This window comes from Xyrauchen texanus, chromosome 28 (genome assembly GCF_025860055.1).
Source record: "Xyrauchen texanus isolate HMW12.3.18 chromosome 28, RBS_HiC_50CHRs, whole genome shotgun sequence".
Taxonomy (NCBI): Eukaryota; Metazoa; Chordata; class Actinopteri; order Cypriniformes; family Catostomidae; genus Xyrauchen; species Xyrauchen texanus.
The window spans coordinates 25,945,621-26,210,519 of NC_068303.1; the positions used below are offsets into that span (position 1 = coordinate 25,945,621).

Below are 264,899 nucleotides of genomic sequence, written 5' to 3' on the forward strand. Positions count from 1 at the left end.
CCCCCCCAGGAAACACTGCATGTTCCCGATAATGGGTGGGAAAAGCACACATATGTTCATAACAGGAAGTTGAGATATGGTTTACACAGCTTGAGTTTGCATATGCAGAGGCATGTAAAATATTAAATAATTTGATTCAACAAGTATATTACCGTCAAGTTATTTACTTATTTTTTTAATTTAGCATTCAGATTTACAAAATACAAAGTGAAAAATGCAGTTGGGTATTAACAAAAACAGGTGAACTAAGTCTAGATACTGTGTCTTTTTCTTGTCCTTATAACACATTAATTATAATTGTTATTTACCAACATTAGTTAAACCTGATCATCTTTCTTTTTCATGTCATGCTGATAAGGTTCAAATTAAAGTCAAATTTACTTCTAATAATTATAATTGTATCGCAGTGTTTTGTTTTAGAACTGAGACACATGTAAACAGTCATTTTAAATATGAAAACACCAAACTGCACATTCAATTATTTTAATGCCCATAGAATATAACATTCATCAGTTACACATTTGATCAATATTACATTTTGTAAAACAAGACATGACACTGTACAGACAATTTAACATGTAACAATGTTACAGTGACAAACCTTATATAATGTCAGTTATGCTACTGAAGTGCTAGAATCATATTAATTAATAAACAATGTGTAATAAAAGGGATAGTTTACCAAAAAATTAAAATTCTCTCATCATTTACTCAACCTCATTCCATCCCAGATATGTATGACTTTCTTTCTTCTGAAGAACCCACACAAAGATTTTTAGAAGAAAATTTCAGCTCTGTAGGTCCATATAATGCAAGTGAATGGTGATCATTTAAATGCCCATAAATGTACATACATAAAAGTAATCCATACTACTCTAGTGGTTAAATCTATATCTTCAGAAGTGATATGATAGGTGTGGGTGAATATATACAAGTCCTTTTTTTTACTATTAATTCTCCTCCCTGCCCAGTAGGCGACGAAATGCACAAAGAATGCGAATCGGCAAAAACAAAAGATTGTGAAATCGCAATTTAAAGTTAAAAAGACTCAAATATTGATCGTTTTCTCACCCACACTGATCATATCACTTCCGAAGACATGGATTAAAACACTGGAGTCTGATGGATCACTTTTATGCTGCCTTTATGTTATTCGGGCCACCATTCACTTGCAATGTGTGGACCTGCTGAAATATTCTTCTAAAAGTTCTTCTATCATGTTGACAATGGATTTTTAATGGACAGAATGAAATGCTTTATTGATGAACAGAAATTGTAATAATCCCAATGGGCTTTTATTTTTAGACATTTCCAAACAGCTGCTTTGTGTATGCTAACAAAGATCTTAATATTTTGACATTCAGAATATCTCCAACACAAATATGCATTGAAACGTGTTTATCAATACTCTAAATACCTTTACTCTATAGAAATATGAATATTACCCATGCACAATAGATCTAACGTGTATAAAAAAAAATGACACTTTGGCAATCTCTTAATTTTGTGGTCAATGTCCCTTTGGAAGAAAATAGGGTTAGGGATTATGTAATATCTAAACCACTGATGAGAATTTCCAGCTTCCCATAGTCGCTGCTTAAATATTTCCCTTGTAAAACAGCTATTGTTTTATAGCTATATTGCACTTTGTGGCACAGAATTTTTAAATTAACTATGACACATTAGTAGTCCCGTCTCTAGGAATATGTAAACCACAGCAAAAAATCTAGTAAAATAACATCCATTTCATAACCTCAACTTCTTCAGACAATCAGTTCAAAGTGTTTTACATTAGCAAGTAATAAGGACAAGTGTGGCATTGGCATAGTGTCTTAGGTGAGAAAACTCATATACTGATCATACGCTAATAGAGAAGCAGATCTTGTTGCAATATAGTAAAATCCATGTCTAATAACTGTTGGAGGTGAACTAAACATGTTAACAGGAATACAGTTAAGCAATTGTTTATAAGTATTTACCTCATTCTGAGAAAGGGGAAGTACAGTCATGAGAGGAGTATGTGGGTGGGACAAACTTATACAGAACAGTCACAACATTAAAACCACTCGCCTAATATTATGTATATTACACAATATTAGGCAAGTGGTTTTAATGTTATGGCTGATCAGTGTATTTTAGAAGTACAGAGATGATAAATCAGATCTGTACCATTCTGTTTAAACTAGGGCTGTCAATCAATAATATTTTATAATCGAATTAATTACATGGTCTCCTGATTAATTAATCGCATATACACATATTTGCAGAGAAAGCCCCTCATATAACAACAATTCAATATATAATGATGAAATGATTATACATAGTTATCTTTAAATATGAATACAAATTATATATATATATATATATATATATATATATATATATATATATATATATATATATATATATATATATATATATATATATATAAAATAAAACATATTCAGATAATTAAAATGAATTACATTCTTGTGGCAGAAGAGTTCATCATTGATAAGAACATTCAAAAAGCAGCTTTAGAATACAATGTATTGTTTACTAAAATATTATTGATCATAAGTCAATCATTGGCATACAGTTCACAGCAATCCATTTCACAAGTGAATTTGTCAATCAGTTGGAGATTAATTATCAGGGCTTGTTTAAGGATCCGTCAATGTACTCCTGCGTCAGACATTCTTTTTGAAACAAGCCAGGGGTACATAGTACACAATACTACAGATATATTTCACAATAATGCCAAGACATTATATTCATTACATAGTGCAATGTTTTTCAATGCTTTGGAGTTGTTGGAGGTACAAAGAGTATTTAAATAATATTTTAAGTCTTTACAAAAATGTGCAAATAGGGGCTTTATAGACAAAAATTTACAATTATGTATAAAAAAAACTTGGCAAATAAAAAAATACACATAAATCAGAAAATATTAACTTATCAAAACTGTGAAATCAAAATAAAACGTATTTAAAAAAAAAAAAGAAAAACGAGTTAAAATAGAGGTACGTACAAACAAAATTCTCTCCAAAATACTACAGCATGGACACATTCCCAAAAATGTGAGGGGCAGATTCATCTACAGCATTACAGAAGGAGCAAAGTGGATCGATTTCAGGGAGCATGTTTCTTAAATAAAGATTGACTGGGTAAAAACGGTGTAACAGTTTAAAGGACACCTCCTTAACCTTGTTGGTAATTATATATTTGTGAGGTAACACAGCTGAAATTTCACTTACTGCCCTCTGGAGTAAACAGGTGGTACTACAAGCTTGCATTTCTCAGGAAAGCATTGCGATTAATTGCGTAAATTTTTTTAACGCATTATTTTTTGTAAAATTTATTGCATGTTATTAATGCGTTAAATTGACAGCCCTAGTTTAAACCTCTCAGTATGTTGGACTGTCATGTTTTATGGAGTCTGCAGTGGGCTGTCTTCCATCTCGAGCTGGGCCAGCTGTCTCCGGAGGCTGTTAACTTTGTTCTGCAGCTCCTTGTTGTACTCTATAATATGGACCATCTCCTGATAAGCCTCATCAAAACATTTTGTGGAGCGATTCCAGCGAAGGAACACCCCTACAGAAAAAGAGAACACACATTCAAATGGGAATGTTAAGCATCCAAACTAAATATGGCAACAGCTCTCCAGAAGGTGCCAGAGGAGATGTGATGTCATCATGTGATCTTGTGACGATGTTTAATGATCTTTCCTGTCATGACTGTAAAGTTGCCTGCGATAACAAAAAACTGGCTGGATGTTGAGGCTGCATCAACCCTGCATGAAAATGTTTTATATAGTGCCTTGAAAGACAGGTATCATATAGAGAAACGCCAAGAGGCCAAACAAACAGTAGTGAGCAGGCCATATGTTGATATCCAATATCTATACCAAGCTTATTTAATCCAACGTAATCAAACAGGAAATCGACATGTTGCTTCCGAAAGTTCATGTACTCTGAAATCAACCTTATTCAGCTGAATTACTTACAGCGAACTACTGATAAGCCATTTTTGCATCAATTTAAGTATGAACACACTGCCCTCTAGCACTACTGAGAGCAACCTCCGAGACCCATTGGAACCAGGAAATAATCACATTCACAAAAACAATGGCGAGCATGATTCGGAGATTGCACTTTCTTTTTAAAATGACATTTTACTCCGCTGAAAGTTCGGTTTAGGGTTGGGGTTTGAGTTAGGGGCTAGGGGTTAATAAAATATACATTCCTGTTGACCCTTACATCATTTACTTAAATTACAACTCGTTTTGGCGCCACACATGCAAGTGTAGACATTTCACCCAGAAACTGGAGCTCACATGTGTCCATTCATTCATAATTTCCAGCTACTGCCACTGTGGTTTGAATTTTGGCAAGTACAAATTTCAGATGACTCATCTTGCACTCACAGGTGTTTGCAATGTTTTGACCACTAAAACACTCTCTAGAATGAGGATGCCCCTACCCTTAATACCACCCGTAACAGACTACCAATAGCAAGTAGCAGATAAAAGGTTGAAGGCTGTGAACTAAGGGCTATAGGGTGCCCACCCACTTTTTCAACATCTTGCTTCCGGAAGTTTTTTTTCCATAGGGATTTTACTCAGTACTTTATAAACAAGATTTAAGCCATAATTCAAACAAACCAGCTCCAAGGTAAATCACAGCTTTACAAAATTGGAATTGAAGCAAAAAATGTGTTTGTAGATAATAAGTATAGAATCAATTTATTACAAGTTTATTGCAAAATATTCAGATATATACAAATATATATATGCAGTTTGAGTGTTTAGGGAAACTGACTCAAGAGTGCGTCATAGGATTGTGTGGTCGCTGCTGGGCTCTTTTCCTGCTCTTTGTTTTATGTTTATTTCTGATTGGTGGATCATCTTTCTCTGCTGGATCATGCATAACGCAGTTCTTCACCAGAAAATCTTGCTCAAATGGGAGGATGTCAGCTTTCTAATGACACCCAGATTGAGTTTCTAGTCCACTCAGATGCAGAGATGTTCAATTAAACAATGGGGGGTGGTGCCTGAGCTGAAAATTCAAATGAATGTCTTTGAACAAGCACAATTGTGAGGGCTAAAATGCTAAATGCTTTTAGTAGTGAAGAGGTTAACTTGAGACGGCACCACACCCATGTTGCTTAACACATATAGCTGTCTGTTTTACATGTTAACACATCAATACTCGTCAAACTGTGAAATTAACACTAGATTGGTAGTTTTGCCGGACTTTGACACTTCAATTGTCTGTGCTTGAATAATTAGTGCATTTCAACCCTGTTCCTTTAAAGCACCTGGTAGATATGCGTAAATTAAACTGGAATGCAGTCTGCTTTTGCTTCTACTCACACTGGAATTTAAGTTAAAGTTTGGACACACTTGACTGAATTTATGATTCTCATAATCTTAGTATTGATCTGAAGGCTTATACTTAAATGCTTAACATTTGTTTTGTAGACAAATATATATTGTGTCTACATATAAATTTATTTTCCATACTTTTGTTTTAATAGACGAGTTGGACCAGATAGTGAAGGAAAAGCAGCCAACAAGTGCCCAACATAAATGGGAGCAAAGTAGGTTGAGAGAATGGATCAAGTGTGTAGAGCTATAATTTAGGTAAATGGTCGCTACTTTAAAAGCTAAAATATAAGATTTCTAAGAGTTTTTTTTTTTTTTTATCACTACATAATTCCCATACAATGTGTTATTTCAGATTTCTGATGTTTTTACTGTTATTCGAAAGCATTGGAAATTGTAATAATAAAGAATAAGTGTGTCCAAACATTTGGCTGATTGCTGAATAGGCTAAACATACAGTATCTGTGAGTTCTTTGAGAGCTGCTCATGTGACTGAAAGTGAACCCACCATGGCATTAAACTCAGTGTCTGCTTGGCTGCTTCGACTGAAAGAGAAGCTTTCACTGCACCCTTTAGAATAGAGGCATGACAGGCTCCAGAAGTGAGGACTAAAAAAAAATGAATGACACGGAGGTCAAAGGGGTTAAACATTTGTCACGTCTGCTAATTCCACGTAACTTTAATCTGTATTGCACTGATAGATTTTTTACAATAATTCCAAACCCTAGAGTTGCCAGAGGTTTACTATGAAATATGACTCGAAGTGTCTAGTCATGTTTAAGTGTCACATTAATTAAAGCGACGTGGCTTCTTTAAACTCTTTGCAATGTCATTGTATCATGACAAAGAAGGGCAGTTTTCCTGAAATGGATTATAAAAGTGATTATCAATGGAAATGAATGGTAACTGAGAAATGTAGCTCAGTTTAGCTTTGCTAATGCATGTCTGGAAAGCCACTCCTATGCACCATTCCTCCATCTTAGTTGCTACACAAACACTTTAAGATAACTTTGCTTTAGTCAAATGACAGGCTTATCTCAAGAGCACCAGAACTTGTAATGCAGCTAAGGATTGGGTTGGTTCCAAAACAAAACAAAACTTTATATAATGGCCTTCATTATATCATCACAAGCATCAATGCTTAGCTCAACTTATTTTAACAAATGTAGACGAATATAAACTGAATACATTACCGGAGGGCTATATGACCAAAATCTATCACTATATGAATAATCACGATAACGATATATATATCACAATATAGAACATATTTTCTGGAAAATCAATAAAATAATTTACATTTGAAATAACCATATTATAATGTTTATTACCCTAATACCAAATTTCACATTATGCCACATTTCAGTCTGATATGTTGTTGACCATTATTCTTCTAATGAACTTTCCTCAAGAAACTCAACTTTTTCTCAAAGCAATGCAAAACTAAATAAATAAAAAGAAAATCCAACAAAAATAAGCACTTCATTAGGCTTGTAATATTAGAAATTTCTATAGAGATTATACAAATATGTTTAAATATCAATTGAACAGCCATTTGAGATGTTTCACTTCCTCCATAGTGCTATAACGTAAAAAAAAAACTCAGTATAATTCAAATGGGTCAAGTAAGTTTTGTGGTCTATGCTGAGATATCGAGAGAAGCCGGATTGAGTAGCGCGATTCCACTCTTCGATCTCCTGTCTCTGCAGATGCATGTGAGAAGATGAGAAGCTTATTTAGCATTTGAAGCTAGATAAATGTCATTTCATTTGCTGAATTTTTAATGCCAGAAAAACTCTGTCCATGTTTCTTTTATTCACTCAGTCTCACATGAAGCCCTGCCAAACATACGCACATGGATATTTCTGTATTGCGATATACACAATATAGCAAAAATCTCTATCAATTGACACTTTATGTACACCGATCAGCCACAACATTAAAGCCACCTGCCTAATATTGTATAGTTCCCCCTTTTCCCACCAAAACAGCGACAACCCGCATCTCAGAATAGCATTCTGAGATGTTATTCTTCTCACCATAATTGTAATCAGGCCCGGATTACCCAATGGGCATTATGGGCACGGGCCCAGGGGCCCATGCGCACTTGGGGCCCAAGCGAGGGGAAGATTTTTTTTGAAACAAAATTTCATTTCCGAAAACGGAGCGTATATTTGCACTATACGTGCCGGCCCGGTGCCTGTCTTTTTAGCAAAAAGACGCTCGACACAAAATAACTACTGTAGCGTAAGTCGTGAGGTGCATGATGGTAGCTTTTGACGCGTTCGGCCAGAGTTCGAATCCGCCTTTTGCCGAACTCGCTCTTCTCCCTTTTCCCAACACATGCAGGTACTTACTGCTGGTGGTGACACGTACGCGTGCATTTGAGCAACACTGGCAACAAAACTAGCACTAGTGTAATTGCTAAATAAGTTAATTGCCATTATGCAACGTTTTAGAAAAGTATGAATTAGCAGAATATCCAGTGTTATGAAAACAGTAGGTCAACATAACTACAATGCATTCTTTAATTCCCTGTCTTATTCTGCCCTCTGGCATATCGAAATTAATACAAACCTTAACATAAAGAGACGGACAGTGTTATTAACAGACAGTAAAAATCATACTAATAATACTATGTAAAAAAAATCTGATGAGCCCAGAATATAAACTCAACGTGTTTAATTACACGTTATAAGCATTGCCGAATACACTCAAATGAGATCGACTCAGAAAAGACGTCAATAAATGTACGCGTCACCTGCTACATCCTCTTTGTTGCATGCGCAAATTATGATCACTAATACAAAATACAACATTTTATTCACAAAAATGTCTCTATTTGTAGAAACTGCAGCACATTCGTTGAATTCTGAATTTTGCACACATAAGTTGAAAGCAATTTGTTTGTGGATAGTAGGCACAAGCTATCCTAGAAGAACATATCTGCAACATTTATCAAGTTCACGGATAATTGTGCGTGCATCTGAGCTATTAAATTAGTATTATTAAGATAGACAGACAGATAGACAGACAGCCCCTGAGGAGAGGAGGAGAGCATGAGACAGACAGACAGACCCTGAGGAGAGGAGGAGGTATTGTGTGTGTGTGTGTGTGTGTGTGTGAGAGAGAGAGAGAGAACAACTTACATGAAATATAGTATTATCAAAAAAAAACAAAAACAAGCTGCTTTATTTTACATTTGATTTACATTTACATTTAGGGCGTTTGGCAGATGCTTTCATCCAAAGCGACTTACATGTAGTACATTTGTCAATAGTTGGACAGGTCATACACCAGCAATTGTAATTTGTATTGTAAGCAACCAATATTATACCATAATACTTACAGCATCTTGTAATGTGTCCACTACCATTTCACTATCATTCAATCATCAAACAAAGTGCCATTAGGGGCCATGAATAATAAAGTGCTAAATACATAAGTGCAGAATTTTTTTACTATAAAGAAGAGAGTATAAAGAAGAGTAAAACTTGAGTTAAGATGACCTATACTGTTTGCATCCTTTTCATCACAGGAAGAGGAGAGGGGGAGAGAGACAAAGAGCGGCAGTCCCTGTAGAGCCGAGGAGTAGAGGACAGGAGAGGAAGAGAGAGACAGACAGGAAAGCTACATTAATGGGTGTGTGTACGTGTTTGTGTGTTAATTATGGAAGAATTTGATTCATATAACTGGATTGGTAAAGGTGAGGCACTATGTGCTTGCATATGCCAGCTAGTTGCTCGCTATAGGTGTTACCAGCAAATAGTATCCAAAAATTCAAAAGCTTGATTGTGTGGGTGGGGTGGGGGGCCCTACAAGACATTGTGCCCAGGGGCCTCTGAATTCTTAATCCGGGCCTGAGAGTGGTTATCTGAATTAGTGTAGACTTTGCCAGTTCAAACCAGTCTGGCCATTCTCTATTGACCTCTCTCATCAACAAGGCATTTCCATTCAAAGAACTTCTGCTCACTGGTTGTTTTTTGTTTCGGAGTAAATTCTAGAGTCTGTTGTGTGTGAAAATCCCACGAGATCAGCAGTTACAGAAATACTCAAACCAGCCTATCTGGCACCAACAAACCAGCCAATAAGTATAATTGTGGTGAGAAGAATAGGAGCTCTGAATGCGATTCTGAGATGCGGGTTGGCGCTGTTTTGGTGGCACGAGATAGACCTACACAATATTAAGCAGGTGGTTATAATGTAGTGACTGATCTGTGTATATCGTCATACCAGCTCTTGTATACATTTTTTTATTTCTTTACAAACCCAACATTTTATTTTTTTTAAATGGAAAAATTGGATTAGATAGGAACGAGAGCATCTAATAAGTGCACATCATACAGATACTTCCATTTGCATCAATTAATACTTTTATTATTTAAAAATGTGGAAAATAGCCATAATAAAAAATAAGTATCCAAACTTTTGAATTGTATTGTGTCACAGCTGCACAATATATCAATAGGTATATTTACATTGTCATACCATTCTCTTCATTTGAAAACCCACATATTTTTAAAGCATCTCGCACCACTGAAGCAGCACTACAGAAATGCAGGTACAGCTGGAGACATTACATTAAACAATACACAACTGCCCCCTACAGGTTAACCGACTAAACGCATGTTGTTCATTATTTTCATGATGAATGTACACAGCTGTACAATTTATAAACTGAATTATTATTATTTTATATATTCGTAGAGGACATGCAGAAACAGAGGCCAGAAAATCAGAAAGAGATTACAAAACAGTCGCAGAGTGTGGGAGACAACAGTTACTCACCCTCCCACAGCAAAAGGCTCTGAGGGGCAACAGAGGGCCAGATCACCAGGTTATTGGTCTCATACAGTGGGTTGAGAAATCGCTCCAGCTCCTGAGGTCTGTTCACCCATGACCACAGAGATACTGTTTTCTGAGACAACTGTAGCTTCACCCTGAAACATTTTACAGATTTTTGAAGTTTAAATCTCATGCAAGCTTTTTGGTAAATCCAATGCCGTACAAATTATATTATTCAAGCTTATTTCCAAAGCTCTTTCTAATTTTGAGCTCATGAATCTTACATATTAAGAATTCAGTATTCATGAGTTGTTGCATATAAAAAAAAAAAGAAAGTCCTTAAACAACAAGTACAGGGAAGCGTATCAAATTGAAACCTTTACATCTGGGTCTAAAGGTCAGATTAATGACATCACAACTACACTGCACAATTTTCAGTAAATGACTGTGCTAATACCAAAAAATCGGAAGTAATACTCAATTGCCCAACATTTAGCAACTTATTAACAAGATATTTTCCTCAGAAGTAGGGCTGTAAATGTATTTTCCCCCCCTAATAATTTACATGATATGCTGATTAATCCCTATTAAGAAATGACAAATACAGATTGGTCAGAGCTAGCCAGAAGTTAACAGTCTGCTGATGCAAGAGTGCTGACTGAAGGGATCATGACCTCTACCCATGACCGTATCTTTCCATAGTCAGAGTTCAATTTCCAGTCAACAACGATCCAACTTCTACACAGTTACATGCAGGTGTCAAGTTTGACTGGAAACCAGATGAAGTATCAGATTAGGCAGAAATAAACTGCAACACACTTTAAATACAAGGTAATATATATAATTAAGGAGAAAATACTTTGTTCCATCCTTTATCTTCTAGTAAATTATGTAATGAAGGAAATGAGAAAGTATTTGAGAATCTGTAAATGGACATCATGCCAGCATTGTTCAGGAAGCAGACAGTGATGTAGGGGAATGCTAACCTCTCGGCCTCTCTGTTTCCAAGGAAAGTGCCAAACTGTGAGGCATAGGCATGTTCGAAGAGAATGATCAGGAAGTTCTCGTTGAACTGGAAAGAGCATGGGAACTGACGCAAGATCTGCCACACACAATCCAGGAAGAGCAGGAAGACAGGCGCTTCACTGCGCAGCTTTCTGCTGGAGTACGCAGACTGAGCACAACGCTGCTGGAACGGGTGACCAGCCTGGAGGTAAAGGTTACCATGTCATCGCTTACTTTACTTTAAGAAATTTGTTGTGTTCATTTTACTAAAATAAAGCAGCATTGATTTTCTCAGACACATCTGAGGCGAAGTTGTCCTGGTAACCTCTCTTACCTGTAACCACTCTCGTTCAATCAGAGCCTCAAAGCCACGGATGGTTCTGCATGCTGGATCGAGGATGATCTGGGCTAGTGAGGTCACCTGCAGTGTTGAATCTGTGCCCTCAGTGCCATGAACCAACACTGAAGCCCCTTCCCTACAACAAAACACATATTATAAAGAGACTAAAGTAGTAAATAGCAGAAAGGAAAACAAAAAAAACAACATACTTACATTTACATTTATATTTATGCATTTGGCAGACGCTTTTATCCAAAGCGACTTACAGTGCAATTATTACAGGGACAGTCCCCCCCGGAACAACCTGGAGTTAAGTGCCTTGCTCAAGGACACAATGGTGGTGGACGTGGGGTTAGAACCTGTGACCTTCTGATTAACAGGCCAGTGCTTTAGCCACTACACCACCACCACTCACGCTTTTTTTACTTTTTAAAGCTTAAAGGTAATTTTTTTCGATGTTAAAATACTTCGCCAATCAAGTAAGCCATTCAAAGGTAGACTTTGACTAAATTTTTTTACTTTTTGCTCTGTTTGTTTCAGCAGTCTTACATATAAACTTCAGGCAAAACCAATGACATGAGTACTACCTGTTTGGGAAATAAGGCAGTGTGGGAGAGGTAGCGGGAGTGTTTGAACAAAAAAGTATTTTTGCAATTCTGTTTGGTGCAACTTGTGAGAAAAAAAAAAATATACAATTCACCTTCAAGAACAAGTGCACTCTAATTACAGTAATAAATATTCAGAAAGCCGATTACAATTTCTACTCTTTAAAGGGATAGTTCACCCAAAATGAAAATTCTCTCATGATTTACTCACCCTCATGCCATCCCAGATGTGTTTGACTTTCTTTCTTCTGCTGAACACAAATTAAGATTTTCTGAAGAATATTTCAGCTCTTTAGGTCTATACAATGCAAGTGAATGTTGACCAAAACTTTAAAGGTCCAAAAAGCACATAAAGGCAGCATAAAAGTAATCCATAAGACTCCAGTGGTTAAATCAATACCCCCATAAGAGATATGATAAGTGTGGGTGAGAAACATTTTAAAAAGTTTAGCCTTTTTTTACTATAAATCTCCACTTTCCCTTTTTCTTTTGTTTTTGGCGATTCTTAATCTTCCTGCATATCGCCACCTACTGGGCAGGGAGGAATATTTATAGTTAAAAAGGACACAAATATTGATCTAGTTCTCACTCACACAATCATATCACTTTTGAAGAATATTAAATCACAGATGTCTTATCGATTACTTTTATGCTGAATGTATGTTCTTTTTGGAGCTTCAAAAGGTCGGAGCACCATTCACTCCAACAGAGTTGAGATATTCTTTTAAAAATCTTTGTGTTTTGCAGAAGAAAGAAAATCATATACATCTAAGATGGCATGAGGGTGTAAATGAGTAAAGTATTATTTTAATATTTGGGTGAACTATCCTTTTAAGAGTAGAAGTTCTAACACATTTTTAAACACTCAGTGCTCTTGCATGGTTGTATCTTGAGGTATATAAATCTTTAGCTATTGAGGGAAACCATAAAAAATAAAAAAGTGAAAAACCAAACTGATACATGTTCTATTGGGTTTAAATATCAGGTTTAAGACATCACAAAAAGACACATGCCACATATTGACAGTGAAGGACTGTGCCAAGTCTTGACATATTGAAATGTAATACACATTTGACTGGTTTGCTAAAATTGTTGCTCCGAAGTAAAAGACAAATACAAAAGGAAGGTGTCAGGGCGAGTTACAAGCGGACCTCTGTTGATTCATAGGTGCTGACTGCCACAGAACGTTGGCGAGACGAAAACTTCACCTTCAAAAAAGGCCTTTTCACACCAGAGGTGATGCTATTATGCAAAGTGAATAGCAGACGAATGTCCCTTTCACATATGAAATGACGCAAAGTTTCACCTTTAACAAATTAACGGCTTTACAATAGATGCCGCAAATCGACAGGCAAATTTACTGTACAGGAGTTGGCTCAACGCACATTTCAGCTGGACTGCCCTATGACGGAGGAGAGGAAAAGCTACTTAAAAGTTTGCAAAACAACCATGGAATCACAGTATGAGGGTCTAGCAAGCAAGTTCTTTATCAAGGGGTGGCTGTGGCTCAGTTGGTAGAGCAGGTTGGCCACTAATCGCAGGATTGTTGGTTCGAATCCTGGCCCACCCGACGCCACATGCCGAAGTGTCCTTGGGCAAGACACTGAACCCCAAGTTGCTCCCAATGGTAGGCTAGTGCCTTGCATGGCAGCTCTGCCGCCATTGGTGTATGAATGTGTGTATGAATGGGTGAATGAGACACAGTGTAAAGCGCTTTGAATACCGTTAAGTTTAAAAAGGCACTATATAAGTGCAGACCATTTACCACTTACTTTAGCGAGCTGAAAAAATACAATGGAATTCTCTTCAAACAGCAGTAATGATGAGTTTGTTATTTTGCTCAACAAGGAAAGAAGAAAAAAGGCATAGATACTGGATTCACCCCATTCTTGAGAGAAGAGGGGAACACAGGAAATTCCACAGACTGATACAGGAGTTGTATCATGATCATTTTAAATCAACAGTTCAGAATGTCAATTGATGAACTCAAGGCTTTGTTTTAGCTGTTGGCACCCTTGTTAATTAATTCTCAAACAAACTACAGCAAACCCATCGACACTGAACAGCGTTTGGCCGTGCGTTTACGAGGAGTTTTTAGGCTTATGTGTGAGTCACACCTACAATTCGGTGACGTTTAAGTCCTGAGGGCAAGTTGTGATTTTTATATTTATATTTTTGTGCCCCTCTATTTATTTTCCACCCTGTCATGTCATGATATGGTGACATTTACTTGAAAATATAGGTTTTAAAGTGTCATCACATGCAAAGGAGGTGACATTAGATTTTAGAAAATTATTTTAAAGTTATTTGATGCAGCTTTTGTTTTATTTATGTTTCTTTCTTCTTCTGTGTTTAATGTCAGTGGTAAAAACAGTTTTCTGTGCTTTAGCCCCACCTGACATGTGATCCACAGCTTAAATTTTATTGTTCGGGAATTTCATCACTGGGCAAAGTAAAAAAAAAAAAAAAGCACACAATGTAAACAACTACCAAAAAAAAGCTTTGCCGGAGTGCATATGTTCGCTCCAGGTGTGAATGGCTCATTCGGATTTCATTGTTTCTATTCAAAATATTCAAAAAGATTTTCCGGCTGGTGTGAAAAGGCCTTACCACACAGGAATTAATCCACACACACCCAGTACTACAAATGTGATAATGAACTAAGAGCCAAAGGCAGTGTTAAAAACATCAGTGCCAGAGTGCCATGAACATAATGCTGATTACAGCATGACAACAGCAATAACTCTCACCACAGTGAGCTTTGTAAAGTATGTGGTGAGAATCAGGGCAACAACAGCTTTTGTAATTAACTTAGTAATTATGTAGAGCTCAAGGAAAGAAAGCAGTAATTAACAGTTGCACAATATGGCAAAGCTAAGATATCAGTCTATGGGTTAGTGTGTCTGTGTGGTTGTGTGAGTGAGAGTGTGAAAGAACAACAAATTTACCTATCAATGCACTGTGCAGCCAGGCAAGCAGTAGTGAGGATTTCCTTTACATGACTTTGCCAGTTGGAGGCCTCAAGTTTATTGAGCCAGCGGTCCATATTGTGAGATTGATCATTGCACGCCTCCACCAGCTTTATCAGACTCTCCTGCAGAACAATGGACCTGTAGGAGAACAGGTGTCAGATTATAGGCAAGGCAAGGCAAGTTTATTTATATAGCACATTTCATACACAATGGTAATTCAAAGTGCTTTACACAGAAGAGATTAAAATAAGAATAAAAAAATAAGAATAATTGAAACAGTTTAGAATAAAATAAAATACAGTACAAACAGTCGGACACACAGTGGCACAGTGCTCATTCAGTAAATGCACAGCTAAACAGATGTGTTTTGAGTCTGAATTTGAATGTGACTACTGTAGGAGCACATCTGATCTCTTCTGGAAGCTGGTTCCAGCTGCGGCTGGCATAATAGCTAAAAGCAGACTCTCCTTGCTTAGAGTGAACCCTTGGTATTTCTAGCTGATGTGATCCTAATGATCTGAGTGATCTGTTGGGTTTATATTCAGTGAGCATATCTGCAATATATTGAGGTCCTAGCCCATTGAGTGATTTATATACCAGTAATAATACTTTAAAATCAATCCTAAATGTAACTGGGAGCCAGTGTAAAGACCTGAGGACTGGTGTGATATGTTCATATTTTCTGGTTCTGCTCAGAATCCTGGCAGCAGCGTTCTGTATGAGCTGCAACTGTCTTATGGTATTTTTGGGAAGGCCAGTGAGGAGTCCATTACTATAATCCACCCTGCTGGTGATGAAAGCATGCACAAGTTTCTCTAGGTCTTGACTGGAAACAAAGCATCTAATTCTTGCAATATTTTTCAGATGATAGAATGCTGATTTAGTTATTGCTTTGACATGACTACTGAAACTAAGGTCTGACTGTAGAGACACACCAAGATTCCTGACTTGATTTTTAGTTGTTTGACCCCTAGCGTCAAGGTATGCATTCACCTTGAGAACGTCATCTTTGTTTCCAAACACAATGACTTCAGTTTTGTCTTTGTTTAACTGAAGAAGGTTTTGGCACATCCAACTGTTAACTTCATCAATGCATTGGTACAGGGAGTCAATGGGGCTGTAATCGTTAGGTGATAGGGCTAAGTAGATCTGTGTGTCGTCTGCATAGCTGTGGTAAGCAATTTGGTTCTTTCTCATTATTTGGCTCATTGGGAGCATATACAGGTTGAACAGGAGTGGCGCAAGAATTGAGCCTTGAGGGACTCCGCATGTCATGGACGTCCACTCAGACTTATGGTCTCCTATACTCACATAATAACCTCTCCCTTCTAAGTATGACCTGAACCATTTTAGGACCATCCCAGAAAGCCCCACCCAGTTTTCCAGCCTGTCAAGAAGTATGTTGTGATCAACAGTGTCAAATGCAGCACTGAGGTCGAGTAGTACCAGTACTGATAATTTGCCTGTATCAGTATTTAAGCGAATATTGTTTATTATCTTTATGAGCGCTGTCTCTGTGCTGTGATGCGATCGGAAACCAGATTGAAAATTGTCAAAGTATCCATTTGATTTCAAGAATTTGTTCAGCTGATTGAAGACAACTTTTTCAATGATCTTGCCTATGAAAGGAAGATTTGAGATCGGTCTATAGTTGCTTAATATGGTCTTATCCAGATTGCTCTTTTTCAAGAGGAGCTTGACAACTGCAGTTTTCAGGGAGTTTGGATAACCCCCAGAGAGAAGTGAAGAGTTTATCACTTCTAGGAGATCTGCTTCTAAACAGTTGAACACACTTTTGAAAAAAGATGTGGGAAGTGCATCAAGGGCGCAGGTTGATGTTTTAAGGTGCTGTACGGTTTCTTCCAAAATTTTGCCATCAATTTCTTTGAAATCAGACATAGTAACTACTTTCTCAGGTTGTGGTTTGATTTGTCTGACCCCAGCACAACTCAAGGATGTGCTGATCACCTTTCTGATATTATTGATTTTTTCAGAGAAGAAAGAAGCAAACTCACTGCACTTGCTGTCTGAGAGCAATTCACTGGGAATCTGGCTTGGGGGTTTGTCAGTCTCTCTACAGTCGCAAAAAGAGTGCGTGTGTTGTTTAAGTTGCTGTTTATAATATTCGAGAAGAAAGTCTGTCTAGCTTTGCCTAGTTCCATATTAAAAGCATGGATGCTGTCTTTGTAGATGTTATAATGGACTACAAGTTTTGTCTTCCGCCACATGCGCTCTGCTTTTCTGCATTGTCTTTTCATATTTTGCACTGCTGTTGAGTTTCTCCAAGGCACTTTTTGTCTGCCACTCTTCTTCCTGACTTTCACAGGAGCAATATCATCAATTACACTTTTAACTTTTGAGTTAAAAGAATCAAGGAGAAAATCAACAGAGTCAGCAGATATACTTGGTGTTAAAGATATAGCCTTCATAAATAGTACACTAGTGTTCTCATTTAGGCATCTCTTCTCGACAGACACAGATCTAGCTTCAATGGCAGGAGAGATCAATATATCAAAGAAAACACAGAAATGATCAGACAGTGCTACATCCTTAATAACAATCGATGAAATGTTTAGACCCTTACTGATAAGTAAATCTAGAGTGTGTCCATGATTGTGTGTGGGTCCATGTACATGCTGAGTCAGATCAAAAGTTTTTAAAACAGTTATGATTTCTTTTGTCATATTGTTTTCTGCATTATCTATGTGAATGTTAAAGTCTCCAGCAATGGCAAAACAGTCAAACTCTGAGGTAATTGTTGATAACAGTTCTGTAAAGTCCTCAGCGAAGGCTGGAGAGTATTTTGGAGGCCTGTAAATAATGTAAATAATTTACTAAATAATTATAGACCCAGTTATGGAACTACTTCTTGCAACACATGTTTGTTTGCTTATATATGATATGCTTCAGTATGAGGCCAAATCATCATTACTTCAAGCTGCAATGGATGTGTCCTTGCACGTAAATCTAAACAAGTTTAAATGTTCCTTGTTAAAAAAAAAAATTTACCCCTAAAGAAATGAATAATACTTTTGACAAATGTTTTAAATCATGTACACGTACATGAAATGAAGACTCCAGTCATATCAGCAGCTTAATAAAAGTTGTTTCATCCTACGTGGAGTGGGTCACCTCAAGGGGGCCACCATGTTGGGATCACATGACCAACCAAATAATACACACTGTATCTCTGTCACCCCTTATCGGAAACTTTTGCTCACAGAATAATAGCTGTGGCTGTGAATAGTGCATTTCAACATTGGTAACCAAAATCTGCTTTTGCATGATGCTGTATCCGCGCCACTAGTTGGGAGTATAAGACCAAGAATCAAAATGAATAAAATCCTATCATAGTTTAACAGAGAGTACATGCCTCTCAATAGCTTTATGGATCCTCCTCCACTGTGGGTAGTTAGCCTCCTGTTCATATCCACCTCCGCGAGCTTTAGCCTGCTGCGCTACAGATATCGTTCGTGTGTCAATGATGTAACCACGCTTCCCTGCAGAAAGCGTGGCATTGATCAGTTTCTCATCCTCTTTGCAGCGACGCCCGTTGGTTCCTGTTAGTGGCTGCCCTGCTCGCATTATCACCTGGGGACGTTGGAGAGGACAGCATGATCAGATCTGTATTAAATAACACAGAAAAACATTTCCAAAAGCGCACTGCTGACCATGCCATTTTTCTTGTGGTAGTAACTGAGCACAGGGAAGCGGCCACCATGGCGGAAGGAAGCAGCTTTGCAGAGAGTTTCATCATCAATGTCTTTGGGCACAGTCAGCAAGGAGGGGTAGGAGGGGCACACACTGAAGTCTTTATTAACCTTGCTCAGTCTCCATTCATCTGTCTGAGAGAGGACAGCAGAACTCTGTATCAACTTTTGCACTAGTACATTAAGGGTACTATTTAAAAATACTGATGTCAATGTAAGAATGCAAGTGCCACTCAGTGCAAATCTCATTGGCTGGTTTGATGGAACATCCACAAGTAAAAGCACACAGGATGTTTTATCAGTCTACCTGGAAACAAAGGTTCAGTGTTGAGATAATCACTTTTGAGCACAGATTTGTCCAAGCTTGCTAGGTTAGTGACATTAAATATTTTAAAGATATTAAAGAGTTTTGTTTGAGGCACGTTGCAGAAAGTGAAGCAGATATCCATGAGCAGAACTGCATTTTCTCCTGTGAAATTCTCTATAATGAGGTTTTCTGTGCTGTACTTACACTCTCTACTAGAGGTCAACCGATAAATCTGTTTTACAGATTAATCAGTGTTGATAGTTACTTTTTGGAATTATCGGTTTTCGGAAAAAAAAATCAACACCGGTAGTTTTATTTTCACCATATTCCTCTGTGGCAAAAGCCACACCTGGTGAATATATATAGGCTATTAAAAGCTTATTTGTTGAATATTTACATATAGAGGACTGTAACGGAGCCAAATCACTGTCATCGGCTTGTTCGTAGTCAAATCTAATTTTTTTATTTCTGGTAATTATTGGTATTTTGGTAGCACAATAAACCTGCATCTGGGATTTTGCTCATTTTGGACTATTGTAGCATCTATGTCTGTGCTCACCACAATAACGGAAAACATATATATTTTTTTTAAAACATTCAATAAATCGATTTGAAAAACTATCAGCCAGTTTATCGGTTATTAGACCTTTTCACCTTAGTTATTGGCATCAGCAAAATCTATTAATGGTTGACCTCTACTCTCTACACATCTTCCGCTATTTTTCTGTGTTTTTTTGTGCAATCATTTGTGAAAACTGCCATACCATTATATAAATGTATTTCCCCATGTCTGTCTTTTATTATAGTATTAACATTTACATGTAGCAGATGCTTTTATCCAAAGCAACTAAAAATTAGGACCATAGCAAGTAATTTGTCATCCAAAAGTCAACAATATCTGCAGTATCGCACTGCCAAGTTCTCAAAGTGGCTGGAGTAGTATAAAAGCTAGCTTATCATATCTCAGATAACCCTGGCCCTAAACGGCAAGTAATAACAAAGCCGACTGTGACTGATTGCTTTACATGTCAGTTAGAGGACTTTTCCTGTCCAAGTGGGCGGTTCTTGGCAAACTGAAACTGCTATAGATCCCAGATTTTTAGTCAAAGGTCTGACTATGTGAGACTAGATTTGGGGTAACCAAGTTTAAAATGAGTTGATCTTAGAAATACTAGATTTATTTGTATTAAAACTGGAAACTCAGAACATGCAGTCCCAAACATTTGTTTCCTGGCATCCCATAGAGAACATTCTGAAATAATGAACAATGATACTGATAAATATTGATTCAAGGTGATGACCTCAAAGTCAAGGCTTCCAGGGATAAAACAATACCATAGACTCCAGTTCTTTGAAAGCCTCCTCTTGGAGGGACAACTGCCATCCATCCTCTATAACCTCAAACAGAGGACGGTAGAAGAAGGGATACATCAGGGAGACAGAGCCCAGCGTGGACAGAGCCTGAAAGATGAAAGTACACAAACATTAATTGCTTAGCAGCACACAGAGGCCAACACTAAAATTATGAACCAATCATCTTCAGGTTATCTTAGTCCACCTATGGTTATTCTGCTGCATGAGCAAGTATTAATGCAATCTCACCTCGATTGAGCTGGCAATATTAAGACATTCCTCCATGCCTGGTATATCCAGCTGAATCACTCGCAGGTCTTTACACTTTACAATAATAGTTCCAAGTGACCCGATAAATCTGCAAACATTATTTTGTCTGTCACTCATTATTTACAACGAATCACACAAGACTTAATCTTTAAATGTAAACTGGCATGTCATGGCATGTACCTTTTCTCAGTAGAGTCAATATTAGCATGTAGCAGCCAGAGTTCTTCAGTGTTATCCTGGCGAGAGGACAGGATGAGGTGATGTCCTGTTAGACACAGAGTTCCCTCTACTGTAGGCATGAAGGGTCGGTGGAGGACCACCCCGTCCACACGAGGGGTTTTGATCAGCTCAACAAACTCCATTGTGTACAGAGAGGTGCCTGAAGCCTATGAGATTCAGTGAGACATATATACCACAATATATGAAACAGTGATGAATGCTGCAGCAATTTAGAGGAAAAAGCACATGTTATTAGGTTTGTTGTTTATATGCCTATCAGTGGTGGATTCCACATCTGCTGTAGGCTACAAAACACTCGCTAAATTCACTGCATGAATGAGACAACAATACGAAATAGCACATTCGCATTTTACTTCAATGTACTAAACTATGAGAGATGTATATCTTCACAAATAAATACTGTAACAGCATCAAGGTATTTGTCCAATCTATCACGGCTCGCTGTCATAACACTGAAATATGTCAACAGTGAAAACTTGAATATTGCTTTAATAGAAAACAAGCACGTGCACCTAAAACCACAGATGTAATCTGACATGTCAGTAACAAGACTTGCATAAAAACATGTGCTCAGATTAGATTATCTCTGTAACAACAGCATTTCTCTCACCTGACACCCTTACTTCCTTGTCTTCCACTCCTTTGTCGGATTTCTCAACAGACCGCAGAGACATTTTTAAGCAATATCGCCACCTACTGGCTTGGGTGAAATCCTGGAGAGAGGTTACAGGCAGCTTGCATCCATAATGTTGCACTACTGCCATCTTCTGGAGTTATCTAACTCCTAAATTGTCCAAAACGTCATATTCTCCCCATTAATCCTGTTCTTATCAGGAAGCTGTTCAAGCATCTTCTACCACACTCCAGTATACTCTTTACTCCTGTTCCAGAAATTCAAAATCTTTCCATTTTTTCCATCGTGTCATTTCTTTCTGCTTCATATTTCCTGCAATTGACAAGCGCATGCTCTACAGTTTCTGATACCTGACAATGATCACTAAAGCCGGTTGGATGTTTTCCTAAAATGTGAAGTGTACTATTCAGATTACTGTGTCCTATTCTTAACCTAGTCTTCATTGTTTCCTCTTTTCTGTTTTCTCCTCTACATTTCACGATATTAACTCTATTTTGAATGGAATGTAAATGTCTTCCTTTTATCTCCTGATCCCACTGCTACTGCCACTCTTTAATGATTTCACTCCATAATGCTCTTTTCTTCTGATCCCACTGCTGCTGCCACTCCATAATGCTCTTTTCTTCTGATTAATATTTGTAATATCCTTTAGTATCTTTTTTTAACAGCTTGTTTGGCTAGTTTGTCCACTCTTTCATTACCATAATGCCTATATGAGCGGGAATCCAAATGAACATGATCTCAGTGCCTTTTTTCCTTATTCTTGAGTGTAATGATATTATTTCGTAGATTAAATCCTGTCAATTACTGGTCATACCTGATATAAGATTGTTCAGGACAGAGACTGAATCACTACAAACTAGGATTATGTTTGTTTTGTTTTGTTCCACTCATTCTAATGCCATCATTATGGCATATAATTCAACAGTATACACATTTAAATAATTTGAAGTCCGTCTGCATATCTCACTTCTCTGGTTAGGAACTACAACCGCAGAACCTGTACTTCCCGTTATCCTTTTATCCCTGGATCCTTTGATCCATCTGTATATATCTGCTCATAGTCTTTACATTCCTTACATCTATAAAACTCACTCACCAGATCTATACTTTTATTTCTAGCCTTGATTTGAAGCAGTTCCAAATCTACTACCAGAGTTTCTAGCATCCACACAGGGGTAATAGGCCATATTACAGTTGGACAGAAATCCTTTCCATGCACTCCCAAGTCTCTTGCTTCTGCATCTCCTGTCCAGCCAAAATGTAATTTTTCACTCTCTCCCTTTCCCAGCTGGCCTGCAACACACTTTTAGTTGGGTGACTATCTGTATGCCCCCTCAGATTAATCCAGTAATTTACAAGCAGCTGTTTTCGGCGGAGACTCAATGGCATTTCTCCTGCCTCAGCTTGAAGCACACACACTGTTGATGTTCTCACTGCCCCTAAATATACTCTCAAGGCCTGAGCCTGTATTACATCCAACCTCGCAAGCACAAATTTAGCTACTGATCCAAATGCCACACTCCCATAGTCTAGCCTTGATCGTATTAGAGCTATATATACAGTATATATATTTCAGTGATTCAATATCAGCTCCCCATTTCACTCCTGCAAGACATTTCATAATATTTATTACTTTTTTACACTTATTCTCCACATTTCTAATATGCTCTCTCCAGGTTAATCTAGAGTCAAAATGCACTCGCAGGAAAATAAATCTTTCAACACGTTCCAGGTTACTTCCATATAATTTCAGATTACTACCTTCCCTGATTTTCTTTCTTGCATTCCTTTGGTCTTCTCTACTAAAAATTGAAATCCCTATTCCATCCCCCACATTTCAACCGTTTCATCCCATCTTGTATTCCACATTCCTCACTTTTTTCAACAGAACCCCGTCATCCGCAAACAATGATCTTCCCATGTCCATTGGTATATTCACAAATATATAATTTATCATCACAGAAAATAAAATGGGACTTACAACACTCCCATGAGGTGTTCCATTCTCTACAACATGTTTGCTTGACAGTTCTGATCCTATTTTAACTTGGATGGATCTTCCACTGGATGGATTTTCCCTCCAATTCCCATACCATGTAATGAAATCATTAATGCCTCTCTCCATAGCATGCCATATAGTTATTCTACATCAAAAAACACCACCACTGTCTCTTTATTTATTTGAGCTTTTCTGATTTCATCCTCCAGACACAACACTGAATCCATAGTACTCCTTCCTTCAACTTACAGACATGTGATGTCAAGGCAATAGGTCTGTAGTTTGTTGGCTTACTGGCATCCTTTCCAGATTTCCTTATTGCCATAATTATCACTTCCTTCCATCTCTCTGGTACTCATCCTTCTTCCCACACTTTATTAAATAACCTCATCAGCTTCTTCTGTCCCTCCATACATAAATGCTTCAACATGATGTAGCACATTTCATCTTCCCTGCAGTCTTCCCAGTTTTAGCCAGTGCCTTACTTAATTCTCCCATGCTAAATGGGACATTTGGTTCATCTTCAATGCTTTCCTTTCTCCCTAGTGCCCCCACATTTTCAGATTTGGTTTTCTCTCTGTTTCTTCTTCCCTCATCAGAAAAGTTATTTGAGCTGTGTACATTAACAAAAGTATTTAACATCATCTCAACTTTTTCCTTATTGGTTATTGCAACCCCTTCCACTACACAAGACAGGATAATATCCCCACACATCTTTTTAATCATCCCCCACACCTCTCCTACATGAGTGGTGTTCCCAATTGAATCACAGTACTACCTCCAATATGTTCTTTTTGTCTGTCTAATTGTTCTCCTGACTACTGCCTGAGCTTGTTTGTACTCAATCACATGCTGAAAATTAAGGGTTCTTTTCATTAACTTAAATGTTTTATTTCTGTTTCTCGCTGCTGTTTGCATTTATCATCCCACCATGGTACTGATTTGCTCTTTACTTTACCTTTACTTTTAGGAATAGATTATTATACCTTGTCTTATTTTATAATCAGTTGTTTCTGTATCTCTATTATAATAAATCTAAATCACTTTCTCTCTGAAATTACTCCCATCTGTGATCTGTGACATACAAATATTAACTTTACATAAAACTGGGTAATGATCACTCGCTACAGTTCCTTCGTGATAAACATTCCAATTACACAATGGTGCCATATTATTGGAAACCAATGTGAGATCAAGCACAGATTCCTTTCTGGAACCAACATCTATCCTTGTTTTTTTCCATCATTTAAACACACAAAGTTTTCCCCACCCAACATCTCTTCAATTACTTGACCATTATTATCCATATGTGTTATGCCCACACCATACAATATTATTTCTATCCTGACCTTCTATTTCCTCAAGCTTGTTTAGCTCTAGTTTTTTACATGGGCTGTAGAATTTATAATGAATAACTTTTTCCTTTTCACACCAGTACCACATATTCCTGTCCACTCCCTATACCTAGTGTTCTATAAGGAATCCCGTTTTACAAACGTGACACACCCTTCACCTCCACCATCTTTTCCATCTTGCCTAATTGCCATGGTTGGGAGGGTTACTTTTGAAATGTATTCCACTACAGATTACAGAATACATGCTGTAAAATGTCATTTGTAACATATTCCGTTAGATTACTCAAGGTAAGCAACGTAATCTAAATACTTTGGATTACTTCTTCAGCACTGGTAGATTTTTTCACTTGTTTTGACTATAAAAACTCTGTCAGTGCAGTAAGACAAAATACACATTAAAAATACATTCTCTGAAAACCTAAATATCTTATGCAGTGTTGTTTCTAAAACAAGATCAATCAAATATATTTTTTTTTTAAAAAGAATTTATAGATTTTTTTAAATATTTTTACAGGAAAACAATACAAAATGTATGATCATGAATACGATTTTTGCCCTAATATCAAAGATCTTCCTAGAAAAAAGAAATTATGATCCAATGTGAATTTTCTTGATAAAAATATATGATCGTATCTGGTAACATTTGCATGTAAAATGGCTAGAAATAGCATTTTAGCTTAGCATAAAGCTGACAATTTACACAAGGTTTATTTCTATTTCTTCTGCTCCAAATGTACTTCTCTGTCTGCTCGTATGAATGTAACACATCATAAGAAAGTGTTTCACTGCTGTTCAGATGCACTTTGGATCGCATCACATCTATGTATAAATGTTTCCATCTGAAATAACTAAATATTAAATGAAACAAATAACAATAAAATGCAATTAATCTCTTCAGTAATCTAAATACTTTTTGAATGTAACTGTATTCTAATTACCAATGATATAAATTGTAACTGTAGTAGAATACAGTTACTTATATTTAGAATTTTAAATATGTAATCCTGTTACATGTATTCCTTTACTCCCCAACACTGCTAATTGCCACATATCCACTTAAAACAAAATCCAAGTTAGGCTTTAACCAAGGCTTTTGGATGCATGTAATATCTGGTATTACTCTACTGCAGGCTATAAAGTGTTTAAAATCTTGACCATTTACAATCAAGCTTCTTGCATTCCATTGAGAGAGTAACATTATTAATGTTATCAACACACACATGCTGATTCTTGATTTGACTGTACATTGAGCTCATACCTTACTTCTTCCCATTTCAACCCTACCATTTACAAATGGTGCACTGCTGCTTTAACAATAATCTGGACCCTTTCAGTTTTAGATCTGACCTCAGATGTTGCATTTATCACCCCCGCTATACCAGTTTCTTCTTTTCGTTCTTCCGTTCTTATTGTTCATCCCTATTCTGCTTTTTATCATATTCGCTGTCATTAATCAGTTTTTTCTGTTCAGCCTTCTTAATTGCCTCAGCATAGGAAACATTTTCCTTTACTTTTATCTGCTGCACTTCCACCTCTCGCCTCATTACTTCACAACCCCAAAAGGCAACACTGTGATTACCTCCACAGTTTGGTTTCACTCCCTCTCCACATTTTCCATATTCGTGATCTCCACCACATTGCACATATTCTCTTTCCTTTACATACCTTAGCCACATGCCCAAATTCCTGGCAGTTATAACACCTCATAGGCTTAGGTATGTTCTTATCTTTAATCTCATAAATCCATAATATAACTCCTTTGGGATAACCTTTGTGTCAAACTCAAACAAAATGGTTTCCGTCTCCACTTCAAATCAAATCAAAATCAAATCAAATCCCTTTATTGTCACTCAACCATTTACACAAGTGCAACAGTGGGTGAAAGTCTTGGGTGCAGTTCCGAGCAACATAGCAGTCAGAGTTCAGAGTTATTCTGCACCTTCAAATTCTCCACTAGTTCTTTCATACTAACAGTGAGAGGTACTCCAAACATTACTCCCTTACATCCATAAACCCACTTCTCCCCCACTCTTCCCGCTTTTACTACTTACATTTTTCCAACACTACACATTTTCTTTGCCTTCTCCATCTGCGTTTCAGTGCTACAACCTATAAGCAAGTTCCCATCTCCCAAAACTCTTGCATATTTCACTTCTCCAATTTGTCCTCTAATGGTCTTTGTTAGCGTTAGTGGATGGACTCTCTTTACTACCCCCTCTCCTGCAAATCGTACCACCACATTAAGCAGCCCTGTTTTCGGATCTTTCCCCACATCTTCTCTTCCCTCACTCACCGTTCCACCTGGGCTAACTATGTCCTTTTTCTTTCTCTTACGGTTAGCCATCTTCATAGATCTACTCCCTCTCACCACATCCTCCTACTCAGTTTCCCTCCTCTCATCACTTTACCTCTTGCTCACTCAGCTCCATGCAGTTATTGTCAACATCTGACTCCCTACCTCCCATCCTGTCAGTTTGTTGGCACCGCAGTAAACAAGAAGCAGCGGACCTATACAGGCCGTCGGCCGACACTCCCACACTCCTTAATCGATTTACCAGTTACCCAGTTAACAGTCCATAATCCAATATCAAAGTCACTTTGTCTATTTAAATATATTCCTCCATTTTGAGTATCTTCATACATCTACGACAGCTTCTGCAAACGCCGACGTCACTAAGCCTCTTGAGGTGAGTGACACTTTTCTATATCTTAATAACATATGTAATTATTCAATATATATATATATATAGTTATAATTACTACATAGAAGTCAAGTTGGAGTGCACGTGTGCTCACCAGATTTCTAAAACAGCATGCTAGTGCTTGTAAACCATGCAAGTGGCCATTGACCAAAGCTAGTAACAAGCCTTAAAACAAATCACTCATTGCTGCCTGTGGCAGAAGATTAAAACAAAATTATCTCATCATTTACTCACCCTCATGCCATCCCAGATGTATATGACTTTCTTTCTTCTGTAGAAAAAAAAGAAGATTTTAAGAAGAATATTTAAGCTCTGCAGGTCCAAACAATGCAAGTGAATGGTGACCAGATCTTAGAAGCTCCAAAAAGCACAAAAAGGCAGCACAAAATTAATTCATATGACTCCAGTGGTTATAACCACTGGAGTCATATGAATTAATTTTGTGCTGCCTTTTGTGCTTTTTGAGCTATATATATATACTGTATATATATATATTTATATATATATATATATTCAGAAGCAATATGATAGGTGTTGGTGAGAAACAAATCAATATTTAAGATCTTTTTTACTTTAAATTGCCATTTCACTTCTACAATCTTCTTTTGTTTTTGGCGAATTGCATTCTTTACGCATATCGCCACCTGCTGGGCAGGAAGGAGAATTTATAATAAAAAGGACATAATCCCTTCGCACATACGGTCAACACGTACGATCATATCGGTGTGATCTGCATCCGTGCTGCTCTTTACCAGCAAAAGAGGGACTGAAGCGGTTGTCATAATGCGGTTGGGGGGCAGTGGTGGCTCAGCGGTTAAGGCTCCTGGTTACTGACTGAAAGGTCAGGGGTACAAGCCCCAGCACCATCAAGATACCACTGTTGGGCCCTTGACCCTATCTGCTCCATGGGTGCTGTTTCATGGCTGCCCTGTGCTCTGACTCCAGCTCAGTTGGGATTTGTGAAAACAACTGCATTTCATTGACTCTGTACTCTGCACAATGCCAATAAAGTTGAATCTTAATAATGAACCAGCTGCTCAAATAGTCTTTTCAACATCACAATATCTTTATTTTTATATGTACAAATGTACAAACATTCAAACAATCACTAAATAAAAGCTTAAAGCTGGTACCGTTGGAGCACACTGTTTTGATGCAGGAATGCAGTGCTGTTTTCTGATGTTAAACAAAGAATATACAAATTAGTAAGTCCACTCGAGTCTTCTCCCATTCTGTCCGTCACTCATTCTAACCACTTCCGGTGCTGGGAAAGATGAAGAGCTAGGCTTTTAGAAACTTTAATATAATACTGTAATAATCCTGTATATTAGTTAATGTATAGACTCAGGACCTCATTCCATCCCCCGTAACTCATCCAGTGTTTGGAGTTCTGCCCACAACTCTAGTATTCCTCAACCTTTCCCTTCTGAATAGTGTAACAAAAATAAACAAACACACACACAGAAGACAAACGAAGAAGACAGCTGAGAAGCTTCATTATATTGACTTATGACATGACCTTTGTTAATTAATATAAACAAATAATTAATTTAATGTCAAAGTAATTAAAAAGTCTGTAACTACTTGGAACTCCCTAAAGTTCAGCAGTAACAAAGTTATGACCTAAATTTGTAATACATACTATAATTCCACAAAGGTTGTGTGGTATCCTAACCTTTTATTATGGTGGAATAATTTAATTTGATTGAGTTTTTGAATAAAATTAAAGAAATGTTTGAGGGTATAGAATATTTTTCTTTCTTTATGATCGTGGTTCCATTATTGTGCTGTATTATAACATTTGAAGCGTCTCATACAATATCTTTTTAACAAAAGTAACATTACTGTATATGAAGTTTGTTGAGAGATCCGAGAGATTCCAAGTCCATGCAGTATTTACAGCACTGGATATTGACAAATATAGACCAAACATTGAAAAAAGAAAAATCCCTAGTGACTAATTGTATAGGCAAATATTTGTGAATGTGTGTGCATGTACTTGTGCAAACCTGTATGAATCTGCAACACAGCTGTAGTCTTAGCAGAATCCTGCTGGGTGCAGAGTGGCCTCCTGTTGAGGAGGAAGACGAGTGTCTGGTGTCTCTTGAGGGCTGTTAGCGATTACAGTCACTACATTATTTAGCGTGAATTACATGTGAGCCATGAGCCCCACACTCCCCCCAATAAATATGTGGCTCCATTTGCTCTCATTAAAAATGAGTGCAGTTTGTGGGGAAAAACACTCCCCTGACTGAGAGCTGATGTTTTTGTATCACTCTGGAAGGATGTCTGTCAATGGAGCCAGGTACACAAAAGCACATTATCAATGTGCATGTAATAGCAAATCAATCCTCAACATAGTTGCATCATATATCACTAACTGTCTGTGAAGGATTGCTGTTGTATGGTCATGGAATAATTGACAGTTATCACTGTGGCGTGACAGAGTGCACCAGTTAAGGTCCCAAAGGCCATGAGACACTGCATCTCACCCAAACTGTTTCTCTTCATTTGACACTCCTTTGATAGTGCCTTTGTAGATTAGAGGATGAGAAATGCCAGTTATTCCGGATTATTCTGCTTATCAAACATTTCTGTGATTTTTTTCTCAGCTCTGAACCCTAAAGAGACACTGGCAGCATGCTCTATTGCAAAAACAATCTTCTCACTAGACCTGCAGCACAAAGCAAAGAATTTATAGTCACTGCACATATGATTCATTTTGAAATATTCTTTAACAGAGGAAAAGGAACTGTTTGTGAATGCTAGATGACTCACTAATGTACAAAGACCTGCACAACTGAAGCCAATTACACTTATAAAATAGAAAGGGTCGGGAGAGGAATGTCATTCTCCCAGTCTACAACTTAATTAACAGAGGATCCCTGTGTAACAGATAAGGATTGGCAGGGAGGAAGCGGGAACCGGCTGAGCAGTTAACCAAATTTGTAATGACATAAATCAACTTAAACACACAGACACACACACACACACACACACACAGCGTCTGTCTGTCTGTCTGTCTGTCTGTCTCTCTCACTCTCTCTCTCAAACTGGTGCCTCCGGCTCATCTTTATCCCCCTCCCGGCTGATTAGGACAATTCAGTGCCAGGTGTGCGTCCTCACAACCTGGCCACGCCCTCCTCCTAGTCACACTCCTCCACTGCCTGACTAAGGCATGGGAAACCTCCGGCTTGACGTACTCCCCTCCCTTCCAGAAGGGGAGGTGTTGCCCTTCCAGCCGGCTGTCCTTCTGCCCGCCTCTCTGGAGCCCTGGGAGAGACAAGGGGAGGGGGAGAGGGAAAGAGCAAGGGGGAGAGATAGCCACTCCTTCATCCTCTGATGGACTACAGCCGCTCCTCCCCTAGTGGCCGGCAGTGACTCCTCCGTCCCCTGGTGGATGGCCACGGCTCCTCCCCTGGCTGACGGCAGCGGTTCCTCTGACTCACGGTGGCCGACAGTGACTTGCGGCGAGGACTTCACGACAGCGCGTCCCTCCTCCTTCTCGGGTTTCGGCACCAGTTCTTAAGATGGGCAAGAAGGAGGCGGGAACCAGCTGAACAGTCAACGTAAAACTTTAATAACAAAATTAACTCAAACATAAACTACAAAAACAGCTTTGTGCATCTCCCTCTCGAACCGGTGTCTCCGGCCCCCCTTATCTCTCTCCCACTGATTACTCAACTCAGTGCCAGGCATCCATCATTACGGCACAGCCACCCCCTCCTCCTCATCACACACTGTAATAAAGATTACGATTACTATAAAGCCATGTCTATTCCTCATATTAGGATCTAAGCCCATTGGCAGCCATGTGGACTGTAGTGTGAGATGACTTGGAAATGTAAAATTGGCACTGTCTTAATCCTGATAATGCTTCCCTGGTGCTTCTGCAGGGATTGAGTATTTATGACAACATGTCACAACACTTCATTCTGTAATCAGATCTTTTTCTTAGGATAACAGTGATTCTTTGGCAATGATTTAAATCAGTCTTTTTCGTTCTAATGTTCCCTCCTTCTCTCTTTTCACACTCTGGCCATGTTGTATGGCGTACCATGTATGACTGATATCTGGAGGAAAACTGATGCAGAGCACTATAAATAGTTCATAGTGTGTTTTTTAAAGAATAAAAGGCTGAATTTAAGAGTCTAACAAATGACACATACCTCATTTGATTTTCAAAACAGCCACAAAGAAATAAGTGACAGCTGCAAGCAAATAAAAGTCCCGACTGGCCAGTAAATGGAGCATCAGTACCATGGACAGCACACATGCATGTTCCCATAAGGCAGTGCACCAAAAATAAAAATTCTCTCATTATTTACTCATCCTCATGCCATCCCAGATGTGTATGACTTTCTTTCTTCTGCAGAACCCACACAACGATTTTAAGAAGAATATTTCAGCTCTGTAGGTCTATACAGTGCAAGTGAATGGTGACCAAAACTTTGAAGCTCCAAAAACCACATAAAGGAAGCTTGAAATTAATCCTATGACGGCAGTTGTTTAATCAATGTCTCATTAAGTGATCTAAACGATTTTGGTTGAGAACAGCCCAAAATGTAGCCTAACTCATTTTTTCACTGTTCAACTTGCCATTGCAGTCTCTAGGCACAATCAAGATTTCAAGCTTGATTACACTTCCTAGTGCTTAATGCATGTGCAAACCACTATATAGCGCTATAGGAAGGGTAATCGAGCTTGAAATCATTATCACCAAGGAGACTGCAGATGTCAAGATTTATAGTGAAAAAGGAGTTACATTTTGGTCTGTTTTCACCCAAAACCAGTTGGATTGCTTTAGGCTACATCTACATTAATCTGGGTGAATTTAAAAACTTGTTTTCATTTTTGAAACACTCCAGTTCAACACTGCTGTTTTCAAACTTTTCCCAAAAGTTGCTCATCCAGACTGAAATTAATTAAAACTCTTAAATCCCCTTACTGCGCATGCGAAAAATCGCCTTTCCATGTTCGCGCTGAAAAGCAATTGTCCTTGTGTTTCGTCGCCGGACAGTGACTACGAGAAATCTTTGCATCACCTTCAAAGGAATGCATTGTGAAGGCTTTACAAAGTAATATTTGTCTTTAACAACACTCTCAAAGTGAATTACAGGCACAATATTTTTCATTGTTTTGGGTTGAATGGATCACACGACTACGTCACAACAAAAAATACCTCTTCGTTTTCAGATATCTCCATTTTCCCTGTCCACTTCAGAAAAGCTCAGTTTTCACTGACAAAAACGCCATCTTGGTGTGGACAGAAGGCCAAAACGTAGAGAAAACTATGCGTTTTCAAGCATAAGTGTGTAGTGTGGACGTAGCCTTAGAAGACTTGGATTAAACCACTGGAGTCTTAGAGATTACTTTTATGCTACCTTTTTGTGCTTTTTGGAGCTTTGAAGTTTTGATCACCATTAATTTGCACTATATGGACCTAGAGAGCTGAAATATTCTTCTAAATATATTTGTTTGTGTTCAGGAGATGAAAGTCAAATAAATCTGGGATGGCTTGAGGGTGAGTAAATGATGAGAGAATTTTCATTTTTGGGTGGACTATTCCTTTAAACTTTACTGCTACTTCCAGCCATGAAAATTATGTTACGTTTAAATATACTGAGCTTTTTTGTTTTCACTGACGATATATATTTGCCTCAAACAGACCCGTTCAAAGACTACATTGCAAAAAGTCGTTCTCTGTATTACGTTGATTGTTTATAAAGCAAAAAATTGAAAATCGGAGAAGACGAACCCAAAAACTTGATCTCTGTATCGACATTTAGGGATCGTTCAAACATAATGCGTTTTTGCGTCCGTCCGCGCTGTTATTCAATCGTTTTTCTAGCACAGAAGCGCCGCGTTTTTTAGACGCCGTGTCAAGTTAAAAAGAACTTCAACTGTTCAAAACGGGTATCGATACTCTGTTCTGTTCATTGTACTGTGTCTAGCTTTATTTTATTTTTTAGCACAAGGTCACGTCCCTCAGTGCTGTTTTTCCATTGTCAACATGCGCTAGACACGCGTCTCGCGCCCTTTTCTCTTAGACGCTGTGTCAGGTTAAAAAGAACAGTTTAAAGCGCGTTCTGCTTTGTTCGTGCTGCTTTAGCCAGGATGTGAAATACACCTCAGTGGCCATACACATGACGATGACACCCAGCCCATTTGATAGCCTAGTGGAAAGAGTTAAGAAAGCGAGTAGCGCGCTCACCAGAGCATTACATCATTCAGCAAACCCCCAGTTCTCGGGCGCATTTCATAACACTAGGTGGCATCATCGATGAAACACGTCTTCAGTCCGATGGACAGTCAGTTGCGTCGGGCGGCTCAGGGAACAGACTGTGTATCGCTGTGTATCGCCACAGGGACACTGCAAACAGACATGTGTAGGTGACATTTCTGACCTGTGCCGGTACGAGGTCCACATCAGGTGTGTGTCAGGCTGTTGTGGGCTGCACTAGAGAACTGAAGGAGCATGCTCAGCCTCTCTGCCGCGGAGAGGCATACTGGCCTCTGGAGGCATCACTGTCACCCCATGACTACATGGCAACCTCACTAGGGGTACTCTGAAAAAACAGGTGTCAGGGAAGTGACGTCACGAGCCTCGGAACCGGAGGTGTGAGCTTTGGAGAGCAAGATGGCAGCGAAGTCCGACGGTCGGGGGATCGTCACCGGTTTCGCCCAGCTGCACAACCTGGACGAGGCGGTGGGGAGCTGCGAGGATGACCCGGGGCACGGCAGCTCCTTCCACATCTGTCACTGCTGCAACACATCGTCGTGCTACTGGGGCTGTCGGAGCGCCTGTCTGCATTACCTCCTGGGGAAGGGGAGAGAAATCCGGCGGCCCCCTTACGAGGAGCGCCTGTGGCTGGACTGCCTCTGGATCGTCCTCGCGCTACTGGTCTTCTTCTGGGATGTGGGCACTGATTTGTGGCTGGCGATCGATTACTACACCAAACAGGACTACCTCTGGTTCGGACTCACGCTGTTCTTCGTCCTGGTCCCGTCGGTTCTGGTCCAGATCCTGAGCTTCAGGTGGTTCATGCAGGATTGCACAGGGGGCGGTTTGGGGTCCGTGGAGGGTCTCAGAAGCCGGATGGCCACGGGGTGTCCGGGCACAAGGGTGTACGGCAGGGAAAAATGCTGTCGTCTATCAGTGTGGGTCTGGCAGACGCTCATACACATCCTTCAGATGGGACAAGTATGGAGGTAAGCGCTGTTCGAGCCTTTAAATAGTGCAAACTTGCGCTCTTCTCCAGACTGATACTTTCTTTCCCTTACTTTTAAGGAGATGAAAGTGCGACTGCCAGCTCAGTCTCACAAGTGGGATTATGCATGCATGCACCCACATGCTATTACTCTCGATTCACATCTAAAACCCACAGGGCTATGCAAAACAGCAAAATCTCGACATGTGCTTTTCTGTGAATGAAGATCGACTACAAATCCTCACCTCAAATCAGTTGCATTAGTATGCGTAAGGGTGCCGTGCCAAAGTACATAGTGTATTACACAGTGCATCTGATGATTCATTCACCCTCCCGCATGAAAACGGGCTGCTCAACTCTGAGACCACTAGCGAGACATGCATGCATCTGGTTTCTCAGGCTACCCGAGAACCCCTTCTTAAGATCGACCATCATTACAATTTGGAAATAATGTACATCAATTATTATCATAAAGTGCATAATAATTCCAGCCAGTACAGGGTGTGCTTCGACCTGAATCAGGAGCATGTTGCATGAAATAATTTGGCATTGGGAATCGTCCATGGCATATTGTACTTATGTCTGATCCGCTAGAAATGATGCGACAGTTTTCCTGCAGCAGACAGACGCAGTGGCTGCATTCACATTTCTGTGGAGGCGTTCAGTTTCGTCTGGCGATTGCGCAATTTAGCTTGATTTGGACGCCATTCATTATTCATGTTTGCTTGCGTTCATGTTTCCCACCTTTATGCTGTGATCATTTATAAAGCTGAAGTCCTCTGTGATCAGTGTCTCTCAACTGTCATGATATCATCGCTTTAAAAGTGCTAGAGCGTCTCTCTCTCTCTCTCTCTCTCTCTCTCTCTCTCTCTCTCTCTCTCTCTCTTTGAGCGCGTGTGTACAAAATAAATTCCAAGTCATGAAATTACTGCTTTAATATGTTTAAGATAAACGCAATGAAACCTAATAAAAAAGTACTAAGGATGTGTTTGCGTTACACTAACTTAAAATCAGCCACGCTAAATAACACTCGGTTTCCACTGGAAGATTTGAACTGGGATTTATACATAAGGCAGGAAGATTTTCATTACACTGGGATATACACCTGACGATGACTTTCTGTGGTTGCTACGCAACCAGTGGTACATATTAGTTGAAAGCATTAGTTGAAAGCTCACGAGACAAGTATAAACGGAATGTTTAGCTGCATGCCTTGTTATCTCTTTGAAAACAAATTCTTTTTATTTTTTTATTTATTTTAATGTGACTCAAGTGCAGCTGACAATACAAAACAGCATACAGTTACTTCACTGTGCAATAAATGCAAAATACTAATTGCAAAGTAAGTGGAAAGGTGATTTGAGGTAAATCATTTTGAAAAAGAGCATCCTGCTTTGAATTGCCAGTCAAAGTGTGTTAGAAGCCAACATCAAAGATGTCCTGTTTTATTCCCTTTAAAACTGTGTGAATAAGGTACTCACATTTAGATTCATATTTAGACACTTAACCCTTAAGATTAAGCCAAGTTAAAGGAATAGTTCACCCAAAGATAAAAATTCTGTCATCATTTATTCACCCTCTTGTTGTTCTACCGCTTTCTTTTGTAGAAAACAAAAGGAGATTATAGGCAGAATGTTACACTGGAAAATCAGAAAAGTTTTACTAACCGATTTACTAAATCATATTATTTGTAATCTACACAACAAAATTGTGTTGCTCTTCTGAACTTGTTTTCTTTGCTTTCAATTAATGTCTAAAATATGCACTCTACTATAGATTACATTATGTATGGTAAATGTGAATCAATCAAGTATGTCCAACAGCATGCACTCAAAAAAAGTATCATTGCTGCTTGTTCAATTTACTTAATGAAAATTAACTAAAGCAACACAATTGTAGAACATTTAGTCACAACTTGATTTCATTGAGTTTCCACTGTCCATTTAAATTTGTCAAATTAATCCATTTGAGTTGGGACTACATGAATACTTTTTGTGATGTTAATGTAGCATTGATGAAACTGGGCAGGGGATTTCCATTTCTTGTCATGCTTTGCATGTGACTGGATAGGGAGAGTAAATGTTAAAATTAAGTGTTATTTTGTGTGTATTTATGCAAGATGACTATAAAGGGGATACATGTTAGTGGTGAATGTTTTGTTATGTTGAGATGTAGAGGAGTTTCTGTTATGTTGGAATTTTGGGGTTTCCATTATGGTGAAGAGTGGAGCTTACACTAATGATGAGGGCAGGTCAACGTCAACTGAAATTAATTGCTCGATTTGTTGAGCAAATATTCTGTTAATCATAGCAACTTTACTAATCAACACTCTTAGTATTTCCAACCTGCATGTATCTAGCATGTTAACATTGACTTCCACTAGTACAAAAATAAATAAATTATTTGAGTTACATTTACACATCTGATTTTACACATCTAGGTTCTTTCTACACAAAGTGTTCGTGTTTAGATTGCATTGTGATTTTAATTTAAGAAAACAAATTTTATAGATGTGGAACCACTGTCCACAGTTGAATCAAGGTCAGCAAAAGAGCAATTTATTTGACTGTGGGCATGAGGATTTGTAGTTCAAGCTTTACATGGGACTTGGTACTGAGAGTAAAATAGTTGAAATTAAGTGTTATTTTATGCATTTTTGATGCATAAAATCATTCATTTGATTATTTTTGGATTAAGGATTTCTGTTATGCTGGGTTAACATTGTGGTGAAGAGTTGAGCTATTCCTTAGGTCGAGGACGGGTACACATATTCATGCTGCATGTTGTTTTACTCAAGTAGCAATTACTAATTAGCGTTTAGCATGTTAATGTATGCTATTGCTAGCTAAAAGTTAACTAATTAGCATAAGGTTAAAACAAATCACTAATTTGACACAAAAATATTATGTAAAACTGAAGAAATGAATCATGTTAGGGATACATATAAAATATATTTGAGGCTTCTTAATTAGGGCATTAAAAAATAATGTTTTCTGACAAAGGATTAGTTAGCTAAACCAAGAGGAAAAAATTATTAAATCATGAAAATTCAAAGAATTTTTTTCCCCAGCATAGGGTCTTACAGACTCAGTCACCATTCACTTTCATTGACTATGTTTACATGGACAACAAAAAACGGCCTATTGCGTGCTAGAAGGCGGGTCATTGCGAAAAAGCAGCATTCCTGTTCACATGCATTGTTTAAGCGGCATACTCTTTTGTATACATACGGCTTGGCCAGTGAGCAGCTTTCTCTACAGCAATGTTATTTACCCACGACGCTTGTTTAAATAACAAATATGGTGTCCGAGGAAGACTTAGCTATTTTAGTCCATATTGCTTTGCTTAATTTCCAGATATTCCTAAGTTATTGCTGTGTTTGTTTCCTTAACTTTCTATTGCAACCTGCACTGGAATTGCACTGCAATAGAGGTATTTTCCTCTTACATAAAACTCTGGGATTCCCCCAATTGATGAGCATATGCGAACAATCAATATTTTACTTTAGTGTGTATAAATGGGTATAATTTTTAGTGAATATGCTCTTCTCACCATAGTCCCAGAAATGTTAAATTTTTCCACTGTGTTGACTTGTTCTTGGGCTCCATCCTATGATGTTATTTATCCAGTCTGTTCACACACATGCGCTCTCCTCAAACACCTGTAAGAAACCAGCTTATATGTCACGTTTTCTGGGAGAAACCTGAGCGTGTTAAACCGCTTTCCATTAATCCCTTAAACAGCGCAAGGAAATCAGTGTTCTCGTTTACACAATGTTTCAGAACGCTGCTTTCTGCAAAAACTCCGGAATAAACTGTTTTCTTTAGTGCATGTAAACATTATAATTGTATGAAAAAGAGGGCAGTGTCAAAGTTTTTCAGAATTTCTCCTTTTGTCATCCACAGAAGAAAGTCATATGGTTTGGAACAACTTGAAGGTGAGTAAATTAGGAAAGAATTATAATTTTTGGGTGAATTATCCTTTTAAGTAAAAAAATATCACCGCCATGCTTAATTTTCTTGTTTTTTATTTATTGTAAAATTTGAGCAAAAGTCATGGTCTTTTGTTTCTTAGAGAGCAGTCTGTTTTGTAATTTTTATGAGGCCAGATGGAACCTTTTCAACACATATAAGGTCCTGAAACAATTTCATTGTTTGCATATATTTGCTTTCATATTTTAATGCTCATATTACTACTCTCTAGTATCTTAATATCTCTCAAACCTGCTCAGATTAGACCAGGGATATTCAACTTGATTGACAATTAGGCCAGATGGAAAAATCTTTGGGGCAAGTGGGTCAAGAATAACGTGTTATAGTAGGTCTATAATATTTGTTTACTATATAAATAAAACATCTGTGTTTATGAGAGAGAGTAATTAAGACTGATAATACAATTTTTATTAAACAGCAACATTGAAGTTTGTTATATATGTAAAACATTGCTCTCTCTATGCCCCTTGTTTGTTGGTGAAGTTGCATCAGACGTTATACAAATCTAAGTTTGTTATATACAGTATGTTAGGATTTTAACTTTTGACTTTCCAAATCAAATAAATTCTTGACCAAATTAATGAACAGAACTTTTCTGTCTCTGATTTTAGTTCTTTAATCTTCCCATTCCATTAAAATTATGGATAATGAAAATTCATAGTGCAGTCTCTGATAGAGTCTAAATAATGTGGTGGTCTTGAATGAGACACCGTAAAAACATCAAGACGTGGCATAACGTCCGTCTAGAGCGAATTTATATAGGAACACATTTTAAAAACAGCATGAACAGACACTAAATGTATTCTGTGTGAACAGCCCCTAAGACAACTGACAACCTCACGCGGGCCACTGAAAATTTCAAACGGGCCGGATTTGGCCCACGGGCCACCAGTTGAATAGCCCTTGTCTAGACACTGATATTTCTGAGGACACACTGCCATCAAGTTTTATGACATGTTTTACTACCAAAAGAAAACTGAACTGAAAATGTCACACCAAACATTAGTAAGTTACTTATTATTAAAAATGCACTCAGTTATTGTTTTGTTGATGTTGTCTTGGACTTGCAGTGACACCTAGAGGCATGGATGCACCATCATTGAAATGCAGTAGTTTTTAGTTAGAGATGCTATTGTAGAAATTCACTGTTCACCATCAGCCATGATTAATTTAATCCATGAGTGAAAGTGTCCAAAAAAAAGGGTGGTTACTGAGATTAAGCGAATAGTATTAGCTGGTCATGTGATTTTAACATGGCTGCCCCCATGAGGGAAACCTTCTTCATGTAGAATAAAACAGCTTTAATAATGTTACAGACATGACTGGATACTTCAAATTATGTGAGAGAACATGATTGAATTTTTTTTCAAAATTACTAATTATTTAGTAAAACGTTTTTTAATGAAGAAAAAAATACTGACTGCAGTACTGCGTTACACACCTTTAACGTGATTTCAATGTGAAAACCAAAAATCTATGAAGTGGGATTCCACAAATCTGTTTCTGCAACAGCCCCAGACTACTAGACAAATCCTTCTGTAAATGAGGCATAAGAGCCTGACGATGTCTTTGTTGATTTCAGTAACTAGTCTGATGCAGCAGCAGCTCCACTGCCAAGACCTCCAGCCTTTTCCACAAGTCTTGACTTGAAAGTCAGTCAACTTAAGCATCTTGAGCGATAAATGAAAGATAACGCTCGATCAAGCAGCCTGAGGCGTATTTTCTGAGCTGGTTACTGAGACTTTTGGCTGCAGAGACATAAAAGTTGCTCTCCAGTTGAGGCAACTTTGTACCACTAATCATAGTCATGCATTTGCTCAGGATTCTCATGCTCCAGCATGTCTTAAATGCCCTGTGTATCACTAACACAATGTTGTGGGACTCTAGAACTCAAAACAGCATGGAACATTTTTAAGAAATTAAAGTATGCGAGGGGCCTGGGTATCTCATCGAGTATTGATGCTGACTACCACCCCTGGAGTCGCGAGTTTGAATCCAGGGTGGGCTAAGTGACTCCAGCCAGGTCTCCTAAGCAACCAAATTGGCCCGGTACCTAGGGAGGGTAGAGTCACATAGGGTAACCTTCTCGTTATTGCGATTAGTGGTTCTCGCTCTCAATGGGGTGCGTGGTAAGTTGTGCGTGGATCTCAAAGAGTAGCATAAGCCTCCACATGCGGAGTCTGTGCAGTGTCATGCATAATGAGCCACGTGATAAGATGCACAGATTGACGGTCTCAGAAGCGGAGGCAACAGAGACTTGTCCTCCGCCACCCAGACTGAGGTGAGTACACCACCACAAGGACCTACTAAGTAGTGGGAATTGGGAATTCCAAATTGGGAGAAAAAGGGGATAAAAAAGAAAAGAAAAAAAGGAAAGAAATTACAGTATGCGTCAGATTAATTTTGCTGACCGTTCTGTTCCTAGGGAATGCACATACTGATAAAATGTGTGCCTTAAATACACTGTAAGTTGCTTTGGATAAAAGTATCTACCAAATGACTAAATGTAAATGTTCACCAGTCATCATATATATGAGCTAACCACTGATTAGCATAAGCCATGATTATAAGCAGCTATGCTCTTATCCACTCCTTCCCTACTGTTTTATGGTGTTTTCACTGCCTTTTTTCTCTCTCTAATTCTGTCTAGCTAAAAATCATTGCTCTGCTTCTCTGGCCTCCCCATCCACTAGTTAAAGTCATAATAGGCACATTTCCCTTCTTTCCCTCGCTGCCTGTTTTCCCTTTAACATAAATCTCCACTTGACCTCCATTTCTGTCAAGGAAACTGGAACGTCTGTCGGCCTTCCCATTATAAGAGTCTGTTCCCCCTATCTGTGACGTTTAGAGCACACTCCACAGCCCTCCCTCTACACTCCATCACCTCTAGTAAGCTCGAACACACACACACACACACACACACACACACACAGCAAAAACTTGTGTATTATTATGTTCTTAATGAAATATCACTCTTTAAATGTCTCACAGTGGCTCTGGAAGGGTATAAAGTCAGATACTATATGATGTTTGTTTGAGCCTGATGCAAATGATATTGCATGGTTTCCTGCATGTCATGGCAGATCCAAGGTGGAACTCGAATGTCTTTCTTTCTTCTGTGGATATATGATTTGTGTGTTTGTCCATAAAATGTAAGTCAATGTGATCCAAAATGTTTAAGCTCCAAAATCCACACATCTCTAGTAATTTAAGCCATGTCTTCTGAAGCGATCCAATCGCTTTTTTCACAATAAATCTTGACATCTGCATTCTCCTTAACGCGATCATGATTTGAAGCTCCATTACACAGAGGAAGTGGTCGCAAGTGCAACACTATCAGTTGCAATTTGATTGCACTTCAACAAGCTTGTAAATGCAGTTGATGATGTAAATGTTAAAATGTATTGCCTTACATTTCATACAATATAGTAAAAGTGTTTAGATGTCATAAGACAACATTGTGTGAGAAACAGGGTGAAAAGTAAGTGTTTATGAATTGATAATCTGCCGTTTTACTCGTTTTACGTAATTTGTGTGAATGGGAATAAAAGTAATTGTTGTTGTGGCGCCTAGTTTTCATTTCACTAGGAATCTGTCACAATACAAATAAATCATTGTGCAAAAATGTAGGAGTAGTAACATGATTCTGTGAGACCAGATTTATATTATATAGTGTTTAATATTCTCAGAAATATCTCTGTGGCCCTATACAAATTCCAGTGTTTGTTTTGAGCTACCTACTTAGACACCACCAAACAACGTTACTCAACCAATGGCGTGAGTTAGGGGCGGAACTATCCAGCCAGATCTCATTAATATACGTAGCTATTTGTACGTTCATATTTGGAATGCCCAATTCCCAGTGCGCTCTAAGTCCTCATGGTGGCGTAGTGACTCGGAGATCAGGGGCGAAAATTTCATCAAAATGTTGGGGCGGGACAATAAACATAACAATTCTCAAGAGCAATTTTTGAAGGGGACACCAAGGGTTTTTTTGTTGTTGCCCCGTTTGCATTTGTATCATTTTATTTCTTAAACAATTATTTTAAGAATATATAATTATAATATTTACAATACACATATTTTAATGATATTTTGGGGGGCAACCCTCAGATGGGGGTCCTATGTCGGAGAATGAATCTCAGTTACCTCCACGTCTAAGACCGTCAATCCGCACATCTTATAACGTGACTTGTTGAGCGCTTTACCACGGAGACGTAGCGCCACACATTATAGCGACCACGAGGAGGTTACCCCATGTGACTCTACCCTCCCTAGCAACCGGGCCAATTTGGTTGTTTTGGATACCTGGCTGGAGTCACTGAGCACACTCTGGATTCAAACTCACAACTCCAGGCCCCCAAACGTACATATTTTTATGTTTGAATAGACACCAAAATGTACAATATGGATGATGGAAATCATCTAAAATGTAAACATTTTAATGTATTTGCAGCTTTAGAAAGTAAAATATTGTCAAATCCATTACAACTATATTCTAATTTTTATATATATTTTTGTAAATTTCTATTGTTTTATAGATATTTTAGATCCCTTAACACTACACCAACCATTAAACATAACCACATTTCAACAATATAAAAACATGTAACAAGTAGATTAATGTACAGTAGCAATCATTTTTGTTAAAATATATATATGGAGTGGTGGTGGTGTAGTGTGCTAAAGCACATAACTGGTAATCAGAAGGTCGCTGGTTCGATCTCCAGATTGCTCCGGGGGGGATTGTCCCTGTAATAAGTGCACTGTAAGTCGCTTTGGATAAAAGTGTCTGCCAAATGCATAAATGTAAATATTAATTTATATATATTTTACAGCTGCTAATGCTACACCTAAACCTAACCAAACCATTTATTAAGAACACAAAACACATAACAGGCAGATAAATTGTATCACAATAATTTATTCAGAAAAATTGCAAAATTCAGTACAAAAGTAGTCCAAAGGGTGATGCGCTGCATCCGATGTGCTCCCTGACAGCATACAATAGCATTGTGTGAGATGGAGAGTAGAATTTAAATTATTAATTGCTGTAAATCTTCTCCTGATGAACTCCAGAATACGGCAGCCGCAAACGGTCACAAGACACTTAAGAGCCAATGAGCATTCGACATCACTGCCGTAAACCTGCTGGTCATAATGCTTGAGGTGGCAGTTTTTGAATTTTGAAAACAAAACCAACTCGGGTTGACGGTTACATTGAGATCGTTGAATAAAAGGCTTGATTTTGGGTCTGTTCTTCACTGAAAGCAGTCTGAAGATTTGGATTATATCTAACAAATTTATGGATTCATTTTATTGTTGTTTTATGATGCTTTTTGTGGTTTATTTTGTTTTTCGGCATATTCTGAAACGTTTTTATGAAAGCAATTTTTATTCATTTTAATATTTTAAAGTTTAGTCTTGGTTAAAGTGATGTAATCCTTTAAAACATTGTATAGGGCAGCAGAACTGAATGAAACTGATGAATTATTCAATATGAATTAATCCAAACAGTACACGTAAAAATGTGTACATTTCTATATGTGTAAATACGTAAAATGATGACGTTTACATGCTGTCAATACGTCAATATTGTAAGTTTCGGTGTCTATGTGAATGTAACAGAATGTACGTTTGCTAGAACCAGACTTTACGTAAGAGTACATACGAGTTCTCATGAGATCATGTTGGACTATGTGACTGTTTACAGATCAGCAGACGAGGGGAGTTTACTGAAAGCTGTTTTGAAAACATTGTTTATTTTTGCAATTCCATTTGATGGCACTAGTGATGCAGTTATTACATATTTCATGTGTTTCAAATGATCTACTGCAATTAATTATAAAGCCTTAAAAAATATACTCAACTAATCATGTCCCCAGATGGTAATAAGGAATATTCCTTCAATCGAAGCAATTGAAGCTTGATGTACTTGTCTTCATTTTCAACTCATTTTACATGAGTTTCCAAGTAAAATGTTCAGCAGGGGGTGCCAAAATCGAATGAAATAGTAATCAGACAAGGTTTTTAAGGTGAATATTAACTTACCTCTCTAACCTTAAACATTAATCTAAACCTAACCAATAGTGTCATAAAAGTAAATGAGAGGTAAACAAAAAATAAAATAGTTTCACTTCTTTGACACTTTCATCTTACATGTCAGCTAGCGTGCTTGGCTGGGCTCAAGCCTCTGTCTTCCGAATCAAAAGTCCATCACTCTCGCAGGTGAGCTACTGTGGAATCATGCTGGTATAAGTGTGTAAATTTAGGTCGATCTGTAATACAAGTGTGAAAATGTACTGTTTTTCAAATGAGGCGTTATAGTAAAAGTGTTTTGATTTCATAACATAGCAGAGTGTAAGTTATAGAGCAACAAATAAATGTTTATAAAGTCATAATCAGCCATTTTAGTTGTGATTTGTGTGAATGTGAATAAAACACTCAACTCAAAACACTCAACCTCTAGTATTAATTTCACCAGGAAACTGCGGCAAATCATAGAATGTGGCACAAAAAATTTGTTATAGTAACGTTTACTTTTTGAGAGTAGGTTGCTTTAAACACATGCTAAACAGAGCATAACTCCAAATGCAGAGGTCTCGAGATTGTTTTTCTAAGTTTCAAACTACATTTAACTTGACACAGTGACCTAAAAACTCTGTTTATGACTCAATGCAACCAAAGTGCGATGCTCCAAAAGCATCCGTCTTACACACATGTACATAGACAAATTTAATTTGCAAATGGGTTGCTGTGGACTGTAGGCATATGATAGTGTTTTTGTATTGCCTAATCAATGATTTACTCATCTGCTCGAGTTATTATATTAATTACATATATTATAAATAATATTTTTTAAATTAAATATTAATATATATTTTTTATATATATATTTATATATATATATATATATATATATATATATATATATATATATATATATATATATATATTTCTTATTGATATCGATTAAGAAATCAGCATATTTTTACAATACGCATGGTTTCCCAGTTTAAAATTCATGTGATGTGGGACATATATATGGGATAGCTGCTGCTGTGCACTGTAAAAATTGCCATGATTTTACAAGATTTAACAGTAATTTCTTAAAATATAATATACTGTTTTCAATATTTTACTGTAAAATCAATGCAGGCTAGTTTATTTTCTGTCACAACACAACAAATTACTGTGAAAAAAAGACATAATTTAAACATCACACTGCATTATGGGAAAAGGGTGTTTTGTTTGAAGTCACCATTATGGTGTTAAGTGTTCCCTTTGGAGGGGAATTTATTTTATTTATTTCTAATTAAATTTCTTCCAGTTGGGAAATTGTGTTTAATAACACAATTTATTGGACGATGGATGGAGAAATTATTTAAATTAGTGGTTGAATTGATGTCAGTCTATGATGTATAAACTACACCATATGGTGCATTTGAAAGTAAAGAAATAGTATAATTGTATATGAACAACGAGGCAGGGATGTTTGCAAAGCTAGATTATCTTTTTATTTATCATAAGTTGTCAATCAGGCACACAAGATATCAACAGTTATTATACAAAACTCAACAATGGTGACAATTAACAAACACTGTATATAAAAAAATACACAGCACTGCTACTTTACAGGAATTTTTTGGTCCTGTTCACTGTGAAGTCACTGTATACAGTTGTCTTTTAATTTTAATAAATTGTAGATTCACACTAAAAATCTTTACAGTTTAGAGCACATAAAGTGTTTTAAATACACATCATCCAGGTACTCATTTTACACTTTCTTTTTACATTTTTTAGTGTGAACACACAACTCACAGTTTCTATACTACAAAAATGGAGTAGAATACAAAATGGGACATACTGTAACTTTGGTCTCTAGTGCAGGGCTGTAAAGAGAGGCGCTTAGTTTTTTTCATTATAGGTGCCACTTCATAGATCAACTACCTCCTCAAGAGCCCTTTTTAGTTAACACAGGCTTTATTGTTTAGCGAGAACTAAGACAGCACTTTTGTCCTCAGATGTGCTAACTGTAAACACTACTAGGTTTGTATTCACAGTGACCTTGCAAGCATTGTAGAACACATTCAGAGTCAAGACATCCTCAAAGACCAGCCACACTTAATATAGCCTATTCATTCACCCACAAAGGTGGTTTTAACTCTTGCCAAATTGATTCAGTATATGAGTGTTTCATAGAGATGTACTGTAGAGTATGCATAGCATACATTTGTGTGCTTGTAATATATGTAGGTAGACTAGTTTGTATGATACATTGTTGCAGTTTGTTTGCTAAGACAACCTTGGCACTTAAGGCGGCTGGTAGAGATTTTCATGGTGCAGTCATGTTAGACTCACTCCTGCTTAAAAAGCCAAAAGTACAATGGAGTGTTACTGTATATATATATATATATATATATATATATATATATATATATATATATATATATATATAGTAACTCTTTCAATTACAAAAAAATACAAGAAAAATCCTGTTTTACATCCATGTCCACACTGCCTTGGGGACCATGTGAAGTCAAACTACTAATACATTTGTTGAACTAGGAATAACGTAATCATACATGATGATGTGATGTACTTTGAGAGTTTGTACATTTTTAGTAAGAAAGACTGCATAGGTTAATAACCATAAGGGGTAGTGCTGTGCAGTTAAAAAAAATAATAATAATAATAAAATAATAATATATATATATATATATATATATATATATATACATATATATATATATATATATATATATATATAAGCCCAGTGATATTCATAGCACTCTGTGGTTCAATTGTAAACATACTCACAAATGAGTTTGGTACTGAAAGGCTCAGATTCTTTTTACTTTTTAGCTGACAGTCACTGGTAGCCATGTCATTTTATCTTATCACTCAGTGTGTGTGATGACGGATAGATGGATGCCCGGAGGCCTGAGAGAGACAGAACCCACCAGTCAACCATTAAACATCAGCTATCACACAATGACCCACAGCTACATACACATATATATGTACACACATGGATGTGATCTCAGACTTGTTTATTCAAATGATGATGTTGTTAAATTTTACACACTAAAAATGGCTGGGTTAAAAATAACCCATTTGGCAGCCCAACCAGCTGGGTTAAAATGCCAACTTTGCTTGGTTAATTTATCCCAATGTGTGTTCTGTCCATTATTTACCCAGTACATTTAACCCAACATTTAAGCTCATAGTGATAATATGCTTACATTTACATTTTTTACATTTATGCATTTGGCAGATGCTTTTATCCAAAGCAACTTACAGAGCCCTTATTACAGGGACAATCCCCCTGGAGCAACCTGGAGTTAAGTGCCTTGCTCAAGGACACAATGGTGGTGGCTGTGGGGATCGAACCGACAACCTTCTGCTTAACAGTTTAGTGCTTTAGCCCACCACAGCACATTTTTCTTATATTCACATTTTCAAGGTGATGTCAAATGAAAATAGCTGTGTCATCTCCCTGTTGGACATAGAAGGTTTACATCCTGTCAAACGAGTGACGCGACCACATTCGTGTCATGACCCGTGCATATTCAATCACTCCCATCATCAATGGCGCCATAAAGTGCAAGCGTGTGACTTGCGCAGCTTCATTGATTGTAACCGAAGAGATATCTCGTGGCATCACTGCCAAAGTCGCGCAACTCACTTAAAGCCACATACACACATGCAGCGACTTTATCTCTTGATGTTGCTAGTCTCTGTACTATGAAGTCGCTAGTGGGCGTTCTTACTGCTGTCACTCTAACATTATTGGTGGACTGCACGTCTGGCCATGTCTTCTGAAAATATGATCACAGATGAGGCATTTTGCTTGTAATACTACGATTTCATTCTAATTTGACAAGGAATCAGTTTTCTTGTCCCCTAAAATGCCCATTCTGCAGGGGAGAATTTTTTATATCCGAACTGCAGCAGTGCTCATTGCATCATTATTAATATGCAAAATGTTTTTCACAGGGGTGGCCGGGATGGGGCCAGCAATCAGTCTGTGGTGGCACAGACATTTTCAGGCAGTACATGTTAAGCGTTGTGCTCAAAAATGGCAATTGCGAGTGGGGTGGTCAATGGGGGGCCAGGCTTCATTCCATGGTGGCCACGGACACCCCTGGTCACCCCCCTAGCTCCGCCACTGTTAATATGATAAACGAAAAATCAATGTATGAATCAAACTCAATCAGACTACCGACAATTTCTTTTCCATGTATAATTTTTTATTATATCCATGTATGTGGATACAGACGAATCACATAGAACAGTGAAATCCCTCACAGAAACTTCTCTGTCTTGCCTACACTCGACTCAATGGAGACGGATGACGTGACCTCCACTGACACCGTCTTCATTCCTATTGGTTGTCGCTCACGAAACTACCCAACACTGTGAAAATAACCCAACAAAATGACCCAGCAGACTCAATCTAGCATTTTGGGTTAAAAAATAAACCAGAAAAATGTATAGTGTAAATGTTAAAATGCCTTCTTCTGTCCAAGCATATTATGCAGAGAAATCCAAGTAAGCCCTTTGTAGGTTGATTTCACAAAAACAAAAGTGTGAACACTGTTTTGTAGTGGTCTACATGTATTATAAATCTTTATATGAGCATGTCAATTTACAAAGGGAAAAACATTTGATATTTTCAAGGCAATCCTGCTATTAAGAGAACCAGATCTATGGCTGATGATATTTCTTCATTATGCAGAGAGAAAAGAAAAGACACCGCAATCTCTTTTTAGGGGGACCTGACTATTAAGATGAGTGACAATTTGTAAAATGGACTTGATGTTGAGATTTATAGCCATGATAAAAGTGTGATATTTATATAGCCATGAAGAAAGAACCTCTGATTATAATTAATTTGATAAGGAGTTGGCTGCAGGCTGTCTGGCATAGGGAAGCAACCATATTTCTGTTGTCATTACAGAAACTGCTCCATTTTTCTGTTTAGGGACTGAGCTTGATTTCTGCTGTGGTGAGTTTTTAAATGATTTCTGGATATAGATCAATCACCTTTAACCTTAGGGCAGCATGGGCAGTATACATGCACAAACTGTAAAATGAAGTATGGTAGTTATGTTGTATATTAAATTACAGTGTGCCTGCATTACTGGATAAATACGAGTTAAAAAGAGGAAAATATTGATGTCTTTTTACAAATAAATGCACTGAGTATTACAAAATAATGATATTCTGAATATTATGTGATATTCAAAATAGTGATACCCCCAAAAATTTGAAATACAGTGAAACATTTTTTTTTTACATGACATTATTATGACGTCAGAACCATGAGCACATTTATATACAGTGCATCCGGAAAGTATTCACAGCGCTTCACTTTTTCCACATTTTGTTATGTTACAGCCTAATTTCAAATGGATTATATTCATTATTTTCCTCCAAATTCTACAAACAATACCCCATAATGACAAAGTGAAAGAAGTTTGTTTGAAATCTTTGCAAATTTATTAAAAATAAAAAACAAAACAATCACATTGTGGCAGGGCGGAGGGCGGGGCCGGGTCGTGATCCTACACACCCGGTCCCATATTAGGCTAATTATGCCTCCGTGAGGGTTAAAGGTCGACTGCAGAGGATCGTGCGAGAGAGAGAGATCGTTTACGGACATGTCCGTCATGTGTGTGTTTATGTTGTCTTTTAAGTTTATCATTAAACTATTATTTATATCGTCAAGCCGGTTCTCGCCTCCTCCTTTCCATTGATCATTTTACACACATGTACATAACTATTCACAGCCTTTGCCATGACACTCAAAATTGAGCTCAGGTGCATCCTGTTTCCACTGATCATCCTTTAGATGTTTCTACAACTTGATTTCTTCCATGTAAAACAAAAGGAGATGTTAGGCAGAATGACCGTTCACTTTCATTGTATCGAAAAAAGTATCAATTAAATTGTTTAGTGAAAGTGAAGATTATACCGATATTTTCTTTTGTGTTCCACAGAAGACTGAAAGTAATAATATAATAAAAAAATACTAGTTTTTTTCTCCTGCAATGGAGAGGTTTATAGCGCTCTTTTGATAGCGCATTAAATATGGACACGGCCCTCTCACTGGCAATGCCCTGGTACTAAAACTGACCTACTTTTAATGGAGAGCATTGCAGTGACCATTCAAGCTGATGGTGCTTAAATGTAATGCCCTACAACCATACGCACTGCTCTCCACTCATGTGTATTAAGTCATGCCAGAAGCATCCACTTTCTTTTTCACAGTTTCTTTCTCTTGCAGTTATTTTCCACCTCTCCTTATCTTTCTTTTGCTCATTTTTCCTCTTTTTCTATCTACCTATTTGGTGGTCTCTTTTTTCTTCTCTCTCTTTCACTGTGTGCATGTGTTGGGGAGACTTGACATGAACTTATTTATTTATTTGTTTGTTTTAAAATGACTGTTATTGCCTACAATCCCAGATAGGGTGAAATTGTGCTGTCTTGAGCAGCCAATCCTGCCCTTTGAGGAAATCCAAGATGGAAATTTCATACCATGTTAAAATTCAAGGGTTAGCTCCATACTAAATCATATTCTGAGAGTTCTGTTATGAAAAAGCATATGCACAAAAGAAAGATTATTTTTTATTTTGCATGAAACCTAGACTGTTACCTCTGAAGTCGTGGGATGATTCCTTCATGTCTTAACTATACATTAATCCCTTTTCATAGAAATATATTGTTGTTGTTTTTATATCCTGGTACACTATAAATATTCTCTCCATCTGTAGATCTGATTAAGACATGTTGTGAAACATACTTTCTAAGTTATTCTCTTCTGATTATATTTCAGTACATTTGTTTTGAGACATCTTTAAACAGCCAAGTTAAAGGAATATTCCGGGTTCAATACAAGTTGAGCTCAATCAACAGCATTTGTGGCATAATGTTGATTACCTCAAAAATGTATTTTGACTTGCCCCTCCCTTTCTTTAAGAAAAGCAAAAACATAAGTCACAGTGAGGCATTTAAAATGGAAGTGAATGGGGCCAATCTGTAAATGTTAAACTACTCGCTGTTTCAAAGTTATAGCCATAAGACATAAACAGTATGCATGTTAACATGATTTTAGTGCGATAAAATCACTTACTAACATTTTCTGTGTCCTCCAAAATTGCTTACTAACCTAACTTCATTGCCTTGACGATGTAATGTCAACAAACCCTAAAATGACTATAAAAATGATGATTTAAACAACTTTATAAATCAAATTACACATTAGTTTTAAGAGAAGATTTAATAATTTATAAAATTATAAGCTTCACATTTCTGCCTTTAAACCCTCCAAAAATTGGCCCCATTCACTTCTATTGTAAATGCCTCACTGTAACCTTCAATATTGCTTTTTTAAAGAAAAGGAGGGATGAGTCGAAATAATGTTTTGTGGCAATCAACATTATGCCATAAATGCTGTTAACTGAGCCTGACTTGTATTGAACCTGGAATATTCCTTTAAGAGAAGGCTTTGTGCTTGCTGCAAATTTAAAGATGCATTGTTGCATAAAAGACAAACAATGCCAGCTCTGACCTACCTTTACTTTTTTGTAAGTGAAATGCAGCATCAGTGTAACCTTAAACATTGTCATCATGACATGCTCTATCATTTTAAGTCATTTTGACCCAGAAACACATTTTGAGTTTTATGCACTAAAATACAAGGGAAAGTATCAGCCAAGGTTTACTTTTTATTATTTTTACTTTACTGAATAAAACTCAAAATGTGCTTCAGGGTCAAAGTGTCTCAAAATGATGGAGCAGGTCACTTTCCTTTTTGAATAATTTTCTATGATTAATTCAGCATTCGTCATTTCTGTTTCAATGTTGATAATTTCTTTTTTAAAACATTTCATAGCATTATTTTTGTGTAAATGCACCTTTGTGTATAGAATATGCCTGATATGTGTATAGCATTAGAAACACAGCACAGATTGAAAACCACGTCACACTATCATGAGAAACAACATTAGCATCAGCAGAAAGACACTTGACTGCATATATATGTGTTTTTAGAGCTTAGAAATAGATCTGTTTCTCAGCCACACCTATCATATCACTTCTGAAGACATGGATTTAACTACTGGAGTCATATGGATTACTTTTTTGCTGCCTTTATGTGCTTTTTGGAACTTCAGATTTCTGGCCACCATTCACTTGCATAGACCTACAGAGCTGAAATATTCTTCTAAAACTCTGTGTTTGCATTTTGCAGAAGAAAGAAAGTCATAAACATCTGAGATGGCATGAGAGTGAGTAAATGATGAGAGAATTTTCATTTTTGGGATAACAATTAATTTAAGCGCAATTACCTATTTCTTACAAAAACAACAAATGTTTTGTTTTGCACCACTTTATTATCATAGACCATGTTTTTACATGTATACACCCACAGTTTGCGCGTACACAGCCACAGATAACGTGAGCACTCCCACCCACACCTATTTGCGTGTTCCCCAGGTACGACTAATTAGCACCCTCGCGAAAATTGTTAAGATGCATTGTCGTGGCACATTGCCTAACCACAAACTCTCATTCCATGTTTTATCCCTCAGTGCCTTCACTGTCTCTCACTCTCCCACTCTCTTTGCCTCCCCCACAGACCCCCATCCTCATGCTTTTTTCTAGCGTGTGCTGTGAGGCGATGACAGTTGTATTAGCAGTCGATTGCGAGGTCACTCTCACTCAGCTCCACTGAGACACAGCGGTACAGCAGAGAAGCGAAGCAGGAACAAGAGCAAGTAGATAGAAAAAGAGTTGCAACTGCAGACAACTGAATTTTGCTAGTATTATTTTTGTCCTTTTGAAACCCTTTGTAGTGGCACATCTCCTGTTGGGAATCCTGTAACTGCACACAATTACAACATCTTACCAGGGATGGACACGGATGCTGACCCAACACAACCCACAGTGTACTGTATAATTCCCCACTATATAGGGGAGATCTGGGCTAGTTGTCACATTTCTTATGCTGGTCAACCTCAGGGTTGGTTTATTTTTGAAAGTCTTTGTTTGCACATACCTTAAAGACTTGGCTACAAAAAAACAACCATTTCCATGATTATTGCTAAAGAAAAAAACATCAGTACTTGTACATGTTGTAATATTACATGAATCATAAAATATTGGACTAATCTAATATTGGGATAATAAGACTTTTGTTTGAAAACCTTATATTTTTTTAAATAAAGCTGAGAAAAGCTGATATTTGATGAGAAAGCCCCTCATATAACAATAATTCAATATATAACGATTATACATATTTATATCAATATATAATTATACATCGTTGCATTTCATTGCAAAATGCATCTTGTGGCAGAAGAGTTTATCATTGATAAGACAATACATAAAGCGGCTTTAGAATACAATGTATTGTTTACTACCATATTATTGAACATAATATTCCTTATGAAGAGACATGTCAAAGCTAAAAAACAATGACATTTTCAAAACAAAGTTGAAGCTGGGAATAATATGATCTCTAACAATCTTGCAGAAATCAGACCAAAAACAAGTCGATTAGGGACAACTTCAAAATAAATGAAAAAATGTTTCCGCCTGAAGACCAGAAAATGTTCAGAATATATCGACATCACAATTAAATATCTGTACAAGAAAATAATTAGTGAGGTAATACTTATAAATAAGTTTGAAGGAAATTTCTTTGATTTTATTCTTGATTAAATATTTATGGGTAACTTCCAAATTTTGTCAATCTCAATCCAGCCACACCCTGCGTCAGACATGCTTGTATCGAGTCTCGGGTGCATCCACTGATCTATATATAGATCAGTGGGTGCATCGCATCATAAACATAAAATGTTTAGGTCACTGTGTCAAGTTAAATATAGTTTAATACTCAATCTTTAAACACATCTTGAGATTCCTTAGTTCGGATTTGCGCTCCATCAAGTGTTTTGAACGCAAGAACGTAACGCATGTTTGTGATGTTCTGCCTACTGAAGTGTTTTCTTCACTGTATAAACTGCGCATTGCTCATACAGCTGAAATTTAACTTACTGCCCTCTGGAGTAAACAGGTGGTACTACAAGCTTGCATTTCTCAGGAATCTTCCTTATTATGGTATGCGATTAATTGCGTATTTGTTGTCAAATTAATCGCACTGAATTAAAGCGTTAAATCGACAGCCCTAATACATGATATTTATTTTCACTGTACTTTGATGTGTCTCAAATGACTGTAATTACATTGAAAAGGTAGCAAAATTAAATGGCACAATACATTAAATATAAAAACAAAAACTTCAATATCATGAAATGTTTAGGTGGATGAAAGATTGGCCTGGCTGGTGATGGCAGAATTATTTTTCCGCTTTTAAAATAACAGTTTACCCAAAATGAAAGTTATGTCAATATTTACTCACCCTTGTGTTGTTCCAAATCCTAATGACTTTCTTTTTTATATTTTAGGCAGAATGTTAGCCTCAGTGATCATTCATTTTCATTGTGTCCTTTTTTCTTACAATGTAAGTGAATGATGACTGAGGCTAAAATTCTGCCTAAAAGAAGAGAAAAGAAAGTCATTAAGATTAGGAGTTCAGAATGACATTAGGGTGAGAAAATAATGATATAGTTTTTATTTTTGGATGAACTCTCCCTTTAAATGTTTGGACATTTACTTTGCACAAAAACAATTTTGACAGCCGACCCACAAGTGCATTGGCGCAAAAACAGGGTATGCAGGGAATAGTCCTGGTGCTCTCTATTGCCAGTTCAATCCTGGTTGTCTACCCAGAAAACACAAATTAGACAGTGAGACATGATTTTGACAAGGAAATCCATTTTGTCAGAAGGCAAGGGATTCCCGTTCACACTGATGCAGGTGTCTGCTCAATGTGACTCACATCAGGGTGCCAATCACAGGATCAGAGACAGCAAGGATTCCAGAGCTGGCTGTGTATCTCCAGACAGAGGAGGACACAGTCTGGTAATCCTATACCATTAATAGACTGATGAGAAGGCTCCTTTGGGGGAAAAATTCTGAGTCTGGGTTTATGGGCTGTTGAATGTTTGTGATACAGATTCGACAGATGGTGCAGTTGGGTTGACAGTGGGGCACCTTGTCCTAGTTAAACATTTTAATGCTGTTTCAAATGATAATTTACAATGTCTCTTGTGCAGGGTGTATTCATATCCTTCAAATACATGGCTAACGCATCAAGGGATGTGAAAAACAACTTATTTTCAGAATTGATTAGTAGGTAGGTTTCCTGAATGACAAGTTGACTATTCAGAGTTAAGGAAACTGTGAATAATTTGAATGGTTTTGACAAATGGTACAGAATACAAGGGTCTTGAGACATGTTTCTTTTAAAGATTATTTTCAAGTTGACATGGGGGGCTCAATTTTCGTGAGTGCTAGAACGCATCAAAGAATTTATCAGTTACAACATTTTCATGAGAGTGCTGATTGTAAGTGCAATTTTCATGCCAGCACAAAGCACTAGTGGGCATGGGTGGGTGTGTTTGCACTAACTGTGGGTGTATGCGTGCAAACTGTGGGTGTATTGTATGTAAATGAAGTGGCGCAAAATGCAATTTGCTATTTTCCTGAGAAATAGATAATTACATCAAGAAGTTTCAAAAGTAGGTCTGTTTTCAGTGCAATCTAAACTCAGATCTTGCATTTGCAGCAGTTCCACCAGCAGTTGATAAAATGTTAATGTCCAAACTCTGAAAATAAAGTGATTTTCGTCATAGACAAAATCAAATTATGTCTATGACGATCACTGTTGTAGCCGTTTTATGAAGCAAATATTTGTCTTAAACTATCTATAGTTTATGGTTTATTTTTCAATTCTGATTATTATGTTTATATTTACAATTGTATTTATGATCTAATTTGTATTTGTATTTTCACCATGCCGTGGAAGTTGGAGAGAGTAAAATGTTTGGATTTGTTATGATACTTTTGATCACTTTGTTATTTTGATCATATTTTCTTTCATTTGAAGTGTCAATAAATGTACTTCATTTTTCAAAATCAAAGTCGACCAGTAGAAGTGAAGTGTGTGCTGATACAGTCACTGTTAATACTAGCCATGATTTGTGTTTCAGTAGATGAAAATGATTAATAATATTTACATTCTCTAGAATTTAATGAAGCCTACATACTGAACCACAACATGTGTATAAAAGGAGCTGTAACAGGTAAAGGTCAGGCAAGGAGTAGGTGGGAGCCAGCTGAACCATCAAAATAATGACATGAATTTAATGAAAACTTAAAAAGACACAAACATAAACACTTACGGCAGCTGCGTGTGGCTCTCTCTCTCCCGAACTGCCACATCCGGCTCGGCTTTATCCCTCTCCTCGGCTGATGAGCCCGATTGGGGGCCAGCTGTGCACACTCACGACCCGGCCCCACCCTCCTCCTCGTCACACTCCTCCCTCCTTTGCCTCAGGCCAGGGAATACCCGGCATGATGTACATCCCACCTTTCGAGACCTGGGAGGGAGACAAGGGGAGGGAACAGAGAAAAAGTAAAGGTCAAGGCGGAGCGACAGTGAGAGAGAGAGTGAAGAGAGAAAAAATATTTCTTGCCAGTTCCCAGACACACCATCGCCTGGTCCTCGACCACTCTTCCACCCTCTGGTGGACAACAGCCGCTCCTCCCCATGCAGACAGCAGCGAGTACACCGACCCATGGCGGATGGAACGCCTCCCCGTATTCTGGCAGCCGGTAGCAAGTCCCTCCACCCCTGGCAGCGGCTCCAGCGCACTCACTGCCCGGCCCTGCCCTCCTCCTTGACACGGGAGCGTGTCACATTTAACATGTAACTGCTTAGTTAATGCACAAAATAATGTAAGTCTTCTAATTAATTGCATACAGTCTATTTACACTACCAACTACTTATGAATGTGCTGCCTTATTTTATATCTGTGTTGTTTGACAGGGAATGGACAATATAATAGGACGGTAATGGAGTAGAAACTAGATTGCAATCAATTGCAACTGACCCAGCCCATAGGTGCTTTGTGCACGCAATTTGGCACACTTGTGGCTAGACTTAGCATATACTTGTATGAAAATACCAAAACTTCCTGGCCACACCCCTTTGACTTTGCCTGTATGACTTAAAGCATAGTGATTTCCTGCCTGACAAGGGTCCTATTTTTTGTGCACAGACAGTAACTGGACTGTGTAATAGTACATCAAGGTTTGAGCATTGTACATGCTCTACCAGCTGTGAACTAACAAGAGAGAGAGAAAAAAAGATGAAATCACTAGATCCCACTGAGAATACTCTGGAACTGTGCTCATCATGGTTACTATACTTTGACACAAGGCCCCTGTGAGGCTGTCGCAGGCTGTTTGCATGGCCCCAGGCTGTGCGGGAAGCCGCTATGTCTCTGAGAACATCACACTCTGCACTCTGATGGAGACATGCAGGGAGATTGAGAAGCAGAGGGATGAGAGAGGAGGGAAAACGGGGTGATAACGGGGTGATATGTGAAAGGGGGAGTGTGCTGTAATGGAATATAATTAAACTGAGAGTGTGGCAGACTTTGCCTTCCCTACCAAGGAGGAAGCGGGAACTGGAGTGAACTATCAATAGAACTTTAATTTCAAACTCAAATTTAAACAGTACAATGAAACATAGATGCACACACACAGACATGTGCATCTCTCTCTCTCCTCAACTGGCATCTCCAGCTCATACTTATCACCCTCCTGGATGATTCAGGGCCGGGTGTGTGTCCTCACGGCCTAGCCACGCCCTCCTCCTCATCACACTCCTCCACCACTCGATTCAGGCCGGGGAAACCTCCGGCTTGACGCACTCTCCTGAGGTGTTGCCCATCTGGCCGTCCTTCTGCCGGCAGGTCTTCCCCGCCTCTTTGAACCCTGGGAGAGACGAGGGGAGGGAGAAAGGGAAAGAGTGAGGGGAGAGAGAGAGAGAGAGAGAGAGAGAGAGAGAGAGAGAGAGAGAGAGAGAAAAAGAAACATTCCGGTCCCCAACCACGCCGCCATTCGGTCCTTGGCCAACTGAGTGATGGCCAGTCTCTGTTTTCATTGTAACAGCAATTTATCAGAATGGTGGAGCTTATTTTAGGATTATGGTTAGTGTAGTTCTTTAAAATCAATTTGGCAATTAAACAAATTTTGGGGGAAATTAAGCTGAAAATATTTTGACTTGTGGCCTCTACAGAAACTGTATAACTTGACAACCTTGGAGTTAATGGCATATCTGTCTTGAAAAGTAAACACATTATTGCTGAAAATAGGTAGACAATTATTGGGATTTTTACCTCCAGATTGTGACTGTTGTGCTCTATACACAGCTCCCAATAAGCTGGGTGGGTCACAGGCCTTCAGACACTGTCTGCTAATGACTTATTGACTGTGCATGCTTCATCACGTGCTGTGAAATTTTGATCAGTTAAGGGAAATCTGGGAATGGGTGCTAAAAACCCCCTCATTCACATTGTGCCCTGACATTCTCTGACATATACATAAATTCCATATATGAGAATTTTTTCAATTAGGGGCACTTTTGGCAACTTGAAATCTGGAAAAAGTTAAGTTCTTCAAACTATGTTTTAGAGATATGAGTAATTGATAAATTGAATACGTGTTCAGCCTTAAATATTTGATTTGTAAAAACACTACTCAAATATTCTATTTAAAAAAATATAAAAATATATTTTATTTTTCAGTGTTCCTTTTCCTGCTGTGGGCAGCAATAAAACTGCTTCTCTCAACTAAATCTTGCTGTTACAACTCAATGCATTGGTTGATGCTGTGGATGCATGATGTTGTGAAAGGAATCGTTCACCCAAAAAGCAAATCCTGTCATTATTTAAAGTGATTGTATCGCTTCAGAAAATTTGGAATGTATTTTTCTATGTGTGAGTGCAGACATTTTTTTAAATATTTTTTTTATCTAAATGCTGTTGTATCCTCCTGAGATCCCAGCGGGACTACTTGGTGCACTTTCCATTACCCTTTTTAATTTTTAAATAGTAGCCCCTATGAAAAATTCTGAATATTTCTACTGATTAACATTGTCCCGTGTCTGCGAAACATATTAAGTAGTCCAAACATCATCTTCAGCCTGAAACTTAACTTTTGACCAGTTGTTAGGAGTGATTGCACTTGGCTGCATAGGAAAGCTATAGGATGCTTCCTTGCTCCCTATTTAGGGAATGACTTAACCACAAGTGTGCTGACTGTATGCACTGGTCTGAGAACAGTTTGAAATGCACCTTATCCTTACTCTGGATACAGCACAGAAAATATAGGATATTTTAAGGAAAATTAGCCTATAGTCCACGTACGTGGTCATTGCGTTTAACAGCGTGCTGTTTCACGATAAATCGATACATTTTTAAAATGGCATAAAGGATGAAACTAGAGACTCTAATCTTTTTGACTCAACCAGGTTTTAATGTGAAAACTTAATGAGGTTTCTTACCAAATGTAGTATTCTTGCTGTTTCTCCCAAAGACAAACTCCATGGCGCCATGTTGTTTTGTCACATGAATTGGTGCGTCCAAAGGTGAACCCTTTAGTGACAGCCTAGAGTCTCCTGAACTGAGATCAGTCAGTTTAAATTAAATAAAAATATGCATAGCCTATAGCAATGCCAAAGCGTAATGTCCATGCATGCAGACACGAGGTCTCAGAAGGTTATGCAAAGTGCTCATTTTTAAATATTTAAAACCGGTTCAGAGGTTGAAGGTTGAACTTAAATTCAAAATTTCAAGTAACCGATTAGTTGTTTTCTTATGTGTTAGACTGTAAAATTGCTTACTAAAATAACAAGTTAGCTTGCCTTCAATTAACGTTTATTTTATAAAAAAACAAGTATAGTTTCTGAATTAAAAACCAGATTGATAATAACACAACATACTCTCAGATCATGATGTAAAAATCTTTAAATTATTAAGGCTACATTTTTATTCTTCAAACTGTCATTCTGCTGCCCTGGCAGAGATGTGCTACCCTATCACTTCTCATTTCCATCATAATCAAATAGAAACTTTTTTAAATAATAATCTTTAAACATTTATGCATTTGGCAGATGCTTTTATCCAAAGCTACTTACAATTATTACAGGGACAATCCCCCCAGATCAACGTGGAGTTAAGTGCCTTGCTCAAGGACACAATGGTGGTGGCTGTGGGGTTAGAACCTGTGACCTTCTGATTAACAGCCCTGTGCTTTAGCCACTACACCACCACCACTCATTTAAACCTAAACTTTATTCCAGGGTAATAATGTTAAACTACCTGTACTAAATATAGACAAATATTTATATGTGGATTTCATTGATCATCTCACATTTTAAGAGGCAACATCTAAAGTCAATGCAGCTACGATTAATGCAATAATGGACCGTGGTTTTAAATGACTTCATTTTGATTAAGCAGTCATATTAAAGGAGCTATTTTTCTGTAGCATACAACATCGCAAGTGTCTCATTTCCATTCTGCTTTCTGTCCATTTCATTTACCCACCCACTGCTTCCATCTCACCGCCAAGTGCCTGCGGTGGACGTGACACCAGAACTTTGATCAGGGAAAATGTTCATTTTCAGTTTTCTGCATGCACTGCAAGGTCTGTAGGACAACTTTTTTTTTTTTGCTTTCCCTTGCTCCAAAAGTGTCTCTGTCCAGGTGTCCAGCAGAGATACCCCACAGAGAGTGTTTGAGATTGATTGTCAGGGATGAGTGCTTAAACCAGAGCAGAGAAGAGTGTGGGCTTGTCTGTATTTTCTGCCCGCTGTTGGCATCAGCAAATTTTTTTTTCTTCTCAAAACCAAGCGTGGAATTCTGAGAGCTTGTCTTCTCCAATTTGTCCTCAATGTGTCACTCTGACATTTTTATCTTAAAGCAAAATGCTTCAGGGGGTTGGAATGGAATGTGCAGTGTTTGAAGCATGTTAGGAACAAGAGCAGTCTAATGTTTCAATTGAGAATGTCTCGTACTTCAGAAAGAAGGAAAACCTCACTGAAAATATTGTGACTCACTCAGTGTTTCTTAAGTGCTAACACATCACAATTTAATTTTCTTTATTTTGTTTTATTTTTTTTTCCATTAATCTAGGCTTTTCCCTTCAGGATCAGTACATGAGGGGTGGTTTGCATGCATGAATGTCTGATTTGAATTACATTTGAGGTACACATAAAAACCAGGAAGTAACTGCACAAATTATCAATGATGAGTGCAATTTGGAGGTCACAGGTCTCCATTAAGATTATATTTGTACTCCACTGAGGTTTAAGCCAGGGTTTCGGGTTTGGGGGTGCAGTTATTAAAACATACATTCCTCTTCGGTGTATTGCATAATTTTCAACTAAAAACAACTCACTTTTGGTGCCCCAGTGTGGACATTTCACTCGGAAACTGAAGTTGATACATGCCCATTCCTTCAAAAACACTTCCAGCTTCGGCCACTGGGGGCAGTAGTTCGAATTTCAGTTATTACAGTCCAAGTTTAGCAGTAGAAATGAAAACCTACTGTCGCCAAATTTACAGTAAGATCAGTAGTGATTAAATCTCTTCTAGCTCTTCTAGCAATGGCTCAAATGTGAGTGTTGCCACCTTGTGGACCCTCTAATTAGTGCAAATAATTACAGGCACATGTACATACTGCATGTTTTAAGTACAAACGGTTTGAAAAATCGGGCCACATGCATTCAGTGCTCCACATGCATTCAGTGCTCGAGCACTCTGTTGATGACGAAAATTGCATCACGCATCTTGTACGCAGAAGCCTAGCATTTGTGCTTTACTCTATTGTACTTTAAACATTTTACTATTAAAAATGAACATAGATGTTCACAGATTCATTCAAAATGAAGAAATGTTCTTTTCTCACAGTTATTGTGCATTAGAGTATTGGTAGGCAATAAACCACACACAACATTGCCCTTGCAACTGTGCACCTGCTAACTATTCTAGTTCATGATGCCTCGCTGTAGTCGAGGACAGAAATCAATAATGTTTTTTAGCATGGAACATGTGCAAGTATAAATATATTATATCCAGCCTCCTGAGTCAGTACCACCCTAGCATGACCTAACTTATCTCTCCTTAAAAACCAGACACACTGAATGTAAGGCTGGTATCAAACAGACAGAAACTGAGCTGATGTGTGTAATTTTTTCGATGTTAAAATAGTTTCTCTTATGCCAGCATAATATGCAGAGACAGCTATGAGTCAGCCATTCTTAGGTTGATTTTTGAACGCTGTGGCTCTTTGGCACATTCAGTATTGCTCTGTTTGTTTGAGAAGCCCGGCCAAAGAAGACAGAGGGTGTTTTGTAAAGATGTTTGAAAACAATGTTTATTTTTGGGATGTCCCGATACCATTTTTTTGAGAATGAGTACTGATGTCAGTGCAACAGCGGCTCCACATGCTCACTTTGAAATGTGCAGCACGTGCAAACTATATTTTTATCTAATTAAATTGCAGCCTTTTGTGGTTTCATAATCACACTAGGACAAACCGAGCAATGTTTTGATAGTGCCACAGAGACATAGTGTTTTTTTCATGCATAGGACTTTCCCCTTGCGGCCAGTAGAGATCGCTAGGAGGTTGGGCATTTATTTTGAAAGATTGTTCCTTGGTTCTTGTTTTGTCTCAATTCCTGGATTGCTCTCTGATTGTTCCCTAGATGTGTCTTGTTTAGATAATATGTTCTTGTATTGCCCTCATATTCTCTCTGTCTTTGTTGGTCCTTGTCCTTGTAAGGCTGTTGTGTTGGAATTGTCATTTTATAGTTTCATGAGTTTGTTTGCTTTTTATTAAAGCAGCACTTAGATATTCATCTTTCTTCTTAAGACTCTGTCATTATAGTTTACACTTTTCAGTAGACTCAACATAGAAATGGCTTACTCATATGTGTCTCTGCATATTACGCTAGGATAGGAGAAAGTATTTTAGCAGAAAAAAGAACACATCCTATAGATATGACTTTGTTTGTAGTGAGCTGAAATTGTCTGTTAATGCACGTTCAGATAGGCACGTGTATTAATTGACGCAAAGCTTGTAATGTGATTCACAGTGAATTATAGGCCACCATGTAGGTGGCAAACCCAGCAGGAAATTATAATGTAATCCACCTCAAAATAGTGGGAGTCTGCCTCTGCTACTTGCTACGTACTGCAGATTACCGATGTGATGACCTGTTATCGACCTTCTCCTGCAGCTGTTGGCATCCATTCCCCTGGGACCAAAAGAAAATCCTCTACGTATCTTTGTGTGAACACCTGACCTGTAATGTCCCTGTTCCAATATTAGTAAGTGTTGCTGTTATAATACATCTGCCTGCGTGACTCAGATGTAACATGGCCAGTTTGTGCAAGTGGAATCATACTGTTTTGACAGAGAGATTGTTTTGCACACGCTTGCATTTTTGTTGTTGGAGCAGAATGTGGTTGACTAATGGGCTTTGATTTGGGTGATTGATAATCCAGAAGGTTTTGCCACTGACGTTTACTTGACCTTTCCCTCCTCTTTTACTTCATTTTCTCATTCTCTCTCTCTCCTCCTGTCTGTATTGATGTTCATTATACTGTGTTTTCTAGCCACTACACCCCTTTCTAGCCTATAAACTCTCTCTCTCTCTCTCTCTCCTTCTTTTATTCTTCACTTATCTCTATTTTCCTCTCTGATTTTCCCTCTCTTGTACTTTCTTCCTTTCTGTCTCACTCACATTCTTGCTTTGTCTTTGTACTTACTCCAAGCCCTTAAAAGATCAATGAAGGATGTGGTTAGTGCTTGCTACATGCAGTTCAGTATGTTCACATGTGCAAGAATGTCAATATTTACATTATCTGTGTGTGTGTGTGGTCAGGGTTTTCCCTATATTATTAGGACCAAGTACTTTTCAAAGGAAAAGTAAAACATTATATCAGTACCCACATGGAAAACTGCTCAATAAACATGGTAAATAATGTTAAATTGAAAATTAGTAAAACCGCAGAAAGGTTGTGTGGGGGTTAATTTAGGGGTATGGTCAGGGGATAGAAAATATAATTGGCTCAGTATAGGCAGAAATCAATGAAAATTCCCCCATCATAATAGAAAAATGTGTGTGTACATTAGGGTTGCTAATTTTTCGCCACACCAATAAAGAATTGGATAGTTAAGCATTTTTAACACTTCAATAAAGGATGTTTCCCCCACAAGCATTTTGCTGTCTGATATGGGGTAGGTTTCCCCCTTGAGCATTTTGCTGCTTCAATATGGTACAATAGGTGTCCTGTTCATGACGTCTTAATTTCAGCAAAAATACAAGATGTCATGGCTAATACAGGACAGATGGCAACCCTAGTGTGCATGTGTTCGTGGGTACTTAGCTGTTTTATGGTAAAGTTTTCATTAGAAGTACTGACCAAACGTTCCTTTAGGGACATCCTCAATTGGAAAAAAAGGCTTCATACATAAAATACATATTTTATTTTTTATAATAATACTGATTTCTCTTCCCACTCTCTCCATTTCCTTCAGCCCCTGTACGTGCTAAGGTTTGTGCACGTCACTGATTCAAAGTTTAATTAGTCTATGGTGTGTCCTCATTTACAGCAAAGCATTAGGATTGACTTACATCTTTTTTTGTAAATGAAATGAAAACATTTCACTGAGTCTCAGTCTTTAACTCTGTCATTCAGAGGTTTGTGTGAGAGTGTGTGTGTGCGTGTGTGTGAGAAAGAGAGAGAGAGAGAGAGACAGAGTGTGAATGAGTTGCATTAACTGTAAGATATTATCAGATTGTTTGTGATCTGCAGTATGAAACTGGAGGGGGTTGGAAGATAACATATGTTTATTTTACTTACCAAATGAGCATTAAAATGCTATAGCAGAGCATTATCTCACTGACTGTTTCAGCAGGGTTAGAATTATTTCAGTCCTAATGATTGGTTATGTTAATACATTTACTACTGACCAGTGACCTCTTTTCTTCAATGGACCCAAATGGTAAATGGTCTGCACTTATATAGCGCCTTTTTAAGCCTTAACGATATTCAAAGCACTTTACACTGTGACTCATTCACCCATTCACACACTGGGTAGGGGAATAGGCTATTGTCATATTGTAATTATGTCATGTATGGAAGTCAAATAAAGCCTCCATCAACATCATTTACAGCAGGGGTGCTCATAGTTCTATGTTTTCATCATGTTATTGCAGCAAGATCTACCATGTACAATAAAGACTATACATTATCACAATACCAAAATTTCAGTAGTTGGTAGTAATCCATGTGGCACTCCATACTTAATTTTTGTTTGATTTGACAATTCCTCCTTTACACAGATAAAGTGTTAGCGGTCTGCTAAATAGGGCCTAAACCATGCTATTGCAAGTCCACAAATGCCAACATAATTCTCTAGCCTATTCAAGAGAATTTCAAGATCTATCGTGTCGAAGGCAGCACTAAGATCTAAAAGCACTAGAAGAGAAATGCAGCCACAATCAGATTATAAGAGCAAGTCATTAACAACTCCAATGAGTGTTATATAGGTGTGGATAGGTGTGGCCTAAATCCTGACTGAAATTGTTCATATATACTATTTCTCTGTAGAAATGTACATAATTGGGAGGATAAAACTGTTCTAGTATTTTTGACATGAATGGGACATTTGAAATATAATTAGCCAATTCTCCAGGATCAAGTTGTGTCTTAATAAGCAGTTTGATAACTGCCATTTTAAAGATTCTTGGGACATGTCCTAAGGATTGCCAGGTGTTAATAATATTAAGAAGAGGTATTCTCTGAGATAACAGAGAATACCTCTTTTAAGAGCTTAGTTGGTATTGGATCTAACATACATGTTGTGGTTTTTGATGTTTTGATAAGTTTTGTTTGCTCTTCATGAACTATAACAGCGAAGATTGGAAGTTTCACATGTGGAAAATTATGTGACAGATGCTTGCATAATTCCAATTTTTTTCTGATTATTTCAATTTTATCATTATAGAAATTCATGAAGTCATTACTATTGTGCTGCAACGGAATATCTGGTTCAGATGAGGCTTTATTCCTAACCAATTTACACACAGTACTGAATAAACACACAGGATTGTTGTGGTTATTTTCTATGAGTTTACTAAAACATGCTGACCTGGCAGCTTTTAATGATAGTCTGTAGCTACAGACACTATCCTTCCATGCACCACGAAATACCTCTTTTTGTATTCTTCCACTTGCGTTCCATTTTCCGAGCTGCTCCCTTCCGAGCTGCTCCCTTGTAATGGTGTGGGGCTTTTTTCTTTAAATGTATTTAATCGAAAGGGGATGACACATCAAGAGTGCTAGAGAAGAATTTTTATATTTTCTGTTATTTCATCAAGTTCTTCTAGACTTTGGGGCTTACTGAGTATATGAGATATATCTGGAAGGTTATTAGTGAAGCTATCTTTAGTGGATGAAAGAGTTATTCTACCTGAACAATAGCGTGGTGTAGATTGACTAACATTAGCTGATCGCACCATATAAGAGAGGTAATGATCAGAGATGTCATCACACTGTGGTAGAATTTAGATAGTATCAACATCAACTTCATATGACCATTCAATTAAATCTTGCATATGATTATGGCGATGAGTTGGTCCTGACATTTTATCTGACTCCAAGTGATTTGAGAAAATTGATAAATGCTAATCCCAATGTGTAATTTTCATTATCTATGTGAATGCTGAAGTCACCAACAATTAAATCTCTATCTACAGTAACTACTAGATCTGATAAAAAATGTGTAAATTCACCAAGGAAATCAGAATAAGACCAGGGTGATCTATATACTGTAGCATTATTAGTTCAAAAAACCAAAATGTATATCCTGTCCTCTGAGTATCACTACGAGTATGGAAAGCACCTTAAGCACATAGCCTTTTTTGGGTTTGATGGTGGCTTTTGAAAGCCCCGAACCGAATTCCAGATATGACCTGTCAACTGACAGCGCCTATATATCACCAACCCATTATACTGAGGCTACAGCCAACAGTAGTGCAGTCTTTAAAGAGAGAACACTCAACTCAACGAATTCCAATGGTTGGAACGGGCCGCCTAATATATCCATCATTTCCGGAAACCATGGCTGGTTGGGCCATTTTGACACAACCTACAGAACCGTTTCCTTGTCCTCTCATACATTGCTGATAACAGAGTGAAGGAGACATTACGGCATATTTGAATTTCGTTGGCCGCTTGTGGGCCAAAGCATCCACTCCCAGTGGGGCTTGGGACATTGAGTACCAAAGAGGGCAGTGGACCTCCACTTTGCCAAACATTTCCCAAATCCTCAGAACCATCTCAGGATGAAGTCTCCATTCCATGCAAGGAAGCGACTCATTCTTGGCGAGAATAGCGGGGAAGAGCGAGTCAAAACATAATAGAAAAAGCAGGAGCTCTACATTCCTATAAACGCTATACTTCCAGGGGGATTCTTCCCGCTGGGGACTGACAGCGATGTTTGTGCTACACTAAAAATATGCCTGAGGTGCGTGCAGTGTAGGGCAGGCGCCAGGACTCTGTAAGCTCCGTGTGAACCTCAGGGAAGGATGACACTGCATTCCAAACCACTGTCTTATGATGGTGGACGGTGTGCTGGAATCATTCAGTCAGATGAGTATTTTCTGGCTCGACAGGAGGTATTCTCCGATGCTGCTAGGGACACGGCATAATTATCATCGTCAGACGCACCAAATACAACAGCATCGTGCTCATTCATAGAGAACCAGAGGTCATCACATGCCAGTTCAAGATCCTCCTCAGGTTCTCCCATCTGTACCTCGTGGCCCCGCCTTAACACAGAGGAAGTGGTCGGAAGGGCATGGGAGGCAAAATCATCGCTTAGAACAAGGGTGACACAAGAGTGGAGTGTCTTGATGGACTCATGTCCTCACAGTGAGGGCAATCTGTCCCCATGAGAGCTGCTTTGGTGTGGGTATGGCCCAGGCTATGACCACAGCTCTCTTGTTGGTCTGACACAGCGATGTGTCCCTCACAGGAACATTTGCGATACAACATCATTAAAAAGATGAGTATGCACTAGCGGCTCTTTTATGTGTGTTTTATGTCACTTGTACGTAATTATATTATATATATTGAAAGGATACTACTCCTGCCTGAATGCTGCAGGAAGCGGGTAGATGTCTTGCTAAGCAAAGAACCCGATCCGGCGGAGAGGTGGAGAAACTTCTCTGCAGGAACACTAGAGGGGGTGGATGAATCTTTGCTGCAGGCGCTGGACGCAGGTGAAGAACCTTCCTGATGCTTCTGCAGAGAATCCTGTCCGCTGAAGTGTACCCGTCGACAGCAAAGAGCGGGCTGATAAAGATGAGATGATCCGTCATAGTCAAAACACGACGATGTTGGTCTTAAAAGGAATAAATTCTGAAGAAATTTAGTTTGAGTGCCCGCTTATATAGGGCAATTATGAAACAAGGGCTTCAACTATGTTGTGGAAAAGGTATTTTCCCCATAGTGTTCAAATGCAATGTTGAGTGAACTGAATCGATAGGAAACTATGAATACTAGTGCTAGAAATAAAACAAAAATAATGTTTAAAAACATTACGCAATTAATTATTACCTTTTTTCACTTTCTGACTATTCACTAATGTTTTTCCCCTTGACATGTGGCTAAAATGAGAATATATACATTTCCAGGAGGTACAAACTCGATTCAACTGCACATCCTAGCACAAAAACTGATCCCAAAAGAAAGTTGAGAGAAATTGCATTAACATTTTACAGCGAATATGGATGACACAGTTTTAAAGTTAAATTTATTTTAATGTGCAAATATTGAAAATCAAAATGAGTTAAAATATTGAACTTTTACAGTTAATTTGACACCATGAAACATTGTAAAAAGGTTAGGTTAGTACTTAAATATCTTCAACACAACATCGTTGTCTACGAGTGTCCCAACGTGTAATCAAAAGTCATACACGCACTTGCAGTCTTCACTTCTACTTGCACACTGTGTCCAAACACTGGAAATACGTAAGACAATTTGGTAAGTAGGCAAGACCAAAACCGCAAGTGGGGGTATTGGGATAGGGCCATTGTGCAGAGCAGTACACGCTTAGTCATCAGGCACAACGCATGTCCCAGGCATAAAAAACACGAGAGCGGATAATCGATGCAGAGAATTAAATCTTAACTGCAAGTGGTGAGCCAGGTGTGTGAGAGATACGGGCAAGCTGCCATGTTCCTGACTGTTGCCAATGGCGACTAGATTTTAAAGTATTGTCACAATTATATATTTTTTAGCACATTTGTTGCTATTTAAGTCACAGTCTGGAGCCCCGTGTTGGTATTTTGGGCTAGTTGGGACACTCTAACAAGCATTGCAATGTTTTGAAAGTGCACAGAGCCATTCTGTATTTATACCTTTTAGGGAAAATGGTCTACAAATAATTAAATATGTCCCTGCATATTAAGCTGGGACAGGATCAATTATTTCACCATCAAATACACACTTCACCTCTAACTTAGACATAACTTAGTTTTAGGCAGCATCTGCATTTACATACTTCTACTACCCACTAAAAGTACTTTGCTGGTGATCGAAAAAGTACATACTTTTAAATATGTAGACAGTATTGGTTCATGCTATTGCATCATAAAATGGAGTCTTGATACCATAAACCACTTTATTTTCACCTTTAAGTTCACACATTTAAAAAATATTCCCCACCGTTTTTTTCTACAACTGTAAAAAATAAAAAATAGAAAACCGTGACAGCACAAGAAGTTGTTAGAATTATTTTCCCAAAAAGCATACACAAACATGCACACTTTATATAATTGCATATATTGTCATATACTATCTACATGATTTAAAATGCATTAATCCAAATCCTGCCCTTCAAAATAATCCTTATCCATTTGGGATGGATAGTATGCAAATTAGTATGTAACCTTTGTATTCTTAGTACAGCTAAGAATACAAAGTCACGTCAGTGTGACCCAAAGGTTCTGATATGTAGCATCACAGCAAGCTTATGAGCTGTCTGTCACCATCTGCCATCATGGTCATTCTGACTCATATAACATACGCCTTTTTTCAGGAGGCACCCTGTGTTCAGCCAGCCTCCATTATTAGCCCAAACGAGGTGAGAGCATATGCCCAGGGCTCAGTGACAGGGCCAGGAAATTGTAATTTGATAAATGATATGAAAATCAGAAATCTAATATTTGGCCACATAAGAACATAAATAAAAAAGTATAGTTCATATATAAGAGTATAAACTATATGTACATATTTACAATTCAAATATTTGTTTGTGATACACTAAAGTTTATGTGCAAACATGAGGAGGAGAATATTTTCACTTTTACAATCTATTCATATGTTATCAAATATTCATAGAAATATACAGTATGTGAAAATGGTCATTTGTGTAGTATTTCAAAAAAGAAGTTTCATCACATATATACAGGAAGTATGTGACTTTTTTATATCAGTGAAAACCATACATGAACATAAATATTATACATGTTTTACATTTATTGCGATATACAGTTGAAGTTAGATGTTTACATACACCTTAACCAAATACTTTTAAAGTCTTAAAACATTCTCTGTCTTAGGTCAGTTAGGATCACTACTTTATTTTAAGAATGTGAAATGTCAGAATAATAGTAGATAGAATGATTCTTGTATTTCAGCTTGTATTTCTTCATCACATTCCCAGTGGGTCAAGTTTACATACACTTTGTTAGTATTTGGTAGCATTGCCTTTAAATTGTTTAACTTGTGTCAAATGTTTTGGGTAGCTTTCCACAAGCTTCCCACAATAGGTTGCTGGAAGGTTGGCCCATTCCTCCAGACAGAACTGGTGTAACTGAGTCAGGTTTGGAGGCCTCCTTGCTCGAACATGCTTTTTCAGTTCTGCCGCAAGACTTTCTATCTGATTGAGCTCAGGGCTTTTTGATGACCACTCCAATACATTGAATTTGTTGTCCTTAAGCCATTTTGCAACAACTTTGGAGGCATGCTTGGGGGGATTGTCCATTTAGAAGACCCATTTGCGACTGAGCTTTAACTTCCTGGCTGATGTCTTGAGATGTTGCTTCAATATATCCACATAATTTTCCTTCCTCATGATGCCATCTATTTTTGAAGTGCACCTGTCCCTCCTGAAACAAAGCACCCCCACAAAATGATGCTGCCACCCCCATGCTTCACAGTTGGTATGGTGTTCTTCGACTTGCAAGCCTCACTCTTTTTCCTACAAACATAACGATGGCCGTTATGGACATAAAGTTCAATTTCATTAGACCACAGGACATTTCTCCAAAAAATAAGATATTTGTCCACAGGTACACTTGCAAACTGTAGTCTGGCTTTTTTATGGAGCAGTGGCTTCTTCCTGGCTGAGCAGCCTTTCAGGTTATGTCGATATAGGACTCGTTTTACTGTGGATATATATACTTGTCAACCTGTTTCCTCCAGCATCTTCACAGATCCTTTGCTGTTGTTCTGGGATTTATTTACACTTTTCTACATTCATCTCTAGGAGACAGAATGCGTCTCCTTCCTGAGCGGTATGGTGGCTGCGTTGTCCCTTGGTGTTTATTAGGTATGTACCGATACCACTTTTTCTCTTCCGCTTCCGATATCGGAAATCTTAGTACCGGCGATACCGAACCTGATCCGATACCAGTGTTGTTTTTTGCATAATCAGTTTAGAATATCTTAACATTATTGTGTGAACTAATTGGGAGTACTCTTAAATTAACAGTAATTCCAGTATAATTAATCTGTAGAAAAGAAGCAGGTTTTGAACTTCAATTATAGTTGTATCTGAACTTCAATATCTGTAGGATTCAGATCTCTTTTTGTTCTATTTAGTTATCAAGATATCAGCTCACATTTAATTAACACAGTTATTTTTTGGAACCCATTCAAATTAAATATTATTAAAATTCATAAACCAATAATAATATAATATAATAGTAATAGATAGTAATATAGCTCAATCATGCACCTTTAACTTTTAAACTCTCACACTTTTATTTTGACATTCTGAACTCTCCAGGAAGTCCTGTATGTCTGTCTATTTGTAGGCAGCTTCCTGCAAGGAAAGATGCATTTCTTGAAGAAACACTATATCATATTTCTTATATTTAAGAAAAGAAATAACCTTGCTTCTTTTTGTGGGGTGCCCCAACCCATTCACATTCTATGTAGAGAGAGAAAATCCACTCATATTAACATTTGACATATTAGAATTTATTGTGTGTCAAAAACATAATTATAAAGAATACATTCCACACTGACTGGCGACCTGTCCAGGGTATCCCCCGCCTTTCGCCCAATGTTAGCTGGGATAGGCTCCAGCCCCCCGCGACCCTGTACACAGGATAAGCGGTTGACGATGGATGGATGGATGGATGGATGGATGGACATTCCACACTGGTGCAACAGTCAAACCCCCTGGACCAAACAAATAGAAAAAAGAAAATGTATGCATTAAGCCTGCGCACGACAGCGCCAACCAGCGTCCATCCCTCTAAACTCAAACAGTCCATGTATGCCTATGAGAGCTCCCGCGACAACTTTGTCATCAGAATGCTCAAGTCTGGTGTTTCTATACAAAAATTTGTAAAACAGAATTACACAACAGAAGATAATCTATAAAACAAACTCCAGCCAATAGGCGGGATAAACACCAGCAAAAAAAAACAAACATACAAAAAAAAAAAAAAAACAACGGCCCAAACGGGCAGTCCTGCAAGAAATATTCATCAAAACCATTTCCAGCCAACAGGATTCATAAGCAACCAAAACGAGCAGATTCATCCACAAGCTGTCCTGAAGAATTTATATTACACAAAACAAACTCCAGCCACTTGGCGAAACCAGTACAAAAAGAAAAAAAAGGTGCTGATTTTCCATAAACAGTCAAGTGAATGTTCTGAGAGTCAGGTCCACTTGGCTGTAACATGAAAATCACCAAATGGCTTACTCACATCATTTATGCCTTTATGGTCTTTATGTCTGGAAAAGCTTGCTGTGGGCATGTAAATGCTCTATGGCCATCCTTAGTATCTATTCTCAGTTTGGCCAGAAACAGAGCAAAAGCGACCTTCCATTGATGTAAGCTTTTCTTGCAGTCCCTGAATCATCCATGTTTCTCTCTTATCGAATCGCAAAGTCTGGAAATAAGAAAATGTTTTGGTTTTTCCAAGAAAGCTTTCCTTTACTCCTCGCATAACACAAGATCTTTATCAGATAGATGATCTCAGAAATTTGGCCAAAATTGATCGGGGCCTGTCTTCCTCCGAGGATCGCTCGATTTCCATCTTATGGCCTGTTATGTCGAGCATCGGGAAGAGCTTGTCTAGGAATTTCAACATATCTCTGCCTTCCTCATTCTCAGGAATTCCAACAATTCAGATGCATTGCCGACACATTCATCAATTCACACCGGATTTCTTTCAATTCACCTTCCAAATTGAGTTCGGGGCTTCCAGCCTGCCACTGCGGGGAATCAGCTTGAGCACATAAGTGTCTTTTAATGTCTCCAGAGCCCGAGGATTTTTTATTTTTTTGTTACATATTGTGTTCCTAGAACACTTCAAAATCAGGGTGTATCAAATCTCACTGGTTTATGACATAAATAGTATTAAAACTAGCTCGCCACTCACACGTCCGCTCCTCTCACGGTATACTGTATTTGTCAACATGAGCAATTTCAACATTAAAGAAATCCTCTCTCAAAGGTACAGGGCAACATAAAATAAAATCGCTACGTCTTCATTTGTTAGAAATATCTCAGAGACATGCAACTGATTCATGTTTGTTCTTTGAGTTCCCCAGGATTCCTCCCCTAGGGAAGTAGTTCAAAACTGCAAGGTTGTTCCCCTTTGTTATCACTCGAGTTTCTCCAAGCTAAGGATGTCAGAAATGGGACACATGAGGTATTTCTACCCTGATTTGTGCATTTTGACAGAGAAAACCTCTGAGCATTGCCAAGAAAGTGCTAGTGAGAGTATGCAGATGTTCTTCACGGAAACATCTATCATCATAGTCACAAAGGCACAGCTAAGCTGTGAGGTGCCTTGGGAGAGAGGAACACAATCAACATGCCCTGAAACGTTACAGATGCACTATCAAACGCTCCCTCCTGAGAGACCTACAAAGAGCAAAGAAGCTGCTGTTCAATTTCATGATGTTTTCTTGCTACATTAAAGTGCTGCTTAAATACAGTCCACAATTATCCCCAGAGCACAAAAAACCCTCCCAGCATCCTGTTCTTCTTCTAATTTACCTCTCCTGATTCTCTGCTCCCAAACTCCCCTGCGTGGGAAGGCAGAGTGGATGTGTCCAGTAGGATTTGTCTGGGGGAGGGGGTGGTTGTGAAATGGTATAGTTTGATAGATGGAGTGGGCATAAGACTGTGTGTGTGAGCAGAATAGTAAAGGAGCCCTGGAGACGGGAGGATGGAGGCACAGAGCCAGAAAATTGCATTGTGTATTTGGTGATTAGTTTACCTCATGGGTCTCTTTCTCTCTCTCTCTCTCTCTCTCTCTCTCTCTCTCTCTCTCTCTCTCTCTCTCTCTCTCTCTCTCTCTCACTCACTTTATTTAGGTCTTCCTCTTCTTCTTTTTCACGTATGTTCATCCTAATAATTTCTCTATTGCCCTTATCTGTGCTTTCAACATTGACCATTTAACATTGCCCTTTTCTCCAATGCCTATTTCACCAGTCTTTTTTCATGAATTATCCTTACTACTACTGCCCTGATTTCAAGTATTTAATTTGTTTCACTGTCCTCAAAGGACGTGCAAAACTACATTTTCCTAATCAACTAGTCGTGGGTTGCCTGATTGGCAAAACGACTAATCCGTCTTAAGGAAGCCCTGTATGGTTAGGCTGGTTTTGGGTTCACCTCACCCAGATCGAATGCGTTTCTTAGGTAACTTTCAAATAGGAAAAGTTATTGTGTTCAAAAACAGCTGGATGAAGTGCAATGGAATGGAACAGAGCACATTTGTTGAAAAAACTTTTATTATTTTGATTATTCCGGGTTCAAAACAAGTTAAGCTGTGAGTCACGATGCAATAGCCAGAGACATCCATCTGCATATGTATGGCTGTAGCATCAGTGCTTCAAAGGGGATTCATTTAAAGATGCATCTTCTCCAAGAGAGTTTTACTATGCAAACTTTCTAACAGCCTAAGTACAGCATACTGATGCTATGCTAATTAAAGCTACAAAAATATAAATATAAAAACATCTCAAACTAGTGACCACTAATCAACTACTTGGTTGATGGATGCATAGTCAACCATCATAACCCATCCCTAGCTGTTACATCACAGATTATCTCTTACCCGAAAATAGTGTTTAGATGCATGAGTGTAATATATCTCTGTGACACAATCCTGAAGAAGATGTCAGGCCCTGTCTACTCATCATATAGGCAAATTTCCAACTGCTGAATACAAATTTCACCGCAGCTCCCAAAGTCAGCTATTATTTGAGGGGGAAATATCATATTTGAGACATTTTAGCTCAGCTTTTGTGAGGAACTCAACAGTGAAACCATGCTACTTAGAATGACAAATTGCCCACTTATAAATGCAGACACTAGCAAATGCTTAGTGTGCTCAGCTAGTATGCATGCGCTGACTCCAATCTAGCAGGCAGAAATCTAATGACCCCAAGCCTCCAGGAGATAGAATTGATAATTGATTTGAATTACTTTGCTGTCAGCAAGGTTCCCTGAAACTGTAAGCCACCTGACGTAATTACAGTCTTAAACAGAAATATAGCTGCAAGCAGTGATGACAGGCCCAAGCACCATGGGTCGATTTGCACCCGGTGGCTTTCAGAAAACAATTCAAGGTGGATACATGCATTTGGTATTTGACAATATTCAAAACATTTTTGAAGCAATTTGGGTAAATATAAGAGGACTATTTTAAAATCTGTTGTAAGAGCCACACCTCCTGCTGCCAGGTGGTGGAGGTATGACCGTGACCCAAAATAGTCCCATCCATGTGATTAGCCCCCAAGACTAAACATAAATCTAAATTTTGATCTAAATCACACATTGCTCACAGAAGATATGAGACACTTCCTGTTTCACATTTTCACCATTAATTTAATAAATCAAAAATCTGTTCACAATTTAGCATCTCCAATGTCTTGGCATAATGTTGTCTAAATGTGGAGACAGTTTCATGAATCCCCTAGGAGGAGGATTTAAAAGTTCAGAGACTGATCAAAAAATCAAAAAATCCGAAATGGCAGACTTTTGGGCAAAGCTAATAGCTAGAATAATGAAAGTAGTCTGGCTTGATGATAACTATAAATGTACCAATTTTGGTGACTATAGGTGAAAATGGGGGTGCTACAGAGGCCGTCTTACATGTCCATTTGCCCAGCCCTAATGGCCAATGACTCTGATGTGTGTGCAAAATGTAATGACATTTTTAAGCATGACCAGTGCCTCAAAAACACCTAAATATAGGAAGAAAGGAATAATAACAACTATAGTTTTGGCAAATCTTTAGGACACCTACTTTGTGCATGACACAAGCAATTTTTCTATTTTTGACTATATCACAATTCCAGTAGGTCAGACGTTTACATACACTAAATTAACTATGCCTTTAAGCAACTTGGAAAATTCCAGAAAATTATGTAAAGCCTTTAGGCAACTAGCCAATTAGCTTCTGATAAGCTAAATGGCTAATTGGAGTCAACTGGAGGTGTACCTGTGGATTTATTTTAAGGCCTACTTTCAAACAGTGCCTCTTTGTTTGACATCAAGGGAAAATCAAAATAAATCAGCCAAGACCTGAGAAAACAAATTGTGGACCTCCATAATTCTGGTTCATCCTTGGGAGCAATTTCCAAACACCTGAAGGTACCACGTTCATCTGTACAAACAATAGTATGCAGGTATGAACACCATGGGACCATGCAGCCATCATACCGCTCAGGAAGGAGGCACAGTCTCCTAGAGATGAACGCAGTTGATGCTGGAGGAAACAAGTATCTATATCCACAGTAAAACGAGTCCTATATCGACATAACCTGAAAGGCTGCTCAGCAAGCCACTGCTCCAAAACCGCCATAAAAATGCCAGACTACAGTTTGCAAGTGCACATGGGGACAAAGATTTAACTTTGTCCTCTGTCCTCTGGTTTGATGAAACAAATGCTTAACTGTTTGGCCATAATCACCATCATTATGTTTGGAGGAAAAAGGTAGAGGCTTGCAAGCCGAAGACCACCATCCCAACCGTGAAGCATGGGGTGGCAGCTTCATGTTGTGGGGGTGCGTTGTTTCAGGAGGGACAGGTGCAATTCAAAAATAGATGGCATCATGAGGAAGAAAAATAATGTGGATATATTGAAGCAACATCTCAAGACATCAGCCAGGAAGTTAAAGCTCAGTTGCAAATGGGCCTTCTAACTGGACAATCCCCCCAAGCATACCTCCAAAGTTGTGGCAAAATTGCTTAAGGACAACAAATTCAAGGTATTGGAGTGGCCATCACACAGCCCTGACCTCAATCCGATTGAAAATTTGTTGGCAGAACTTAAGCGTGTGTGAGCAGAGGCCTTCAAGCCTGACTCAGTTAAAATAAGCTTTTGGAAGGCTTCCCAAAAAGTTTGATCCAAGTTAAACAATTTGGTAATGCTACCAAGTACTAACAAAGTGTATGTAAACTTCTGACCCACTGGGAATGTGATGAAAGAAATAAAAGCTGAAATAAACAATTCTCTCTACTATTATTCTGACATTTCACATTCTTAAAATATAGTAGTGATCCTAACTGACCTAATATAGGGAATGTTTAAGGACAATTAAATGTTAGTAATTGTGAAAAACTGAGTTAAAATGTATTTGGCTAAGGTGTATGTAAACTTCTGACTTCAACTGCAAGGCACTTCCTGTTTCCCATTTTTTGCCATAAAAGTATTTGTGGCAGCGGGGGCGTGGTCAAGCGCCCGTCCGGGAGAGAAAAGCGGTAAGGGCACTTGCACCTGAGCTAAATTATGTCTAACACCTGTCTCTAATTTCAGTGAGCATGGGGAGAGCGGCATAAAAAGGCAGCGAGAGGGCCTCCAGGGAGAGAGAGATGACAAGCGAACTCAGTGCGCTGATATTGTATTTTATTGTATTGTGTGTGTGATAGTGGTATTGTAAGAAACAACGGGAATTAAAAGCTTACCTTGTGGTGAAGACCTGTTTCCTGTCCTCCTTCATGTGAAAAGTATTACACTGGTGCCAAAACCGGGGATTTAAAGGAAGCATGGAAAGTGGTCGCCCCATAGAGTTCTTCCAGCTGGCGAAGTCCTCCAGTCCCTCGCGACGCTGCATCATGGCCACCAGCAATCCCTGCTTGAGCTCCGGTAGGACCAAGATCACCGGTTTTTCGAAATCATGCGGGCTCAGGCAGAGGACCGGCTCGCCATCCGGAGCCTCCTCAGCCAGGAGGCCGCGTCGGCCACAACCGCGACCCCGGACACCCGAGCTACGCTGCCCCCCCCATGCTACAGAAGATGGGGGCAGCAGATGATCCTGAGGCCTTCCTCGATTTGTTCGAGCGCTCAGCAGAAATCTGGGGCTGGCCCCGCGAACAGTGGGCAGCCCGCCTGATTCCCCTCCTGTCCGGGGAAGCTCAACTTGTGGCACAGCAGCTGCCGGCGACGAACCTCCTGGCCTACACCAATCTGAAGAGGTCTATTCTGCAGCGGGTCGGTCGGAGCCCGGAAGAGAATCGCCAGCTCTTCCAGGGCATGAAACTAGAAATGTCCGATCACCCGTTCGCGTTCGCTCAACGGCTCCGGGACGCCTGTCAGAGGTGGCTGCTCGCGAGGAACTGCGACGTCGAGGGAGTAATCGACCAGGTGGTACTGGAACAGTTCGTTCCATGGCTGCCTCGGAAGACGGCGGGGTGGGTCCAGTGCCATCGCCCGGCGTCGCTGGAAGAAGCTGTTCGGCTGGCGGAGGACCACTTGGCGGCGATCCCGAGGGTGGATGAGCCCTCTTCTTCTCTCTCTCTTTCCCCTTCCCTTGTGTCTGCCCCTGCCCTTGCCCCCTCCCCTATGTTCTCTCCTTCTGTTCTCTCCCCAGGGCCCATTCCTGCCCCGCGCAGGTGTGGAGGGTTCCAGAGACCAGCTTCCCGGCCTTGGGAGAATGTACCCTCCCATTCCCCGTCATTCAGCCGCTTTCCTCCTCAGGTGGGGGCGCCTGCCAGCACAAGTGCGGCCGCAAGGCCTGGGCCGGCCTGTTGGAGGTACGGAGACCCGGACCACTTCCGGGATCAGTGTCCATCCGCTGATGGAGGTGGGGACGGTGGTGCGGGTCTCCGACGTCCCGCAGGCTGCCCCCAATCGGGCTGGAGCATACCGGATTCCAGTAAGGATCGGGGGGGTATTTACTAAGCTTTGCTGGATACCGGCTGCAATCAGACCACCATCCACCAATGCTTGGTTCAACCCGGGGCTTTGGGTTTAGCTAAACTGGTGAGGGTGAGGTGTGTGCATGGGGATGTTCACAAGTATCCCATGGTGACTTTGCCGATTAAATTCAGGGGAAGAAACCATAGTGTGGAGGCAGCGGTTAGTTCCCGCCTCACTCATCCGCTAATCTTGGGTACTGATTGGCCGAGTTTTAAAGATATTTTAGAGGGTATTTGCACGGATGGGTCCTGCATAAAGAGGTGTGCGGTGTGCGATGCTCTGGCAGGGGAGGCGGAGCCGGGAGGCGGAGCCTGCTCTGAATGACGAGGGAAGGGGCGAGGTGGCCACCCCTCCTCTCAGGGAATTCCCTGAGGGGGACTTCCCTCTAGAGCAGTCACGAGACGAAACCCTTAAACATGCTCTTGACCAAGTGAGAGTAATTGATGGTCAACAGCTTTGGCCGGGCATCGCCATTTCATACCCGTATTTTGCCATGATTAAAGATCGGCTATATAGAGTGATGCAGGACGCTCAAAAAAAAGAGGAAGTGACCCAATTGTTGATTCCACGGAGCCGCCGGGAAATGATTTTCCAGGCAGCTCACTATAATCCTATGGCCGGTCACCTAGGGGAACGGAAAACACTTCTCCGTCTAATAGCCCGTTTCTATTGGCCGGGCATTGGCGGTGACGTCCGCAGGTGGTGTGTGGCGTGCCGTGAATGTCAGCTGGTAAACCCACCGGCCACCCCAAAAGCGCCATTGTGCCCTCTACCATTGATCGAGGTCCCCTTCGAAAGAATTGGTATGGACCTCGTCGGGCCATTAGAACGGACAGCACGCGGGCATCGCTTCGTGTTAGTCCTAGTGGATTACGCGACGCGATATCCGGAAGCAGTGCCTCTGTGCAAATTCTCCGCATGTAGTGTTGCAGGGGCACTCTTCAAGATAATCTCCCGGGTGGGGATTCCGAAAGAAATCCTCACCGATCAAGGCACGACTTTTATGTCATGAACACTCCGCGAACTTTACGAGCTCTTGGGCATTAAGTCGATTCGCATTAGCGTTTACCATCTGCAGACTGATGGCCTAGTGGAACGGTTTAATAAAATGCTCAAGAACATGATTCGTAAATTCGTACACGATGACGCTAGAAATTGGGATAAGTGGCTGGACCCCCAGTTGTTTGCAGTACGAGAGGTCCCACAAGCCTCCACAGGGTTCTCCCCGTTTGAGCTGCTGTACGGGCGACGCCCACGCAGGGTCCTCGACCTCATCCGCGAAGCTTGGGAGGAGGGACCTTCTAATAGCAAAAATGAAATTCAGTACGTTCTTGATCTTAGAGCAAAACTCCACACACTGGGGCGACTAACACAGGAGAATTTGCTCCAGGCTCAAGAACGCCAATGCCGGCTGTTTGACAGGGGTGCTCGGCTACGGGAATTTGCACCGGGAGATAAGGTAAGCTTTTAATTCCCGTTGTTTCTTACAATACCACTATCACACACAATACAATACAATACAATATCAGCGCACTGAGTTCGCTTGTCATCTCTCTCTCTCTCCCTGCCTTTTTATGCCGCTCTCCCCATGCTCACTGAAATTAGAGACAGGTGTTAGACATAATTTAGCTCAGGTGCAAGCGCCCTTACCGCTTTTCTCTCCCGGACAGGCGCTTGACCACGCCCCCGCTGCCACAGTATTGCTTTGCCATGGTGACACCGTTCAAAATATACAAATGTGTTAGCAATTTAGCATCTACATTGTCTTGGCATGATGTTGCACAAATTTGGTGCTAGTCACGTTAATCCCATCGAAGGAGTATTTAAAAGTTCAGAGCCTTGCGATTTTCAGAAAATCCAAAATGGCCAACTTCCTGTTGGGTGAGCTAATGACTGTAAGTATGAAAGTTGTTTGGCTTGATGATATCAATATATCTACCAAGTTTGGTGACTCTAGGTGAAAATGAAGGTGCTACAGAGATCTCGTTACATTCCCATTTTAAAGGGGGTGCTACAGAGCTCCCTCTTCAAGACCATGTGTGAATTATTGCCCAGTCTTAATGGCCAACGACTCTGATGTGTGTGCAAAATTTCATGAAATTGTAAGCATGCCATGTGCCTCAAAAACACCCAAATATTGGAAGAAAGGAATAATAACAATTAAGTCATTGCCATAGCAATAGTATTTAAGATATAAAATATTCCTTTACAATCAGCAGTGTATTGGCATTTATTCTAAAGAATTTTGAAGCAATTCATGTAAACACAAGAGGGCTATTTCAAAGTCTGTTAAAAGTGCCATACTTCCTGCTGCCAGTTGGTGGTACTATGACAGTGACCAAATATCTGAATTTTCATCAAAATCACACAATGCGCACAGAAGATATAAGGAACTTCCTGCTACACATTTTTGCCATTAATTTGTGTCGCCATGACAACACCGTTCAAAATATTAAAAATCAGTTCACAATTTAGCATCTTCAATGTCTTTGTATAATATTGCCTAAGTTTCGTACCAGGTATATGAATCCCCTATGAGGAGTATTCAAAAGTTCAGGCCCTGCAATTTTCAAAAATTGCACATTCAATCCAAAACAGCAGACTTCCTGTTGGGTGGAGCTAATGACTGAAATTTTGAAAGTTGCCCGGCTTGAGAGTACAATATATGTAGCAAGTTTGGTGACCATAGAGAAAGTGACCCCACTACTTTTGTCAAAAGGTGGCGCTACAGAGCTCCACATCCACGCCCATGTGTTAACGTTTGCCCAGACCTAATGGCCGACAACTCTGATGTGTGTGCAAAATATAGTGAAAATTAAATTGTCATGTTCACTGTTGTCTTTTGTTTTTGTACTGTTATTTTGAAGTTTAGTTTAGTTCCTGTTTCCTGTTTGGTTTTTGTAGTCCTCAGTAGTTTCTTTGTATCATTGGTGTTCCCCTGATTGTTTATCTTTCCCTGATTGTTTCCTCCAGGTGTCCCTCATTCCCTTGTTTGTTCCCTCCTATATTTAAATCTGGTTCTTTGTTCAGTCTTTGTCGATCGTTGTTGAATGTTGTTTTGTTCATGTTCGCTGCTCCTGTCATCCTCTTGTTCGTTCGAGGTTTCCTTGTCCTTGTGGATGTTTTTGCCCCTCTCTGTTCTCCTGTGTTTTAGTTTCCTTTTTCCCATTGTGGACCATTTATTTTGTTCCTGTTTTGTATGGTTATTATTTACTTGTGAATAAAGCCGCGTCTGGATCCTCACCTCCCGTCTACCTTCTCCTGACTTCCCTAATTCATTACATAAATCATGCCAAATACCTTAAAACATGTGAATATACATAAAAAGGAATAATTACATTTAATGTGTTGCCATGGCAACAGTATGAAAGTTGACAGTATTAAAGACATCAAGAATACCTTCAGAATTTTTAAATCTGCACTGTCTTCACTTCTATTTTAAGCACCTCACTGTAACCTCGATGAGAAAGAAATGTCAAAATTAATTTTGTGGTAATCCATATTATGCCACAAATGTTGTTGATTGAGCTTAACTTGTATTGAATCCGGAATATTCCTTTAAGTGCTTGTACCATGTAAAAAGTGCAGTGTAGTCTGAATGTGACACTTGACTGATTTACCTCCATGCTTGTGTGGAAAATGAACATTCAGAAAACACACCGCTTACATTTTCATCAGTTGCGCGAATACATGGATCGGCTTCTTTCAGCTCGTTGTTGAAAACACATTTTTGCATTATTTTGGGCATTTGCGCTGACTGACAGGACGACATAGATTGCGAGCGCTAAGTGCATGACGTCATTGCCATGGTAACCAGATACATTTCAGCTGATTTGCTGAAGACTATGAATGTATCATCAAATCAACGTACAACACACACACACACACACACACACACACACAAAAAGTCTTCTCTGCAAATGATACCAGAGACAATAGTGAGAAGGACAAGGAGGATATTTAATTTAAGAAGAAAATAATCAGTGGCCCTACCAAATACCCGGACTGTCCTGTGTAATAAACTGGGACTTCTGGTCACCCAAACTGTAATTACACAAAACATAAACATAAACAAAACATTTTGCTGCCCAAAATAACTTCATATTTTATTGTGCAAAATAACTTCATATTTCATTGTACAAAATGTGGGAAACAATAGATTTTGATATATACTTTTGTTTTTTTTAAATACACATTAATTTATTCCCAATTATTCCATGTAAGGTCACAAAGGTACTGAAGCCTGTCCCAGGAACATGTTTATTTTTTGTTTATTTGTATTATTTTATTGTGGCATGACATACAACAATGTGGTAGCTCATTCAAATAATCGCTTTAACAATCTGTTTAAAGCAGCACTCTTTACTGCTATTAATATTCACGTTCAGATAAATGATAGTCATTTCTGAAACTCCAGCACACCAAAGAATATGCATTTTCCTATTTCCTGCTTTGTAGTAACAATAATACATACAACCATTTTAATAAATATTTGTATTAACATCCATTATACATTATATTCATTATAATGTTATTATAATAATTATACATTATTTTTCAAATACTAATATGAATAGTCTATTAGAGGAACACATGGCATGGTGTTTCTACAAGAAGCATGTTTATTTCAGTGTTAATGTGTCAAAGTCCAAAACCTTTAAGCTTGTTCTCTTCAAGTCTCACATCTAGATAAAGGACTCACATGCATGACTTGTTGGGCAAACAGAATAATATTTAGCATTTTATTTAATCACCTCTCAATTTCTCCTGCTATTGTTTTTGCGTACAGTTCATTAAATTATGGATTGCGTCTCTTGAGTGCAGTTGCATGATACATCACAGAAGGAACATTACCTCCACCCAGAAGACGTGTCTGAGATTTTGAGATAGCAAAGTAGACATCAGATGCATTTTACAAGTTTTTTGTTGCAACGCTGTCAATATGCTACATTTGTGGATTTTAAAAGATAGACACAAAGCTTATCGCTCAAATGTGAATGGGTTCAAATTCAAGTTTTTATTGCAGATGTGAGCGCACTGCACAGTTCTGGGCCTCATTTCACAAAAGCATTGTAAGCCTAGATCATAGAATTCATCTTAGTTTTACCTCCTGTATCCCAAAGCCATCATAAGTACTTGAAAATACTCATAGATTTACGAGTGCTCTGGAGTAATCCTACAGATAAGGGCATCTTAATGTGCAGTGCTGGGTTTCCCGATTACACTGCAACTTAAGCTTTAATGATCATCTTAACTAATGTCAGAATCAGCTTTAATTATTATTATTTTTTTTAAATCATAAAAATGTTTAATAATACAAATAAATAATTACACATATATGTACAAACACTCAGACACACACCTACATACATACCCACATACACACGTAGTGCAAATCTAATAAAAATCTGTTATATAAAGAACAAAAATACAGTATATTATGTAAAGTGCATTGTATGTAATGGCAGAAGTGGATATGTTAGAAATATAAATAGACTGTGTATTACACATAATTATTGCTCAATGGGGCAGCTTTAACTGTTTATGAGATGGATCGCCTGAGGGAAAAAAGTGTTCCTGTGCCTGACGGTTCTGGTGTTCAGAGCTCTGAAGCGTCGGCCAGAAAGCAAGAGTTAAAAAAGGTAATGGGCTGGTTGAGTGGGGTCCAGAGTGATTTTTAAAGCCTTTTTCCTCACTCTGATAGTGTACAGTTCTTGAAGGGGGGTCTATAATCCTCTCAGCAGTCCAAACTATCCTCTGTAGTCTTCTGATGTATGATTTCGTAGCTGTACCAAACCAGACAGTTATTGAAGTGCAGATGACAGACTCAATGACTGCTGAGTAGAACTCTTTCAGCAGCACTTGTGGCAGGTTGAACTTCCTCAGCTGGTGAAGGAAGTACATCCTCTGCTGGGCCTTTTTTACAATGGAGTCGATGTGTATCTCCCACTTCAGGTCCTGTGAGATGGTAGTGCCCAGGAACCTGAATGACTCCACTGCTGCCACAGTGCTGTTTAGAATGGTGAGGGGGGCCAGTGTTGGGGTGTTCCTCCTAAAGTCCACAATCATCTCCACCGTTTTGAGCGTGTTCAGCTCCAGATTGTTATGACTGCACCAGACAGACAGCCGTTCAGCCTCCCTTCTTTATGCAGACTCATCGTCATCTCGGATGAGGCCGATGACAGTGGTGTCACCTGCAAACTTCAGGAGCTTGACAGAAGGATCCTTGGTGGTGCAGTCATTGGTGTAGAGGGAGAAGAGTAGTGGGGAGAGCACACATCCCTGGGGGGAACCAGTGCTGATGGTACAGGTACTGGTAGTTAATTTTACCTGTATCACAAGCTGCTGCCTGTCTGTCAGAAAGCTGGTAATCCACTGACAGATAGACATGGGAACAAGGAGTTGGTTTAACTTTGTGCGGAGAATAGCTGGGACGATGGTGTTGAAAGCTTCCTTGATATTTGCTTCCGAAAGACATGGCACACATCGTCTTCACAGATCTTGAGGCAGGTTGAGTAGCAGGAGGGGGGTTGCAGGAGGTGTTAATGTTTGTGTGAAGTGAAGGTCCAAGTGCGTGTGGGGTGTGAGATTGGGCCTTTCGAATCTGTAGTAGAACACATTCAGGTCGTCAGCCAGTCGTTGGTCCACTACAGGGTTGGGGGTAGGAGTCCTGTAATTATTAAGTTGTTTTAGGCCACTCCACACTGATGCAGGGTTGTTAGCTGAAAACTTGTTTTTACAGGCCTTACTTCATCGTACCAAAGAAAGGTGGTGGGTTGCGGCCAATCTTGGATCTGCGAGTTCTGAACCGGGCCTTACACAGACACCCATTCAAGATGCTGATGCAGAATCACGATTTGGAGGTGGAGGGTCCATCATGGTCTGGGGCGGTGTGTCACAGCATCATTGTACTGAGCTTGTTGTCAATGCAGGCAATCTCAATGCTGTGCATTACAGGGAAGACATCCTCCTCCCTAATGTGGTACCCTTCCTGCAGGCTAATCCTGACTGACATGACCCTCCAGAATGACAATGCCACCAGCCATACTGCTAGCAATAACTGGCATATCTGGTGCAGTTTTCTCTCTCTCTCTCTCTCTTTCTCTCTCGTAAATGTAAACGAGTGTAAATGTCAACATAATAATGTATGTTGAAAGGACTGAAGCCTGTCACGCAAAATATGAGCTCATTGATGTCATAAAATATCAGTTTGCTTTTTTATTCCAACCGTTACTCCTGGTCCGAGGCTTCTGTAAATATTTAGTTCATTTGTACATCCAACATAATTTAATGGTTTTTAAATGTATGCCCCAACAAGGCTAAGTTGTAACTTATGCAAAGCTGGTGCAACCGGCCCCTGGTCCCATGCTGTGCGAAACTGGCTTGAAGTTTCTACATTTACATTTACATTTATGCATTTGGCAGACGCTTTTATGCAAAGCGACTTACAGTGCACTTATTACAGGGACAATCCCCCCAGAGCAACCTGGATTAAGTGTCTTGCTCAAGGACACAATGGTGGTGGCTGTGGGGATCGAACCAGCTACCTTCTGATTACCAGTTAATTGCTTTAGTCCACTACGCCACCACCACTCTTAGTTTCTAGTACATTTGCTACATACCTGTCTTTATGTGCCATTGTGCCAACCACCTCAGTAATCAATGTTATACAGCAGTCTCCATAGTAACATTTTAGCATAATGGTTGACTGAGTGTGCTGCTCTGCAGGTGTATTTGCTCAATGCAGTAGCCTCCTCTCCATATTGGGATCCTGATCTCCTTGTCAAAGTTATTTTGTAATATTGACTGTAGATTATCCCTTCAATAATTTCTAGCTATCATTGCAAGTTAAAAGTCTAACAATTGATTTATAGTAATCAAATAGTATATATTTTTTTAAAGTAATTGTATAGTAATTTTAGCAATTATTGTTATTTTATTTATCAATAGTGAACATGGTGGGAGGGCAAGTTCAAATCTAAATCACTGGCCTGACTGGCCCAGCAGAAAAACAAAATCCTTATTGTTGAGCATTGCATGGCTCAGGCATGTAGATGCTTCAAAGAAAAACATATATGAAAGTTTCAGCATGAAATAATTTACTGCGTACACAAGACTTAATAATCAACAAATATTCCAGCCAACAAAATCAACTAAAAACTGCACTGATTAGCCCACTGTTTATGGATTCCTTATCATTTGCAATTTAAACTTACATTTACATTTGAGTGAAGAATCAGAGCATTCCTTGGCAAAGTCACTGCAGCCTCTCATTGGCTGGAGAGGCAACTCAAAAGGCCTTTGTGGACTTTCTACATAATTAGCTGTTCTCAGGATCCCCAGGGCAGAAACAAGCAAAGCGTGTACTCTTTGACCAAGATGATGGACTAGCATGTAAGGCACTTTTGTAGCTGAGGATTTGTGTTGTGGAAGTGGGACACAGTGGCACAATGTACAAGGACAAGTATGAAGTGTGTCTAACAGCGGTACTGTTAATGGTCTAGAGTAGACTAATGCTAGATCGTGGCCAATATCAATTTATATGCAGCATCTAAAACATAAACGGTTTTACATATGTACAGTTATAGATACCTACAAATCTTTATGAATTCTCTAATGAAAGAAATTTCTGGAACCTTTATGAGAACACCGCTGAAGGTAAACGAGTTCAGTACTCAGACACAATCCTGTAGCGGGACTTTCATTTATTAATAAATGAAGAGCCTTTGTCAGAGTAAGATCTTTTTTTATTGCATATTTATGTATAAATGACATCCAGACAGGACTTACAAAAATAAAATAATTTTAACTTTTTCAGTGGCTGTATTTAATTATTATGGAAGCCAAGATGAAAAAATAAAAACAAATAGATTTTTTTTTTGTAGGTGTGTAAATGCCTTACTGAGCCAATGTAAAAATTGTATTTCTTTTTTTGGTAAAAAAGTGAGTGTGGGGGCAGGGGCAGGGGTGGTTCAAAGTCTGTTTGTTTGTCTGAATGTTGTTGTTTTTAACTCTGGAAAAAAAAATGTGTCTGTATTTTTTCCCCTTATGATTTTTTTTTTAAAATCTCTGAATTATTATTATTCTTTTTATTTATTTTTGTCTGAGGAAAACTCAATTGTAGGACACTAAGACACCTAAAAAACATTTAGCATAGTTTATTTAGTTTTTCACCTGGCAGTTCAGGGCTTCCATAAGATATAATCAAAGTATGAAACATTAGTGAAAGACTGTTGGTGTTATAGTGTCATATGTATTTCACACATTTCCTGTCTTGTGTTTGAATATGTTGTCGCAATTGTTTCTAATTCTTTTAACCCAAAAGGATTCATAAACATTTGTACATCTCTAAAGTTGTTCAGATGTTAAAGGGTTTACGTTTCAGATGCTGTCAATAAGTCAATATTGTATGTGGAAATTCATGCTGGTCTAAGCTTGTCTTTTCAGCTAAGGAGGGTATGACAAACTTACTGTTTACCAGAGTCACAGGATGATGATTTCATCACCCCCTCATTTTGACAGGCTGAGGTACGAAGCCCTCTATACAGTGACCACATCCTTGTCCCTCTTCTCATCATGATCTCATGTGATCCAGACTCTCACTTTGATATGAGCGGGTGTTTGTTAATAGTGACAATAGACCATGAAGAGAATCAGAGCGTGAGAGACTCGTAGCTTCATTGACTATGAGCTGTGAGGGAGTGGGAGACACACACACACACACACACACACACACACACACACACACACACACAAACTTGTTTTTACATCATTGTGGGGACTCTCCATTTACTTCCATGCATTTTATGGATTTTATACAGATCTAATGATAATTTCTATCCCCTAACCATACACCTAAACCTAACCCTCACAGAACCCTTTTTGCATTTTCAAAAAAAACATAGGTTAGTATGTTTACTATGCCATTTCCCTCATGGGGTCCGCCGCCTGGGCCCCACAAGGTTGGTGATCTCATGTTTTACTATCCTTGTGGGGACATTTGGTCCCCACAATGTAGTATAAACATACACACACACACACACACACACACACACATTCACGAACAAATGCACAAATATTCTTTTTACCCTCTCTCTCTCTCTCTCTCTCTCTCTCTCTCTCTCTCTCTCTCTCTCTCTCTCTCTCTCTATGTATTTTAAGAATTCTATTGAAGTTGTAATTACATTTCCCAAAATTATTAGAGTTGATTCTGTACATGTGATCATGGGTCTCACATGTACTGTAGCTTAACTGAATTTGACACTGAATTAGCTCGAAAGAAGCTGTATACTAGTGCTAGCTATGGCTCTGCTAGCTGGATTGTAGATGAAAGATTTGAGTTATTTTAACATGACTGCATATAACTATTATAACATGAACTAATAGTTCATGACACCACTGTGAGTCTTTATGACTAACAAAGATATGTGGAATATTCGTTCTGTTTCCTCTATTAGACCAGCCTAAACATGCATGAATTTCCATGCTGGTCCAGACTGCTTAATGTTGCTCATTTGTAAAGCTGGTCAACCAACACATAGCCTTCCTGATGAGGCTGGTTGCTGGTAAAGCTAGTTAAGAAAAAAAAAATTACTTACCCTATATTGTTCCAAACCTGTATTACTTTCTTCTGTGGAACACAAATGGAGGTGTTAGACAGAATGTTAGCCTCAGTCACTAATCAATCAATCAATCAATCAATCAATCAATCAATCAATCAATCAATCAATCAATCAATCACTTCATTGTATGGAAACCTTGTGGTAAGAGACCAGCATCCAAAACCCAGGTCTTTTCAGCAGGTACAACCTAATGATAATGATGAACCTATGACTGTCTCCATCTCTTATTTCTCAGTTTCTTGGATCTTGGCACAGCCGGGCTTTCTCTCTCTCGCTATGTCTCTCACATAGGACGTAAAGCAGCTGGGGCCTATCTTAAGTCGGGGAAGGTGGTCTTTCCCCGGGGTGGGGTGGGGGGGTGCTTGGATACAGCATGTCGGGATATTTTAGGATGTCCCGAGGCTAGGGTGCTGAGAGAAGGCTCGAAGCCCTTACCCTGCTCAGCGCACCCGGCAGGGGGGCAATGGCACTGGACCTCCTTCAGCTGTGCCTTCCTGTTGCCAGCTGTCATACTGCTCCAGCACCACCGGATTGGGATTCTCATTGGTGTTGTGATCTTCAGCCAGCTCTGAGGACTCCATGTCAGCGCCTTCCTCCTACAAATCATGGGTTTCAGCACCAAATGTGGCAGACCTCTGCTTTTCCTATGAAAGAGAAAGCGAGAGCCAGGAGAACAATCCACGTAAGACTTTAATGCCACACTTTTCAGTGTACATCAATATATAAACATGCTTTTCAGCACAATAAACAAACTTATTCAACAGCACTCAACAGCCTTGCTTTTCAGCAGTCACTTAATACTGGTCTCACGTTCCAGGTGGGAGTATTTAAGGGGAGAGTATTTAAGAGAAGACTATTGTGGGTTACGGTCATTGTGCTACCAACTGGCAGAAGGAAGTGTGGCTCTTACAACAGACTTTAAAATAGTCCTCTTATATTTACTCAGATTGCTTCAAAATTGTTTAGAATAATGTCAAATGCCAAATGCATGTGTCCACATTACACAGTTTTCCGAAAGCCACCAGGTGGAAATGGAACATTTCTAATCTGTTTTTCTTAAATGTTTCCTTTTGCAAATAGCAAAATGAGCATGAGCCGTTCATTAATGTTTGTTGAAAGAAGAGGGCAAGATTTGCATTGTTGGAGACAAAAAATAATTAGAAAATATAAATCTACATATCCCTACTCTATTTAGTATTTTTAGCTGTTTTAAAATTTTTTTACTTTGCAAAGTAGAGCAAATATGTGTAAAATGGGAGCGAGCCATTCATTTGTGTTATTTGAAAGAGGACAGCAAGGAGACAAAAAATAATTAGAAAATAAAACATAAAACATATCACCCTACCCACTGTTTTTATTATTATCGGCTGTTTTTGTTATATTTTCCTTTGCAAATGGTGCCAATAATGCATGAAATTGATGTATGTCCTCATGAAATCAAAGACTCTCTCCTCGAAATACGAACACAATTGGTCTAAAGAGACGACCTGATGTAACAGCGATGTCTCATTTGTACATTTGTGATCGGATCACCCAAAATTGATCTTAATACCAAGAATACACATGGCCTCAGTCGGGGACGAATGGTTGTGTAGTTGATACACTACAGTCCTGAAGTTCACACCAGCATGACTAAAAATGGTCTCCGGTTACACATGTAACCTCGGATCCCTGAGATGAAGGGATAGACTGCATAGATTGCCCTTCATCTGAATTAAACGGTGATGGACAGAAGGCTTGCAGATGGACCACCTGAGCCCTGAAGGGCATTGACAAAACTTTAGGCACGTAGCCTTTTCAAGGTTTAAGTATGGCTTTTGAAAGCCCTGGTCCGAAACTCCAAGCATGAAGTATGCCTATAGCAGACACAATATATGCTCCACCTCTGGAGCATGGAATGCCGAGATAGTTGCTACCAGCATGGACGCCTGCAGGATTTAATCTGAGGGTACGCACAGACATCTGCCTATATGTCTGCAAGGGCCTTATATTTAAACCAGAGACCATGTGGCCCGACCCTACCCGGTCCGAACAATACCTCAGATTTTAAGCCTGAACCAGATATCGCTCACTATCTAATTTCTTCTCCTAGAATCTTCTCCTATTATAGCTGTATTTTATGTAAGCATATAGGCAACATTCATAAAGGTACTGAAATAGTAAACATACACAGTTTTAACAAGGCACGGCAGCCCCTTACTACACTAGAGCAAAGATGAACAAAAGCATTGCCTTAACATTTATTTAATGAAACTTTACTTGGTGCAGAACAATCTGGAATAATATGAAACAACGCAACAGTCCCCTCTAGGCAGCCTGAACTTGTTCAGTTTGTTGCATCTTTGTTACAACTACGCTAAAAACAATCTAGATGCAGTGCAAAGAATGAAACAGAGTGCAGGTGTCTCAACGTGCATTTTTTTTGAATATCTGAAATTAATTTGCTTAAACAGTGTATATATATATATATATAACAATACTCAAAATTTCGCGATACGATACGAGCACCCACAAATGTTTCGCTCAAACTTGTTCAAGGACTCAACATAAATGCCTTTTAACTCATAAATGCCACAAAAGTGTCTGACATTGACAAAAAAGCAGAGCTCTAAGTATCTTAAGAAATATACAATACTGTACAATTATTTTTACACCCCTAATATTTACAGGGTTGGGGAGTAATGAAATACATGTAACGGGATTACGTACTTAAAATACAAAATATAAGTAACTGTATTCCACTACAGTTACAGTTTAAATCATTGGTAATTAGAATAAAGTTACATTCAAAAAGTATTTTGATTACTGAAGAGATTACTTTGCATTTTATTGTCATTTGTTTCATTTAATATTTAGTCCTTTCAGATGGTGCAATCCAAAGTGCATTTGAACAGCAGTGAAACACTTTCTTATGATGTGTTACATTCATTCAAGCAGACAGAGAAGTAAAATTGAAGCAGAAGAAATAGAAATATACCCTTGTGTAAATTGTCAGATTTATGCTAAGCTCAAATGTTATTTCTAGCCATTTTACATGCACATGTTACCAGTCATGATCATATTTGTTTATCAAGAAAATACACATTGGATCATCATTTCTTTTTTTCTTGTAAAAACTTTGATATTAGGGCAAAAATCATATTTTTGATAATTATGTTTGTATCGTTTTCCTTCAAAAATATCTAAAAATCCTTCAAACAAGACCAATTTGATTTATCTTGTATTAGAAACAACAATGCATAAGATATTTAGGTTTTTCAGAGAATGTATTTTTAACATGTGTATTTTGTCATATACTGCACTGACAGTTTTTATAGTCAAAACAAGTGAAAAAATCTACCAGTGCTGAAGAAGTAATCCAAAGTATTTAGTATAACGGGGCAGAGCTCAAATCATCATTGTCAATAGGAAGATTGGCATTACTGTATAAGGGTTTCAACTAGGTTGTCAAGGAAAGTATTTCCCCATACTGCTTACAGCAATGTCGAGTGACCTGAATCGAAAGGGAACCAGACTGTGAGTAGCAGGATGCCGACTGCAAGTTGTGTAATGTATGCTTGGCTTAATGTGGTCAATAGCACCCTATCACTTGTTTGCATGTTTTAGCATAATAGGGCCCACAGGCTTGTTTCTTATCTTAGAGCCTCTTTAGGTTTGCTTGGCATCCGCTTTTACTATTTGTAAACTTTGTTCCCTGTGTGCAGTTCTGTACATTAGCAGTGATTAAGTATGGCTGTCAGTCCCAAAGGCCCACTCCTGGTCTACACATATATAATCATGTGTATATTTGATTGTGTAATGGTGTAACCATGTAACTACTCTGTAGTTTGCAGAGATTTAAGGCCCCCTTTCAGCGCTCTGTGATTCAATGTATTCTCTGTCATAAAAGTGTTCTGTACTACTCTAATACATCTAAGCTCTTTGTGCCCATTGGGAAGCATTTATGCCCACACATTTGCCATCATGGTAATGTAACGGGAGGCTCTTTCTTGCTTTTCTCCAGGGACAACTGGTCGCCTCTAAATCTGGCCCCGTCACACTTTCATAAAAGCTCCAATTTAATTTGCAGCCATTTGTTTGTTTCTCCCTAACAGTGATTTGGACAGCAGCTATAAATACTTGAAATGCACAGGGACAGAGACACTTTGCATAATCAAAGAGAACCTGAGAAGAGAAAAATAATCAGGAGAGAGGGAGAGATAGTACAGGAAGGCAAGAGGGGGGACGGGAAAAGAAGACAAGATAGGAGAAAGCAGTAAATAATGATTCGAACTAGGAATAGAGGGGGAAATATTATCATAAATTAAAAGATAGTACAGAAAAAAGGAACACCGCAAAACAATACTTTTTTTAATATGTATTTTTGTCTTGTTTACAAGTTATCTAAACATAAGATACATTTACTTGTGAACCTCAATTATGTATAATAATAATAAAACTTGTTTTCAGAGAACATATTTAGAATTAAGTTTATTTTCTTGTTTTATGCATGAATAACAATGTTCGATTTATGCTTTAAACAAGCTAAAACAATTTGCCAGTGGAATAGTGAAAATAAACTTAACTAAAAATATATTCTCTGAAAACAGAGAATCGTATTGCCTTACATAATTTTCCAAGATGAAGTTTTTTTCATCTATGTAGCGTTGTTGGAAAATTTGTGGAGCTTTCAGCGGGTGGTGTGAAGGACCTGAAGGATTCTGTCTGAAGAAAGTGTTTCCCCTCAATGACTTATTTAGTGACTCAGCTGTGTCCAGTCATACACAGCCCACACACACCATTCCAACCAATCTGGTGCATACAATTTAATAGAATACAAATCATACAAAACATCAATGGTTATGTATGTAACCTCTGTTCCCTGAGATGTAGGGAACGAGACATTGCGTGCATTGCCAACACTTATGGGAAAAACTCCTTTTCTCCGATTTCTGAACTCCTATTGTATCACACCAATTCAGATGCAACTGAATTGAGCCAGTGGTGTTCACGCCCCCTTAGCTAATGACATTGAGCGTGCTGCACTCAGCTCTCTATATAAGCGGGCTCCATAACACCATCAGTCAGAATGTATCAACTGAAAGCGGCGACTGAGCCGCATGATAGTGACATCCAGTAGCACGGCTTGCTATGCGATGTCTCGTTCCCTACCTCTCGGGGAACCGAGGTTACATATGTAATCTCAGATGTTCCCTTTCGATTTCAGTCACGTACATCGTGTCGCTCATGCTTATGGGAACGTGTACAATTCCGCCGCAGTACTGGACAAAGGACACGTAACACATAACACTCAAGAGTGAATCTCATTGTAACTACCCCAAGTGTATAGTTTGGGCAGAACATGACTGTTGACATATCTGTTGTACAGATACAACGCTTAGCTTATAGGATGCGTATAAGAAATCAACCTCGCCCTGGCAGTTCTGAGGGGCGAGGTAACAAGCGCATCTGCATCACTCAGTAGCAGGAAGCTTTGCTTTTAAGAGGGCTCAAAGCGGACCTAGTAGAGCACAGCCAGGTGCACAGTCCAGTAGTGAGACAGTTAGTTGAGTTACACTAAGGTAAACACAGCACATATATATCTTTTAACCAGAGATCGAGTGTCTAAGGCGTGGCTGAGACACAAGTATATTCATGTATTTGTGTGGGAAACACAGTAAATATACATTCAAGCAGTATGGCCCGAGTGTGGCACCACTTTACATTCATATGTCTAAAGCACAGCCAAGACATTAGAGATATTAAATGTAGTGTAATTAGGCAGTATAAACGAAGTATGACGGCACTTAACATGAAGTATTGCATTGTTCAAGAGGTGGCCATACCTCTCACTGAGTTGGCCTTAATGCTAATAGGGTATTGGGTTCCCTGAGATTTGTACGCCAATGTTATAACGTCTACAATACAATGTGACAATCTCTGCTTTGAGAATAGCATGCCTTATGAGTGACCTCCGAAACAGGCAAAAAGCTGTTCCGTTTGTTTGAATTTGCTTGTGTGGGACACATAGGTGTGTAGCGATCTGACTGTACAAAGCGTATGAAGGGAGCGTTGCCCTTCCAATCGGAAACTGGAAGGGAGGGGGTAAAAGGCTTTTAAGTGACTATCTGCGCTTTAAAGATGGTAGAGAGCACTTTGGGAATATAAGCTTTTTTTGGTCTCAGCGTGGCTCTAGATTCACTCGGACCAAATTCCAGACAGGAGCTGTGCGTTGAATGCCTGCAGATCACTCACCCTCTTAACGGATACCAGGGCGTATAAGAGAGCTGTTTTAAAGAAAGAGAATGCAGATCAATAGTTTTGATCGATTCAAAGAGGGCTTTTGTCAGTGTGTTCAGCACCAAGGCCAGGATCCATATAGGGATTGTAGCTGGGTTGGGAGGATTCAATCGCCTCATGCCCCTTAGAAAGCTGACAACAAAACAGTGTCTACCTACTGGCATGCCCCCTACAGCTGCATCATTTGCCGAAATAGCGGCTACACATACTTTTAGTGTAGATGGAGTAAGACCTTGTATGCCACTACTGACCTGTTGTCGGTGCGAATCAGAATATGAAAACCCGTCACCTCTGACTCGAATGCTTTTAGGGCTAAAATAACCACCAACATCTCCAAGCGGTTGATGTGCCAGGTCTGTTTCGCAATTGTCCATTCCCAGAATGCCGGGTTGCCATCGCATAACGTGCCCCAGCCTGTGTTGCACACATCTACAGTGACTATGTTGCATCTTGAAACCTAACCTAAGGTGATCCCCGGCCAGAAAAACCATCTATCGCAGATAGACAGTGGTTGTGACTACAACGCGATAGTGCCTGTAGTGCTATGCCTGTTCAGGAACTTGGCGGTTGATCCAGCATTGCAGAGGTCTCATGTGTAATAGGCCATAATAGGCTGCCATAAGTCAAAGGACTTTCTAAAAGCATTTCAGAGGCAGATTCTTACCCAATTTGAAACTCGCTGCCATGCTGCATATCAAGTGTATTCTCTCGGCCGAGAGTGAAGCGTGCATTGTTAGAGAGTTCAAACGCAACCCCAGGAAGGATATTTCCTGACTGGGAATTAATGAGCTCTTCCTCACATTGACCCGTAGGCCAAGTGTATAAAAAAATGCGCAAGCAACCTGTCCTTCTGCGAGTGCGCCACAGTCTCTAACTGTACTAAAATGAGCCAGTCCTTGAGGTAATTGAGTATGTGCAGCCCCTCCACTTTCAGAGGGGCTAAAGATGTGCATTTACATTTGTTTATACCCAATTAGATTTTTTTTAATGCATCACACACTAGATGATGCACATACACACCTATTAAGCGAGGAGGAGAAAAGGGGACAGGGCAAGAAAAAAAATAAAAAATAAATAAATAATAAAAAAAAATATATTTGATATGCCAGGAAGGGATTTCCATGCTTTTATTTGCTCGGACAGCAGGGATAGCGAGATCACTGAAGAGCAGGCGCCTGGCCCTGGGGCAGGGCTGACGGTTTGTGCGACGTGTTTGGGTGCGTGAAGAGTAACATAGGTTTTTTTCATGAGTGTTTGTGTATTTTTTTCTTTGTGCAAATTTTTTATACACTTTATTTGCACAGATAAACAATCTCCCAAACAAGAACAGCAGAAGGAGAGGGGCTTCCCCGCAGTGAACAACGCTTCTGCTCTTCATGCTGCTGAAGCATCAGGAATGCTGAGGCTGAGGTTTCCAAGTGCGATTCGACAGTGAATTCCAAGAGTGAAGGAGATAAATTCTGATGACTGAAGGACTGATGGCGTTATGCAGCCCACTTATATAGAGAGCGAAGCGCTGCACGCTTAATGTCACTGGCTTCAGTTGCATCTGAATTGGCGTAATCCAATAGGAGTTCAGAAATCAGAGAAAGGAGTTTTTCCCATAAGCATCAACGACGCGGTGTAAGTGACCGAAATCGAAAGGGAACTGTTTTGCATAGAAATGTGAAACGGTTACCTTTAATAAATTTTTTGCTGTGTTGTTAATGACTCTGTCTCAGTGTGTAAAAATGCTACAGTCATCTATTAATTAGGTGAAGTGTGTAATTTCGATGCAACTTATTATGATTGTTTGTTTCCAAAAGGTTTTCTAAAATATAAAATATTTGCAAAGTAGTGTTGGTTTTACAGAATAAAAGGTGTTGACTTTAGATCTCCTTGTTTATTACAGAGGTGGGTTTTTCTGTTTTCTAGATATGGGCATTACAGAAGGTTGAACACATAATTTAGGTGATAAAATGTATGTATCGTTTAAACTTTATCAGTTTAAATGTAAAATTACTTATCATTTTAAAAATTCATTTAAAATAATCATTTAGTTTATTGATTGATTTGTAATTTATTAATTATACCTTATAAAATACTTATTTAAAAAAAGCCTATTAAAATACATTTTCATGAGTTTATAAAAATGGCTGCTCATAATAAACCCAATAAAACAAACGTCATGGTTACAGATGTAACCTCTGTTTCCTGATGGAGGGTACGAGACATTGTGTCGATGTAGTGACGCTAGGGGTTCGATCTTGAGAGCCCCAATCACCTTTGCTTTATTCAGAAAAGGCCAAAGGTATAAAAGGAGATGGTGTGCCTCACTCATTCAGATTTATGCTGTGGAGCCAAGAGAGAGTCCCAGCCATGTCAGCGGTCAGATAAGTCGGATCAGTGCCGCGGCAGGAGGGATACAACGTCTTGTTCCCTCCATCAGGGAACAGAGGTTACATCTGTAACTAAGATGTTTGTTTTATTGGGTTTATTATGAGCAGCCACTTCATTCCAGATGTTCCCTGTCTGTCACTCACTTGACGTTGTGTAGATGTATTGAGACTAGGGGTACCTATATGAAATGGCACAGATGCTGAGCTGTGTCACGGTGTATGGAGGAGAGGACACGGGCAAGCTGCCTCACTGTGAGCGCTCGACCACGTCGTGACCTTCCAGAGAATTTAGGTAAGGCATCTCCATGATCCCGTTACGGGTGGGACGAGGCACTTACCCGAGGAGGCTACAGGTGGTATCAAGCAATTTCCCACATAGCACCAGCTAGGATAGTGCTGGGGAAGCACTCTTCCCTCTCCAGGAGGGAGAGCACTACGGAGACCACATCGTACCGGAGGGAGGTTAACATGTGGAGAATACCTCACATGGACTTACCAACAGGGAAGTTCACATATGGAATGAAGCTACTGGGAGGACCCTATCTATGGAGAGGGTACACAGCAACAGTGGCCGAGGCAGAGCTGAGCTCTGTTGAGGGGAAACACAGGGTTCACCTAAGGGGTAACCGAACAGTGGAAATGCATCATACGTTATTACCGAAAGGGAATCACCACGAATGGGTTATCACCTGAAAAGGGGAATACCACAAGTACTGGGCCTGGCAGCATCACTCCTCCACCGAGTTCGCCCCCGAATAGTGCTTAAGATATTAAAGGCGTCCAGTGTTCACCGGTAACAGGGAACTGTTTGTGGACAAATAGCGCACATTATCATCTGGAAAGGGGAAAGGTGCAAGTGCAAGCGATACACCCGACCGGCCGCCCAGCCTACCTGCTGTTACCCCGTAACACTCTTGTTGAAACCAGTTCTATGCGGAGGTTGTAAAATCTTCCAAAAGTATTGGGTGTAGCCCAACCCGCTGCTCTGCTAATATGTTGTCTAGAAAGGCATCCCTCGCCAGTTCCCAGGAGGACAAAACACCTTTTGTGGAGTGCGCCCGGACTCCCAAGGGGCACGGCAGGTCTTGGGAATGGTAAGTCAAGGAAATGTGCCAGCCTCTGTTTGGAGACAGCTTTCCTCCAAAGCAGACAAAGAGCTGCTCAAAGCATCTAAAGCTCTGCATGTGGTCCAGATAGATGCTCAGGGTGCGCACTGGACATAGCAACGACAAGGCTGGGTCTTCCTTCTCTGAAGGAAATCCATTACAGGTAATCCACCTGGTCCTGAAAGGGAGTGGTGGGAACTTTGGGCACGTAACCAGGCCGGGGTCTCAAGATCAAGTGAGACTGAGCCGGCCCGAGCTCCAGGCATTCGCTGGTGACAGAGAGTGCTTGTAGGTCCCCCACCCTCTTGATAGAAGTGAGTGCCACCAGGAGGACCGTCTTCAGAGGCAATGTGCTGAGATCGGCCTGTTCCAGGGGCTCAAAGGGGATTCTCTGTAAGGATGTTGGACCATAGAGAGATCCCAAGATGCAACTAGGTGTGGCCAAGGTGGATTTAATCTCCTCACACTCTTGAGAAAACTGGTGATCAAGTTGTGCTGTTGTGAAGGCCTCCCATCCAGTGTAACGTGATATTCTGCTATGGCAAACACATAAACTTTCAGAGTAGAGAGAGTGAGCCATCTCTACAGCCCCTCCTGTTGGAAGGACAACACAGACCCAACTGTGCATCTCCGTGGATCTTCCCCACGGGAAGAACACAAGTTTGCGAAGGGATGCCACTTCAGATCATACAGCCGCCTTGTAGAGGGGGCTCTGGCCTGAGTGATCATGTCTATGACCGCTGGCGGGAGGCCTCCTAGGTGTACTGCGTGCCATCAAGGAGCCAGACATGGAGATTCCAGAGGTCCGGCCGAGGCTGCCGGAACGTGCCCTGCCCCTGAGTGAAAAAGTCCTGCCTCAGGGGAATGCGCCAGGGAGGGGCTACTGCCAGGAGCATCAGGTTAGAGAACCAAGGCCGGTTGGTCCAGTACGGCGCAACCATTAGAACTTGCTTCCCATCCTCCCTAACATCCTCCCTCCCCTAACACGAGGCTCACTGGGGGAAACGCATACTTGCGCAGCCCCCTGAGGCCAGCTGTGCACCAGCCCACCTAGGATGCTATATGCCCAAGGAGCCTCTGAAATTGTTTCAATGACACTGCTGTCCTCCACCTGAAGGTTTTCAGGCAGGTTAGTACTGACTGAGCATGCTCGTTCATGAGTTGTGCCATCATGCTGCCCCGCAACGGTGGTCGGCGGCTGGGGCGGGCGAGCGGCTCAAAGAACCACTGTACTTACCTGTTTGCCAGCATTCTTTTGACAGAGGACAAAGGAAGGTGAGGGTCTCGCATCCCACTCATCGACCAGAAAGACTTTCAGCACCTGGCCATTGTAAGCATGAGGGCCGGGAGGGCTGAGTATTGGAAAATGACCCAGGGAATGAGGAAACTGCTTTTTTTGCTGACAATTTGGGTACCAGGCCCAGAGGGCACCTGGCGATGTTAAAATACTTACCTTGAGGGGCCCACGTGCTCCCCTGGGTTGAGCCAGCCAGTCACCTCATCCCTGGGTCACCTGTCTCAGGGCCGCTTTGAAGCCTGTCCGGGGTTCTTGGTGACCGGCTGACAGGTAGGTTGTGCCACTTTCCTGCGAGAAGGTCTCTTTCTCAGCGACCAGTGCATGGGCTCCGGTGGTGGGGGAGCCTGGGGTGACAGCAGGAGGACGGCCTTGGCAAGTGGCAAATGGGCTGTGGGACCTTGGAGGCTCAGAGGCTCCAGTCACGCCACGGCAGGATTTGCTTAATAGCCTCCGTCTGCTTCTTCACTATCGAGAACTGATGGGCGAAGTCCTCCACAGTGCCCCCCTTTGCGAGCTGGGCGCATCGAGTAAGCGAGCTTTCTCAGCAAGGTTGAGCCAAAGGTGCCGCTCTTGGACCACCATAGCGGACATCTTCTGGCCCAGGGCACGTGCCGTGACCTTTGTCGTCCAGAATGTGAGGTCGGTCGCGGTGCACAGTTACTGCATTAGCCCTGGGTCGGCACTACCCTCGTGCAAATCTTCGAGTGCCTTACTCACTCTTGACTCGAACTCAACCCTCTTCTGGTCTCGGCCTTGACTCGGACTCGACCCTCTTCTGGTCTTGGTCTTGAATCAGACTCAACCCTCTTCTGGTCTTGGTCTTGACCCAGACTCAACCCTCTTCTGGTCTCGGTCTGGACTCGGATTCAACCCTCTTCTGGTCTCGGTCTTGACTTGGACTTAACCCTCTTCTTGACTCGGACACAAACCTCTTCTGGACTCAGTCTTGACTCGGACTCAACCCTCTTCTGGTCTCGGTCTTGACTCGGACTCAACCCTCTTCTGGTCTCGGTCTGGACTCGGACTCAACCCTCTTCTGGTCTCAGTCTTGAATCTGACTCAACATTTTTCTGGTCTCGGTCTTGACTTGGACTCAACCCTCTTCTGGTCTCGGTCTTGACTCGGACTCAACCCTCTTCTGGACTCGATCTTGACTTGGACTCGACTCTCTTCTGGTCTCAGTCTTGAATCTGACTCAATATTTTTCTGGTCTCGGCCTTGGCTCGAACTCAACCCTTTTCTGGTCTCAGTCTTGACTCTGATTCAACTCTCTTCTGGTCTCTGTATTGACTTGGACTCGACCCTCTTCTGGTCTCGGTCTCGACTTGGACTTGACCCTCTTCTGGTCTCAATCTTGACTCAACCCTCTTCTGGTTTCGGTCTTGACTCTGACTCGACCATTTTCTGGTCTTGGTCTTGGCTCGAACTCAACCCTCTTCTGGTCTTGGTCTTGACTCTGACTTGACCCTCTTGTCTCAGTCTTGACTTGGACTAACCTTCTTCTGGTCTCTGTCTTGACTCAAACGCAACCCTCTTCTGTTCTCGGCCTTGACACTGACTCAACCTACTTTAGACAAGGCACCTCAAACTAAAATCTGAATATCTTTCAGAGATTTGATGGCATAAATATGTCAAATCTAGTGATTATTTTATTGTAAAAGCAACTATGTTTCCAGATGCAGTGGTTCACGATGACTGGCAGAAATTGCATTGAAGCCAGCCAATCAGATTGTCAGTTTTTGGATAGTGCTTACCCATTTTTAATGAACTGTGAATGGACTGTGGGCATGTTGTTTGAGGCTGACACTGATTTATGAATGGATAACTTGCTCAGTTGTCTTCTCTCATTAAACTGGGATAGGAGAATGTATTTTAACATTGAAAAACTTTACACACTTTACCTAGATTGTAGAGCATAATCATAGCTTGATAGGTTTAGCTAATCCATACTGCTTGATATTGACAAACCCTCAAACTCCTCATGTCTATCCAAACAATGTTGTGTCTTTAAGCATAAGTTAATTAAGCAAGGCTGATACACCATATGCCCCACTGAACCATTAGTCGTTAGCATTGATGCGTGTGCAGCAGCAAATGGGCTGTATCTGTGGTGCAAATAGGAATATGGGCAGGGTGCACAGATATGACCTGGATGGAGGCCAAGTGCAGGGCTAGCTAACAAGGCGTGAGCAAGTACTTTGATCTCAGCCCAAATAATTGAAGAGGAGCCATGTTTCAGACCACAGCGCCAGTGCAAGGGTCCCCGTGAATTGGCTTAACAAGCGTAATTTTCTTTTCTTTGTTGACATATATCCTATTAAAATAGGAAGATGGGGTTGGACCTATCGAAATTGTCATCTCTTTAGAGAGAGAAAAGAAAGGCATTTCTGCTATATTTAATTCATCAGAAAGTCAGAATTTTCAACCTCCTACTTGAGAAGTCAGACTTCCAACTTGGAAACTCATTCAGAATCAGCTCAGATTTCACCGAAATGCAAGGGGATGTGCAAAGTTAATGGTAAACATTAGCCCCTTTCACACATGCAGCCAGATATATTACAGGAAAATCGTTGGGTTGCCTTTACTGGTAAATGTACCACATGTACATACCTTCACAATTAAAATGTATAGGTACTAATGATACAACAGGGACATTTTTTTTTAGTTAAAAATGGGTAATTACAAGGGTTTTATGCTATAAATGTGGTTTATGAGGACACTTTCTTGTGTCCCCATAATTGAAATCGCTTAAAAACATACTAAACTATGTTTTTTTAAAAATGTAAAAATGCAAACATTTGTGAGGATTAAGTTTAGGGGTAGGGTTGAGAGAAAGAATCTATAGTTTGTACAGTATAAAAATCATTACGTCTATGGAGAGTCCTCATAAGGATAGTCGCACCTGTGTATGTGTGTGTGTGTGTGTGTACCAGGGGACTGAGGGTGTGATTGTGAAAATAAATTAACAGTTAGTGAAGCAAAGGTTTACATAAGCTGTTAACATTGTTAAAGGGATAGTTCACCCTAATAATTTACTCACCCCAATGCCATACCAGAGGTATATGACTTTCTTTCTTCTGCTGAACACAAGTGAAATCATTTGATTTTAGAAGAAGATTTCAGCTCTGTAAATTCATACAATGCAAGTGAATGGTGACCAGACATTTGAAGCTCCAAAAACCACATAAAAGCAGCATAAAAGTAATCCATCATACTCCAGTGGTCAAATCCTTCAAATTCAAATTCCATCTTCAGAAGCGAAGTGATCACTTTGGGTGAGAAACTTACATTTTTACATCATATTTTAATATAAATCTAGTGAAAGTGGAGATATATAGTAAAAAAGGACTTAAATATTGATCTGTTTCTCACCTATTCATCACATAATTTCCACAAAATAATATTATTTTTAAAATGTTATAATATACAGTATTCTCACTTTCCGGCAACAATAAAAGCACAATCTTCTATTGGTCACACGTCCTCTCGTTATCCAGATTCGCAGTTCAGAGTTCACAAATATGTACTTTCCTCTGCAACATGCATTTCAGGTCTCCTGCATTTGGATGCATTTGAACAGGAGTGAATGGAGAGCAAAGTGTAGTGTGACCACCCCTTTAGACTGCAGTGAAAAAAATTAACTCTTCATTTAATCCACCCATTCCAGTCAGGTATCAAGAAACAGTGCAAAGGCCCACAGGAAACAAAGTCAAAAGTGGGCTTTCATGGGTTTACACTGCTCCAACATTTAAGGAGCGTGAGAGTTTGGGGACAAGGAGCATATTGGTGTGTTTGTTTGTTAGCACCCCTGACATTTACCAGGCTAACAGAAAATGTCAGCGAATGCCAGATGTTACCACTGGTTATGATGCAGCTCTTGAAAAGCCTGAGCTATTGATCTATAGTTTCCCTCCCCTCACCCAATTCAGTTCTCATCTCACCCTGGCCCCTTTTCTTTTCTCTCTCAATTTCCTACCCATCTCTTTCCTCGTGCCATATGTGGCTTTATGCTGGGCAAACAACACCTTTCATAGTTCAGAAGTCATAAGGCTGAATAATGTGTGTTGCAAACAGTTAGCATGTATTACTCTACCTGAGTTCTACTGATATTTAGCCCGGTTCATGCTTGGGAAAAGCAACTTTGTCTTACATGAGTGGGCTACATATCATACCATAAGAGGACATGAATTATGTATGTCAGGGGTAAATGCTTTGAGCCCTACCTGAATCAGACTTTGCACTATTCTCTGATGGAAAATTGAAAGTTGACCTTCCCAGCTTTGATATACCATCTTACATTTCTTCACCCCTAAAGGGATTTTTTTTTTTTGGATAAGAGGCTGTTTCATAGCTTAGGAGGTGTTGTGGAATTATCCGTTATGTTTCATTTAATGATCAACTTTGTCTCAGGTGTGTTCCTAAAAAAAGAGACAATTGTTGAAATACAGTATAGAGCTATAAAATGTATCTTAGATAATTTGGTCTTGGAAGAATTTGATGAGAAATGTTTACATTCAAATATGAGCACAATTTGAGAAATTGTTTAGCTTTTACTAGAGGAGTCTCCATTAGCACTCAATATTTATAATTCCAGTCTTTGACAAACAATTGAGATGATCTCAAGAGATCGTTGTTATTTTTCTTTTCCATGGACTGAAAATGTTTGTGTCAACCACAGTTACAATTGAATGATTTAGTGATACAGTGATGCTAAAACACTAGCTGCACAGTTTGAAATGCTCTCTGTGTTGAGGAAAAGGCAGACAAGCAGAAGTTACCTTGTTCATCCTGCAAAGCTCTGGTGGCAATGTGACAGGTGAAACTCTGGTGAAACGTACTGTGCAGAATGTGGTTTTCAGATGCATGTGCAGTGTTGCCACTTGAAAGTCAGTCTCCAGAAATCTGATTCATGCAGTGAAGTGGTAACTGTGCTCTGTGCATGATGTATTCAGACATACAGTGACAGCAGAATGGAGCTATTTTCAACAAATTGACAGCCTGTCACAAATGCACATCATGGGTAATCTTTCATCCAAGAATACTGAACAATTGCTCCCTCTCATACTTAGAAGATTTGTTCATTGCATAATTTTTGTTTGAAAATATGATATTCATTTCTGAACATAAACATCACAGCATGAAGGCATATAAAAAACATAAAACACACCAAGTCAACCTACAGTCAGCTTAAAGTTTTAGCCAAGGACCACTTGTATTTCCTTTTTTCCCCCAATCAAATTTACCTGGCCAATGGGTGTAATTTACTATATATATTTTTTAAAGTCTACGGTATGTCCTCATTTAGATCATGTAAACGTGTGTTGAACACAGACACTATGGTGCTCTGGCAAAATTCATATTGTTTTGACCAATTAGGCCTACATGGAACAGAATGACACAGTTATTTTATATTTTAAATTAGTAGTGCTAAACATTTTTAAATTGCGATTAATCGCATACTTTTTTGAAGTTAATTTGTTTTTGAAAGTGCTGAAATTTGACTCTATATTATTATTATTGACTCTGCTATTATTTCCTTCTTAGGAGGAAAACTAAACAATTAGAAACAATAATGATTAAAGGTGAAGTGTGTAACATTTTTGATGTCAAAATATATTATCCTATCCTAGTTTATTGTTCATTGACAACTTTAATCTATTCGTGGATTTACCTCCCCCAAATGTATAAACACGTAGCCTCGCAGACACTATCAAAACATAGATGTTTATATTTTGAGTGACACACTCAGCTCCACCCATCCCTTTCTAGCTCAACCTATAGCGTGAGTTTGGGATGTGGCAAATAGTAGTAAGCTGTTCGGCCGGGAGAACATGAACATTCATTGCAGATGTGTACAGAGGAAAAAATGTTTTTGCTTCGCCTACAGTGTTAAAGCCAACATTCGAAGACTTGCTAAAAGATACAGAGACAGAGAACGGAGTAAAACCAGAGTGAACATTGGCAACGCATTTACAAAGTGGAGGACTTTGAGGTAATTTTTGGGGTTCAATGGAGACTTGAAATTGTAGAGGTACTTCTTGACAGGTAAGCTGCATTCATGGTATTACCACATAAGATAGCTCATTACTGTCAATCTCTAGATACATTTGTAAGATACTCAGAATATGTGTTGTTACACTTACTAGTTACCAGAAGAACCATCCTACATCATTTGCTGAAACCACCGCATATGCAGCTGCTCACCTGTTCAATCCAGCGATGTAATCCGATTTCTCTGCCTCACTTTCTGCCTGGTGTGTAAATGTTATAGAGGTCTTGATTAATATGACGTTAAATGTTTATCACCTTTTATTTATTATGGTCTATTTGTTCATAGGGAATCTGAGAGTGTGAAAGGGCACGATGAGTCTAAGGGGGTGTTGGGAAAGGTTGTTTGAAGCATACATTTTTGTAATTCCGTTTGGTGCCACTAGTAGTGTTGAAATTACCTACTTCACCTTTAACATTTTCCAAACAAAGCCTTCCACTGTATAAAGACAGGAATGCACTAAAACAGCACCAATTCAAGTAACATTAAGTGTTTCACAAAGTCAAAGTGGGAGGTTGACTAATTAAAATAATTAGTCCCCATAGTTTGAGTATTTATTGCATTGGGCATTAAATCTTTTAAACTCTCATCCTACACAATACGAATCAGCCGGCAGTGTTGTAGTACTCGAGATCGGTCTTGGTCTCGAGACCACTTTTAGAAGGTCTAGACTCGGAATTGACCGCATTTTTACTCTGCCTTGTCTCTGTCTAAGACAATGAATACTCAGGATTTTATTTCAAGACCGGTCAAGACCACAACAGCGGGGTATCACTAAATTGTCTGTGCATTGTCTGATTTATTTGTTAACATCATTACTGTGATTGGACTTCCTGCTTCAAATGCAAGCAATAACATGACTCATTTCTAATTTGAAAGATTTGTTACTATCAAGGGCTGTCACCCCTCCCTACCCACTTCACACGCACTCCAAGAAAGTGAATGTGGGAGACAGGAGAAGACACTGTGACTGTCTGAGAGATGTCAGACAAATCTTCTGTAATACAATTTGGCAACCTAAACCAGTGTTTCCCAACCACTGTGCCCACTAGTGTGCAGTGAAAGATTGTCAGGTGGGCCATGGAAAATTATCAAATTCCTAAAAATAAATAAATACAGTTTGTTGCGGTATTTTAGTTAAGGCATAGAGATGGTAGAAGAGTTTTAAAGTTGCCAATTCAGTACATTTTCCATTACAAAGTATTTTATGCAGCCAGTTTAAATATTTTGTCCATAATAACATTATTGTTCTAACAAACTCTAGTCCACTGTTAAACTTCTCACATGCCCACAAAATTGTGCTTCATCATCACACTTGTAGTAAAAACATTCAGTTTCTGACAGACAGACAGAAAACATGGCAAGTTCTTGAAAAGGAAAACTACTGATGATGGTTATGTGGGATAGTGGTGTGCCATGGGATTTTCTAATCGTAAAGCGTGCCGTGACAGAAAAATGTTGGGAAAATCTGACCTAAAAGGCAAACTTTAATCGCCACTTAGAAAGCGTAAAGAAAGGTAAGCTAAGTGTAATGACGTTAGCAAAGCTAGCTAGCTAACATTAGCAATCTGCCTCTTGCTGCATTCCATTCAACTCGGAAAGTTACTATATTGTTTGAGAAATCATAGAAAAAAGTGAAGACTTATGTATTGAATAATTGTTAGATACATTCTGTACTTAATGATGGTTTCTAGTGGAAGAGTCATCCAGAAAACCTAATTCGATGTTTATTGTTTATTGTTAAATAACGTTTATTGTTATTGGTGGATGGTAAAACTTGAATAAAGATGGTTAAGTTGATTTCAGCTCCTTAGTGTGTTTTTTTTTGTTTGTTTGCTCATAGAAAACAAAGTAAAATTCACACACATAAAATTCACCTTTGCAATGCCTTTTGATTATTTTATCAATACATTTCTCATGGTACACTGATTCACAAGGAAAAAAGAGGTGAATGAAGAGAAATCTTCATTTGTTTTCTGTGGGTGTTTTTATGAAAATGTGGATATTTCAGATCAATTTGAGGAGTGCCTATGGCTTGCACTTTCCACATTTTATCTTGTATCATGCATTGTGGGACTCACACTGGTCTGGTCTTGGTCTTGACTTGGTCTCAACCCCTCAAAGTCTTGGTCTTGTCTCGGTCTTGATACACTCTGATCTTGACGATGGTTGGGAGGGTTACTTTTTACAGAATACATGCTGTAAAATGTCATTTGTAATGTATTTCATTAAATTACTCAAGGTCAGTTACGCATTCTAAATACTTTGGATTACTTCTTCAGCACTGGTAGATTTTTTTCACTTGTTTTGACTATAAAAACTGCCTGTACAGTAAGACAAATTACACATGTTAAATATACATTCTTTGAAAAACCTAAATATGTTATGCAGTGTTGTTTCTAAAACAAGATCAATTGAATTTATCATGTTTTAAGGATTTTTAGATATTTGTACAGGAAAACGATAAAAAAATTATTATCAAGAATATGATTTTTGACCTAATATCAAAGGTCTTACTAGAAAAAAGAAATTGTGATCCACCATGAATTTTCTTGATAAAGAATATGATCGTGACTAGTAACATGTGCATGTAAAATGGCTAGAAATAAAATTTTACAGCATAAAGCTGACAATTTACACAAGGTTTATTTCTATTTCTTCTGCTCCAAATGTACTTCTCTGTCTGCTCGTATGAATGTAACACATCATAAGAAAGTGTTTCACCGCTGTTCAAATGCACTTTGGATCGCATCATTTATATGTTTAAATGTTTCCATCTGAAAGGACTAAATATTAAATGACAATAAAATGCAAAGTATCTCTTCAGTAATCTAAATACTTTTTGAATGTAACTTTATTCTAATTACCAATGATTTAAACTGTAACTGTAGTCGAATACAGTTACTTATATTCTGTATTTTAAATACTTAATCCCATTACATGTATTCCATTAATGCCCAACCCTGGTCTTGAATTGGTCTCGGTGTAGGTGGTCTTGACTAAAACACTGTCAGCTGGCATACTGTGGCTATCTGCTTCGCTAGAGCAATTGTGAAGCCATGTTCATGATTCGCATCAGGGCATCAATGCCAGCATCAATAACCGTGTTGTGCTCCACTTGAAAAGTGTTGCAGACAACGTCTCGTTCTGCTTTTTTGTGACTTGATGTGCTTCTGTGGTAATTAAATTCCACCTTACATTGGCTGCACAAGTAAACATTGTTTTCAAACAGCTTTCCCAAATACTCCTGCTATCTTCTGTTGATAGAACAAACAGATAATCCCGCCCCCAACATACACCATTAAACGAGTCAATGTTGTTGTGTTGGGTGGGACAGGCGAATTTTAAAGTGTCACAGAGACAAAGTGTTAACTGTTTTCAAGAATAATAACATACATATGGCTTATTTGTCTCTGTATTTTAAGCTGTATAGGAGAAAGTATTTTAACACTGAAAAGGTTCCACACTTTAGCTTTAAGAATATTAAAAATAAAAATAAAATAAAATATACCAGATAATCAAACACTTAACTAAAACTAACATCAAAAAGAAGTAAAAAAGTAAAGCTAAACTGAAACTAACATCGAAAACAATTGGAAAAACTGCATCTAAATGAAAACTAGAAATCCAGAATACTAAAACTAAAATAAAAACTAAATATACCAGAAATAAAAAAACTAAACATTTACATTTTTTACTTTTATGCATTTGGCAGATGCTTTTATCCAAAGCAACTTACAGAGCCCTTATTACAGGGACAATCCCCCCGGAGCAACCTGGAGTTAAGTGCCTTGCTCGAGGACACAATGGTGGTGGCTGTGGGACTCAAACCAGCATCCTTCTGATTACCAGACTACCAGTTATGTGCTTTAGACCACTACACCACCACCACTCCAACAAACATAGCTTTATTTACACAAAGTTTGATTTTTGACTTACCAACCATTCTAATGCATACTTAAAAAAAGGTCAACATCAGAGAAAAATGTGTTACTGTAGATGTAGAAGCAACTGAAGTATGTACATGTAGCCAAAACACTATTTTTTCATTCCGGCATTCCACAGCCTGTTTTCCATTTGTTAAAATGTTAGAATGAAATAACAGTACTCTTCTAAGGGTGGGATATATACCAGTTGCAGTGTTACCAGTTCTCTGAAGAGAAACAAGTGACCAGGGCAGACTTTCCCAAAAGCGTTGTAAGCTTAAGTAGATTGTAGAGTCCATTGGTGCCAATGGACTCTACGATCAACTTAAGCTTGCGATGCTTTTGGGAAACGCTGCCCTGGTAATTTTTTGGATCGCATCATTTATATGTTTAAATGTTTCCATCTGAAAGGACTAAATATTAAATGAAACAAATAACCAAACAAAAACGAACAATCATGGAATGAAACAACTACAATAAAAACTAAAAGAAGCAAATGTATTATATGTATTATTATTTAAATTAAATTGAAGATATACAAGTAGTCCACTTTTTTTCAGGCCACTCCATTTTCTGGTTTTGTCTACTGGGCTGAGCTGACACAAAACAAAGAGCACTTAAAGGGCCAGGAAGGTAAATGAGGGGATTTTAGAGGCATACAAACCCTCAAACACACAACAAATGGAAATAAAAGAAGAAAACACGTGCTTCTGTAACATTTTGTGCTGAGACGTGTTGTAGCACACACGGTTGTGGAGAATGAACTCTCACAAAGAAACATAATGTGCTTTGCCGGTGTGCACAATAATGTATTTTTGTTGCTGTTGTTAGTGATGTTTGCCACCAAACGTTCCTCCTACTTTTACATAATTACAGACTCTTGTTGCAGCTATTAGGCTTTGAGACAAATGCAAAGATGATTGTAGTTGTAATTAGCTTCATGAGAGCAGTGAGCAGCAGAGAGAGATTATGCACATTCCGGTGAAGATTCGAAAGGCACGCTCATTTAAAAAAAACTTGATTCTCAATAGTCATTGAGAAGAGCTGTCATTGCAAATGTACATGAAACAATAGCTACAGTACACATTAGTCACAAGACAATCAGGCTATTGTTAGAAACAATGATGGACAGTCTTGACAGGATGTTATTAAAGAATAGACAGAATGGTGATTCAAAATTAAAGAATAATTAAATTAATCTAGAAACATCCAATTAAAGTAAGACATTTGAAAAATTAGCCCAATTAGCATATCTTTCTGTATTTTGTATAATGCGCAACAAAAAAGCACCATGTTATGTCATTTGCATGGACAATGCAATAGCACAGTGTCATCATAATACATTCGTTGCTGTAGGCATACCTTGTATAATGTAAATACCAAGGTATAAGAAAAGAGTAACCATTCAGTACCATAGTTTATGGGTCAATGACTAATAAGGATTAGAAGATGATGAAATGAAAAGTATTTTTAAAACATTGTTTAAAATAATGGTGCAAAGTTCATAGAAATGTAATCTTTTGATTCATGTTTAGTTATACATTTTTTTTAAATATTTCATACATTTTATACCAATTTGTATTTATGTAATGAATATTTTTTTTTAAATGTCAACAGATGGCAATAAAAAACGTTTTATTGCAATCACACATTTTGTTCATGTTACTGTAAACTTACATAGGAAATTACTACATAGGTACATTGTATTACTACTTTAATATATAGGAGTAAAACTAATTAAATACATGTAATAACTCTACTGAGCTGCTTGTATTTACACATTATTATTGTTATTATTAAAGTAATGAATTATAAAAACATGTAAAATGTGAAATACAGACACTGAAAAATAAAGTGTTGCAATGAATAACATATTTTCCTTACTCTTTTAATTACATGTACACATCTTAATCACTATTAAAAAATAAAATTATGTTCAAGTTATTTATTTATTTATTTATTTTTTTACAAATGCTATGAATCATGTTATTTATGAATCATTAAATGTTTTCTGGGTTTAACTGTTCCACAACCTGTAAGAATCTTGCCATTAGGGTTGCAAAATTGATTCCTAAACTTTCATTTGTGAACGGCTTGAATCTTAAAAATGCAAGACCAAAATGTGATTTTTGTTTCAAACAAAGCTTTATTTACACAAAGTTTGATTTTTGACTTACCAACCATTCTAATGCGTACTTAAAAAAAGGTCAACATCAGAGAAAAATGTGTTACTGTAGATGTAGAAGCAACTGAAGTATGTACATGTAGCCAAAACACTATTTTTTCATTCTGGCATTCCACAGCCTGTTTTCCATTTGTTAAAATGTTAGAATGAAATAACAGTACTCTTCTAAGGGTGGGTGATATACCAGTTGCAGTGTTACCAGTTCTCTGAAGAGAAACAAGTGACCAGGGCAGACTTTCCCAAAAGCATTGTAAGCCTAAGTAGATTGTAGAGTCCATTGGTGCCAATGGCGATTTTGCCTTGGTAATTTTTGGGGCAACAGGAAATGAAATTTTACTGTGATAAACCCTTTGGGCCTCTGGTTTTATGAAAAAACTTTCACAAAATATCGTTTTCACTCCGGAACCTTGATCCTGTTTTCGGGTTACATTCTACAAAAAGAAAAAACATTTTTTTCAGTTTTCATTTTCATTCCTAAAACCGTTTTAAGTGCAAGAAATAGCCTACACTTAAGAAATTATTTTCCTTTTAATATATTTCCAGTTCAGTGTATTTTTTATACATTCAGGCTGTTTAAAATTAATTTACATTAATTTACTGGTAATGTATTACTATTAATAATAACTTGTATAGAAAATACAGATTTTAGTTCATAAAAAGTAAACTTTGTAGACTAATGACAAGGTGTTAACAACCATTGCATGACAACAATTTTTTTGTTGTCAGGGGCCTAGGTAGCTCAGCGAGTATTGACTGACTACCACCCCTGGAGTCACGAGTTTGAATCCAGGGTGTGCTGAGTGACTCCAGCCTAGTCTCCTAATCAACCAAATTGGTCCAGTTGCTAGGGAGGGTAGAGTCACATGGAGTAACCTCCTCATGGTCACTATAATGTGGTTCGCTCTCAGTGGGGCACGTGGCGAGTTGTTCGTGTATGCGGTAGTGGATGGCGTGAAGACTCCGCTGTAACCCGCTCGAGCCACGTGATAAGATACACGGACTGACAATCTCAAACTTGAAGGCAACTGAGATTTGTCCTCCACCACCCGGATTGAGGCGAGTCACTACACCACCATGAGGACCTAGAGCAAATTGGGAATTGGGCATTCCAAATTGGGGAGAAAATCATAATAAATAAAATTGCTTCTTGTCATGTTGTACTTCAACTCACTATCACGGTTTATGCAGTAAATGTAATGTTAATCTAAGGAGAAACACCATGATTACATTGACCCCCGTTTTATATTTACAAACTATTTTTATTCCGTGTTGCTGACAGGACGTGACATGCAGCACACAAGCGGCAGTGCGCCATCAAGTGGCAGATGACTGTATAGATAGTCTTTTCTTTATATGCTGGTATGATTGCATTTTTGCTGAAATTGATTCATCGATGATTGATTAGCTTAATTGATCAAATTATTTAAAACAAATAATAGATTATTCATTAACATCCTTACTTTCCATAAAAAGATACAAAATTAAATCTATTTTATGAAACTTAACGACCTTGACACAGAGCTAAATGCGGTTACGCTTTCTTGACAACTTTTACCAAGAAAAGTATAAAAATATTTTAATTCAGAAATGTACATGTCTATCATAGTGAATTTGCATCATATGTATAAAAAAAAGTCCAGACAAACCAAATGAGCATCACATCATTGACCTATATATCATTGTACCACAGCATTGACAAATTAGCTTTACAACAATCAAGGCCTTTTGGATCAGACAGCATCTGCCTAGGTTTGAGTGACAATGGAGAAGCTGTAGCTGTGTTCTGTAGTTAATGTGTACATTAAATTGTAGAGCAGCTGTAGCAGTGCTCAGTAGCTGGTGTGTAAACAGAGCAAGTGAGTCGCTCTCGGTGTATAAGTAGCTCTGAGCAGATGGCAAAGTTATGGCAGCCAGAGAAGTGAAGTCACAGCAACTTTAAGCACCAGCTGCCTGTTTCATGCTGATTTAGAACCTGCTGCATTGAGTTTTTCAAATCAAAATCCATACATGAAGCATTAAATATGAGTAGTAGCTAAAATTCACTATAGATTAGATTTCAGTGTAATGTACGTGGTGAACACAGCTTATTAGTCCAGAGAGAGGTGAGGGAGACGGGTGCTTGTGCAGATGGTGTGGATGAGCTAACCATGAGGAGCATATTGTATGAACAGAATGGAAAAACAGACATGAAAGAAATAGAGCAGAGACAGCAGGAGATTACAGTCGTAAACATTGTAATGGACTGGAGCCTAAGAGGTGGGGCAGCATCTGAGACAACTTTGAAGTTTGTGTATAAGTGTGTGCGTGTTTTCATTTGGTTCCTTCACTAGTACACTGTTTTCTGAGTAAACATGATGTTTATTGTGTACAAATGCATGTTGTGAAATAAACTTCTAAACTTGGGGTATGTGTAACCCAGGTGGTACTTTGAAAAAAAAAATTCAGAAGGCTTAAAGGGATAGATTCCACCAACTTGAGAGTGAGTAACTAATGACAGAATGAAATGTTTTGGCTGAAATATCCCCAGGGTTGGAAAGAGAACTGAAAAATCATACTCAAGTAGAAGTACTGTTACTTCCCAAAAAGATTTTGTGTGAGTAAAAGTATGTCATAAAAACTACTCAAGTAAGAGTAAAAGAGTAGCTCATTTAAAAGTACTCATGAGTAGTGAGTATTGAGTACCGAGATGCAAAACCTATGCCCCATTATAATGAACACTGTATGCTTCAGAAGCGATATGATAGATGTGGTTAGAAGCAGATCTATATTTAGTTCCATTTTTACTATTAATTCTCCTCCCTGCTCCATCAATCTTCACTTTAAATTTCATATTGTTCTTCTTGTGTTTTTGGTGATTCACATTCTTCATGCATATCACCACCTACAGGGCAGAGAGAAGAATTTCTAGCAAAAATTGACTTTGATCTGAAATATTGAGCTGTTTCTCACCCATACCTGGCATATAAATTATGAAGTCATGTATTAAACCACTGGAGTTTTATGTATTATTTTATGCTGCTTTTTGGAGCGTCAAAATGTTGGCACCTCTTCACTTGCATTGAATGTACCTACAGAGCTGAAATATTCTTCTAAAAATCTTAATTTGGGTTCTGAAGAAAGGAAGTCATACAAATGGTATGAGGGTGAGTAAATTATAAGATAATTTTAATTTTTGTGTGAATTATTTCTTTAAGTTGCCACACAGTCCTCCTTTTTAGATACAATGTTCAACATTGATTTAGTTCTTGTATCTTTTAAGTCCAGAAATAATTGTGTTCTCATTCTCATGCATGATGCACGAGTTTCTGAAGTTTGTGACTGGTGGAATATTCTGCTGAAGTATTGCTGTACAAATGTTGCTGTTTATAAAGGCTAAGCATATCCATCCATCCATCTTAAACTGCTTATAAGAAGTCGGGTTGCAGGGACAGCAGCTCCAGCAGGGGGCCCCAAACTTCCCTATCCTGAGCCACATTAACCAGCTCTGACTGGGGGACCCCGAGGTGTTCTTTCAATCAAAAGTTCAGTTTCTGGCTGTAGATGTTGTTTGAACCACTCAACATGTTTGGCAGACATGGGACAATGTTAATCAGTACTTAGATTCAGAATTCATAATGTATAATTTTATTTTAACATGGTTGGCAGTGATTGGATGATGCTGGACATTACTTGTATCAGAATTATTTATACTAATTTCTGATAGGTATAAAATCACATGTTTGTTTTACAGTGCAAAGAGAAAACATTGAGATTTTGTTACCAAAGTAGAAAAAACATTATAACATAAAAGTAAAATCAAGTAAAAATATTCTTTATTTGTATAGTTTTTTTAATTGTGCTTTTCCCAATACACATTGTTTCAAAGTAGCTTTACAGAAAATCAGCTGTAATGTCTGTAATGTCTTAAAAACATGAATTACCAACACTCCTGGAAACAATAAATAATTACATAAAAAAAAATAATTCTATGGTTTATAGAGTTTCTATAGCTTGGTATTATTTAAAATTTCACAACTTATTCCCACTGTCCACATACACAATGTGGACGTCAATTTTTAAGAAAATTATTATTATTTTTTTTTTATTTTTTTCGTGTTTATTAGGTGCTACTAGTTCCAAATTAAAAAGGGAAATGTAAAATGCACACAGCAGTCACGCTCGGGTCTCAGGATGATATATGCAATATTAAACTATAAATCACGGATTCCGTTAGCCAGTAATGACTGTTTTTGACAGATAAATGACTAATATCCAACAAATTTAAACATGCTCGGACACAATGTTTGATAAAAATATTAACTCAAAGCGTCAGTGTAAGGCTTCTCACAGGAAGGAGGACAGGAAACAGGTCTTCAGTACAAGGTAAGCTTTTAATTCCCTTTGTTTTTACAACACAATATACACACAATATAATACAAGCGCACTGAGTTGGCTTGTCGTCTCTCTCGGACTGGAGGCTCTGTGTCTGCTTTTATGCCGCTCTCCTCATGCTCACTGGAATTAGAGACAGGTGTTAGGCATAATTTAGCTCAGGTGTAAGCGCCCTTACCGCTTTCCTCTCCCGGACGGGCGCTTGACCACGCCCCCGCTGCCACAGTCAGCAACCCCTTTTGTTGATGCCACAAATGCACAGAGTGACACCATTGCTGACACGGAGGTTTAAACATTCCCTAAGCTGAGTCCTAATTATGCTACCAAAATCTTACATCACTTATGAGTAATTTTATCATGATGACAATATCACAGTATAGTATTTTTTTTTAATCAATTAAAATTGGTTTATATATTAAATAACCATATTGTTATGCTTATTTTTTGATAATTCAGTCAGTGAATTAAATACTTCCTCTTATATAATTTTATCATTATTCGGTACAACTAATAGTAATAATTTTTTTTTTTTTTAAAGTAAAACAAAAACACTCAAATTGGTTTTATATAAATATATATTCATATAACACTAACATTAAATAATTATAAACCCTTCTCCCAAAAACATACAAGATTGAAATAATGCAGAGTGCATCTTTTGGCTTGCATAAAAATATTTTTGCATGCTTTATTTGAAGTCCACATGTCTCACCTGTTTTAATAGCAAGCTCCTCTTCATTTTCTTGACTTGTTTGGGAGTCGTCCCGTTTTGTGGAGGTGTGTTTTCTCTTTAGGGTTTCCCCAGGGTCAAAAGTAATTAAGTAGAGTCACATGACACCATGTGAGGATCGGACATGTCAGCGGCGAGCTCTACAAACTTTGCTAGTTTTAATACATAAATAATAATATAAATAATGACGTAAACCGGTGAGATTCGATACACTCTGTTCCACAACTGTTCTAGGAGGACAATATGTCAAAGGATTCAAAATCCTTGAGCTCTGGCAACATTAGAAGACACTTAGGTGCTCAGGCAGACACCTCTGAACAGGCTGCGGACCAGGGAGTCAATTTGGTTGGAGAGATGTGGGAATTGCGGCGAGAGATGATGAGCATGTCGGCAATGCTGACGAAGGTCGTTGCTGACTTGGAGGATCTTGCTGTGATATGTTGATCAATCACTGTCATGGAGGTGAAATTTACTGATGTCAAGAAATGGATTGATTATCTGGAGTCATCGGAGAGGGAATTATTTGCTAATCCGACTAAGGTGGATTTGGAGCACGTCTGGGAGAAGTTGGAGGACATGGAAAACTGTATGCAGTAGAATAACATCCGTATCGTGGGAGTCCCGAAGGGAGTGGATGGATAGAATATGGTGGAATTCCTGGACGGGCTCTTTCAGAGTCTGCTCGACATAGCAGGCCATAAGCTAGAAATCGAGCGAGCTCACAGGTATCCGGCTTGGTGATCTGCTGAGGGAGACAGGCCCCTATCAATTTTGGCCACATTTCTGTGATCATCTGATAAAGACCTTGTGTTACATGAGGCGAGGAGTAAAGGAAGGCTTTCTTGGAAGAACCACAGAATTTTCTGGTTCCCAGACTTTTCGAACGCGACAAGAGAGAAATGTGATCGATACAAGGAGTGGAACAAATTTTTACATTAAGAAAGGTCGCATTTGCACTGATATTCCAGGCCAAATTGAGAATAGATGCTAAGGATGGCTGTAAAATATTCACATGCCCACTGCAAGTGATGTCCTTCATAAAGTCAATGGACTGAGTGGGACGTGTTTTGGTGTTCACATTGTGGCTGTGTGGACCGGCTCATTAAAGATTCATTTGAATGTTTGAAGATTCTGCGTGCTCTTTTTGTGAATGGTTTCGCTTAGTGGCTGGAGTTTATTTAGTAGAGGAACACACCTTTGGATGAATGTTAGTGGATGAATCTACATGCTCTTTGTGCTTATTCCACCTATTAGCTGGAGTTTATATTGTGGAGTATTTCTGGCAATGTCATTGGAGTTAGTAAGTAATTAACTTACACTCATGTTGCAGCCGAAGGGGCCGGCTCACTGACCATCCGCTTGACAGTTTGAGGAACCTGCACATATTTTTTATTTTTGTGTTTGTCCACCTATCGGATGGAGTTTATTTTGTGGAGTATTTCTTGCCAAGTCATCGGAGTAAGTAATTTACTTTTACTCACGTTGCAGCAGTTTGTAAGGCTCACTGAACATTAGTTTGACTGTTTGAAGAATTTCCCCATTCTTTTTATGCTGGTTCCACCAAGCGGCTGGAGTTTATTTTGTAGAATTACACACCTTCTGGACAGCTTTATGGATGAATCTACATGCTCTTTGTGTTTGTTCTGCCTATTGGCTGGAGTTTGTTTTATAGATTATCTTTTGCTCTGAAATTCTGTCTCACAAAATGTGTATGGAAACACTGGACTTTGAGCAATCCGACGACAATGTTGTCGTGGGGGTTCTCATAGGCATACATGGATTGTTTGATTGTTACACTAATGTTGGAATGTGGACTTTATATTCCTGTTTTTGACAAACAATCTATTTTTTCTTATATATCAAAATTGTCTTTCTCCACGTGGAATGTGAATGTGTTGGGGCACCCCATAAAAAGTAAGAAGGTTATTTCTCCTCTTAAGTGTAAGAAATATTATATAATGTTTCTTCAAGAAATGCACCTTTCTCCACAGGAAGCTGAAACATTTGGGAAGATGTGGGGTGGGCATTTTGTTTATAGTGTTGACTCGAGTAAGAGCAGGGGAGTCATTACACTGATAAGTAAACATCTACAATTCAAATGTCTCAAACAGAGTAAAGATAAATTAGGAAGAGTCATTAATGTTTTAGCTGAACTTCAGGTACAAAGTCTTATTTTGGCTAATATTTATGCACCTAACATTGATGATCAGGGCTTTTTTATAGATCCTGTAGGGATTCTGCAAGCCGCTGGCACCCCTCATGATATAATATTGGGAGGAGACTTTAATCTTTTGATGGACTCAGTCCTTGATCATAGTCTTACAGATATTTGGAGGCTTTTGAACCTATTTGGTAGGGACAATACATTTTTTTCAGCAGTCCATAAGATTTACTCTAGAATAGATTTTTTAGATAAATCAAAGTCCCTTATTTCATCTGTCATTAAAACATTTTAGTCTCAGGTCACGCCCTGGTGAGTTTAGAGGTTTTGCCACATATGAAGAAAAGGAAATCATATAGTTGGTGCTTTAATGTATCCCTCTTGCAAAATCCTGAATTTCAACAAATGCTAAAGGCTGAAATCAGTGTCTATATTGAGAACAACTGGTCCTCAGTATCCTCTGTGGGCATGGCTTGGGAGGCACTTAAGGCAGTTCTTAGGGGCAGAATTATACCGTATGCCGCTTTCACCAAAAAATCCAAAGCACAAGAACTTGTGGAATTGGAAGGAAATATAAAAAGTGCCAAGGCAGAACTGAAGTGCAGAATGTTGTCTAATGGATGAAATAGTGGTGAAATATTTACCTCGGCCACTGATATTAATAAGGCTTTTAAAGAATTCTATCTTGATCTTTATAGTTCAACATCCTTATCTACTGATGAAGATATTATAAACTTTGTGGAACCATTAGAACTTCCTAAATGGTCGGCTGAGCAAAACAATTCTCTTGATTCTGAGATAACCTAGGGAGGAGCTTGGTGAGGTAATTAAGTGGCTGGGGCCAGACAGCTTTGCTGCTGAATTTTTTAGATCTTATGCTCGACTTTCGCTAGACGTTTATACAGAATCATTAACCCTCTAGGTTCTGAGGGTATATTGGGCCCTGTAGAAGTTTTGACATGCCTTGACATGTGTGCTTTTTTCAGTTGATTAAAAACATATTAATGGCTAAAGTCTGATAACACTGTATTCAGCACAAACTGGGATACAATAATATGTGAGCAACATGTATGTACAGGTTTGTATTTTTGAGAAAATAACGTTTATGCACATTTGTCCACAAGACTTTTGAGAACTGGATCTTTAACCTAGATTTTGTGCTACAAAATGATGTAAAAACCATCCTGATCACTCATTCATACAAAACAATATAGTAATTTAACTTTTGTAAGACAATTTTAGTGTTGAAAGGTAACATGCAAGGAGGCGTGAATGAGCACGAGTATTCATTGTAATTCACACATGAGAGACAAAGACCCCTCCTCTGGGCCTATCAATGAGGGATAGTGAATGAATGTGAGGAGACTTAATGATCAAAATCAAGTTTTAAGTTAAAAGAAGTAATCTGACTATACATTTTCTTTACATAAAGACTTTACTTAATTTTAGACCTACACTACCATTTAAAAGAAGTCTCTTCTGCTCACAAGACTGGATTTATTTGATCCAAAAGACAGAAACAACATTGATATTCTGAACTCTTTTTACAATTTTAAAGAACAGTTTTCTATTTGAATATATTGTAAAATGCAATTTGTGATCAAAGCTGAATTTTCAGCATCATTACTGTAGTCTTCAGTGTCACATGATCCTTCAGAAATCATTATAATATCATGATTCTCTAATATGGTCATATTTAAAGTGCATTTTACTCATTTAACCTGAACACATATTTGCAAGCACAAGCTTTGTTGATGATAATGAGGCGGCATAAATGCTATTTAAAATATAATCTAAACATTCATATAATTTTATATCATATTACATATCATATTTATATTATACAGCATACAATTTAAATACCTGCTTCAAACGTTCCCGCTCTTCTTCTGAGGAAAATGTTAACTCTTCCATAATATCCTGGAGCTTTCTCATCTGTGTATTGTTGCAAACGTGCAGAAAAATGAATGAAATGTGTTTAAATCAAACCTCACACTCGCCTGTGTATCATTGCAAACATGCAGAAAAGTTGAGTTGTGTTGTGTTTACATCAGACCTCATGGTCGGGGGCGTGTACATTTGCATTGATCGTCTCAGCACATTACCATATGAATGGCACGCTCTGCTGGTGGGTGGGATCACATTACAGATAATTAGATAGCCTAGTAAAAATTGTACATCGCTTTGTTTCAAACAGATTGCATTGCAGGAGAATATTTGTTTTAAATTTGAATTGTTTTATTTAAAAATAGACATTTTAAGCTTTCTTTAGACATATGTTTCATGTTTGTGTAATAAATATTTGCGGAGTTTCAGTTCATTTTTGTGACGTGTTTGTGAAATATGCTCGTGAACACAGAGACTGCTGAAAACTCACCCTTTTTATTATCTTTATTTTACAAAAGCACAAGATTTTGTTGTTATTGTGAGTGTACACAAATAAAAGTAGACCCTTTATATTCTCTAATGATGTCTTACACTTATCTGTATGCCCAAAAATGACAGAGTGTTTTAAGTTGTTTCTGCTGTAATGACGAAAATATCCAGCAGGACGCGCCGGCGCGTCCGTCGACCCCAGAAGGTTAAAGAATGGAAAGCTTCTGCCAACTGTGGGCCGCATCTGTTCTGATAACATTAGGTGATTCATCAATATCATGTGGTCAGTGACGAATGATCAAACTACGTTCACTGCCATCTCACTTGATGCCGAAAAGGCATTTGATATGGTAGAATGGAATTATCTTTTTAAGATTTTGGAAATGTACAAGTTCGGGAATACTTTTATTGGATGGATTAAGTTACTTAGTAGACACCCTGTAGTGGCGGTACAAACTAATGGATTAATTTCAGATTATTTTACTTTGGATATGGGCACCCGGCAGGGCTGAACCCAAAATTATGTATTAATAAGTCTCCTTTCTGGTGTACAGATTAGATTGTGAGGGAGGTTAATATGATCGGTGACCTAAATGAGTGTGTTGAGATTATTTGAAAATATGGTTCAATATTTTGGGATTCCTAGGTCTCAATTCTTTAGATATTTATAACTGCGCCACCTGCTCTGTACTATTTTTGGGAGTAGTATACACCACCCTTAAGTGGTAGATACTCTGGAAGTGGTGATTACTGCCTTTGGAAAAGGTCATGAGGCACCAGTGTATTACTTCCTGTTAAGTCAGAGTCTGGTGGACCGAGCTTCAACTTATCTCAAGAGATGATGGTGAAAGATTTAAAAATGGTATTGGAGGAGGGAGTGTGGGCTAAGATGCTAAAAAACGTCAAGCCTACATCTAGAGATGCAAGTGTATGCCTTATGCAATTTAAGATATTACATTGATTCTACTTGACCCCCTCTAGATTGTATAGTCTTGGTCTTAAAGACACGCCCACCTACTGGCGATGCCAATCAGAAGATGGGGACACAACCCATGGTTTTTGGTGGTGTGTTAAGATCCAAGAATTTTGGTAGCGGTTTCAGAGTTTTATGTGTGACCTATTGGGACCTAAAATTTCATTTTGCCCCAGATTCTGTATTTTAGGTGATGGGGCGGTCATTAATATAGGGGATAAATACATTTACAATACATTTGTCTGGCAAACTTTGTCATTGTCATTGTAAGACATGTTGGCTGGCACCAACATTTCTTAGCTAAAACTCTGATATACATTCAGTGGAAAAATAGCTGTCCAAGCGGAGGTATTCCTACCTATTTTGTGGTAGTTGGTGCACAAGAGACTTTCACTATATAAACCCCAATCTCCACTGCAATTTTTTCCTCCCTAGTGTGGAAAGCCTGGTAAGAGGTAAGCACCTTGAGTTTGTGTAATTAATCAGTCTGTTGTGTCTCTTAGCTGCGTTGAAGTTGTTAGTTTAATGCCATGTAAAGATATTTCCTAGCTTTAGTAGTGTAGTAGTAATACGAGTGATCACGGAGTGCTATTGAACATAAAAAATTAGTGATGCTGACTCACATCATGTAACTCATATTACATGCAAAAATGATCTTTTACCTCCACCTGCTGTCTAAAATATGTAATGTCACAAAATGAAATGTAAAGAAACAGATGGCTCTTAACACATCTGCACTGCTGATACACACAGTGAAGCGTCCCAGAGTGAGACCATCAGTACTCATGGAACGGCTCGTCCAATCAGATTCAAGGATATATATATATATATATATATATATATATTAGGGCTGTCAACCGCAAATTTTTTAATAATTTAATTAATCACTTATATAAATATTTGTTGAGAAAGTTTGAGTCTCTTTGGTAACATCATAAACGGGGAGTTTAATGTTGCTGTGTCAAGATTATGTTGAGCAATTTCTTTTTTACACAACAGTGAAGTGAAAACTCTAGTGGAATGAAGTCATGAAGTTGTATCAATACAACTTTTTAATTTTCTTAGATACTGTGCCTGTGAGTGCCATTTACCTCCTGCTGACCTCAAAATCTCCTGTTATTAACTGAATGTAATTTGCTCCTCTAAGCATGTTCTTTATGTATTGCATCTTCTCACATGAAAGTGTCATAAATGAGTTTTAGGCAAATGAGAGAGAAACGTGGCTGAACGTTGTGCCATCCAAAGGCTAAATATTGTGTGGCTGACAAGCTCTAGAAGATCATCCAAGCCAGCAATCACAGATAATGAATCTCTTACAGTCTCTGACACAGAACACCCTGTCTCCATCCCAGCCTAGACTGATGCTTGTTGACCACTGGACTAATGGATTTACTATACACAGTGGTTTCTCTCACACAGGATGAGCAGAATGGATAGGGCTAAATCATCAGATCATTATAAAAATAAAATTATATATATACTTTATATCACCCTTTGGCTTTAATGTCAGCATGTACTCCTGCTGATATGGACTCTATAAGTTTGCGCAAACCTGTTGATCCATGTTATCCCAGCTAGATTTGAGAGTATTACAAATATATCTAATGTTCTTCAATGGGTGCAAAATCTGACCTTCTGTACATAGGAATTACGGTAACATGGTAAGTATCACAAATTTGCTTATTGACCTAGATATAGTGCAGGATCTAATTTTTTGTTTATTAATTTCACATCATAATATTTCTGTTTTAAAATTTTCGAAATTATAAAATGTACTGTTTTATTTCCAGGGTTAATTTAGATGAATTATCCTAGATTTTCAGGGTGGACTAAGACTTTAGAAATTAGCTGTATATCCATAATGGATACATGATATCAGTCTGGTTGATTCAGCTCTTCTCGTCTTTTTTCTATTTTCTCTATGTTTCCCTTCTTTGCTTACTCTCTTTTTTTATACATCTGAAATGTAATTTATACAATCCCTCTCTGCATATTCCAGTCTCATGTCATCTCTGCTTTCCTTCTGTATCTGCACTTCTGTAGGTACATCAGAACAATGTACCTTGGAATCCAGAGCCGCAAACAGAAGGAGAACCAGCGACGCTTCTACTGGGCCATGATGTACGAGTATGCCGATGTCAACATGCTCCGACTACTAGAGGCATTTCTGGAGAGTGCTCCACAGCTGGTGTTGCAGCTCTGCATCATGATCCAGAAGAACCGGGCCGAAACACTGCAGTGTAAGGAGTGCCTCAAGGCTCTATTCTCGACCTCTGACGTTCTTTAAATGTGAAAATCTGAAAAGTTAAAGATTCTAAGAAACCAATTTTGATTTTTATTTTGTAGCTTTTAAGTCCATGTTATCTATATGTCAGGGTACTCTTAATTGTTTAAAATTTCCTTTTAGCAGATGAACACATTTAAAATGTTACATTTGAATGATTTTTGGTGACATGATTATGTCCTATTTAAAAACAAAAACAGTTGAGCGCTTTGAAATTTCCTGACCAAACTTAATGTTTCAATGGGAAATACTGCAACACAAAACAGAAAACTGCACTCATTAAGCAACCCCCTTGCATTGGTTAGACAAACAGATAGTGCTAAACACACGCCATTAGTTGGCCAAAGTTATATATTGGGATGTACAAACAAATAGAGGAATGTTTTGATAGCTCCACAGAGCCATATTGTTTACACTTCAGAGATATCAAACTATGAATGGCTTACTAATGGCTTCTGCATATTAAGCTTGGATAGGAGTATTTTAATATCAAAAAAAGTTAAATTGGTGAAATAAAAAGAACAATTCAATATAATTTATACTTTTGAGTAGGAATAATACTCAATATGCTTTTGTATTTCTTGATTGTGGTATAGCAGAATTCAATTAAAGGTTAATTATTCCATTAGTTAGAGTTGTTTTAAATTGACTTGATTGGCTTTGCAACAGTGGAGGTAATTTGTCATATGATCAAGTCTTTCTGTTTCATGATTAGAAATGTTGCTGAAAAGGCACCTTTAATTTTTCACGAGTGTGGCTCAAGGCTCAGTAAAAACAACATGATGCAAGGCCAACATGTCTGTAGTCTGATAGCTTTTCAAGTGACAACAAAATATGACCAACTGGATCTCGCAGCTTTGTGTTGTATTAATTCATCAACAAGTTCAGCAGCCAACTTAATCATTCTTTCACAGAACATTGTACATCATGGCAAGTCCATACTGTGCATCTGAAAAAAAGGCTGTCTTGTGTATGAATCTGAAAGATCTGCCTTGGCTGAGAATTTTTGAAGGATCAACTGTGTTTGCCTGGCGACAATATTTTTCTGCTGTGCAGCGAATAATCTGAAGTGTAGGACCATTTCTCACGTTTGAGGTGACAGCACTGCCAGCAGCGCAGAGTGCTTTATGAACACAGTGAAGAACTCTAAGCTCAGCAGGATGAACTGCTACAGTATAGCATGGCTATGTTAGACGAAATATAGCCTACTGTGTATAGTGTAAGGCAGAGGTAAGTAATTAGAAAACACCTCCAAAAATGCCAGGCAGGTGTTTCTTGTATGTGTTAGTCAGTTTTTTATTTGCATTACTGGATACGGATATTTATTATTACTCATTAAATTTTTTTATATACATTGTATTATGCTTTTGTGCTTTTTCCACACACAAACAGAACTTACAGCATGGTAGAATAACAGACAAATTAATGTAGGTTATTAAAAAGGTTTGTTGGAAATATTTTAATACGTTTTGATACATTTTTATTGTCTGGTCTTTGGAATACCCCCAAACCCTAGTTACAAGAAACCCTTTTAAAAACAATAATAATTATAATAAGTTATATATAATTGATTATAGAAAATATAACTATATAATTATAAGGTCATTATACCTTTTTCTTAATTTAAGGTGTTTCTTGCAACCAGCTGCTGATCCAATAAGGGTATAGAATATCTCCATTTACTAAATAGACTGTGAATTTGCATCTGAGCACATTATTATTATTATTTGTCCAATCAAATACAAATTTACTTTGGCTATTCATTTTCTCCTTTAATTAAATATAAATTTTATAATCATTGAATAATAAATAGTTAAATAAATGTATTTATAAGTTAATTGATTATAATTATATTATAAATATATAATTTTAATTTGGCAAAATGTTATTTCTGTATGTTGATTATTAAAATTCCCTATTGAGAGAATATATGTATATTAGATTAATAGTTTTTAAATAAGAAAAGTACAACATAAATTTTAAAGAATCATATTTTTTTTTAAATATATTAACATACTCAAGTAAATTATCATAAATATAATATTTAATTATCAATTATATTATGAATACAATAATATTATTAGATGATTTGCTATTACATAAAATTAAGAATAAATACTGGAGAGAATGAATTACAAAGTTAATGTAGAATTTGATTGGACGTTATTGATGTTCCTGAGTATTTTTAGCTGGAAGAGAGAGACTGCAAATGAAGTGCTTCCATCTTCAGAAACCAAATTTGTCAACATTTTAAAATATAGATGACCTTAAAACTAGCAGATATGGACTAAAAGCAGCCAAATTGTAATTTTGATTTCACATGGTCTTTAAATCTTTTTGTCCCTCCACACTGTCCTGCAGGTGTGTCAGCGGTCACGTCCCTCCTTTCTCTGTCTTGGGTTCTGGCCTCTTACCACAAGCTTCTGCGTGATTCCCGTGATGACCAAAAGAGCATGAGCTACCGGGGAGCACTGGTGCATCTCATGTGGCGCTTGTTCACCATCTCTTCTCGGGCTCTGTCTTTCGCTCTATTTGCCTCCGTTTTCCACCTCTACTTTGGCATTTTTGTGGTGCTGCACTGGTGTGCCATGGCCTTCTGGGTAATCCACGGAGGCACCGACTTCTGTATGTCCAAATGGGAGGAGGTGCTATTCAACATGGTGGTGGGCGTGGTCTACGTCTTCTGCTGGTTTAACGTCAAGGAGGGAAGGACCCGATACCGCATGGTGGTTTATTATTCGTTGGTGCTTGTGGAAAATACCATCCTGACTGCGCTGTGGTATGCCTACAGAGACCCAACCACTACCGACTCATACGCTGCATCTGCCCTCTGTGGTGTCTTCCTGTGCTTTGCCTCTGGAGTGGCATGCATGGTCCTTTACTATGGGGTGCTGCATCCCATGGGGCCCAGGCTCAGGGTGCTGGCCAGTTCCTGCTGTGCTGAGCTGCTCTGGGGCCTCCCCTTACCACCAGAGGCTGAGCCCATGGCTCCCACTCCAGGGCCTAGGGGCTCCCAAGCCACCCCCACCAGGGGCATGGCTTCAGAGGACTATGGAGAACCAGAGGAAGCTGCCGTGGACACTTGCCTCCCTGTGTTCCAGGTGAGATCCACAGAGCCCACTGATGCAGCGGGGAGGCCCATTCCCCCCGAAGGGCCCCTAATCAAGATTGACATGCCCAGGAAGCGCTACCCGGCCTGGGATGCTCACTTTGTGGACCGACGTTTGCGGCGGACCATAAACATCCTCCAGTACATCAGCCCCAATGCAGTGGGCATCAGGTACAGGGATGGGCCACTCCTCTACGAGCTGCTCCAGTATGAGTCCTCCCTATGAAGGCATTCAATGCCTCTCTACTCTCATGCCCTCTCTGGTTCTCCACTTCCCTTGGTGCTTTTTCCTTCAAAGTTTTTATTTAGTTGTGCCCTCAAGCTATGAGAGTGCATCTAAGGTCTAAAAAAATAAGAGTTTAAACAGAGAATATTCAACATATATTTTGACAAACACAGAATAGAGATGGAGATCAAATAGTCAAAAATGCATTCCCTAGTTTGGGTTATTAATGTTAGTGTTCAAATATGTATGGTTGATGGTGTTTGTGACATAATGGGAATGATGGAAGAACATAATCTTTAACATACTCATTCTGATTTCAGTTTTGCCATTTTGTGCCTACTTTTTTCCAAATAGTTGTGAAGACAAATATAACTGAGGTAAAAGAATCAAAAGATGCTAAAAAGCACATTTGATTGTCAAACAAAAGCACATGGTGCCGCCCCCCCCCCCTTTTCTTCCTGTGATGATGGAGGAAAGTGACTTCAAATTGTTCCAAATAGGTCAAGTCACTTATTCAACATAAATGAAATAACAATGGAATTTACACAATTAATAAGTCACTAGTTGAACAGCAATGATGTCATGTAAAATTTGGTGTAAAATGTAGGTGTTGCGTACACTGCCACTGGCATTTTGATCATAAGGGCCTTAAAATTTGCATGTCTCTGAAGTTGTCTTTTCTTACTAAAACCTACTAGTGATGTAATATCTACAACTCTGCAATCTTAGTGAGCTGAATATATGAGTTATTACATATGGCCCACTGTTATATTTATTTAAGCCATCTGTAGAAAATAAGAGCACACTTGATGAAAGACAGATTGAAAAATGGGACATATTGCATTATTTAAGTTTAAAACCATCCATAACCCCCCCACACACAAAATAATAGTTTAAAAGAAAATAAATGTTTGCAATGTCAGGTGCTTAACTCTTAACTTTAGTAATCCTCCATCATTCCCTGTTCAAATGAAAATTTAATTTCTGTGTCCATTTAAACCTTTACTTCATTAACAGGCAAACAATTTCTCAAAATAAGAATTTTGACACATTGACACATGTAAATGGTTTGCTATTCTAATTCATTGATGTACTATACTCATTTTTATAAGGAAAGTTAATTTCTTTGAAGTGTGCAATATTTTTGGAAAATGTACTTTGAAATGATTGGAAAAAGGGAAATTAGCCAAATTTATACACCATAGAATGCTTGGCAAGTTTGCAAATATTGAGTATTGACTGGGTTGCCAATATGTGTCAACCAATGAATGAGGGCTTGTTCTCATTTGTCAAAGATATTTGGATTAAACGTCCCATTTTATACAATTAGTCAATATACGGTGCACTTAAAAGAACGTGTCTGTTTAATGGCAGACCTGAGGGTTACCTCTAGCAGAAGCAACTTGAGCTTGTTTACTTCTAATCTTGAGGTAATTTTCCCCCAGATTCCATCAGTTCAGTTGAGAAAGAATGAATTGCTCAATGAGGGCTGAGGTCATTTTTGTTGTTTTTTGTTTTAACTGCTCAAACTTCCAATAGGTTTTCTAGCACACAATTTGTCTCAGCCAGATAAGTGAAGACATTAATATGGGATGCCAAGTTTCACTGCATGGGCTGCTACAAACCCCTTTGTGCCTGCTGGAATTTTAAAAGCAGACTTCAGATTGTTTGTAGTGGATGAGGTGGAGGGTTTTTGCCAGGGATGAAAAAGAACATGAGGATAGACAATGGTCTGTGTGAGTAAACTCGAGTGTGTGCGTGAATGTTCATGTGTGTGGATTTGGTTTGTAAGTCTTACCTCTAACTTCAGCTCCATCCTTGGTTGCTGCTCTGACCCCTCCACCTCTCTCATGTGAGTGTCGTCTGGGATAATCTGATGCAAAGACTTTGTTTCATTGGATTTAAAACCTGGCCAAAGGGAACTGGGGATGGGCAGGCAACTTCATACAAGGAATTATTATTCCAACTTCACATTGCAAACAAATTCCATAAGCCTTGCTATATCAGGTTCATGGGTTAAAATAGTTGTTCAAAGAAATAGTTCACCCAAAAAATTATTTACTCCCCTCATGTCATTCCAAACCCAAATTACTAAATTTCTTATTCAGAACACAAAATCGAAAATCTAATAGCGATAAATTCTAATAAAAACTTTTACTCTTACTTCATTACAATGGGTGATGTTACTGTCGTTATATTACTGATTTAATTCAATAAGTGTTAATAAATGTGTAATTTATTGAGTTTTTTTTAATAGGACTTTTACGGCACCAGAATTTTACAGCGTCGCTCTGTCACTCAACTCAAGTTCGTCACTGCTGCAACAGCAGTCAAGTGCTCAAAACAAACACTTTCTTAATTTCACACAGTGAAAATAAAGAGTTGTGTTCATGCAATGCCTTCATTTCAACATACAGAATTATGGATTCAACTACAAAAACATGTTGCGGTAAGTTGTGGTGATAATGATAACACAGGCTTGTTTGTTATGTTAATGGTCAGGTTCAGCGTTATTCTGAACCTACGAGCTATGTTGATATTAGTTTTGAACTATACATTTTTCTTATGTCAGTGCTGCAATACATCAATGCATATAGATTCATGTTACAAGCTGTCTATATCTGATGTGAACGATATCGCATCGCAACATCAAGCGGACACATCAATTGTAGACAGCGTCATTGGATGTAATGGGAGCAAATTTTTTGGCCGCATCATGCCACGCTGCTCGCATCTGATGTAGACAGAATGTTATTTCCATTCTGATTCAGAACACATGACATTGTGTCACTAAGCTGACGCTACGGAGTGTCCTTCTACACAACATAGTTGAAACCTTTCCACAATAACGGCAGGATTGGCTATGGTGTTTAAGCCCCACCCTTTTAGACACTAAGCTGTCTGTTATAAAAGTAGACACGCAAACACCATTCCTCAGAATTTTCTTCAAGACAGCGATTCATTTGTCTAGAAGCCTTCTACTACTTCGCCATCGACATGCACAAGTCAGAGGACGGGATCTTCATGACAACGAGAAGACTCTCCGCACCCCTGCAGTATTCTGACTAACATTTACCCCACCTCGCCATTTGACTATTCGCAGTCGCAATCATCCTGTTTCCTCACAGTGCAGCGACCATCGTTCACATATAAATTCTGTATGTTCCCCTCCAGGCTGACCATGAGGGTCTTTCACTTGCGGCATACTCATGTCAGTCGCCATCCCGGGAGACTGCGGCATCATGTTTCCTCTCTAGGAAGGTTATGTCATGTAGTGTGGCATGATGGGAATCTGTTCCCCATAGCATCAGCTTAGTGACACAATGTCAAGTGTACTGAATCGTAAGGGAACGTCTCTATTATGTATGTAACCTCGGTTCCCTGAGATGAAGGGAATGAAACATTGTGTAAACTGGCTTCACTATGGACTTAGGTCCCTCAAAAGCTGTTTGCATGCCCACGTTAATACCAGACAGCTTTGTGCCTAAAGGGGTGGGGCTTAAACACCATAGCCAATCATGGCATTATTGTAGAATGGTTTCAGCTAGGTCGTGTAGAAGGACACTCCAAGTAGCGTCAGCTTAGTGATGCAATGTCTCATTCCATTAATCTCAGGGAACCGAGGTTACATACGTAACCGAGACATTTGCCCTGCTGATTTTGTGCTTGATAATACAGCTCAAACATACAGCCATATGCGTTAGAGAACATGCTCTGAACTAAAATAAGCCTAAACACGCTTCTAAACACAGAGATAAGGTGCAACTTCACTTTTAAATTCTTTTGTCATTGTATGTATTGTACACTACAGAATATACTGAACTAAGAATCAATGCAGGACTTTAAAAAGTTGTGAAATAGCAACATTAGTTGTTAATAATACATGCTCTCTCTTTGATTCATAACTAAGAATATACAGTATTATACATAATATTATAATTGAGCCTGTGAGACATTTAGATTTTTTTATGTAAAAATTAATAATAATGTTTCCAAACTTGTCTTCTAATTTTCAAACCCGATATGTCAAACATCCTTAAAATAATGTTCAACCATAAATTAATATACTGTCATCATTTAGACTCACTCTCATTGTTCCAAACCTTTAATTTAATTTACATACAATACACCCACAGTTTGCGTGCATACAACATGTTAGCACAAACACTCCCACCCACGCTGACTTGCACTTTGCGCATTCAAAAATAAAAGAGCACTTAATCTAAAAACAAAATGGGCATGGTTTTAAAAAATGTCTCTATGTCAACTATCGTTCAGATATAGGTGAATTTGCACCAGCTTGGCAACTTTGCACTCCAGTGTATTTATGTTCACTAGACGAGAGTGGAAAAAGATGTTGCAATCAAAATAGGTGGAGGACCAGGTCACACCTAACGAAATAAATGTTTCCTGAATGTTTGTGCTGGTAAGCTCAAACCACCACATCAAACACACAAATACTATGTTTTAGCCAGAATTTGTACTAAATACCGTCACAAACATTAGTTTTTCAGTTTCGTTAGAACAGTATGTTGGCACGTTAAGATACATTTTTTACAGGTTTAGAAACGACTTGAGGGCGAGTAGATTTTGATGGAATTTTACTTTGTAAACTATTCCTACATGACATTCTTTAGGAAATAGTCAGCTAGTTCCAACAGTATTTTGTGTTTAATCCTATGTAACTTCCTGTTCCCTTATAGTGCCTGTATAAGTGACAGTACTATACTCCTGTGGGTGCTTTGCACATTAATGCACTGTTGTTTGCTGGGATATCACCAACCTTGATTAGTTATGATGTGTAATTGTTGGTGACTTGGCTGCCTGGCATCCCATGATATGTTCATAGTCCAATTACAGAATTAGTTGAGGTGAAAGAGATACATATTTAAACAGGTGATATATTTTCAGCTACACTGTGATATTTTCTTCACCGGTTCCACTTGCTCATTAGTTTGATGAGTAGTGGCCAACACTGCTGTGTTGGAATAGATATAGGGAAAGGATGTGCAACAAATCCAAACACGTTGGTCCCATAGAGCAATTCTGAATTGGTTGGTTTGTTTAGATTACTGCCTTACTAGTTAAACAAGTTACTTGGTCTATGGCTGTATTTCTATATGAAGGATCAGTCAATACTAAAGTCATGCCACCATTTGTACATGCTTACGGTAGGGTGGGTGAGCTGGACCAGCCTATAATATCTGATTCTTTGTGGTGCCTTGTCTTTTTGGGTGCTTCTATGTAGCCATGGCAGCCAATGCAGCAAACAACAATGCCAGTGTCTCTATCTCCTTTCATATTTCACTCAGTACTGTAAATAGCCAATAAATATTGTCCAATACTTTCAGAGAAAATGCGCTCAGTAGTGCTCACATTTCTGTTTTGGGGCAAGTCTTCGCGAAACTAAATTATCAGCATATTATAAATTAAAGGCAATACTTACCATCTACTTGAACAATGGGTTCAACATATTTCCTGAATTATAAATACACTGACCGGTTCCATATGACTCAACGGTTTTGTTTGTGATTGGATTTGAAAGTTAATGAGACAGTCTCTTGATATAATTGGTTGGTTTGGGTACTAGATGACAGTTATGATGAAGTTAGCAATTTATTTGATGATTGTTGATGTACTTCTGCCTATGCCTTCCTCTGTCTTGCAAAATGAATGAGCTGTAGTGCCAACAAGTTAATCTTTTCTCTCTGTCGTTTGTCTTGTGAACAAAATTGTCTAGCCAAATGGATTTATGCCTGCAAAAAGAAAAAAATAAGAAAAAAGAAGAAAAAAATGTGTGTAGACCAATAAGAATAAAAGAAACGGGATGTGTAAACATGGTGCTCACTGGGTCAAACCTTTTAAGCTAAATTTTAGATGGCATTGGACACATGAAGTATTTAAGTCTTTTTAAAGGCCTATAGTGCTCAACCATCTATAGACTGCTTATACATCTTTTGGATTCTTAGCATGCCCTCAGAATGCATCTATGGTGACCCCTCCAACACATTTGCATGTTAGCATTCTTCAATGCAATGTTCCACCCATTTCCAGGGTTCTCTGAGAGCATTTACATGCTCATTGTATCCAGTCAATTTTGATGTGTACAGTGGTTTTACAATCATCGGAATTTAAATACAGCCAAAACAAAACGGTGCATTTTTGTTTCTTGATCTGGTGCTTATTAACATTCTAAAGGTGCTACCACTGAATGTGGACTGCAGGATGTTGTGGCTCACTAAGCAAGGCCACCATCTGATACACCTGCCTCTTTAAGCTCACGGACACTTTCCTCTTTGGAAGAACAACCACCTCGACACAGTTTACAGCCAAACATCACTCTTTGAAATATGGTGCCATGTATTATGTTTCAAGCATTGGTGCAGAATATTTGTTCATTTTCACATTTTCCAAGATTTATGTGCATTTTATGTATCTTTGTTTAAAAAGTGTTCAGATTTATAAATCTGCACTAGTATTAGAGACATTTTGACATTCATACACAGGCCTAAAATTATTTCTGATTAAAGTAAATGCTATATAGAAGGTGGTTGCTGTGTTGTAAATTCCTGTCATCTCTATGTGTATCTCTTCTGTTATTGTAGATCTGGCTGTATATTTTGTTGGAAAATGGTCTTATTAACGATTATGGTTGTTAGATGAATTGCTGCTGATTTTAGAGTTGTTATCCATGCTATTGGAGACAGGTAAATTACCTGTATAAACAGATTGTGTTACATTGTCATTGAAACATGTTTTCTGACATGGGTTATTCAAGAAAGATGGCACAAAGTTATTTAGCAAATTATTTGCTTCTATCTGTAACATTTTTCTTAACTGACTGTATTCATTACTTATGTTTAAAAAAAAGAAGATTTATTTGATGTTGTCAAATACAAATGAACGTAAATTGTTTTGGTTGATTGCCATTATTTGAGAACAAAGCTGGTGTCCAGTAATGCATAAAATCTTATTTTTGGGAAAAAAAAAATATTATTAATACTGATGACATATGGTGCTAAAGTTGTTTTTGTAAACTTTGGTTTTTAGATAAAAAAAATGAATATAATATTGAAAAAGAACATGTTGAGCCTTGCTCTAGATCTATATATGAGACTGATCATCTCTGAAGACTGGAAAAAGCATTTTAAAGTAAGTACATATATACAAAAATTTATACTTTGTTTATGCACAATTTTCCCAGTGACAGGCCAAAAGTGGTTATATACTAATATGTTCAGATGTGTGTGTGCGTTTGAGTATACTGATATGATAGAGATAGATTTCACGGAGTAACAAATTGTTGTTTAATAAAGATACTACGTTATTATAATTCAGTTTTATCATCAAATTGATTCAAATCACATTATACTGACCAAAATGAGCGGAGTTATGAATCCTTCTAATTCAAGTAGATTCATATCTCCAAATAAAGAGCAAACAATTACTACAAACATAAATTACAATGTTAAGCAAAAATAAAAATAACGTATAATTTAAAACTTTATAACAAAGTAACTTATGGTTGTTGTTTCAACAAAAATCTATTATTCTTTCCAAGTCACCACTGTCAGAAAGAAAGAAATATTTGACAAACTTAATTCTTACACTCTTTGAAGAAGAATAAAAACCTTAATGAGCTGACTTTACTCAACTGTTTAATTAAACTCGTTCTCTCAATTGAATTGAATAATGACATCTCCAAAATTTGTGTAAATAAGTTAATTGTGTTCATTTATAATAAACATAACTATTTAAGTTAAGGCAACTATGTGCAAGTAGACTTTGGGTCCGTTTACACGACGTTTTCAACTAAAAACTGAAAACGTTTTATGCGTTTTGGCTGTTCGTTTACACAACAACGCGGTTTTGGGGCCTGAAAATGCAAACTTTTGAAAACGGATTTCAAAATGCTAGTTTTTGTAAATTATGCCGGTATCGTCTCCGTGTAAACATACAAAAATGATGGCATCATGCGTACGCGTATTACGTGTTTAGCATGAACCTCGTCCTCACCTCCAGGGCGAACAGACTAACATGAGATCACAGATGGAGTCCATAAAAAGGTGGCGTGGCGTGCTGTGTAGTCCAGGGTCACTTGTAGCACCTAATAAAGCAACCTCATCATCCGTCCAGACAAAATTACTCGATGCTTTCGCCGTCTTCATTGTTTGTATTCACCGCTCTGTGGTAGAACGCTTATGTGCGCAGGCGCATAGTGTTTCTTTACAAAGGCTGCGTCTCGTTTGGAAGCGTTTGGAAGCATGCATCCTCCGGAGATCGCTTGTCTCGTTTAAGACAAGCGAGTAGGACACTTCAAATGCAGCCCTCGAATGCGACTTTCACGGGAATTCAGAGGATGCATGATGTGTATCCTTTGTGGCCACTTATAACCCACAGTAGCCTACTGTGCTTCAATGGAAATGTAAAAAACCAAAATGTTGAAAAACATATGATGTTCAAACGCAAATAATGTTAATTCCCAAGTTGAAGTAGGCCTACCTCAGTAGTGTACTAATATGTATAATTAAATTAATAGATAATTTAAACGAAGTATTAGACTAAAAGTAGCCTACACCAATAAAATCTATTTTCTTATAATTTTTTGTACATCATTGTTAGATTTGCTATTAGGAATGGGCGGATCTATCCTAAAAGTATCGATACTTCAAGATACTTAGGCCTATGTTGTATCGAAAATATCGATCCTCACACAAAAATATTGATTCTAAATAATGTATTTATTTTAACTAGGGTGTTATTATTTGATTACCACGAACAATAATCATAAGCTAAAAATGGATTAGGCTATATTAGCAAATACTTTTGCAGGATGGGAACTGTTTCTTCTACTCGTCTTAACTTCATTAATGCCGAAAAACACAAGCATACAAGCGCTTGCAATGTCACAAGACTCGTTTAAACAAGAGGGAGCAGCGCCTTGTAGAGGTAATGAAAGAAAATCAGAGAAGCAGCTTCTGGTGTGTAGTCTATAAGTCGTATGTGCTCATATCAGTTTTAGGATTTTGCGTATGCTCACATGAAATAACTGATGATTCGTGTGTCCGCCAGAACAACGAGCATTTGACACTGAACATTTTCAATCTAATAACGCGATGCTGCAGCTCAGTTGAGTGAATTGTGTTTTATTATTATTATTATTATTATTATTAAAAATGTACAGAGATGCACTGGGGAGCACTGGCAAGACAGACAGTCGGACTGAGCTGATCCACCAATCAGAACGTTCTTTTCAGACGCGATTGGATATTTGTTAACGAATCATATTTTCCGTTTTAGTAAAGGGCGGGACATTTCCAGCGTCTTTAACACAATCGTTCCTGGAGAAACGATAATTTGCACTGCATAGTTATTTCCCTGATAAACGTAAATATATGTATATACATTTAAATGTATCTTATGCAATTAAACTTTGTGAAAATATTGCATGTTATTGCACCCCTGAAAAAATATATTTTTATTCTTCTTTTTTTGCGCTTTATACTGCTGTCAGTGGTGTCTTTTTCCCGTGATATCAAATAATGTATATTTCTAAGAAGGAAAACAATTTCACTCTACACAGAAAAGCACATAATATTACACAAATACATTAAAAAACATTAATTTATATGTAGGCTATGGTAATTCAGGTTATCGTGAACATTACTACACTCATATTAATAACAGTATATTGCGTATTATGAATTAGTTTATTAGTTAGAATTATATTCAAGTATTAACAATTTTCATAGTAGCATAATAAAAGGAACAATAATGACAAGTATTAATTCAAATACATATTTAACATGAAGTTACTATAATACTGAACCCATTGATTTACTACAGTAATATAACCATGGTTAATTGTGTGGTACCTAAATACCATGGTTAAACTGTATTACTGTAGTGAAATGGTTAATTTTTTAAAGGGTAAACAAATCAGAAGTCTAATAATTTTCTGGCAAAAATAATAATAATAATAATGAATTGAATATTGATTAAATTATTAATTTAAATTACCCATTTTATCCCTAGTAATCGTAAAAAAATATATGTAACAGAAGTATCGGTATCGACGATATTGGACTTGGATCGAAAAGAAAATAAGTGGTATCGCCCATCCCTATTTGCTATTTAAATGTTGTTGTTAATTAATTGAATGGACTCAAATCTAGGTCATACAACAACAGTTTAAATAAAGATTACAACTGATTCTAGGTCAGTCATTAAACAAACTTATTTTCTCCACAGAAATGTACATGACTGTACTTACATTTACATTTATGCATTTGGCAGACCCTTTTATCCAAAGCAACTTACAGAGCCCTTATTACAGGGACAATCCCCCTGGAGCAACCTGGAGTTAAGTGCCTTGCTCAAGGACACAATGGTGGTGGCTGTGGGGATCAAACCAACATCCTTCTGTTTACCAGATTACCAGTTATGTGCTTAATTCGAGGAACAATAAAAGTTATAGTGGAAAGAATACACAGCCCTTTAGAAGGCTAAATCTTTAATTTTCAGTTTTAATAAATGGGCCTACATCTATCCAGTGCTAGTTGTCACAACAGCTATAGACTATCTCAGTAAGCACACTAGCATTCATGCAAGTGTAAACTAAATGTAGGCCTATTTGAACTGAATAGTTGAACTTTGTATTTATTCACACTTATCAGGTCAAAGCAAGCTTAATATTGTATTGGGTCACGTGTGCTTTAAATGTAATGGGCTAAATCTATCTAAAATCTATCATTTACATTTTTTATTTTAATATTTGTTGTTTACAAGAATAATCCGATTTGTGTTCATTACAATGTGCGTTCAATGAATAGTAACTTTTTTCCTGGGTAACAGTGCTGGAAATGTTTAATAGCTATTTTGTAGCTAGGAATTCAAGGTATGCGCCTATACAGAAACATACTTTCAAGAATAAACCTACCCTGAGCAATATTCACTGGAGTAAACAGTATCGCAGCCAGCTCTGCTCTCCCCTATATTTAGTATGTAGTGTGCATGTTCTCTCTCTTTCGCGCTGCACTGTGGGTAGACGTTCTACGCCCAAAATGGCGGCAGTATTGAAAGTTCGCTGATGTTTTTGTTTTATTTTAATGTATTTGGTCGGATTCTTTCAGTTTTGGAACAAATCCACGATTTGCATGCAATAGAAGAGGTTGATCGTTTATGTCCGATCCACGTACATCTGATATGGATCGGTGTATTTTCTCCTCCGGGGCGGTTTGTTTAGTTTAGGTCTGTGAAGTGCAACTGTTGACGCGAATGAGCCAGATGGCGCTGAACCCGTGGACGTCACACCTATGAACTTCATGAGGCTAAAATGAAGAGCTTCTTTACGTAGAGATGGAAGAGGATGTAAAGAAAGTCAAAAAGGTAAGATTATGAGATTTTACACGTACTTGATCCGCAGCTGAAAAAAGGGTATTGGCCTGTCCACAGACTATTTAAAACTCTCAGATCGTATTAATCACATCAGTGATTGTCTTTAGATGTGTATCTAGTCATTCTCTCGTGGTCAGACTGGCTTAGTAGGGAAACTACCGAAAAAGTGCTAAAGGTGACTCAACTAAAGAAAAACACTGATCCGAGAATCTCAGTATATCACATATCTGTCTTTTGTCTTTTAATCCAGACGCATTGATCAGCTTTGTTGCTTAGATAATTACTATTTTATCTAGTGGTTGGTTTTATTTAGCTTGCAGAAAATGAAAATCATCTGATGTGACCAATGGCAGAATTGGGAGTTCTTATGTGTGAGTTTCCAATCTATCGCGTGTTTACATGCGGTGCTCGGAATATCGGTCGTGTCTAAAGGGGAACCCTCAGTCTGGAATTATTTAATTTATTTATTTTGTGTGCAGAAATCCTGCTTCTATTTTACTCTACATCTAAACTTTTGGTAAGCGTGGCTCTCGCGAGACTTTCCTAGGTCTAAGTTTCCCTTCTAAACACAACCCAGATTTTCCTTACTGGAGAATGAAGGGCCGGACTGTCCAGACTCCAGACAGGATGTGACGCCCCTTGTCTCTGCCTGCTCAGGGGCCAGTAACTTGTTTGCCACTGAGAACCTGATAACTTCTTTCCCCTCAAAGAGTTCTCGTCAACTCTACATGAAGCACATCATTTGATATATAATCTGGAGTTACAGTCAGTTTTTCATAGTTGGACTGTCAGTCAGATATCTCACCCATAACTGTTGTAGAATGTTTGTTTGGTTGTCTAGTTTTTAAAGCAGATTTGTTAGGTAAGGTATGAGCCTTCATATTTGTTGAGATGAAAGGACGAGAAGTTTCCCCAAGTGGTCACAGGATGGAGCCATTGAGTCGTTTACTGTCAAAGTCGGTGTTATGAAAAATATAAAATGTATTGCTGGGTTTGCCTGGTTAGCTTATGTTTTTAATTGAAACCCCCCTCTAAAACTCACTGCAAATACACATTTGGCCATTTTAATTGTAGTATAGGTAAAATGTTCCTCAGTTTTGTTAAGCACAGACACAAAAATAGTGGCTTTATTAATGTAAACAACAGCAAAGCACAAGTTCTTACTGTGATGCAAGCTGCTTTCTGCCAAACCTGAAATGGCTAAAGATCAAATAGGCTATCTATTTAGTTTTTACATGTATAATTCAGGTGCAGATCACTTTGTTTTCTCAGATTTCAGAAGACCACACAGACTCACATGTTCCTTTAGTGTTTCTTTCCTTGGCTTTTCAATAATTGATTATGTGAGTGAGCTTGTAGGGGGCAGAATATATCATTGCATTTTTGTATACATGGGAATTATATAAATTAGCCTAGTTCTTTTCGGCTACTTTGTATGTGTTTATACTGCTGTGCAAAAATCACATTTATAATGTATAATGTGCATAATTACACATTTTGTCAAAATTGTGTTATGAAAAAAAAAATCTGGTCCATTAAAGCAAAAGTAAATTTAGTTTTTCCGTATTCTGGTATGGCTCTTGCACATTATGCGTGAGGCAAATGTTGTCATCAGCACAGTCTGCAAGGACCAGTTTTTTTTTTAGACCCGCAGACAGTCCTCGTCTGTGCGTGTCGTCTACACATGCATCTGCCATTGACTGCACTAAAGAGCAGTGTTTCTCAACTGGTGGGTTGCGGACATCAGGGAAAAACAATGCCATGTTTTTTTCTAGGGCTGGGCAATATGGCAAAAAATATTTAAAAAGATATTTTATCGTTCGATATCGACATTTATCACAATATACATTTCTTACCATTAATGGGGTAGGAAAGACATTCCTCATGTTTGTTAGACCAAGTATTAATGTAATAAATAACTAAACGCCAAGGTAAGCTACTTTTTATTTTGAAGTTCAAGAACTGTGTGTGATCTCCTTTTTGATGAAATTTTGTCTTCTTCAGCTGATGTTTGACTCCAATAAAAGACTTTCTTGTGATGCTCTACACTACAGCTTAGTAGGTGGTGGTAATGCACCATAAGCTGGATTGCCAACTGCCAATAAATATCGCAAGAAGAAACCCTTTCTTGCCTGTGGCAGCTTTATGTATCATGAAAAATCTGTACACTAAATAGGACATAAATAAACAGCAATGGTATTAATGTCAGAGTTGCTGTTATGTTCAGTCAATAGCTGTCTTGCATTACCAGTGTTGTCTTGTTTGGTACACAAAGATATCATATTAGCCGGATAGCTAGCTAGTGGCTACTGAGCCTCATTGCTGGTTTCCATGACAGCAGAGCTATGTATCTGCTAACCTGCTAAAGACCTGGGTATCTTTCCATATTGACACAAATGCTCCACGTCTGCGGACAGTCAACCATGAGCATGTCGAAGTGTACTCCATGTTACTGACCACGCATTCACAGCCATTTGGGGCATGCACACTATGAATGCTATGAGACAACTGTGATTCAGTTAGCTAGATGTGTGTATAACTTTGCCGAACTGCTTGCGTTTTTAGCTATATGTACCTTACCCGATCGTCTCTAGATGTAGAACATATGCTAAATATTGAAAATTCCTCGGTTTATCGTTGATATAAATAGGTTTTTTTAGGATATTTTTATCGCCCAGCCCTAGTTCTTCCACCATTTTCATTTTTTTGAAAGCAATTGAATGATATTCATATCACATTCAGTGCTTTATATACGCTAAATATGTTTCTCATCTGAAAAGATGATCGAAGCCTGGTTTTCACGAAATTCGCCAACAACATTGAAATCAACAACAACAACAATAATATCACTAGATGCATGCTCTTATACTTGAAAACCATTAACAAAACTATGCAACATTAAAGAAAATTCTACCCAGGCTACATTAAAAAAAACAAGGTACATTTTTACCCCAATGTAAAATCTGGGTCCTGAAGCAAAACCAGTTGAGAACTGCTGCTAAAGACCGTAACAAAGTAGATGAACTGTGAATGCTTTGAATGCGTCCATTTGCACTCACGGTCAAAAAAGTATACTTTGAAAGTCTGAGCGCTGGAACATGTGCAAAATGAAATGGCACTCAGAAAAACGAAGTACACTCAAGCCTTTAGACTATGATCTGTCCTGTGTCAGACAGGTTTGGCTCAACTATGCAGAAATTTCGAGAGAAGTATAGCTACTGCGTCTTGCCTTTTGTAGGGCAATAATTTACAGTTGAAATCAGAAATGTACATACACTTAGGTTGAAGTCATTAAAAAAAAATTTTAGCCACTCCACAGATTTGCAAACTATAGTTTTGGCAAGTCATTTAGGACATCTACTTTGTGCATGAAACGAGTAATTTTTCCTACAATTGTTTAGGGAGATTGATATCACAATTCCAGTGGATCAGAAGTTTACATACACTTAGTATGTTAACTGTGCCTTTAAGCAGCTTGGAAAATTCCAGTAAATGATGTCAAGCATAACTTGGCTTCTGATAGGCTAATTGGAGTCAATTGAAGGTGTACTTGTGGATGTATTTTAAGATTTGTATCAAGATTTAGAATGACATATTTTGTTTTTGTTAGATCCTTATTATTGTTACTTATTATCTACCTAGCATAGTTGCATTCATTTTAATAATGTATAGACCTGAAGTCTATCTTTCCAATATGCAGTAATTTAAAGATAATGCCATTGTCAGCAATTAACCTAAAGCAGGACTGCAGTTTCACACCCTTTTTTTCGTCACAGGAAATGGTGGTTGCTGTTCTTCCTGATTGCAAGAACTGTAGTTTGTGGCAGAACGTGATAATTTGTGTGTTGAGACGCGTGTTTGTCGTGGTGTGTGGTTTCTCTCACTGTTTGGAGGGAGTTGGCACCCACCTCAATTGTCTCAAGGCACACGCAACCTGTTTGGAGAGCAGCATGCATCAGCAGTAGTTGAGGAGCCCTTCGTAGAGGACAGCTGTCGTATGTCGCCAAGTTTCATTGTGTTGTCGTGGTGACCAGTCATGGAGGCAGAGGTAGGGCTACTAGAAAACTTGTTTCTTCTCTGGAGCGAAACAGGATACTTGTTTTTTTTAAGACAACGTGGTTGCTTTAACATTTGGACTGATTTCAGATTTAAGCCTTAACTGCTTTGAAAAACTTCAGAGAGGAAGAAAAACACAGACTTTTCTGTTAAATTGCAAGCTGACATTAGTGGTAGGTACGGTTGGGAATCATAAGAAATTTTACGATTCCGGTTCAGATTCCTCTTAACAAATCCAGTAATTCTTTTAGTACTTAAAAAGAATTAGAAATACAATTCTTTACTACCCTCTGTTGTCTGTTACCAAATAATGAGATCATTTCAGATTTCTACAGAGCAGATATAACAAATCAGAAATAATAAAATGCATTTAATACAGTTCTTGTTAATGGTATGTTTGCAGATTTTTTAGAGACATAAATACAGTCCAATAATAGATCCGTACAATATTTTCAATAAAGAAATCTAAACCAACAAGAAATATGATGGCATATTTCATTATTCGTGGTGTGGTGGTGGCGTAGTGGGCTAAAGCACATAACTGTTAATCAGAAGGTCGCTGGTTCGATCCCCACAGCCACCACCATTGTGTCCTTGAGCAAGTCACTTAACTCCAGGTTGTTCCGGGTGGATTGTCCCTGTAATAAGTGCTCTGTAAGTTGCTTTGGATAAAAGCGTCTGCCAAATGCATAAATGTAAATGTAAAATTATTTTTTTGAAAAAGTGAAAAAATTCCACTTATTAAAACAAAACTCCTGTATGTTTAATTATACATTGTCATATGAACAACCAGTCAGTAACTGCACTGCTTGATTTAATAGAGACACAGCAGGTCATCTTTAAATAAACAGTAACCGTTCCAGAGACCGTTTAGACTGTGATTTGTAGCCTATTGTTGTACTTCAGGCTTGTGACATTTCAACAGTTCTTATATAATTTCGAGCTCGACATTCATAACGTGCACATCATTATAAGATTACTTGTTTACTTGAAGCACTGTATGTTTTGTGCTGTAGATTCAAAAGAACCAGCTCATTAGAATTATACTTTTGGGAACGGACTATAAAAAGAGCTAGCTCGAGACTTGAGCGATTGGGAATTAAATATACTGGTAGAACTGTGTTTTTATGCTGTAGAGTCCGTAGAGGGCAGCGCTGCTGCTAACACGGTCCGAGTATTTGATGATTGTGTTTCAGCTGCATCGGCAGAAAATTGCTAGAGAACCATTAACTGAACCGAAAGTCACGAAGATCATACGATTCTGGTCTTTTTTTAAAGAATGGTTCCCAACACTAGTGGTAGGGTTTACCACAGAGTGAATGGCAGTCTTTTTTTTCCATGAATTGTGATTTCATTAGCCTTAGCAAAGGTATGTTGTGTCATTAAAACTCTCAAGCCAGCATAGTTGATTAGCTTCTTGGTTTTAAGCTAGGGGTGCATTTAAGGGAAAAGGGAAGCACGTTAGATAGCCATAGATCTTTTTGCGTTTACGCTGAGTGCTGTAATGCAAAAGAAACTGCATGTTACAGAACTTGTTGTGTCAGTCTAATGGCTGATATATTTGGAGGTTTGAGATTGTTGTGGTAACAGTTGCCTCGTCAGCCAAGTCACTGAATGCAAAGATGTCATCAGTGGAATTTCAGTATGTATTAAATGTGTATTGTATACATCACATCAGCAAGATCAGCTGCAAATGAACTGACCATACACAAATTATAGTTTCCCTAAAAAAAGCTCTTTGTGTTATTGTCATCCTGTGATATCCTCTTTCTGTCTCTCTGCAGCCAGGTATTGTGTCTCCGTTCAAGCGGGTGTTTCTGAAAGGAGAGAAGGGGAGAGATAAGAAGGCCCTGGAGAAGTCCACAGAGCGCCGGGCCCTACACACCTTCACCCTCTCTCTCCCGGACCACCGCATCGACCCTGACATTCTCCTCAATGACTACATTGAAAAGGAAGTTAAGGTATTGCTCACTTTCTAGGTCCTGGTTTTGTATTCTGTCCTCATATTTTACATTATTCAGTTGAAAGGTGCACTCCGTAATCTTGTTTTTGTTGCGGTGACACCTAATGCTGGAGATGCAGCATTATGCAAAAACAATTGTTACCAATGTTATAAGCTGAACCCAATTTTATAACCCACACTGAAAGACACATTTTCAGTACAATTTTTTAAAATGGACATGGATAATTTTTTCCGTTTTTAACCATAGCTTTCAAATTCTTACAGTTTAATAACCGTGACAATTTTAATCGTGGTTAATTGTGAAATCGGGTTATGGCGACATCCCTAGTGTCATTGTGTCAAAGATTAGAATACAACCAGCCTATTTGTTTTACTCACAGACAAAAATATAGCAATAGCAAGTATTATCTTAGTATGGAGTTTTGTGTTCCTTGCCACATTTGCTTGCTGGGGTTTTAAATACAAAAATGATTTATAAAAACAATTTACAATCATATTTAATCAAATTACACAATGATGACTAAGATTTTATATATTACAGTTTTCATTTTCTGTTAATGCATGATCTTCTGTAAAGGTGCGTACACACTGCCAGCGACTTTGTCGCTGCAGGTCGCCAGTGGCTGGCGGTGAAGTCGCTAGTGGGTGTTCCCACTACTGGTTGCCTAGTAACGTTTATAAATGACATTCACGGATGTCATTCCATTGCTGTTGACAGCGAATCTCTTTTCTTGCCACTAAAAACAAACATTTTGGAGGGAAAAGACTAAATATAAATGGAATCAGTACATAAAATGCTTTATATCAAAGATGAATGAGAAACAAGGCGTGCTGTTTGCCATAGCGGCTGTTTATCTGCAGCGAAAATGCAAATGCCGGTCTGTCTGGGTCCATAAAATCCCCGCGATCTCAGATACACCTTTCTACGCGGTATTTTTCTTAAAAATGTCCTTGTACATGGGAAGAGACATATCATAGAGCACTGGAAAATTTCTAACAGCAAGAATTAGCCTTTCATCCATCTTTCCGTTACTGCAGGAGCTGAGAGAGAGAGAGAGAAGGATCACGTGAGCTCTCCCGTCGTGTCTCCTATTGGCTGTCGCTTCCGTTAGTCGCTCCAAAGTTGAACTTTTCTCAAATTTGTCGCGTCGCTGGACACGCCCACATCTACCGCCAACGGTCGCGACAGCTCGTGTCGCCGGAAGTCGCTGTGCTCGCATTGAAAATGAATGGTATTGAGTCGCTGTCGCGCGCGATGTCGCTGGCAGTGTGTACGCACCTTAAAGCTGTTTGAAACGATGTGTTGTGAAAAGCGTTATACAAATAAAAATGTCTTGACTTTGACATACTTGTTACATGTAAACAGGTGTTGCTTATAAGCTGCATTTTCACTTAAGTTTGTGTAAAATGGACAGAACAAACAATTTCACATACCATTACTTGAAAGAGGTGATCTTTCAAACTAGCCCACACAAATTAATCTGATGCATAGATCATTGGATAAAACACATACAGCACATAATGTGTTATCTGGTTAAAAACAAGTTAGCTTTCCTGTATCAGATGATGTTATACAATGTCTAGCATCATGGAACCCTAAACCAATTGTATTAGGATTCAGATCGCTGCAACCAGAAGTGGAAGTCATCCAAATATGGATAGAGAGGATTGTTTACTGTAATTACATATGACCACCAGAAGATGGCGACAATTACATGACACAGACTCGATGACTCAATTTACACAGAATGGAACTGAATGAGATCTTGTTACTCATGCCTGCATGCTTTGGAGCGAGAGCAAACCTTTAGTCATTGTTGTATTTGCATGTGTAATTAGTTCTTATGTACAATTATTATTTTTAATTTGTTTGGAGAGGCTTTTAGAAACTTGGAGATGTTTTTGGACTCTAGGAAAAATTGTTTTTATAATGCTTTTGATCAGAAACAAAACAAAAGCAGTTTTTCGGAGCTACTTTATTTACACTCTGAGATATATCATCAAATCAGCAGTTTTTAGGATGAAAGTATCGTAATCTATCATAATCTACATAATTTATTTTAAAGATTTCTTTAAAATGATACCAAACAGTTTTTTATTTTTTAATTTTTTGTAGTGTTATAAGCCGGTAATCTTTAAAAACACCTTCAGAGCTTAAAGGGTTAATGAGATTGCCCCCTTGTAGCCTGAGAGGGAAGGGAGAATGTAATTGCAATTCATGTGTGGCCCTGGATCCAGGGCATCGGGCCTCCAAGTAGGATTTTGCTTGGGGCCCCTCCAATATGCTCCAAAACGGTCCTGTATGTAGCTAATATATTCCTGTAGAATTTCAATAGGAATATAGATGTGCATCTAAAAAGTAATATGACTTTGCCTCAAGTCATATGAACAAATAATTTGACCAGAGAAAATTATTAATATCACCACATACCATCTCAAATGTTGCTCTGGTTATTCTGAAATACCAAAGACTGTCATCAAAATATTTGGCTACCATTACGTATTGCAAAACCCAGCCTTAGTCCCTTTCCTCTCTTTCTTCAAAATAAATGATTACAAGTTATTAAATGTATTTAATTTATTCTCTCTGTGCTGTTCTTACGTATCATGTTAATGATCCTTCTCCAAACTGCTTTTGATTTTGTTGAATAATTCTGATTGTGTTTTCCTGTTGTCTTGCCACACTACATTTGTTTCATGTTTATGTTACCCTCTAAGTTTTGTTCCCTTATTTTGTATGAAAGCCACAGTGTGCCTATTAAAAAAGAATTAAGATATAAATGATCAATCTATTAATTTGAAAATAAAAATGTGGATAAATAAATTAATTTATAAATGGACAAATAGACACATTTAATGTGTTTATTTCATGTTTAACATTTTAATTGTATTTAACAATAAAATTGCATTAATAGTGTAATTCATGTTTAAAATGCAAATAAAAGTAACAATAAAACAGCACATTAATAAGTCATTTTTAAATGCACCTTTTAATTTGCGTTTTAAAAACGCATTTGGCACTTTTCTTCATTCTTTTGCCGGTTGCTTCATCTATTTGCCTTGGCTTTTTTTTTTTTTTACTTTGACTTTTCTTATCCATTTGACAATCAAATTTAAAAATGCTGTTACAGTTGACACATGCGACCAACCAATGAACATTCGATCAGTTTAAACACCCACTCTACCACATCCCACTCGAAGGAAATGTAAGATGGTCTGCAGCTGAAACGACAAGTGACCATTAACTTCAGATAGGCCTCGCTTGCGTTTCTTTTGTGCAGGCTTCATAGACCAGAAACCTCTATTAATAGCCGTCCAATGACAGACCGTCTTACATCTCCATCAAGTGGGACTTGTTAGAGGGTGCGTGTCTTTAAACTGAGTCGAAAGTTAATTGGTTGCTCCCACATTTCAGCTGTCCAATGTCGTTTTTAAACTCGATCGTCAAATGGATAAAGAAAAGCCAAAGTGAAAAGAAACAAAGCCATTGGCAAATAGATGAATAGAAGCAACTGGTGAATGCATTTTTAAAACGTAAATTAAAAGGTGCATTTAAAAATTACAATTTAGCTATTTTATTGTTGCATTTAATTGCATTTTAAACATTAATTAAATGTGCTATTTATTAATGGACAATTTATTTCCATCCATCCATCCATCCATCGTCAACCGCTTATCCTGTGTACAGGGTCGCGGGGGGACAATTTATTTGTTAAATATAATTTTTATAAAAATTAAACGTGAATTAAATAAACACATTTACATTTGTCTATTTATTTGTACATTTATAAATTGGTTTATTCACGTTTTTTTATTTTCAAATTTATAGATTGATAAATTATTTCTTCTTTTTTAATTGGCACTCCTCCGCTTCCATAATTGTGATTGTCTTGTTTTCTCTAATTAATTTCCCTTCATGCCATTTCCATATTTGTTTATCATGCTCTTTAAAGCGACCTTTGTCTCTAGTAAGACTCTTTATAAATAAAACATTCTTCTCATTATTGGAGTATCTGGGACAGCTAACCTCAGTTCCTGGATATCTGAATCCCTCCAGTCGCACTGAAGTTCTGCAACTTATTGACAATGCCAGGGTAAGCTCATTGTTTACAGCTACTGTTTTTATTCAATATGAATTGCCTTGTTGGTTATGTTTCTTTTCTTATTTTCATCTTGGTAATGGTCTTAATGAGACTTTAAATGGCTTGCCTTTGTATTTTACGAATGTGCAGCTTGCAACTGTGAGATGTAATATCTTCTTTCAAATCATTTGTAGAAGTCTCATCAATTAGCAGGGCAGCTGACAACAGAGCAGGATGCTGTTGTCAGTCTGTCTGCATATAATGTGAAGCTTGTGTGGCGTGATGGAGAGGACATCATTCTTCGCGTGCCCATCCATGATATCGCGGCTGTGTCCTATATCAGAGATGACTCACTTCACCTAGTGGTGCTAAAAACAGGTATACAAGTCATCTGGTCAATGAACAAGCATTGTATAATATTGTAATGGTTTGATTTTCAGGATAATAACTTAAAAAATAGGCCATTGTTTCCTTACCTTGAAATTTGAGATTATATCTGTAGCTCAGGAGCCTGGGGGTTCTCCATGTCACAGTACAGAGATGTCAAAGTCTCCCACTTTGAGCTCCCTATCAGAAAGTGGGGCTGTGCTTGTGGAGGTCTGCTGCCTACTCGTGCTGGCTGTCGATAACAAGGTATTTGAAAGCTGTCTTTTTCAAAAGTTATTTAAAAGTATGCAATGCAGTCATTTTCTTTATTAGACTCAAAGTGCATATTATATTAATATTTGTGCTGTCAGTCGATTAAAAGTTTTAATCGTGATTAAACGCATCATTTTGCGTAGTTAATGAGAGATTGTAAAAGTGCTGAAATTTGCTAATATATATATATAATGGTTGAAGTCAGAAGTTTACATACACTTGAAGTCATTAAAACTCATTTTTTAACCACACTTTATATTAGCAAACCATAGTTTTGGCTAGTCGGTTATCTACTTTGTGCATGACATGAATCATTTTTCCAACAATTGTTTACAGACAGATTGTTTCACATTTAATTGACTATATAACAATTCCAGTGTGTCAGAATTTTACATACACAAGTTAACTGTGCCTTAAAGCAACTGGAAAATGTATGTCAAGCCTATAGACAATTGGCAAATTAGCTTCTGATAGGAGGTGTACTGAACTGGAGGTGTAGCTGTGGATGTATTTTAAGGCCTACCTTCAAACTCAGTGCCTCTTTGCTTGACATCATGGGAAAATCTGATTAAATCAATCAAGACTGCCAAGAAAAATTGTGTACCTCCATAATTCTGGTTCATCCTTGGTAGCAATTTCCAAATTACTGAAGGTACCACGTTCATGTGTACAAACAATAGTACGCAAGTATAAACATCATGGGACCATGCAGCCATCATACCGCTCAGGAAGGAGATGCATTCTGTCTCCTGGAGATGAATGAAGTTTGGTGCGAACAGGGCAAATCAATCCCAGAACAACAGCAAAGGATCTTGTGAAGATGCTGGAGGAAACGGGTTGACAAGTATCTATATCCACAGTAAAACAAGTCTTATATCGACATAACCTGAAAGGCTGCTTGGCAAGGAAGATGCCACTGCTCCAAAACAACCATAAAAAATTCACACTACAGTTTGCAAGTGCACATGGGGACAAAGATCTTACTTTTTGGAGAAATGTTCTCTGGTTCTATGAAACAAAAATTTAATTGTTTGGCCATAATGACCATCGTTATGTTTGGAGGAAAGAGGGTGAGGCTTGCAAGCCGAAGATCACCATACCAACTGTGAAGCATGGGGGTGGCAGCATCATTTTGTGGGGGTGCTTTGTTTCAGGAGGGACTGGTGCACTTTACAAAATGGATTGCATCATGAGGAAGGAAAGTTATGTGAATATATTGAAGCGACATCTGCCAGGATGTTAAAGCTCTGTTGCAAATGAGTCTCCAAATGGACAATGACCCCAAGCATATCTCAAAAGTTGTGGCAAAATGACTTAATGACAGCAAAGTCAAGGTATTGGAGTGACCATCACACAGCCCTGACCTCAATCCGATAGAAAATGTGTTGGCAGAACTGAAAAAGTGTGCGCGAGTAAGAAGGCCTACAAACCTGACTCTGTTACACCTGTTCTGTCTGGAGGAATGGGCCAAAATTCCAATAACTTTATGTGAGAAACTTGTGGAAAGCTACCCAAAAAGCTACTCAAAACATTTGACCCATTTAAACAATTTAAAGGCAATGATACCAAATACTAAGTGTATGTAAACCCACTGGGAATGTGATGAAAGAAATAACAGCTGAAATAAATCATTCTCTCAGCTATAATTCTCATTTCACATTCTTAAAATAAAGTGATCCTAACTGACCTAAGACGTGGAATGTTTTCTACGATTAAATGTCAGGAATTGTGAAAAACCGAGTTTAAATGTATTTAAAGCTAAATACAAATTGTATGTAAATGTCTGACTTCAACTGTACTTATAAACATCCTTCTTCGGAAAGAAATCAAAACAATATAATGCTTTATTGGCATTTTCCAAACATAACGATCACAAATTTAAGTAACATTTAAACGTTTCACAATGTCTGAGTGGGAGTTTGACTAATTGAAAGAATTCATCCCAAAATAGGTTGCATATTCATTGCAATGGGCAACATCTCTTAAACTCTCATTCTCCACAATATTATTCATCCGGCAGACTGTGGCTATCCCCTTTGTTACAGCAATCGTGAAGCCGCGTTCATGATTCACATCAGGGTGTCCTCCAAGGGGCACTTTGAACTCCACAGGAAAAGCATTTGCTGACAAAAACATCTCATTCTGAGTATTGGTGATAGTGAAGACTTGCCGTGCTTCTGTGGTAATTAAAATGCGTCTTGCAAAGATCTCATCTGGGCTTGTTTTGTACATCAAATAGCTCGAAGAGGTAATTTCTCCATTTTATCACTGACACTGAGTCACTGTTGTGTGTGTTTGTGCGTCAGTTTAATTACTCTGGGCGTACACATGACAAAGGTTCCGCTCTTTCAACAAGCGTTTATGCTGGTTTACGCTGTATTAACGGTAAATGCGTTAATCGCGATTTAAGAAAATGTATCGCATTAAACTTTTTAATCGCATGCGTTGTGTTAATTCTGACAGCTTTTAGTTATTTTATTTTATTTTTAACAATCTTTTAAGATTTAAAAATTGTATCCTGTTTTCACCGTTGGCTAGTCTCTAACTCATCATCAGTGTCTTTTATGATTCTGTATGATCTAAATAAAAAATCATACATTTTTACATCTAATGTTGCAGTGGTCTGATTATTGAAATGGCTTCTGGCTTTGCAGGCTGCAGCAGAAGAACTCTGTCTACTCCTCAGTCAAGTCTTCCAGATTGTCTACACAGAGTCAACTATTGACTTCCTGGACAGGGCGATCTTTGATGGAGCCACAACGCCAACCAGACATCTCTCTATCTATAGTGGTGGGTAGTGAAGCACACTATGCTCCTCCTTTGAAACATTTGAGTATTTCCCAATAAATTTGTACTTGCCCAAAGCCACAGACCACATTCGGTTTCACATCAGTGTGAAATATACTATGGTTTATTGGAAACATATTTATGCTTCATGAAGCTTAGTCTTATTAATTTTGTACTGACCTTGCAAATGGAAATATTTTATTAAATCTTTGACTCCATCAGATTGGTTATTTCACAATGCTTTCCTATGTTTGTTTCACATAAAGAGGACTCAAGCAAAGTAGATGTCAAGGAGGTGTTTGAGGCAGAGGCAAGCACATTGTAAGTCTCGTTTCAACTTTCCTCTACAGCGTAGTTAGCACATTATATGTTGAATTGAGCAATTATTGTGTTTTTGTTCAATCATAGTTCATTCCAGAGTTCTCTAGAGGCAGGGCACTCCTCTTGCCCATCTCCTTCCTCCACCCCAGCCTCACCACAAACTGCCAGTGAGAGTGAACTGAGCACAACAGCTACTGAACTGCTGCAGGACTATATGACCACAGTGAGTGTGTGTTGTGTAGAACTGAACAAAGTTATACATCTTATTTTATTTGCTCATCTATGTGTGTGTAATTTCAAATTGCAAATGTCAAGATATTTTTTAAAAAGTGCAGTTTTAGTCCATGATCCCATTATTGTTTTCAATTTGAGTTTTTCACTTCATTGTTTTCCTTACATTCTCTGTATTAGCTGAGGACGAAACTGTCCTCTCAGGAGATTCAGCAGTTTGCAACACTGTTACATGAGTACAGAAACGGGGCCTCCATCCATGAGTTCTGTATCAACCTGCGACAGCTTTATGGAGATAGCAGGAAGTTCCTCCTACTTGGTTAGTTACATGTTCATTTGTTAATGTTGGTTTTCATGTGATGTATACAGAAGCTCTATGTTGACCAACTTTATACTAGGGATAGGCATTTTGGTCATTTTGTCTACTCGAGTACTCGGCAGGTGTGTGTAAATCACGAAAACATGTCGGCGCCCAAGGTAGGAAGTTTACAGTCAGTGACAAACATTAACTTTTATTAAATAATATCCATTAACGAGTCAAATTTCTTGCATTTAAAGGTGGAGTGAGTCATTTTAATCCAGTACAATTTTTGTAAAATTCTGCGAATATCTCTTCATGACCCGAAAAAAAATCTGGTGTTTGTACACAGCCCTGTCTCTGTAAATGGGAAAATAAACAAAGTTGATCGGACCAATCCACACAACACTATTGCACGTGCATAAATGTGAAAATGCGATTCACTTCTTGTGAGAGATGGGATTTGCCTCTGCTGAAAGCTGATGAGTTTGAAAATAAGAATTTAAATTAATTTAAACTGCAAGACATTCTTTTTATATATAAATATATATAAAAATGCATTTACACTTGCTCAAAATTTCAGCATGAAATCATTAAGACGTAAAACACATGATTTACACAATACAAGGGATAACTGTAAAATTATGGAAAAACATATATATATATATATTATTTCTCCTTTACTCCACTACCATCTCCACTGTTTTGAGCGTGTTCAGCTCAAGGTTGTAGGCTGTATGCAGACTCTTCACAGTCACGAATGAGGCAGGTGTCCATTGTGTCATCTGCACACTTCAGGAGCTTGACAGAGGGGTCTTTTGCAGTGTAGTCATTCATGTACAGAGAGAAGAGCAGTGGAGAGAGAATGCATCCCTGAGGAGCACCAGTGCTAATAGCGAGTTTCCCCAGTCTCCATAGCTGCTGCCTATCTGTCAGAAAGCTGGAGATCCATTAACAGATTGAGGTGAGCATGGAGAGCTGGGTCAGTTTGGTTGAGATAAGATCAGGCATGATGGTATTGAAGGCTGAACTGAAGTCTACAAATAGGATCCTTGCATAAGTCCCAGGTCTGTCAAGGTGTTGCAGCATATAATGCAGTCCCATATTGACAGCACCATCCACAGACCTGTTTGCTCTGTAACAAACTGAAGGGGGTCCAGTGATGTCCTTCAGTTAGACCAAAACCAGTCTCTCAAATGACTTCATGACCACCGACATGAGAGCGTCAGTTGTGGCATATACATTTTAATGCTTTTTAGGCCTTTCCACATAGATGCAGGAACGTTGGCTGAAAAAAATATATATCTATATATTTTATTTATTTATTTCTTCCCCAAGAGTAGCTTCTTTTAGCCACTTTTATTTCCTTAGTCAATGTGTTCTTGGACTGGTTGCACAATATTTTATCCCCACTTCTGTAAGCATCCTTTTTGACATGACGAAGATGTCTGAGTTTTCCTGTAAACCACACTTTATTGTTATTGAATGATAAAAGGATGTCCTATTTGGAATGCACATATCCTCACAGAAACTGATATATGATGTCACAGTATCTGTGAGCTCGTCCAGGTCTGTGGCTGCAGCATCAGAAACACTCCAATCAGTGCAATTAAAGCAGGCTTGTACATCCAGCTATGCTTCATTGGTTCAGCTCTTTACAGTCCTTACTACAGGCTTAGCAGATTTTAGTTTCTGCGTGTAGGTTGGGAGAAGATGAACTAGACCGTGATTGGAGAGACCTAAAGCTGCACATGGGAAAGAGCGAAATGCATCCTTTATAGTGGTGTAGCAGTGGTCCAATATATTTTTGTCTCTGGTGGGGCATGTGATTTGTTGTTTGTATTTTGGTAGTTCATGGGTGAGGTTAGCTTTATTAAAATCTCCCAGAATAATAAGAGAGTCTGGGTGTTTTTGCTCCATGTCTGTGATATGATCAGTCAGCTGTTGCAACGCTGTGTTCATGCACACTTGTGGCAGGATATAAACACTCACCAGAATGAACGAGAAAAACTCCCACAGCGAGTTGAAAGGCTTACAGTTGATGAAGAGCATTTCTAAATTAGGACAGCACATCTTCAATGCTGTTACATCTTTACACCAACTTTCGTTGATGTTAAACTAAAACCGCCTCTCGTTTTCCCCTATAACTCCACGATCCGCTCTATACATCTGAAAGCTCGGCAGATGGAGCGCATTGTCCGGGACGGCTTCACTCGGCCAGGTTTCCTTGTAACACAGAGCAGCGGAGTTGGGAAAGTCCTTATTTGTTTGAGTGAGAAGAAGTTTGTCAGTTTTGTTGTGCTGGTCAGTATTCATCTGGAGCAAAATTCCTCCAGATGAATACTCTGCAGCGGAGTCCTAAAGCCACGATGACGAAGCTTCACAAACACACCGGCTCGCTTCCCTCACATGCGTCTTTTGGATTGCTTGTAGAGCACCGCTGCGCCTCCAACTAAGATGTCTAATTAAACATCTGAATAATCAAACATCGGCAAAAAATTACCAGGTATGCTCTGCTCTGCTCAGCAGTTCATCCCTGGTGAAACTGATCTGGAAAGAGTGACAAACAAACAAAAGTAACAAAAACGCTCTTGGAATACTTTATGCAAAACATTAGTATGCAATAAGACATATTTGTTCTTTTTTTAATAAAAGATGTATTTTGTGTACTGCTTATATTGCTAATATAATTATAACTTCAAGTAAAATACAGTATGTTCATCTCGAGTCCATGAAAAAAAGGCTTTAGGTGGCATTCACCCCTTTCCATAGCAATCTTGAGCTTTTAATATTTTAAAAACGATTATGTTATGCAGGTGTCATATTAATCCATCTTTCTGGCTGTTTTATAGATAGCTTAATATATTATGTTTATATTTTCAAAGATATTTTTTGCTATGGCTAAAGAGGGTAAATGAAAAGCAATTAAATTTTAAACTAAATACAAAACTATTGGCTGAATATCTACATTTAGATTCTCAAATAAATAATATATCATGAAGAGCCGATTTTGCGGATTTCTTAGATTTTATTTGTAAAGTGTGCTTTAAGAGATAGGGGGAGTGACTTGATTGCATCGGAGATATCATTTTACTCTATTAGTGATCTGTAATCCAGAATGAAACCTGCTATGGAGCAGGTTAGCTGTGTATTGTAAGTTGCTATGGGAATGAAAACCGCTAAAAGCCGACCAACTTTCATGGTACCGAAAACATGGGGTTGAGGCAAACTAAACTAAAACTTACCTGGCTAGCCACTGAAACCAGCTTCATGGTGCAGGCCACAGGAATCATTTAATCCACCTTTAAAATATAATAAAACCTGTTTAGCAAATGTTTTGCAGAGACGGGTGTTCAAAACAATGTTAATTACACTCTTTTGATTATCGTAACGATAGCATTGCAGCGTCGTATATCAGTTTGGTTGCTATGAGACGTCTCTGACAATCAATGTACCCCTCAAAATCACAATGTAATCAATCTCAAAATTAAAAATAAGCTCCCTCTTTGACATGTTTGTGTTTAGTTGTCAGGTAATTGTCACTGAATTTCAAATGAAGTGAGAAGTCACATCATGCATGATCACCATCGATCATTGCTGCCACGTCAGAATACTGGAGTACTCATGCCTATCCCTACTTTATACTCGGCATAATAATACAAACTCATATTTTGGCACCTTTTATTATCTTTGAGTTATTAACATAAAATCATAAAGGTGTTTTTTGTGCCAAAATAATTCATAATTAAAGAAATTGAGTAAAAATGAAAATTATCTAATTTACTTACCCTCATGTCATCCCAGCTGTCTTCTGAACACAAAGATTTTTAGAAAAATGTTTTAGCTCTGTTGGTCTTTACAATGCATGTGAATGGTGGCCTGAAATTTGAAGGTCCAAAAAGCACACAAAGGACACATAAGTGTAATCCATAAGACTCCAGTGGTTAAATCCACATCTTCAGAAGTGAAATGATAGGTGTGGGTGAGAAACTGATCGATATTTGTCCTTTTTTCTATAAATCTACACGTTCTCCTTCACATTCTTCTTTTGTTTTTGCCGATTCACATTGTTTGTGCATTTCGCCACCTACTGGGTGGCGAGGAGAATTTATAGTAAAAAAAAAAAAAAAAAGACTTAAATATTGGTCTGTTTCTCAACCACACCTATTATATCACTTCTGAAGATATGGATTTAACCACTGGTTGATGGATTACTTGTATGCTTTGTGCTTTTTGGAGCTTCAATGTTCTGGTCACCAATCATTTGCATTGTTTGGACCTACAGAGATGAAATTTGTTTTCTAAAAATCTGTTCAGCAGAAGAAAGTCATACACATCTAGGATGTAATGAGGGTGAGTAAATGATGAGAGTATTTTTATTTTGGGGTGAACAATCCCTTTAATAAATGTATTTAGGTCATGACCATTTTGCACATCCATTTTGCATGATCTTTCTGACCATCAGAATTAAATGTTTATTTTTTCACTGGGATCACTGGGATTTTTATGTAAACATCTTTTTCACTTGTGAAATAGGTAACAACCTACAGATTGTGAGTTTGCTACTGGGTCCAATATTAATCACCAAATAGACATCATTAACGTCTAAATGTGTGTGGTCATCGAGGGGCTGCCATAAAAAATCCCAAAATATTGTATTTCAGTAATGGTCTTTTTGCATTGAGGAGAAAGGTTTTTTTTTTTTTTTTTTTTCCTTCTTCTGAAAAATATAGCATGTTCACATAGTAACCTACATTGAGCTCTTTTATTTCTTTAGTCATGATTTGACCCCTTTAAAGTCAAACATTTGGGCTTATGTTGGTTCAAGAGTGGATAATCTCATCATCTGTGAAATTCACTTGTGATTTCTCCATTCTAGGACTGCGGCCTTTCATTCCTGAAAAGGACAGCCAGCACTTTGAAAACTTTTTGGAAACCATCGGCGTGAAAGACGGTCGCGGCATCATAACAGACAGCTTTGGGCGTTACAAACGCACGGCAAGCTCTGCATCAGACTCCACCACTAATGGTAACAGAGCTGCGGGTGGTTCGGATGAAGGAACGGTGACCTCTGAGGGCGACGAATGGGACCGCATGATTTCAGACATCAGCAATGACATAGAAGCATTAGGAACCAGTATGGACCAGGACGGCGTGTGCTCTTGATGTCATAACACTAGGTCAGGCACTCAATGTGTCCTTACCAAATCACCACTTGATATAATCACATGGGCCATTGGTCCATATTGCTGTTCATCGAATCTGACAATGCTGGAGATTGGATACTGTATGGATAACATTTCCTGGCTGTCATCCTTATTCTCCTTTGTTGTGCCATAGGACCACAACTTTGAAGTTTGATAATTGTTTTTTATGATCCGTGATGTAAAAAAGGGTTGTCCTTTGCTTTGAACAGCAGTTGTATTTCTCTAGGTAATGTTTATTGGTAGTATCTGGTACCAATATTGGGGACTTTGGGGCTGGTAGATGTTGCTCTTTCGAGAAGGATAGAGCTGCAGGCCAAGCTCCAAAAAGGGGCGAGAGCTCCAAACCGCCAGCAAAGGTATACAGATCCCCTAATCTAACCCTTTCTCTAACCCTAATAATGTGTGGAAGTGACACCCCCTTTTAGAGTTGCGCTGCCCTATTTTGTGGGTTTCCACCCCCATATGGAGATCTCTGGGTTGCAGCCATACCTACTTGGCTCTTTCACGCTGATCTGAGACCAGTTTGGAAGTATCTAATTTAATTGTTAACTTTATGCTTTGAAAAGAGAATGCTTCTCCTTATTAGTGTGAAGGGGCAAATTCTACCTGCAGTGTGGAGTTTCTGCAGTTTCTGGATGCCTTTTAAAATGGTAATACAGTATGTGTCTTGAAACCTGATGGAAGTGAAGTGCAGTATATTTCCTCCCTTACTGAATTGCTAATCAAAACTTGACCTTTACAATTTTACACCCTTATGTTAACTGGTCAACGTTTGTGTTAAACTTGTTCTTCCTTTAACATTATAAGCATAGTTTTCACATAGTTATATTTTTTCAGCCAAGATTGGTTTTCTATTACCCAGCTACTATCATGTGGGTTTCTTAAGGCAGAAAATGTAGCATTATATATTTTGTAGGGGTCTAACGGTTCTCGGTTATAGAAACTAACCGTACGGTTTGCCAACCATGGTTTGGTAAGAATTTGCTCTGTGGTTCATATCTAGTTTAATAACCCATCTGGATCATACAGTTTGGTGAAGAAAATAAAGCGGCAAATAGATATGTGCTGTTGTAACCTCCGCTAATGTGCCTGTATGGCTCTGTAGATGGACTGCCTGTGTTTCACGTGGGTCAACTTTCTACAGAGAGAAGCTGTCCTATTAACTGTTAGTATGTTAAATTGTTTGATGACATCACAGTTCTGCCTGCGTTAGTTGTTAAAATGTCAAGCTGAGAAAACAAGCTGCAAGACAGAAGCCACTGTGTCATTTCAGTCTCCTGTCTTGAGAACTTTTTCTTTATGCAGTCAATCACAACAGCGATGGTCAAAAAACTTTTACAACACAGGCAATGTTTGCCAACATTGTTTGACGCGAGTGCCATATACTGGTAATTAGGGCTTTTAATCGATTGAATATTTTAATCAAATTAATTACATGGTGTCCCCATTAATTAATCGCATATACAAATATTTGCTGAGAAAGCCCCTCATATAACAATAATTCAATATATAATGATTATACATATTTATATCAATATATAATTATACATGGTTATCTTTAAATATTTAATATCAATATAAAATATTCAGATAATTAAAATGCATTACATTAATTAATCATTGATAAGACAATACAAAAAGCGGCTTTAGAATACAATGTATTGTTTATTACCATATTATTGATCATAATTCAATCATTGACATACGGTTCACAGCAGTCCATTTCACAAGTGGTATATTAAAACAAACAACAACAAAAAGGAATAAACAGTTTAATAAAAATATCAAATTGTTTACATATTTGAATACACTTTACAGCTTTCTTGTTACTCAAATTGGAAATTGTCCTTAGGTGTTGCTGAACCTCTGAATTAAAAATTAAAACTAATGGTTTATAACCACCATACTTACATTTATGAATACTAAAATTTATCAACAAAAGCAGAACATTAATCAAATAATATTCCTTATGAAGAGACATGTCATAGCTAAAAAAAAACGAATAAAACATTTTCAAAACAAAGTTGAAGCTGGGAATAATATGATCTCTAACAATCTTGCAGAAATCAGACCAAAAACAAGTCGATTAGGGACAACTTCAAAATAAATGAAAAAATGTTTCCGCCTGAAGACCAGAAAATGTTCAGAATATATCGACATCACAATTAAATCTCTCTACAAGAAAATAATTAGTGAGGTAATACTTATAAATAAGTTTGAAGGAAATTTCTGTTTAAATATATTAAATATTTATGGGTAACTTCCAAATTTTGGAAGTCCAGCCACACCCTGCGTCAGACATGATTGTGTAGCGTCTCGGGTGCGTTGTGTCATAAACATAAAATGTTTAGGTCACTGTGTCAAGTTAAATATAGTTTAATACTCAATCTTTAAACACATCTTGAGATTCCTTAGTTCGCATTTGTGCTCCGAGTGTTTTGAACGCAAGAACGTAACGCATGTTTGTGATGTTCTGCCTACTGAAGTGTTTTCTTCACTGTATAAACTGTGTGTTGCTCATACAACTGAAATTTCACTGTCTGCCCTCTGGACTAAACGGGTGGTACTACAAGCTTGCATTTCTCAGGACTCTTACTTATTATGGTCTGGGGGAAGTGTGATTAATTGCGTTAATTTTTTCAACGCGTTATTTTTTTTGTAAAATTAATCGCACTGAATTAACGCGTTAAATCAACAGCCCTACTGGTAATACATCGATATTTGATTATTTACACTGACATCACCTGAGGATATATATCGTGCGGTGTGCAGAGCTGCAGGTCAGCCCGAAACTGCACGCAAACAACTGTCTTTAAACAGGCACTCACTGCTAGTCTGGACAAACATGAAACAAGAACTAAAGCATTCGAGGTGTTTATAGCCAAAGTTATGTTGCCCTTACTGCATTGATGATGATGTAGGATTTCCGATTTATTTTTTGTTATTTTGTTAAGGACCCTAATGAAAATTAACCTATGGTTTTACTATAGTAATATTGTAGTAACCATGACTGTAATAGCAAGGACTGTTGTCACCATGTTGTTCTTGGCAGAAATCATAGTTTTGATACAATTAACTATTGTTTTACAACATTAATACTGTAGTTTCCATGTAGTAACCTTGCTTTTACTATAGTATTGTAACCATGTTAGTTTTGTGGTTACTATGATTTTACTACAAATACAATGTTTAAACTATGGTTACTGTAGTAAAACCATGGTGATTTGTAGTGAGGGCAAATCTCTTGAAGTGTCTGTTACCAATTAGTATATTTTTTACTTTGGATTTGGCATTCATATTTTTTATTTTATTCCCCTGAACATAAATACCAAACCATACTGAAACCGTGATACAAACCGAACCATGAGAAATTTGAACCGTTAGACCCCTAATATTTAGGACTGAAACCTGGAAAATTTGGATATTTGACAAAGTCAGTTTTCTGGCTAATTGAGGATGCAATGTTGTGAACACTGCATTAAATTCATGTCTTTTTATTCATTGTATTCTTCTCAGAGTTTTCAGTAATCTAACATTGTGCCTTGCTGTATAACTGCTCATTATATCATTCAACAGGGATGTAAGAAGTATTCTGTAATCTGTACAGAACGTGACTGAAGTATGAATTTATTAAAAAATGTAGCACCTAAAACATCTTCACTCATTGCATCTGTTCTTATTTGAACTACTCAATGGGTTATTTCATCTGAGTGGATTTACCTGCTTTACATTAGAATTTGTAACTTGCCTTTAACCCTGGGTTAGTCTTTAATCCCAGGTTAATTAGTGTTTCACATGTGTAATTTTGACAGGAGGTTCGCAGTGCTTTTAACTCAGGGTTATAAAGCCTTAGTCCATAACAGGGTTAGCTTCCTGAATTGTGGTACTATTCGGTGTAAATTACAAACATAATGATATATGAACAGTGAACCAGAGCAGAGTGACCCAGAATGTAGAAATGCACGAGTGACCATGCACGCCCGGCCCCCAATCGTGCTAATCAGCTGGAGAGGGATAAATGCAGCCAGATGCAGCAGCTGCGTGTGGCTCTCTCTCTCCCGAACTGCCTTAACCGCTGCAGTTATCCCTATCCTCGGCTGATTAGTCCGATTGGAGGCCGGTTGTGCATAGTCCCGGCCTGGCCTTGCCCTCCTCCTCATTACAAATATTCATAGATTTTCTAGTGATTAGAAAACAGACCTGGAGAGAGACACCAGTTTCCAAGTGCATTCCAATTTAATAATTCATGTAATATTAATTGGAGGGGGGGGTCGCTGTCCTTTTCAGCACAAAACGGCGGTGCGATATGCCGAAGGGGGCAGCGATATTTAGAAAAGGACTGCGACCCTATATTCCCTTGCATTGTATGGACCTACAGATCTGAGCTTAATTTGTGTTCAGAATAAGAAAGAACATTTTCATTTTTGGGTGAACTATCCCTTTAAATTGGGCGACAAGCTGGCAAGTCTGCAGTGTCAGTTGTGTTCTTTACATTGTAATGGCAGAATAAACTGAAAAATGCAAGAACCAGCAACACAGCGCTTTCTATGGTTGACTAGCGAAACATCACAATTAATTACGTGTGTAGTTGCATCCAGATAACAAAAAAACATTTGCATTTACAACATTTTATGTGGTCAAGTGCTATCTGATTGCAGTCTGATCATCAAAAATGCATGTTAAAGGGAAATTTTACCCAAAAATAAAAATGTTCTCATCATTTACTTGCCCTCATGCCATCCCAGATGTGTATGTCTTTCGTCTGCTGAATACAAAGAGATTTTTAGAAGAATATCTCATCTCTGCCGGTCCATCCAATGCAAGTGAATGGTGATCTGGCCTTTTGAAGTTTCAAAAAGTAGATAAAGTTAGCATAAAAACGATCCAAATGACTCCTCTGAAGCAACCCATTTGGTTTTGTAAAATATAACTCCCTTTTCACTACACATCTTGCAGTCTCTAGACAAGATCATGATTTCAAGCTCGATTACACTTCCTATAGCGCCATCTAGCGCTCATCTGCAATACGCCTAGGTCAATGTCTCGGATGTCAACAAGGCATTCAGCAGATGTCTTTCTGACGTTTATGATTTTGAATGTTTGTAAATCTGATCTTTTTAAGATGTTAATTAGATTTTGATGCTTTCCAGATGGAAAGGTCTAAATAAATTAAATTAATAAAAAGACAACTCGGAGATGTGCGTCTGATATCTGGGTTTCTTCAATGGGTCAATGGCTGACGTACATAAAATTCGAAATTTGAGTCCTTTCCTCACAGTTTCATGTTTATTCCCATCAACAAATTAAATATGGCGCTACTCTGAATATGTTCTAGGGTTGCAGTATATTAAAACATATGTGGACAAGGAAATACTTGCTTTTTTTAATACGCTTGAGACTGTTGCATGTTGGCCATAAAATGTTCGCCAGCAGGGGGCACTCGACCAACAGTTTTCAAGGCACATGAACGCATTAGCTAATCCAGTTTGCCGACCATAGCCTTCACCATATTCAGACCATTAATCCTTGACATACCTGTTTTACTCATTGAGTTTGTCCCTGCATGCTTGTTTATTTACTTTTATTACTGGTGTAATGCCTTGTGTAACGACCTCAGTTACAAAAAAATTTTTGGCTTCACTTTCTGTTTTGAAATCCACATAACTGCCTGAAGGACACATATACACACACATTTGCAATCTATAAACCACAAGCATAAAAGTTGAATGTCTGCATCCTTGAATGAAATCACTTTATGCTTTGAAGAGATTGCTCACTACACCCTCGAAATATTTTTTAAACTAACAAGCGACAAAAGCCTTGACCAAAATAGGCATGCAAGCAGAATTCCTAACATAGGCATAAGCCTGCCTAATTTATCTTAGCATGTAGCTATCACGGAACGATAAGGAGGATTAAACGTATCCCACAGTGCAATAGTAGAGTCCTTCTCCCTCATTAGTGGACATTTCCCTCATGACCTCTTCTGAGGTTACCTGGAGGGCTAATATTTTGTAAAATAAACATGTGCTGTAATTCTGACTTTTTACATCTTTTATGCTACAGGCATTGCCCTGAAATCAAAATGAGTGTCCTCAAACAGACAGACACTGGTATTATCACATGGCTCCAGGACAGGCTTTAGCACCCCCTACATAAAATCACATTATTGTTTCTGCCCATCTCCCATTGGTGGTCCTTAAAATGACTCAGCCAAAAGTGTATCCAAGCAGAAAACTTTGGCTTCAGCAAAGCTGTTCATTCATAACACGGCTCTTGAAGACAAACACTGAGAAAGAGATTTTGGGCGCCAAGAGACACCGCCATCTGTCTACTCATTTAACTCACACAGCACATACTCACATTGCAGGAAGCATGCATGTGTAAGACCATTACTCACTGTAACTAAGGAGCACATCCTGACTAAAGAAACTGCTGTAAGGACACACAAATGGTGCCAAAGGTCAGTGCCCTGAACCTAAGCTAACAAGGATCTGGGACCATATGTCTTGTTAGATGTCAGTGGAATAAGACAGCTGGTTTGGAGACAGTGACACATAGAGACTCAAACTCTCATTAGAGCTAAAATTGTTTGGTAAATAGTGGCAGACATTAGCTATATATATATATATATATATATATATACACACACACACACACAGTGTATATATAAGTTTTAATTTATAATTAAAGTAACACCACAAGAGCAAGAGTGCTGATATTTACTAAAACAACACACAACTGCAGGTGTGATTTTGCTTTCTTCTACAACACTTACTGTAGTTCCAGTCCTCAAATCTGATTGGGCGAGTGGCATTCCAAGAGAGCTGATATACAGTCCAACAGCACTGGGACACTTCACTACTTGTATCACTTTGCTTCTCCATGTCCGTGGTGGGGATTTTTATACAATGTTCATTTATTTAGATTTCATTCACTGATTCATTCAGTGACCATTTCTAGTGATTGCATAATTACTCCAGATGGTGGCAACAAATAAGCATCTTTTATGTTATGAATGAATCATTCAATCTATGAGTCCATTTACATGCACACCAATACACTGATAACTCCCAAAAATTTGTTTATTTCAAAAATCAGACAAAGCAAGAAAACCATGATACATGAGATTTGAAGTAATTAAGTTATTCTTTGCCATTGACGTCAAACAAAGTAGAGTCATGTATGCGCACAATACTTACATACACTGGATAAGATGATAAGAATGCTGATAAAGCTGTTTACATGCCATGCAAAATCAGGGTAATGGGCAAAAAAAAAAAAGCTACCATGTCAATTGGTTTATTCTTAAATAGGCTAGTTCACCCAAAAATGAAAAGTCTTCTGAAGTGATCCAGTTGGTTTTGGGTGAGAACAGACCAAAATATAACTCCCTTTTCACTTTACATCTTGCCATTGCAGTCTCTAGGAACTTTCATGATTTCAATCTTGATTACATTTCCTAGTGCTTGATGCATGTGCAGTGCGCTAGATGGCGCTATAGGAAGTGTAATCAAGCTTGAAATCTTAGAGACTGCAATTGCAAGATGTTCATTAAAAGTTATATTTTACAAAGCCAAATGGTTTGCTTCAGAAGATATGGATTAAACCACTAGAGTCATTTGGATTGATTTATGCTAGCTTTATCTACTTTTTGAAGCTTCAAAGGCCTGATCACCATTCACTTGCATTGTATGGACCTACAGAGCTGAGATATTCTTCTAACAATCTTTGTTTGTGTTCTGCAGCAGAAAGAAAGTCATACACATCTGGGATGGCATGAGGGTGAGTAAATTATGAAAATGTAAAATTTTGGGAGAAATATCCCTTTAAGGCTGTTTGTTGTAAGAAATAAACAGGCTCATGACAAGGACTGTATCTAAGGCATAGAGCGGGTAATGGGTGAAATATTTATTTGATTATTTGATCAATCCAAGTGGTTTCACCAGCACAACTACATGGAGAACGAGGCACAGGATGTTCTGTGGTAGGTCATCTTCTCTTAAGTTCCAAAACACTTTATTATTCAGTCAAAGATTATTTACTCAAACCTTTCTTCTACCGGAGTAGTCCCTTTTCCGTCACACTTTCTTTTTTGCAATTGAGTCAGTCAGTATATTGATTTCATCTTGCTCTTCGCTTTTTAAATATTTATAGCATTGTTACAACCTCACATTTGTCTCCACTAGCAAAGGGAGAACCGTCTGGAGTTGATGTTCATCTTTGTGACACCAATGAGACGCAGTGGTGAAGAAAGGCCAAATCCCGGAGTGACAGGTCCATCACACATAAGATCTGATAGCTCGTCGCGCTCCTCCAGGCCAAATGTGGCATCGTTGAGCATTCGGCGATGCAGGTGACATGTCTGCTCGACTTTGAGTTTGTTGATGTCACCACGTAGTCGCATGAGCTGGTGGGCCAACTGCTGGTCCTGAAGGCGCATTTCCTTCTATGAATCAATATAGGTCAGAGAAATTCATTAATCTTCTTAAAGGATTATTAGCTTGCTTACATTATACATTGCTTATCCTGAAATATATGTGCATGCAATATATTCAAAAAAATAACAGACAGATATATGTACAGTCATCATAGTTTAGTAAAAAAAAAAGCACCTTAAAAGTATTCCATACCACAAAGGTGCTACATTTCAAATGTTCTAAAGGAATATGACTGCTTTGTGTGAGGAACAGAATAAAAATTAAGTTGTTATTCGCTGGAAATCGCTCTCAGATATCATTTGAAAAGACACATTCAGACTTGGCTTGTCACAATAATGCTAGAGCCAATGTCATTTGATTCATGTCATTAATATCAAACTTCCTCACACAAATCTATCGTATGGGTTCAGAAGACTTGGAATGTAGTGCATGAGAAGAATGTACTACTTTTACTGAGTAAAATGAAAAGAGCAGCTTGGCCATTTCGGGACAAAATAAAACCTATTTTTGTATTTTACCAAAGACAGAAAATCAAACAGACAACTACAATTTTAGTTTTAGCCTTGTTAACTGAATCCTTGAAAACAAGTTTAATATGAAACCAGAGTGACGTTTGAATGTCGATTAAATACAAGAGTAAACTTTCAGTGGTGTAGGATCTACTTGGCTTATTAGCCCGATTGGGGCGTGTGTAGTCATGGTGACATAATGTTAATTACCACAAAAATTAACTCCTTTTCTTTAAAATAAATCAAAAATCTGGGTTCCAGTGTGGCACTTACAATGGGAGTCAATGGGGCCAATCAGTAAACTTTAAAATACTCGCTGTTTCAAAGTTATAGCCACAAGATATAAACAATATGCTGTCAACGTGATTTAAGAGTGATGAAATCGCTTACTAACCTTCTCTGTCTAAAGTTATAGCCAATTTTACAACTTCATTGCCATGACGACGTAAGGCTGTAAATGCTAAAACGACCGTAAGACAGATGATTTACACAACTTTACAGCTCATATGAGAAGAATTAATGTAAGTGGTGTTATGAAATTACAAGCTTCACATTTCTGCCTTTTAACCCTCGTAAAATTGGCTCCATTCACTTTCATTGTGAGTGCTTCTTTGTAACCTCGATGTAATTCGCTTTTCTTTAAAGAAAAGTTGGGACATGTCAAAATCATTAATATCCCACAAATGCCTTTGGATTGACCTTAACTTGTATTGAACCAGAAATATTCCTTTATTTGCTTAATTGCTTCTGACCATTTGAATAAATATGGAAATGTAGATCTTACTTTGTTAAAAAAAACATTATTTTGTTCATTTCACACTTACAACAGCCTCAGTGTTAGGGTTTGGTGATATGGATTCTCAGAAGTCCCTCTTGCCATGCATAAATGTCTCAGTTTCTTTGTTATTGTGTCTAATTTTCTCTGTCCAAATGTTTGTGGACACACACAGTGGAAAACAGCATCTGATGTGGCTAAAGGAGCCACATTGCGTGCCCTAGCTATAATAGACTGTGCATACAAATATGCTATAATGAGCCACATGGCTGAGTGGAACCAAAAAGATTACAATCACAGGAACAGAAAGCGTGGAAACAGACTGATTGCCACTCATGCTCATCTGCTCAGCATCCTTTCCACTAACTTTAACATGAATGGCAAGCTTGCACAGTGATGTGGTAATTGAGGCTTGCACATTCACTCCATTGTTTTATTGAAATTAGCTGAGTAAATGGGATGAACTATTTGTTTTCTTCTCTTACAGAAAATGTGTTACTGAAATATATTTGCTGGAAAAAGAATATTGCTTAAAGGAATAGTTTGCCCAAACATTAAATTCAGTAATACTTTAATAACCCTTATGTCATTCCAAACCCCTATGACTTTCTTTCTTATGTGGAACACAAAAGGAGATGTTTATTAGCACAGCTCGTCTTCTCAATAAAATGGCAGTTGATAGTGCCTTACTTTCAAGCTTAAAAAATACCCTAAAGTATGATAAAAATAGTCATATAGTTTTTGTGACATACAACTCAAAATTGAAGTTTTTAAAGAAAATCTAGACATCCATTGCGTGTTCATGAGTGCATGAAAGAAGCTGGTTTACAGTATGCTACAACTTAATTTGTTTTTAGCGCTAAACAACATAAGTTCCACTCTAAACAAGCTTCTCTTAAATCTAAGTGTTCACATACTTTTTCCAGCCTGCATTGTCAATGTTAACACAATGTGTTCAATAAATACATGAAAATGTATCACTATTTGTGTGTGACTTGATAAATTAGACTATTGTTGTGAAGGTCAGATACATTTCATGACGAATTTATACAGAAATCCTGTTGAGGATTTAAACTATCTGTGGTCACCAATTGAAGATATGGATTATTGTATGCAGCAAAAATAATCTAATTCAATAAAAACAGATATTTAAAATAGGTTTCACTTACCAGTTCTTTTCTAAGCCAAACAAGAGCCTCTTCAATATTTTCAAATTGTCCCAGGCTTGTAGATGCCGATTTGCTTCCTGCAGTCACTTCAGAATTCTGGTTGTTCTTCTGAGGTGTTCCACTGGGCTTCAGCTGGGCATCTTTCTCCTGCTCTGATGATCCGTCTGAAACCAGTAAGCCTTTCGAGCTTTGAACTTCTACTCGTGCCATCCACTCAAGATACGATGGCCTTCTGGTTACAAGTCTTAACTTCTCAGTCAGTGCTTTCAAGGTTCTCAGGTGATCATCTGGGGCAACCTCAAGGCCATCATAGTCCTCTATATTAATCTGTGGTATTGAGTTCGCATCCATGCCTTTTCAAGGAAGTGGATAGTATAGCCAGAAATAAACTGTGAAAATCAATTTAAGTGTTCATATGATCTTACTGCTTGTTTGATAAATAAATATGCTGTGAATCTTTGGATCTGCTTGCTGATGCACATTTGTGGGCCTATAAAATAAATCAACGAAGCGGATAATGGCAATCCATTTTTTTTTTTTTGCAGTATCATCCCTGTAGCATAGCCATCCAAGCACAGTACTTCCACAGCTTGCCTCTAGGTCCGTATCCTTTCTTCCAATCAAGGCAAATTGCTACTTTTAATCACTTTTCACAAGTGAAGAAGTATATAAAAGACTCTGAAGAAAGGAAATTGACATATTGTATTTAATATGTACTGTAAAGTTAGACAGATAAACATACAGATCGGTTTTTTACACAATATTTGACACTTTCCCACATAAACATTTATTTTAATTTAAGGTTTACTGGTAAAGTAAGGCATAACCCAAAACAAAGATGTACTCAGTTAGTGGAAGTGTGCAAAGGCTTGTAAGCCGAGTAAAAGCTGCTCTGTGCCTGCTCAAAATTCGGTGTAAAGATGCAATGCAGCATAAAAGCCAGAGAAAATCATCCCTGCTCTGAACAAACTCAACCCCGATAGTATGAAAGGCAGTTCTGATGCTGCGTTGGTTCATTGTAAATTAAATGCAGCATGAGAGCAGCCATAAACTTTGTTTATTTCATGGTGGAGTATATATTTAATAATTTATCGTTTCATATTAAAAGGTATAAATTCATATTTTAATTCATTTCATATTTCTATGTTCATCATTTTATATTTAAACCATGAATCTCATAACATTAATCATGCAATTGTAATTACTGAGTAGAATTAAACAGTCTGCTTAATTAAAAATGTTCTTGGTATATGTCACTACAGATGCAGATTCTGTACCACCTTTGTAGTGTAAAAAAGAATATAGATTACAAAAATGTAAATGTAATGTTCATTACGAGAAGAGGCTTTTTCAAGTGTATAGGCATACATCCAATATAACAGGTTAAGTTTATTTTTGTTGACTGTGAACAAAGTTATTCTCATAAAGCAAGGTGTTCACCTACAGAGGTTCGTGATTAATTATTTGGTTATTATTGTGTCTAAAAGCAGAAATAAAACAATAGTTAAAAATCAGTTATCGGACACATAAACATAAAATCATTTGTATTGTATCGGTCATAAAAAAAAAAAACTATATTGGTTAATCTCTATTAAAGGGATAGTTCATCCAAAAATGAAAATTCTCTCATGATTTATTCACCCACATGACATCCCAGATGTGTATGACTTTCTTTCTTCTGCTGAACACCAACAAAGATTTTTAGAAGAATATCTCCGCTCTGTAGGTCCATACAATGTAAGTGAATGGTGACCAAAAATCACATAAAGGCAGCATTCAAGTTCTCCATATGACTCCAATGGTTAATTCCATATCTTCAGAAGTGATATGATAAGTGTGGGTGAGAAAGTCCTTTTCTACTAAAAATTCTCCTCCCTGCCCAGCAGATGTTGATATGCACAAAGAATATGAATCACCAAAAACAAAACAAAAAAGAAGAATGTGTAAGTGAATGTGGAGATTTATAGTGAAAAAGGACTTAAATATTGATCTGTTTCTCAGCCACACCTATCATATCACTTCTGAAGACATGGATTTAACCACTGGAGTTGAATTTATTACTTTTATGCTGTCTTTATGTGCTTTTTGGACCTTCAAAGTTCTGGTCACCATTCACTTGCATTTTGAGGACATACAGAGCTAAGATATTCCTCTAAAAATCTTTTTTTTTTTTTTCACAGAAGAAAGTCATATCAGAATTTACATTTTCGGTGAACTCTCCCTTTAATTTGTATTGAATGATTTACTTTGAATTTGTCTTTATCAGTGAAATCTTGTGCAGTAAAATCTCTCTGAATCAGTATCTACAAGACAGAATTATGGCTTAAACGGGAACTTGGATCACATGGACCCTTTCCGTCTGTGCCTCATATCACACTCTGGATCTTACAAAGCTAGTGGTTGCCATAGCAACAAAGCACAGCCTATGAGTCAGCACAGGAGGACTAAAATGTCAGTCCACTCTAACAGCCAGACCTGTGACAAACACCAAAGAATATAAAGCTACTGCTTTGTAGTCTCTCATAATGAATGTGAAATTATGCCAAGTGATGCTGACAAGCAACACCACTACACTTCCATAAAATGTCAAAATGCAGTAACATACCAACAATTAAATTGAGAAATATGGCTTTGAAGTTTATTGACTGTCGAGCCAAATGTGGATTATAAAATAGTCTTACTCTGTTTTCATTGAATCTGAGCATTGTTGAGCCAAACCTGTCTGTTACAGGACCCTCTTTATTTTGACTTAATGTGTAGTTAGTTACTGTGTTTTAACTTTCCAGGGCAGTACCATTGACAAGACATAATCACATACCCAGAAGTCATACTTTTACATGACAAAGAATCAGCATTGTGCTTACAATGTAATTAGTCTCAGGACCACCCACATTTTAAATGCTTTCCCGCAAAGCTTTCCGTCTGATTTATGAGTGATATAGTGTTTGGCGCATCGCCTTGACGTATTACATCATCCCAGACAGCTGCTGTAGGAATGCGTGCTGCCCATAAGGGGAAAGTTGGTTCTTGATTGGCATCACTTTAACCTCCACACAGCCCCCGGGACTAATCACACTCCTGATGGCTCGGCTCATTTAGCGCCTTGATCCATCCCTTGCACCTTCTGTGTGTGTGGCGGCAGTAACATGACTCATCTCACTTGGTGATCCAGTCAAACCTGACAACTCTCACTTTAGTCTGAGAGATGATTTGTTAAAAATAAAGTGCCTCAAAATCCTCCAAGACTAAAGACCAACACATTTGGCTAGGCTTTTAAATATTGCAAAAGGGAACAAGACAAACTAGTGATCATTCATTGTGAACTAAAATATGTGAAGTGCTGGGTCTCTTACAAAGAGCAGGCCCTGAGCCACCAGGGGGATATTTAATAGAATGTGAGAATAAAATGCAGTATGCCAAGGTTTTGATGAATATTCACTCTCACATGAATTTGTAATAGAAAATCAAACTGTCTATATAAGGATGAATATGTAAAAACACAAGCTGTCACTATGACACAATTAAAGCTGGTTATAAAGATCTAACATTAGCTAATAAAAGTTTTAAGCCTACTTTTAATATTTAATAGACTAAGCAAGCTCTTTAGTTTCTCCTTTCTGCATTTACATAAAGAGTTTAAAGAATTTAATATTGAAAAACTTTTATATTCTCTTCTTTCAATTATTTATTAGTATTATATATATATATATATATATATATATATATATATATATATATATATATATATATATTTAACTTTTTCCCCTAATAACACTTGCTTCCAGAACCTATTTGAAAATTTAAACCAAAACATTGCAACATTAATGGTTTTGTTTGCCGTCTCTTTCCACACTCGCTAAAGTAATGTTTAGAATGCAGATCTTATGGGGAAAATTCTCCTTTTCCCAGACATAATACATGCTTAAATCCAGTTTGGAATAACTGCATTCATCCATGTCTAATTAGATGTCTTTACCGGAGTGTAAATCCTGTTCTCTCAGCATAAAAAAATATTGTCCTATTTGGAGTGGAAATTAACTATTCCAGCAAGTCTCGTTTCATGGCCAATATTAGACATGACTGGCCAATGTCTTTTCCTAATTACTAATACATTTCCATTGTCATGCCAGTTATTCAGGATGGGCACATTTGTCTTTTATCGCACATGTCATAAATAACATTTCTTTGATTATTACCAAATATTTAATTTATTACACATCTATCACATAGTAATGATTAACTATGTAAATGCACCCCACGTGAAAACCTGTTTGGGTGTTGAATAACTTATGTCTATAGACAATTCAGGAGGAACATGAAACTGGTTGATTTCAATCTCAAGACAAAAATCAAATCAAACACGTTGAGATGCACCACAGCAGCTCATTAAAGAGAGATGCAATAACAGTCAGTTATGAAGAGTCAGTGAATACAAATGATTGAAATATAAAGTTAAGATTAACATGATCTAAGTGAAGTGGATATATCATAGAAAGCATTTAAGAAACTTATCACCATTCAACCCAAGCGTCAACCAATCGTGACTTTTAATCAAGAAGCTGAAAAACTATGCTCGAGTTAAGAACTGTGTGATCACTTTTTTCTAATGCAAGACCCAGTTCGCTTGGGTTCAGAGTCTGAACACCCCTTCATGCAGATAATATGTTAAGGAAAATATGAGATATAAAGTTGCGAATTTACAACTTCTTAAACCAAACACAAACTTACCTTCATAGCAGTTTATCAGGCACTGATTGCCGGAAGGCAGAATCAACCCTGCTTTTACTCTTGAATGAGAGCCTTGAATGGAGGAGGGGCGTAAGCTGCGTCAGTTGGTGGTTGTCGTGGAGACGGTGAAGAATCTGCTCAAAGCCCCTAGTACAGCAGCATCCCCGGATCTCATCGTGAGGAAAGTTTAACTTACTCTTTACAAACAGTTAGAAAGATAACCTACCAGTCGTTCGCAGTTTTGTATTAATGATTAAATAATTAAGTAAATTGGACTAGCAGAGAATTGGTTATATTATTAATATAATATAAAAAATAAAAACAAAAACTCCAAGAAAGGTCAAACACCAAACCTCTTCGTGATATTAGGTCTATTTTCTAATGCATATTAACACACTTTAAAACGCATTCAATTGGGTTATGACCGCTTATTATGTTTGCCTGACCTCTGGTGGAGAATTATGTCAATTTAACTGTCAGGGGCCGTTCAAACACGTTAAACGGGGCAAAATAAATAAATGAGACAGAACGCAGGTGTCTCGAGACGCGTTTTATGTAAAGTTCTTTTGAACGTGACGCGGCTGCGCGAGACGCCGAAAAATTAGTGAGTCGCGGCGCAACGTCCGTCAAGCGTATGTTTACGTTTGTTTAATTAAAAAACAGCGAAATACGGATTCGGTGTGAACGGCCCCTTACATTTTCACTTCACTGGCAGCTATATACTGATCAATAATTTGATTTAAAAGGTATTATCTAAATAGCAGACAAAGGGCGATTTCCAATCGAAAGTGATCATCACTACGCCCTACTCAAGGACAGAGCCCTTGATGTGGGCACTCTGCAGGGAGCATGACATTACAATTTTAATGTAGCCGTCACTAAAAGTCTTGTGACAGGGCCCTTTGAGAATTTTGTAAATTTTGAAATTTTCTCCTGCTACTGTATACAGCATAAATACATAAATAAATGTAAATACAATTTAAAAAATACAATACAAATGTAGGAACGCTTCATTGACATTTACGACTATAATTTAGATGTATAAGTAGACTAAACATCAGGTGCATTAATAGTAACTGTTAAATAAAAATACAGTTAATTGTGTTGTTGGTATTTAGCGCCTTTCAATAATTTTCTGGTGGTTTTCGAGGAAGCTTGTCATCTCCTAATGCCATTTTTTTATGAGAGGGCAGTAGGCGGGACTTCCCTTGGTCGACCCTGTATTTATTTATTGCAGAGCGAAATATCGTCCACTGAGGTAAGTCGAACGATTTCTTGCACCCGCACAGTCTGTGTATATTTGTTTCGTTTTATATGTACCCGTTTTAACTGTAAAGGCTTGTCATATCAAGGACCTTTTCATGATGTAATGCAACTATATTTAAGGTTGTCATAGCCAATGCACTGCGCTAACTTGCGATGTGCATTGTTCCGTTCGTTCACCGCTAAATTGAGAAGTCCGCGGGTGAATTGAGGTAGGTTGGTTTATGTAATAGAATGTGATTTTAGATGCGACTGGAATTATGTTGTAGATTAATTAAAAACACCAGTAATCGAGTGTGCAGCATTACAGATGTACGGCTGAAATGCGCTGCATAATGTATGATGTCATCATGCTCCATTTTCTCTGACGCACTGTAAAATTGTCACATTTTAGTTATTTTGATACATTTGCGCGCGGTTTCAAACGGCTGGGACGTTTAAGTCTGATATGTATCCAGTTTTGTACATTGTGTATAAGATATATGCACCTGTTAACTGAGCAGGCGCAGTAAGTGTAGGCTGCACTGCGATGGATGAATAAGAAATCCAAAGTTAAATTAATACATACATACATAACCGTACATACATGCCTGTAGCTGTTAATATTGCTGTATACATACTAGGGGTGTAACGGTTCGAATTTCTCACAGTTCGGTTTGCATCACGGTTTTAGTGTTTCGGTATGGTTTGGTATTCAGTAGCTTTGTTCATAACAAAATATTACTAAATCCAAAGAATAATCTATTTGGTAAACACTTAAATGGGTTTGCCCTTAAAATAACAATCATTGTTTTAAAACAGTAACCATAGTTTAACTATGATATTTGCAGTAAAATCATAGTAACCACAATGGTTACTGTCATGGTTACAATATATACTAAAATCATGGTTACTATATAGAAACTACAGTATTACTGTTATAAAACAATGGTTAATTGTACAGAGTGGTTTTCTGAGTTACCGTAGACTTTGACAATTCAAACCAGTCTGGCCATTCTCTGTTGACTTCTCTCATCAACAAGGCATTTCCTTCCACAGAACTGCCCTATTCTGTATGTTTTTTGTTTTGTGGCACCATTCTGAGTAAATTTTAGAGACTATTGTGTGCGACTGAAGTCAGTTTATGACTGAAATTCTGTCGCTGACAGTTACAGAAATTCTCAAACCAGCCCGTCTGGCACCAAGAATTATCCATGCGATTATGTAATCAGCCAGTCATGTGGCTGCAGTGCATACAATCATGCAGATACGGATCAGGAGCTTCAGTTAATGTTCACATCAACCATCAGAATGGGAAAAAATTTTGATCGCAGTGGTTTGGACCATGGCGTGATTTTTGGTGCCATCTGTGTCATCTTACAAAACAGCAATTTTATTGTAGGAAACTCCACACATAGTTCGCTCCAAAATAATTGTTTAGTGCAATAAATGTTGAAGATTATTGGACAGGCGGTCAATCTTTTTAATTTTTGTGTTTCCTCACAAAAGCAGTTTATTCAGCGTAATGAAGCATCTTCTCCATTGACATTCATTCAGAAAGAATGTACTGTTGTCTTCTGGCCAGTGTACTGCCCATAAAATGTCTTTGGGACTGCATCGTTATGCTATTTTAGGTTAAGCTTGAAGGCTCCCACATATAGAAGGGTTCTGATCAGAGCTACTTGGTCATAACAACACAGAAACACTTCAAAATAAAAGCTTGATTTATATAAAAGAAAAATATGACAGAAATGTAACATTCAAAGTTAGACTACTACTACTACTACTACAACTAATAATAATAATAATCATTTAATAGGAATTTTATTATATTTAAGCAATAAATTATTTCTGTGATGATCTGTAGTGCAGCACTTCTATTTGACAAAAAATACTCCAATGTATTTTAGATTGTGCTGTGAGGTTCTGAATAAAAGCTCTTCATTCGGGGAAAAAAAATACAATATCATGTTGAAAATGAATTGTTATACTTTCATTTGATTTAAATTTTAATGAATTTATTTATTTATTTAAACACCATTTTGATGATAAAATGTAAATAAAAAGTTTGAAAGGTTTTCTACCTTTGCAGTTCAGAAAAAAGCAAAAACAAAACAGGTATCGACACCGTATCGGCGAGTACCAAAAAAAAAATGGTATCGGGACATCCCTAGTAAGCAGCAAATAATATGACACATAATAAGACATTCATAATTGAATTTTAAGCGTGTTTAACATGCGTGGTCAAAACCTTTCCTCTTCAGCTCATGCTAACAATTAATTTCTTTGTTGTTTTTTTTAGGTCCCTCTTTCCTAAAACATCTTGCCATCATGCCAAACCTCTTAGTGATTAAGAGCTGCTTCCTGAGTTGCTTATTAGTCCTGTTATGGCCATCTAACTCTCTGCAGGAGGAGCAAAGCAAGCTTCTACTGGTGTCCTTTGATGGCTTCCGCTGGGATTACGTGAATCGAGTGCCTACACCCAATTTTCGTGCCCTGATGGATGAGGGTGTGCAAGTCGAGCAAGTGGAGAACACATACATCACCAAGACCTACCCTAACCACTACACCTTAGTGACAGGATTACATGCTGAAACCCATGGCGTTGTTGCTAACGAAATGTTTGACCCCATTCGAAACCGGTCCTTTTCCATGGAGGGGCCAGAAGTATATGATGCGTGGTGGTGGGAGGGGGCTGTGCCGTTGTGGGTGACCAATCAAAAGGCTGGGAGGAAGAGCGGGGCTGCCATGTGGCCTGGATCAGATGTAGCAATTGGTGGAACATATCCAACACATTACTTGATCTATAATGCATCAATGGCCTTTGAGACCAGAGTTGAGAAACTCATTGACTGGTTCTTAGGGCCTGAAGCAATCAATTTTGGTGTCTTATACTGGGAGGAACCAGATGAGAGTGGGCATAATTTGGGGCCAGAGAGTCCACTGATGGATGTAGTCATAGCAGACATTGATGAGAAGTTAGGATTCCTCAGGGAAAAGCTCAAAGCAGTTGGCCTTTATGACAAAATCAATCTCATTGTTACAAGTGATCATGGAATGACACAGTTATCACATGATAAGATCATTGAGCTGGACACATATGTCAGCCGTGATCTTTATACATGGATAGACAAGAGCCCTGTAGTTGGTATTTTGCCCAAAGAAGGTAAGAATGAATATAAAGCATTCTTATGTCATTATATTGCAATAATTGTTGGTTGAGTGTTATCCTTTCCTTAACCTAGGCAAACTTGAAGAGGTCTACAGTTTGTTGAAGAACGCAAACCCTAACATGGTTGTGTACAAAAAGGAGGAGATACCAGAGCATTACCACTACAGACACAATGTCAGAATAATGCCTCTTATTATAGAGGTCAAAGAGGGATGGACAGTCATGCAAACCAGAAATGGATCCTTCATGTGTACGTAATAGTATTTATACATCATTTTTGCAGTGTATTTTAAAATAGCATGTTTACAAACTGTTTAGCTAAGTTAAGATACTGTGGATGTGACATACAACCTTTTAGAAGTTATTTCACCCAAAAATTCTGTTGTGTACTCACACTATGGTTGTTCCAAACCCATATGACTTACTTTCTTTTGTGAAACACAAAAAGGAATGTTAGGGAGAAGGTTAACCTCAGTCTCCATTAGGGCTGGGTAAAAATATACATTTTCTGATGCATTACAAGCTTTGTTTGAACAATCTCGATTTCAATTCATAAATCCAAAGATCGATCTTTCACTCAATGCGGCAACCCTCTCTAATGCAAGTAAATCACTCACATATGCAACCAAATCTCCGCTATGCAACTAAAAATGTCTATGATGAGCCACTGTTTTGTAAATGTTCAGATTTCACGCACCAGTGATTGTGTAGTTTAGTGGAGAATTTATTAGCACAGAGATCTTTTCACTGCATGTTGAGAGTAAAAGTTTGGTTTAACTCGTTCTGTTTGTCCAAGGACCAGATCCACGGATCCATAAATCATTTAATAATGTCTCTTAATACTCTTTCTGTTCTTTCGCAGTCAGTAAATAGTACAAATTATGCAAGAAAAATTTAAGAAATATATACGCAGCATTATGCATGCAATTTCAAGACATTCATTAATGGAACAGACTGAATTTGAACATTTTTGAGAAGCTAAAATGTGACCAAATTGATGGAAAACTAATGATAAAATATAACTTGTAAAATTCATATTTTTGGATTGTACCTACAAGGGTTGCCTAGAAGGTTCCTTTATAATTAAGAGCATTAGCTGAGAGAAAGCAAAATGGACATTGTAACAGGAATGTATATGAATCGATATTGAATCGAATCGAGATCGGAATCTAATTAAATCGGGAGCTTGTGAATCAAATCGGAAAATCTGTATCAATACCCAGGCCTAGTCGCCATTCACTTGCATAATATGGGAAAAAAATGCAATGAAAGTGAATGGTGACTGATGCTAACATTCTAGACTAATGTCTTTGTGTGTGTGTGTGTGTGTGTGTGTTCCATGGGCTAAATAAAGCATGCCGGTTAAGAACAACGTAAGGATGAGAGAATTTTCATTTTTGGTTAACTATTCCTTTAACACTTAAATCTGTGACTATTTTCCCAATTCAGTTAGGACAAAGAAACATATTCATATTTATTTATTCATTAATTCATTTTTATAATGTTTTATAACACATTTATAATGGCTATGTGTTTGATTATTTACAGTGGGAAACCATGGTTATAACAACAGCCTTCCCAGCATGCAACCTGTGTTTGTTGCACGTGGACCAGCTTTCCGTTGTGACTATACCAAGGCCAACATGCGCTTTGTGGACCTCTATCCTCTCATGTGCAAAATACTTGGTCTCAGACCCTTGGCCAACAATGGTTCTTTGGCAAGTGTGCAGGACCTCTTAGTGGAGACTTCAACCCCAAAGCCAGTGGTCCCATCGGTGCCCAAGGAGCCTTCCTATGCATGGGCAGTGGGGTCCATCCTTGGTGCATCCCTTGTGATTGGTTTCCTATTCATTTTTGTGCAACAGGTGACACAAAGGCAGCTACCCCCTTTGCGTCTCTCCAATAGTGAGATAACACAGCCCTTACTGTAGGATCAGTTAACACCTATAATGAAGATTCAGCCTTTCTTATTCAAACATAAAGGTTGTGGTCACTTTTTTCATGTGAGGTTTTCAAAGCATACCAGGTTCAGTGCTGACCTGTTTCACTAAATTCTGACAGTACATGGCAGTTAAGATTTTAAGGAGTCAGCATGGTCATTTTAATGAAAAAGTGATCAGTATCCATTGTACCATGCCAAAGCCGAATATACCAAAAGCAATATAGGAAAAGATGCTACAGTTGGACAGATGTAGTGCAGTCATCAAAATCTTAGCTGACTTAGCCAATAGTGCCCTCTTCTGGTGAAGCTGTCAGTGAAAACTTTATTCTTGTAACCTAAAATGTAGGATTCAAAGAAAAAGATGTTAGCATCCCCATGCTTTTCTTTAAATTCCAATCTGATAAGTAATTAACAAGAGAGACATCTGTCCTGGTCTCTGCATTAAACTGAATGTTTAACAAGGAAGTTTAAGGATGAAAATATCAAGGAAAGTTAGTAGCAGTAGGTTTTCGAATGTGTTGCTTGTTCTCATACTCATTGTTTTCTTTGAATAGTTAAATGCTGTTGTTTGGTTTAAGTTGGCAGATTAATGTTACTAAGTGTTAATGGAAAAAAAAAACAGGTAGTTTTCATGCTACCTCTGTGTTGCACTAAGATAAATGTAAATTCTGGAGAGATTAAATATTATAGTAAGATGTTTTGCACAATGTAATACCATTCAGAATTTATATAAAAAAGAGGGGTTGGGGGTGATGCCAAAATCTTCAATTATCTATTAATTTAGAAATAAATCAAGTAGTAATAGTATAGGTCCTGCATTAATGTATTTTATACTTTTTGGAAAACTCATTGAACAAAAGGCCCTTTGTAGGGCAAAAAACACTGTGATATGTCTTCTACTGGTGAAAAGACTAAAGAAAAAAATATTATTTATGCTCTTTGATATAAATGTTGCTGAAATAGTTTGTAGTGGCTTGCAGAATGATAGGATTCTTTCTATAATCTAAGGGATAGTTCACCCAAAAATGAAAATTCTCTCATGATGTATTCACCCTCATGTCATCCCAGATGTGTATGACTTTCTTCTGCTGAACACAAACAAAGCTTTTAAGAAGAACATTTCATCTCTGTAGGTCCATACAATGCAAGTCAATGGTAACCAGAAATTTGAAGGTCCAAAAAGCACATAAATGCAGAAAAGTAATCCATAAAACCCCAGGGGTTAAATCTGTCTTCAGACGTGATAGGATAAGTGTGGGTGAGAAACAGATCACTATCTCCACTTTAATATATATTGTCAAAAAGGATTAATATATTGATCTGTTTCTTACCCAAAGTGAGCAGTAGCATGGATTACTTTTATGCAGCATTTATGTGCTTTTTGGAGCTTCAAAGTTCTAGTCACCATTCACTTGCATTGTATGGACCTAAAGAGCTGAAATATTCTTCTAAAAGTCTTTGTTTGTACTCAGCATAACAAAACAGTCATACACATCTGGGATGGCATGAGGGTGAGTAAATGATGAGAGAATTTTCATTTTTGGGTGAATTATTTCTTTAAGATGGAAATTATCTCTTTCTATATTGACATGTTTTCTGAGATTGTTGTGCTTTGTGTCAAGTATTTCTATGATTTTATTGGATTAGTCTTACATGTTCTGAATTTTACTGACTAATGTCTGATTTTTCTGTCAAAAAGCCCCATAACTGAAACATTACTTTCAATGTGCTACATTACAGGTAAATAAATAGCTGGTTTGGAAACACTCTCAGTTCATGAGTGAATATCTGGCCTTGTGTAGTTCTTAGTGGCATTCTCAACCCATTTCCTTGAAATGATACACTGAAAGCTGGCATATCTGACATTACTCAGTTTAATTTTAAGTGGCTGGCTGCTATACAACTTTAAGCCCTCTGGGTGCAACGGGTTTTAAACATGCAATAAAACAAGGTTGCTTTTACATGTTATAAGGCTGCTACAATCTCCAAAGAAAGAACTAGTAACAGGATTTGCCAACGTTTACAGAGTTCATGACATAAAATCTAATGAAACCGTACTTATGGATATATGGAAATTCTGACCAGTAAATAAATCCATTCTCTGCAAATATGCAAGTCTTTTTTTATACAGTGTTTATTTGTTTATATTTGTCTTGGGATTGATGCCTTTTACACGCATAATCAGAAATGTTTTCGAATACTGAACACTACCCACCAGCTGCACAAATGTAGGGGTGATAGGTGAGACAATAATTTAGTATTAATGGAATAGTTCAGCCAAAAATGATAATTCTCTCATCATTTACCCACCATTATGTTGTATCAAACTAGTATGACTTTCTTCTGCAGAACACAAAGATATTTTAATGTAGATACAATGTTTGTTTGTCCTCACAATGCAAGTGAATGGTGACCAGAACTCCAAACACCTAAAAGGAGAAAAAGTCAGCATAAAAGCAATCCAACTTTAGTAGTTTAATCCATGTCTTCTAAAGCGATCCAATCGATTTTGGGTGTGAAGACCAAAATGTAACTCACTATAAATCTTCACATCAGCAGTTTCCTCGAAGATCATGATTTCAAGCTTGATTACACTTCTTGTTGTGCCATCTAGCGCTCTACGCATGTGTGAAGCAATAGTAAGTGTAATAGAGCTTGAAATCATGATCGTACCATGAAAAAGGAGTAATATTTTGGTCTGTTCTTACCCAAAACTTCAGAAGACATGGATTAAACTACTAAAGCCTTTTAGACTACCTTTATATCCTTTTTGGTCACCATTTACTTGCATTGTATAGTCAAACAGACATATCTATATTACAATATGTTTGTTTGTGTTCTGCAGAATAAAGTTGTGTTTGAGATGACATGAGGGTGAGTAAATGAGAGAATTATCATTTTTGGCTAAACTATTTTTTTTAAAGGAATGTTCCGGGTTCAAAATAAGTTAAAGCTCAATCGACAACATTTGTAGCAAAGTATTGATTAATATGTACATTTATTTTGACTCGCCCCTCATTTCTTAAAAAAAAAAAATTAACATTAAAATACTTGGTTTCAAAAGTATACTCACGAGACGTGTGTAAAATTATTTGTGTGAGATAAAATTACTTACTGTAAAGTTCAGCCAATTTTACACATTCATTGCCATGATGACGTAATGTCAACAAACCCTAAAACAACTGTAAAATGTACAATTTAAACTACTTTCCAGCTCAAATAATACACAAGTTTTAACAAAATAATTAATGCAAGTGCTTTTATGAAATAAGCTTAAAGTTTCTGCCTTTAAACTATCCAAATATGGTCCCCATACACTTCCATTGTAAGGGCCTGACTGAAACACAAATTTGTGCTTTTAATAAAGAGGGACGAGTCACAAATTATTTTGATTTAGCTTAACTTGTATTTAACCTGGAACATTCCTTTAAGTACAGTAAATTTTATATGACCCCTTATGGTATCTCCAAAAGCTGTTACAAATCAGCCTTCTGACGTAAATGTCAGCAAATGTTAATGTCTTTTAAAAAAAAAAGTATTGAGAAAATAACATTACGACCATTTCATGACATTCCTAATTAATATGGTATGGATTTCACACCACTGGAAAAAAAAAAATACCAAGTGTAGTTGGTCATTTTGTTTAAGGCAGCCTTTTCCGCTCCAAGATGGTGATTTTTGGCTATAAGCTGCAAAGTGGACCATACAGACTTTATAATGACAAAACGATACTATGCTAACTGATTAAAATAGTAAAAGCATTAGAATCAACTGGACAGCAGGTTGAATTCACAGGCAAAAATCTTTATTAGTTGCAAAAATACAAGGGGATATCATGTGCATTATATGCTCTATAATCTAAGAAATCCATGCAGAAGAACAGCAACAATTCATCAAGAGAGCTGGTGAGAAAACTAAAATAAGAGGCTTTCTGCAGAGCACCAACCCAGGCCTTCAGCTGAAGAGAAGGCCAATGGAGGTGACAAGGCATGCGTCTCACAAAAATAAGCGTAGCAATATATTAAGAGGCAACTTAAGCTTTTTGGTTTATCTTTAAATAGCATCAATATCAATGTCCTCCTCATGGTCTGGCTTTTCAAGTTTTGTGGTCTCCATTTTCAGCTCACGGGCGGACGACGAATATACCACCTGGGAAAAAGGGGAAGAGTGAATTTCTGCCCTTTCCAGCAATGATGCTGATTAAAGAAACTGAAACTCTGTATACCATATCTTTTGAATTTTCTTAAAGTCAGGTAACAGAACAAATAACATCTTAATTGTTACCTCAAGATTGTCCTTGTCCTCTTCCGCTTCTTCCTCAGTGCCTTCACTCTCCTCTTCTGCCTCCTTAAGCCATTTAACAAAGGGCTCTGCCTTGGCATGAATCTCCTTAGCCAAATCTTTGGACACATACTTCTTAGAGACCTATAGTAGAAACATTAGTAATCAGATTGGGCTTTAGCAAGCAGTATGCCAGTGACTAAATTTACCATAACGCATCCCCTTTGGACACACAGGTTAAACGAGTTCAAGTGTTGCCTAGCAACTGGTAACTAACCGAATCTGCCTTCCACCCGAAGCTATATTTATGCCAATTCAACCACAGACAACTGGTATAGATTTGACTTTGATGCATGCTTGTAATCAGCAAAAAATACTTTTTGGCATCTGATTTGGTCCATTTTCAAACGTGGTTCTAAAACCGATAATAATCTGAAATCTGATTAGATTCTCCTCTTAATTCAGAATTTTGCCAGTTACATGACAGATACATTTAATGTGTGCCACGACTGAGCGATAGAGGTAGAGTGATTAATATTAAAGATGTGAGACATCAAAAAACAAATGTCAAATCACCAATCACAGTAAAACTTCTGTATGGTCACACAGATGTTTTAATAAACATCTGATGCATGTCAATGCCAAAACGAAGCATTAGATCTTGCAGTGGCAGTGTGAATTCAGTCCACATGTCATTTTAGAAAGTCTAGAGGGTATAAAGATAGGGTATTGATTGATTTGTCATCAGATCAGCATTTTCAGGATTCATGCTTTAAAAATGCACTAAGGAGGTAAAAAAGCTTTTTTATTGTTCTAACAAAATTATTCCCATTATACCTGGATTGGATCTGTTGAACTCATGACTCATTTCATAAAAGGGCCAGCCCCAGTGGAGATGAAAAGATAATAAATAACTGAATATCATAGCAGGATAACTGATGTGACAAAAAGGTTATTTTGTACTTCCAAAACATTTTTCCACTTTCATTTTTGTAGTTCAAAACAACAGAACTCACATATTAGATGCTTGGTATAAATTTATAATGTTCTATCATATACAGAAAATGCATATGTTGGGCAATTCCATGGAAAAAGAAAACGTTTTAACCAAAGGAACAAAACGCCCTTCTAAATTAGATCGCGCTATAATAGATATTGCCGTCCAGACCATTATAGGACACGCACACACACACACTATTTACATTGATTTGTAGAACAGGTGCTAAAACAGTACATTCTCTTTCAGAATACCAGCAGTTCAGCAAGTGTCACAGAAGTGTTTTGATAAGAGCGCACATTTACTGCTATTTTTTATTAAAATTACATTTTTATCATCAACTGAGTGTAAAGAACCTAAAGCATATTAAAGACATAATTCAATGACAAATGGATTGCAGGGATCTCATCTTTGGCCACTATACCACTCAATCACTAGTGAAGTAAATCTGAACATTTATCAGCCATTGGCTAATCACAAATATTATAGTCCATATGCGAGGGATTTACTCGCACTGTACAGGGTTACTGCTTGGAGTTAAAGATCAAACTTAGCATTTTAAATTCAATATTCAAGGTAATTCAAATACAGAAAAACTATTTTTACTCGGCCCTATATAGTCGTGTGTTGAGTAGGTAGGTTACCTTTTCAGCCCATGCAAGGATGATATCTTCCTCCACCAGGTCTGCATCATACAAGTCTTTGAGTATAACGGAGACTCGTGGCAAGAGTTGACTCTGATGCAGCTTCACCAGGCACTCAAATCCACCCAGCAGATATTTCTGAGCTTTCTTATTGTTGTGGCAGAACTGTGGATAGATAAGATCCATCACTCAGAAACGCAAACAACGTCTTTTTTGTAGCAATTGAAATGCAATGTATTTTACCAACAGGAATAAGCTTTGCATTTGGTGCCTCGGTTTCATTTTCTAACCATTACAAATGTTTTCAGATGTCTGGGGAAAAACACAAACTGAGCACAGGGGACATACCCTGAGGAAGTGGCGCTTGTACTTCTTGATCTGTTCTCGAATGTTCTCATCAAAGAGCAGCTCGCTTAGGATGAGAGGACCCATGGCCTTCACATCCAGTCTCTCAGCCTCAGCTAAAATCTCTTTATCTGCAGAGTCAATCGATCCACAGTCCTTCTTTTGCTTTAGAAAGGAAGACAAAGTCAGTTACTGGATAAGCATATTGTGCGCTATGTAAATTAACCAAATCAAATGTCCCAACCAAGGCAATCTTCTGCAAGTTTTGCAGTAAGATTAGACAAACACCTTCACGAAGTTGTAAAATATGTTGACCCTCTCCTCCAGCGACTTCTCCAAGTCTTCGGTGAGTGTGAGGCCTTTGGCATGCTCGCTGATCTCCTCCATCCTGCGACGCTGGGCCTCTTCTGTGGTCTCCTCAGCCCAGTCTTCATCATCATCATCCCCATCCTGCAATAACAAACTCACATTCAACACAAGCACTCCAGACACCAAAGTCCTGGGCTAGTCTTAGCATATCTAATAACCTGGCCTATAAAAGCTTTACGTTTTGACACACTGATATCCTACATTGTACAGACTGAAATAATCTTCACTGTAGAAGATGCTCTCAAACCAGCACTTACCACAGCATCAGGGGCATCTATGTCATTATGGTCACCAGCCTCTCCCCCACTTGAGCCATTCTCTTTGTCCTTCTTTCGGTTCTTCTTTTCCTTCTCCTTTTTCACAGATCCACTTTCATTCTCTGCTCCAACAGGATAAGAGAGCACATTAACAAAACAGCAAGAGGACACTTTGTGAACTTCAATTAGCATGCCTGTTTGTGTCAGGAGTCACAAGAAAATAGTGTTTGAATCACCACTATAGCACATGCTACTCAAACACATCCCACAAAAAAAATTATTCCCACAAACGATGTGGTTCAAAATACGATACGAGATTCACGATTCAATGCAACAAGACTTAAATTTCAAATTAGTATTCAAATTTAGTAAAATACACATTATACCAACAATCATGCCATGGTCCAAATCATTGAGATCACATTTTTCCCCATTCTGATGGTTGATGTGAACATAAACTGAAGCTCCTGACCCATATCTGCGTGATTTTACGCACTGGTGGCCAAACCTGTTTGAACTGACAAAGTCTACGCTAACTCAGATAACCACTCTGTACAATTGTGGTGAGAAGAATATCATCACAGAATGCTATTCTGAGATGTGGGTTGGTGCTGTTTTGGTGGCACGAGGAGGACCTACACAATATTAGGCAGGTGGTTTTAATGTTGTGGCTGATAGGTGTAGGGCTACCAGGAGATGGTGCATGACAGATTCAACAAAGATTCCAGTGGCATAGAATGAAACTCATTCTGTGAAATCTCATTACTAAATTAATGTCTGCATGCTGTGCAAACCTTTAATCATTATTGTGTTTGCATGAGTAATACAATCGTTTTATTTGTTTAGAGATGTTTTTGGACACTAGGATACATTTTTTTTGATTGCTTTGTCGTCTCAACACCAGATTATATATTATTCCTTATTTACACCCAAAGATATATAATGTCAAATCAGAAAAAAGTACATTTTTGGCTCAAGTTTTTTTTCTCCAGCAGTTTCTTAGGCTTAGAGTCTCTAATTATCATTACATTTTTTAAAGTGTTTGTAAAGTTATAAACCTTTAATTTTGGGTATGCATCTAAAACAGGAAATCTTTAACAACCTTTCTTAAAGGGCTAATATATACAGTATCAGGAATATGTTCATAATATCATTGTTTTTCACTACCCAAGAATAAACAGCAATAATTATTATCCCTGCATTTACCTGGTGGATTCTTCAGAATGAAGGTGCACAGTTTGTGTCTGGTGTCCAACATCCCTCTGTACCCACAGGCCTTGCAGGAGTTTCCAATGGTCTGCTTCTTGGGATTAATGTGCTAAAAAAGAAAAGGTATGATAAGACCTTAAACAAATTCCGGAATATTATTTACTGCAACAGGCTGCAAATGCAGCTCCTTATCTTGCCCAGAATAAAATTTAAAAAGCTATAAGACAAATTACAGCTCTCATGATCAATCAACCTCTAGTTTTCTGTAGCTGAAACTTGTGGAGAGACTTTTGTATGCTTTGGCCTGTTTGTTATTTCTTATTTATGGTGGAGAGCCTTAGAGTAACACTACAAAGAAGACTACAGCATGAGACAGAAACTAGGCCAGCTGAGACCATGCATAATAGCTGCAAGTCATACGGTACTATACTGCAGAGAAATGAAAGTGGCAAAAAAAACAGTGCACATTCAGTTAAAAACAACTGCTTTTGCTGAAAAATGAAGACAAAGCCCCTTCTGTTAAAGGCTCCATTATTGGTTTTGAACTTTAACAATAAACAGCCATGAGAGACTGAATGTGGCCATGTAAACAGCTAATGACACCGCCATTATTCTCTTTGCACCTGCAAAACAATCTCAGCACATACAGGCTATGTGGGTGACCCTAAAGAGACCTGCATACTCATCACATTATAACACAAAACCATAAAGGGCAACCAGTTCAACAGTGCACCAAGGACATCCTGCTCACAATTTTGATCAGAACTCAGATGTTCATCAATTGGCCTTGATCAAAGTGAGATTGTATTACCCACCTTCACGAAGTATATACCCAAAGTATTATGGGTAGGGCCCTATGATTTCTGCGTTGTGGAAAACATGGACAGAATCGCGGAATCCATTGATAAAAACTGAATTAACTATAAAAACGCAGAATGTGACATATGTGGGATAAAATTAATGTATAAACACACAATTAATTAGATTAAAATTGTGATATGTCCTAGTTGTCCAACATCTATCATTCTGAATCAATGTGCAAAGTTGGAACTGTAGCAAGGTATCTGCATGTATCAGCTCATCCAATTTAATACCCTTTTCAAAAATATTTAAGACCTGCTTGTTACTTAAATCACTATCGGGGTTAATGCAAATAGATACCCACCACAAGATGCAATATGAAGTCACATATTAACATGACACGCTGCAAATGCAAGAGAAAAGGGCTGGTTTTATACTGTATGCCTACTGAGAGTATTTTTATACAGACATCTACAGTAGTTATTAAAAGTTAATTACTTAGGCTTATGTTCATTATTATACACAAGGTTCCTCGACTGGATGTCACACCAAAACACTTACAGAAACATCCATTTGTTTTTCAGTGCACTCATTGAGGCTCTCGTCAAACATGAACTCAAATGGCCCGGCATTATTAATTAATACTACTAACAAGCTTCTCCTCCAAACTAGGCCAAATCAAATTATATATGCCGTCATGCCACACGTGAAACTTTTTGCTTTATCTGAGCTATATTTTTGCTATATCGGTGAACATTGTAAAAGCTGGCAAATATATTTGTTTTACAAATGTTAAAATGCTTTACAAATGTTCTGAAACACCACATAACTTCAGCCTGTAATGAATCGGTTGCCATTTATTTATTTGCACCAATTCGGTTGGCCTTATAAAAAGCAGTATTTGCCAACATCTTTACCAACCACTTTTTTGGAACCTGTTTGAATATTATATTTTATTATTAATAATCAATGTGGGTTCATTTCAAGTTTTTTATTATAATATAAAATGGAATTATTATGAGGATTAGATTTGCTTCTTATTTAATAGTAATATATTTCTGTAGTATTTACTTCACATTCACTTGGAGCCTTTAATTTGGGGGAAAGGGCAGTGTTTATTTAACATTGTTTCACATTTTAAAATCTGGATAAACATGGTCATCTCATTTTCTGTGATATTGTGACACATTTTTAGATTTGTATAATAACTTGGCTTTGAATCTGGCCAGCCGATTGTACACCACCGTCTTACTTTAATTCACTACTCCAGGTCTATGTCCCGTCTCGCTCCCTGCAATTTAAGAATAAGCGACACCTGATGGTTTCACTGCAATGTATCACAAAGACGCAGTCGATCATTCAAATTCTCTGTTCCTCAGTGGTGGAAAGTGCTACCACCAGATCTCAAATATATTCTCCAGATATCACAAACAAAGCTGTCTTTTGTTCCAAACTGCATATAGACCGTTTAATATGTACCATTATCAATGTAGAAGACATTAATACTCATCTTCAATTATTTGTATTTTTTTATAAAAAAACTTTTGAATACAAGTAATTTCACCATAACGTGCGATATCCTAAAATATTCTGTGTTGTAAAATATTTTACTAACTTTTTCCACCAATTCATGTTTGTATTAATTTAGAAATGAGTTAATTCAACGTGGGACTTTTATTTGAAAAATGTCAACGGCATCTCGTCTCATTATCTTCACTCACACTTTGCAGAGTAAAAGCACAGGACAGTGCCAGTTATAGCTACAGATGCACAAAATGTGTCACACTCCATTATTTCAGTCAGATGTAACTTACTAGAAAGACTTTGCACTGAACACACATGAAAGCAGTGCGCCCACTCTATTCTCTGCGAGGCATGAAAGGTTTTCTATCAACTTTTTGACCCAAAGAGGGAAAAGCTCAACAAAAAACAAAAACTCTGGTATTGTAATTGAAGACTTTTTATGGCCTTATTTTCCACCAGATTGTTAAAAAGTATTAAATACTTTTTAATGACCCACGGAGACCCTGTGTAGACAGCCTTTACTAACTATATTACAAGGCAGAATAATTGTTTATTTCCATTATTATTAAAATCACTAACTAACAGCCTTGAGTGGCTCATTGATCTAGTATATTATCTTCACTGAATAATTCAAATATAATTATTATAATTTTTTTTTAAATGGACATTTAAATGGAGGATTGCTTGTTTACTTACCAAATCAGTTTCAGGATTGTCACACTCAGGACATAGCACAAACTTGCGAATGAATCCATCTAGCATGTCTTGCAGTTTGTTTGCCTCGTGAGATCCGTTGACAATGTATCGGTCATTCTTGGCATCAAACTGGGTCTGGGCTCCCAACTCACAACCAAAGAACTTGGTGGGATCTAAACAGATGTTACAGCATAAAGTCTTTTTGCCACAATCCAATCAGAATATATTAAATGGCTAATAAATACAATGCTCACATGTTGGAGGCCGATTCAGAGCCTTGGCAACATCAACCATGTTGACAATGACGGTCTTGATTCCATTCCCCTTGCCTTCCACCTGGTGAGAAAAATAAACATGATTTAGGCCCCTAAACCTTGGTGTGGATCAACCATAATTACAGGGATAGGTCAATAATTGTCAAAGCCGATTAACAAAAGTTTTCCCTATGGTTAAAACTAGGGTTGCCAATTAACTGAATCAATTCTGTGTAATTATGACAAAAAATAACATGTTAAAAACAATATTAAGCAAATAAACATGTCGTCATCTGTACAAGGAATATTCCTAACATTGGTGCAATTCAAGCTTAAAATACTTAATTTTGGATGTGTGCCAAGCACTAAGGATGACTTCAGACCAAACTTATTCTTGTTCTTAAAAATCCTAAATGCAGCGCAACGGTTTAAAGAAACACTGGCGTCTCGAGACGCATTTTTAAAGGTTGAAGTTCTTTTAAAAACACAGCGCTCCTTCACGAGATGCTGAATAAAATATAAAATGTGGGGAAATGGTTAAAGACATCTGACAAGCACGTTTACATATAAAACCAATTGAAAACAATGTGTGAATGCAAAAGCACTCGTTGTGAACGGCCCCTTTTAGGTGGAGGTCTTTGGCCGTCACGTCTTGCTATCTTAACAGCATTTCTGAGATTAAGCAATAGGTTTTAAAAATGTTTTGTCAGGAAAGGAGTTCAATTTGGAAACTTGAATTGAGTTCAATTTTCTCATGTTCAGTTTCATTCTGTTGTATGGTGTCCATTTGAACAGCCCCTGCCTGGGATCGTAGTCTGAGCCAGGTATCCACCGAGTTCAGCCGAATACCACAACTATATAGGAATATTGCTACTGTATATACAACTTTATTGAATGAAAAATGCTGCGGTATCGCTGTTATTATAAAGCTTGAGCCTGGGGTAGTACTGTGGCACTGAGAGCAGCACCATCTTAACACAGAACTGAAGCTTTTCCCCCCTTATTTTACCAAACATTTGAGAATGTGAACTGGCTAAATGTATTTATTTTTGTTATGCACTTTAGTTTAAAATAAAATGCTCTTTTTTTAACAGCCATGAATGTTCTTTGTAATAATACAACACTATACATATATGTAGTCATTGCACCTTCTTGTGGACATAGGAAACAACGTTAATTAAAACATTTGGTGACTTTAACATTTTAATTTAATGAGATTTTTGGTGATATTTAAGGTGAAAATTCAAATTTAGTTTCTCAGAACAGTTGACAGCCCTAGGGGACAGTAAGTGAAACTCCAGCTGTTTAGGCAACATGCAGCTGTACAGAGAATAAACCAAACTCAGTCTTGCTAGTCATTAATGACAGCACGATATGAGAAGGCATTCTTGCATTCAAACACAGCTGGATGGAGCGCAATTCCGAATGCAAGGATCTGGAGATGGGTTTTTCTTGACACACAAAAATGCTGCGTTTGACGCAATGCAACAAGATTTAGATGGTCCAAAAGCATCCGTCTGACATGGACATGTCCTTTGAAAAGCCCTTGTAATAAATCCATCTCTGACAGATTGACAAATTCATTTGCAAAATGGATTGGAGGGCAATGATAGGCTTATGTTCAATAACATGGAAATAAACAATACATTGCCTCCACTTTTTCTATTGTCTTATCAGTGCTTTACAACAATAATGCATTTTAATTATCTGAATTATTCTATTTAGTTATAATATATATATATTGTATTTACAGTTATTTATCCATTTATAATTAATTATTATACATTGACAGTCATTTCAGGGCCTATCTCAGCCAAATATATATAAATGTGTGTGTGTGTGTGTGTGTGTGTGTACAAATAATTCAATTAAAACATTTAATCGCTTGAAAGCCCTGGTTAAAACAATTAATCTCAGACAGACACTGGTACTAAACATTAGTTTTGGTTGTGCATGGGCCACGTTAATCAACACCCACCTTTGCAATCAGACGGGGCATTTTATAGCGGTAGAACTGGTCTAACACGCTGCGGTTGACATTGATGGACATTTTGGCTTCCCGTATGTTTTATCAGCAAGACGAGAAGATCTTGAATTGGCTATTATTGGTATCTTCTGTGTGGAGAGGAGGGGATGACATAAACAACTGCAAGAGTACTCTGTCTCTGACATGAAAAGGGTACGGCCACTGAGGCTCCAGGCTTCGAGCTCGTTGACTAAGTTCCCCCCAAACAGGTTCCGGCAGCTGCACTATAGCACTGTGAAATGGAAGACAAAATGAGAGGAATAATTAAGAGACAATTTGATACCATTACAGCCTTAAAAACTGGTATCAACAACAGCAGACAGGGAAATCGAGGTTAATGTTAAATGACTGCCCACTTATCTTATGAACACCTGTCATAGTGATATCAGGCAACTCATGTTCTGTAAAACCCATTTACAATCTACTCCATTAATATGCTGTAATGGACAGTAAACGTTGGTATAATCATTAATTACTGCGTATGTAACGACGATTATATAATTTATAGGATATTTAGGTGCAATAATCAAGCATGTGGCTGCATGGCAATAGGATGCATCCCCAAACAGGCCGCAGTTGAGCAACCCCATGCTGCAGAGTGCGTCACACCATAGGAGAAATGGAAACAGGACGCCATTTTATTCGGTGCAGTATACAATACATTAAGACTGATATGCATACAATCACACTCATGATTTCACATACCAACTAACGCGAGAGCACACGCAACCGCGAGAGAACAAATATACATTGGAAACAACTACATCAACGTACCTTTCCCATCCGTAGCTCCTGTCGTCCAGGTACTCGCCGTTTTCACAAAACAACGACATAAACACACCGCTGGTCGCCCTGAAAAGAGGTGAACTTCTGGTTTAAGATTGTTCAGTTTAGTTTGAACCGCTAGATAGGGCTGGACTCGGCGGGTGCCTGGCGGGTTGGGTTACACCTTGCGAAGCAGAGTGATAAACCCTAGGGAGAAAACTCACGACGCCCTCAATGAAGAGGATCTGAAAGAAATCAGCATTGAAAAGCAAACCAAGCAGATTACTACTTCACACCACCAACAAACGAATGCTGTTGTTTACTAACTCGACTGACGTGCTATAGCTAGTAAGCTAACATATGGCAGGGTTAATACAAAGCTAGCACGCTACACCTCCTCACTTCGAGTACACACACATATACACTTATTTAAGTCAAATACGACAAGGGCTGTGTCATTTTGTTTTCAACAAGTTTAACTCACCTCACGTACTCAAAGCCACAATGACCGCATAATACGACCGCGTGACTTCCAATCTTAACTAGGCTCCAAAATAACCCCGCCCTCTTTCCCTTAACTAATGTTTTGATTGGCTTGCGCCTCTCTGGTTTTTTTCTATTTGTCAAATGTACAATCAATCATATTGCACTGAGCAGTTTTCTTATAAGCGTGTTACTTATTAATACACTTGTAAACGTGTACATAGATTCTATCCAGCAAGTTATTATTTACAGAAATTTAAAAAGATGATGATTATGACAACAGTGAAATAAAGTGATTTGTTTTGGCATTGAATTTATTCAGTTACACTGTGACGTAATATAAAAAATATATTAATAATAATATATAATTATATATATAATGTATATGTATATATATATACATATACATCAATGAAAATATTCACCATTTAAGATATTTTTCACTGTTGTAGGAAAATTTACTTTTTGGATTCATCGACTATCCAAAAAAAGATGAAAAATTAATCTAATTCTATTTCTGACTAAATTTCATATTCATAAATGCAAATTCACTAATAAAAAAAAAACAACTTTATGGTTTTACTGACTGAAGTAAAGCTGTACATTGACAATATTAGAAACTATTTAAATAAAAAAGCTTTAAAGACCTTAAACATTTGTGAATTAATTACTTGAATTATAAATTTATTTTATACCTGTATTTTGCTTCTATTTTTACCTTCTCCTGGCACTTCTGTATTTTTATTTTTCCTTTTATTGTTGTTTTTTTATTATTAATGTTATACATTAATGAACAGTAATGTTTAATATTTGTAATTACACAAAAGAAAATTATAATCCTGAGGTTAATTTAATAATATATATATATATAATAATAATAATTATATATAATATATATATATATATTTTTTTTTAAACCCTACAAACTACATAATTTCATCTGTAGTTAGTTATTTTGGGATAAATGTTCCTTAATTTTTCTTAAACGCATTAAACAATTCTAGTGAATTTAGATCCTTGTTTTATTTCTTATTGATATATATAATTGGCTAAAAATTTCCCTTTGTTAGAGCAATCTCGATAAAATGTTATATATAAAAAAAAAACTTAGCCAGTAATCTCAAACAACTGGAAAAGTCATGAAAATGCACTGGTCAAAAGATATGGGGAACTCAGTTAATAAGTTTAGTGAAGAGTGTGTGTGTGTGTGTGTGTGAGAGAGAGAGAGAGAGAGACAGCAAATTTACACCAAATTGTCTTTGTTTTTTGTTTTTTTAGATTTGCGTCCCTTTCCATAGAAATTTCCAAGCAACACAAATGCCTATGGACAGTGGATGGTACACAGAGTGAATCCTCTGGATGTGTTTTCAAACTACTGAGGAACAAATGATTCCTGGCAGAGCAGATAATGATGCAGGCCAGTTGAGAGGAATGCAGATGACAAACAGGCAGTGTACTTCCACAGGATTACCTGTGGCATTTTGAGGGTTCAAATGCTTTACTGTTAAAAGCCCTTTTTCTTTCACGAACAAAGGAAATATCTTAAATTTCTAACATCAAAGGAAACAAAGTTTGCCTTCTGTCTAGTCTTATATTACTTCCAATGGACCCTTTTCACAGACTGTGATGACGCAATCTTTTTCATATTTAAATATAATGTTTTATACTAGGTTTTTGTTATGTATACCCTGTCTTGTTCCACTGTTGCCCTTTTGTTTACCATTTTTGTCACTTTTGTACTCCTTAGTTTTCACTTTTGTCCCTTTTGTAGCTCCACAGTCTTGTTTTCCCTCGTGTTCACTGTTCATTGTTTTCACCTGCCCTTGTTAATTTGCCTTTGGTTTCTGTTAATCACCTTGTCATCTAGTTTGTGTTCTGTTTGTTCATTGGCCCCTTTGTCCCAGATTCTTGTATTTAAACCCTGTCTGTTTGTTCAGTCTCTGTCAGTCGTTGTTTGATCGTGTTCCCGTGTTCCCGTGTTCCCGTGTTCCCGTGTTCCCGTGTTCCCGTGTTCCCGTGTTCCCGTGTTCCCGTGTTCCCGTGTTCCCGTGTTCCCGTGTTCCCGTGTTCCCGTGTTCCCGTGTTCCCCATTGTGGGTGTTCCTTTGTGCTTGTTTAATAAATAAAGATAACTGCATTTGGATCCTCAACCTTTGTCTGCCTTCTCCTACTTCCACAACCTTTACAGAACGACTGACCTAACAATGTATCCAGCGGTTCAGCGAGCTAACTACCACCTGCTCTGCTTAAAGCAAGAAGACCGCCCTATAGAAGACCACATCCGCGACTTCCTGAACCTGGCAAAGATCTCAGACTTCCCGGACTCAGCCTTGGTGGTCTTCTTCAGGGGCAATTTAAACGCTTCACTGAAGGAGCGGTTGCCACAGGCAACGCGCGGCTGGACTCTCCGCAACTTCCTGGAGGCAACGTTGCTGGTCTGCGGCTCACTGTTCACCGTGGGCATCGTTGAGGAGGACCCTACCTCTCCACCCATGGCGGTGACTCCAGTCGTCCCTAGCGCTTCCTGTCATGCCAGCCCCTCCGGTCAGAGAGCAAACCCCCACGCCTTTCGCTGTCAACGAGCCAGCACGGCCAACTTCGTCCGCTCGAAGGAGGAGGAGAAAACGGGCGTCCCTGAGCCAGTGCCAGCAGCCGTGACCGTCCCTGAGCCAGTGCCAGCAGCCGTGACCGTCCCTGAGCCAGTGCCAGCAGCCATGCTCGTCCAAGAGCCAGCACCAGTAGCCATGACCGTCCAAGAGCCAGCATCCCTCGAGCCTCCCAGGACTCCTCCTCCCGAGCTTCCCAGAGCTCTGCCTTCCGAGCCTCCCGAGCTTCCCAGAGCTCCGCCTCCCGAGCTTCCCAGAGCTCAGCTTCCCAGAGCTCCGCCTCCCGAGCTTCCCAGAGCTCCGCCTCCTGAGCTTCCCTCCCAAGTCTTCTACGGCTCCGCCTCTGAAGTCCTCCTTGGCTCCGCCTCATGTGGCTCCGCTGGTCCCTCTCCTGCGGCCACCACCCAGGTCCCCCAAGCCTACCCACATCCCGTGGTCAGCTCCCAGGCCTCCTGAACCTGTCCCTGCCCTGTGGCCAGCTCCCAGGCCTCCTGAACCTATCCCTGCCCTGTGGCCAGCTCCCAGGCCACCTGAGCCCGTCCTTGCCCTGAGGTCAGCTCCCAGACCTCCTGAACCTGTCCCTGCCCTGTGGCCAGCTCCCAGGCCTCCTGAACCTATCCTTGCCTTATGGCCAGCCCCCGGGCCATCTAAACCTGTCCCTTTGTCCCCCCGTGGACTGCCTAATCGCCCGTTGTGCCCCCATGGACCGTCTCATCTCCCTTTGTGCCCCCGTGGACTGTCTCATTTCCCCTCGTGGCCCCCCCCTTGGACTTCCTGCCTGCCCTCTGTGCCCCTTGGACTGCCTCCTTGCTCTTGTGCCCCCCTGGTCTGCCTGTCTGCCCCCGGTGCCATCATTTTGTTCTTTGTGGGTTTTTTGTCTTTGTTTTTTAGGATCGTCTGGAAGCCGATCCTTTGAGGCGGGGCTCTGTTATGTATACCCTGTCTTGTTGCCCTTTTTTTTTTTTACCATTTTTGTCACTTTTGTCCCTTTTGTAGCTCCACGGTCTTGTTTTCCCTCGTGTTCATTGTTTTCACCTGCCCTTGTTAATTTGCCTTTGGTTTCTGTTAATCACCTTGTCATCTAGTTTGTGTTCTGTTTGTTCATTGGCCCCTTTGTCCCAGATTCTTGTATTTAAACCCTGTCTGTTTGTTCAGTCTCTGTCAGTCGTTGTTTGAATGTGGTTGGATGTTCCTCCCAAGCCTGTGTTTCTAGTTCCTGTGTTCTAGTTTTATGTTTGTTTCCCCATCGTGGGTGTTCCTTGTGTTTGTTTAATAAAGATAACTGCATTTGGATCCTCAACCTTCGTCTGCCTTCTCCTACTTCCACAACTGTTACAGTTTTATATTACTATATAGCATTAATAATAAATAAACTGATATGAAAAACTTTGGCTGACATCACAAAGTGGTGCAACTCATGAACATTTATTAGGTTATGTGCAGATAATGTCAAATATTATTATTATATAGATAGTCATTCTTGATGACCAACTCAAGCACACTTCTGTGTCCATGAAAGAACACTGCCGCCCATTGTCACTCAACGCCACAGAAAACAGCCGCAACAAGCATTCGTTATAATATTAAAAATAAATTCCAGCGCTATAATCGCCTCTTACACACGAATGAAATGGAGCTTATTCTGCATTACACACTCATCTGCCGAAAGCTATTTAAAAAAAAAGTATCAGCCAACAACTAAGTCACACAAAATATTGATTTAGCTTTTATGTTTAGTAGATATTGTATGGTGTTCACTGATAAATGAAAACTACTTTTATTGGCATTATTGTGGTTGAAATCCTTACTATGCAACATTTTTCACAGACTTTTGCACTATATACTATGTGTTTTCATATGAAAAGTCTCTCAGTGGCTACTTCTACTTTTTCTTTTGTTCAAATAGAGTCCAAGATCAATTGATCTGTCAAGTTGTCTCCACTTGACAAACCTTACAGTGGATATAAAAAGTCTACACTCCCTTATTAAAACAGCAGGTTTAAATCATCAGAATGTTTGCACCTTTAATGTCAAAATTACAACCTATGCTATCCCACTGAAAACCAAAGTGACACATTTCAGAGAAAAAAATTAAAAACTAGAATATCCTAACTGCATAAGTGTGCACATCCCTGAACTAATACTTAGTTAAAGCACCCTTTGATATTATTTCAGCACTCAGTCTGTTTGGATAGGAGTCGGTTAGATTGGCACATCTTGACTTGGGAATATTTTCCCACTCTTCTTAGCAAAAACATTTCCAGATCTGTCAAATTGTTAGGGCCCTCTTCAGGTCACCCCATAGATTTTCTATAGGATTCAGGTCTGGGCAATTCCAAAACATTAATCTTCCAGCCATTCATAATCAAAAGCCATTCTTTTGTTGATTTGGATGCATGCTTTGGATCATTGTCATGCTGAAAGATCTCTTTATTTTCTGCTTTCTAGAAGACGAAGAAGATTCTGTGCCAAAAATGACTGGCAATTGGAGGTATGCATGTTTCCCTCCACCTTCACTAAAGCCACAGTTCCAGTTGAAGAAAAGCAGCCCCAAAGCATGATGCTGCCACCACCATGCTTCACCATGGATGTGGTGTTCTTTTGCTGATGTGCAGTGTTGTTTTTGTGCCAAACATTCCTTTTACAATTTTGGACAAAAAGTTAAATCTTGGTCTCGGCAGACCATCAAAGACTTTTTGTTATTGTTTTTTTTTTCTCATCAGAAAAGGCTTGCATATTGCCACCCTGTCCCATAGCCCAGATAGATGAAGAATATGGGAGGTAATTGTCACATACAGGGAGCAACAAGTACTTGGCAGAAAGAGCTGCAGCTCCTTTAATGTTGCTGTAGGCCTCTTAAAAGACACATTTCACATTTACATTTATGCATTTGGCAGACGCTTTTATCCAAAGCGACTTACAGTGCTATTATTACAGGGACAATCCCCCCAGAGCAACCTGGAGTTAAGTGCCTTGCTCAAGGACACAATGGTGGTGGCATTGGGGTTAGCCGTCAGCTTCCCTGACCAGTTTTCTCTTTGTCTTCTCCATCAATTTTGGAGGGACGTCCCATGTAATGCCCCCCTTGATAATGTCACTGTTGTGCCATACTTTCTCCCTTGTTGATGACTGTCTTCACTGTGTTCCATGGTATATCTAATGCCTTGGAAAAAAAATTATAACCCTCACCTGAGCGATACCTTTTAAACAATGAGATCCCGTTGATGCTTTGTAAGATCTTTGTGGCCCATGGTTCTTATAGTAGCATGCAACCAAAACGTCAGAAAAATCCTACAAGAACAGCTGAGATTTATTTGGAGATAATCAGAGTCACTTCAGGTGAAGACAGGTGTGTACTGATTCACATGAGCTTGATCATTGGTTGATTCTGAACACAGCCACATACCCAATTATAAAAGGGTGTGCACACTTATGCAGTTAAGTTATTCTAAGTTTTTTATTTGTATTATTTTTTTCTCTGAAATGTGTCACTTTGGTTTTAAGTGGCACACTGCTTTCAACACAGCTTTTAATGGATCTATGCAAAAAACACTCCAATCTAGCTAAATCTGAGTACTTTGGAATAAATTCCACACAGTTTTGAGGAGGAATAAATGTCAAACCAGCAGGAGCGCATATTCTCTGTTTGGACTAATAGCAGCAATAGGGTGAAAGCTAAATGCACAGGCACTGATCATTGTGAATGAATGGGCTCTTTGGATCATTAGTGGTGTAAACAAACTATATAATTTATGGCAGAAAAACTTTATATGTTTGTTATTAATGTGAATAATTATGGGTTTCCACTGCTAACAATATTTACACTGTAACAATGGATTATAAATGTAATTATAATAATTATAATTAAATTATAAATATATATAACACACACACACACACACACACACACACACACACACAAACAAAAACCACACCCTTACACATATATACAAAAAAAGGGGAGTGCCAGTTAAGGGAATAGTATACTGAACATTTGTTATTTTGAAGTCAGAGATTACTAAGAGTAAAAAATGCAGTGCAGGGATACAGATGTTCATTTATTAACTGTTATGGGTTGTTTCCCAAAAGCATCATTGTTGTAAGTTGATCATTAATACCATAGGCACCAATGGTCTTTACGAACAACTTGGGCTAACAATGCTTTTGGTTAACACAGTCCTGAGTGATTCCATTCATTCAGTTGAATGATTTATCAGACTGAATCAACATGCAAGTTTGTTAATAACAGTTAATTATTTAAAGAGGAGATACAAGTAATTTTTTAGATTTTATAAAATTGAGTGGAATGATTGAAAATGACATCAAGAAAGTGTTTTTTGGAATTATTTGGTGGTACAGATTGTTTTGGTGTTGTTACATGATCTGGGAAAAATGTTGTGAAAATTCGATTATCGCTGTGGGAGGAGTTAGAAAAATTAGGGTTTCAGTTAAATTAATAATTAATTACAGGAAGTTTGGCCGACTATGACAAATGTGGTATTGTTGAACTCAACTTGACTCAAGGAATCTAAGCAAGACCAGTGTCATAACAATAGGCTAAAATTATCAAAAGGTATTAGCATTTTTATATATTTTGTTATATTTTTTAATTAAAAAAACATTAAAAAAAATTCCACCAGCTAGCACTGTCCTAAACCTTATTGAGTAACTTCAGAGCATTGTGCTGATGGCACATATCATGTTTTGCAATGATTTGCCAATACATTGTAAAATACAGCATTTTACAACAAAATTCAAGAATGGCCGACATAGGCAAAATTTGTATCATTCGACACGGTATGCCCCACAGAATCTAAATAGTCCAGTTTAGTATTTTAGGACAAACCATTCAGAAGTTATAAGTACAAATAGACATTTATTTTTGTAAAGCCAAAACTGCTCAGGTACCCTCAGGTCATGGTTGTAATAACTCACACCAAGTTTGGTCTGAATACTCTAAAGCGTTGCGGAGATATAGGCTAACAATTGATTTGTAGTGCTTGTCATTACATTTACTTTTGAGTTATTTGAGAACGGTTTGGTCTTTCAAAAATCTTTGAACAACTTTTTGTTGGCATGGTCTAAAGATGATCTGAGCCAAATTTGGTGGAAATCGGACAGCCTGTCTGAGAGAAGTTGCAAAAAGTAGGTTTTCAATTAAATTAATAGTAACCAACAGGAAGTTTGGTTGACCATAACAAATGTGGTATCTTGAACTCTGCACTACCCCAAGGAATCTATCAAGACCAGTGTTATAACAATAAGATAAAATTATTAGCATTCTTATATATTTAATGATATTTTTTACCACAAGGTGACACTGTCCTGAAACTTGAACACCTTCTGGGCATCATGCCAATGACACATACCAAGTTTCGTAATGACGCCCCAATGTGTTTGTAAAATACAGCATTTTACAACAAAATTTAAAATGGACGATGCCCAAAATGGCCAACATAAGACAAATTGGTAGAATTTGAAATGGTATGCCCCACAGAATCGAAAGAGTGCAATGTCACGATTTTAGGACAAACCATTCAGAAGATATAAGCAAAAAAAACAAACCTTGTTTTTATATCTCCTGACCTGTTTGGGGCACTGCACTGAAATGCTGCAGGTCACCTCAGGACATGATAGCTATGACACATTCATCATATTTCATCAAAGAGTTGTGGAGATCCAGCCTTAAATTCAATTTGGCACATTCTTCGTTGAATTTGTTTAAGTGCCATTCAAAAATGACTTAATGTCAAAAAAAATGAATCAATTGTTAGCCTGTGGTCATGAAATCATTTGAGAGACTGGTGTTGGCCCACCTGAAAGACATCATTGGACCCTTTCTAGATCCCCTTCAATTTGCTTATCGAGCAAACAAATCTGTGGATGATGCAGTCAACATGGGACTGCATTATATCCTGAAACATCTGGACAGACCAGGGACATATGCAAGGATCCTTTTTGTGGACTTCAGTTCGGCTTTCCGCGGCTTTCATCCCAGTTAATCTCCAGATTAAATTACACCAACTCTCTGTTCCCATGTCTATCTGTCAGTGGATCACCAGCTTTCTGATGGACAGGCAGCAGCTAGTGAAACAAGGGAAATTCATTTCCAGCACATGTACAATCAGCACTGGTGTCCCCCAGGGATGTGTGCCCTCCCCACTAATCTTCTCCCTGTATACAAATGACTGCACCACCAAGAACCCCTCTGTCAAGCTCCTGAAGTTTGCAGAGGACACTACAGTCATCGGTCTCATCCGAGATGACGATGTGTCTGTATACAGAAGGGAGGTAGAAAGGCTGATTCAGTGGTGTAGACAAAACAACCTGGAGCTGAACACGCTAAAAACGGTGGAGATGATTGTGGACTTTAGCAGAGATTGTACTTCCTTTGCCAGCTGAGGAAATTCGACCTGCCACAGGCGCTGCTGATGCATTTCTACTCAGCAGTCATTGAGTCTGTCATCTGCGCTTCAATAACTGTCTGGTTTGGTTCAGCTACTAAATCAGATATCAGAAGACTACAAAGGACAGTTCAGACTGTTGAGAGGATTATTGGTTGCCCCCTGCCCTCCCTTCAAGAACTATTCACTTCCAGAGTGAGGAAAGGGGCTGGAAAAATTACTCACCCAGCCCACTTCCATTTTGAACTGTTGCCTTCTGGCCGGATCTACACGGCTTTGAGCACCAGAACAGTCAGGCACAAGGACAGTTATTTCCCTCAGGCCATCCATCTCATGAATTTTAAAAACTGCCCCATTGAGCAATAATTATGTGCAATACACAGCTTAGTCTATTTATATTTATCCAACATACCACACCTCTTCTGACATTACATTCTTTTTCTTCTGTATATAACAGATTTGTATTCTTATTGTGTAATACTATATATACTTTATTTTCTATTCACCTTTTTATTTTTATTCTATTCTCTTGTTGCTGTATTGTTTGTCCACTGGACGCTTCTGTCAACAAGACAAATTCCTTGTACGTGTAAGCATACTTGGCACTAAAGCTCATTCATATTCTGAAAAGTTTGGTCTATCTAAATTCTTTAATAACTTTTTGTCCTGAGTGTCTCCAGATGACGCACGCTAATTGTGTGCATGTATGGACGTACAGCCTAAGACAAGTTCGAAAATGTATGTTTTTCTAAAAATTCAAAATGATGAAAAATCTAGTTGACTGTAAATTGAAACCATGGTATTCGGCATGAGCTCGGGAATCATGGGGGAAAAATATTTTTTTCTCTAGGACTTTTGGTGGCGCTTGAGGGTTTGATGGGTTTGAGATAAAGACTCCAAATTTGCTATGGTATCACTCCAGACTGTCCTCTAACTATGTGCTTAATTTCATAACTTTTCCACAAACTATTCTATGGACTGCCATAGGAAACATATACAGAATAATAATATTAATAATAGGTGCTTGGCCCCTAATAATAATTTGACTCTAATATCAAATGCCAGTCTTCCTCCTTTAGCCAGCCATCTTTCTGCAAATCTTCATCTGTGTCATGATCGGAAGGCAAAGTAGGAGATATTTCCTGAAAATCATCTGATGCTCCACAACACCAGTAATATTATCGTCTGAACCTCGCTGGCAAATCCCATCTTTACAGAACAGAAATTTGTGATTGTAAAATTGCGATGCAGAAAGAACTTGATCACAATGGCCACCTTTTTGAGGACAACAGAAAAAGAAAATGGCAGACCCATTCCACTCACATTGCGTTAAGGATGAGCAAACTTGCTGCTTATTTTAATCGCCTAGTAAAGCAATAATTTAACTTAATATTTAATTATTTGGCGTTGTTATGCTTCTTTATGTAGGCATGTGAAGAAGGAGTACCTATTTTTAAACAAATGTTTCTGTATTTTAATTAATGTAAGAATCGGTTTCACATAGACCAATAAGTTATGCAGCATAAAAGCGTAGGAACGCTGAGGTAGATGCAAAAGGTCGCCATTTTATCGCCATATCTGTGATATGAATAAGTCTTTCATTTTTTTATACAGTATTCTTGTGTCCAATATACTTGGATAAAAAGCTTGTATTCAAAAAAGGGGTATCTTAAGGTTTAAATATTCGTTTTTTAAACCGTTTTAGGACTTCACGACTCCGAGGGCACCTATCAATTTCATCCTGAGATGTAAGTAGCCCATGCTATAAAGCTCTTTTTACAGATTTGCTTCCATTTGTCAAGTTTGCAGCATCAAATTGAAGCAAATGTTTCTCTAATAAAATTATTCAGTTGCAGATTTAACTCCACACAGTTGTGAACTTCCTTCTGAAAGAGGTTATGGAAAATGCTGATTTTGCTCCAGACGTTGTCAGAGGTCATATATTTTAATTTTTTTTTTGTTGCATGGGGAAAACACAGTGCCTAAAGCCTCCATCGCCATCTACAGCAGGAGTTCTAACACGTCCATGGAATGAGATATACGTTTTTATTGTTTTAGCTGAATTTTGAACTTTAATTTACTACCCTAGTGCATAGCAAATAGGGTTGCTAATGCTGCCTTCATGGAATTTTCCTAATTCCCACTTCTGAAGAGTAAGTCATGATTATGAGTAAGTCATGTTCATGTGCTTTGTTGTCAGAAAGAACAGGAAACCTGGATGACGGTAGGTTCATTTATTGATATTTCTTGAGGAATTGTTATTTTGACAGCATAATACATATTACTCAGATACATATAGCTCGCTGCCGATAATGAAATTTTGATCAAATACAAGCTATTTTCACAGTGTAAATATGTACAAAATGCATAGAATGGTTGCTGATATGCATAAATGAACATGACCAAAACGGCAAGCACTAACTATTAGCTGTATTTAGAAAAATTTATAAAAACCTGTCTGACAGAAACTACTCCATGTTAATGGTTTAGGACTCCTCCCATCTCAGAAACTCGGGTATCAATATTAAAGCTAGGGTGTGCAATCTTTTCCAAAAATGTTTTTTTGTTATACTGGTTGAAAGTCTCTTCACATCCTGATACCAATCAATAATTTAAGTGGTCTAAATGTGAAGAAAAATATATCTATATCTTCTGTGGAAGGGACAGGACTAAAAAATGATCGACCAATCGTTGCATTCGGTTGTAATGTAATGATAGGACATCCTTCCTGTCTGTCAATCTATATTTGCATACCGCCGCGCAACTTGATCGCGCAGACAATCATACGTCATCAGCGCGGGTTCCTTAAGCAGTGCAGAGCGAGCGTGAGAATTACATTCATTATTATTGTAATGTCTAACCTGTGAATGAGACATGAGGTAATCTGAAACCGTTGCTATCAATTCCACCAACACGTCTCTCCTCCTGGCACTTAGACTCTGCTATGTGTGTTCATGTGAGATAGAGAAGGCGTGGCAGACACCTCTGAAGCGAGGGCGGACTCTATGCTTTTAAATCTAGTTTGCTAACTGCTAGCCTATCTGGATTACACACCCTAGCATTAACTTCTCTGTTTCTGAGGGGTCATTCATGTGCAACTTCCGAGTGGGAAACTTGAAATTACGATAATTCTGATAGAACATGATGGCAGCATAATGTTACTGCCAAAATTGTGATGCTCCAAAAAGCACATAAATGCAGCATAAAAGTAATCCATATGACTCTAGTGGTTAGATCCATGTCTTCAGAAGTGATATGACAGTTGTGGGTGAGAAACGGATACAAATTTAAGTCAATTTTTGCTAGAAATTCTTCACCCTGCTCAGTCAATCTCTACTTTTACTTTCACATTCTTCTTTTGTTTTTGGTGATTCAAATTCTTCATGCATATCACCATCTACTGGGCAGGGTGAAGAATTTCTAGCAAAAAGTGATTTAAATATTGATCTGTTTCTCACCCACACCGGTCATATCACTTCTGAAGTCATGGATTAAACCACTGCAGTCATATGAATTACTTTTATGCTGCATTTATGTGCTTTTTGGAGCACCAACATTTTGGCATCCACTCACTTGTATTGTATGGGCCTACAGAGCTGAAATATAAGTAAATGATAAGAGAATTTTCATTTTTGTGTGATTTATTTGTTTATTTAGCACATGGGGGCCACACAGTCCTCCTTTTAAGAAACAATGTTCAACATTGATTTAGTTCTTGTATCTTTTAAGTACAGAATTAATTGTGTTCTCATTCTCATGCATGATGCACAATTTTCTGAAGTTTGTGACTGGTGGAATATTCTGCTGAAGTATTGCTCTACAAATCTTGATACTTTCTATCTTTATAAAGGCTAAGCATGATTATTTTATCATCTTATACCAGTTAACACACTCTCTACATCAGGGGTCAGTATTATTAAAAAACGTTTATTCTATTACATTAATACTTCTAAAGCTATTCAAGTTATTCAGCCAAATAGTAGTGAGTGGTTTTCTCATTTCCTTGTTAATGTTGTTTGATTAATAGCCTTTATATGAGATAAACGACTAGACAGTGATCAATTCAGTTCAACCAACAAGTGGTGCTCTTGCTATTGCGATCGATGTAATGAACACCCCTGTTCTAGATGTTTTTTGTTTTTTTTTCCGATAAACATCTAGATTGTTTTTTTCACCAGGCTTATTGAAATATTGCATTAATCTCTCACATCAGCCCATTAATATCAGTGATAGATATTTAATTTACAGGCTACATTATAGGCACACAGAATCTAGTAAGCAGAAATATGAAATTTAGCTTGATATGGTTCTTCAAATTAGAGGCAGGATTAATGCCGACATCTGGCTTGAGCAAGTTGAACACACATGATTAAGTCAAGCAACTTCTTTCCTGTGAAAAGCCCTTTCAGGTGTTGAACTATGCTTGAGGCATCCTCCACAGCTGATCTACAGCTGCTGTTCAAGTGTGTGATTTGATTTGACGGGAGTCACGAGACTCTCGTAGCCAATCATGTTGATAGATAAAAATAAATTCAGGACAGGGAAGTAGCGAACACAGATGTTGGGAAAATAGCGCTGTAAAAGTACAATTACAGCACTTAAAATATACTCAAGTAAAAGTATAAAATTTTTAAACTACTTAAAGTTAAATTCCTGGGAAAAACGACTTAATTACAGAAACGTGAGAATATGTCATTTGTTACTTTACACCCCTGCTTAACTTTTCAGTGTCCTTAATTCCAACAAGTGATTACAATCTAAATATGTTAATATGTTACAATTAATATTGTGCAAACAAACCCATGGCCTAATTTTTACACTTTTAATTGATGGTTTTCTAATCTGACATTTAACAGAGAGTTCTGATGGTTTGTCCTTTGTGTCCCTGCATGTACCTACATTTCTATTTGTGGTTGACCTTGCTGTTGACAGCAGCCTAGTTTGTTTCTCATGTTAAGATGATAACAACAGAATGAAAGCTTCGGCGGATTAATTTGATACATTTTCTTTGTTCATAGTTTTCTTTCATGAATCACACATCACCTTGATTTCACTAAACTTTAAATTAGTTAAAATAATTTTATTTAATTAAAGACATTCAGTGAATGTCATGTGTTTGGATCTGATCTTTGACCAACAATAATCCATGCAGTTATCTAAATAGCCAATCGTGTGGCAGTAGTGCAATACATAAAATCATCAGATTCGGGTCAAGAGCTTCAGTTAATGTTCACATGTAATCTCAGTTATTTGGAGCGTGGCATGATTGTGGGTGGCAGACGGGCTGGTTTGAGTATTTCTGTAACTGCTGATCTTCTGGGATTTTCACACACAACAGACTCAGAATGGTGCCAAAAACAAAAAACATCCAGATAACCACTCTGTACAGGTGGTTTTAATATTGTGGCTGATCTGTGTATAAAAGATTTGCAGTATTTTAATGTTTTTCACAAGTGTAATTCATGTGTTGTGAATCTGAATCTAGACAATAACACAAAATGGATTTGATCTGTATTCTTCTGGCTTTCTTTTTTTTTTTATCTCAATCATATTTCATATGACATATATATTAAGATAAGATATATATAATAAATTCACGTTGGATATTATAATTTGTTTCTAGTAGGACCTTTGATATTAGGGCAAAAATCTTACTCTTGATAATAATTTTTGCATTGTTTTGCTGTACAAATCTCTAAAAATCCTTAAAACAAGATCATTTTGATAAATTAAAAAAATAAATGAGCATATTTAGAGGCAAAAACAAACTGGATAAATTTAGATACATACAGTAAGTCATGATGTCATGAGAATTAGATTCAAAAACATATACCAGGCTACTTTTCACCTAAGGAAGCTATGATCTTTTGTGATTCCATGAATCCAACCATTTGTTTAGTTCCCTCCAGTCTGTAGGTTTATTAAACTGAGAGCTAAACAGCTGTGCTGGAGAACAGAAACCCCCTTTGACGAGTTCCCACAATAACCCATGTCATATTAAGCAAATACAGAGCTGGGGTACAAGTTTTTAAGGTCCCCATCATGTGCTATGTAGAGATGGGAAACATAGTACCATGGGAACTAGGAAACATAGTCATGTGTTCATTAGGTGCCATATTAATCTGTGGAACATAGGACCCTGGGAACATAGGAATGACCTTGGGGAAAAAAACCCTAAAAAGACCAGGATGAGATCACATGCCTACTCTGAAAGGTTTTTTTAATCTGGAGGAGAAAAAGTGAAACAGAATTTTTCTTCCTGCTCTGGGTGCTTCCTAGGAGACAATATACTCCCTTTAAAGGGAGTTGCAAATATCGTAGTTACGAATTCCAAGCACATGAATGAACAGACAAAGTCTTGTTTACAAGAGGGAAATAGAGCAGAATAGAGCTGCAGGCTGTAGTCCAAAATACGAAAATTAGCATTTTTGAGCCATGGGTTCCCTCTGGTCAGGATGTGTTTTTTATAATGGCAGTTTTGTATTTATGAATAAAATAAGGTCTGTGGTGAACATTACTTGAAAATAATTGGATGTTTTGTTCTTCAACATAAATTATACACAGTCATACCTCAAACATGAATTTTGAAATCGCTGTTTTTTTTTGTTTTTAATACGTTGCTAACAAGACTTCAACTACCACAAGCATGTGAGTGTACGTGCCTGACAAAACAGAAACCTCTGGAGTCCTTATCTAGTAACAGTACCAACATACTTTTTTAAACTTGGTGGCTTCAAAATTCACGTGTAAAGCCAAAACATACTTCACGCAAAACACAGACACGTGCTCTTGGCCAATGCATTGCCAACACTTGGTTCCGTTGTACATTAATTACATGCGCTTTTGCATTGCTCTGGCAGTTACAAACCTCAGACCACAAGAGAGCAATAGATTTTTTTAGGCCTGACCACGAAACCGGTGAAATGCTGCTTTCGGAGGCTGGATGAAAATAAGTTGCTTTTCAAACTGTTTGCAGTTCCTTACGAGTTCCATTTGTTCAAAACTGTCAGTTATGCCATTAACTGATTAGGCCGCAGGTCAGCTGCCTATGTTTTTGGATGCAGCCCGGATGTGGTAGATGAGTTGATAGTTACAAATATTATGTAAAGTGTATGTATATACATATATATATATTTGTATATTGTGTATATTTTTAGTTTTCTTGAAGGGCACTGTTGCAGGAGGGGACTCCACTCGAAAGATCATTCAAAAAACAAAAGTGAGAAAATGAATCTTTTCTCTGAGGTCCTTCCACAAGACTGTAATGCAATGTTTCCTTCAGAGTACCCACTTCAAGGGCTCTGCACTTTGAAATGAGTATATGGCATAGGGAAGATCACTTGCGATTGGAACCGCCCCCGATCTGCTGTAGCCTGCTCTTAAAGGGACCTCTGCTTAATTTTGTTTAATACACCTGCGATTTACAAAGAAATCTCATAATAACAAATTATTACTATTTTTGTGATGATATTTAAATTTTGTTATTAAAATGTCTCCCCTTTTTCTGGATGACCAAAAAGGGCACCTTTAGATTTGTGAACGATAGGGGCAGGGGCTTCCACCCATGCTGCCCCCATTCTTTGCAGGTCAGTGATGGAAAGCAATGATTTTGGAACGTTTTTTCAAGTTTAGTGCTTTATTACAATTATATTGTTATGTCATATATATGACAATGAACTTATGACTCACCCTTTGTGGTTTTAAATTAATAATTTGTTGGATACCATGCTTTAATAAATCATACAGGTTGTGTAAAAGGGATGCAGGTGTGTTCAGTTATGCTTATTCATTTGTACAACCAAAAAAAGAGCTTTTGGTGTCGTTGATTGTGTATTTGTTTTTAAGTTTGGCATATTCCGTTTCCCTTTTTTGTTCCCACTAGAGTTGTGTTTGATTTCCTAATAACGTGTGCCTGACTCGGAGGTAGAATACAAATAAGAATCGTGAGAATGTTCTTACAATTATTTAAAAAAATATATAGTCAGAGGATTCATCTCTTATGCATCTTAATGTATCATACACATGTTTTGTGAAGATGCACTATTCATTTATAATAGACTTCTGTGTGTGTGTGTGTGTGTGTGTGTGTGTGTGTGTGTGTGTGTGTGTGTGTTTAAAGGAGACCTATTATGCCTCTTTTTACAAGATGTAATCTGAGACACAAGTCTCAGGTGTCCCCAGAATGTGTCTGTGAAGTTTCCGCTCAAAATACCATGTTGTAAATGCCTCTTTTGTGTGGAATCAAAAACACACCGTGTGTGTCTCTTTAAATGCAAATGTGCTGCTGCTCCCTGCCCCCTTTAACTGCATTAGCCCTAGAATCAGCTAACAAGCGCATTCTGAAAGGCGACTTTCAAACATTCACAAAATATAAAGTGCAATACATGCATCTTCAGGATATAAAGCTGGAACATGAACAGTCTGGTACTGATCCATGCTTGAGAATCACATTTTTTTTAAATCCTGCTTTATATTGACACTTATTCATAAAGCAGTCTGGTGTAATATGATTTGCACAAACATACACACATTTTTTGTACGTTTTGGGGCACATTTCCTTCAAAAACTAAACGTGTCCACTGCGTCTTCAGTGGCTCTGATGCCAGGAGTACATGAAGACTCTTATGTTCACTTTTACAGCCAACAACAAAACACGTATGAAACTTACGAAGTTGATACATTATTCTTCTCACTGTATCTGCTCCAGCTCGGAAATAAATGGCAGACTGTGTGTAGATCACTCAGAGGGGGATCTATGTCAATAGGGTGGAGTCTGTCACCAGTCGTGGGCGAGGCCTGCTCTAACGTAGGCTATATATAGGCTAAGTTAAGCTTAATCAACAGCTTTTATGGCATAATGTTGATTACCACAAAATGAATTTTCAACATGTCCCTCTTTTTCTTTACAAAAAGCACAAATCTGTGTTCCAGTGAGGCACTTACAATGGAAGTGAATGGGTGTCAATCCATAACCCAAATAGCGCACATACATCTCCGAGATGTCTGCTTTAGATCTTTTCATCTGGAAAGCATCTTACATTTACTAAACATCTTTAAAAGATCAGAATTACAAACATTGTAAATGATAAACGTCTCAGAGACATAGATGTCTACTCAATGTCTGATTGATATCTGAGAAGAAATGTCTAATAGATGTCTTGCAGATGAGCAAACAACCTGAAAAATACATCTTCCAGATGTAAACACACATCAAATAGACGTCTGGACGATGTATGTGTGCTGTCAGGGAAATATTAAAATACTCACTGTTTTAGAAGTATAGTCACAAGATGTAAAGAATATGCATATTATAATGATTTTAGTGTGATACGAAATTATTTTCTAGTCTTTTCTGTTCAGCTTTGTTGCCATGACAAATTATACATACACGTTTTAACAGAAAAATTAAATTGCTTTTATAAAATTGTAAGCTTTACATTTCAGCTTTTAAACCTTCCAATTGACTCCACTGACTTCTATTGAGTAAGTAAGTACAGTAAGTGCCTCACTGTAACCTTGATTATTTTATTTTTTTAAGAAAAGGACAGATGAGTCGAAAGGTTATCAACATTGTGCCAACAATGCTGGTCATTGAGCTTAATTTGTTTTGAACCCAGAATATTCCTTTAATTTAATTTAATTGAGTTGGACCATATAGTGAGGTCAAAGCAGTCAACAAGCAGCCTTCATACATGGGAACTCTGTTTAAAACTGTTTAAGAAGCATCCCAGGATTCACCTATTTGAGAGAATGCCAAGAGCTGTAAATCATAGGAAAGGGTGCCTTTAAAGTATAACAAATAACAAATAGACACAATTAATCAAGCCCCAGACCTACAGTATATATATATAGTTACAGAAATACTCAAACCAGCCCATCTGATACCAACAATCATGTCACAGTCTAAATCACTGAGATCAGAGTTTTTTCCCCCATACTTTTGGTTGATGTGATTGTGAACATTAACTGAAGCTCCTGACCTGTATCTGTATGATTTTACACATTACACCGCTGCCACAATATTGGCTGATTAGATAATCGTATATGAAGTCTTATGACACTGGGGCAGGAGGGACATTGAGAATGAGAAAATACTGACTCTTTACTTATCATTCCACATAGAGAACAGTCACCAAGATGCTGTAAGACATGTCTGATACATTACTACATCAGAGGAAGGAGTTTTTTTTAGGTCTATTTATTTAGGTAGATGTTGAACATACAGATTGTGATTACAGGGCTAACATCATTGTTCAGTGAAACAACTAGTTCGAACACCATTCTGGGTGAGCAACATGAATATAAAATACAAATATCAGTTACAAACAAGAGTTATAGCTTTTTGTAAGGTTTTAATAATACATATGTGTGAACAATCATAATACTGGCAATGTATGATCAGAATTAAAAATGAAACAACTGTGTGCATAGGATTTTTATAAAGTAGCTAGTTCCCTTCAGGTGCCTTACATGAGATATAGCTCAACAGGACACTCATTTTCTTTTTGACAAGTACTTTAGAAAAGAAGGAACGGGAAGATTCAGTGCCCTGCGTACATGTATACTTACAGCAGCACTCTTTGATCCTGTGCAAATCTGAGCTTGAAAGGTTGCTCTTCAGGTTCAGGACAGCAAGAACATGCTGTTTACTGGTGGAGAGTGAAAACAGTGATCATTAATAAAGCATCTCACAAAGCAAGACAAAGACACCATAAGATAGATTGTTAAACTTACAGTAAACTCCTCTATGACTATGTTAACATGGACACCAGAAAGCGACTTATTGTTATAAAGCAGCGTTCCCTTTTATATGCACTGTATAAGCGGCACACTCTTTTGTATAAACGGAGCTTGGACAGTGTGCAGCTTTCTCCGCAGCAACATAATTTCCCTGCGACGCTTGTGTAAATACCACCATTGTATCCGTGGAGAACTTCACATATTTCAGGGTAACAGAGTAGGATGAATAGTTTCCAATTCTGTGAACATTGGAAACTATTCGTCGTCCTCTGTTACTCTGAAATATGGCCTCCCTCAAGGCTCTATCTTGGGCCCAATTCTGTTTTCATTATACATACGACCTCTAGGATCTATTTGCCGCCAACAAGCCATTTTTTATCATATTTATGCAAACAACACACAGCTGTACCTACCACTGAAAATTGGGAATGTTCAGATGTTTAAGTCCCTGATGGTCTGTTTGGAAGAGGTTAAAAGCTGGTGGTTAAAGATTTAGAGACAGTTGTTCATGCTTTTATTACCTCAAGACTAGACTATTGTAACTCTCTCTATGCAGGTGTCTGACAACGGCAACTGTCCCGTTTGCAATTCGTGGAGAATGCTGCAGCCAGGCTACTGACTGGCACTAAAAAAAGGGACCATGTTACTCCTGTGCTATCCTCTCTTCACTGGCTTCCGGTGTGCTACAGAATGGATTTGATTATTTTATTACTGGTTTTTAAAGCACTACACAATCTGTCAGTATATTAGTGATCTCCTAAGCCACCACAAATCTTCTTGGCTCCTGAGATCTTCAAACCAAATGCTGTTGACTGTCCCTCGGTTCAAGCTAAATTTATGGGGGATCAAGCTTTTTAGGTAGTCACCCCTAAACTATGGAATAATCTTCCCCTTCATATTTGTTTGACCCCATCTGTTGAGGTCTTCAAGTCTCCATTGAAAACATATCTCTATTCTCTTGCTTTTGAATCTAGGGAATCTTAAACTAGAGTTATATGCACATGCACTGCATATATATTTTAATATATAGTCTTTCCTGTTGAATTGATATTGCGTATACTGTATGTATGTTATGTATGGTGATGTTTCCATCATTCTTAATCTCTTAACTGTTTCTAGATTCTTAATTGTGAAGCACTTTGGTCAACAAAGTTGTTTTTAAATGTGCTATATAAAAATAAATTGAAATTGAAATGGAATTTTATGGCCCGTTGCTCCGCTTCATTTCCAGATATTCCAGAGTTGTTGCTTTGTTTGTTTTCTTAACTTTCTGTCATAACCTGCACCAGAATTTCACTGCAATAGTAGGGTTTCCCTCTTACGTAAAACTCTGGAATTCCGATCATATCCGCAAACGTGAAGGACAGTCGATATTTGACATTGGTGTGTATAAATGAGTATATTTTATTATGTATTTGCTTTTTCCACTTTAATCTTTGTGCTGTGTTGACTTGTTTTTGGGCTATATCATAGGATGTTTGTTATCTGGTCTATTCACTAACTTGCGCACTCCTCAAAATCTGTAACAACGGCGATTATGTGTTTACATGACCACAGTATGCCGCGCTCTCCTGGAGAAACCCAGGTGTTTTAAACAGATTTCTCTTAATCCATTAAACAACAAAAGGAAATTTCCGTTCTCGGTTAAGAAAACGGTTTTCTTAAGTGCATGTAAACATGGGAAATATTTAAGATGTAGTTAGCAACACAGTCTCTGTTATGACTCTAGTTGTTATTTTGCTAACCTCATCTATACCGACACCAATTGCATAAGATGTTGAAAGATTTCGATTTATGTTTTATATATATATATATATATATATATATATATATATATATATATATATATATATATATATTTTATATTTAAAGGTGAAGTATGTAATTTCTGCACTACTAATGGCACCAAACGAAATTACAAAAATAAAGTATATTTTCAAACAACCTTAGCCAACTCCCCATAGACTCATTACGTTCTTTCGCGCTCTCAGATTCCCTATGAACAAATATATTTTTCTGTGCACGTCTGCCATGTATGTTCATATTCCCCCGGCTGAACAGCTTACTACAAGTAGCCATGCTCCAAACTCACGCTATAGGTTGAGATAGAAAGTGATGGGTGGAGCTGAGCGGGCCGCTTACATATAAACTTCAATGTTTTGAAAGTGCCTGGGAGGCTCAGTGTTTATACTTTTGGAGGAGGTAAACCCACGAATGGCTTATTACAGTATAAAATAAACTGGGATAGCAGAACGTATGACATAAAGTTTATATGGTAAATAAACCATATAAAATGTATAAAAAAAGAAGAGACATTTGAAAAATGTGCTACAATTTGTGAAATATTATGCAAGGGTTTTATTTGCGACCTAATATCTTCCTCTCATCTAAAATAATTGCATCTTGTCCATTCACATGAAACAGACTTACCTTAGGTCAGGATAGACACTTGCCAAGGTAACTATCTCAATCTGCAGGCTCTTGGGGTCCTGCAGTCTCACAATCTCAGCTAATTTAGGGAGGATTTGAGAGAGCCATTCCTCTTTGGATCCCTAGTGATGAGAATAAAAAAATATTTAGAAAAGAACATTAAGCTAAATTTTACATACAGTATATGCAGTGGTGTATTTTTTTTTTTTTTTACACAATCTCTTTAAGGAATTATGTTATCCCACAATTAAAAATGCTATTTGAAACAAAGACAACTATGCCAAGAGAATACATTGAATAGGTTGATAATGTGTCTGTGAATGACTCAAAACAATATTGTCTCTAAAACAATAGAACCCAGCTTATATGTTTTACTTACAGCACGTCAAGCAGAAAATATTTTAAATATCCCAATCTAAATACCACACTTACTCCAATTACACTTTAAGCCAATAGGGAAGAAAGTTTCCTCCGCTAAATACAAAGTAATCAGAGATTCCAGTGCACCACAATATGATGAGAAATTCAAACTACACTTCAACTGATGAAGCTTTGAATTCTGGTTTAAATTGTTCTTTATGCCCATGTACCTCTGTGGTAAAAATGTTATCTGTTTAGAGGAGAGAATTCAAACTTTAGAGGTTTCAGTATACCAGTAATTTATCACAATAACAACCACATGTGTGAGCTACTATGAGCGAAGTATTCCAGTAGTTGGACTGAAATGTTCCAGAATAATTTCCAAATGTTGATTTGTAGAGTGGTGATAATTTTTTTATGAGAAACAATGCTTTTGTTCTGCATTTTTCAACTTTTTTTCATTAAAAATTGAAATTGAAAAATTTGTGAATTTCACAAGTGCTTCGTGCCCTTATATGCCCTTCGGTTTCTTTATGATAGCAGGCACTCAAGCTGGAATGGTTTTCACAGGTTGGGAGAAAACCTGATCCATGTTGTCCCATCATGATTTGAGAATGTGCTTCAGTGGACACAAGAAAGTGTGATCTTTCTGCACTGGAGTTAACATATCCATTTATTTGTATATTTGATTGGTGACCAAGAAAATGAGCAGAATCTAAATTATTTCTTTTTCATTTTATGTGAAAATGCTTCTTTGTTTTACTAAAACATTCTGTTTACTTCTGACTTTAAATTAGATTAACAATGTCAGATTTTCAGTGAAATCTCATGCGTTTGACCACAATGTACTTTTACATAGTCACATTGAATGTGTGCGTGTGGTTTGAATGTCTTGTTGCATGTGTGTATTCAAATATGCAACAGTCTGTTTTTGCTCTTACCCATTTCGCAAACACAGAGCAGATTTTACTGCTGTCTTGGCAAATGAACTTGGCAGCTGCCTCTTGCTTCTCTTTGTTTTTCAGTTTCAGTTTTCCCTTCATCATTCGTCTCACATACTCAACCATTACTTCAGTATGCAGCTCAACCAGCAGTTCCTACAGTATACACACATAGAGACACACTCATCGGATATACTGTATACAGTAATTCTTGTATCTTGAAACTGTATTAAAGGAATAGTTCACCTAAAAATGAAAAATCTCATTATTTACTCACTCTCATGTTGCTCTAAACCCACATGACTTTCTTCAGGCTAGCGCCTTGCATGGCAGCTCTGCCACCATTGGTGTATGAGTGTAAGTGGGAATGTGTGTGTGGATGGGTGATTGGGACACAGTGTAAAGCACTTTGGTAATCTCTAAGGTTAAAAAAGTGCTATATAAGTGCAGACCATTTACCATTTCAGTAGAACACAAAACTATATTAAAAAAATGTCACAATCGCTGATTTTCATACAATGGTAGTTGATGGTGACTCACTTTAAATCTTAATAAAGCATCCAAAGTGTCATAAAAGTTGTCCATAAGACTCGTGCATCATATAACAAGTCTTCAGAAGGCATACAATCACTTTCTATGATGAACAGCCCTAAATGTAAGTTGTTATATACTTTCAAATCAAATCTGTCTATAAAATGCTATAGTGACTGGGCGGAATGTGGGCCGGGTTGTGGTTTAACACACCCAGCCGCTTATCAGGCTAATCAAGCCTCCGAGAGGGATAAAGGCCGACTGCGGACGGTGGTGCGACAGAGAGAGAATGTTTACGGGCAGCTGTCCGTCCTATGTGTGTGTTTCTGTCTTTTGGTTTATTTATTCATGAAACTATTATTTATATTGTCAAGCCGGTTCTCGCCTCCTTTCCGTTGAATTGCTTTACATATGGAAATCAGCGATGGTAACGTTCTTTAAAATATCTCCTTTTCTGTTTAGCAGAGAAAAGAATGTCACATGGGTTTGGAACAACATGAGGGTGAGTAAATCATGACAAAACTCACATTTTTGGGTGAACTGTTCCTTTGAACATTAGTTACAAATGCATAATTTACATCATATTATATTTGATAATACTGATAGTGATTCTGACCTCCCGGCAGTCTGGCTTAATTTTTTTTTTTAAATGATTTGTGTTATTCTCAAGCGCCACCACCAGCTCCACCACAACATCATGGTGACCAGCAAACCAGACCTGAGTCCACAGCTTACGGTAAATAGGCTGTGTAGATAAAACAAAGAGGAATCAAGTCAGGCTATTTCAAAAGTGTCAGACCTGCTAAAAAGAAAAAGAAGAAGGGGGGAAAAAAAGCTGAAGGTGGTTTGCTTGTCTTAGCTGGTTTAAGATGTTCTCCCAGCCTGGCCAAGAAGGTATTTAGTTGATTTAGCTGTCCAGACATAGGCATGTGATGGTATCAAATTTTCACATCATGATTACATTACAAAAACAGGTTAAAAGATAAACAAACTAGGTTGTTCTCCTAATAACAAGTTTTATAACTTTTTCAGTACCAAACTGGCCTTTAAAATGAACAGATAAGAAAGAAATTTGAACCCTGAATATAAAATAACCTAACTGACTACAAGGGCAGCTGTGGCTCAGGTGGGAGAGTGGGGTGTCCACTAAACGCAGGTTTGGTGGTTCGGGGCACACGACTCCACATGCCGAAGTGTCCTTGAGCAAGACACTGAACCCCAAGCTGCGCCTTGTAAGGCTGCTCTGCCGTCATTGGTGAATGTGTGTGTGAATGGGTGAATGAGACGCAGTGTAAAGTGCTTTGAATACTGCTAAAGTTAAAAAGGCGCTATATAAGTGTAGACCATTTACAACATCAGAATGCATGTTTTTGTTTTCTGAATAGTAAACCAGTTGCTAATGTATATCTAGGTGCTACAAATGTAATAACCGTAAGTTCACTGTCAATGTAGGGCAATTTACCATTGTGTTGCATTCAACTTGAACTTAAAGGAATATTCTGGATTCAGTACAAGTTAAGCTCATTCCTCATCATTGGTGGCATAATGTTTATTACCACAAACATTTATTTTGACATTTCTTTAAAAAAAGCAAAAACTGAGGTTTCAGTATGGCACTAATAATGGAAGTGAACATGGGCCAATTTTTTAACGTTAAAATGCTTACTTTTTAAAAAGTATAGCCACAAGACATAAATGATATGCATGTAAACATGATTTTAGTGTGATAAAATCACTTACTAACCTTTTCTGTATTTAACCAATTTTATGACTTCATTGCCATGATGATGTAATGTCAACAAATCATAAAATGACTGTAAAAATGACAATTTACAGTTCAAATAAAATAACATTTTAACAGAAGAATGAATCCAAATGCTTTTATAAAACTATAAGATTCAAATTTCTGTGTTAAATCCTCCAAAAATTGGCCACATTCCTTTCAGTGTCCAGAATCAGAATCAGAATGAGCTTTATTGCCAAGGAATTTGGTGATAGAAGAAACAAGTGCACAAAATTTTGTGTTGAAATTTTGTTTTCGAATGACTGCTAGTCATGACAACGGGACCCACGGAGCAAAACGTTGACTTGTCAAGTGTGTATTTTAGGTGCTGTGACAAGTCAGCATTTCTTCAGAGTTTTTAAAGATCGTAATCACCTTTCAACTTTTTTCTAGAAGTGCAAATAAATGATTGTCTTATTTAATTATTCTACTTGTTGTTTCCACAATCTCATATTAACTAAGTGCTTTAAAAAGAATTAGATGAAGAATGTGTCCCACAGCAGGACACCGATGACAATGCTTAAAATTCCATGTTAACTACTCACATAACTATGTGTAAATGTTTATTTAAAAAATAATATATGAAAACAAAGTTGGCCAGAATATGTATGTAAATAGCCACAAAGTTATATCTTTCATGAATTATTTTCTGCAGTTTTCTCAGGAATTATTCAGCAAGTCACACTTCAGCTCCCACTAATGCTTTGCGGTATGAAAACATTGTGCAAATGTCTATGCTCATAGCTTTACTGTTTACAGATATTATATATATTCTGCTGTTTCTTGTATTTCTTGTCTTTGTTGTAATTTTCAGTTATTTGTCTTTTTTGTGATTATTCAGTCCTCATTTTATACTTAATATGTTGGCTTTGGTTGTCACCATTATTGTGATTTGTATGTCAAATAATTAAATCCACCCGAGGTACAGAAATGCTCTTCAATGTTAAAGTAATTTCAAAATAAAAGCCATTTCAGTTTCATAAAATAAAAGCCATTGTATTGGCCTAACCTTACAAAGTTTGTTTTGAATATTCACTCTGTAACGGGGTCTGCGTGGGCATGTTGGGGCCCAGAGCGGTCACATATATATTGCCTGTAGGACGGGCCAGTGCCTGCGCAGCAATGGGCCGGCCCAAATTACCCAGTGGCACACCGTAAAAACCACCCCTGATTATATATGACAAAATTATGATGGTTTGGGTGCAAAAAAACTTTACTAACATTATAAGTGGACCTCAGGGAAGATAATAAAATTACAAAAGAAAAGAGTATATGTCATGACCCTTTAAGTAACTCTTAAAGTTTTCTTTACTAACCTTCAGTTCTGTGTGAATTTGTCTGAGTAAATATTTGTGACAAATTGCTATGAGGTCCGATAATGTGGACAGGCAAGCTGTTCTTGTCTCCTCTAGGAAAGGATTTTCAGCTCTTTGTATGTAATCCCTGAGGATATAAAGAGATAATGTTGCTATAATATGGTTTTATTAGTAGTTTATATAAATATTTATATATATTTTTTGAGTTTATGATAATTAATTATATTATAACAGCATATTAAAACAAAAAAAAACAAAAAACACACATTTTAAAAAGACCATGAAAGATGTTTTGCTCTTCATTATATTTAAAATGTAACATTCACAACAGTTGCAAAAAAGGCTTTAAATAGATTCAAACTCACCTAAACTGTTGAATGTTAACCAGATTAGCACTGAGAGTATTAGGAATGTTTTTTTGTGTTGTTTTGAGTAGGTCCTTCAGACTTTTCATATACCTGCCATTGAAAACAAGGGGGAAAAAAACATGAGAGTCTAATCATTGTAATGCAAAGAGAATGGTACAATGATAGCGACTAGTTACCTTATTAGAAAGCTGTCCAGCTGGCAATGAATAATCTGAGCTTTACATTCAGAGCTAAGCATTGACTTGACCTCTCTCACAGTTCCATAAACAAGCTATGAAACAAAAATGCTGACACTTCAATGTGGCTTTAACACGATGCAATTGTAACATATGCTCATTAAAAGGGTTAGTAAGTCAGCAGAACCCGTAACATACTGGTATCACATCTGCAGCAAGGTTGCTGATGTAGCATCCATCAAAGAGTTCTGGTTCTGTGCCATCACTCCATTTTTTCACTTCTTTCTCAAGAGCATTGGAAATCCACTTTGCGACCTCATACTAACAACGAGAGAAAACAAACAGCAAATAGGCTATAAACTAAAACATGCAACATTAACTGCTACTGGAGTAACACAGTAGATGATAGCATCAGAAATAGTATTTAAAAAGAATATTCCGGGTTTCAATTGAAGTTAAGCTCAGTCAACAGCATTTGTGGTAATGTTGACCTGTCCTGTCCCTCTTAAGCAAAAATCTGGGTTCCAGTGAGGCACTTCCTATGGAAGTCCATGGGGCGAATCTGTAATTGTTAAATAGGCCTACTCACTGTTTAAAAAGTATAGCCACAACACATAATCAATATGCATGTTAACATGATTTTAATGTAAAGCAATTGCTTATAACCGTTTAAAAAAAGGATATATCCCAGGCACTCAGACTGGAAAAAGCCTTTATTAAACCATGGCTAAAATAATAAAAAAAAATTGATATTTTCAATTTAATACAATACAAGATATTTTCAGTGTACTGGAGATGCCATGATCTGCATCTCTGTAATGTAAAACCATTGGATATTGAGGACTGCAGATTTGAATGACATTTTTATGTTCTGCTAATCTGATTTTAAATTTTCGCTTCGCAATTTTTCAAAAAAGAAAAAACAACAGATAGAAATGCTATGTTAAGGGCAGACAGCTTTCATCCCCCGGCTAATAGAAAATATTCCTTTTGCACCGTTTCAGATGTTGAAACCAATCTGTGATAAGGATTTTGACATCAAAGCTCAGGATGTAGTTGAAAGTTTTTAAAAAAGAGAGTATGAACATTGTGTGAAACCATTTACTGGTACAAAAACAAACATTACAACATCTTGAAAATCAGATTCATTTTGTAACACAATGTAGTACAGAGGCAAGTAGAATTAAACAAATCATTAAAAAGAATTGGGAAATATTGTTGAGTGATCCCTCCCTCAGGGAAGCTTTCCATGAATTTCCACACATAATTTTCCAGGCAGCAACTACTATTAAAGATAAACTGATGAAAAGCCATCTCCCTCCTTTAAAACTAAATACCTGGATAGGCCCTTAGGTTGGAAATCCCAGATGTGGTAATTGCAATCACTGCGATAATTCTGTTAATACAAATACCTTTAGACATCGGGACATAATTTGACAAAGTAATTCATTCATTTTAATACTTCATTTGTAGTGTATAGGTTAGAATGTCCATGTGGTTGTTTCTGAAAGCTTTCAATTCCCAGGTTTAAATGGAGAACTACATTTTTCACCATACTTTTAAATGGTTTGTTTGTATTTTTAAGATGTTGCATTTAATTTGTATATTGAACTGTACTTAAGGATATTGTGATGCTTGCAGATGCTTTTGAAAATGCTGACATGTCTATATTTTTGCATCTATTTCCCTTTCATGGAATTTAGTTTGCACTGATGTTTGCCACTTTGTGTGTTAATTCTCAAGTATTTTATTTCCCACTTGGAAGGTGTCACTTTCAGGTGATTGTGTCATGTGGTCCTATCATGTGACAATGTCACATGACACCAATTAGTCACATTATTATAAGGACTCTCAGTGGTTTTGTTGTTGTTGTTGTGTTTTCCCCACGCCCTGATTAGGGCTTTTTAGCTGCAACGTGTCAGTTTGTGGTTTTTAATTATTCTAGCCATGGTTTAATAAAGGCCTTTTAAGTCTGAATGCCTTGGATATATTTTGCTTTTATGAGATAGATTGTCCCTTTTCCAAAGAGCACCAGCAGATATTGAATTTATACTCAAGTAGCACTCATTGCATTTTTGTCTATAAATGCTTATAACCTTTTCTGTGTTAAGTTATATCCAATTTTATAACTATGTTGTAGATGATTTAAACAAATTTACATCTCAAATAATACATGAGTTTTAACAGAGGTATTAATGTAAGTGCTTTTATAAAATTATAAGCTTTACATTTCTGCCTTAAAATGCTCCAAGAATTGGCTGCATTAACTTACATTGTAAGTGCCTCACTGTAACCTCGATTTGTGGTAATCAACATTATGCCACAAACGCTATTGATTGAAACACTTCACCCATAATATTCATTGAATAACCTGTTCTATTGTAGAATTGTATTATTTTTAATTAAGTTAATTACATTCAGGGATGCAAACTCATTAGAGTCGAAAAAGGTGAGAAAGTCATAGCAGATGAATATCTTAACAATGGAAACATTATCATAATATAATTAGAAAGCTAGACTTTCCTTTTTATTATAGTGCATAAAACTTGCAATGTGTTTCTGGGTCAAAGTGATGCCTGAAAATTATAGAGCAGGTCATTTTTGCTAATAAAATCCTTGTCATTAGAATCACCTCTTTGTATGACAAGTACTGTTCCTCTAAAGTCTTCAGATGTTCTTCAGCTAACAGAGGTCCAAGTGATGAAGTATTGACTTTATCCTTCAAATCTTTGTGCTTCAACACATCCCTAAGAATACATATTAAAGAATATGAACAGTTCTGAAACAGTGAACGTCTGTGTGGCAGGGCGGAGGGTGGGGCCGTGTCCTGATTCCACACACCCGGCTAATCAGCCCAATTAGGGGCCGGGTGTGCGGAATCATGATCCGGCCCCGCCCTCCGCCCTGCCACAGTCTGTATATGTTGAATGCTTTATGTTCATAACCATGCTTTTGGAATTAGTGACTGATCCAATCACGACATCCTTGTTTATTTCCTCTTACCTTGGATAATAATCGACAATCCAACTCAATATATAAAAGCAATCCTCAAAATCAACACTGGATTTGGCTAGCTCTTGTAGTCGGGTAGAGAAGGCATGATGGTAGAGCTGAGCATACATTCTGAAAATGTCAAAGTCTGGTGGGTAACATTTTGTCAGTGCTCTTACGACTCTGAGAAGGTCTTTTTGTACTTGCATGCCTAACCGGAAAACCTCTCTCTTCAAGGAGGTTGATAACTTGTCTGCCCCATTCTCTTGTTCATCTGCATTCTTCATTCGTTCCTCAACAACAGTCCGGAGTACTGCGTCATGGATCTCTCTGCACATTGTGGGCCTCCATTTTGGACGTTGCTCCACAGCCACTCCCTCCCAGCGTCTGTCCTGTTCCTGTTCCTGAAGTATGGATGTCAAAGCACTCTTGAGTGTCTCCTGGTTGGCCTCAGTGAAGGATTCATAGATGGCCATCCTCAGTCGTATTATAAAGGTTTCATAGGCTGTCTGCAGTTTTTCCACATCCTCTGGCCTGGCTTCATTTGAACCAAAGAGATCTTCCTCAGCTGCCACAATTTGCTGCTGTGCTTCAGCCAGACAGTTCTGTTCAAGGTACACGTTGAAATCCACTGCAGTATGTGAGAGGAAAATTTTGTTTAAAAATTCATTTAATTTTTCATATTTTAGGAAAATTTACTTTTCCTAGTATTCCCGTGTACAGCAGTGTTTCTCAACTTGTTTTGCTTTGGAACCCATATTTTACATTGGACATCAAGTGGATTCCCGGCATTGTCATATTCTTTATCCTATAGTTTTGTTTGTGTTTGTCGGGGATGAGGGCATGTCATGCAACCAGTCCATGTTGGCATCAACCTACAGTTTGATTGGACACACACCCTTTTACGTCAACAACAAAAAATGTGTGAAGCATTTGCAGACATAGCGTTGATAAGTCTATTTTTTGCGATACTTACTATGTGCGATTATATGGTTAGTTGCATTTAATTAATTTAATTTTGAACTGTTTTTATCCTACTGGCCGTGACCCTATCAAAACAGACCCGCAATCCATTTTGGGTCATGACCCACCACTTGTTGAGAAGCACTGGTGTAGCAATAGTACATCATCACACACAAACAGGTGTTAACCAATGCTAAGAATAACTAAATATGGTATTTCAGAAGAAAGAAAAAAAAAAAGCTAATATTTCAATTCTCTTTTTGCCCATTTTACTTGATTAAGTTACAGGGGGGAGAGTAGGTGCAGATTTAAATTTGTCTGGCATGTCATGAAGTCTAGAATTTTCATTTTGTCTGATATTTTGATTTTGTGCTGGTTTTTCTGACATTTCATTTCAGGATCACTGGGGCAATCTGCTATGCCTTCAAGGCTCTTAAGGTCCATGTCTGAAGCAAATGTTTTTTAAGAAACTTATGATTTGCACTGTATGTTGGCAAGTATGGTGCAATGTAGGAGCATTTGATAAGGGGTATGTGAGGATAATGGCGCAGTTGACAGGTGAGTATGCGGTCCTTTGCAGTGTTGTATTAATAATCTCTTCGACATACTTAAGTAAAAGTAAAGATACCTATATGGAAATTGACTCAAGTAAAAGTTAACCCTTGTGCGTCAATTTGTCTTTAGAGGACAAAAATGTCTGTGTCACTGCCATAAAAATATTAGATATTAATATTATTTTCCACTTTCACTTTTTATCAGTCCTGATAATAACTGCCAAATTATAATTCATTTTCAGAATTTTAACCCTATAAATGCCAGTTTGTTTACATACATCCACTGTTGTTTTTACACACACACACACACACACACACACACACACACACACGCACACACATTTCAATACTATACACACATAAAAAACACACTCTGACGTCCATACAAACACACCCACATAATTTAGCTGCATCATCATTTCAATTTGCCTCCAGTGCTCAGCAATACAGCAATTAGAAAATAGGAAAAAAGCATGTATTTGCTCCATAGGCTAAACATGAGAAAAATGACACTATCTGGTGGAAAATATTAAAAATAAAAAAATGTTAAGCCAGGGCTCTGTTATCAAAGCATAATATTGTAGAATTAATTGATTTTAGTGGCACTTGTATCAAATATTGCAGTTTTAATGGGTTTCAATGGGGACATTTTTGTCCTGAAGGTCCTAAGTGTAACTATTTGGTGTACACAGTGTATTGTAGATGTATTATAGGAACTGATGTTGAAATATCAAAATACACAACTTTGGCAAAATGTATGCCATTGGCATTAATACAGTCATAATGATCAAAAAAAAACAAAAAGACAAAAATGTCCCAAAGGTTGCACAAGGGTTAAAGTAGCTCATGAGAAAAATACTTAAGTAAAAGTATTAAAGTAACTTATATTAAATGCACATTTAAAAACATTTCTGATTGGTTTATCAGTTGAGTCAGACTGCTTATCTTGCCCGAGCCTCCCGAGTCTCACCTCTCACCGCCCTGTGCGCTTGAAGGAAGCTCTATACTCTCTATACTTTTTAAAGTAAAACATTTACAGTTCACTCAACAGTGCAGGGGCATGATCTCAGCATTTTAAAAAGTTTTGGTATAAAGTCAGCTCGTTGTTCTGGTGGCCTTTGATAAGTATCATCATTCATTGTAGGTGGGCATATGCAGAGGTGCAAAAACTCAGACAAGTCAGACAAGTCAGTGAGACACATGTGGATACGCGAGACAAAGCGTTTCCCTAAATGATAGAAATTTAGTTTTTATCAAAATGTGTATTTTGTGTGGACGTTTCAAAGAGTATAGAGATGTAAGCACAAAACATTTGAAAAGTTAGTGGTTTTAAAAGTTATAATAAATGGGAAGAACAAGATAACAGGGAACTTTTTCCATATATATATTATCAAACTATGTACTTATACATATATTTTGTTGCCTGTGTTTTCAAACTCAGTGTTCCTCTGTCCAGCGAAATACGGCCTTCACTTACTGTGCCTACAACAACACTTGAAATGTCACTGTTGGGATCAGGGCTGTAGCAAGATAATCTGGACCCCCTGATTGTATATTGCTCTGGGCCCCTTTGCTGTTAAAAAAAGTACAGTTTAGATTTTGTTTTGGGCCCCTAGAATCTTTCCCACCGTTCACCCCACTAGCTATGTTCCTGGTTGGGATTAATTTTTCTGACTGAATGAGTCAAAGATGGTTATCCTCAGATGTAAAATAAAACATTAACAGTCCCATATAGTCCCTATAGTCTGTGTTCTTCAACTACCAGCAGCTGCTATGTCTGCTAAATTGTTCTGTTCAGTTCTTCCCTTGACAATCCAAGTGCACTTAGGAGGGTAGCAAGTACATCTGAGTAGATAAACAACTTGATATTCACTCAGAAAAGTTAACTCTCTGCTCCCAACATCACCCTTCTTAGTTCAAATCTACACACAGTATAGCAATAGTAGGCTACACCTAAATTGTACCTAATGAATTTTTGGGGGTGAGGGCCGCTGCAGATTTTGAATTCTTCTGGGGTTTCATCAATTCAAAAATCTTCATTTTCTTTGGTATTTTGATTTTTTGCTTGTGTTTCCAGGATTCAGCTTCAGTATTACTAGCATGATCTGATATGCATTCATTACCAATGATTTCTTCACCGCTCTCATGGTTCTCTTCTAAAAAAGAGAGAGAATAGGGAGAGAAACAAAAAAGCACAAATAATCTACAACAATCATCTTATAAGTTCTTCAAAGCTTTTATCCAGAGCGACTTACAAAAGAGGAATAATCATCATAAGTGATTCATCTTAAGGAGACAGTGTCACGGTTTCGTGTCGTCCGCACCGTGTTTTCTGTTTTACCCAGCACTGATCCTATTCCATGTCACGTTTTCCCTGTTGTCCGCCCTGAGTCTCACTGTCCGTGTGTAAACTTCACTTCCCGTCTTTCCCGGCGCTGTCACAGCTTTATTGTCCGCACCTGTTCATCATTTTGTTATCACCGTGTCTGTCCATTTAAACCCCGCTGTTTTCTCCTTCCCCTGTCGATCGTTGACGTTTCTTGTCAGTTTTCACATTCGTTAATATCTTTACATGTTCCTTGTCCTTGTTCCCTGCTCCTTGTTTATTTGTGCTCGTTCTAGGATTCTCCAACCCTTCGTGGAAGTTCGCTACCTGCTCCCCGCTGTATGTTTCCTCAGCCCTTTGATGGTCCTTAAACAAGCCCTCATAATAAATCTTGATCTGATTGACAATGGATTGCTGTGAACTGTATGTCAATGATTGACTTATGATCAATAATATGGTAGTAAACAATACATTGTATTCTAAAGCCGCTTTTTGTATTGTGTGATTAACTCTTCTGCTACAAGAATGTACCTGCATGAAGTTGGCCCCCCACCCAATGCAAAACGTTGGCAAAATAGTCTCAATCGTTTGTGCTGGTTTGTGCTGTAAATATTTTCCTTTGTGCTGCTTTGGTTTTTTAGATATGAAAAGAATATTTATAGGTCATTCTCCAAATTCACCCCAAATAGTCTTGTTTGTTTGTGCTTCGTTTGTGCTGCTTCGGATTTTAAAGTATTAGACATTGAATTACAGGCGAATTATGCTGATATTTATTGAATACAATACTGACAGAATAAAATAGATCACTTAATGGTCACAAAAATCAAAGGTAGTAGCAGTCTCGGTCATACTGATTACTATATATTAGGCTACTTTATTATATATTTCTAAAATAGGTCTGTCTAGTTTTGTGTGTAGTTATTTCTGAGCAGTGAGCATTTTATTTCGGGTTCTTTATTTCAGTCTCTTGACAAAATGTTAGATGAGGCTGTTTTAATACAACAACAACTCCTTATCAATGTTTTTATATTCATATTGATTCACTCTATCATACAGGCCTGATTGCTGGAGTGCTGCAGAGATGGTTGTTGTTCTGGAAGGTTCTCCTCTCTCCACAGAGAAACGCTGGAGCTCTGTCAGAGTGACCATCGGGTTCTTGTTCACCTCCCTGACTAAGGCCCTTCTCCCCTGATCGCTCAGTTTGGCCGGGAGGCCAGCTCTAGGAAGAATCCTGGTGGTTCCAAACTTCTTCCATTTACAGATGATGGAGGTCACTGTGCTCATTGGGACCTTCAATGCTGCAGAAGTTTTTCTGTACCCTCCTCCAGATCTGTGCCTCGATACAATCCTGTCTCGGAGGTCTACAGACAATTCCTTGGACTTCATGGCTTGGTGCTCTGACATGCACTGTTAACTGTGGGACCTTATATAGACAGGTGTGTGCCTTTCCAAATCATGTCCAATCAACTGAATTTACCAGTCCAATCAAGTTGTAGAAACATCTCAAGGATGATCAGTGGAAACATGATACACAACCATTCAAAGGTTTGGGGTAAGTAATATATATATATATACAGTGAGGAAAATAAGTATTTGAACACATTGCTATTCTGCAAGTTCTCCCACTTGGAAATCATGGAGGGGTCTGAAATTGTCATCGTAGGTGCATGTCCACTGTGAGAGACATAATCTAAAAAAAAAATCCAGAAATCACAATGTATGATTTTTTAACTATTTATTTGTATGATACAGCGGCAAATAAGTATTTGAACACCTGAGAAAATCAATGTTAATATTTGGTACAGTAGCCTTTGTTTGCAATTACAGAGGTCAAACGTTTCCTGTAGTTTTTCACCAGGTTTGCACACACTGCAGGAGGGATTTTGGCCCACTCCTCCACACAGATCTTCTCTAGATCGGTCAGGTTTCTGGGCTGTCGCTGAGAAACACGGAGTTTGAGCTCCCTCCAAAGATTCTCTATTGGGTTTAGGTCTGGAGACTGGCTAGGCCACGCCAGAAACTTGATATGCTTCTTACAGAGCCACTCTTTGGTTATCCTGGCTGTGTGCTTCGGGTCATTGTCATGTTGGAAGACCAAGCCTCGACCCATCTTCAATGCTCTAACTGAGGGAAGGAGGTTGTTCCCCAAAATCTCGCAATACATGGCCCCGGTCATCCTCTCCTTAATACAGTGCAGTCGCCCTGTCCCATGTGCAGAAAAACACCCCCAAAGCATGATGCTACCACCCCCATGCTTCACAGTAGGGATGGTGTTCTTGGGATGGTACTCATCATTCTTCATCCTCCAAACACGGTTAGTGGAATTATGACAAAAAGTTCTATTTTGGTCTCATCTGACCACATGACTTTCTCCCATGACTCCTCTGGATCATCCAAATGGTCATTGGCAAACTTAAGACGGGCCTTGACATGTGCTGGTTTAAGCAGGGGAACCTTCCGTGCCATGCATGATTTCAAACCATGACGTCTTAGTGTATTACCAACAGTAACCTTGGAAACGGTGGTCCCAGCTCTTTTCAGGTCATTGACCAGCTCCTCCCGTGTAGTTCTGGGCTGATTTCTCACCTTTCTTAGGATCATTGAGACCCCACAAGGTGAGATCTTGCATGGAGCCCCAGTCCGAGGGAGATTGACAGTCATGTTTAGCTTCATCCATTTTCTAATGATTGCTCCAACAGTGGACCTTTTTTCACCAAGCTGCTTGGCAATTTCCCCGTAGCCCTTTCCAGCCTTGTGGAGGTGTACAATTTTGTCTCTAGTGTCTTTGGACAGCTCTTTGGTCTTGGCCATGTTAGTAGTTGGATTCTTACTGTTTGTATGGGGTGGACAGGTGTCTTTATGCAGCTAACGACCTCAAACAGGTGCATCTAATTTAGGATAATAAATGGAGTGGAGGTGGACATTTTAAAGGCAGACTAACAGGTCTTTGAGGGTCAGAATTCTAGCTGATAGACAGGTGTTCAAATACTTATTTGCAGCTGTATCATACAAATAAATAGTTAAAAAATCATACATTGTGATTTCTGGATTTTTTTTTTTAGATTATGTCTCTCACATTGGACATGCACCTACGATGACAATTTCAGACCCCTCCATGATGTCCAAGTGGGAGAACTTGCAAAATAGCAGGGTGTTCAAATACTTATTTTCCTCACTGTATATATATATATATAATACTTTTATTAAGCAAGGACACATTAAATTTATCAAAAGAGACAGTAAAGGCATTTATATTGTTAAAAAGATTTATATTTCAATATAAATTATTTTTTCCTTTTTTTTCATCAAAGAATCCACACAAAAATGTATTACGTTTTCCACAAAAATATTAAGTATGCAAAAATGGATTTCAACATTGATAAGAAATAAGAACCATTCTTAATAATTCAGCACCAATAATAACTGATAATATATGAGCAAAAAATCAACATTTTACTATGATTTCTGAAGGAACATGTGACATTGAAAACTGGATTTGTTTAAATGTCTTTATTATGCCAGTCAGATTACAAACAATGAACATGACAATTGTCAATCCAACACATAGTATAAAATATAGAGCATATATAGACTACAAATAGAAAAAAATATACATTAGAATCAAAATATACATTAGAATCTATAAAATAAACAATGCAAGTAAAATAAACAAAAACGAAATTAAAAACAAACACACCATTGAAGACTGGAGTAATTAAGATTCAATAAAATTCATCCTTTGACATCACAGAAATAAAATTACATTTTAAATTATATTAAAACAGAAAACAGCTATTATAATGTGTATTGTTTCACAATATTGCCGTTTTTACTGTATTTTTTATCAAATAAATACAGCCTTGGTGAGATTACAAGACTTATTTAAAAAAAAAAAAAGTACAAATATTAATGTTTCCAAACTTTTGACCTGTACTGTATAGGCACACACTGGTGACGTCATCGCCTATGATTCAATGTCTAATATTTTAAAACCGAAGCAGCACAAACAAAATTTTTACCGGCACAACCCAGCACAAACAATTGAGACTATTTTGCCAATGGTTTGCATTGGGTGGGGGGCCAACTTCACACACGTATAACAGTACTTTTAAACTAATACTTTATTTTATTTATATATTAATATAATTTTACATATTATATACTCTGCATCCATCTATTCAGGTACTTCAATTTGGGAATTAACATTCCATGCGTTTGAACATCATATTTACGGGCAAATTTGAGTTATTTTTTTTAGACATTTCCATTGAAGCAAAGTATTGTGGGTTATGAGTGCCCACAAAGGATATGCCTCATGCATCCTCTGAATTCCCGTGAAAGAAGGTTGTATTTGAAGTATCCTACTCGCTCTTCTGAAACGAGACATTCTCGATGACGTATGCGGCCCACAAATGCGACCTCCGGAGGACGCATCCTTCTAAAGGAAACACAGCCACAGTGCACTCACTGACATTCACTATATAGGAAATAGTGAATGAGTGAACGAGTGGGCGATTTTAGACACAGCTCTGGTCTTGACTGCATAACGCTTCCATTTCCACTTCGAAAATTTCCAAAATTGTTCAGATATTTCAAAGAGCCCTGCAGGCTACCACAACAAAATAACAATTTTAAACAAAGACACTGGTTAAGTACATCGAATAAGAATGACAAACTATGTCTATAATATCCTAAATGTATTTCAATTGAAAAGCCCTGGGCTCCCTCTCTTTCTCTCTCTCTTTCACCCCCTCTCCCCCACCTATCCCCTAACCCTAAAACTAACCTCACAAAAAACTTTCTGCATTTTTACATTTTCAATAAAACATTGTTTAATATGTTTTATAAGCTGATTCAATTATGGTGACACTAGAAATGCCCTCATAAACCACATTTATAGCATAATACCCTTGTAATTACCAGATTGTCACCTAAAAAATTTCCTGGTAAACCACCCAAACACACACACACACACACACACACACATATATTTGTATTAGTTTAGTCAGTGTATTACATCATGGACAATTACATTCAATACCAAAAGCATCCAATATCAGTCACTAACCAGTCTGACCTCCTTAGACGTTAATGAATATTTGGTCAACATCTGCAGCACAGGACAGTCTATCTAATGCTATAGATTTGTCTTACCTTTGCTCATTCTGCTAGCAGACATTATGCAAAACTGAAAGCATCCGAAGTGTGTCTGGATTCTCTTTTAGCTTTCTACTCTGTGGGAGCCTGTTGCAGCTTCTTTTATACTGCTGAGAGAGCTTCAGGCACATCACGTGATCAAGAGGGGCTTGTCTTCCAGAGACAGAACTTGTTTCTGTTTTAGAATGTATTTTTCTTGTTTGCTAAATCATGTTTCCTGGGCTTTAATTAAATTGCTTGTGTCTAGTGTGGTGGTCCCAACCCAGGAATTGGATTATGAGGTCATGGCATTGTGGTGTAAATGGAAAACCTTCTATAAGAAAAATATACAGTAGGTCCAATATCATGTTAGCTTCAAGACACTGTATATTATAATATATGCAAGATCTAGGTCAGACTAGGGAAAGGCTTGAACAAGTCTTTTGCACAGTAAGAGTTTGTGTTGCAATCTATTTAGTCTGTAGCATTAACATTGAAAACACAATAACAAACCACATCTTTAAATGAGCAAAACAGTAGGACGGGAATGAGTAGAATTGGATGAGGTAAAAAATGTGGCTTGTGTACTCTTTTGGTCTATATAGTTAATTTACTATTATTTTAGTTTTGGTTTGATTTGGAATAGGGAAAGCTTCAGTTAAAACTGTGCCTAATGAAACTATCATTCTGTTTGGGAATGACATTACAAGCTCTTCTCTTACCATGTGATTTGTTTATAAATATTTAGCCAATTGCATTGATGGCTTACAGTAAGTGATTGACAATTTGTTTAGTAAAGCAAGGTCTTTGGTAAAGCATGAAACTTATGAGCATAATATAATAATATGTATTTGTTATTATCATATGTTTACAGCTTTGAAATAAAAAATACCTAATTTGGTTTATAAATGTTTTGAAAGTTATTGGGAAAGCATAGCTTGTATTCCCACAAGTCATGTGATTTCTCTCCTGGACTGAAAATAGTCCATTTCCCTTAGTCACCCTCCCCCAAACACATTCTGTGAATATATTTTTCCATGTACATACACTTGGTTAGTTTTTTTTCCTCCAGATTAGATCAGCCCTATGTTTGTTATGTGCTTTTTATGCATTTCCTTATCTTGGTAATTAGGCATTTTAATGTTAATCACTTTAGAACCATCTGTTTTGGTGAAAAATAGTATCTATAATGAGAATAGGTCACAATAGTTAGACTTCCATATATAGCAGGGTGTGCACTGACATTTTGGGGGGCAGGGGCACTTCTCATAATGATTTATTTAAAAACATTTTTGCATAGCATACAACAAACTAATATAATGGACAGTTATTAGATGAGGAGCCTAAGATTAAAATTATGAAGTTACTGTGTAAGGCATGGACACTTTTTTCATGTAGTGGTCAATTTTTAGATTTTGATCTATTTTGCATCCATGTCTTCTTTTACTCTAATGGAAAGAAAACTTCCAAAATACACATTTAGATGATGTTTGTTTTAAGCCGACTACCCTCCGCCTGTTCGCATCTGTACATTTCTTCTATATCAACCAAATCAAGCTAATCTGCATATTTAAACAACATTTCAGGGGAAAAGACTCTTGATGTAAGACATTAACTGGGGGAGTTCTGTGGTGATGTGCTTTATTTATTTTGTTTATCCTATCACCTGAAGTGCCTTGTTTATTATAACTAATTTTAATTAGTTAACGCCTAATTTGCATATCAATGTGGCGATTGTGATGATGTTGTTAAACACAAATTTTACTGTAGTCACCTGTAGTGTCTCCATTAAGTTAAGGGGCGGCTGTGGCTCAGATGGTAGAGCGGGTCGGCTACCAATCGCAGGGTTGGTGGTTCAGATCCCGGCCCGCACGGCTCCACATGCTGAAGGGTCCTTGGGCAAGACACTGAACCCCGAGTTGCTCCCAATGGCGGGCTAGCGCCTTGCATGGCAGCTCTGCCGCCATTGGTGTGTGAATGTGAATGTGAGTGTGGATGGGTGATTGGGACACAGTGTAAAGCGCTTTGGTAACCTCTATGGTTAATAAAAAAGCGCTATATAAGTGCAGACCATTTACCATTAGCTAGTGGCTCATGAGTTATGCATGTTGGCAAGACACAAGTTAACTATATTTGGCTTTTGATTGATTGCTACTAATTAGCTGTAAAGTCAAGGCACTGGTAGCTTAGTCTTTTTTACATCCCCACTCAAGCCAAGAAAAACAGAACTGGGATATGAGCTGGGAGGGGCTGCTGCCTGCCTGTCTGTGTGTCTGATGTGCCGATGTGTGCTGCACTTAGGGGTGTAAAGAAACAAATTACAAATACTCACGTTACTATAATTAACTACATTTTCCCAAGAATTTTACATTTTTAAGTAGTTTAAAAATTTTATACTTTTACTTGAGTATATTTTAAGTGCTGTAATTGTACTTTTGTACTACATTTTCCCAACATCTGTGTTCGCTACTTCCCTGTCCTGAATTTATTTTTATCTATCAATGTGATTGGCTACGAAAGTCTCGTGACTCCCGTCAAATCAAATCACACACTTGAACAGCAGCTGCAGATCTGGCACCATCTGTGAGGAATGCGTCAAGCACAGTTTACAGCTGAACATAACCGGCCACACATAAAACTGTTTTTCGCAATGAAAAAGGCCAATTGCCTTTTTGTTTAACTTGCTCAAGCCAAATATCAGCTTTAATCCTGCATCTAATTTGAAGAACCATGTCAAGGTAAATTTAATATTTCTGCTTACTAGATTCCGTTTGTCTATAATGTAGCCTGTAAATTAAATATCTATAACTGATATTAATGGGCTGATGTGAGAGTTTAATGCAATGCTATCAAAAGGGCTGGGCAATTAAATGATCTAGATGTTTATCGGAAAAAAGAGAGATGTCCTCGATCAAACTTTTGAGTAGTTTTTTATATTTAGCCTATGATCTACATCTAGAACAGGTGTGTTCATTACATCAGTCCCGATAGCAAGAGCACACAGGTTGATCTAGATGAAATATAAAAGATGGACATTTTATTTCCTGACATCTGTAGCTACATGTTGTGTGATTGACAGGCGGCTAATGTTTGAGTGCTTAAGCGGTTATGTGCCTAAATGGTCAAATACACTTTATAATTCCTCCAATGCCCGTCTTGATGAAGATTTCATGTAAAGGCAGTCGTTTATGTCTAAAGTCAATTTAAACAGTGGGACAAAAAGCGTATTTGCATCAAAATGTTGGACTTGAAGTGTACATGTAACTGAATTGATCACTGTCTAGTAGTCTTTGTCATATAAAGGCTATTAATCAACAACAATAACAAGGAAACAAGAAAACCACTCACTAATTTTGGCCGAATAACTTGAGTAGCTTTAGAAGTGTTAATGGAATAGAATAAACGTTTTTTAATAATACTGACCCCTGATGTAGAGAGTGTGTTAACTGGTATAAGATGATAAAATAATCATGCTTAGCCTTTATAAAGATAGAAAGTATCAACATTTGTACAGCAATACTTCAGCAGAATATTCCACCAGTCACAAACTTCAGAAAATTTTGCATCATGCATGAGAATGAGAACACAATTAATTCTGTACTTAAAAGATACAAGAACTAAATCAATGTTGAACATTGTTTCTTAAAAGGAGGACTGTGTGGCCCCCATGTGCTAATTAAATAAAAAATTCACTAAAAAATAAACTTTCTTTCTTCAGAACACAAATTAAGATTTTTAGAAGAATATTTCAGCTCTGTAGGTCCATTCAATGTAAGTGAAGGGGTGCCAAAATATTGGTGCTCCAAAAAGCACATAAAAGCAGCATAAAAGTAATTCATACAACTCCAGTGGTTTAATCCATGACTTCAGAAGTAATATGACAGGTGTGGGAGAGAAACAGATCAATATTTAATTAAAAATGTTCTAGAAATTCTCTCTGCCCAGTAGGTGGCGATATGCATGAAGAATGTGAATCACCAAAAACACAAGAAGAAAGTGAAAGTTAAAGTGGAGATTGACTGAGCATGGAGGAGAATTAGTATAAATTGAATTAAATATTGATCTGTTTCTCATCACCTCTATTAAATCTCTACTGAAGACATGGATTAAACCACTGGAGGCACATGGATTAGACTACTTTTATGCTGATTTATTTGATTTTGTGGAGCTTCAATATTTTAGCATCGATTCACTTTAATTGTATGGACCAAAAGAGCTGAGATACTCTTCTAAAAATCTTAATTTGTGTTCTGCAGAAGAAAGTCACATACAAAGCATTTTTTTTATTTGTTTGTTAATTACTGTGTTCTAAATATGCACATTTTTAATCAGTTGATTAATGTTATGCACATGTTTCTGCTCTGTTTGATTTGACTATAACTTGTGCTTTGGCAACATTGTTTATTTGAGTGATGCTGTACAGCGATTGCTGGTTATTTGTGAATAAAACGGACTCAAGTGAACTGTGTAAACCGGTTCCCGCTTCCTCCTTTATCTGCCCAACCTGAACCTTTGTTACACTGGTCCTTTGGTACCCCAGGTGGGGGCGCACAACGCTACCCTGGCAGCAGCGAACCTCCATGTGACGCTCGTGAAGATGGGGGTGCAAGATGAGCTGGAGGCCTTTCTGGAGCACTTCGAGTGCACTGCACAAGCTCTGGAATGGCTGCGGGCGCAATGGGCAGTCGTGACCACATTACCACCTCGGCTGTGCATTATATTTCAATAATTCAATGGTCCGTCATCAGTTATTCCTTACTTAACATATGGAACCTTATTGTAAAGTGTTACCATTTTTGTATGCTTTTCAAATGCATTTTATATAGAGCTTTTACTGTTTTAACTCTGTCCTGACCCAAACAATCATAAACATGATATATTACAATAATTATTTTCAGCCATTACGACTGTCCCACAGATGGGAAAACACCTTATTTCTATCAGACGTTAATGTACTTGTTTACCAAACAAACAACGGTGTCAGTAAAGAGCATGCTTATAAATGAAGTATAAGACATGTGATGTGAAAAGATAATATTTATTTTGCATCATATCAAATGAAGCTGTAATTTTATAAAAATATGCAAAAAGTGTTCAGATATAAATATGGGAGAGACTGGGATTAGTTGCAACACTTCAGTGAAAAAGCTGTTGTACCTTACCATCTTTACTTGACTTTTTATGACAACATGTCCCAATAGTGAATGTGGCAGGAAGGAGGCCGGGGCCGGGTTGTGATCCTACACATCCGGTCCCGTCCTCCGCCCTGCCACAGTGACTAATGCGATTGGCATAGGTTTCATGTGGGCAATGGATGATAGGCAGAAAATAGCCTTGTGGTTTTTCATTGTGTGTATTGTCGTTTAATTTTAAGTGACCTGATCATGAGACCTATCCAACAATGTTCAGTTTCAAAGTGTAAGAACATTTTAAATGTAGGCATTTTGTACTTTAGTAACTTTAGAAGAGAGTGATGCATATTTAAGCAGCCCCACCTTACTTTTACAATGAACCATCAAATCCTTGTGTAAATGCATTAAGTGAATGAATCACAATGGATAGGCTACATTAAATGTTATAGCAGAATCCCGTCCATCTCATCTAACCATTTAAGCCATCACATTTCTTTTGCCATTAGCCATTAAGGAAAAGCTTAAAATCACACCCATTCCTTTAAACAATGCAGTTCTATTTCTCTGCTCTGTCTTTCTTTCACATCTTATCATGGTTACTTGGATGACGGCTACAACTTTCTCTCTGAGAACATATGGTATATAGACTGCGTGATCCTCATGGAACAGGATACATTACCACATGCTGAACAGCAGATTTCTTCTGGGGCTCTTAAAAGCTGTAGGTAAGGCTCCAAACATACCATTTTTTATTTTATTTGGTCAGACGAAAATAGCAGATTGTATACAGTTTTGTGATTTATGGTAATGGTTATCTTTTACTTTTTGTGCTGTAACCTTTATAGCCTCTCACAGAATAGCCATGGTGTTACTAGTTTTAAAGGGATAGTTCACCCAAAAATGAAAATTCTCTAATCATTTATTCACCCTCATGTCATCTAATATAGTTTTGACTTTCTGTCTTCTGCTGAACAGAAACAAATATTTTTAGAAGAATATCTCAGCTCTACTGGTCCTTTCAATGCAAGTGAATGGACCAGAACTTTGAAGGTCCAAAAAAGAGATAAAGTCAGCATAAACATAATCCATATGACTCCTGTGATTTAATCAATGTTCTCTGAAGCAATCCAGATAATGTCGGTTGAGAACAGACCATAATATAACTCTAGGCACAATCATGATTTCAAGCTCGATTGCACTTCCAAGTGAAGCATACGCAGACAGAGTTTGGGAGTAACAGAATACAGTGGGTACGGAAAGTATTCAGACCCCATTAAATTTTTCACGCTTTGTTATATTGCAGCCATTTGCTAAAATCATTTAAGTTCATTTTTTCCTCATTATTGTACACACAGCACCCCATATTGACAGAAAAACACAGAATTGTTGACATTTTTGCACATTTATTAAAAAAGAAAAACTGAAATATCACATGGGACTAAGTATTCTATAAATGGTATTTTACAAAAAATAAATTGCTAAAATGTAATTGTTACAAATTTTGATGATATTGATAAAGATTTTGTTTTATTTTCATAATAAATCATTTATTAGTACTGGGTGTCAGAATGACATTTAAGTGGCGATGCTTGGTGTATGTTGTTAATTGTTCACTATGTGAAATGCCTCAGGCGTGACAGACCTGGAAGCACCACAGAAGACAGAAAGCGACTTACAGTGCGTTCAAGGTATACATTACATTGTATCAGTTTGTGTGTTCCCGGAGAATTGAACACGTGATCTTGACATTGCTAGCGCCATGCCCTACTAGTTGAGCTACAGGAACTATATTTTGTACAAAATATTTGCAGCTTATACCTCATTAAAACAATATTGGGAAGATAAGAACATTTGCTTCGAGGTCAGCTGTCATGTTTCTTGAACCTCGTGTAACATTGTATTTTGGCTTCGCTATATGCAAAGCATAATTTTATTTTATTGAAACCAACTGATCTCAGTTCAGAAGACTCTGGGCTGTCAGAAAAAAGTTAAACTTTTGACATATGGAGTATGTTGTACAACATACTGTTGTGCTAGTGGATCAGAGATCTATACTGAGATAGGAAATATAGGAAATGAATGGGAGACACTTCAACAAAGGAACTGAGGACCAGAAATAACTGTACTAACTGTAATATATGGACCAGAAATAACTGTACTAACTGTAATATATTACAGTTAGTACAGTTATTTCTGGTCCTCAGTTCCTTTGTTGAAGTGTCTCCCATTCATTTCCTATGGTGGATGAAATTTGACCCAAAACAACACAAGTGTTACTTTTTATAAACAGGTAATCTGTTTTAGTCTCCATGTTCTTCTATTTTAATCTTTTCTATTTGCAGAAGTAATGTTTAGGAGTCTAACATTAATATTTCCTACTGACACTCTAAAGCTGAAGATATAAATAACCATCTTAAGACAAATGCTTTTGTCAAACATCTTAAGACGTTTGCACAGGTGTGTGTGTGTGTGTGTGTGTGTGTGTGTGTGTGTGTCGCTTTGAATAAGAGGATCTATGTAAGTAAACTAATGACCCCATGCTGTACTATCAAAATGAAAGAAATATTTTTTTTCCACTAGATGTCACTGTCCAACTGATGCCATGTTGTTCAGTGCTTGTTTAGCGGTTTCTTGAATGTTAAGATGGTTTCAACAGATCGGGTGGAGGTTAGAAGCTCATTCCACCACAAAGGAACAGAGAAATTAAATATGGAGAGCAACATCGTGCCTTGCAATGGAGCCACCACTCACCATCATTCATCAATCATGAACTGTGCTGAAATTCTCCAGGAAAAAAGCAGTTGAAAAGAACAAATAATTCAATTTACTTTTACATTTCTGTATTACTTACTCGAACAGAAGAATTCTATCATGTTAAATTCTGACGAATGCTGTTTACTCTTTTCCACGCAGTTACAATAAATATGGATTGAAGCTTCAAGCTTAAAAAAAGGACAAAAAATATCCCAAGTCTTCGGAAGACATATGATAACTGACCAAATGTAATACAGTTTTCATTGATAATCTTCAGATTCATTCTGATCATCGAGTTCAACGCTTCTCCAGTCATTGAATTGAATTCGAGAACCGGATCAGCCTAATTTGTGAATGAACCATTAAGAGAGATTTATACCATTTCAACCAATTAATTGAAAAGAGCAGACTCAAAAGAAGGATTTGTTCATTAATTGAACATCCTTCTCTCATGAACGCCCCAAGAAAATCTTGGGCAGATGTCAAGATTTTCAGTAAATAATACCTTATATGACTCATCTTGGTCTTTGGATGCACTTCACAGCAAATAAACTGCTGTTAACTGCAATCCAATTGAACAGCAAGTAACAATTCTCTGACCGCTGCTTGCATCACTTTTCTTAAAATGGAATATATAGACAATAGATTACTGCCAATTAAAGCCTTTATCAGACAAATAACTAGTACACTGTATCTACGTGCACTTCCACAGTTCATTTGGGACGGACTTCTAAGGCACTTAATCAGTGATCTTACAGTTCAATCAGTATCCTTTAGTTTTAATCATTGCCCACCAACATCTACTCAGCTTATTAAATTAGTGCATGACTTTTATTAAAAATAGCTTACAGCATAACTTTATGTAAAGCTTCTTTAAAACAATGTATATTGTGAAAAGCACTTTACAAGTAAAAATAACATGACTAAATTTCGGTCTATTTCTCACACACAAAGCTATCGTATGTCTTCAGAAGACTTGGAATAAAAAACACATCAAATGAACCACTTTTATGATACTTTTAGTGTGCATTTGCGTTCTCTTTGAAGCATGAAACCTTTAGTCCCTGTCCATTGAAAAAGTGTAAAATGTTTGTGTTCAATGGAAGAAAGAAACGGCATGTAAAGACAGTTTGGAACGACATTACAGTAAATGATGAGTGAATATTCCATTAAAATATTAGCTTACAAATGGCATTGAAAGGTAGAGTCTGGGAAATCCATCATGAGAAAACCAGACACGTGCATGTCACCTTCATGTGGATCACCCAGCTTACAGTCATCATCAGACCTCCTTCACAATAAATGACGAATCCGTTTGGCTGCAAAAAGGCTGCTGCACATGTTAGCTAGCGGAGGCTAATCTGCATCTGTTCTCATCATCTGCTCATTTACGTTTACAAGCAAATCTGCACACAACATTTAGTGTTTAATAAAAAAAAAAAAAAAAAAAATAACGTAATTGCTAATTTTCCACAAAAGATAGCTTGTGTCCCAAAAGACTAAGGAGATTAAGTTACAGCCGATAAGTGCCGAAGGTGAGTCAGAATTAACCTAGCCAATTATTCGCTAGTTTGCCGGTAACTTTATGAGGAATGGCAACATAAAATACTTTAAAATCAAAATAGAGATTTTCCCTCACTGATGTAAGCCACTTGCACAATTCAATTAACACTGTAAACCACATTCCTCATTGAAAAATGTATCAAAAATTTTATTTGTGATACCTAAAGTTTTATTTATACAGAACTCTATGTGGCAACACATATGTGGAATACTCCACACACTAAGCCAACACAACGAAAATATGAGGAGATCATAATAAAAATTGTGTCTACTCCATGTTTTTTGTGACAGGAGCAGTTTTACTCATTTCATGATCCTGCAAGTTATACAATGACCTGTTTGTCTCAATTGTGCAAGAATAAAACAGCTAAATTGTCATTGTCACATGCATTTATTTATTTGAATGCAAATTGGCTACAGATTCATTGCTTGTAAAAAAAAAAAATCTTTGGCCAGGTTTTCAATTCATCTGCAATTGGCAGGTGTGGTAACAAGTTTATTATTAGATCCTTATGATGTTGATTTAGTCATACTGTATCAAAAGCTACTATTACTTTATACTACTAGTGAATTAATCATTCTTGCTCCCCCCATGCATTGACTCACTGATGTTCACTGACACAGTGAGCTCTAGTTTGAAGCACAAGCCTGCTTTGGTGGCTTTTCATACCTGTGAAGACTGACTTTAGCACGAGCCAATAGCATTGGAGTGTGGGCTGTGAAGGAACATATCATTGGTTTCACCCGCTGAATGAGTACACCCCTCGCTGGTCATTTTAAGAGATCTTATTTGTGAACAAACTGAATGTACTGATAAACTTGTTTGCAAATGAAATTAATGAATCTGTCATCTCGTTCATGAATGAGGACCTACTGACTGGCTGATCGAGAGGAGGCATGTCGTTCAATCAGTTCAGCATCGTGTTCAACAAGAAAAGGTGCCAGATTAAATATGAATAAAAGCGAGTGATGACCACACATTACAATGACCTATGTTATTGAAACTCATAATAATTTTTTATGCTACTATCATTGTCTTTTTTATATAGCTAAAAAGCAGTTTACATATGATAGAAATGCTTTGTTGTCGTTGGGCAGATAAAGGAGGAAGCGGGTACCAGTTTCCAGAGTTCATCTGAGTCTGTTTTATTCACAAATAACCAGCAAACGCTGTACAGCATAACTCAAAACACAAGACGGCTTTTTGGCGTCACTCAACACAAGGCTCTCTCTCTCAGTGTACAGACACAAGGTCTGTCTGTCTCTCTCCTATCTCCGTGAACTGCTGTCTTTTTATCTCACCCGACTCTCACTGTAAACATAGAGATGATAATTAGTCACAACTCATCTCTGTTGGATGTCCTTACTGCATTCTCTCTCTCCAGATGGAGCTCGACCTCTCTTTAATATCCAAATACCCCCACCACCCGACTCAGGCCAGGGGAACCGTCCGGACTGCCACCCCCTTTTCTGGAGAGGAAGTCCACGACAGCCATCTGTGCCCCTGGTCTGTGGACCACCTCAAACTTAAATGGCTGGAGTGCCAGATACCAACGGGTGATCTGGGTGTTGGCATCCTTCATGTGGTGGAGCCATTGGAGCGGGATGTGGTCCGAACAGAGGGTGAATGCTCAGCCCAACAAATATTAGCGCAGAGTGAGGACTGCCCACTTGATGGCCAAACACTTCTTCTCTATGGTGCTGTATTTCATCTCTCTCATAGAGAGCTTTTGACTTATGGACAGCACTGGGTGCTCCTCCCCCTCCACCTCTTTGGGCAGAACAGCACCCATCCCCCTGTCTGTTGCATCCATCTGTAAAACAAAAGGGTGAGACAAATCAGGGAAATGCAGAAGTGGCCTGCCACAAAGTGCAGCTTTTACCTGCATGAAAGCTTGTTGGCACAACTCCGTCCACTGGACCGGGTCTGGGGCTCCCATTTTAGTGAGATCAGTCAGCGGGCTGGTAGTGTCAGAAAAATTTGGCACAAACCTTCAATAGTAGCCGGCCAGCCCCAGAAACTGTCTCACCTCCTTTTTGGTCTTGGGTCTCAGGCAGGTCGCGATCGCTGCGGTTTTATCAATTTGTGGTCACATCTGCCCGTGACCCAAGTGGACCCCCAGATACCTCCACCAATCCAATTGTACACTTCTTTGGGTTTTCTATGAGTCCTGCTCATCGCAGCGACCTCAGAACCGGACTCAGATGCTGCATATGCCGTTGCCAATCATTACTGTAAATAGTTATATCATTCATATAAGCAGCGGCATACGCAGTGTGCAGTCTGAGGACTCCCATAAGATGCTGAAACGTAGCCAGGGCCCCAAACAAACTGAACAGAAGGGTCACAAATTGGTGTAATCCAAACATTTGAAGAAGAGCGTTTTGGGTGGAGGGGCCTTCACAAAGCAAAAATGAAATTCAATATGTTCATGACCTGAGAGCAAAACTCCACACACTGGGGTATCTATCACAGGAGAATTTGCTACAGGCACAAGAAAGTCAGTCACGTCTGTATAACAAGGGAGCTCGGCTACGGGAATTTGCACCGGGAGATAAAGTACTTGTATTATTGCCTACATCAAGCTCTAAATTACTAGCAAAGTGGAAAGGGCCCTTTGAGGTCACACAGCGATTTTGGGAAGTTGATTATGAGGTAGTGCGTACGGATAGCACCCCTATCCGTACGCACTACCTCATAATCGACTTCCCCAAATCGCTGTGTGATCGCTGTGTTGACCACGCCCTCACCTCCACAGATGCTTAAACCCTCTGCAGTGCTGAAGTCTCACAGTGGAATTGTAAATATATACATTTAAAAAAAGGATAATTAGAAATGTTCTAGTCATGAATGACTCGTAAAAGGTGCCGATCTACGGGCGCAAAGGTGTAATTTGCAGAAATTATCAATTAACTAAAATTTATGGTGAATGGATTCAAAAGACTCGAGTCACTGAGATGAATCAAAATCACAACCTTTATGTTCTACAACTTTTATTACATATAGATTGGGATGGTAACACAATGAACTGCAGTTAATCACCATATATTAAGCTTAGAGCTGACATACCAGCTCAATAAAAGAGCTCCTTACATGAGAACTTAGGTCACAATGTTTATGATGCATCAGGGTCATTGATAGTCCCTGGACACAATGCCTCTCTTTCTCTCAGAGTGGAGGATGGTGGTGTCAGCTGAACTCGGAGCTGGTGAGACACAGAAGTTAGTTGGTTTAGGATCTGTTCCTTAGCTCTCCTCAGTCATTTTGTGGTGCACTGGAAAACACTGGCTGTTTTAATGCCATACTGTAGATGGAAGTCTAACTATTGTGACCTATTCACATTAGATGCTATTTTTCACCAAAACAGATAACGATGGTTCTGAAGTGATTAACATTAAAATGACTAATCTAGCTGAGCTAGACAAAACCCATAACAAACATAGGGATGATCATATCTGGTCATTTAAATGAGCACTCAGTAAATTTAAAATATGTTGAAGTATTTTACATTGGCTTATAGTATGACAGCTAGTGACCTGGATTACGCACAGGGTTGGGGAGTAGCGAAATACATGTAACGTGATTACGTATTTAAAATTCAAAATATAAGTAACTGTATTCCACTACAGTTACAATTTAAATCGTTGGTATTTAGAATACAGTTACATTCAAAAAGTATTTTGATTACTGAACAGATTACTTTGCATCTTTTTGTCATTTGTTTCATTTAATATTTAGTTTATAAATGATGTGATCCAAAGTGCATTTGAACAGCGGTGAAACATTTTCTTATGATGTGTTACATTCATACGAGCAGAGAGAGAATTATGTTTTGAAGTAAGTTTGGAGCAGAAGAAACCTTGTGTAAATGTTCAGAATTATGCTAAGCTAAAATGCTATTTCTAGCCATTTTACATGCACATGTTACCAGTCACTATCATATTTGTTTATCAAGAAAATTCACGTTAGATGATAAATATATATTTTTTTTTAGATTAATTCCTTTAATTGAATGTTTCAAAAAGTTTTTTTTTCTCCCATCAGAAAACCCTAAGAAAAAGCTATTTTACACAAGTGGACACATATGCTCATTATTCATTTATTATATAACCGAGTGTACAATAATAAGGGGATTACAGGGAAAAATCGAGAACACGACACAAATTGTAATATAAACATGATCGCTACCGTGAGGGAGGATTAGTGTAAAATAGCTTCTTCCTTAGGGTTTTCTGATGGGAGTAAAAAAAACCTTTTCAATTTTCCGATGATGCATCCAAGACCAGTCCTTGTTGGGTCGTATTGGTTTTGGAAGACAAATAAGAGCCTTGTCATTAAACTAGGATGGTTGTAGACATCCTCATTTATGAATCCTTGTACTGGAAATCTCCAATGGGCCTTACTGGTTGGTGGATTCCAAGGGACTTTTAGATTCATGACATTCTATGCTTCATTAGCTTTTATTGCCCCTTGGATTCTTTGCAGACAGCTAGACACTTCCGAGTCTCCATTTGGAAATCCTGCTTCTGTCTTGGCTACTCAATAAGAATTATAATAATCCATCCAGAGGGCATTTCCTAATCAGGTCCCCTAGGCTCATTTGCAAGACGGTAATGTAAATGTGCTCATAATCCCTCCTCATTCACCTCCAGTCCCTCTCTCCATCCAGATGGCATGACAGTGGCAAGCACAAAGTTTTTACTCAAGATTCTTTAGCGTGTAATAATTACTTGCGATCATAAAGACCGTGGTTTCAGTAAGTTGTTTTAATATAAGATCTGGTGTTAGTTATTTAGAAAACTTAGTTTGTTAACGAGCTTCTTATCATCCAAAAAAGAAAATTCTGTCATCATTTTCTCACACTCTTGTTGTTCCAAACCCATATGGCTGTCTCTCTTTCATGGAACACCTTTTTGAGCCTCTTTGATCCATAAAATGAAAGAGGTTTTCGGTCACTAACATTCTGCCTAGCATCTCCTTTTGTGTTCAAAGGGAGAATAAAGTCTCCCTTTGAAGTAATAATGATTTGAAACAACATAAGGGTGAGTAAATAATTACAAAATGTTCTTGTTTGTGTGAACTGTCCCTTTAAGTAAAAGAACAAACAATAATAAAAGAGAAGTCCACCACACTTTTAAATCACACTTCCCTACGTAGGTAGTGTGATGAAAGGAAAGGAAAGTGCTACAGGTTATTTGGAGGAAGAAATTGAGGTCAGCGTGACTTCTCAGTAATTTCGTCTAAAGGAAATTAAAGTTAACAGGAAGCGACCCCTATGGAAATGAAGTACTCGCAATCTTGGTTATTTGAATGAACATCAAGATCTATTATCATGAAAAGTCATATGATGCAGAAACCCATGGCCTATGACATGTTTTAATTGCAAATGACATAAAACATTTTTAGTAAAAGTGATAAAGCAAAATGAAAGCTCTTGCATTATATATATATATACTGTACATAGACAAGCATCACTGTTACTTAGGTGCATACTGTACATAGGATTACAGATTTGAACAAACCCCTAACACTTGGTATTAAACTTTGGCACATATCCATTTGATTGACAATTAATGGATGAAAATAAAAATCCAATAGGTATACACTGAAGCAGGGATCTGAGTCATATCTAGAGACTAGAATATCATAGAAATAAGGGGGTGGTCTCTTTTGACTTGGGCCAGTAAGTTGCACTTAGAAAACTACCCAGAACGCATTTTAGCCCTTACAGATATAGTTCACACTCCACCCCATTGTTTCATCGAATATCTCGGCCTCTAAGTGGAGAAGCTCAATCTAAGTGTCATTTGAAAGCTGTTCAAATTTGTATTATCAATGGATTTGTTAAGCATGATTTTTCGGCTGGATGGCATGTATTGTTCTGGATTTCTAAGATATAACATTGGATTATTCAGACAAGCAAGTTTACAGACAAGTAAACAATGGCAAATCTTTTTTTTTTAGAACACTGCCTAAGGTAAGGGCAGATATAACGTTTTTAGATATATGAGGCTCACAGCGGCAGCGATCAGCACGTTGATGTTTCAAACTGGGGTATTAGTTAAACAAAATAAACTATATAGCCACATGAGAATGAGAGCTTTAATTTGATATATGTTTTGTCTATTTAAGTGCTATTTAAAATACTTTTATATTCATAATAATATTTCTAACACATTACCTCTAGGTGGCGCTAATTTTATGTAACATAAATGCAAAAGTGATTATCTTCAAAGACCCACCGATGGGTCCAAAAAGGGGAACTTTATCTTCAAAGAAAGATCAGATTATATGCTTTCAAATGATACCACATATGCCTGACTTATGTATTTGGGGACTTTAATGTTTTAAGCATACATTTTCTTTGCAGTAAAGTGCCTTATTGGACCCGTCGGTGGGTCTGTACGTTATACCTTACATATCTTGTTTATTCCAGAGTTGTTGAACTTTTTTAACATTAGGAGCTATGAACAACATCAGAGACATATCTTTTACAAGAAAACAGTTTTTAGCGGGTGCACACATTCTTACTTCCATCAAATCATGTGAGCCAATGCTTTTTTAGGTGATGATATTTGTATGTTAAGTATCTGACATACATACAGTATTATAAAAATGCTTTTTTGGACTTTCAATGTGTAATCTTGTGAATAGTAACAGCATTTAGCTTTATATAACTGATACAACATGCATTACTCGTGGGGATTTGTTATCACATATTATCACATATCATCAGTTGTTTGAGGTCATATTCATTTTTGGAAACTGTGGAGCATTGAGTCTTGCTGAATTCACTCTGAATTTCTCCATCTGAATTGTGTGTCTGTGAATTTTGTGTGTGTGTGTGTGTGTGTGTGTGTGTGTGTGTGTGTGTGTGTGTGTGAGCCTGCATTTATAACTTTATGGTGACCAAATGTCCCCATAAGGATAGTAAAACCCGAAATGTTTGATGTTGTGGGGACATTTTGTCGGTCCCCATGAGGAAAACAGCTTATAAATCATACTAAATTATGTTTTTTGAAAATGTAAAAATGCAGAATGTTTTCTGTTTAGGGGTAGGGTTAGGGTTAGGGGATAGAATATATAGTTTGTACAGTATAAAAACCATTATGTTTACAGAAAGTCCCCATATAACATGGAAACCCAATGCGTGTGTGTGTGTGTGTGTGTGTGTGTGTGTGTGTTTTTTTGTGTGTGTGTGTGTGAGCGTGTATTTATCACTTTGTGGGTACCAAATGTCCCCATAAGGATAGTAAAACCTGAAATTTTTGACCTTGTGGGGACATTTTGTCGGTCCCCATGAGGAAAACAGCTTATAAATCATACTAAATTATGTTTTTTGAAAATGTAAAAATGCAGAATGTTTTCTGTGAGGGTTAGGTTTAGGGTAGAGTTAGGTTTAGGGATAGAATATAAAGTTTGTACAGTATAAAAACCATTATGTCTATGGAAAGTCCCCATAAAACATGGAAACACAACGTGTGTGTGTGTGTGTGTGTGTGTGTGTGTGTGTGTGTGTGTGTGTGTGTGTGAGGGAATAGAACAGGGGTTTGGCTGACAAGGTTAAATTTAGCAGCTGATTAGACTGTATGAATTTTAATCTGCCTCTGACAAAGGCTCAACAGCAGCCCTTCCACTCACACAATCTCATTCTTCCTGAGAATTGTCTTTCTTTCACCCATTCTCTCTCTCTTTCTACCTCTTCACACTCAATCTATCTCTCTTGCTCCTTTTTTTCCTGGTTTCTCTCTATCTGTCTCCACATATGTGCCTGGGGTTACAATGATAAGTGGGTATAGAGCTGATTTGAATGTGACTCAGGTGGGGCCTCAGCCTCTCAATCTATCCCTCTTTCTTGATAATATTGTAATGGTTGGGAATTGTAAATGCATATTCATCAACCATAGACAGCAACTCAAATGTGTGACCCAGGGGTTGTGATGTGTTTATTCTCCTGCTAACCAGTTAACAGGTGGGCTTTGCTGGCAACCCACGATGAATCACTGCACACCTCCTCAAGATTTAAGTTGTCACTGAAAAGATTTATTGTCACAAATAATTTCTCTGGCAACTAAAAGGACATTTGTGGGTTTTGGGTATCCAGTTCTGCATGTTACATCATGGGAGAGGATAAACACTAATGATTTCAAACAATGAATACCAAGAAAATTAAAGGTGAAGTGTGGAATTTCTGAGCCACCATCACTATCAAAATGAATATTTTTTTGACCTTGGACAACCTTGTTTATTAATGACCCAAATACCTTTTGTATTTGGCAGTGACATATATTTTGTGTTTTGCAAAGTTTGCTGCTTCAGTATTTGTAGAATCTTTTTTCACATGTTTCTATGGTATACTGGAAAACAATGATAAGCATTTCATGAGTTCTAATGGCTTTTATTGGCAAAAACATTCAATATATGCAAAGATTCAATAATTATTACTGCTGACCCTTGTTCTTCATAACTTCTGCAATTCACTCTGGCATGCTGGAATCCATGCCAAATCCTGACTGATGGCGATCCATTCTTGCCTTATTAGTGATTAGTGATTAGTGATTAGTGAGTTGATCACAATTTGTGGGCTCTGCTTGTCCACTCACCTTTTGAGGACTGACCACAGGTTCTCTATGGGATTAAGATCCGGGGAGTTGCCTGGCCACGGATCCAAAATTTCAATGTAATGATCTCCGAGCCACTTCATTATCACTCTTGCCTTGTGACATATTGCACCATCATGCTGGAATATGCACGGATCATCACCAAATTGTTCCTGGATCGTTGGGTGAAGTTGCTCTTGCAGGACGTTTTGATACCATTCTTTATTCATAGTAGTGTTTTTGGGCAGAATTGTGAGAGAGCACACTCCCTTGGAGGAAAAGCAACCCCACACATGGATGGTCTCAGGATGCTTCACTGTTGGCCCTCCCCGGAAACATACGGGTATAAAAGGAAGTAATCGTGCATCTGTCCATTCAGGGTTTGCACTGAAGAGCCGAGAATAAGTCATTACAATGGCTCGGTACAGAGTCATTCCTGGGGGGACACAACATCTCATTCCCTCCATCAGGGAACGGAGGTTACAACAGTAACCTAGACATTCCCCATCTGTCGCTCATTCAACGTTGTTTAGGATGAAGACACTAGGGGTCCCTATTCAATCATGACATGCGCTGAACCATGTACGTGAACTGCTGACGCAGGTGCGGGCAGGCAGTTGCGTGCTAAAGCAGCAGGCTGTGTCAGACTGCACGCACCCTTCCCCAACGCCCTATAAAAACTTAATAAGATTTTTAGGTTCCCGGCATCACGAAGGGGGGGACGAGTGACGTGCCAAGCATGGGAGCAGGCAGCGCCAGCCATGCTTTTTCTCTGTCTATATTTCTCGCATAGATTTAAAGTGGCTGGGGCCATTTAATAATATAACATGCATCAGGGAATGCGTTCTTTTCCAACTCCTATTCTTTCAGGGGGAAAAGTCCCCGCAGAGACCACATCCTGCCCAGGCTGGGGGAGGTTAAATGTGGCGAATACGTCACATGGGTTTTCAGGCCACATGTGGAAGTGTCGTGGTGATAGATCCTACCTAGCGAGGGAGGAGTTGCTACAAACACAGCGACTGGGGCAGAGGGGACTGCCCGAGGGAGACGTGGGTCCGCCCGTAGGGGGACCATACCGCGGAAAATACACACAGGGGGATTAATCCGTGTAGGCCAACCCTGTGGAGCACCTATTTCAGTACAGAGTAGTTAGTACCCGTAGTTGTATGAATGGAAATGCTTCCGCTGAATATGAGGACGGGGGCTAGGGAGGAAAGACATTCAGGGAGTGTGAGTTTAGTGGACTCTCCAGGGAGAAAGAGTGCACGTGATCACCTAGGTGGAGGGTAAGAATGCTATGTGCAAGCAGAACACCCAGTTAGTCATTCTGTATTCCCGAGTTCAACATAAGGGTTGAAACCAAATCAACCCTGAGATTGTAGAATCTCGTAAAGGTATTGGGTGTTGCCCAGCCCGCCGCTCTGCAGCTGTCTGCTAGGGAGGTGCCGTTGTCCAATGCCCACGAGGATGCCACGCTTCTTGTCGAGTGTGCTCAAACCCACAAGGGGGTGGGCATGGCCTGGGTCTGATAGGCCAAGTGGGCTAGCCTCTGTTTGGAGAAAGCATTCTCTTTCCGCTCTCCACCAAAGAAGACAAAGAGCTTCTCAGAACATCTAAAGCTCTGCATGAGGTCCACATAGGTACACAAAGCACACACCAGACACAGCAACGAAAAGGGTGGGTCTGCTCCTCCCAGGGCAGCGCTTGCAGGTTCACTACCTGGTCCATGAAGGGGGTCGTAGGAACCTTGGGACATAGCCCAGTCGAGGTCTTAGGACAATATGGGCATCGGCTGGAACGAACGCCAGGCAAGTGTCGCTGACAGAGAACGCTTGCAGGTCCCCAACCCTCTTAATGGAAGTGAATGCGAGGAGGAGAGGGCTCTGAGCTCAACTGATTCTAGCGGCTCGATGGGGGGTCTCTGGAGGCCCAAGAGGACCATGGAGAGATCCAATGAGGGGAACAGGCATGGCCTGGGTTCAGCCTCTGGGTGCCTCTAAGTAACATAAACCTTCAAGGTGGAGGGGATACAGCCTCCCCTCCAGCCTCTCCTCCAGAAACGAAAGCACTGAACAGACTGTGCACCTCTGCGGGTCTTCAGATCGGGAAGAACACCAATTCGCGATCAAATGCCACTTCAGAGCTGCAGCTGCCTGATAGAGGGAGCTCTGGCTTGGTTGATCGTGTCTACTACAGCAGATGGTAGACCACTTAGATATTCCGCATCCTGTCCAGGGGCCAGACGTGGAGGTTCCAGAGGTCTGGGCACAGAGAAAGAAGGTCCTTCCTCAGGGGAATTCGCCAGGGAGAGGCTGTCGCGAGGAGCGTGAGATCCGCCATCGTGAGACTCAGCCACGATGGAGGATGGTACATTTTGTTACATTAACTCTACTCTGCTTGAAATCTTCACTTTATTTAGTTGACCAGCTACTGGAAGCTTGCTTCTAAAACAACCAGGCCAATTTAACTGTTACACTTGTGTAAAATCACCATGCAACAACTGCTTTATGCAACAAAATGAGCTAGTAGCTAACAGCTAGCGGTCGTGTTATTGTTTTGGTCAGTTTGTGTCGTGTTAAAGATGATGTCACAGCAGTAGAGGCGGCGCAACTGTGACGATAAGCCTATAATCCCACCCATGTTTAGGTGGCACTAAACTGCAGTGGAAATGCAAGCTCAGAAAAGTAAAGCGAGTAGAGTTGAGGCGAGTTAAACCGTATCGTGCAGTGGAAAAGTGCCTTAAGTGTTTGGTGTCTCATGTAGTCTAACGCTTAAGCCAGGGGTATACTTTCAATTTGACACAAACGCTCAGCATCTGTGTACAATCGAACCTGAGCCTTTCAAAGTATACTCCATATGGCTGTGCGTGCATACACAGGTGGTTAGCGAATAAGCTATGAGACACCTGATTTTCATTTCAAGAGTTCCGACCCATAAAGATGTCTTTATATTCTTACAGACTAGAGTTATACAAATGCAGGTATCTCCAGACCTTCTCATGCATCCAATGTTATTGCTTTAACCATCATCTGCTTGTTACGATCCCTGGTTGTCTGTCCCGTGTTTCTCGTGTCTATTGTCTTGAACTACAATTCCCATGATTCCCGGCCCTCATCACTGCCAGCACTCTGTCATTGTTCTCACCTGTGGTTAATTCAATCATCATCATCCCTGTGTATTTAAGCCCTGTTGTTTGTTCTTTCATTGTCGGTTCTTTAATGTTGTGGTTGTCTTCGATGTTTCTCCTGCCCGTGCTCTCCGTGGATGTTTTTCATGTTTGTATTTTGTTATCCCCTCGTGGATGTTTTGTTTGTTCCCTGTATTGTTTAGTTATTTTTTAGTTATCCTGTTCACCGTTTGTTTCCTCATTAAAGGACTGCACTTAGATCCTCACTCCTCATCTGCCCTTGTCTGATTCCTAACACTGCTGATGTTTAGCAGTGATTACACCTTCTTCTTGCACTTCTTTGTGACAGCAACAGCTCAAATGTGAGTGTTGTCACCATGTGGACCCACTAATTAGAGCAAATAACTCCAGGTGCATGTGCGTTCGAAGATGCGAGGTTATAAAAACCGGGTTGCTCACATTCAGTGCTTGATTACTCTCCTGATTACCAGATTTGCGTCATGTGTCCTTACTGTGACCGTAGTAACATTTTGGGCTTTACTCAACACATACACACCTAAATATGGCAAAGGCTATTTGTGAAAATAGTGTAAGTTTATATAGCAAAAAAAAGCATCTTCTTTACACTAAGTGCAAATATTGTTAGATGCTATTTGCGCCCCTAATGAAATATTAACTTACAGTATAGGTGCATTACTGCAGTGTGTTTATTGTGTTTATTTAGAGTCCCACAGACACCCTACACCAACCCCTACCCCTAAACCCAACCCTAATCATCCCTAAAAAAAATAACCATGGTTTTACTACAGGAACCATAGAATCACCATAGGATCACTGTGGTATTTTGTAGTAAAATCATAGTCAACACAAAATTAAACATGGTTACTCTACATATTACTGTAGTAACACTATGGTGAATTGCACTAAAACATGGTTACTACAAAATTACTATAATAAAACCATGGTTAATTTGACCTGGATCAAACCTTTCTATCACCTCCCCAAATGTGACCATGACAAAATCACTGTGAGGAAATCAACCTTTATATTATAATTTTTTTATTATTAAAAGTAGTATTAAAGTAAATATTAAGAGAAGAGACAGGAAACCGGATGGGAAAAGTTGGTCAAAAGGGGAATCGACTCCATTGCAGCAACACTTGGGGATGCAGTTTGTCTTCAATTTTTGTGTTTCCACCAGAGTATATTGAGTTCAAATAGCCGCAATGAGTGGCAGGTGCTATTTATATCTAGTGGAAATAGTCTGAAGATATTCTGTAGGTAAAAAAACAGTGGCACTTTGCTCTCTATAAATATATATACAATATAAACCTACTCGCACACACAAACTGAGACATATATGTTCAAGTGGAAATGCATGTTTTGGCATGCAGACAAAACTGTATGGCCTTAAACCCACTCTGAAACCTCTTTTTTCTCATCTCCCTGAAAATGGCAGGCCGTTTGATTGTAAGAGGCAGGAAGCACAGGCTATGACTTCTATTTGCACCAAATCCAGTCCTAGAGAGTGGTGCTGAATAGAGAATAAATTATAAAAGGGAGAGAGAGACATGAAGTGAGAGTGAAATGATTGTGACTAAAGGACTGCTGCTGTGCAGTGGTAATTGGATTTGCAATACTCAAAGGAGAAATTGCTCAGCACTGGACATCAATGTTTATTCATGTAAAGAAGTTTCATTTCCTGCCAAGACACAGTTTGCCACTCAGGTGTGAAGGATTGAGAAACGATGAGCGCAAGTGAGTGTTTGTGTGTGAATTCTCTTGTTTTTTTTTAAACCTCCCTGTGAGCATTTATCCAGATTTGACTTCAGCCATGCATATCACGAGATGGATGATAATTGATGCCATAATGTAAGGACTAATGTATCCACATAAATGATGGTGCTGTGATCAATCCAGAGAGAGAAACAACAACAACCACATAAAACAGTATAAAACATAAAACATCTTGTTTAAAGTTCATTCCAACATGAATACATATTTTTTTAAAAATTAAGTTGTATATGTTAACATTAGTTAATGCATTATGAACAATTTTATTTTTTTTATATAAATTAACATTAACAAAGATTAATAAATGCTGTAAAAATATATTGGTCATTGTTAATTCATGATACGTAATGTATTTATTTTTAATGCCAAAATTCATTTATATACACACTTGTTCATGGGATGTGAAATCCTCTCTCATCCTCATCCTGAGCCCCTAGAGTGCCAAAGGGATGTTCATATGGTCGTTGGAAATAAACCTCCTAAAGCCATCACAATCACTGACCAAAATAAGATATCTGCATGTATTTACATAAATCTTGCTTTCGTCTCATTTGTATGTATATTTAAAGGATATTGTTATTATTTGTGACAAATTAATAAGGCACAAGGATAATGCTGTAATGTATTCCATTTAGCCTAAAATTGCATTACATAATGCTAACAATGTGCATGTGTGAGTGAAACCCAGCCAGTGCTCAGCCCAGATGGAAGAAACAACTGGGTTTGACATTTCCACAATAAATATCAGCTTGTTATTTTAGTTTCGCATCTGGGTGGCTGGCAGGTAGCAATGTGAACTTTGACTCAGTGTGTGTGTGCTCTGATCTCAGCTGGGCTGAACATCATGGAGCACTGCAGTCCCATGGAGGAGAGGAACCGCCTGGGACCCTCCAGCCCAAACCAAACACCCCCCTGCAATGTCAAGGTGGATTTTAGATACCTATTGACAGTTGAAGTGAGCAATTATCACATGGTTGGTGAACACCTATATTCCACTTACTATACATCTTCTCTCATTTTCTGATTGTTCATCCAGCACCTGACCTCAGAAGACCAATTAAGGTGCATTTCACTATAGGAGCTCACTGTCTTTACAACAGAAGACTGTACCACACAAGAAGGCAATATTGTGAAGTGATTTCACATGCTGACATTTCACCTCAGACTATTTATTTCTGCAGACAGAACAAAGAACATAATCAGTTCTCTTTTGATGTTTTTGAACCTGTTCTCTTCCAACCCTTTCTCTTCCACCTCTCTCTCTCTCTCTCTCTCTCTCTCTCTCTCTCTCACTCTCTCTCACTGGAAATCATGGTTGAACAGCTGGGCTTGTCAGCACTCCCCTATATATTACTCTTCAAAATTGCTCCTCTGTATCATCAGTGGATGCCATCTTGAAAATGGAGGATTTTATTATGCTATCCAGATCACTAATGGTAAGGTTGTGTTAGTGATTTGCAATGGCAGATAAGTGGTTCAAACTTCTGCACTGAGCTTCATGCTGTCAGAACTGGTTCCATCATTAGTTCCATCATTACCAACATAGTTCATCGATTTGGTGTTTTCCAAAAACTACAGCTCTTTACCTTACATAATTCCTTGTTAGCTGGCTGTGTAAACATCGTTTGACATCGCTGAGGCTTCTATACCTTTCATTCCATATATATATTTTATTCTGTCAAGACTTTAACCACGTTTACAAGCATTTAAAAAGTGGCTTATTCTGAGGTTTTGCAGAAAGTGGCGCTCTGAAACGTCACGTAAACACGATGGCAGCCTTTTAAGGGATTAAAAAAGAATTTTAAGAGGAAGCATTTTTAAAAAGCACACTGTTTCTGTCGGCGAACATGGGTTTTATGTGTTTATGTTATCGCATAAGCTGCGTTAATATGTTTTTGAAGCGTGTGCATGTGCATATGATGGATGTTCGACATACAGAAGTTACTATGGAATTGGGAAACAGTCGTGAATAGCTAGTTAATTTCTACAATGATGCATCGTATTATGGTGGTTAAGCGTTAAGTTACGTCATTGTACGAGTGACTTACCTCCAATTACTATTGTTCTTTTGGAGATCAATACAAAATATACAGTGAAAATGACTCAAATGAACCAGAAAAAAGGAAGTGTCTGGTCATTCCTGTATGAATAGCTCCAATATTGTTCCTGCCCTGCATTTAGATCAGCATGAATTCAAGGTACATACATTTGGAAGAAATATGTCGATTCCTTGTGTGATCAGCTTACTTTACCAGGATGGTCTTTCTGATAAAGCTGGTTGCCCAAGCAAGTCTTGTTGGTTAAGCTAGTTAAGAAGCCTGGTAGGGACACCAGCACTCCAGCATCCCATGCTGGAGACCAGCCTCCAAAACACAACATATGCTGGTCTTTTCGACAGGGTATAGCTAACCTGGTGCTAATCAGGGAAGATTCCAGGGAACACACAATCCAATAAAGTGTATGCTTCAAATGCACTGTGAGTTGCTAGGATAAAAGCACCTGCCAAATACATTATTTTAAATGTCATTCCCTAAAGAAGTCAGAAAGATGGGCAGTAGTGAAGGCCATAATCCTGTAAACAGCAGAAAAATACTGTGTGTGTGCGTGTGTGTGTGTGTGTGTGTGAAAGCTGTTCCTGCATAGCTTAATGCACTTACCTGTCCATGCACACAGCAAGCATAGACTAGTCTGCATCAGAAGGCATGTTTAAGTAAACACATTACAATTTGCATCACTATGGCTTCCCACGCCAAAGCAATCACACTCAGTCTCAACAGCACATTAACTACATAGATTACAGCCATTAAAGAAACATTACACTATTTTTCACCTCTCCTCTGATTAATAATGGCACTAATGTAGCAAAAAATGCATTATGATAAAGTTAAACAATGTGAGTGGGTCAGTAGGGAGGAACGTTCAGAGGTGAGCTGCTGTTGGAAAGAGACAAGACTGATGCCTGCTTGACAAGGTGGTTGCCATGGTAACACCACCGCTCAAAGTCCCAAAGGACAAGCACATCAGAAGGGCTCTTCAGCAGTCGAGAGAGACAGAATGAGAAAGAGAGTGAGGGATGCAATGACAAATAAAAAAGGGATGAAAATGGAGGTGAGCGGTGTGGGAATGAGTAATGGGGCAGGTGTGTAGTGCTCACTTTATAAAAGTATTATGTCATAGGTCTGGCTGTGTTTTTTTAAATACTAATATTCCATTAAGTCTCTGAATAAAAGGAGAAGTTCACCAAAAAAAATAGTTTTTTCAATTTTGTCAATGATAACGAATAGGAGGGGCCTGGGTATTTCAGCAAATATTGACGCTGAGTACCTCCCCTGGAGTCACTAGTTCGAATCCAGGGCTTGCTGAGTGACTCCAGCCAGGTCTCCTAAGCAACCAAATTGGCCCGGTTGCTAAGGAGGGTAGAGTCACATGGGGTAACCGCCTCATGGTCGCTATAATGTGGTTCTCGTTCTTGGTGGGTGGATGCCAAGGAGAATAGTGTGAAGCCTCCACACGTGCTATGTCTCCGCGGTAACACACTCAACAAGCCACGTGATAAAATGCGCAGATTGACATCTCAGACATGGAGGCAACTAAGATTCGTCCTCCACAACACGGGTTGAGGCGAGTCACTACACCACCACGAGGACACAATATGGATGTGCTGAACATGGGCAAAATGCACCACTTTAAAAGATTAATTACGTCACTCAAACACATCGTATTTATACATGAGATTAATCACTATATCCATAACATTCATAAAATTTTACAACTTGCATCTGCACAGACAGTGAAGCGAGTAAACAGATGAACTCGAGTTCAGTTATGCTCTAATCATAATATACTGCATTGTGGATACGCAGAAGCAACATGCTACATTATTTAAAGCATGAACAATACAGAATACTGCAGGCTGACTTCTCTAGAATATCTACTTCAGTGCATTAATTATTTGCTACTATTTTACGAGGTTTTCACAAGCAAAGTTGTACGGTATTTTGTATGTAGCCTATCTTTTATGTTTTAAACATGATACAAATAAGAAAATGTTAATACATTTTTTCCTAAACGTTTGAATGTTTGATTAAAGTGTTGTCCATTACAGTTTGACTCTTTCTTATTATTTCGCACATTATCATCAGCTGAAAGATATCATTTTCATTGACTAAAATTATTTGCCATTTTAGTCGGAGTAAAACTGACTAAAAGTAATGAATATGACATGACAAAATATTGACTAATTTTAAAGGATATTTTTGTCAAAAGACTAAAAATATGACTAAAACAAAAAACTATATAAATTAACA

At 38.0% G+C, this 264,899-nt stretch overlaps 7 protein-coding genes and 1 long non-coding RNA gene across 12 annotated transcripts; 4 read left to right on the plus strand and 4 right to left on the minus strand.

Annotated features, from left to right (window-relative positions):
* Window positions 1-2,476: 2,476 nt before the first annotated feature.
* On the minus strand, window positions 2,477-21,593 carry LOC127622281 (myotubularin-related protein 9-like). Of its 2 annotated transcripts, none has more exons than XM_052096342.1 (11): window positions 21,563-21,593; window positions 20,893-21,098; window positions 20,692-20,800; window positions 20,425-20,550; window positions 18,744-18,917; window positions 18,446-18,663; window positions 15,049-15,210; window positions 11,490-11,631; window positions 11,137-11,357; window positions 10,154-10,305; window positions 2,477-3,573 (listed from the first exon to the last, which is right to left on the minus strand). In XM_052096342.1, exons 2-11 carry the CDS (start codon window positions 21,072-21,074, stop codon window positions 3,410-3,412), a joined length of 1,650 nt encoding a protein of 549 aa, XP_051952302.1. In that variant the 5' UTR covers window positions 21,075-21,098; window positions 21,563-21,593; the 3' UTR covers window positions 2,477-3,409. The 2 variants fall into 2 exon arrangements, with proteins under 2 accessions (XP_051952302.1, XP_051952301.1); XM_052096341.1 differs by having other exon boundaries at window positions 20,692-20,818.
* A 12,692-nt stretch (window positions 21,594-34,285) lies between these two features.
* Window positions 34,286-130,387, plus strand: LOC127622280 (XK-related protein 6-like). Its single transcript, XM_052096340.1, has 3 exons — window positions 34,286-34,857; window positions 126,812-127,008; window positions 129,414-130,387. Exons 1-3 carry the CDS (start codon window positions 34,286-34,288, stop codon window positions 130,385-130,387), a joined length of 1,743 nt encoding a protein of 580 aa, XP_051952300.1.
* Window positions 130,388-141,445: 11,058 nt separating this feature from the next.
* ccm2 (CCM2 scaffold protein) lies at window positions 141,446-165,829 on the plus strand. The gene is made up of 10 exons (XM_052096347.1): window positions 141,446-141,775; window positions 147,625-147,801; window positions 151,814-151,897; window positions 152,080-152,263; window positions 152,388-152,518; window positions 155,179-155,314; window positions 155,578-155,632; window positions 155,720-155,855; window positions 156,044-156,182; window positions 161,041-165,829. Exons 1-10 carry the CDS (start codon window positions 141,746-141,748, stop codon window positions 161,325-161,327), a joined length of 1,359 nt encoding a protein of 452 aa, XP_051952307.1. The 5' UTR covers window positions 141,446-141,745; the 3' UTR covers window positions 161,328-165,829.
* A 3,185-nt stretch (window positions 165,830-169,014) lies between these two features.
* Window positions 169,015-177,007, minus strand: fam167ab (family with sequence similarity 167 member Ab). The gene is made up of 3 exons (XM_052096351.1): window positions 176,991-177,007; window positions 172,263-172,940; window positions 169,015-169,817 (listed from the first exon to the last, which is right to left on the minus strand). The coding sequence occupies exons 2-3, from the start codon at window positions 172,611-172,613 to the stop codon at window positions 169,554-169,556; spliced, it is 615 nt and encodes a 204-aa protein (XP_051952311.1). The 5' UTR covers window positions 172,614-172,940; window positions 176,991-177,007; the 3' UTR covers window positions 169,015-169,553.
* A 1,183-nt stretch (window positions 177,008-178,190) lies between these two features.
* On the plus strand, window positions 178,191-185,277 carry enpp5 (ectonucleotide pyrophosphatase/phosphodiesterase 5). Of its 3 annotated transcripts, none has more exons than XM_052096343.1 (4): window positions 178,191-178,248; window positions 180,535-181,398; window positions 181,478-181,654; window positions 182,953-185,277. In XM_052096343.1, exons 2-4 carry the CDS (start codon window positions 180,564-180,566, stop codon window positions 183,333-183,335), a joined length of 1,395 nt encoding a protein of 464 aa, XP_051952303.1. In that variant the 5' UTR covers window positions 178,191-178,248; window positions 180,535-180,563; the 3' UTR covers window positions 183,336-185,277. The 3 variants fall into 3 exon arrangements, with proteins under 3 accessions (XP_051952303.1, XP_051952304.1, XP_051952305.1); XM_052096344.1 differs by lacking the exon at window positions 178,191-178,248 and adding an exon at window positions 178,290-178,465; XM_052096345.1 differs by lacking the exon at window positions 178,191-178,248 and adding an exon at window positions 180,349-180,405.
* Window positions 185,278-185,479: 202 nt separating this feature from the next.
* eif5 (eukaryotic translation initiation factor 5) lies at window positions 185,480-198,074 on the minus strand. The gene is made up of 12 exons (XM_052096348.1): window positions 197,999-198,074; window positions 197,524-197,759; window positions 196,702-196,981; window positions 194,724-194,805; window positions 194,470-194,642; window positions 191,446-191,557; window positions 190,240-190,361; window positions 189,902-190,063; window positions 189,617-189,778; window positions 189,269-189,433; window positions 187,631-187,771; window positions 185,480-187,495 (listed from the first exon to the last, which is right to left on the minus strand). The coding sequence occupies exons 3-12, from the start codon at window positions 196,771-196,773 to the stop codon at window positions 187,400-187,402; spliced, it is 1,287 nt and encodes a 428-aa protein (XP_051952308.1). The 5' UTR covers window positions 196,774-196,981; window positions 197,524-197,759; window positions 197,999-198,074; the 3' UTR covers window positions 185,480-187,399.
* A 19,129-nt stretch (window positions 198,075-217,203) lies between these two features.
* On the minus strand, window positions 217,204-237,700 carry tnfaip2a (tumor necrosis factor, alpha-induced protein 2a). Of its 2 annotated transcripts, XM_052096338.1 has the most exons (12): window positions 237,640-237,700; window positions 232,124-232,315; window positions 228,655-229,273; window positions 228,284-228,398; window positions 225,850-225,972; window positions 225,652-225,746; window positions 225,473-225,565; window positions 225,108-225,234; window positions 222,625-222,753; window positions 221,478-221,633; window positions 220,177-220,298; window positions 217,204-217,655 (listed from the first exon to the last, which is right to left on the minus strand). In XM_052096338.1, exons 1-12 carry the CDS (start codon window positions 237,662-237,664, stop codon window positions 217,454-217,456), a joined length of 1,998 nt encoding a protein of 665 aa, XP_051952298.1. In that variant the 5' UTR covers window positions 237,665-237,700; the 3' UTR covers window positions 217,204-217,453. The 2 variants fall into 2 exon arrangements, with proteins under 2 accessions (XP_051952298.1, XP_051952299.1); XM_052096339.1 differs by lacking the exon at window positions 232,124-232,315 and having other exon boundaries at window positions 237,640-237,699.
* Window positions 237,701-243,342: 5,642 nt separating this feature from the next.
* On the plus strand, window positions 243,343-245,703 carry LOC127622291 (uncharacterized). Its single transcript, XR_007967960.1, has 3 exons — window positions 243,343-243,478; window positions 244,385-244,441; window positions 245,334-245,703. It is a non-coding gene; the product is annotated as an uncharacterized LOC127622291 (long non-coding RNA).
* Window positions 245,704-264,899: the final 19,196 nt, after the last annotated feature.

What these genes read in the sequence shown, in the direction of transcription:
- LOC127622281 (XM_052096341.1), bottom strand. Translation starts at nt 21,074, where the DNA reads ATGGAGTTTGTTGAGCTGATCAAAACCCCTCGTGTGGACGGGGTGGTC. An exon ending in ACCACAAGAAAAATGGCATG is followed by an intron (nt 18,664 to 18,743) that starts GTCAGCAGTGCG and finishes CAACGTCCCCAG; the next exon opens with GTGATAATGCGAGCAGGGCA. An exon ending in ATCCATAAAGCTATTGAGAG is followed by an intron (nt 15,211 to 18,445) that starts GCATGTACTCTC and finishes GTTCTCCTACAG; the next exon opens with GTCCATTGTTCTGCAGGAGA.
- LOC127622280 (XM_052096340.1), top strand. Translation starts at nt 34,286, where the DNA reads ATGGCAGCGAAGTCCGACGGTCGGGGGATCGTCACCGGTTTCGCCCAG. An exon ending in CAGATGGGACAAGTATGGAG is followed by an intron (nt 34,858 to 126,811) that starts GTAAGCGCTGTT and finishes GCACTTCTGTAG; the next exon opens with GTACATCAGAACAATGTACC. An exon ending in CCGGGCCGAAACACTGCAGT is followed by an intron (nt 127,009 to 129,413) that starts GTAAGGAGTGCC and finishes ACTGTCCTGCAG; the next exon opens with GTGTGTCAGCGGTCACGTCC.
- ccm2 (XM_052096347.1), top strand. Translation starts at nt 141,746, where the DNA reads ATGGAAGAGGATGTAAAGAAAGTCAAAAAG. An exon ending in CCTAGTGGTGCTAAAAACAG is followed by an intron (nt 152,264 to 152,387) that starts GTATACAAGTCA and finishes TTATATCTGTAG; the next exon opens with CTCAGGAGCCTGGGGGTTCT. An exon ending in CAGGAAGTTCCTCCTACTTG is followed by an intron (nt 156,183 to 161,040) that starts GTTAGTTACATG and finishes TCTCCATTCTAG; the next exon opens with GACTGCGGCCTTTCATTCCT.
- fam167ab (XM_052096351.1), bottom strand. Translation starts at nt 172,613, where the DNA reads ATGGATGCGAACTCAATACCACAGATTAATATAGAGGACTATGATGGC. An exon ending in TTTGGCTTAGAAAAGAACTG is followed by an intron (nt 169,818 to 172,262) that starts GTAAGTGAAACC and finishes ATTGATTCATAG; the next exon opens with AAGGAAATGCGCCTTCAGGA.
- enpp5 (XM_052096343.1), top strand. Translation starts at nt 180,564, where the DNA reads ATGCCAAACCTCTTAGTGATTAAGAGCTGCTTCCTGAGTTGCTTATTA. An exon ending in TGGTATTTTGCCCAAAGAAG is followed by an intron (nt 181,399 to 181,477) that starts GTAAGAATGAAT and finishes TCCTTAACCTAG; the next exon opens with GCAAACTTGAAGAGGTCTAC. An exon ending in CAGAAATGGATCCTTCATGT is followed by an intron (nt 181,655 to 182,952) that starts GTACGTAATAGT and finishes GATTATTTACAG; the next exon opens with TGGGAAACCATGGTTATAAC.
- eif5 (XM_052096348.1), bottom strand. Translation starts at nt 196,773, where the DNA reads ATGTCCATCAATGTCAACCGCAGCGTGTTAGACCAGTTCTACCGCTAT. An exon ending in ACAATCCTGAAACTGATTTG is followed by an intron (nt 191,558 to 194,469) that starts GTAAGTAAACAA and finishes TTTCTTTTTTAG; the next exon opens with CACATTAATCCCAAGAAGCA. An exon ending in CATTCTGAAGAATCCACCAG is followed by an intron (nt 190,362 to 191,445) that starts GTAAATGCAGGG and finishes CTGTTGGAGCAG; the next exon opens with AGAATGAAAGTGGATCTGTG.
- tnfaip2a (XM_052096338.1), bottom strand. Translation starts at nt 237,664, where the DNA reads ATGTCTGCTAGCAGAATGAGCAAAG. An exon ending in TTAAGCCAGACTGCCGGGAG is followed by an intron (nt 221,634 to 222,624) that starts GTCAGAATCACT and finishes TGTATACTGTAG; the next exon opens with GAACTGCTGGTTGAGCTGCA. An exon ending in AGTGTCTATCCTGACCTAAG is followed by an intron (nt 217,656 to 220,176) that starts GTAAGTCTGTTT and finishes ACTCTCCACCAG; the next exon opens with TAAACAGCATGTTCTTGCTG.